This window comes from Protomyctophum parallelum (genome assembly GCF_964188405.1).
Source record: "Protomyctophum parallelum genome assembly, chromosome: 11".
NCBI lineage: Eukaryota > Metazoa > Chordata > Actinopteri > Myctophiformes > Myctophidae > Protomyctophum > Protomyctophum parallelum.
In genome coordinates this window covers 19,256,871-19,489,172 of record NC_139707.1, presented here as the reverse complement: position 1 = coordinate 19,489,172, position 232,302 = coordinate 19,256,871, and the positions used below count along the sequence as shown (strand labels likewise).

General features: G+C 40.3%; 7 protein-coding genes and 1 pseudogene across 14 annotated transcripts; 2 read left to right on the top strand and 6 right to left on the bottom strand.

The window, feature by feature from the left end:
- Nucleotides 1-93,881: 93,881 nt before the first annotated feature.
- On the bottom strand, nucleotides 93,882-105,799 carry sp3a (sp3a transcription factor). 2 transcript variants are annotated; one of them, XM_083777425.1, is made up of 7 exons: nucleotides 105,634-105,799; nucleotides 105,196-105,293; nucleotides 104,922-105,011; nucleotides 102,169-103,330; nucleotides 99,337-99,523; nucleotides 98,696-98,892; nucleotides 93,882-95,950 (listed from the first exon to the last, which is right to left on the bottom strand). In XM_083777425.1, exons 1-7 carry the CDS (start codon nucleotides 105,638-105,640, stop codon nucleotides 95,661-95,663), a joined length of 2,031 nt encoding a protein of 676 aa, XP_083633551.1. In that variant the 5' UTR covers nucleotides 105,641-105,799; the 3' UTR covers nucleotides 93,882-95,660. The 2 variants fall into 2 exon arrangements, with proteins under 2 accessions (XP_083633551.1, XP_083633552.1); XM_083777426.1 differs by lacking the exon at nucleotides 104,922-105,011.
- A 6,381-nt stretch (nucleotides 105,800-112,180) lies between these two features.
- LOC310867419 (obg-like ATPase 1) lies at nucleotides 112,181-154,792 on the bottom strand (annotated as a pseudogene). Its single transcript, XR_014571064.1, has 11 exons — nucleotides 154,778-154,792; nucleotides 154,574-154,665; nucleotides 150,199-150,345; nucleotides 149,540-149,665; nucleotides 136,641-136,820; nucleotides 131,612-131,692; nucleotides 131,165-131,266; nucleotides 118,712-118,852; nucleotides 118,028-118,124; nucleotides 114,382-114,504; nucleotides 112,181-112,339 (listed from the first exon to the last, which is right to left on the bottom strand). The product of XR_014571064.1 is annotated as an obg-like ATPase 1 (transcript).
- Nucleotides 154,793-157,773: 2,981 nt separating this feature from the next.
- sp9 (sp9 transcription factor) lies at nucleotides 157,774-160,250 on the top strand. Its single transcript, XM_083776298.1, has 2 exons — nucleotides 157,774-157,892; nucleotides 158,465-160,250. Exons 1-2 carry the CDS (start codon nucleotides 157,872-157,874, stop codon nucleotides 159,758-159,760), a joined length of 1,317 nt encoding a protein of 438 aa, XP_083632424.1. The 5' UTR covers nucleotides 157,774-157,871; the 3' UTR covers nucleotides 159,761-160,250.
- Nucleotides 160,251-161,810: 1,560 nt separating this feature from the next.
- On the bottom strand, nucleotides 161,811-173,491 carry cirsr (corepressor of RBPJ and splicing regulator). Its single transcript, XM_083776178.1, has 10 exons — nucleotides 173,318-173,491; nucleotides 170,286-170,380; nucleotides 169,922-169,995; nucleotides 169,748-169,761; nucleotides 168,712-168,764; nucleotides 168,573-168,621; nucleotides 168,228-168,348; nucleotides 167,192-167,298; nucleotides 166,815-166,900; nucleotides 161,811-163,224 (listed from the first exon to the last, which is right to left on the bottom strand). Exons 1-10 carry the CDS (start codon nucleotides 173,387-173,389, stop codon nucleotides 162,348-162,350), a joined length of 1,548 nt encoding a protein of 515 aa, XP_083632304.1. The 5' UTR covers nucleotides 173,390-173,491; the 3' UTR covers nucleotides 161,811-162,347.
- Nucleotides 173,492-173,581: 90 nt separating this feature from the next.
- On the top strand, nucleotides 173,582-177,690 carry scrn3 (secernin 3). Of its 4 annotated transcripts, none has more exons than XM_083776200.1 (9): nucleotides 173,582-173,694; nucleotides 173,826-173,925; nucleotides 174,522-174,591; nucleotides 174,976-175,157; nucleotides 175,688-175,887; nucleotides 176,413-176,625; nucleotides 176,731-176,893; nucleotides 176,982-177,162; nucleotides 177,404-177,690. In XM_083776200.1, exons 2-9 carry the CDS (start codon nucleotides 173,840-173,842, stop codon nucleotides 177,563-177,565), a joined length of 1,257 nt encoding a protein of 418 aa, XP_083632326.1. In that variant the 5' UTR covers nucleotides 173,582-173,694; nucleotides 173,826-173,839; the 3' UTR covers nucleotides 177,566-177,690. The 4 variants fall into 4 exon arrangements, with proteins under 4 accessions (XP_083632326.1, XP_083632324.1, XP_083632327.1 ...); XM_083776198.1 differs by having other exon boundaries at nucleotides 173,588-173,627; XM_083776201.1 differs by having other exon boundaries at nucleotides 173,588-173,627; nucleotides 176,982-177,175.
- A 155-nt stretch (nucleotides 177,691-177,845) lies between these two features.
- Nucleotides 177,846-190,696, bottom strand: gpr155a (G protein-coupled receptor 155a). Of its 3 annotated transcripts, XR_014569932.1 has the most exons (17): nucleotides 190,586-190,696; nucleotides 188,581-189,092; nucleotides 188,039-188,438; nucleotides 187,433-187,601; nucleotides 186,998-187,153; nucleotides 185,942-186,025; nucleotides 185,715-185,835; nucleotides 184,756-184,840; nucleotides 183,824-183,914; nucleotides 182,948-183,140; nucleotides 181,902-181,997; nucleotides 180,245-180,375; nucleotides 179,913-180,008; nucleotides 179,761-179,825; nucleotides 179,518-179,655; nucleotides 178,298-179,199; nucleotides 177,846-178,262 (listed from the first exon to the last, which is right to left on the bottom strand). XR_014569932.1 is itself a non-coding variant. In XM_083776196.1 (16 exons), the coding sequence occupies exons 2-16, from the start codon at nucleotides 188,993-188,995 to the stop codon at nucleotides 179,004-179,006; spliced, it is 2,436 nt and encodes an 811-aa protein (XP_083632322.1). In that variant the 5' UTR covers nucleotides 188,996-189,092; nucleotides 190,586-190,696; the 3' UTR covers nucleotides 177,846-179,003. The 3 variants fall into 3 exon arrangements, 2 of the variants coding, with proteins under 2 accessions (XP_083632322.1, XP_083632323.1); XM_083776196.1 differs by having other exon boundaries at nucleotides 177,846-179,199; XM_083776197.1 differs by lacking the exon at nucleotides 177,846-178,262 and having other exon boundaries at nucleotides 179,010-179,299.
- Nucleotides 190,697-191,530: 834 nt separating this feature from the next.
- Nucleotides 191,531-202,130, bottom strand: LOC310867404 (acetylcholine receptor subunit alpha-like). Its single transcript, XM_083777484.1, has 9 exons — nucleotides 201,902-202,130; nucleotides 200,371-200,513; nucleotides 200,232-200,276; nucleotides 199,757-199,866; nucleotides 198,314-198,509; nucleotides 196,733-196,970; nucleotides 194,309-194,532; nucleotides 193,342-193,584; nucleotides 191,531-193,244 (listed from the first exon to the last, which is right to left on the bottom strand). The coding sequence occupies exons 1-9, from the start codon at nucleotides 201,942-201,944 to the stop codon at nucleotides 193,116-193,118; spliced, it is 1,371 nt and encodes a 456-aa protein (XP_083633610.1). The 5' UTR covers nucleotides 201,945-202,130; the 3' UTR covers nucleotides 191,531-193,115.
- A 7,539-nt stretch (nucleotides 202,131-209,669) lies between these two features.
- chn1 (chimerin 1) lies at nucleotides 209,670-221,103 on the bottom strand. The gene is made up of 7 exons (XM_083776454.1): nucleotides 220,461-221,103; nucleotides 218,594-218,678; nucleotides 214,552-214,725; nucleotides 212,625-212,702; nucleotides 211,640-211,777; nucleotides 210,498-210,603; nucleotides 209,670-210,411 (listed from the first exon to the last, which is right to left on the bottom strand). The coding sequence occupies exons 1-7, from the start codon at nucleotides 220,710-220,712 to the stop codon at nucleotides 210,240-210,242; spliced, it is 1,005 nt and encodes a 334-aa protein (XP_083632580.1). The 5' UTR covers nucleotides 220,713-221,103; the 3' UTR covers nucleotides 209,670-210,239.
- Between the last annotated feature and the right edge of the window lie 11,199 nt (nucleotides 221,104-232,302).

Below are 232,302 nucleotides of genomic sequence, written 5' to 3'. Positions count from 1 at the left end.
AGGACTATGCCGTCTGTAATGGGAGTTGTCTATTTTATCCCTTGTTTGCCAGTGTTTCCCTCAGCATCGCTAGGTCAAACCCCAGACATGGTGGTCACTGATATATTCCATCAGAGAGCAATGGATACCCTAAAGTAATTATTGTAGCATCCTGAAATTTAGTTTTTTGTTCTCTTTATGATTTCCCTTGGTATTTCTTTTCAAATGGAGGACAATGCGTGCAATTATTACATTTTTTGTTTGTTTTCCATCATCAGTCAGAATACAGATTATAAACCATGCCTATCCATAAACCCTTTTCTGAACTGTAACGTTACTGGAGGTAGCTAAAAAAGCAAGGTCATTGCTGAAACAAAACAGGTCACATTTTTTGTATTCACTTTGTTTTTGAAAGGGGATTCATGTTGCATGGCGTGAGTCCATGCATAATTGAGAGCAGTGCAATTCATCTGAAAAAACTATCTCTAGATTCTGCCAAGTTGCTTAAATGAGATAAACAGATGTTTGCTGGATATGGAAAACATGGTTGTTTCAATAACTCATGGTACCTTTGCAAGAAATTAGCTAATAAATATGTGCAATGGGAGGCACAGCAAACTGCCTAGAAATTATTTCTTCATGGCTGTTATGATGAGAAATGTATCTCTTCACAGTTTGGTTCAGCATTGGTTTGCACAGACAATTTAACATAGGCCTATGTGTTTATTCTTGGAGGCTGTGAGTGGGTAAAGAAATGTAGAATGCTGCATGCATCTACTAGAAAATTGAGTCTTGATTTACTATTTAGCATTAACCCCAAGCCGGGGGCATATGTTAGTCCGACGTACAAATAGGCTGACATATGTGGCCGGTAAAGACTCACTCATGGCTCCGACATACGTGGCTGGTTAAGACTCCCCGTGGCTCCGACATACGTCCGTGTCGGACTGTTAGGACGTCGGACCAAAGCTATGCTATTCTAGTTTGAGACTCTTTGCAAATAGTGACTGACTAACTTCCGCTAAGCTCCTCAGCGCTAAGCTATGCCTGGTTACTTCCTACTGTGTCGTATAGCAAACTCTAGAGATGAATGTCAATCTGTAATGTAATCGCTGTCAAACTTTGACAACACTCTGCTCATCATGGTGAAGTGTAATGAGCTGGAAGGGGGCACAGGTCATCAGATCTCTGAATAGGCCTCATCAGTGAGGGTGAGGGTTCACATTCTCATATTAGTTATACATGGAGTCACCCTGCACAACCCAAGGCAAATAAGCCGCTTAAAGCAATTCTTTGCAATCACCAGATGTGGTGTTCATTATAAAATATATTTTCCCCTAACCCTACATAATTTCCTATTGTTTGTGGGAATAGGCTACCCACACAAAAGAGCATTTTAGTGTTATTGTTGAGTGCGGGGCATTTGTTTAAGACTTTTAAAGTCTGATTAAACTTTGAAACTGAGAGCTGAGTCTGAGTCTTATTATGCCTTGACCCTGGCTGGGTGAGAGGGATAATGGGTACTTCTTGAGCAGACTTTCTATTGGGCTGATTTGTAAATACAAGCTTTTGAAATGTAATGAATATTTAAGAGCTGCATCTAATGTTGCTTTTGTAACCACTTGAATTTCCCAAACACACAAAAAGACAAAAAGAAATATTTATATTACTACAGGTAGTTCTTCTGACCAAGCAATTGGTTGAAATTGGCTATCCAGCCGTGTTGAAATGAGCATGACAGCACGCCTGGCCATTAGAATGGATTAATCACATTAGAAATATCATCAGTTGTGCTGATTAGTGATTAGACTGAGTTTTGTCAGAGCAGCAGCATTATTGGCTTAGGAATGGAACAAAAAGGGCAGGTCTACGCTCCTGTATTTTAATCAGTTATTATGGTGGTACTTGGAGAGAATGGAGAGCCAAATATTTTCTGAGGTGGTACTTCAGTAGGCCTATAAAAAGGTTGGGAACCAATGGTCTACACCATGGTTCCCAAACGTTTTAGCTCAAGACCCAAAAGATACAATTGGTGTGAATTGTTTGGGGGAGGAGTATTTTATTTTTTAAAGAAATTATGAAAATCATGCTTTTCGACAACATACGGTACTATAGGGCTAGTATCTCATGGTTTTCCAAAACTTTAACCACTTTCTAAAAGGTCTGACAAAATCGTGACCTATACACCATTCGATTCGGTGTGCTCGTATAGCACTGAATTGAAAATACAAATTTTGAACCATTTGACCGTCAGCATACAACTACTGGTAGTATACTACTAGTATACTATACTCCTAGGAAACCAAAAAAAGTAACTCAATGTAGCTCAGCTACTTTTTCTATGTAGCTGTAGCTTTTCAAGCTACATTTCTCCAGGGGCAGAAATGTAACTTGATCAAGCTACTGCCATGGTGAGCTACTTGTAGCTGTACAAGCTACGCTTTTGAAGCAGCTGACCCAACACTGTAATTATTATTTTTTCCAAATTATCTTGGAATTCATGAATCATGAATCATAACTTCACAGACCCACCATCCATCCAGGCTATGGGATACATGTCTGCGAGGCTATGGACTATGGAGTGCAACTAGCTAATCAGCTGCAAGCTGTCCGTCACAATTATGTGATCTACAGTAGTAGAAATGGCTCCGTACTCTCTGCTACAAGCAGGCAAACTGGCCTCGTAGTTGATACTCTATGCATGTAAATAATATTATTCAGCAAATTCCTTACATCAGCGTTGTATGTGTGAAGTAATTTTGTTATTATTGGAGAACATTATAAAGATTGCTGTGTCTGCGTCTGTACACAGTGCTTAATTGTCTTAGGCCTCATTCACACGTACCAAACACCAAACAATGTTTGGTCTTTTTTTCTTTCTTTTTTTGGGCCACCACAATGCTTTTCCAATGGGAGTCACATGGTTTGATCAAACATTTGTGTTTGATTGCTGATTGCTCCCCCCCTCATCAAACAAAAATGTTTGGTCAAACCATGTGACTCCCATTGAAAATGAATTGGAGCAGCAATCAAACAGCAATCAGACATCGCACACGGACCGAACATTTGTTGTGTAGGTGTGTACGAAGCCTTAGATTGACACACACACAGAGAGAGAGAGAGAGAGAGAGAGAGAGAAAAAGAGAGACGAAGGAGGTTGGCTGGCAAACTAGAGTTCTCAACAGGCCCGAAAATTAAGGCCTGTTCTGACATTCCATATGTTGATCTGACCTCATCAACCCAGTACACTCAAGGCACGCTCCATATATGGCCAGTGCATGCAACCTTGCCTTGTATTTAGTATTCAAGTGCCCGTTCCCGAGAGAGACAGCAAAACAGAGAGACAGCTAGAGAGAGCAAGAGAGAGCGCAAGAGAGACAGAGGGAATAGGGTGGGGGGAAAGAGAGAGAGATCTTGTGTTGTTGTCCATACAATTATACATATTTGCATTATCAACTACACAGCATGAATGTGTTTCATAAGAATAGCTGACAAACAATATGGCATAGGCCCTTGAGTCAATGCTTCACTATTAAAGATGAAAAGATCAATAGTTACTCATTTACAAATGTGTTTTGTTGCCCAATTACTTATTAGTTAATTGATTTCAGCAGCCTTATGGGACCTGTATAAAGAGGATAATCAATTGAGTGCCAGGTTAAGTGACTGCATATAACAGATCATATTGTGGTCTGCCAATACAACATAACAAAAGGCAATATTGTCAGTGCCGTAATAGAGCTGAACAGCACCACCGCTACATAACACCCTTCCATAACGGACTGAACAACAGAGCCATGTTATCTCCCGAGGAAGCAGGAGGTGAGGTGGAATAAATTCCCCTGGTAAATGTTATTACAAACAATATGCCTTCATGAAGAACAGGAGAAGAGGAAGAGCAATCTGCACTGACTGACCCTTCGGCAAAACGTTTATCAGCTTGAAATGCTATTTCATGCATTAATACTCCACAAACCGCAACCCCCTCCCCCCCACTGCCTTACATTTTTCAGTACAAAAGACCTCCGATTTATGATTACCAGTCAACTAAACAATACCCTGTGGCCCCTGCCAGTACACCACTTTCTTCTCGCTCCCTCACTCAGAGCCAGTCTCGGGGCCCCTGCAGTTTTGGGGACAGGGCTGTCAGGATAATGTGATGAAGGTGGATGCAGGCTGAGAGAATCTAAATCGTGGCTGAGGGATGACGTTCTTTGATTTTTAACCATTACAGAGTTTTCATAGAGCTGCAGTCAATTTATTTTATTTATTCTAATGAAGAGCATTAGGAGTGCCGTAGTGTGCCGCAGCGCACATTGATCGCCTCGTTAATCACACTTTGCAGACACCCGCAAATCAAGTTCTAACAGCAAGCACTGAATCAAGGGCAATGAAGCGTGAGCTCCTTCACAATTTATGATCTTTCAAATTGCATCTTTTCAACCATTAAATTGCAAGATACCATAAATTTTTATCCTCTCTACTTTAGTCCTGGTATTGATTCTGTCGTGTGAAAAATAGAATAGTAGTAAATTCAGGCAGTTGGACTAAATTTAAGCCTTGTCTTCAGAAAAGAAACTGAATGGCACAGGAAAGGTTGTTAATTTGCCATTGAGAACAAATATGAGGAGTGGTAAAATGTCAAAGTCCCAATGGAGGCTTAAAGATATCACTCAGATGGGTTGCAGTCCTCTGCAACCTTGACATCTTTTACCTCAATAGCCCTGAAATGCCACTGCACCTTCAGTGTCTTTTATATGCCACTTTTAAAGATTAGGTACCTGATGTAGGCTACTGCAGAATTTGAATTAAGTTCTATGTGAAAATGACTTCATCCACATTTCACATGTCAGTCCTACATACAGTATAGGATCCAAATAACATTGAAAGAAAACATGTATATCTATCATCATCATCTATGGGACATAACTTTACCTACTATGTATTTTTTGCAAAAGTTCAGCCTCAATTGTTGTCATAAAAGGAAGAAAGAAAAAGAGAGAAAATTCATAAACTCAGAACTTAGATCTTACATTACAAGTGGTTCTTACCTGCCCCATACTGTTCTCTGGAATTGACGCAATTATTCCTAGATTACATTTTACCAAGCTGCAAGGAACGCACTTGTCAAACAATATAGTCAGATTAGCTCTTTGTGATTGAGCATGTTGAGTAGCCTATCTATATCCAGCTCATTACATACCGGTACCAAAGAAAAGAAACAAAAGTGCTGCAAGAGTCTCAATTAATGCTATGAAAGGTATAAGTGACAAAGCCAGTCTGTGGGTTCCAAAAGTAGAAAGCATTAACCTCTTCACATTGGTGAAGGGAACAACACTTAAGTTGTGATTGAAAAAGAATGCATGCTGTTACAGGTGGCTGGAAAACAACAATGCCTACAAGATTGTCAGACCCTGGTGCAGTGAAGTTTCATTCCTCCTCCTCAACACACCTATCTGTGTATTTGTGAGTTGTGTGTTTCTGCCTCATCTGTTAGCATGTGACAATGTTGAATGAGTGTGTGTGTGCGCCTTATTACTGTTTTATTGTCTAAGAAGGACAATATGATTCAGGAACGGGAAGACTTGCATTTACTGTAGACAATCTTCTACTTTCAATTAAAGTAGAAGATAAACAAAAAGTTCAGTCCTGTAGAAAAACAAACAAATAAACCAAAAAATTAATGATGAAATGACGATGAAATTATGGAATGTCACATAGCCATAACGAAGGACATGTGTCTAAATCCATAAGGTGTCCTCTACTAACAAACGCCCCAGTTAACTGTTCCAGAAAAGAGGGTCACATTAACCATATGCCGCTGTGCTACAGTACCCAAATTGCTCTCAAAGGTGGGTACTAAAACCGCAGCAGCATGGCCGACCTGTGCTGCTCCACTCACTTCCACAGGAGGTCCTGCCCAGCCCAAAGGACACGCATTGATTCTGGGCCCTGATAGCGGTAACGCTGGTCGGGCAGAGAGATGCTTCGGACACCCTGTCCCTCCCCAAGGGACGCCAAATCAGCAGAGGAAATTACACGTAAGGAAAACAAACCATAATAAAAGGCATAAAAGCCCACAAACATTGGATTGATCAGACGATTACAACCCATCTGGCTTGTTAAACTCAATCTGCCATTGTGTGCACGCAGACAGGTTGGTTCCTGTGCAGAGAGAAAGACAACCAGGTGCTAGCCAGAGACGCATAAGTCAGTAAAGTTAAAAAAGTAAAAGGTACTCCTGGATCAGACTGGATAAGACATCAGATAGAAAATGTGAGACCCGGGCACACAGACCAGGCGAGAACGCAGCAATGCTTGACAACACAGAACTGAAGACACTATAGGATCCCACAGACCAACAATTCAGTCAGTGAGTGTAAAAGTTCAAATTATTCTCATAATCTATCTCTAAAGTATGGTAAGTTAATTACGTACATGCTTTTGCCCGGACAAACCGGGGTAGGCACTAGGCAAGGGTTGATGCAGTCGTGCTCGAGATTGGAAAACAAGGTAAATGCTGGGTGAACACTTAAAATGGCCAACAATGTAAACAAGCTTCGGCTTTTTTGTGATTCTATTTTGGCACTTTTAATGGGGTACTGTGCTTTTAATTGTTGCCAATAAAGTATTCTATTCTACATACATTCATATCCATAGCCTTTTTTATTACCAATTTATACTCTGTCATACTTTGTTGTACATCAAAGGGCAAAAATAGCCATTCTACAAGCTCCCAACATGTCGCACATATATACATATTTAACTTTTTGGGGGGATTTCCCAACACTGTGGTGAGAGAGTAGGCTGAAAAGATGGCAGTACATGGCTGACTGCCAGGCTCACCATTATACAGCCATTCTGTACTCTGTCGAAGTTAGCAATTTCATGCTAATTTTTTTGTTCCTTTGTACCCAGATACAACAACAGAGTTCCTATGGCAGTGAAGTTGTTCATGGTGAACGTTCAGCGTGGAATTGCCCTTTTTCTTGTGCTTTTTGGTCACCTGCCACATCAGCCCTCGGGATGAGACTCTACGGCCTCAGCTTGTGACAACTGAAATAGATAACTGGGCCAACACAGACTCTTGGGGGGGGGGGGGGGGGGGCAAGAAAGGTTTGACAACTTAGCGTAGCGAATGACGAAATGTTGTCTGACAAGCTTTCATGGGATGGATGAGCTCCAGCAGATTATAGAGATCTTTATCTTTTCATAAAATGAGTGCAGCATTTACGTGCCAATGACTGAAGAATACAATCTGAACTGTAAAGTGTGTCAACAGCCATTACAAGGAACTGTAAGGCCAGTAATGGTGAGAGTAATTGTGTGATGACAGTTTCATTGCACACTGACGTTCTCCAGGGCATTGTCATCATCACTGACAGGTGATACAGCACCACTGGGATGGGTATATCTTACAGGTTTTGCCTCTGTAAACACACTACACATACAGAGGCGTGATCTCCAAGTACAACAATACAATTACCTAAAAATCTAAAGATGTCTGTGGCTCACTATAAGCAGCAGGAAATGCCCTGACTTTGGAAATACATTACAAAGGTAATTGCTCCGTTAAAATTACCTTGTCTAAGGTAATTTGCTCGACCAGGCTTCTGAGATATGCATGTCGATTTACCACTTCATGATTATCCTGGAGGCTGAAATCAAGGCGTTTAAATGTGATAGAACATAGAACAATGAAATTGACATAAACATCTTATTGGAGACAATCAATGTTTCACACTGAAGGTTGGTACAGCCACCCAGGGTGTGTATAGGGAAGTTTGGAGGGGGCTGGAAGCAATGTGTTTTAAAGTGGGCACTGAGGTGCTTTTGGGGGGTCATACCCTACCCCCTTAGATAGCATTTCTGTAGACTTAGATAGCATTTGATACAGACTTATAGCATGTTATGTAGACAGCACTATAATTGCATTGTATGTAGTCATAGCACGTCATAGTACATTAGCATAGTATAGTATATATGTATAGTTTATATGTATAGTTTCATTATATAGATATTCCACTGTTACATTCTTAGCTTACTCATGTTTCATGATAAATGCTTTTCATGTGATGTATATGTATTCCCATGCTTTTTTGTTCTTGCTTAATGTAAATCGCTCTGGATTAAGAGCGTCTGTTAAATGCCTAAATTGTAAATTGTAAATTGATACTGAAACATGCGTCAAAAGAGTGCAAAGGTTATTTAAACAAGCATTACAAATCCCACTATATAATATAATAAGAATATGTATATGGTCTCTAGTTTTACTTCTCTTAAGGTCCCGTTTCAGGGCTTCTCTTGTCATATATCTCAGAAAATGCCTCCCATGTCTGTGAGCTGATGAGGATCACCTACATTCATCTGAAAGGTGATTTCCGAACGAGAATTGTTCTCTGAACTCATGCTGCTTGAGCCGAGAGCACATTTTTCCAGAATGTTAACAAACATGTAATTTCCATAAACACGTCCAGTAATTGACAGCTTGATTTGGGCTCTGCCAGAGAGCTGACAGACAGTGCTTGGCTGTTTTAATGCAAACGGCAGGATCTCACCATGCCATAATGAGCTTCTCTGGGCCTTTGTGTGGAGTAGGGTAGGCCACAAACATAGGCATAATCTCATTAAAAACATCTAACATTCTTTATCTTATGATGAGATTAATGCATTAAAACATTAGCCTATTTGTAGCCATTATAAAGTGAACAAACCAAAGTCAAATCTCAGCACAGCTAAAATGTAACTCGGTGTACAGTACCAAACACAGCATGGTTATTCAAAATGAATTCACTGTATAAAACCCTTACTAAGCAAAATTCTAAGAACTAGATGTAAGCACAAGTGATTAGACTTGCTGGGCATTTCTGCCTAAGAACTAAGATAGTCTACTTGGGGGACCACTCAAGTCAGGAACGATGTACAGTAAGTTGGGAGTGCATGCCCCACTCAGTTATGCAATATACGTTGTACCAATTGTACCAGAGTAGGCTACTCGCCGTACATGTAATTAGAGTACAGTACCCAATGCGGCACCCCTTAGCACAGCACTAATAACTAGAAAAAGTGCCCTTCTGGGCACAGGTCTCCACCAGGTTATCCACAGATCCGTGCAGTTAGAGGTAAAACACTTTTCGGCCAGTTATAGCGCCACCTTGAGGTTGAGTTGAAATTGTTCATGTGGCATTTTGTCCTCGGCCTAGTGGGAATGTGGGTGCACAATTTCACGGAAATCACGCGATGTGTTCATGATTTGCAGCATTTTGTTTGAAACTGAGCACTCCTGTGAACTTTGTAAGCCAATCTTAACCAATCAGGATGGAGTGTGAGAAATCTGAAAGACCGGTTTGTTTGAATGGCTCTAGAGAGACTGTGTACCAATTTGCGTGATGTTTGGACAAAATCTGTAGGTGTGCTGTGCAAAAACTTGTTTTGCACAAAGCGGCCTCCTGGTGGCGCTATAACAGGCCGTTCTGGAAGGTTTGGGGCAGAGGTTCATCGTTGGCATCCAGGGAGTGTGTGTGCAAAATGTGGCATCGACCGGGTTAACGGTGGCCGAGATTAGCTGCTAACGGACGGACACACACACACACACACACACACACACACGGACGGACGGACGGAGTGCAAAACATACTCTCTCCCCATGCCTTCGGCCTGGTGGAGACAATAATATTAGATTGCCTATTACAAAGCACTGGCTTACTGGCTCTGCCCTGCACTACCACATATACAGGAGCAGTGGCACAAACGTTACGCAAAGCTTTGCCAATCCATGAAGCCGGTGGGTGGGGTTAACAATACGGGGATCCTGGTGCCCGAATGCACAAAGATTTGGTGCGTCCTCCACTGTCCACAGACCCTAGGACAGACATTCATCCCACTCAGGACAGCAGTGCTGCACTCCTCGGATCATCAGTGACCCTGCCGACACACACCAAGTTTGAAGTCAAACGGTAGGAGGGTGTCAGAGTTATGCTCATACAGAAACACAAACACACACACACAAAGACAAAAATAGTTTTCTGCAATTTATACATAGATAAATACATACATAAACACTGATGTCCTCTAAATGTCAACCATTTCATCTATTTTTAGACACTAGGCCTATAAGTTACAACACTACTCAAGTCATTCTCACTCACTCCCATGATGACCTAGGGGGCCTAGGGGGCCGTAGTGGTGTCATGGTGGATGCTTGTCTTGGGCAGTCAGGGAGTTCCAGCACTCTCGATCTTCAATGTCAGCTGCACATTCGGGCCTGTTCTGTGTGCAAAGAGCTATGGTTCGAAAGCAGTAGGTGGACGAGGGTGCACACAAGAGGAGAAAATAGACTGATAAATCTGTATTGAACAGTGTGTGGAGGATGTTAATACATATTAATGGTGACAGGAGTATTTGCAAGTGAATACACTGGCAAAGGGGATTAAACATAACTCTCCATAGAAGGGGAGGTATCATCACTCCCATTCTGGCGTGGGACTTGGACTTATCAGATCCAGCCCCATGCGCATTGCCAACACTAAGCCCTTATCTCTCCACTGGGCCTCTCCGGAGAGTTTACAATTTCCTGCTTCGCTGGAGCCTGAGCTCAGCTTGTTACCAGCACAAAGGCTGAGAGGTGGTCTGGTTGAGAGCACAAAGCCGTCCTCACCTCTGGACGGACACATTTCCCTCCGATAACAGATGACTTGTTGGACAGCAGCTACTAGATGTGTCCCTACATCAGTATGACCGTCATTCACCACCTTCACACTGGCATTCACAACAAAGTTAAAGTTGGTAGAATACACAATATACCGATGTGGCTTCAGTACTCAGGACTCTGATTAATGAGATCTGTCAGAGGGACTCTTCCCTGTTCTGTCCAAGGCACTGCTGCTCTCTTAAGGCCTCATGCAGAGCTATGGTTCTGTATGAGGCCTTCTGTGTTCTGTCTGTGTTTCATGGCCGCCTCAATGCTTTTCCAATGGAAGTCACCTGGTTTGACCAAACATTCGTGTATTCCCCCCCCCCCCCCCCCCCCCATCAAACACAAGTGTTTGGACACGCACGCACGCACGCATGCACGCACGCACGCATGCACGCACGCACGCACGCACGCACGCACGCACGCACGCACGCACACACACACACACACACACACACACACACACACACACACACACACACACACACACACACACACACACACACACACACACACACTATGTCATTTCTTATTGAATTTTTTGCTGACAAGAACACCTTGGATTAGTGCTTGGTGCATACAAAATGTTCCTACAGTATGTCTACCATTAATTACCATTACCATTACCACATGCAGTCTGTTTCAACAGACAAGCATGCTCTAGCATTGTTTTCTAGTGCACTGTGAAATTCTATTTTCAGTTTTACTTGGTGCAGTAATTATCTGCATTGTTGGTGAGAATAAAGAAAATAAGTGCATGAATATGTGCCGGTCAATTGGATTCTGTCAGTTCAAGCAGAATTGGGTACACAAGCGAGCAGTTTGCCAGCTTGTAATAACGATGGTATTTTTTGCATGGAACAATTTCCCTTCTAAACAGCTCATCAACAGCAGAGAGAGTCTGTCACCCATGTTACGGAGTGACATGTCTTCCGCATCTCTGTCTGTTATTAACATGTCTCTTACGACAAGCTCAATTATCTGACACTGCCCGTAATTTTCATTCCTTTTTCTGGCACAATGTAAAGTTCCTCTCCTTTATCTTCGAAGCTGGTCGTTTTTTATCTAGAAAACACTGATATAAGACATGATGTGTGGGAGGAGACGGAGAATGCTGGGCAGAAGAACATCTGCAGAGTGAAGCAGATACAGGCAGCCGGTAATCCCTAACTTTTGTCAATATCTTAGATGGGCCTTCCATTTAAGGGGTTTGATGCGAAAATCATTGACACAAGATTATTAATTATGACACTCTCCTCGGGAGATGGTGAGTTCAAGCCCCACTAAAGTCTTTACTTTCAAGACCAATTCCAGAAGAATAAAACAAACAAAAAAGCTGTGTGAATTGTCTGGAACCAGTGGCTCACTGTGTTAGAACGCTGCCACATGTTCGGGAGATGGTGAGTTCAAGCCCCACTCAAGTCATTACTTTCAAGACCGATTTACAGAAGAACAAAACAAACAAAAAAGAAGTGTGAATTGTCTGGAACCAGTGGCTCACTGTGTTAGAACGCTGCCACATGATCGGGAGATGGTGAGTTCAAGCCCCACTCAAGTATTTACTTTCAAGACCAATTTACAGAAGAACAAAACAAACAAAAAAGCAGTGTGAATTGTCTGGAACCAGTGGCTCAGTGGGTAACAAGACTACTCGCCCCGTTTCTGTTTTCCTCCCAGAATTTTCCCCAGTGAGGGGTGGGAGAGGCTGGACAGCAGACAGCTGGACTTTGAATTTCTCTAACTATAAACTTTCATGACAGCAGAACAGCTTAAGTACAAATATAATTTATGAAAAGCTACTACAGTGAAGTCTGTTCACAGAAGTTGTTGTAGGATATGTGGGGATTATCTAAAGAGGTACCATTTGAGGGGGCAAAACCTTACATATACTAAATAATACTAAATTGTTTATAGGTTCAATATAAGTCAAATAATATAGCCTTTCCACAGGAGTATCTTTTTATATTTTTCCAAAAATAATACAAACAGCCAATAGCATATTACAAAGTTATCCCCCTCACTGGGGAAAATACCGGGAGGAAAAACGGGCAAGCACCGGGGCGAGTAGTCCAGTATTCGCTCAGTGTGTTAGAACGCTGCCACATGATTGGGAGATGGTGGGTTCAAACCCCACTCAAGTTCAAACAAAGAAATAAAGGGGCCTATCCCACCCCAGTCTTTACTGTGACACTTTGCATTCCACACTAACATCAAGTAGCACAGAAAAGCTGTGTTGTAGTAACCAGCAGTTAGCTCGGTGTGATGAGTGGCTGTGCTTGTGATCCACAGGTCCAGGCTTCAAATCCCACATTAGTCATGTGGCTCTGTGACACTTTGCTTTGCACACTGACTTTCAGAAGGACAACTTTAAAGCAGCACAGAAATTCCCCATGATTGTGTGCCTCAGTGGCCCAAGGGGTAAGTCAGATGATATCCATAGTATACCTAATAGATTTGTGCCGGTTCAAACCCTGACATACTCAAATCACAGACAGTGGATAATTGATATCCATAGATCACTGAAGCTGTCCATATCCATATCCTAGTAGAAGTATGCCGGCCACATACTCCTAGTAGGATGCTGAGTAGGTAGTAGTATGTGCAGTTAAGAGCCCTGGTGGATAAATCAGATAATATCCATAGAATACCTAATAGAAATCTGCGGGTTCAAACCCGACATAGAATGGTGCTGCAGGTTCAAATCACCATCACCTAGAGTAGGTATGACTGTGTGCCGTTATGTGGCCCAGTGGATAAATCATATAATATCCATAGAATACTTAGTGGGATGGTGCTGACCATCACCTAGAGTAGGTAGCACTGTGTGCCGTTAAGTGGCCCGGTGGATAAATCAGATAATATCCATAGAATACGTAGTGGGATGGTGCTGACCATCACCTAGAGTACGTAGCACTGTGTGCTGTTAAGTGGCCTGGTGGATAAATCAGATAATATCCATAGAATACCTAGTGGGATGGTGCTGGTTAAAATCACCATCACCTAGAGTAGGGGGAGTGTAGGTGAGGGGGGACAGTAGGCGAGAGGGCCCCAGGCAGGGGGAGAGTAGGTGAGGGGGCCCCAGGCAGGAGGAGAGTAGGTGAGGGGGGGGTCAGGCCGGAGGAGAATAGGCGAGGGGGGGTCAGGCAGGAGGAGAGTAGGCAAGGGGGGTGTCAGGCAGGAGGAGAGTAGGCGAGGGGGGTGTCAGGCAGGAGGAGAGTAGGCGAGGGGGGTGTCAGGCAGGAGGAGAGTAGGCGAGGGGGCCCCAGGCTGGAGCAGAGTAGGCGAGGCGGCCCCAGGCAGGAGGAGAGTAGGAGAGGGGGGGGTCAGGCAGGAGGAGAGTAGGCGAGGGGGCCCCAGGCAGGAGGAGAGAAGGCGAGGGGGGTGTCAGGCAGGAGGTGAGTAGGTGAGGCGGTCCCAGGCAGGAGGAGAGTAGGCGAGGGGTCCCCAGGCGGGAGGGGAGAGAGTAGGCGAGGGGGCCCCAGGCAGGAGGAGAGTAGGTGAGGGGGTGGGTCAGGCAGGAGGAGAGTAGGTGAGGGGGCGGGTCAGGCAGGAGGAGAGTAGGTGAGGGGGGGGTCAGGCAGGAGGAGATTAGGCGAGGTGGCCCCAGGCAGGAGGAGAGTGAGGGGGCGGGTCAGGCAGGAGGAGAGTAGGAGAGGGGTGGTCAGGCAGGAGGAGAGTAGGTTAAGGGTGCCCAGACAGGGCATAGGCTAGAATGGGGTTTCTAGGTGTAACTATGGAACGTTATACTTTGAAATGTTTTGTAGTTTCTGAGTTATTTAACTTAAACGCCCAATGCATTCTCTATGGCAATAGCACAAACTTTGGCATGCTACTAGTCCTACATACTTAAACCTACCAACCCCATTCTAGCCTACTTAGGTTCATCTTACGGTGGACATGTTTGCCTGAAAAGGAATCTTTGAAAGGTGTCATAGTTTTAGAAATATAGTGCTTTCAAATTTGAGACATTTAACATGGGGCTCAATGGCAGCTCTATAGGCACGTCAAAAGTCACTTTCACCTAGAAACTCCATTCACACTTTTTATTATTCAGCTTACTGTGGAGACACATGCTGGATCTTTTTGTCTCCACCAGGCCGAAGGCATGTGGGGAGAGTATGTTTTGCACTCCGTCCGTCCGCGTGTGTGTCCGTGTGTCCGTGAACAGCTAATCTCGGCCACCGTTAACCCGGTCGATGCCATATTTTGCACACACACTCCCTGGATGCCAACCATGAACCTCTGCCCCAAACTTTCCAGAACGGCCTGTTATAGCGCCACCAGGAGGCCGCTTTGTGCAAAACAAGTTTTTCGATGCCATATTTTGCACACACACTCCCTGGATGCCAACCATGAACCTCTGCCCCAAACTTTCCAGAACGGCCTGTTATAGCGCCACCAGTAGGCCGCTTTGTGCAAAACAAGTTTTTGCACAGTACACCTACAGATTTTGTCCAAACATCACGCAAATTGGTACACAGTCTCTCTAGAGCCATTCAACGAAACGGGTCTTTCAGATTTATCAGACTCCATCCTGATTGGTTAAGATTGGCTTCCAAAGTTCACAGGAGTGCTCAGTTTCAAACAAAATGCTGCAAATCATGAACACATCGCGTGATTGTGCACCCACATTCCCACTAGGCCGAGGACGAAATGCCACATGAACAATTTCAACTCAGCCTCAAGGTGGCGCTATAACTGGCCGAAAAGTGTTTTTTTTTCATCATTTTTGAGGATTTGAAAAAAATTCAAAATTTCAAAAAACATGGGTTATAGCCCATCGTTTTTTCAATTAAAAAAAAAAGAAATTAACCTCGTTTTTCATCATTTTTGAACATGGGCTATAGCCCCTACCGTACGGCATACTATAGCACGCCGTTTTTCATCATTTTTGAGGATTTGAAAATTTTTCTAAATTTCAAAAAACATGGGTTATAGCCCATCGTTCTTTGAATTTTTGAAAAAAGAAATTAACCTCGTTTTTCATCATTTTTGAACATGGGCTATAGCCCCTACCGTACGGCATACTATAGCACGCCGTTTTTCATCATTTTTGAGGATTTGAAAAAAATTCTAAATTTCAAAAAACATGGGTTATAGCCCATCGTTCTTTGAATTTTTGAAAAAAGAAATTAACCTCGTTTTTCATCATTTTTGAACATGGGCTATAGCCCCTACCGTACGGCATACTATAGCACGCCGTTTTTCATCATTTTTCATCATTTTTGAGGATTTTTTTTAAAAATCAAAATTTCAAAAAACATGGGTTATAGCCCATCGTTTTTTTGAATTTTTGAAAAAAAAAATTAACCTCGTTTTTCATCATTTTTGAACATGGGCTATAGCCCCTACCGTACGGCATACTATAGCACGCCGTTTTTCATCATTTTTCATCATTTTTGAGGATTTTTTAAAAAATCAAAATTTCAAAAAACATGGGTTATAGCCCATCGTTTTTTGAATTTTTGAAAAAAAAAATTTACCTCGTTTTTCATCATTTTTGAACATGGGCTATAGCCCCTACCGTACGGCATACTATAGCACGCCGTTTTTCATCATTTTTGAGGATTTGAAAAAATTTCAAAATTTCAAAAAACATGGGTTATAGCCCATTGTTTTTTTAATTTTTGAAAAAAAAATTAACCTAGTTTTTCATCATTTTTGAACATGGGCTATAGCCCCTACCGTACGGCATACTATAGCACGTCGTTTTTCATCATTTTTCATCATTTTTGAGGATTTGAAAAAAAATCAAAAACATGGGTTATAGCCCATCGTTTTTTGAATTTTTGAAAAAAAAATTAACCTTGTTTTTCATCATTTTTGAACATGGGCTATAGCCCCTACCGTACGGCATACTATAGCACGCCGTTTTTCATCATTTTTCATCATTTTTGAGGATTTAAAAAAAAATCAAAATTTCAAAAAACATGGGTTATAGCCCATCGTTTTTAGGATTTTTGAAAAAAAAATTAACCTCGTTTTTCATCATTTTTGAACATGGGCTATAGCCCCTACCGTACGGCATACTATAGCACGCCGTTTTTCATCATTTTTCATCATTTTTGAGGATTTTTTAAAAAATCAAAATTTCAAAAAACATGGGTTATAGCCCATCGTTTTTTGAATTTTTGAAAAAAAAAATTAACCTCGTTTTTCATCATTTTTGAACATGGGCTATAGCCCCTACCGTACGGCATACTATAGCACGCCGTTTTTCATCATTTTTGAGGATTTGAAAAAATTTCAAAATTTCAAAAAACATGGGTTATAGCCCATTGTTTTTTTAATTTTTGAAAAAAAAATTAACCTAGTTTTTCATCATTTTTGAACATGGGCTATAGCCCCTACCGTACGGCATACTATAGCACGTCGTTTTTCATCATTTTTCATCATTTTTGAGGATTTGAAAAAAAATCAAAAACATGGGTTATAGCCCATCGTTTTTTGAATTTAAAAAAAAAAAAATTAACCTTGTTTTTCATCATTTTTGAACATGGGCTATAGCCCCTACCGTACGGCATACTATAGCACGCCGTTTTTCATCATTTTTCATCATTTTTGAGGATTTAAAAAAAAATCAAAATTTCAAAAAACATGGGTTATAGCCCATCGTTTTTAGGATTTTTGGAAAAAAAAATTAACCTAGTTTTTCATCATTTTTGAACATGGGCTATAGCCCCTACCTTACGGCATACTATAGCAAGCCGTTTTTCATCATTTTTGAGGATTTGAAAAAAATTCAAAATAAAAAAAAACATGGGTTATAGCCCATTGTTTTTTGATTTTTTGAAAAAAAAAATAACCTCGTTTTTCATCATTTTTGAACATGGGCTATAGCCCCTACCATACGGCATACTATAGCACGCCGTTTTTCATCATTTTTCATCATTTTTGAGGATTTAAAAAAAAATCAAAATTTCAAAAACATGGGTTATAGCCCATCGTTTTTAGGATTTTTGAAAAAAAAAATTAACCTAGTTTTTCATCATTTTTGAACATGGGCTATAGCCCCTACCTTTCGGCATACTATAGCACGCCGTTTTTCATCATTTTTGAGGATTTGAAAAAAATTCAAAATTAAAAAAAACATGGGTTATAGCCCATTGTTTTTTGATTTTTTGAAAAAAAAATTAACCTCGTTTTTCATCATTTTTGAACATGGGCTATAGCCCCTACCGTACGGCATACTATAGCACGCCGTTTTTCATCATTTTTGAGGATTTGAAAAAATTTCTAAATTTCAAAAAACATGGGTTATAGCCCATCGTTCTTTGAATTTTTGAAAAAAGAAATTAACCTCGTTTTTCATCATTTTTGAACATGGGCTATAGCCCCTACCGTACGGCATACTATAGCACGCCGTTTTTCATCATTTTTGAGGATTTGAAAAAAATTCTAAATTTCAAAAAACATGGGTTATAGCCCATCGTTCTTTGAATTTTTGGAAAAAAAAATTAACCTAGTTTTTCATCATTTTTGAACATGGGCTATAGCCCCTACCTTACGGCATACTATAGCAAGCCGTTTTTCATCATTTTTGAGGATTTGAAAAAAATTCAAAATAAAAAAAAACATGGGTTATAGCCCATTGTTTTTTGATTTTTTGAAGAAAAAAAATAACCTCGTTTTTCATCATTTTTGAACATGGGCTATAGCCCCTACCGTACGGCATACTATAGCACGCCGTTTTTCATCATTTTTCATCATTTTTGAGGATTTAAAAAAAATCAAAATTTCAAAAACATGGGTTATAGCCCATCGTTTTTAGGATTTTTGAAAAAAAAAATTAACCTAGTTTTTCATCATTTTTGAACATGGGCTATAGCCCCTACCTTACGGCATACTATAGCACGCCGTTTTTCATCATTTTTGAGGATTTGAAAAAAATTCAAAATTAAAAAAAACATGGGTTATAGCCCATTGTTTTTTGATTTTTTGAAAAAAAAATTAACCTCGTTTTTCATCATTTTTGAACATGGGCTATAGCCCCTACCGTACGGCATACTATAGCACGCCGTTTTTCATCATTTTTGAGGATTTGAAAAAATTTCTAAATTTCAAAAAACATGGGTTATAGCCCATCGTTCTTTGAATTTTTGAAAAAAGAAATTAACCTCGTTTTTCATCATTTTTGAACATGGGCTATAGCCCCTACCGTACGGCATACTATAGCACGCCGTTTTTCATCATTTTTGAGGATTTGAAAAAAATTCTAAATTTCAAAAAACATGGGTTATAGCCCATCGTTCTTTGAATTTTTGAAAAAAGAAATTAACCTCGTTTTTCATCATTTTTGAACATGGGCTATAGCCCCTACCGTACGGCATACTATAGCACGCCGTTTTTCATCATTTTTCATCATTTTTGAGGATTTTTAAAAAAATCAAAATTTCAAAAAACATGGGTTATAGCCCATCGTTTTTTGAATTTAAAAAAAAAAGAATTAACCTCGTTTTTCATCATTTTTGAACATGGGCTATAGCCCCTACCGTACGGCATACTATAGCACGCCGTTTTTCATCATTTTTCATCATTTTTGAGGATTTTAAAAAAAATCAAAATTTCAAAACACATGGGTTATAGCCCATCGTTTTTTGAATTTTTGAAAAAAAAAATTAACCTCGTTTTTCATCATTTTTGAACATGGGCTATAGCCCCTACCGTACGGCATACTATAGCACGCCGTTTTTCATCATTTTTGAGGATTTGAAAAAATTTAAAAATTTCAAAAAACATGGGTTATAGCCCATTGTTTTTTTTATTTTTGAAAAAAAAATTAACCTAGTTTTTCATCATTTTTGAACATGGGCTATAGCCCCTACCGTACGGCATACTATAGCACGTCGTTTTTCATAATTTTTCATCATTTTTGAGGATTTGAAAAAAAATCAAAATTTCAAAAACATGGGTTATAGCCCATCGTTTTTTGAATTTTTGAAAAAAATAATTAACCTTGTTTTTCATCATTTTTGAACATGGGCTATAGCCCCTACCGTACGGCATACTATAGCACGCCGTTTTTCATCATTTTTCATCATTTTTGAGGATTTAAAAAAAAAATCAAAATTTCAAAAAACATGGGTTATAGCCCATCGTTTTTAGGATTTTTGAAAAAAAAAATTAACCTAGTTTTTCATCATTTTTGAACATGGGCTATAGCCCCTACCTTACGGCATACTATAGCACGCCGTTTTTCATCATTTTTGAGGATTTGAAAAAAATTCAAAATTAAAAAAAACATGGGTTATAGCCCATTGTTTTTTGATTTTTTGAAAAAAAAATTAACCTAGTTTTTCATCATTTTTGAACATGGGCTATAGCCCCTACCGTACGGCATACTATAGCACGCCGTTTTTCATCATTTTTGAGGATTTTAAAAAAATTCTAAATTTCAAAAAACATGGGTTATAGCCCATCGTTCTTTGAATTTTTGAAAAAAGAAATTAACCTCGTTTTTCATCATTTTTGAACATGGGCTATAGCCCCTACCGTACGGCATACTATAGCACGCCGTTTTTCATCATTTTTGAGGATTTGAAAAAAATTCTAAATTTCAAAAAACATGGGTTATAGCCCATCGTTTTTTGAATTTTTGAAAAAAAAAAATTACCTCGTTTTTCATCATTTTTGAACATGGGCTATAGCCCCTACCGTACGGCATACTATAGCACGCCGTTTTTCATCATTTTTCATCATTTTTGAGGATTTTTAAAAAAATCAAAATTTCAAAAAACATGGGTTATAGCCCATCGTTTTTTGAATTTTTGAAAAAAAAAATTAACCTCGTTTTTCATCATTTTTTAACATGGGCTATAGCCCCTACCGTACGGCATACTATAGCACGCCGTTTTTCATCATTTTTGAGGATTCGAAAACATTTCAAAATTTCAAAAAACATGGGTTATAGCCCATTGTTTTTTTAATTTTTGAAAAAAAAATTAACCTAGTTTTTCATCATTTTTGAACATGGGCTATAGCCCCTACCGTACGGCATACTATAGCACGTCGTTTTTCATAATTTTTCATCATTTTTGAGGATTTGAAAAAAAATCAAAATTTCAAAAACATGGGTTATAGCCCATCGTTTTTTGAATTTTTGAAAAAAAAAATTAACCTTGTTTTTCATCATTTTTGAACATGGGCTATAGCCCCTACCGTACGGCATACTATAGCACGCCGTTTTTCATCATTTTTCATCATTTTTGAGGATTTAAAAAAAAATCTAAATTTCAAAAAACATGGGTTATAGCCCATCGTTTTTAGGATTTTTGAAAAAAAAAATTAACCTAGTTTTTCATCATTTTTGAACATGGGCTATAGCCCCTACCTTACGGCATACTATAGCACGCCGTTTTTCATCATTTTTGAGGATTTGAAAAAAAATCAAAATAAAAAAAAACATGGGTTATAGCCCATTGTTTTTTGATTTTTTGAAAAAAAAATTAACCTCGTTTTTCATCATTTTTGAACATGGGCTATAGCCCCTACCGTACGGCATACTATAGCACGCCGTTTTTCATCATTTTTGAGGATTTGAAAAAATTTCTAAATTTCAAAAAACATGGGTTATAGCCCATCGTTCTTTGAATTTTTGAAAAAAGAAATTAACCTCGTTTTTCATCATTTTTGAACATGGGCTATAGCCCCTACCGTACGGCATACTATAGCACGCCGTTTTTCATCATTTTTCATCATTTTTGAGGATTTAAAAAAAAATCAAAATTTCAAAAAACATGGGTTATAGCCCATCGTTTTTTGAATTTTTGAAAAAAAAATTTACCTCGTTTTTCATCATTTTTGAACATGGGCTATAGCCCCTACCGTACGGCATACTATAGCACGCCGTTTTTCATCATTTTTCATCATTTTTGAGGATTTTTAAAAAAATCAAAATTTCAAAAAACATGGGTTATAGCCCATCGTTTTTTGAATTTTTGAAAAAAAAAATTAACCTCGTTTTTCATCATTTTTGAACATGGGCTATAGCCCCTACCGTACGGCATACTATAGCATGCCGTTTTTCATCATTTTTGAGGATTTGAAAAATTTTCAAAATTTCAAAAAACATGGGTTATAGCCCATTGTTTTTTTAATTTTTGAAAAAAAAATTAACCTAGTTTTTCATCATTTTTTAACATGGGCTATAGCCCCTACCGTACGGCATACTATAGCATGTCGTTTTTCATCATTTTTCATCATTTTTGAGGATTTGAAAAAAAATCAAAATTTCAAAAACATGGGTTATAGCCCATCGTTTTTTGAATTTTTGAAAAAAAAAAATAACCTTGTTTTTCATCATTTTTGAACATGGGCTATAGCCCCTACCGTACGGCATACTATAGCACGCCATTTTTCATAATTTTTCATAATTTTTGAGGATTTGAAAAAAAATCAAAATTTCAAAAACATGGGTTATAGCCCATCGTTTTTAGAATTTTTGAAAAAAAAAATTAACCTAGTTTTTCATCATTTTTGAACATGGGCTATAGCCCCTACCGTACGGCATACTATAGCACGCCGTTTTTCATCATTTTTGAGGATTTGAAAAAAAAATCAAAATAAAAAAAAACATGGGTTATAGCCCATTGTTTTTTGATTTTTTGAAAAAAAAATTAACCTCGTTTTTCATCATTTTTGAACATGGGCTATAGCCCCTACCTTACGGCATACTATAGCACGCCGTTTTTCATCATTTTTGAGGATTTGAAAAAAATTCAAAATTAAAAAAAACATGGGTTATAGCCCATTGTTTTTTGATTTTTTGAAAAAAAATTAACCTCGTTTTTCATCATTTTTGAACATGGGCTATAGCCCCTACCGTACGGCATACTATAGCACGCCGTTTTTCATCATTTTTCATCATTTTTGAGGATTTTTAAAAAAATCTAAAAAAAAAAAAACATGGGTTATAGCCCATCGTTTTTTGAATAAAAAAAATAAAAAATAACCTCGTTTTTCATCATTTTTGAACATGGGCTATAGCCCCTACCGTACGGCATACTATAGCACGTAGTTTTTCATCATTTTTCATCATTTTTGAGGATTTGAAAAAAAATCAAAATTTCAAAAAACATGGGTTATAGCCCATCGTTTTTTGAATTTTTGAAAAAAAAAAAAACCCTCGTTTTTCATCATTTTTGAACATGGGCTATAGCCCCTACCGTACGGCATACTATAGCACACCGTTTTTCATCATTTTTGAGGATTTGAAAAAAATTCTAAATTTCAAAAAACATGGGTTATAGCCCATCGTTCTTTGAATTTTTGAAAAAAGAAATTAACCTCGTTTTTCATCATTTTTTAACATGGGCTATAGCCCCTACCGTACGGCATACTATAGCACGCCGTTTTTCAACATTTTTCATCATTTTTGAGGATTTAAAAAAATTCAAAATTTCAAAAAACATGGGTTATAGCCCATCGTTTTTAGAATTTTTGAAAAAAAAAAATTAACCTAGTTTTTCATCATTTTTGAACATGGGCTATAGCCCCTACCGTACGACATACTATAGCACGCCGTTTTTCATCATTTTTCATCATTTTAGAGGATTTGAAAAAAAATCAAAATTTCAAAAAACATGGGTTATAGCCCATCGTTTTTTGAATTTTTGAAAAAAAAAATTAACCTAGTTTTTCATCATTTTTGAACATGGGCTATAGCCCCTACCGTACGGCATACTATAGCACGCAGTTTTTCATCATTTTTCATCATTTTTGAGGATTTTTAAAAAAATCTAAATTTCAAAAAACATGGGTTATAGCCCATCGTTTTTTGAATTTTTGAAAAAAAAATTAACCTAGTTTTTCATCATTTTTGAACATGGGCTATAGCCCCTACCGTACGGCATACTATAGCACGCCGTTTTTCATCATTTTTCATAATTTTAGAGGATTTGAAAAAAAATCAAAATTTCAAAAAACATGGGTTATAGCCCATCGTTTTTTGAATTTTTGAAAAAAAAAATTAACCTAGTTTTTCATCATTTTTGAACATGGGCTATAGCCCCTACCGTACGGCATACTATAGCACGCAGTTTTTCATCATTTTTCATCATTTTTGAGGATTTAAAAAAAAATCTAAATTTCAAAAAACATGGGTTATAGCCCATCGTTTTTTTAATTTTTGAAAAAAAAAATTAACCTCGTTTTTCATCATATTTGAACATGGGCTATAGCCCCTACCGTACGGCATACTATAGCACGCCGTTTTTCATCATTTTTGAGGATTTGAAAAAAATTCTAAATTAAAAAAAACATGGGTTATAGCACATCGTTCTTTGAATTTTTGAAAAAAGAAATTAACCTCGTTTTTCATCATTTTTGAACATGGGCTATAGCCCCTACCGTACGGCATACTATAGCACGCCGTTTTTCATCATTTTTCATCATTTTTGAGGATTTTTAAAAAAATCAAAATTTCAAAAAACATGGGTTATAGCCCATCGTTTTTAGAATTTTTGAAAAAAAAAATTAACCTCGTTTTTCATCATTTTTGAACATGGGCTATAGCCCCTACCGTACGGCATACTATAGCACGCCGTTTTTCATCATTTTTGAGGATTTTAAAAAATTTCAAAATTTCAAAAAACATGGGTTATAGCCCATTGTTTTTTTAATTTTTGAAAAAAAAATTAACCTAGTTTTTCATCATTTTTGAACATGGGCTATAGCCCCTACCGTACGGCATACTATAGCATGTCGTTTTTCATCATTTTTCATCATTTTTGAGGATTTGAAAAAAAATCAAAATTTCAAAAACATGGGTTATAGCCCATCGTTTTTTGAATTTTTGAAAAAAAAAAATAACCTTGTTTTTCATCATTTTTGAACATGGGCTATAGCCCCTACCGTACGGCATACTATAGCACGCCGTTTTTCATCATTTTTCATCATTTTTGAGGATTAAAAAAAAAATCAAAATTTCAAAAAACATGGGTTATAGCCCATCGTTTTTAGAATTTTTGAAAAAAAAAATTTACCTAGTTTTTCATCATTTTTGAACATGGGCTATAGCCCCTACCGTACGGCATACTATAGCACGCCGTTTTTCATCATTTTTGAGGATTTGAAAAAAAAATCAAAATAAAAAAAAACATGGGTTATAGCCCATTGTTTTTTGATTTTTTGAAAAAAAAATTAACCTCGTTTTTCATAATTTTTGAACATGGGCTATAGCCCCTACCTTACGGCATACTATAGCACGCCGTTTTTCATCATTTTTGAGGATTTGAAAAAAATTCAAAATAAAAAAAAACATGGGTTATAGCCCATTGTTTTTTGATTTTTTGAAAAAAAATTAACCTCGTTTTTCATCATTTTTGAACATGGGCTATAGCCCCTACCGTACGGCATACTATAGCACGCCGTTTTTCATCATTTTTCATCATTTTTGAGGATTTTTTAAAAAATCTAAATTTAAAAAAACATGGGTTATAGCCCATCGTTTTTTGAAAAAAAAATAAAAAAAATAACCTCGTTTTTCATCATTTCTGAACATGGGCTATAGCCCCTACCGTACGGCATACTATAGCACGTAGTTTTTCATCATTTTTCATCATTTTTGAGGATTTGAAAAAAAAACCAAATTTCAAAAAACATGGGTTATAGCCCATCGTTTTTTGAATTTTTGAAAAAAAAAAATAACCTCGTTTTTCATCATTTTTGAACATGGGGCTATAGCCCCTACCGTACGGCATACTATAGCACACCGTTTTTCATCATTTTTGAGGATTTGAAAAAAATTCAAAATTTCAAAAAACCTGGGTTATAGCCCATCGTTCTTAGAATTTTTGAAAAAAAAAATTAACCTAGTTTTTCATCATTTTTGAACATGGGCTATAGCCCCTACCGTACGGCATACTATAGCACGCCGTTTTTCATCATTTTTCATCATTTTAGAGGATTTGAAAAAAAATCAAAATTTCAAAAAACATGGGTTATAGCCCATCGTTTTTTGAATTTTTGAAAAAAAAATTAACCTAGTTTTTCATCATTTTTGAACATGGGCTATAGCCCCTACCGTACGGCATACTATAGCACGCCGTTTTTCATTATTTTTCATCATTTTTGAGGATTTTTAAATAAATCTAAATTTAAAAAAACATGGGTTATAGCCCATCGTTTTTTTAATTTTTGAAAAAAAAAATTAACCTCGTTTTTCATCATATTTGAACATGGGCTATAGCCCCTACCGTACGGCATACTATAGCACGCCGTTTTTCATCATTTTTGAGGATTTTAAAAAAAATCTAAATTTAAAAAAACATGGGTTATAGCCCATCGTTTTTTGAAAAAATAAATAAATAATAACCTCGTTTTTCATCATTTTTGAACATGGGCTATAGCCCCTACCGTACGGCATACTATAGCACGTAGTTTTTCATCATTTTTCATCATTTTTGAGGATTTGAAAAAAAATCAAAATTTCAAAAAACATGGGTTATAGCCCATCGTTTTTTGAATTTTTGAAAAAAAAAAAAACCTCGTTTTTCATCATTTTTGAACATGGGCTATAGCCCCTACCGTACGGCATACTATAGCACACCGTTTTTCATCATTTTTGAGGATTTGAAAAAAATTCAAAATTTCAAAAAACCTGGGTTATAGCCCATCGTTCTTAGAATTTTTGAAAAAAAAAATTAACCTAGTTTTTCATCATTTTTGAACATGGGCTATAGCCCCTACCGTACGGCATACTATAGCACGCCGTTTTTCATCATTTTTCATCATTTTAGAGGATTTGAAAAAAAATCAAAATTTCAAAAAACATGGGTTATAGCCCATCGTTTTTTGAATTTTTGAAAAAAAAAAATAACCTAGTTTTTCATCATTTTTGAACATGGGCTATAGCCCCTACCGTACGGCATACTATAGCACGCCGTTTTTCATTATTTTTCATCATTTTTGAGGATTTTTAAATAAATCTAAATTTCAAAAAACATGGGTTATAGCCCATCGTTTTTTTAATTTTTGAAAAAAAAAATTAACCTCGTTTTTCATCATATTTGAACATGGGCTATAGCCCCTACCGTACGGCATACTATAGCACGCCGTTTTTCATCATTTTTGAGGATTTGAAAAAAATTCTAAATAAAAACAAACATGGGTTATAGCCCATCGTTCTTTGAATTTTTGAAAAAAGAAATTAACCTCGTTTTTCATCATTTTTGAACATGGGCTATATCCCCTACCGTACGGCATACTATAGCACGCCGTTTTTCATCATTTTTCATCATTTTTGAGGATTTGAAAAAAAATCAAAATTTCAAAAAACATGGGTTATAGCCCATCGTTTTTTGAATTTTTGAAAAAAAAAATTAACCTAGTTTTTCATCATTTTTGAACATGGGCTATAGCCCCTACCGTACGGCATACTATAGCACGCCGTTTTTCATCATTTTTCATCATTTTTGAGGATTTTTTAAAAAATCTAAATTTAAAAAAACATGGGTTATAGCCCATCGTTTTTTGAATAAAAAAAAAAAATAATAACCTCGTTTTTCATCATTTTTGAACATGGGCTATAGCCCCTACCGTACGGCATACTATAGCACGTAGTTTTTCATCATTTTTCATCATTTTTGAGGATTTGAAAAAAAATCAAAATTTCAAAAAACATGGGTTATAGCCCATCGTTTTTTGAATTTTTGGAAAAAAAAAATAACCTCGTTTTTCATCATTTTTGAACATGGGCTATAGCCCCTACCGTACGGCATACTATAGCACACCGTTTTTCATCATTTTTGAGGATTTGAAAAAAATTCTAAATTTCAAAAAACATGGGTTATAGCCCATCGTTCTTTGAATTTTTGAAAAAAGAAATTAACCTCGTTTTTCATCATTTTTGAACATGGGCTATAGCCCCTACCGTACGGCATACTATAGCACGCCGTTTTTCATCATTTTTCATCATTTTTGAGGATTTAAAAAAATTCAAAATTTCAAAAAACATGGGTTATAGCCCATCGTTTTTAGAATTTTTGAAAAAAGAAATTAACCTAGTTTTTCATCATTTTTGAACATGGGCTATAGCCCCTACCGTACGGCATACTATAGCACGCCGTTTTTCATCATTTTTCATCATTTTAGAGGATTTGAAAAAAAATCAAAATTTCAAAAAACATGGGTTATAGCCCATCGTTTTTTGAATTTTTGAAAAAAAAAATTAACCTAGTTTTTCATCATTTTTTAACATGGGCTATAGCCCCTACCGTACGGCATACTATAGCACGCCGTTTTTCATTATTTTTCATCATTTTTGAGGATTTTTAAATAAATCTAAATTTCAAAAAACATGGGTTATAGCCCATCGTTTTTTTAATTTTTGAAAAAAAAAATTAACCTCGTTTTTCATCATATTTGAACATGGGCTATAGCCCCTACCGTACGGCATACTATAGCACGCCGTTTTTCATCATTTTTGAGGATTTGAAAAAAATTCTAAATAAAAAAAAACATGGGTTATAGCCCATCGTTCTTTGAATTTTTGAAAAAAGAAATTAACCTCGTTTTTCATCATTTTTGAACATGGGCTATAGCCCCTACCGTACGGCATACTATAGCACGCCGTTTTTCATCATTTTTCATCATTTTTGAGGATTTGAAAAAAAATCAAAATTTCAAAAAACATGGGTTATAGCCCATCGTTTTTTTAATTTTTGAAAAAAAAAATTAACCTCGTTTTTCATCATATTTGAACATGGGCTATAGCCCCTACCGTACGGCATACTATAGCACGCCGTTTTTCATCATTTTTGAGGATTTGAAAAAAATTCTAAATAAAAAAAAACATGGGTTATAGCCCATCGTTCTTTGAATTTTTGAAAAAAGAAATTAACCTCGTTTTTCATCATTTTTGAACATGGGCTATAGCCCCTACCGTACGGCATACTATAGCACGCCGTTTTTCATCATTTTTCATCATTTTTGAGGATTTGAAAAAAAATCAAAATTTCAAAAAACATGGGTTATAGCCCATCGTTTTTTGAATTTTTGAAAAAAAAAATTAACCTAGTTTTTCATCATTTTTGAACATGGGCTATAGCCCCTACCGTACGGCATACTATAGCACGCCGTTTTTCATCATTTTTGAGGATTTGAAAAAAATTCAAAATAAAAAAAAACATGGGTTATAGCCCATTGTTTTTTGATTTTTTGAAAAAAAAATTAACCTCGTTTTTCATCATTTTTGAACATGGGCTATAGCCCCTACCTTACGGCATACTATAGCACGCCGTTTATCATCATTTTTGAGGATTTGAAAAAAATTCAAAATTAAAAAAAACATGGGTTATAGCCCATCGTTTTTTGAATAAAAATGAATAAAAATAACCTCGTTTTTCATCATTTTTGAACATGGGCTATAGCCCCTACCGTACGGCATACTATAGCACGCCGTTTTTCATCATTTTTCATCATTTTTGAGGATTTAAAAAAAAATCTAAATTAAAAAAAACATGGGTTATAGCCCATCGTTTTTTGATTTTTTGAAAAAAAAAATTAACCTCGTTTTTCATCATTTTTGAACATGGGCTATAGCCCCTACCGTACGGCATACTATAGCACGCCGTTTTTCATAATTTTTCATCATTTTTGAGGATTTTTTAAAAAATCTAAATTTAAAAAAACATGGGTTATAGCCCATCGTTTTTTTAATTTTTGAAAAAAAAATTAACCTCGTTTTTCATCATATTTGAACATGGGCTATAGCCCCTACCGTACGGCATACTATAGCACGCCGTTTTTCATCATTTTTCATCATTTTTGAGGATTTAAAAAAAAATCTAAATTAAAAAAAACATGGGTTATAGCCCATCGTTTTTTGATTTTTTGAAGAAAAAAAATTAACCTCGTTTTTCATCATTTTTGAACATGGGCTATAGCCCCTACCGTACGGCATACTATAGCACGCCGTTTTTCATAATTTTTCATCATTTTTGAGGATTTTTTAAAAAATCTAAATTTAAAAAAACATGGGTTATAGCCCATCGTTTTTTTAATTTTTGAAAAAAAAAATTAACCTCGTTTTTCATCATATTTGAACATGGGCTATAGCCCCTACCGTACGGCATACTATAGCACGCCGTTTTTCATCATTTTTGAGGATTTGAAAAAAATTCAAAATTAAAAAAAACATGGGTTATAGCCCATCGTTTTTTGAATTTTTGAAAAAGAAAATTAACCTTGTTTTTCATCATTTTTGAACATGGGCTATAGCCCCTACCGTACGGCATACTATAGCACGCCGTTTTTCATCATTTTTCATCATTTTTGAGGATTTAAAAAAATAACAAAATTTCAAAAAACATGGGTTATAGCCCATCGTTTTTAGAATTTTTGGAAAAAAAAATTAACCTAGTTTTTCATCATTTTTGAACATGGGCTATAGCCCCTACCTTACGGCATACTATAGCACGCCGTTTTTCATCATTTTTGAGGATTTGAAAAAAATTCAAAATTAAAAAAAACATGGGTTATAGCCCATTGTTTTTTGATTTTTTGAAAAAAACATTAACCTCGTTTTTCATCATTTTTGAACATGGGCTATAGCCCCTACCTTACGGCATACTATAGCACGCCGTTTATCATCATTTTTGAGGATTTGAAAAAAATTCAAAATTAAAAAAAACATGGGTTATAGCCCATTGTTTTTTGATTTTTTGAAAAAAAAAAATAACCTAGTTTTTCATCATTTTTGAACATGGGCTATAGCCCCTACCGTACGGCATACTATAGCACGCCGTTTTTCATCATTTTTCATCATTTTTGAGGATTTAAAAAAAAATCTAAATTTCAAAAAACATGGGTTATAGCCCATCGTTTTTTTAATTAAAAAATAAATAAATAACCTCGTTTTTCATCATTTTTGAACATGGGCTATAGCCCCTACCGTACGGCATACTATAGCACGCCGTTTTTCATCATTTTTGAGGATTTGAAAAAAATTCAAATTTTCAAAAAACATGGGTTATAGCCCATTGTTCTTTTAATTTTTGAAAAAAAATTAACCTCGTTTTTCATCATTTTTGAACATGGGCTATAGCCCCTACCGTACGGCATACTATAGCACGCCGTTTTTCATAATTTTTCATCATTTTTGAGGATTTTTTAAAAAATCAAAATTTCTAAAAACATGTGTTATAGCCCATTGTTTTTTGAATTTTTGAAAAAAAAAATTAACCTCGTTTTTCATCATTTTTGAACATGGGCTATAGCCCCTACCGTACGGCATACTATAGCACGCCGTTTTTCATCATTTTTTTGGATTTGAAAAAAATTCAAAATTTCAAAAAACATGGGTTATAGCCCATTGTTTTTTTTATTTTTGAAAAAAAAATTAACCTCGTTTTTCATCATTTTTGAACATGGGCTATAGCCCCTACCGTACGGCATACTATAGCACGCCGTTTTTCATCATTTTTCATCATTTTTCATCATTTTTGAGGATTTGAAAAAAAATCAAAATTTCAAAAACATGGGTTATAGCCCATCGTTTTTTGAATTTTTGAAAAAAAAAAATTAACCTTGTTTTTCATCATTTTTGAACATGGGCTATAGCCCCTACCGTACGGCATACTATAGCACGCCGTTTTTCATCATTTTTCATCATTTTTGAGGATTTAAAAAAAAATCAAAATTTCAAAAAACATGGGTTATAGCCCATCGTTTTTAGAATTTTTGAAAAAAAGAAATTAACCTAGTTTTTCATCATTTTTGAACATGGGCTATAGCCCCTACCTTACGGCATACTATAGCACGCCGTTTTTCATCATTTTTGAGGATTTGAAAAAAATTCAAAATGAAAAAAAACATGGGTTATAGCCCATTGTTTTTTGATTTTTTGAAAAAAAAATTAACCTTGTTTTTCATCATTTTTGAACATGGGCTATAGACCCTACCTTACGGCATACTATAGCACGCCGTTTTTCATCATTTTTGAGGATTTGAAAAAATTTCAAAATTTCAAAAAACATGGGTTATAGCCCATTGTTCTTTTAATTTTTGAAAAAAAGAATTAACCTTGTTTTTCATCATTTTTGAACATGGGCTATAGCCCCTACCGTACGGCATACTATAGCACGTCGTTTTTCATCATTTTTCATCATTTTTGAGGATTTGAAAAAAATTCAAAATTTCAAAAACATGGGTTATAGCCCATCGTTTTTTGAATTTTTGAAAAAAAAAATTAACCTAGTTTTTCATCATTTTTGAACATGGGCTATAGCCCCTACCGTACGGCATACTATAGCACGTCGTTTTTCATCATTTTTCATCATTTTTGAGGATTTGAAAAAAATTCAAAATTTCAAAAAACATGGGTTATAGCCCATCGTTTTTAGAATTTTCGAAAAAAAATAATTACCTCGTTTTTCATCATTTTTGAACATGGGCTATAGCCCCTACCTTACGGCATACTATAGCACGCATTTTTTCATCATTTTTGAGGTTTTGAAAAAAATTCAAAATAAAAAAAAAGGGTTATAGCCCATCGTTTTTTGAAAATTTGAAATTATTTTTTTAACCTCGTTTTTCATCATTTTGTAACATGGGCTATAGCCCCTACCGTACGGCATACTATAGCACGCCGTTTTTCATCATTTGAGGATTTGAAAAAATTTCAAAATTTCAAAAAACATGGGTTATAGCCCATCTTCGAACACCAACCTCCTCAAACCCGTCAAAACCAAATTGCGAACCATGGGCGACCGGGCCTTTTGTTCAGTGGCCCCTGACCTATGGAATGCTCTTCCGGAACAGCTCAGAGCACCACAGTCTACAGACACTTTTAAGAGAGGACTTAAAACTCACCTTTTTAGTAAAGCTTTTCCATAAATGTGTTGTTAACTGCCCTCTGCCTTAGCCTATATGTTATGTTTTCCTTTTATTGATTTTTGTTTTGTTTTCATTTCATTGTAGCACTTTGAGGTTCACTAGAATGTAAAGTGCATTATAAATAAAATCCATTATTATTATTATTATCGTTTTTTGAAAAAAAGAAAAAGAAAAATTTAACTCGTTTTTCATCATTTTTGAACATGGGCTATAGCCCCTACCGTACGGCATACTATAGCACGCCGTTTTTCATCATTTTTGAGGATTTGAAAAAAATTCAAAATTTCAAAAAACATGGGTTATAGCCCATCGTTTTTTCAATTAAAAAAAAAAATTAACCTCGTTTTTCATCATTTTTGAACATGGGCTATAGCCCCTACCGTACGGCATACTATAGCACGCCGTTTTTCATCATTTTTGAGGATTTGAAAACATTTCTAAATTTCAAAAAACATGGGTTATAGCCCATTGTTTTTTAAATTTTTGAAAAAAGAAATTACCTCGTTTTTCATCATTTTTGAACATGGGCTATAGCCCCTACCGTACGGCATACTATAGCACGTAGTTTTTCATCATTTTTCATCATTTTTGAGGATTTGAAAAAAAATCAAAATTTCAAAAAACATGGGTTATAGCCCATCGTTTTTTGAATAAAAATAAATAAAAATAACCTCGTTTTTCATCATTTTTGAACATGGGCTATAGCCCCTACCGTACGGCATACTATAGCACGCCGTTTTTCATCATTTTTGAGGATTTGAAAATTTTTCTAAATTTCAAAAAACATGGGTTATAGCCCATCGTTCTTTGAATTTTTGAAAAAAGAAATTAACCTCGTTTTTCATCATTTTTGAACATGGGCTATAGCCCCTACCGTACGGCATACTGTAGCACGCCGTTTTTCATCATTTTTCATCATTTTTGAGGATTTAAAAAAAAATCAAAATTTCAAAAAACATGGGTTATAGCCCATCGTTTTTTGAATTTTTGAAAAAAAAAAATAACCTCGTTTTTCATCATTTTTGAACATGGGCTATAGCCCCTACCGTACGGCATACTATAGCACGCCGTTTTTCATAATTTTTCATCATTTTTCATCATTTTTGAGGATTTAAAAAAAAATCTAAAAAAAAAAAAACATGGGTTATAGCCCATCGTTTTTTGATTTTTTGAAAAAAAAAATTAACCTCGTTTTTCATCATTTTTGAACATGGGCTATAGCCCCTACCGTACGGCATACTATAGCACGCCGTTTTTCATAATTTTTCATCATTTTTGAGGATTTTTTAAAAAATCTAAATTTAAAAAAACATGGGTTATAGCCCATCGTTTTTTTAATTTTTGAAAAAAAAAATTAACCTCGTTTTTCATCATATTTGAACATGGGCTATAGCCCCTACCGTACGGCATACTATAGCACGCCGTTTTTCATCATTTTTCATCATTTTTGAGGATTTAAAAAAAAATCTAAATTAAAAAAAACATGGGTTATAGCCCATCGTTTTTTGATTTTTTGAAAAAAAAAATTAACCTCGTTTTTCATCATTTTTGAACATGGGCTATAGCCCCTACCGTACGGCATACTATAGCACGCCGTTTTTCATAATTTTTCATCATTTTTGAGGATTTTTTAAAAAATCTAAATTTAAAAAAACATGGGTTATAGCCCATCGTTTTTTTAATTTTTGAAAAAAAAAATTAACCTCGTTTTTCATCATATTTGAACATGGGCTATAGCCCCTACCGTACGGCATACTATAGCACGCCGTTTTTCATCATTTTTGAGGATTTGAAAAAAATTCAAAATTAAAAAAAACATGGGTTATAGCCCATCGTTTTTTGAATTTTTGAAAAAGAAAATTAACCTTGTTTTTCATCATTTTTGAACATGGGCTATAGCCCCTACCGTACGGCATACTATAGCACGCCGTTTTTCATCATTTTTCATCATTTTTGAGGATTTAAAAAAAAAAAAAAAATTCAAAAAACATGGGTTATAGCCCATCGTTTTTAGAATTTTTGGAAAAAAAAATTAACCTAGTTTTTCATCATTTTTGAACATGGGCTATAGCCCCTACCTTACGGCATACTATAGCACGCCGTTTTTCATCATTTTTGAGGATTTGAAAAAAATTCAAAATAAAAAAAAACATGGGTTATAGCCCATTGTTTTTTGATTTTTTGAAAAAAACATTAACCTCGTTTTTCATCATTTTTGAACATGGGCTATAGCCCCTACCTTACGGCATACTATAGCACGCCGTTTATCATCATTTTTGAGGATTTGAAAAAAATTCAAAATAAAAAAAAACATGGGTTATAGCCCATTGTTTTTTGATTTTTTGAAAAAAAAAATAACCTCGTTTTTCATCATTTTTGAACATGGGCTATAGCCCCTACCGTACGGCATACTATAGCACGCCGTTTTTCATCATTTTTCATCATTTTTGAGGATTTAAAAAAAAATCTAAATTTCAAAAAACATGGGTTATAGCCCATCGTTTTTTTAATTAAAAAATAAATAAATAACCTCGTTTTTCATCATTTTTGAACATGGGCTATAGCCCCTACCGTACGGCATACTATAGCACGCCGTTTTTCATCATTTTTGAGGATTTGAAAAAAATTCAAATTTTCAAAAAACATGGGTTATAGCCCATTGTTCTTTTAATTTTTGAAAAAAAATTAACCTCGTTTTTCATCATTTTTGAACATGGGCTATAGCCCCTACCGTACGGCATACTATAGCACGCCGTTTTTCATCATTTTTCATCATTTTTGAGGATTTTTTAAAAAATCAAAATTTCTAAAAACATGTGTTATAGCCCATCGTTTTTTGAATTTTTGAAAAAAAAAATTAACCTCGTTTTTCATCATTTTTGAACATGGGCTATAGCCCCTACCGTACGGCATACTATAGCACGCCGTTTTTCATCATTTTTTTGGATTTGAAAAAAATTCAAAATTTCAAAAAACATGGGTTATAGCCCATTGTTTTTTTTATTTTTGAAAAAAAAATTAACCTCGTTTTTCATCATTTTTGAACATGGGCTATAGCCCCTACCGTACGGCATACTATAGCACGCCGTTTTTCATCATTTTTCATCATTTTTCATCATTTTTGAGGATTTGAAAAAAAATCAAAATTTCAAAAACATGGGTTATAGCCCATCGTTTTTTGAATTTTTGAAAAAAAAAAATTAACCTTGTTTTTCATCATTTTTGAACATGGGCTATAGCCCCTACCGTACGGCATACTATAGCACGCCGTTTTTCATCATTTTTCATCATTTTTGAGGATTTAAAAAAAAATCAAAATTTCAAAAAACATGGGTTATAGCCCATCGTTTTTAGAATTTTTGAAAAAAAGAAATTAACCTAGTTTTTCATCATTTTTGAACATGGGCTATAGCCCCTACCTTACGGCATACTATAGCACGCCGTTTTTCATCATTTTTGAGGATTTGAAAAAAATTCAAAATGAAAAAAAACATGGGTTATAGCCCATTGTTTTTTGATTTTTTGAAAAAAAAATTAACCTTGTTTTTCATCATTTTTGAACATGGGCTATAGACCCTACCTTACGGCATACTATAGCACGCCGTTTTTCATCATTTTTGAGGATTTGAAAAAATTTCAAAATTTCAAAAAACATGGGTTATAGCCCATTGTTCTTTTAATTTTTGAAAAAAAAATTAACCTTGTTTTTCATCATTTTTGAACATGGGCTATAGCCCCTACCGTACGGCATACTATAGCACGTCGTTTTTCATCATTTTTCATCATTTTTGAGGATTTGAAAAAAATTCAAAATTTCAAAAACATGGGTTATAGCCCATCGTTTTTTGAATTTTTGAAAAAAAAAATTAACCTAGTTTTTCATCATTTTTGAACATGGGCTATAGCCCCTACCGTACGGCATACTATAGCACGTCGTTTTTCATCATTTTTCATCATTTTTGAGGATTTGAAAAAAATTCAAAATTTCAAAAAACATGGGTTATAGCCCATCGTTTTTAGAATTTTCAAAAAAAAATAATTACCTCGTTTTTCATCATTTTTGAACATGGGCTATAGCCCCTACCTTACGGCATACTATAGCACGCAGTTTTTCATCATTTTTGAGGTTTTGAAAAAAATTCAAAATAAAAAAAAAGGGTTATAGCCCATCGTTTTTTGAAAATTTGAAATTATTTTTTTAACCTCGTTTTTCATCATTTTGTAACATGGGCTATAGCCCCTACCGTACGGCATACTATAGCACGCCGTTTTTCATCATTTGAGGATTTGAAAAAATTTCAAAATTTCAAAAAACATGGGTTATAGCCCATCTTCGAACACCAACCTCCTCAAACCCGTCAAAACCAAATTGCGAACCATGGGCGACCGGGCCTTTTGTTCAGTGGCCCCTGACCTATGGAATGCTCTTCCGGAACAGCTCAGAGCACCACAGTCTACAGACACTTTTAAGAGAGGACTTAAAACTCACCTTTTTAGTAAAGCTTTTCCATAAATTTGTTGTTAACTGCCCTCTGCCTTAGCCTATATGTTATGTTTTCCTTTTATTGATTTTTGTTTTGTTTTCATTTCATTGTAGCACTTTGAGGTTCACTAGAATGTAAAGTGCATTATAAATAAATTATTATTATTATTATCGTTTTTTGAAAAAAAGAAAAAGAAAATTTTAACTCGTTTTTCATCATTTTTGAACATGGGCTATAGCCCCTACCGTACGGCATACTATAGCACGCCGTTTTTCATCATTTTTGAGGATTTGAAAAAAATTCAAAATTTCAAAAAACATGGGTTATAGCCCATCGTTTTTTCAATTAAAAAAAAAAAATTAACCTCGTTTTTCATCATTTTTGAACATGGGCTATAGCCCCTACCGTACGGCATACTATAGCACGCCGTTTTTCATCATTTTTGAGGATTTGAAAACATTTCTAAATTTCAAAAAACATGGGTTATAGCCCATTGTTTTTTAAATTTTTGAAAAAAGAAATTACCTCGTTTTTCATCATTTTTGAACATGGGCTATAGCCCCTACCGTACGGCATACTATAGCACGCCGTTTTTCATCATTTTTCATCATTTTTGAGGATTTGAAAAAAAATCAAAATTTCAAAAAACATGGGTTATAGCCCATCGTTTTTTGAATAAAAATGAATAAAAATAACCTCGTTTTTCATCATTTTTGAACATGGGCTATAGCCCCTACCGTACGGCATACTATAGCACGCCGTTTTTCATCATTTTTGAGGATTTGAAAATTTTTCTAAATTTCAAAAAACATGGGTTATAGCCCATCGTTCTTTGAATTTTTGAAAAAAGAAATTAACCTCGTTTTTCATCATTTTTGAACATGGGCTATAGCCCCTACCGTACGGCATACTGTAGCACGCCGTTTTTCATCATTTTTCATCATTTTTGAGGATTTAAAAAAAAATCAAAATTTCAAAAAACATGGGTTATAGCCCATCGTTTTTTGAATTTTTGAAAAAAAAAAATAACCTCGTTTTTCATCATTTTTGAACATGGGCTATAGCCCCTACCGTACGGCATACTATAGCACGTCGTTTTTCATCATTTTTCATCATTTTTGAGGATTTGAAAAAAATTCAAAATTTCAAAAAACATGGGTTATAGCCCATCGTTTTTAGAATTTTCGAAAAAAAATAATTACCTCGTTTTTCATCATTTTTGAACATGGGCTATAGCCCCTACCTTACGGCATACTATAGCACGCAGTTTTTCATCATTTTTGAGGTTTTGAAAAAAATTCAAAATAAAAAAAAGGGTTATAGCCCATCGTTTTTTGAAAATTTGAAATTATTTTTTTAACCTCGTTTTTCATCATTTTGTAACATGGGCTATAGCCCCTACCGTACGGCATACTATAGCACGCCGTTTTTCATCATTTGAGGATTTGAAAAAATTTCAAAATTTCAAAAAACATGGGTTATAGCCCATCTTCGAACACCAACCTCCTCAAACCCGTCAAAACCAAATTGCGAACCATGGGCGACCGGGCCTTTTGTTCAGTGGCCCCTGACCTATGGAATGCTCTTCCGGAACAGCTCAGAGCACCACAGTCTACAGACACTTTTAAGAGAGGACTTAAAACTCACCTTTTTAGTAAAGCTTTTCCATAAATTTGTTGTTAACTGCCCTCTGCCTTAGCCTATATGTTATGTTTTCCTTTTATTGATTTTTGTTTTGTTTTCATTTCATTGTAGCACTTTGAGGTTCACTAGAATGTAAAGTGCATTATAAATAAAATCCATTATTATTATTATTATCGTTTTTTGAAAAAAAGAAAAAGAAAAATTTACCTCGTTTTTCATCATTTTTGAACATGGGCTATAGCCCCTACCGTACGGCATACTATAGCACGCCGTTTTTCATCATTTTTGAGGATTTGAAAAAAATTCAAAATTTCAAAAAACATGGGTTATAGCCCATCGTTTTTTCAATTAAAAAAAAAAAATTAACCTCGTTTTTCATCATTTTTGAACATGGGCTATAGCCCCTACCGTACGGCATACTATAGCACGCCGTTTTTCATCATTTTTGAGGATTTTAAAACATTTCTAAATTTCAAAAAACATGGGTTATAGCCCATTGTTTTTTAAATTTTTGAAAAAAGAAATTACCTCGTTTTTCATCATTTTTGAACATGGGCTATAGCCCCTACCGTACGGCATACTATAGCACGTAGTTTTTCATCATTTTTCATCATTTTTGAGGATTTGAAAAAAAATCAAAATTTCAAAAAACATGGGTTATAGCCCATCGTTTTTTGAATAAAAATAAATAAAAATAACCTCGTTTTTCATCATTTTTGAACATGGGCTATAGCCCCTACCGTACGGCATACTATAGCACGCCGTTTTTCATCATTTTTGAGGATTTGAAAATTTTTCTAAATTTCAAAAAACATGGGTTATAGCCCATCGTTTTTTGAATTTTTGAAAAAAAAAAATAACCTCGTTTTTCATCATTTTTGAACATGGGCTATAGCCCCTACCGTACGGCATACTATAGCACGCCGTTTTTCATCATTTTTCATCATTTTTGAGGATTTTAAAAAAAATCAAAATTTCAAAAAACATGGGTTATAGCCCATCGTTTTTAGAATTTTTGAAAAAAAGAAATTAACCTAGTTTTTCATCATTTTTTAACATGGGCTATAGCCCCTACCTTACGGCATACTATAGCACGTCGTTTTTCATCATTTTTGAGGATTTGAAAAAAATTCAAAATGAAAAAAAACATGGGTTATAGCCCATTGTTTTTGGATTTTTTGAAAAAAAAATTAACCTTGTTTTTCATCATTTTTGAACATGGGCTATAGCCCCTACCGTACGGCATACTATAGCACGCCGTTTTTCATCATTTTTCATCATTTTTGAGGATTTTTAAAAAAATCAAAATTTCAAAAAACATGGGTTATAGCCCATCGTTTTTTGAATTTTTGAAAAAAAGAATTAACCTCGTTTTTCATCATTTTTGAACATGGGCTATAGCCCCTACCGTACGGCATACTATAGCACGCCGTTTTTCATCATTTTTGAGGATTTGAAAACATTTCAAAATTTCAAAAAACATGGGTTATAGCCCATTGTTTTTTTTATTTTTGAAAAAAAAATTAACCTAGTTTTTCATCATTTTTGAACATGGGCTATAGCCCCTACCATACGGCATACTATAGCACGTCGTTTTTCATCATTTTTCATCATTTTTGAGGATTTGAAAAAAAATCAAAATTTCAAAAACATGGGTTATAGCCCATCGTTTTTAGAATTTTTGAAAAAAAAATAATAACCTTGTTTTTCATCATTTTTGAACATGGGCTATAGCCCCTACCGTACGGCATACTATAGCACGCCGTTTTTCATCATTTTTCATCATTTTTGAGGATTTAAAAAAAAAATCAAAATTTCAAAAAACATGGGTTATAGCCCATCGTTTTTAGAATTTTTGAAAAAAAAAATTAACCTAGTTTTTCATCATTTTTGAACATGGGCTATAGCCCCTACCTTACGGCATACTATAGCACGCCGTTTTTCATCATTTTTGAGGATTTGAAAAAAAATCAAAATAAAAAAAAACATGGGTTATAGCCCATCGTTTTTTCAATTAAAAAAAAAAATTAACCTCGTTTTTCATCATTTTTGAACATGGGCTATAGCCCCTACCGTACGGCATACTATAGCACGCCGTTTTTCATCATTTTTGAGGATTTGAAAACATTTCTAAATTTCAAAAAACATGGGTTATAGCCCATTGTTTTTTAAATTTTTCAAAAAAGAAATTACCTCGTTTTTCATCATTTTTGAACATGGGCTATAGCCCCTACCGTACGGCATACTATAGCACGTAGTTTTTCATCATTTTTCATCATTTTTGAGGATTTGAAAAAAAATCAAAATTTCAAAAAACATGGGTTATAGCCCATCGTTTTTTGAATAAAAATAAATAAAAATAACCTCGTTTTTCATCATTTTTGAACATGGGCTATAGCCCCTACCGTACGGCATACTATAGCACGCCGTTTTTCATCATTTTTGAGGATTTGAAAATTTTTCTAAATTTCAAAAAACATGGGTTATAGCCCATCGTTCTTTGAATTTTTGAAAAAAGAAATTAACCTCGTTTTTCATCATTTTTGAACATGGGCTATAGCCCCTACCGTACGGCATACTATAGCACGCCGTTTTTCATCATTTTTCATCATTTTTGAGGATTTAAAAAAAAATCAAAATTTCAAAAAACATGGGTTATAGCCCATCGTTTTTTGAATTTTTGAAAAAAAAAAAATAACCTCGTTTTTCATCATTTTTGAACATGGGCTATAGCCCCTACCGTACGGCATACTATAGCACGCCGTTTTTCATCATTTTTCATCATTTTTGAGGATTTAAAAAAAAATCAAAATTTCAAAAAACATGGGTTATAGCCCATCGTTTTTAGAATTTTTGAAAAAAAGAAATTAACCTAGTTTTTCATCATTTTTGAACATGGGCTATAGCCCCTACCTTACGGCATACTATAGCACGTCGTTTTTCATCATTTTTGAGGATTTGAAAAAAATTCAAAATGAAAAAAAACATGGGTTATAGCCCATTGTTTTTTGATTTTTTGAAAAAAAAATTAACCTTGTTTTTCATCATTTTTGAACATGGGCTATAGACCCTACCTTACGGCATACTATAGCACGCCGTTTTTCATCATTTTTGAGGATTTGAAAAAATTTCAAAATTTCAAAAAACATGGGTTATAGCCCATTGTTCTTTTAATTTTTGAAAAAGAAATTAACCTTGTTTTTCATCATTTTTGAACATGGGCTATAGCCCCTACCGTACGGCATACTATAGCACGTCGTTTTTCATCATTTTTCATCATTTTTGAGGATTTGAAAAAAATTCAAAATTTCAAAAACATGGGTTATAGCCCATCGTTTTTTGAATTTTTGAAAAAAAAATTAACCTAGTTTTTCATCATTTTTGAACATGGGCTATAGCCCCTACCGTACGGCATACTATAGCACGTCGTTTTTCATCATTTTTCATCATTTTTGAGGATTTGAAAAATATTCAAAATTTAAAAAAACATGGGTTATAGCCCATCGTTTTTAGAATTTTCGAAAAAAAATAATTACCTCGTTTTTCATCATTTTTGAACATGGGCTATAGCCCCTACCTTACGGCATACTATAGCACGCAGTTTTTCATCATTTTTGAGGTTTTGAAAAAAATTCAAAATAAAAAAAAAGGGTTATAGCCCATCGTTTTTTGAAAATTTGAAATTATTTTTTTAACCTCGTTTTTCATCATTTTGTAACATGGGCTATAGCCCCTACCGTACGGCATACTATAGCACGCCGTTTTTCATCATTTGAGGATTTGAAAAAAATTCAAAATTTCAAAAAACATGGGTTATAGCCCATCTTCGAACACCAACCTCCTCAAACCCGTCAAAACCAAATTGCGAACCATGGGCGACCGGGCCTTTTGTTCAGTGGCCCCTGACCTATGGAATGCTCTTTCGGAACAGCTCAGAGCACCACAGTCTACAGACACTTTTAAGAGAGGACTTAAAACTCACCTTTTTAGTAAAGCTTTTCCATAAATTTGTTGTTAACTGCCCTCTGCCTTAGCCTATATGTTATGTTTTCCTTTTATTGATTTTTGTTTTGTTTTCATTTCATTGTAGCACTTTGAGGTTCACTAGAATGTAAAGTGCATTATAAATAAAATCCATTATTATTATTATTATCGTTTTTTGAAAAAAAGAAAAAGAAAAATTTACCTCGTTTTTCATCATTTTTGAACATGGGCTATAGCCCCTACCGTACGGCATACTATAGCACGCCGTTTTTCATCATTTTTGAGGATTTGAAAAAAATTCAAAATTTCAAAAAACATGGGTTATAGCCCATCGGTTTTTTTCAATTAAAAAAAAAAATTAACCTCGTTTTTCATCATTTTTGAACATGGGCTATAGCCCCTACCGTACGGCATACTATAGCACGCCGTTTTTCATCATTTTTGAGGATTTGAAAACATTTCTAAATTTCAAAAAACATGGGTTATAGCCCATTGTTTTTTAAATTTTTGAAAAAAGAAATTACCTCGTTTTTCATCATTTTTGAACATGGGCTATAGCCCCTACCGTACGGCATACTATAGCACGTAGTTTTTCATCATTTTTCATCATTTTTGAGGATTTGAAAAAAAATCAAAATTTCAAAAAACATGGGTTATAGCCCATCGTTTTTTGAATAAAAATAAATAAAAATAACCTCGTTTTTCATCATTTTTGAACATGGGCTATAGCCCCTACCGTACGGCATACTATAGCACGCCGTTTTTCATCATTTTTGAGGATTTGAAAATTTTTCTAAATTTCAAAAAACATGGGTTATAGCCCATCGTTCTTTGAATTTTTGAAAAAAGAAATTAACCTCGTTTTTCATCATTTTTGAACATGGGCTATAGCCCCTACCGTACGGCATACTATAGCACGCCGTTTTTCATCATTTTTCATCATTTTTGAGGATTTAAAAAAAAATCAAAATTTCAAAAAACATGGGTTATAGCCCATCGTTTTTTGAATTTTTGAAAAAAAGAAATAACCTCGTTTTTCATCATTTTTGAACATGGGCTATAGCCCCTACCGTACGGCATACTATAGCACGCCGTTTTTCATCATTTTTCATCATTTTTGAGGATTTTTAAAAAAATCAAAATTTCAAAAAACATGGGTTATAGCCCATCGTTTTTTGAATTTTTGAAAAAAAGAATTAACCTCGTTTTTCATCATTTTTGAACATGGGCTATAGCCCCTACCGTACGGCATACTATAGCACGCCGTTTTTCATCATTTTTGAGGATTTGAAAACATTTCAAAATTTCAAAAAACATGGGTTATAGCCCATTGTTTTTTTTATTTTTGAAAAAAAAATTAACCTAGTTTTTCATCATTTTTGAACATGGGCTATAGCCCCTACCATACGGCATACTATAGCACGTCGTTTTTCATCATTTTTCATCATTTTTGAGGATTTGAAAAAAAATCAAAATTTCAAAAACATGGGTTATAGCCCATCGTTTTTAGAATTTTTGAAAAAAAAATAATAACCTTGTTTTTCATCATTTTTGAACATGGGCTATAGCCCCTACCGTACGGCATACTATAGCACGCCGTTTTTCATCATTTTTCATCATTTTTGAGGATTTAAAAAAAAATCAAAATTTCAAAAAACATGGGTTATAGCCCATCGTTTTTAGAATTTTTGAAAAAAAAAATTAACCTAGTTTTTCATCATTTTTGAACATGGGCTATAGCCCCTACCTTACGGCATACTATAGCACGCCGTTTTTCATCATTTTTGAGGATTTGAAAAAAAATCAAAATAAAAAAAAACATGGGTTATAGCCCATTGTTTTTTGATTTTTTGAAAAAAGAATTAACCTCGTTTTTCATCATTTTTGAACATGGGCTATAGCCCCTACCTTACGGCATACTATAGCACGCCGTTTTTCATCATTTTTCATCATTTTTGAGGATTAAAAAAAAAATCTAAATTAAAAAAAACATGGGTTATAGCCCATCGTTTTTTGAATAAAAAAAAAAAAAAAAAAAACTCTTTTTTCATCATTTTTGAACATGGGCTATAGCCCCTACCGTACGGCATACTATAGCACATTTTTCATCATTTTTGAGGATTTGAAAAAAATTCAAAATTTCAAAAACATGGGTTATAGCCCATCGTTTTTTGAATTTTTGAAAAAAAAAATTAACCTCGTTTTTCATCATTTTTGAACATGGGCTATAGCCCCTACCGTACGGCATACTATAGCACGTCGTTTTTCATCATTTTTGAGGATTTGAAAAAATTTCAAAATTTCAAAAAACATGGGTTATAGCCCATCGTTTTTAGAATTTTTGAAAAAAAAATTACCTCGTTTTTCATCATTTTGTAACATGGGCTATAGCCCCTACCGTACGGCATACTATAGCACGCCGTTTTTCCTCATTTGAGGATTTGAAAAAAATTCAAAATTTCAAAAAACATGGGTTTTGAAAAACAAAAATTAACCTAGTTTTTCATCATTTTTGAACATGGGCTATAGCCCCTACCTTACGGCATACTATAGCACGCCGTTTTTCATCATTTTTGAGGATTTGAAAAAAATTCAAAATTAAAAAAAACATGGGTTATAGCCCATTGTTTTTTGATTTTTTGAAAAAAAAAATAACCTCGTTTTTCATCATTTTTGAACATGGGCTATAGCCCCTACCTTACGGCATACTATAGCACGCCGTTTTTCATCATTTTTGAGGATTTGAAAAAAAATCAAAATTAAAAAAAACATGGGTTATAGCCCATTGTTTTTTGATTTTTTGAAAAGAAAATTAACCTCGTTTTTCATCATTTTTGAACATGGGCTATAGCCCCTACCGTACGGCATACTATAGCACGCCGTTTTTCATCATTTTTCATCATTTTTGAGGATTTAAAAAAAAATCTAAATTTAAAAAAACATGGGTTATAGCCCATCGTTTTTTGAATAAAAAAAAAAATATATATATAGTTTTTCATCATTTTTGAACATGGGCTATAGCCCCTACCGTACGGCATACTATAGCACGCCGTTTTTCATCATTTTTGAGGATTTGAAAAAAATTCAAAATTTCAAAAAACATGGGTTATAGCCCATCGTTTTTTGAATAAAAAAAAAATATATATATATAGTTTTTCATCATTTTTGAACATGGGCTATAGCCCCTACCGTACGGCATACTATAGCACGTCGTTTTTCATCATTTTTCATCATTTTTGAGGATTTGAAAAAAATTCAAAATTTAAAAAAACATGGGTTATAGCCCATTGTTTTTAGAATTTTTGAAAAAAAGATTTTACCTCGTTTTTCATCATTTTGTAACATGGGCTATAGCCCCTACCATACGGCATACTATAGCACGCCGTTTTTCATCATTTGAGGATTTGAAAAAAAATCAAAATTTCAAAAAACATGGGTTTTGAAAAACAAAAATTAACCTAGTTTTTCATCATTTTTGAACATGGGCTATAGCCCCTACCTTACGGCATACTATAGCACGCCGTTTTTCATCATTTTTGAGGATTTGAAAAAAATTCAAAATAAAAAAAACATGGGTTATAGCCCATTGTTTTTTGATTTTTTGAAGAAAAAAAAATACCTCGTTTTTCATCATTTTTGAACATGGGCTATAGCCCCTACCTTACGGCATACTATAGCACGCCGTTTTTCATCATTTTTGAGGATTTAAAAAAAATAAAAAAAAACATGGGTTATAGCCCATTGTTTTTTGATTTTTTGAAAAAAAAATTAACCTCGTTTTTCATCATTTTTGAACATGGGCTATAGCCCCTACCGTACGGCATACTATAGCACGCCGTTTTTCATCATTTTTCATCATTTTTGAGGATTTTTTAAAAAATCTAAATTTCAAAAAACATGGGTTATAGCCCATCGTTTAAAAAAAAAAAAAAAAAAAAATCGTTTTTCATCATTTTTGAACATGGGCTATAGCCCCTACCGTACAGCATACTATAGCACGCCGTTTTTCATCATTTTTGAGGATTTGAAAAAAATTCAAAATTTCAAAAAACATGGGTTATAGCCCATTGTTCTTTTAATTTTTGAAAAAATAAATTAACCTCGTTTTTCATCATTTTTGAACATGGGCTATAGCCCCTACCGTACGGCATACTATAGCACGTCGTTTTTCATCATTTTTCATCATTTTTGAGGATTTGAAAAAAATTCAAAATTTCAAAAACATGGGTTATAGCCCATCGTTTTTTGAATTAAAAAAAAAAAAAAGTTAACCTCGTTTTTCATCATTTTTGAACATGGGCTATAGCCCCTACCGTACGGCATACTATAGCACGTCGTTTTTCATCATTTTTCATCATTTTTGAGGATTTGAAAAAAATTCAAAATTTCAAAAAAGATGGGTTATAGCCCATCGTTTTTAGAATTTTTGAAAAAAAAAATTACCTAGTTTTTCATCATTTTGTAACATGGGCTATAGCACCTACCGTACGTCATACTATAGCACGCCGTTTTTCATCATTTGAGGATTTGAAAAAAATTAAAAATTTCAAAAAACATGGGTTATAGCCCATCGTTTTTTGAAATTTTGAAAAAAAATTTAACCTCGTTTTTCATCATTTTTGAACATGGGCTATAGCCCCTACCGTACGGCATACTATAGCACGCCGTTTTTCATCATTTGAGGATTTGAAAAAAATTCAAAATTTCAAAAAACATGGGTTATAGCCCATCGTTTTTTTTAAAAATAAATAAAATAATTTACCTCGTTTTTCATCATTTTTGAACATGGGCTATAGCCCCTACCGTACGGCATACTATAGCACGCCGTTTTTCATCATTTTTGAGGATTTGAAAAAATTAAAAAATTTCAAAAAACATGGGTTATAGCCCATTGTTTTTTTAATTTTTGAAAAAAGAAATAACCTCGTTTTTCATCATTTTTGAACATGGGCTATAGCCCCTACCGTACGGCATACTATAGCACGTAGTTTTTCATCATTTTTCATCATTTTTGAGGATTTGAAAAAAATTCAAAATTTCAAAAAACATGGGTTATAGCCCATCGTTTTTTCAAAAAAAAAAAAAAAATTAACCTAGTTTTTCATCATTTTTGAACATGGGCTATAGCCCCTACCGTACGGCATACTATAGCACGCCGTTTTTCATCATTTTTGAGGATTTGAAAAAAAATCGAAATATCAAAAAACATGGGTTATAGCCCATTGTTTTTTTAATTTTTGAAAAAAGAATTAACCTAGTTTTTCATCATTTTTGAACATGGGCTATAGCCCCTACCGTACGGCATACTATAGCACGTCGTTTTTCATCATTTTTCATCATTTTTGAGGATTTGAAAAAAATTCAAAATTTCAAAAAACATGGGTTATAGCCCATCGTTTTTTTGAATTTTTGAAAAAAAAAAATAACCTCGTTTTTCATCATTTTTGAACATGGGCTATAGCCCCTACCGTACGGCATACTATAGCACGCCGTTTTTCATAATTTTTGAGGTTTTGAAAAAAAATCAAAATTTCAAAAAAATGGGTTATAGCCCATCGTTTTTTGAAAATTTGAAATTATTTTTTTAACCTCGTTTTTCATCATTTTGTAACATGGGCTATAGCCCCTACCGTACGGCATACTATAGCACGCCGTTTTTCATCATTTGAGGATTTGAAAAAAATTCAAAATTTCTAAAAACATGGGTTATAGCCCATCGTTTTTTGAAATTTTGACTTTTTTTTTTAACCTCGTTTTTCATCATTTTTGAACATGGGCTATAGCCCCTACCGTACGGCATACTATAGCACGCCGTTTTTCATAATTTTTGAGGATTTGAAAAAAATTCAACATTAAAAAAAACATGGGTTATAGCCCATCGTTTTTTGAAATTTTGAAAAAAAACTTTAACCTCGTTTTTCATCATTTTTGAACATGGGCTATAGCCCCTACCGTACGGCATACTATAGCACGCCGTTTTTCATCATTTTTGAGGTTTTGAAAAAAAATCAAAATTTAAAAAAAATGGGTTATAGCCCATCGTTTTTTGAAAATTTGAAATTATTTTTTTAACCTCGTTTTTCATCATTTTGTAACATGGGCTATAGCCCCTACCGTACGGCATACTATAGCACGCCGTTTGTCATCATTTGAGGATTTGAAAAAAATTCAAAATTTCAAAAAACATGGGTTATAGCCCATCGTTTTTTGAAATGTTGACTTTTTTTTTAACCTCGTTTTTCATCATTTTTGAACATGGGCTATAGCCCCTACCGTACGGCATACTATAGCACGCCGTTTTTCATAATTTTTGAGGATTTGAAAAAAATCTAAATTTAAAAAAACATGGGTTATAGCCCATCGTTTTTTGAAATTTTGAAAAAAAACTTTAACCTCGTTTTTCATCATTTTTGAACATGGGCTATAGCCCCTACCGTACGGCATACTATAGCACGCCGTTTTTCATCATTTTTGAGGATTTGAAAAAAAATCAAAATTTCTAAAAACATGGGTTATAGCCCATCGTTTTTTGAAATTTTGAAAAAAGAAATTAACCTCGTTTTTCATCGTTTTTGAACATGGGCTATAGCCCATACCGTACAGCATACTATAGCACGCAGTTTTTCATCATTTTTGAGGATTTGAAAAACAAAACAAAAAAAAAAACATGGGTTATAGCCCATCATTGTTTGATTTTTTGATTTTTTTTTCAAATCCTCAAAAATGATGAAAAACAGCGTGCTATAGTATGCCGTACGGTAGGGGCTATAGCCCATGTTCAAAAATGATGAAAAACAAGGTTAAAGTTTTTTTTCTTCAAAAATTTAAAAACGATGGGCTATAACCCATGTTTTTTATTTTATTTTTTATTTTTTAATCCACAAAAAAGATGAAAAACGGCGTGCTATAGTATGCCGTACGGTAGGGGCTAAAACCCATGTTCAAAAATGATGAAAAACGAGTTATTTTTTTTTCTTCAAAAATTCAAAAAACGATGCGCTATAACCCATGTTTTTTTAAATTTTGAATTTTTTTTTAATCCTCAAAAATGATGAAAAACGGCGTGCTATAGTATGCCATACGGTAGGGGCTATAGCCCATGTTCAAAAATGATGAAAAACAAGGTTAATTTTCTTTTCTTCAAAAATTTAAAAAACGATGGGCTATAACCCATGTTTTTTTTGTTTTTTTGTTTAATCCTCAAAAATGATGAAAAACGGCGTGCTATAGTATGCCGTACGGTAGGGGCTATAGCCCATGTTCAAAAATGATGAAAAACGAGGTTAATCTTTTTTTTCAAAAATTCAAAAAACGATGGGCTATAACCCATGTTTTTTTTTGTTTTTTGTTTTTTAATCCACAAAAAAGATGAAAAACGGCGTGCTATAGTATGCCGTACGGTAGGGGCTAAAACCCATGTTCAAAAATGATGAAAAACGAGGTACTTTTTTTTTTTCAACCCATGTTTTTTTAAATTTTGAATTTTTTTTAAATCCTCAAAAATGATGAAAAACTGCGTGCCATAGTATGCCATACGGTAGGGGCTATAAAAACGAGGTTAAAAAAAAATCAAAAATTAAAAAAATGATGGGCTATAACCCATGTTTTTTTTTATTTAGATTTTTTTTCAACTCCTCAAAAATGATGAAAAACGGCGTGCTATAGTATGCCGTACGGTAGGGGCTATATCCCATGTTCAAAAATGATGAAAAACGAGGTTAATTCTTTTTTCTTTTAATTAAAAAAACGATGGGCTATATGGCCATGTTTTTTGAAATTTTTCATTTTTTTCAAATCCTCAAAAATGATGAAAAACGGCGTGCTATAGTATGCCGTACGGTAGGGGCTATAGCCCATGGTTTTATAGTTTCATAGTATGCAAACACAGTAAAGAACCTAGAGGCATCTATGAAAAGGCAACAGAATGAGCAGAAAATAAAAATGAACCATGTAAATACAACAAATTGAGCAGAGCACTGCAGGGAGTCGAACCACATTCCGGTAAACCAGAAGTACCACAACCAGTGCCTTGGTTTTTGTTTTGTTGTACAAAAGGTCCATTCGTTGAAATGTAAATTTTGCATTTCAACAGTAAGGTAATTTCACAATTTACATTGTAGGCAATAATTAATAACGGTATGGCACCAGGCCAAAGCCATGGGGAGAGTGTGTGTGAGTCAGTTTGTTAACAGCTAATCTCCAGCACCATTAACCCGGTCGATGCCAAATTTTGCACACACACTCCCTGGATGCCAACGATGAACCTCTGCCCAAATTTTCCAGAACGGCCTGTATAGCACCACACATTTTTTTATGCCCTCCGAGACTATAGCCTTTCGCTTTTCCGTGATTTTTCAAATCCTCCGAAATCGTGAAAAACAACATACTATAGTATGCCCTCCGTGACCATGGACTATAGCCTTTAGCTTTTCTGCGATTTAACCTTTTTTCAAATCCTCAACAATGATGAAGAATCGCGCACTATAGCGTGCCACTTAATGACCTTGAGCAGAATAAATGACCTTCAATAAGACTAGTAAATGACCTTGACCAGTATAAATGACCTTGACAAGTACAAATGACCTTGACCAGTATAAATGAACTTCACCAGTATAAATAACCGTGACCAGTATATGACTGTGACCAGTATAAATTACCTTCATGAGACTAGTAAATGACCTTGACCAGTATAAATGACATTCATAAGACTAGTAAATTATCTTCACCAGTATAAATGACCTTGACCAGTATGCGGTCCGTGACCATGGACTATAGCCTTTTGCTTTTCCTTGATTTTCACCTTTAAAAAATCCTCAACAATGATGAAGAATCGCGCACTATAGCGCGCCGCTCAATGACCTCTGAGACCATGGACCAATGAATGAAATACAACACATTGAGCAGGGCACTGCAGGGAGTTGAACCCCGTTCCGGTAAACCAGAAGTCCGACACCAGTGCCTTAGTTTTTGTGTTGTTGTTCATTTACAGGTCCAGGTGTGCATACGCATCACATGACATACTGGCAGAAATGATACAGCACCTGGAACCTAACGCAAAGACCTGGCTCGTGGGGATGCTGAATACATGCATGGCACAGAAAACAATCCCTTCTGTCTGGAAAAAGGCCAAAGTGGTTGCAATCCCTAAACCTGGCAAAGACCCATCATCCCCAAAGAGCTACCGACCCATTTCCCTCCTCTGCATCACCTACAAGAGAGGCTGCTACTCCAACGCCTCATGCCACTCATAGACACCAAGCTGACTAAAGACCAAGCAGAGCTCAACCTCACCCAACACATTGAGGATGGGTTTGAGGGAAAACAAATAACTGGAGCAGCAACTGGGCGAAGCAATCACACAGGCAGCTTGTGCCTGCCTTCCTGCCTGCCTTCCTCATGTGGAAGCTGCGTAGTTGAGTTTGTGTGTGTCTTTCTTTTTCTGTCTTTCTTTCTTAGGACGAAGATCAAGGTAGACGCCGTTGGAAGGCTCAACACAAGCTGATGCCCCTAGAGATGCATCCCAAAGCTTCCCTCAGGCAGCCCAGCAAGCCAGCTAGCCAGCAAGCCCGCCCAGTCAGCCAATGCAGCCAGCCAGCTCCGCCAGTCAGCCAGTGTAGAAAGTCAGGCTGCCAAGCCAGAGCATATCAGCCCTTGCAGTCAGCCATTGCAGCCATACCAGCCTTGCTCAGTCAGCTCAGCCAGGCCTCTCTCGAGGCCTGGCTCTCTGTCTGCCTGGCCCGGTCTGCCCTGCCCTGCCTTGCAGCAACAGAACGAGCCTTGCTAGCAAGCCAGCCAGCTCAGAATACGAGCTCAGCAAGCCAGCGCAGCTGGCAAGCACGCAGTTAGTCTAAACCAGTTTCAGACAGGCAGGCCAAGGCAGACAGACAGGAAGACCGAGGCGCCTAGGCAGGCAGACAGGCCAGGAAGGCAACAAAGTGCAGGCAGGGGGACTATCCGGCCTAAGGCTGCGCTGCAAGGGTTGGAGCCTGGCTTGCTCCTGCTGGTCTGGGCTGAGTGGCTGTGGCTGCACAGTAAGGCTGCAGTAACCTAGTCTGGGCTTGTTGCTGCACTGGCTTGCTCAGCTCGCATTCTGAGCCTGCTGGCTTGCCAGAAAGGCTGGTTCTGTTGCTGCAAGGCAGGGCGGAGCAGACTGGGCCAGGCAGACAGAGAGCCAGGCCTCGAGAGAGGCCTGGATGAGCTGACTGAGCAAGGCTGGTATGGCTGCAGTGGCTGACTGCAAGGGCTGATATGCTCTGGCTTGGCAGCCTGACTTTCTACACTGGCTGACTGGCGGAGCTGACTGGCTGCGTTCGCTGACTGGGCAGGCTTGCTGGCTAGCTGGCTTGCTGGGCTCCCTGAGGGAAGCTTTGGGATGGATCTCTAGGGGCATCGGCTTGTGTTGAGCCTTCCAACGGCGTCTACCTTGATCTCCGTCCTAAGAAAGAAAGACAGAAAAAGAAAGACACACACAAACCCAACTATGCAGCTTCCACCTGAGGAACCGAGACGCGAAAAAAGAACTGAGCGTCACTTGGGATGGTCACAAACTCTCCAACCATACCCACCCCATGTATCTTGGAGTTACACTGGACAGGACACTCTTCTTCAAAAAACACCTGGAGAACACAAAAGCCACGGTCAACACCCACAATAACATCCTGTGAAAACTAGTGAACTCCAAGAGGGGCGCAGACCCACAAACAATCCGTGCAACTGCCATGGCCCTGTCTTTCTCTACAGCAGAGTATGCCTGCTCAAGCTGGAGCCGATCACGTCACACCAAATTGGTCGACACAGCCCTAAATGACACCTGTCGCATCAACACGGGATGCGTCAAGACAACACCTGTCCCGTGCCTTTATGCACTAGCCGGCACCTCCCCCCGCACATCAGACAACTGTGTATCGCTCAAGATGAATGGAGAACACAGGAGATAGACAGTGAAGTTGAGAATGAACGAAGGAAAGTCTGGAATTAAATGATAGAGAACACCTCACAGACACATAGTTTCCTTTCGTGGCTGTTTACATTCGAGGGTTGCCGGTCCTCTCGAACGGAACAGTTTAACGTCATGCCCAGGACGAAAAGATATAGAGAACACCAACATGACAAATAACAGCAGGAAGGCATGGGCCACAATCCACCGTCTTGGCAAAGACCACACCACCCATAATTCACAACGGTCACAGCAAACTCTATTGCATCACAACTGGTGTAGTTATTGGATGGAGCCCGCACACCACCAAAAAAAAGAAAAACAACATACTATAGTATGCCCTCCGTGACCATGGACTTTAGCCTTTCGCTTTTCTGCGATTTAACCTTTTTTCAAATCCTCAACAATGATGAAGAATCGTGCACTATAGCGTGCCACTTAATGACCTTGACCAATATCAATGACCTTGAGCAGTATAAATTACCTTCAATAAGACTAGTAAATGACCTTGAGCAGTATAAATGACCTTGACAAGTACAAATGACCTTGACCAGTATAAATGACCTTCACCAGTAGAAATGACCGTGACCAGTATATGACTGTGACCAGTATACATGACCTTCATGAGACTAGTAAATGACCTTGACCAGTATAAATGACCTTTATAAGACTAGTAAATGATCTTCACCAGTATAAATGACCTTGACCAGTATGCGGTCCGTGACCATGGACTATAGCCTTTTGCTTTTCCTTGATTTTCACCTTTAAAAAATCCTCAACAATGATGAAGAATCGCGCACTATAGCGCGCCGCTCAATGACCTGAGACCATGGACCAATGAATGAAATACAACACATTGAGCAGGGCACTGCAGGGAGTTGAACCCCGTTCCGGTAAACCAGAAGTCCGACACCAGTGCCTTAGTTTTTGTGTTGTTGTTCATTTAAAGGTCCAGGTGTGCATACGCATGTGCGCCTGTGCGTGTGTAGGTGCATGTGTGCATGTGTGTGTGCACGCTTCAATGACCACTGTTGGACCCAATGGCGATCAAGGACCTCAGGGAGCCACCCATAATTCACAACGGTCACAGCAAACTCTGTTGCATCACAACTGGTGGCCAACAGTCGTAACCAACACCGCCGCCGACCCACAGGAGAATACCATCGCACAGTGGTATAAGACCAACCACAATCAGCCAGCCCTCAAACCAAACCATTCGACCTAGAAGAACTCGAAACCCGGAAAAGCAGCAGGGATTGATGACATACTGGCAGAAATTATACAGCACCTGGAACCTAACGCAAAGACCTGGCTCGTGGGGATGCTGAACACATGCATGGCACAGAAAACCATCCCTTCTGTCTGGAGAAAGGTCAAAGTGGTTGCAATCCCCAAACCTGGCAAAGACCCATCATCCTCAAAGAGCTACCGACCCATTTCCCTCCTCTGCATCACCTACAAGAGAGGCTGCTACTCCAACGCCTCATACCACTCATAGACACCAAGCTGACTAAAGACCAAGCTGGTTTCAGTCCCGTCCTGTGCTGGACAGAGCTCAACCTCACCCAACACATTGAGGATGGGTTTGAGGGAAAACAAATAACTGGAGCAGCAACTGGAGGGCGAAGCAAGCACGCAGGCAGCTTGTGCCTGCCTGCGTGCCTGCCTGCCTTCCTCATGTGGAAACTGCATAGTTGACTTTGTGTGTGTCTTTCTTTTTCTGTCTGTCTTTCTTAGGATGAAGATCAAGGTAGACGCCGTTGGAAGGCTCAACACAAGCCGATGCCCCTAGAGATCCATCCCAAAGCTTCCCTCAGGGAGCCCAGCAAGCCAGCTAGCCAGCAAGTCCGCCCAGTCAGCCAACGCAGCCATCCAGCTCCGCCAGTCAGCCAGTGTAGAAAGTCAGGCTGACAAGCCAGAGCATATCAGCCCTTGCAGTCCGCCATTGCAGCCATACCAGCCTTGCTCAGTCAGCTCAGCCAGGCCTCTCTCGAGGCCTGGCTCTCTGTCTGCCTGGCCCGGTCTGCCCTGCCCTGCCTTGCAGCAACAGAACCAGCCTTGCTAGCAAGCCAGCCAGCTCAGAATACGAGCTCAGCAAGCCAACGCAGCTGGCAAGCACGCAGTTAGTCTAAACCAGTTTCAGACAGGCAGGCCAAGGCAGACAGACAGGAAGACCGAGGCGCCTAGGCAGGCAGACAGGCCAGGAAGGCAACAAAGTGCAGGCAGGGGGACTATCCGGCCTAAGGCTGCGCTGCAAGGGTTGGAGCCTGGCCAGCTCCTGCTGGTCTTGGCTGAGTGGCTGTGGCTGCACAGTAAGGCTGCGGTAACCTAGTCTGGGCTTGTTGCTGCACTGGCTTGCTCAGCTCGCATTCTGAGCTGGCTGGCTTGCCAGAAAGGCTGGTTCTGTTGCTGCAAGGCAGGGCAGGGCCGACCGGGCCAGGCAGACAGAGAGCCAGGCCTCGAGAGAGGCCTGGCTGAGCTGGCTGAGCAAGGCTGGTATGGCTGCAGTGGCTGACTGCAAGGGCTGATATGCTCTGGCTTGGCAGCCTGACTTTCTACACTGGCTGACTGGCGGAGCTGACTGGCTGCATTCGCTGACTGGGCAGGCTTGCTGGCTAGCTGGCTTGCTGAACTCCCTGAGGGAAGCTTTGGGATGGATCTCTAGGGGCATCGGCTTGTGTTGAGCCTTCCAACGGCGTCTACCTTGATCTCCGTCCTAAGAAAGAAAGACAGAAAAAGAAAGACACACACAAACCCAACTATGCAGCTTGCACCTGAGGAACCGAGACGCGAAAAACCGCCACCGACCCACAGGAGAATACCATCGCACAGTGGTATCAGACCAACCTCAATCAGCCAGCCCTCAAACCAAACCCTTCGACCTAGAAGAACTCGAAACTGCAATGGGAAAGTTGAAACCCGGAAAAGCAGCAGGGATTGATGACATACTGGCAGAAATGATACAGCACCTGGGACCTAACACAAAGACCTGGCTAGTGGGGATACTGAATACATGCATGGCACAGAAAACCATCCCTTCTGTCTGGAGAAAGGCCAAAGTGGTTGCAATCCCCAAACCTGGCAAAGACCCATCATCAGTGTTGGGCAAGTTACTTTGAAAGCGTAGCTTGTAAAGCTACAAGTAGCTCACCATGGCAGTAGCTTGATCAAGCTACATAGCTACCCCTGGAGAGATGTAGCTTGTAAAGCTACAGCTACATGGAAAAAGTAGCTCAAAGTAGCTCAGCTACTTTTTATTTTTCAGCGTTAAATTGAGAATGTACATGCGGGAGACCCCTCCTCCCCTCTGGGAGACCCCTCCCCTCTGGGAGACCCCTCCTCCCCTCTGGGAGACCCCTCCCACCCTGCTCCCCTCGGGGAGACCCCTCCTCCCCCTGCTCCCCTCTGGGATTCCCCTCCCACCCTGCTCCCCTCTGGGAAACCCCTCCTCCCCCTGCTCCCCTCTGGGAGACCCCCCCACCCTGCTCCCCTCTGGGAGACCCCTCCTCATGCTGCTCCCCTCTGGGAGACCCCCCCACCCTGCTCCCCTCTGGGAGACCCCTCCTCCCCCTGCTCCCCTCTGGGAGACCCCTCCACCCTGCTCCCCTCTGGGAGACCCCTCCCCACCCTGCTCCCCTCTGGGAGACCCCCCCACCCTGCTCCCCTCTGGGAGACCCCTCCTCATGCTGCTCCCCTCTGGGAGACCCCTCCCCACCCTGCTCCCCTCTGGGAGACCCCCCGACCCTGCTCCCCTCTGGGAGACCCCCCCACCCTGCTCCCCTCTGGGAGACCCCTCCTCATGCTGCTCCCCTCTGGGAGACCCCCCCACGCTGCTCCCCTCTGGGAGACCCCTCCTCCCCCTGCTCCCCTCTGGGAGACCCCCCCACCCTGCTCCCCTCTGGGAGACCCCCCCACCCTGCTCCCCTCTGGGAGACCCCCCCACCCTGCTCCCCTCTGGGAGACCCCCCCACCCTGCTCCCCTCTGGGAGACCCCTCCTCACCCTGCTCCCCTCTGGGAGACCCCCCCACCCTGCTCCCCTCTGGGAGACCCCTCCTCACCCTGCTCCCCTCTGGGAGACCCCCCCACCCTGCTCCCCTCTGGGAGACCCCTCCTCCCCTCTGGGAGACCCCTCCTCCCCTCTGGGAGACCCCTCCTCACCCTGCTCCCCTCTGGGAGACCCCTCCTCCCCCTGCTCCCCTCTGGGAGACCCCTCCTCCCCTCTAGGAGACCCCTGCTCCCCCCTGGGAGACCCCTCCTCACCCTACTCCCCTCTGGGAGACCCCCCCACCCTGCTCCCCTCTGGGAGACCCCTCCTCCCCCTGCTCCCCTCTGGGAGACCCCTCCTCCCCTCTAGGAGACCCCTGCTCCCCCCTGGGAGACCCCTCCCACCCTGTGATACCAGGGCCAATCAGAGGCCAATTAGAGGCAGCTGTCAAGTGCTGATATGCCCTCAAAGCAATCAGAAAAAGGAACAGTCCTTGATTTTTCAAAGGGGGTTCTAGTACAAGAATTAACACAGCAACCAATGGTCAAAATTAATATATTTCTTTCATGTTATTGCCCAAAATTGTAGCTTGTAACTTGAGTAGCTAAGCTACAAAAAATGACCCAAAAGGTAGCTGAGCTACTTGACGAGGTACACAAATATGAATGTAGCTAAAATACCACAAGCTACAGCAAAATGTAGCTCAGCTACGTAGCTCAGCTACATGTAGCTTAATACTCCCCAACACTGCCCATCATCCCCAAAGAGCTACCGACCCATTTCCCTCCTCTGCATCACCTACAAGAGAGGCTGCTACTCCTGTTTACATTCGAGGGTTGCCGGTCCTCTCGAACGGAACAGTTTAACGTCATGCCCAGGACGAAAAGATATAGAGAACACCAACATGACAAATAACAGCAGGAAGGCATGAGCCACAATCCACCGTCTTGGCAAAGACCACACCACCCATAATTCACAACGGTCACAGCAAACTCTATTGCATCACAACTGGTGTAGTTATTGGATGGAGCCCGCACACCACCAAAAAAAGAAAAACAACATACTATAGTATGCCCTCCGTGACCATGGACTTTAGCCTTTCGCTTTTCTGCGATTTAACCTTTTTTCAAATCGTCAACAATGATGAAGAATCGTGCACTATAGCGTGCCACTTAATGACCTTGACCAATATCAATGACCTTGAGCAGTATAAATTACCTTCAATAAGACTAGTAAATGACCTTGACCAGTATAAATGACCTTGACAAGTACAAATGACCTTGACCAGTATAAATGACCTTCACCAGTAGAAATGACCGTGACCAGTATATGACTGTGACCAGTATACATGACCTTCATGAGACTAGTAAATGACCTTGACCAGTATAAATGACCTTTATAAGACTAGTAAATGATCTTCACCAGTATAAATGACCTTGACCAGTATGCGGTCCGTGACCATGGACTATAGCCTTTTGCTTTTCCTTGATTTTCACCTTTAAAAAATCCTCAACAATGATGAAGAATCGCGCACTATAGCGCGCCGCTCAATGACCTGAGACCATGGACCAATGAATGAAATACAACACATTGAGCAGGGCACTGCAGGGAGTTGAACCCCGTTCCGGTAAACCAGAAGTCCGACACCAGTGCCTTAGTTTTTGTGTTGTTGTTCATTTAAAGGTCCAGGTGTGCATACGCATGTGCGCCTGTGCGTGTGTAGGTGCATGTGTGCATGTGTGTGTGCACGCTTCAATGACCACTGTTGGACCCAATGGCGATCAAGGACCTCAGGGAGCCACCCATAATTCACAAGGGTCACAGCAAACTCTGTTGCATCACAACTGGTGGCCAACAGTCGTAACCAACACCGCCGCCGACCCACAGGAGAATACCATCGCACAGTGGTATAAGACCAACCACAATCAGCCAGCCCTCAAACCAAACCATTCGACCTAGAAGAACTCGAAACCCGGAAAAGCAGCAGGGATTGATGACATACTGGCAGAAATTATACAGCACCTGGAACCTAACGCAAAGACCTGGCTCGTGGGGATGCTGAACACATGCATGGCACAGAAAACCATCCCTTCTGTCTGGAGAAAGGTCAAAGTGGTTGCAATCCCCAAACCTGGCAAAGACCCATCATCCTCAAAGAGCTACCGACCCATTTCCCTCCTCTGCATCACCTACAAGAGAGGCTGCTACTCCAACGCCTCATACCACTCATAGACACCAAGCTGACTAAAGACCAAGCTGGTTTCCGTCCCGTCCTGTGCTGGACAGAGCTCAACCTCACCCAACACATTGAGGATGGGTTTGAGGGAAAACAAATAACTGGAGCAGCAACTGGAGGGCGAAGCAAGCACGCAGGCAGCTTGTGCCTGCCTGCGTGCCTGCCTGCCTTCCTGCCTGCCTTCCTCATGTGGAAACTGCATAGTTGACTTTGTGTGTGTCTTTCTTTTTCTGTCTGTCTTTCTTAGGATGAAGATCAAGGTAGACGCCGTTGGAAGGCTCAACACAAGCCGATGCCCCTAGAGATCCATCCCAAAGCTTCCCTCAGGGAGCCCAGCAAGCCAGCTAGCCAGCAAGCCCGCCCAGTCAGCCAACGCAGCCATCCAGCTCCGCCAGTCAGCCAGTGTAGAAAGTCAGGCTGACAAGCCAGAGCATATCAGCCCTTGCAGTCCGCCATTGCAGCCATACCAGCCTTGCTCAGTCAGCTCAGCCAGGCCTCTCTCGAGGCCTGGCTCTCTGTCTGCCTGGCCCGGTCTGCCCTGCCCTGCCTTGCAGCAACAGAACCAGCCTTGCTAGCAAGCCAGCCAGCTCAGAATACGAGCTCAGCAAGCCAACGCAGCTGGCAAGCACGCAGTTAGTCTAAACCAGTTTCAGACAGGCAGGCCAAGGCAGACAGACAGGAAGACCGAGGCGCCTAGGCAGGCAGACAGGCCAGGAAGGCAACAAAGTGCAGGCAGGGGGACTATCCGGCCTAAGGCTGCGCTGCAAGGGTTGGAGCCTGGCCAGCTCCTGCTGGTCTTGGCTGATTGGCTGTGGCTGCACAGTAAGGCTGCGGTAACCTAGTCTGGGCTTGCTGCTGCACTGGCTTGCTCAGCTCGCATTCTGAGCTGGCTGGCTTGCCAGAAAGGCTGGTTCTGTTGCTGCAAGGCAGGGCAGGGCAGACCGGGCCAGGCAGACAGAGAGCCAGGCCTCGAGAGAGGCCTGGCTGAGCTGGCTGAGCAAGGCTGGTATGGCTGCAGTGGCTGACTGCAAGGGCTGATATGCTCTGGCTTGGCAGCCTGACTTTCTACACTGGCTGACTGGCGGAGCTGACTGGCTGCGTTCGCTGACTGGGCAGGCTTGCTGGCTAGCTGGCTTGCTGAACTCCCTGAGGGAAGCTTTGGGATGGATCTCTAGGGGCATCGGCTTGTGTTGAGCCTTCCAACGGCGTCTACCTTGATCTCCGTCCTAAGAAAGAAAGACAGAAAAAGAAAGACACACACAAACCCAACTATGCAGCTTGCACCTGAGGAACCGAGACGCGAAAAACCGCCACCGACCCACAGGAGAATACCATCGCACAGTGGTATCAGACCAACCTCAATCAGCCAGCCCTCAAACCAAACCCTTCGACCTAGAAGAACTCGAAACTGCAATGGGAAAGTTGAAACCCGGAAAAGCAGCAGGGATTGATGACATACTGGCAGAAATGATACAGCACCTGGGACCTAACACAAAGACCTGGCTAGTGGGGATACTGAATACATGCATGGCACAGAAAACCATCCCTTCTGTCTGGAGAAAGGCCAAAGTGGTTGCAATCCCCAAACCTGGCAAAGACCCATCATCCCCAAAGAGCTACCGACCCATTTCCCTCCTCTGCATCACCTACAAGAGAGGCTGCTACTCCTGTTTAGTTTACATTCGAGGGTTGCCGGTCCTCTCGAACGGAACAGTTTAACGTCATGCCCAGGACGAAAAGATATAGAGAACACCAACATGACAAATAACAGCAGGAAGGCATGAGCCACAATCCACCGTCTTGGCAAAGACCACACCACCCATAATTCACAACGGTCACAGCAAACTCTGTTGCATCACAACTGGTGTAGGTATTGGATGGAGCCCGCACATCACAGGTGTAAAAAAAAACGTTCTGTATTGAAATACTGACAACGTTTCGATCTATTTGATCTTCATCAGGTCATGTGTACACAAAACATACACTTTTATACTAAGGGAGTGCCCCCATCAACCAATCAAAACACCACATTTTGGTGCACCTCCCATCACTGCAGGTGTGACACGTCAACCCTGAGTGAGTAGGTGGGGACCCAGACATATTGATGTAAATATAGTCTGTTCAGAAATGTTAGTGCCTCTCATAGAGCTTGTAGGTGATGCAGAGGAAGGAAATGGGTCGGTAGCTCTTCGGGGATAATGGGTCTTTGCCAGGTTTAGGGATTGCAACCACTTTGGCCTTTCTCCAGACAGAAGGGATGGTTTTCTGTGCCATGCACGTGTTCAGCATCCCCACAAGCCAGGTCTTTGCGCTAGGTCCCAGGTGCTGTATCATTTCTTCCAGCATGTCATCAATCCCTGCTGCTTTTCCGGGTTTCAACTTTCCCATTGCAGTTTCAAGTTATTCTAGGTCGAAGGGTTTGGTTTGAGGACTGGCTGATTGTGGTTGGTCTGATACCACTGTGCGATGGTATTCTATGTGGGTCGGTGGCGGTGTTGGTTACGACTGTTGGCCACCAGTTGTGACCAACACCGCCACCGACCCACAGGAGAATACCATCGCACAGTGGTATCAGACCAACCTCAATCAGCCAGCCCTCAAACCAAACCCTTCGACCTAGAAGAACTCGAAACTGCAATGGGAAAGTTGAAACCCGGAAAAGCAGCAGGGGTTGATGACATACTGGCAGAAATGATACAGCACCTGGGACCTAACGCAAAGACCTGGCTCGTGGGGATACTGAATAAATGCATGGCACAGAAAACCATCCCTTCTGTCTGGAGAAAGGCCAAAGTGGTTGCAATCCCCAAACCTGGCAAAGACCCATCACCCCCAAAGAGCTACCGACCCATTTCCCTCCTCTGCATCACCTACAAGAGAGGCTGCTACTCCAACGCCTCATACCACTCACAGACACCAAGCTGACTAAAGACCAAGCTGGTTTCCGTCCTGGCCGCTCCTGTGCTGGACAGAGCTCAACCTCACCCAACACATGGAGGATGGGTTTGAGGGAAAACAAATAACTGGAGCAGCATTCAGAGATCTCTCTGCTGCCTATGACACTGTCCAACACCGCACAATGGTCGGGAAAAGCCTCCTCAACAACAGGCGCTTCTATGTCCAGTTAAATGACCAGAGGAGTAAATGGAAAGCCCAAAAGAACGGCCTACCACAAGGTAGCCTGCTCGCCCCCTCCTTTTCAATATCTACACAAACGTCCAGCCACTACCCAAAGTAGTAGTACTGGAATGAAATGATAGAACACCTCACACACACATAGTTTCCTTTCGTGGCTGTTTACATTCGAGGGTCGCCGGTCCTCTCGAACGGAACAGTTTAACGTCATGCCCAGGACGAAAAGATATAGAGAACACCAACATGACAAATAACAGCAGGAAGGCATTATAAATTACCTTCATGAGACTAGTAAATGACCTTGAGCAGTATAAATGACCTTCATAAGACTAGTAAATGATCTTCACCAGTATAAATGACCTTGACCAGTATGCGGTCCGTGACCATGGACTATAGCCTTTTGCTTTTCCTTGATTTTCACCTTTAAAAAAAAATCCTCAACAATGATGAAGAATCGCGCACTATAGCGCGCCGCTCAATGACCTCTGAGACCATGGACCAATGAATGAAATACAACACATTGAGCAGGGCACTGCAGGGAGTTGAACCCCGTTCCGGTAAACCAGAAGTCCGACACCAGTGCCTTAGTTTTTGTGTTGTTGTTCATTTAAAGGTCCAGGTGTGCATACGCATGTGCACCTGTGCGTGTGTAGGTGCATGTGTGCGTGCACGCTTCAATGACCACTGTTGGACCCAATGGCGATCAAGGACCTCAGGGAGCCACACATAATTCACAACGGTCACAGCGAACTCTGTTGCATCACAACTGGTGGCCAACAGTCGTAACCAACACTGCCGCCGACCCACAGGAGAATACCATCGCACAGTGGTATCAGACCAACTACAATCCACCGTCTTGGGGAAAATAAATAGCTGATCAATAAGCCCCAAACGCGTTGCACTGCGACGCGTTTTGAGCTTGTACATCGGCTATTTTTGCTACAACAGTAATATGCAACGTGGCCTTCTGGAGTGAGAGTGGAAATATAGTGGAAATATAGTCTCTATCGTCAAAGTTGCCCACCCCCATTCTAAACACTACAACATGCAGAGGAGAAGTCATAACAGAACCATCTAAACACTACAACATGCAGAGGAGAAGTCATAACAGAACCATCTAAACACTACAACATGCAGAGGAGAAGTCATAACAGAACCATCTAAACACTACAGCATGCAGAGGAGAAGTCATAACAGAACCATCTAAACACTACAACATGCAGAGGAGAAGTCATAACAGAACCATCTAAACACTACAGCATGCAGAGGAGAAGTCATAACAGAACCATCTAAACACTACAGCATGCAGAGGAGAAGTCATAACAGAACCATCTAAACACTACAACATGCAGAGGAGAAGTCATAACAGAATCATCTAAACACTACAGCATGCAGAGGAGAAGTCATAACAGAACCATCTTAAACACTACAACATGCAGAGGAGAAGTCATAACAGAACCATCTAAACACTACAACATGCAGAGGAGAAGTCATAACAGAACCATCTAAATACTACAACATGCAGAGGAGAAGTCATAACAGAACAATCTAAACACTACAACATGCAGAGGAGAAGTCATAACAGAACCATCTTAAACACTACAACATGCAGAGGAGAAGTCATAACAGAACCATCTAAATACTACAACATGCAGTCATAACAGAACCATCTAAATACTACAACATGCAGTCATAACAGAACCATCTAAATTCTAAACACTACAGCATGCAGTCATAACAGAACCATCTAAACACTACTCTGTTCACCTCTAGTCGATTCTTTATTCAGCCACGGACCACCATTTGAGGCCATTTAGCCTCTCAGACCCATTTGAGCCACTGACCACAATTGTGAGCATTAGAGTATAATTATTATGAATAGAGAAGGCACCCAGAGGAAACCCTGAGGCTGAAATGGACATAGTGGCCGAATGAAGGTATTGCAGCCTGGCCCCAAACACATGAACGCGCTGGTCCGTTGACTATATCATTGTGCACGTTCACGACGGCAGCACGCTAGCTAGCTAGCTAACGAACTAGCGTGCATCCCAGAATGCTCTGTTTCTACTTTGTTGTGTTCATATATTATCTTTCTACTACTTCACAAAACCATGATCCAGTAGCCGAATGGTTAGAATCGATGCTATGTGAACATCCGGGCCCGGGTTAGACTCCCAGTCGATGACCGAGTATCTTTTCTTCTTAACAAACACAACTGTTTGTTTGCATCAAGTGGAGGTCCATAATTCATTCAGTATCTGAGCCGGCCACGGGACCACCATTTTTAGGCTCAAATACTGAATTGAATAATGGACCTCGACGAGAAAAGCTAAAACAATTGTGTTTAGTTTGGTAAGAATGAAGCTAACTTCTCAGTCCTCGACGGGGAATCGAACCCGGGCCTTGTTGTCTGCTAGGCGCCGACAGTAACCATTAGGCCACTGGAACACGGTTTTACAAAGCGGCACGAACATAATATATAAACATCACAACAAAGTTAACATCATATAAAGTGATCACAGATGTTTGAACAACAACAACAACGTTTAAGTATTAAATAACATTTAACGTACCTTGCTGCGGACACGACGACGAGGCGGCGGACATGGTGACGTGGCAGAATCAAAACAACACTGAAGCAAACCCCCCTCCACGCGTCTCTTCCGTATTTGAGGAGGGGGGGCGTCACTTCCTTCCGGGTGTGACGTGACGTGAGGCCACGCCCGCGAGTCTTTTGCCGCGATTTTCTTTGTAGTCCTCCTTACGTTACATCCGGGTCCCGTCCGCTTCTATTATGATTCTGAACGCGTGAATCTTTTTATTTTTTTACAATAGCGTTATTTTTCAGAAAGGAAGCCATTGAGGGTTAAAGTGTGTCTTAATGCTTCCAACTCGACTATAATTATTATTAATGTAACTGTAAAGAAAAGAAAATGTATGACGTGGAGCTTTCTTGAGTAAGACCAAGAAAGCTTAGAGAAGGAAAAGACACCACCGTCATGGTGTCACGTGACTGGACGCCAGGGCTGCGCCATGACACCCCACCACGCCCCCATGTGCAAGAACTCGCAGCGGAAGTTCGATGAATACATTGGAGTGGATGGGAGCCCGCTGGACATCTTGTAAAGAAACATTATTTATGAACGATAGCGACCTTTGTCATATAATCGGTCCAGGAATATAATAGAAGACATATCACAGATTGTTTTCCGACTGGGTGTTTTTCGACTTGCTAACTGTTTCATTTTATTCAGAAATTTAAAGAGCACAGGGTACGTTTCTGGGCTGCATGGGCTTAGCCTGCTGGTGGCAGTATTGGGTTCACATCACAATCCTGCCTTCAAAAGCCTATATTGTTTTTAATTCATCAACATTACAAACTAAATAACGCTTTAAAAATGTTGAGAATAAAGGATTTTGCAATATTACAAGTCAGTGGTGTTTGATGAAATACTTTTTTTTCATATTAACAGTAGCCTTAGGACCAACCCGCCCACCTCCCCCTATTTTCACACCGTGTAAAGTACCGTGCCGAATTCAAATAGCCACTACTTTGCATAACAACAGCTTTAACTGTTTATATACCTGAGCTGACTGTGAGCGCACGTAGCCGGTAAGCATGCCATGCACACTTGACTTAAGTTACAGGAGTGTGACTGCTATGGCTCCAGTAGGCTACTGCTGCTGTGTGGTGTTCTCCTCCATCAAATAACAGTTACAGATATATTCGTCCAAAGCAAACCTTTTAGTTTCGCTAGTGTCCAGTAAGGATGTTTGTCTGACCATTTTAAGTCTACTTTTGTGTTTTAGGCTTAGGCTATAGCCTACAGCTGTTCTGTGTGCATGCCGCGATGCGTGCGTGCGTGCGTGCGCGTCACGTTCCGTGGTACCAGTACAATTTCATTTATCCAGTCATTCATTCATATTTAACTTGAAACTGAATAAGGCAATGTCTGGAGTTGATAGAGCAAGCATTAACTTCTTTAAGGTATGCCTATGCCTACTATATTTTGAGGGACACTGATAGGAATTTTATCCCATCATGAGATAAATAACAGGGGCGGACTGTAAAAACCCCTTTAACTATAAAATAATAAAGATAATAGCTCTCGTTAGCCGAAGAGCTATAAGCTGTGAGTCTCCGAAGCAAAAAACCCAAACTGCCCCGGATGCTCACAGAGTACATTTACTTTAGGAGTAATCCCATTACAATACTTATACTTAACTTTAGCTTTGACCAAAATACTTTAAGTAAATTAGCAAACATGAACAGAGGGATTACTCCATATACCAAAAACATTACCTTATTTTACCCCACAGAGAGACGTCCATAGCAGAAGGAGGTTTTTAGTCGTTTTATATTATCGTTTCAGAGAGAAATAGAACATGGATACACAAACACAGCAATAATAATCAAATACAGAGCCTAGACCCCCGTAGGGGGGGTCTAGTAGAATGGTTGCAGGTTTCTCTCTACTGCCTCCAAAATGGCAGACAGTATTTATACTCTACAATACAAAATGGAGAATGGTACAAAGCCGACGTGGCACGACCGAGGAGTATCGTACTCAAAGTATGGAAAAGTACTGGAATGGAAAAATACAAAACACAGAAGTCTATCTAGGCCTCAAAGGATAACTGTCTTCAGCTTGCCGTCTCGGCGAGCTGGGAAGGGGGGTATGGCCCGGTTGCCATGGCACCTGGCTGATAAGATGCCATGCGAGGTCAAATTCATGTAGGCTCAAGACAGAGACAGTGAGTGATACACACTAGCAGCGCAAAGTCACTACACAGGGCCAAAAGGGTCAAGAGGTCAAAGGAAAATGGTCAATTCAAGCATAAAATATAAACAGATAGAAATTATCTATCAAACCCATCGCATTTTATGCGCGAATGATCATATGACCTTTGACAAAATCAAAACCTCAGGGGAAACTTTACTTTATACTATGGAAAATAAAAAACACAATGATTTCAACTTTACTAGGCATAAAATCCTTAATTAGATGGTACTGTGGGAACGAGAGAGAATGGCTTTTCTCTCTTGATGATGATGATGGTGATGAAGATATCTTCGGGGCCTGGCAACCAAACCCAGCAAACCGTTGCAGCCAACCTGGCCGGCGAGATGGTCATTTGACCACATGAATGTTCATTTTTCAGTTCTTCTGGTTCGCCATCAGTTCGTTGTCAGAACTGAATCTGCGAGAGTTCTTTTGGCTCGTTTGTCGGAGCCGATTCTTCGCCCCTCCCCCCCCCTAATGACCGGTTCACAGATACTCGATCTCTGCAAACAGACTTGGAGAGGGGAAACGGGGTATTCTGCATGCGCTCCAGCGCGATGTCGCAACAATGTCTTTGGGAGTCCCTTAAGTACCATATACAGGTCAGATATAGAATCAAGTGATTCTGGGGAGATTAATGCCTAGTCCAAATCGAACTCATGATGATAAAAACCAAAATAATAAAATGGAGAAGGAAATGTTCCTATATTGACAATTTAGGGGAAATATGAAATGACTAAAACCTTTTTATTTAAATCAAATGAAATCAACAATAAAGTAATACAATTGGAGGTGATTAAACGTAGCTTGGAAAGCGTAAATCAGCAAACAGGAAAGGAAAACAACATAAACTTACATCAACATGAAAACAAAAATTTTAATAAATTTGTTCCCAATGGGAAATCTATGGGCAACTAGTTAGACTGTTCTGGGGTTGGGCCTAACCAGTGAATTTAGAGGATCTGCTCTGGGGAGTCGGGTCTGCGGGTCAAACCTTGTATACAAGAATGGAATTTCGAAGTCCACAATCCACCACAAACACTTTTCAGACTCCATCGCATTTGTGGGCTTTGAAATTCTCGGCCTGTCCACCGACCGACTCCCACCTGCAGCAGTCCTTTTATCTGTAAATAACAGAAAAAACAAACAAAGAACGAACTGGTGAATGTCATGAAACAAAAATAACATCGTATCAAACAGACAGATCTAGTTAGAGAGAAAAAGTATGCGTATTTCAGATTTTCAACAGATACAGATAGATTGACATGTGGGCCACTACAGGGCAACATCGCACATGGAATACAGACAGACCGTTGAATCCTAAACTACACATGTTATGTTTCATAAGAAGAACAGGTTACCACATGGCAAGACACTGAACGCAGAGAGAACATTACCGAACTATGTGCACACCGGCTTGACATGTTATGTTTCAAGACACTGATTCCGATCAGGTTAAAACATTACGATGACTCGCTATGTGCACTGGAAATTGGTGAAGATTCACCAGAAAAGTAGATTATTATGATACGATGTATGGCAAGGGAAAATGCCAGATAATAACTATTAAAAAAAATGAACTAATTTGACAGGCGTTCACAATGGAAACCTCGTAAGCGCCACAAACAGAGACATGCACGCAGAAAACCCAGCACGCACATACACACAGAGGCACACGTACGCATACATTCCAAAGGAAGCACGCACGCACACACACTAACTAACTAACGGGGGTGAAATGGGAGACAAAAACAACTGGAGATAAAACAGATAAATCAAAACAGTAGGACAGAGAAAGAAATCAAGCATTGATTTACTTAACTGAATGTGTAGGAGAGGCAAGCAGGATTCAGATTTATGGTGCAGACTTATGGACACGCGTGGTCCACGGGTCCAGTTCGTGAAGGCATTCACGAACCCCATAGCTGGTCTGTGTCCCAAAAGGATAATCCAATGTTCCTGAAGCGATAAATAACGACCAAAAAACAAACCCCTCTGAAGATAACTCAGCGGAGCTCTCGGGGAAAAAAAAGAAGAAGGAATTTTTTTTTCCTTATCTGATTCTTTTTTGCCTTTTCGGTAACAGCTAATTAAATAAATTAGACTTACGCACTTCAAAGGAGACTCGAAGAGGACCAATTTGATAGGAATTTTATCCCATCATGAGATAAATAACAGGGGCGGACTGTAAAAACCCCTTTAACTATAAAATAATAAAGATAATAGCTCTCGTTAGCCGAAGAGCTATAAGCTGTGAGTCTCCGAAGCAAAAAACCCAAACTGCCCCGGATGCTCACAGAGTACATTTACTTTAGGAGTAATCCCATTACAATACTTATACTTAACTTTAGCTTTGACCAAAATACTTTAAGTAAATTAGCAAACATGAACAGAGGGATTACTCCATATACCAAAAACATTACCTTATTTTACCCCACAGAGAGACGTCCATAGCAGAAGGAGGTTTTTAGTCGTTTTATATTATCGTTTCAGAGAGAAATAGAACATGGATACACAAACACAGCAATAATAATCAAATACAGAGCCTAGACCCCCGTAGGGGGGGTCTAGTAGAATGGTTGCAGGTTTCTCTCTACTGCCTCCAAAATGGCAGACAGTATTTATACTCTACAATACAAAATGGAGAATGGTACAAAGCCGACGTGGCACGACCGAGGAGTATCGTACTCAAAGTATGGAAAAGTACTGGAATGGAAAAATACAAAACACAGAAGTCTATCTAGGCCTCAAAGGATAACTGTCTTCAGCTTGCCGTCTCGGCGAGCTGGGAAGGGGGGTATGGCCCGGTTGCCATGGCACCTGGCTGATAAGATGCCATGCGAGGTCAAATTCATGTAGGCTCAAGACAGAGACAGTGAGTGATACACACTAGCAGCGCAAAGTCACTACACAGGGCCAAAAGGGTCAAGAGGTCAAAGGAAAATGGTCAATTCAAGCATAAAATATAAACAGATAGAAATTATCTATCAGACACATGACTCTTAAATCGTTTAATTACCTCTACATTTCACATGCAAATATTATACTTTCACTACAATTATTAGTTATTACTGGACTACTATTAAGTTGTATTGTACTACTTAAAACTACTGTTGTATTATACTAGGTGGGTTGGTCCCAAGGCTACTGTTAATTTGCGTATTTATTCTGAAACTTAACCACTTGTAGAGCATATTACATTGTGATACTGCTAGGCAACTTTTACTTTAGTGAAAAAAAGTATTTCATCAAACACCACTGACTTGTAATATTGCAAAATCCTTTATTCTCAACATTTTTAAAGCGTTATTTAGTTTGTAATGTTGATGAATTAAAAACAATATAGGCTTTTGAAGGCAGGATTGTGATGTGAACCCAATACTGCCACCAGCAGGCTAAGCCCATGCAGCCCAGAAACGTACCCTGTGCTCTTTAAATTTCTGAATAAAATGAAACAGTTAGCAAGTCGAAAAACACCCAGTCGGAAAACAATCTGTGATATGTCTTCTATTATATTCCTGGACCGATTATATGACAAAGGTCGCTATCGTTCATAAATAATGTTTCTTTACAAGATGTCCAGCGGGCTCCCATCCACTCCAATGTATTCATCGAACTTCCGCTGCGAGTTCTTGCACATGGGGGCGTGGTGGGGTGTCATGGCGCAGCCCTGGCGTCCAGTCACGTGACACCATGACGGTGGTGTCTTTTCCTTCTCTAAGCTTTCTTGAGTAAGACCCGGAAGCGGGTTACGTCACGGCTTGAATAGTCAATACAGACATCAGTCCCTTTTCTGGCAGCGTCCTTAGTGGTCTAGCGGTCTAAACACCCGACTTTCAATACAACCTTATGTAACTTCACGGGTTCAAACCCCACTGATGTTTTTCTCAATCATTGATTCATTTTTGATTGATTGATTGAAATATTTATTAACGGTTTGTAGAATTTACAGTACATTTTAAGCACAAACTCAATACAAAGACTGTTAACTGTGAGTGGACGACCCAATTAAGCATTACACTGCAACCCCACTGTGGCTATACCTTTTTATTCACAATGCAAAGTTATTGTACTCCTAATAATATATCATGGTGTAGTCTAGCTCTGGTTTGATTGATTGAAATATTTATTAACAGTTTGTAGAATTACAGTACATTTCAAGCACAAACTCAATGCAAAGACTGTTAACTGTGAGTGGACGACCCAATTAAGCATTACACTTGTTTACAACAGGGTCCACATTGTTCAATTCATCAAAACATTTAGAGACATACAAATAGACAATTCTATATAGTTAAAGAACAGAACAGGAATTCATCATATAGGAAGCAAAAAGGGAAAAGAAAGGAAGCCAATGAGGGTTAAATGGGTCTTTAATGCTTCCAACTCGAGTAGAATTATTAACGTAACTGTACACGTGTCCGGAAGTGGCTCTGGAAGGGCGGCTGACGCTGACGTCATGGCTTACATAGACAATATAGAACTCTATCTCTAAACCTAGCAACTTAACTTTGCCGGTTCGAGCCCCGTTGATTACTTTCCAACAACACCGACTAGTTGTTTTGTGAGGTTATTGTTAGGGCTAGTTTGACATGCATTAGGCTACCCCCATTGAGTGGTATTTCTATCTCTGGGACCCCCAATCTATATCGTAAAATCAGGGTTAATTTGTTCTCTGAGAGTGTTTAAATCATGGAACATTGTCGGATTTATAGTTGTCGTGTATATTTGTACGTCTAATTTTGATGAATTGAAAATGGTGGGCCCTATTGTAAACAAGTGTAATGCTTTATGGTGTCGTCCACTCACAGTTAACAGTTATTGTATTGAGTTGTACAGTGAAATGTACTGTAATTCTGCAAACTGTAAAATAATCAATCAATCCTGCCTGTGTTCTACTATGCTAGTGTCGACTAGGCTATATGGTGCTGCTCTACTACCCGGCTATAGGATCAAGGCTCTTTAGTCGAGTATGGGAAGCCGTTTAGGCCATAAATGCATCAGGAATTAATTTGGATAATGGTAATGGAGATATTGTAAAAGTTGTCACTTTATTAATCCCCCAAGGTTCTTTTTTAAACAAAGAAAGTCTGAGTTTCTATATGGCTATGGGCTATGGTAGTAATAATAATCATATATATGTGTGTAATTATTTCCATTCGTTTTGTTCCCATTTTTCCCTACATAAGTAAATAAACTAATTATCTTTTGGGAATTTGCACCTTTGCACACCCACAATATGAAATATATATGAAAGCAGGGAATCATAGCTTCAAATTGACATATTGGTCATGTTCAGTTTCACCCACCAGTTTTGGAGATATGGCTTATAGAGCAATGTCTTACAGAGAAACAGCGAGTTGAGAAAACAGGCATGAAAGGTTCACTTGTGGTCTTTGCACCTATAGCTACATGTTTAAGCATTTATTTCATATTTACATGTCGATTTCAGCTCAGACACTTATTGTCTCCACCAGGCCGAAGGCATGGGGGGAGAGTATGTTTTGCACTCCGTCCGTCCGTGTGTCCGTCCGTGTGTGTGTCCGTCCGTCCGTGAGGAGCTAATCTCGGCCACCGTTAACCCGGTCGATGCCAAATTTTGCACACACACTCCCTGGATGCCAACGATCAACCTCTGCCCCAAACTTTCCAGAACGGCCTGTTATAGTGCCACCAGGAGGCCGCTTTGTGCAAAACAAGTTTTTGCACAGTACACCTACAGATTTTGTCCAAACATCACGCAAATTGGTACACAGTCTCTCTAGAGCCATTCAACGAAACCGGTCTTTCAGATTTCTCAGACGCCATCCTGATTGGCTAAGATTGGCTTCCAAAGTTCACAGGAGTGCTCAGTTTCAAACAAAATGCTGCAAATCATGAACACATCGCGTGATTTCCGTGAAATTGTGCACCCACATTCCCACTAGGCCGAGGACGAAATGCCACATGAACAATTTCAACTCAGCCTCAAGGTGGCGCTATAACTGGCCCAAAAGTGTTTTTACCTCTAACTGCATGGATCTGTGGATAACTTTGTATGCCAACTCCCTAGAGGCCAAGGAAAAACCTTTGCCTGGAATTTTTCACATCTGCTCTTTATAGCGCCACCAGGAGGCCGACATATGTAAAACACATTTTCTATTACTCCTTCAGATTTTATCCAAATTTCACGCAAATCGGTACACATGATCTCCATAGTCATGTGATCAAGACAGGTTTGTTTGATTTCTCATATTCCATCCTGATTGGCCACGATTGGCTCCTACAGTTTTCAGGAGTAGCCCGCTTTGTACAAATCGCCACAACTCCTCAACGCAGCGTCCGATTGCGATGAAACTGTGCACGCATATTCCCACTAGGCTGAGGAAGAAATCCTGGTGGAGATCTGTGCCCAGAAGGGCCCTTTTTCTAGTTTATTTTGAAATGCTTTGTAGTTTATGAGTTATTTAACTTAAACGCCCAATGCATTCTCTATGGCAATAGCACAAAATTTGGCATGCTACTAGTCATACATACTTACACCTAGCAACCCCATTCTAGCCTACTTAGGTTCATCTTACGGTGGACATGTTTGCCTGAAAAGGAATCTTTGAAATGTTTCATAGTTTTAGAAATATAGTGCTTTCAAATTTGAGACATTTAACATAGGGTTCAATGGCAGCTCTATAGGCACGTCAAAAGTCACTTTCACCTAGAAACTCCATTCACACTTTTTATTATTCAGCTTACTGTGGAGACACATGCTGTAACTTTTTTATTTTGAAATGTTTTATAGTTTCTGAGTTATTTAACTTAAACGCCCAATGCATTCTAGTCTGTGGCAATAGCACAAACTTTGGCATGCTACTAGTCCTACATACAAAATGATGAAAAACGAGGATAAAAAAAAAAAGAAAATCAAAAAACGATGGGCTATAACCCATGTTTTGTTTTTTGTTTTTTTTCAAATCCTCAAAAATGATGAAAAACGGCGTGCTATAGTATGCCGTACGATATGGGCTATAGCCCATATCCTACGCAGTGTATAGTGGTGTATGAGAATGGGTGTTGCGGAGGATGAGAGGCATTCCTCTCATCCTCCGCAACACCCATTCTCATACACCCATCCCCAATGCATTCTCTATGGCAATAGCACAAACTTTGGCATACTACTAGTCCACATACTTACACCTAGCAACCCCATTCTAGCCTACTTAGGTTCATCTTACGGTGGACATGTTTGCCTGAAAAGGAATCTTTGAAATGTTTCATAGTTTTAGTAATATAGTGCTTTCAAATTCACAATGGGGCTCAATGGCAGACATTGGCACGTCAAAAATCACTTTCACCTAGAAACTCCATTCACACTTTTTATTAAGCTTACTGTGGAGACACATGCTGGAACTTTTTACTTTGAAATGTTTTATAGTTTCTGAGTTATTTAACTTAAACGCCCAATGCATTCTAGTCTGTGGCAATAACACAAACTTTGGCATTCTACTAGTCCTACATACAAAATGATGAAAAACGAGGATAAAAAAAAAATCTAAATTCAAAAAACGATGGGCTATAACCCATCGTTTTTTTTCATTTTTTCATTTTTTTCAAATCGCAGTGTATAGCGGTGTATGAGAATGGGTGTTGCAGAGGATGAGAGGCATTCCTCTCATCCTCCGCAACACCCATTCTCATACACCCATCCCCAATGCATTCTCTATGGCAATAGCACAAACTTTGGCATACTACTAGTCCTACATACTTACACCTAGCAACCCCATTCTAGCCTACTTAGGTTCATCTTACGGTGGACATGTTTGCCTGAAAAGGAATCTTTGGCACGTCAAAAAAATCACATTCCATTCACACTTTTTATTATTCAGCTTACTGTGGAGACACATGCTGGAACTTTTTATTTTGAAATGTTTTGTAGTTTCCGAGTTATTTAACTTAAACGCCCAATGCATTCTCTATGGCAATAGCACAAACTTTGGCATGCTACTAGTCTACATACTTACACTCCTTAAAAAATTGGAAATATTTTTTATACAGAATTTAAATACTACTACCTGCCCCCCCCCCCTCACCTGCACTCCTCCTGCCTGAACCCCCCCTAGAATGAATAAAGAGGATGGTGCACGGCGCAGCCTAGGCTCCTGCGGGAGGTTTGCACATGCTCAGTGTAAACAGGAACTGCGATGATGGAGTGTTCCAGCAGAGGTGCTAGATAGAAAGCTCATAACTTTGTATGTAAATAATGAGATCCAGAACAGTTGAGAACTAGAAAATTCGCAATTTAAAAAAATTGCAGAGTGTGGTTGCCGCAGTGGGCTTACATATGCCCCTCCCACTAGTATTGCCAGCCAATTACAATTTCAAGTCACGCCTTAGATCATGCGTAAGTAATTCGGAGGGGATTTAACCCCCGAAATTCATGTTTTTGCGACAAACGGTTACATTTCTCGCATTTGCGGCGCCCCCTATGGATGAAAATGGAATTGCTATTAGAACTTGGTTGATTGAACCACCCCGGACATGTGATTGAAATTTGGGATGGATTGGACATTCCGTTCGTGATTTATGGCATTTTTTGTGATATAGGCCCCTCCTACTAACTTCGGAAGACGATTGCGGCCGAACGATACGCACTTTCAAAATTCTGCGGCTCAGTTTTAATTGGATGGGTCCAGAGATCACGTGTGCCGATTTCTGTGAGATTTGGACAAAATCTGTAGGAGGAAATGCAAAAAGTGTGTTTTGGACAAAATTCAAAATGGCGGAAAATCTATCATGGCGGAAATGGGCGTGGCCTATATGGGGAGATGCGTCATGACCCAAGGAATCCAGGGGAAAAATAATTTTGATTTTACGACCTACGGTTCAAGATTTATAAGCCAAAAGGTAAAGTGGGCTGTTATAGCGCCACCATGAGGCCGACCGATAAAATTTTAGGGTTAAATAATTTTAGTGATAATGTTGAAATATCCCTAAAAGTTTTGTAACTATAGTGATTACAGTCTCCGAGGAACAAATACTTTTATGTGAATTTTTGCCTTTTCCCATTCATGTCAATGGGGAAATTTAATTCACTAATAAATTCATATCAATTAAACTATACAACATTTCTCTTAACAAAATACAAGCACACGATTCCCGATTTTTCCGGTCAATTTGACATATGGCTCAAGTGCGTACAGCGTACAGTGTGGGAGGTATAAAGCGTCAAAATAAAGACTACTCCAGTGAGAAAATAACTAGAAAATTCGCAATTTAAAAAAATTGCAGAGTGTGGTTGCCGCAGTGGCTTACATATATGCCCCTCCCACTAGTATTGCCAGCCAATTACAATTTCAAGTCACGCCTTAGATCATGCGTAAGTCATTCGGAGGGGATTTAACCCCCGAAATTCATGTTTTTGCGACAAACGGTTACATTTCTCGCTTCTGCGGTGCCCCCTATGGATGAAAATGGAATTGCTTTTAGAACTTGGTTGATTGAACCACCCCGGACATGTGATTGAAATTTGGGATGGATTGGACATTCCGTTCGTGATTTATGGCATTTTTTGTGATATAGGCCCCTCCTACTAATTCGGAAGACGATTACGGCCGAACGATACGCACTTTCAAAATTCTGCGGCTCAGTTTTAATTGGATGGGTCCAGAGATCACGTGTGCCGATTTCTGTGAGATTTGGACGAAATCTGTAGGAGGAAAAGCAAAAAGTGTGTTTTGGACAAAATTCAAAATGGCGGAAAATCTATCATGGCGGAAATGGGCGTGGCCTATATGGGGAGATGCGTCATGACCCAAGGAATCCAGGGAAAACATTTTTTTGATTTTACGACCTACGGTTCAAGAGTTATAAGCCAAAAGGTAAAGTGGGCTGTTATAGCGCCACCATGAGGCCGACCGATAAAATTTTAGTGTTAAATAATTTTAGGGATAATGTTGTTGTAAGTTGTTGATAAGTTTTGTAACTATAGTGATTACAGTCTCCGAGGAACAAATACTTGAATGTGAATTTTTGCCTTTTCCCATTCATGTCAATGGGGAAATTTAATTCACTAATAAATTCATATCAATTAAACTATACAACATTTCTCTTAACAAAATACAAGCACACGATTCCCGATTTTTCCGGTCAATTTGACATATGGCTCAAGTGCGTACAGCGTACAGTGTGGGAGGTATAAAGCGTCAAAATAAAGACTACTAATAAAGACCACACTAACAAATAACACTAGAAAATTCGCAATTTAAAAAAATTGCAGAGTGTGGTTGCCGCAGTGGCTTACATATGCCCCTCCCACTAGTATTGCCAGCCAATTACAATTTCAAGTCACGCCTTAGATCATGCGTAAGTCATTCGGAGGGGATTTAACCCCCGAAATTCATGTTTTTGCGACAAACGGTTACATTTCTCGCATTTGCGGCGCCCCCTATGGATGAAAATGGAATTGCTTTTAGAACTTGGTTGATTGAACCACCCCGGACATGTGATTGAAATTTGGGATGGATTGGACATTCCGTTCGTGATTTATGGCATTTTTTGTGATATAGGCCCCTCCTACTAACTTCGGAAGACGATTGCGGCCGAACGATACGCACTTTCAAAATTCTGCGGCTCAGTTTTAATTGGATGGGTCCAGAGATCACGTGTGCCGATTTCTGTGAGATTTGGACAAAATCTGTAGGAGGAAATGCAAAAAGTGTGTTTTGGACAAAATTCAAAATGGCGGAAAATCTATCATGGCGGAAATGGGCGTGGCCTATATGGGGAGATGCGTCATGACCCAAGGAATCCAGGGGGAAAATAATTTTGATTTTACGACCTACGGTTCAAGATTTATAAGCCAAAAGGTAAAGTGGGCTGTTATAGCGCCACCATGAGGCCGACCGATAAAATTTTAGGGTTAAATAATTTTAGTGATAATGTTGAAATATCCCTAAAAGTTTTGTAACTATAGTGATTACAGTCTCCGAGGAACAAATACTTTTATGTGAATTTTTGCCTTTTCCCATTCATGTCAATGGGGAAATTTAATTCACTAATAAATTCATATCAATTAAACTATACAACATTTCTCTTAACAAAATACAAGCACACGATTCCCGATTTTTCCGGTCAATTTGACATATGGCTCAAGTGCGTACAGCGTACAGTGTGGGAGGTATAAAGCGTCAAAATAAAGACTACTCCAGTGAGAAAATAACTAGAAAGAGGCAATTCCGGGAAATTGCAAAGTGTGGTTGCCCACATCGCACCCGTCGAAAATGGAATGGCTTTTGGCTCTGCGTTGATTAAGCCACCCTCGACATGTGATTCAGATTTGGGATGGATCGGACATTCCGTGCGTGAATTGTGGCGTGTTTTGTAAAGTAGGCCCCTCCCACTATCTTCGGAAGACGATTACGGCCGAACGATACAGAAGATCTAAATTCTGACTGTGCTGTTTTAATCGGATAGGTCCGGAGATCATGTGTACCGATTTGTGTGAAATTTGGACAAAATCTGTAGGAGGAGGAGCAAAAAGTGTGTTTTGAACAAAATTCAAAATGGCGGGAAATCTATCTAGACGCAAATGGGCGGGGCCTATATGGGGAGATGCGTCATGACCCAAGGAATCCAGGGAAAAAATATTTTTGATTTTACGACCTACGGTTCAAGAGTTATACCCCAAAAGGTAAAGTTGGCTGTTATAGCGCCACCATGAGGCAGAACGTTATACTTCTAAGGTAATTAATTTTAGTAATTATTATGAATCTCTCCTCCAAGTCTTGTAAGTTTAGCCCTTACGGTCTCAGAGGAAAAAATACTTGAAAGTGAGTTTTTGCATTTTCCCATTCATGTCTATGGGGAAATTTAATGCACTAATTAATTCATATCAATTAAACTATCCAACAAATGTCTTATCCCAATACACGCACACGATTCCCGATGTAGCCCGTCGTTTTGACATATGGCTCGAGTGCGTGCGACAAAAACTGTGGGAGGTATAACGGGACAAAATAAAGTTTATCTATAATAAGAACATTAAGAATAATAAAAGGTCACAAAAGCAATAGTATGGTTGCCCTCAGGGCAACCACACTAATAACTAGAAAGAGGCAATTCCGGGAAATTGCAAAGTGTGGTTGCCCACATCGCACCCGTCGAAAATGGAATCGCTTTTGTCTCTGCGTTGATGAAACCACCCTCGACATGTGATTCAAATTTGGGATGGATCGGACATTCCGTGCGTGAATTGTGGCGTTTTTTGTAAAATAGGCCCCTCCCACTAACTTGGGAAGACGATTACGACCGAACGATACAGAAGATCTAAATTCTGACTGTGCTGTTGAAATCGGATAGGTTGGCTGATATAGGCCCCTCCCAGTAATTATACCAGCCAATTACAATGTCAAGTCATCCTTTGTGATCATGCATAAGTCATTCAAAGAGGATTTCTCCCCCAAAATCATGTTTTTGCAACAAAGGGGTATAGGCCCCTCCCAGTAATTTTGCCAGCCAATTACAATGTCAAGTCACCCTTTGTGATCATGCGTAAGTCATTCAAAGGGGATTTCCCCCCCAAAATCGTGTTTTTGCAACAAACAGGTAATTGTTTTTGCAATTGTAGCGCCCCCTATGGATGGAAATGGAATTGCTTTTGGCTCTGTGTTGATTAGGCCATCCTAAACATGTGATTCAAATTTGGGGAGGATTGGACTTTCCGTTCGTGATTTGTGCATTTTTTTGTAAAATAGGCCCCTCCCACTAACTTTGGAAGCTGATTACGGACGAACGATATGGAATATCGAAATTCTGACTGTGCTGTTTTCATCGGATAGATCCCGAGATCATGTGTACCGATTTCTGTGAGATTTGGACAAAATCTGTAGGAGGAGGAGCAAAAAGTGTGTTTTGAAGAAAATGCTAATTTGCTGCAAATTCGTTCTAGACGGAAATGGGCGTGGCCTATATGCGAAGATGCGTCATGACCCAAGGAATCCATGGAAAAAAACATTTTGATTTTACGACCTACGGTTCAAGAGTTATACCCAAAAATGTAACGTTGGCTGTTATAGCGCCACCATGAGGCCGACCGATATAGTTCTAAGGTAATTAATTTTAGTAATTATTATGAATCTCTCCTCCAATTCTTGTAAGTATAGCCCTTACGGTCTCAGAGGAAAAAATATTTGAAAGTGAGTTTTTGCATTTCCCCATTCATGTCTATGGGGAAATTTAATGCACTAATTAATTCATATCAATTAAACTATCCAACAAATGTCTTATCCCAATACACGCACACGATTCCCGATGTAGCCCGTCGTTTTGACATATGGCTCGAGTGCGTGCGACAAAAACTGTGGGAGGTATAACGGGACAAAATAAAGTTTATCTATAATAAGAACATAAAGAATAATAAAAGGTCACAAAAACAATAGTATGGTTGCCTTCAGGCAACCACACTAATAAAGTGTCACAGTTACAAGAGTCTGGTTGCCCATTCGGGCAACCACACTAATAATAAAGTGTCACAGTTACAAGAGTCTGGTTGCCCATTCGGGCAACCACACTAATTAAACAGCAGCCACCCTTCCCTTTTCAAATGTTTTGTATCATCCACAGCATGAATGAACAGTATCCATGTTCCTTTGTCATTTCACAAAAATAAAAGTTTGACACATGTACTAAAGAACATGGAAAATCCACAAAAGAAAATATACAAAAACATTAACATTTAGTGAATGTACTTGTCCATTATCTTTCAGTCTGTTATACACAACATCTTTTCCACAGTTATGAAATTGATATACTTTTTAAAATAAAAACAAAATCAACTTTGTACTATTCTCTTTTTGTGATATCCTTTTTATTATTTCAGTTCAGTGTCAGCAACTTTCATGCACCTCTAGCACCTCTGTTGGAACACTACATTATCGCAGTTCCTGTTTACACTGAGCATGTGCAAACTTCCCGCAGGAGCCTAGGCCGCGCCTCCGTGGACCATCTTCTTTATTCATTCTAGAACCCCCCTCGCCTACTCTCCTCCTGCCTGACCCACCCCTCGCCTACTCTCACCCTGCCTGACCCCCCCTCACCTACTCTCCTCCTGCCTGGGACCGCCTCACCTACTCTCCTCCTGCCTGGGGACCCCTCGCCTACTCTCCTCCTGCCTGGGGCCCCCTCACCAATTCTCCTCCTGCCTGGGGCCCCCTCACCTAGTCTCCTCCTGCCTGGGGCCCCCTCGCCTACTCTCCTCCTGCCTGGGGCCCCCTCACCTACTCTCCTCCTGCCTGGGGCCCCCTCGCCTACTCTCCTCCTGCATGACCCCCCTCACCTACTCTCCTCCTGCCTGACCCCCCCTCGCCTACTCTCCTCCTGCCTTTGGCCCCCTCGCCTACTCTCCTCCTGCATGACCCCCCTCACCTACTCTCCTCCTGCCTGACCCCCCCTCGCCTACTCTCCTCCTGCCTTTGGCCCCCTCGTCTACTATCCTCCTGCCTGACCCGCCCCTCGCCTACTCTCCTCCTGCCTGGGGCCCCCTCGCCGACTCTCCTCCTGCCTGGGGCCCTCTTGCCTACTCTCCCCCTCACCTAATCTCCCCCTACTAGGAATATTATCTGATTTATCCACCGGGACACTTAACGGCACACAGTGCTACCTACTCTAGGTGATGATGATTTGAACCAGTACCATCCGTCTAGGTATTCTATGGATATTATCTAATTTATCCACCGGGCCACTTAACGGCACACAGTCATAACTACTCTAGGTGATGGTGATTTGAACCAGCACCATTCTATGTCGGGTTTGAACCGGCAGACTTCTACTAGGTATTCTATGGATATTATCTGATTTAACCACCAGGGCTCTTAACTGCACACACTCCTACCTACTCAGCATCCTACTAGGAGTATGTGGCCGGCATACTTCTACTAGGATATGGACATGGACAGCGTCAGTGATCTATGAATATCAATTATCCACTGTCTGTGATTTGAGTATGTCAGGGTTTGAACCGGCACACTTCTATTAGGTATACTACGAATATCATCTGACTTACCCGTTGGACCACTGAGGCACACAATCATGGGGAATTTCTGTGCTGCTTTAAAGTTGTCCTTCTGAAAGTCAGTGTGCAAAGCAAAGTGTCACAGAGCCACATGACTAATGTGGGATTTGAACCCTGGACCTGCTGTGGATCACAAGGACAGCCTGTCATCAGATTGAGCTATCTGCAAGTTACTAAAAAACAGCTTTGTTGTGCTACTTGAAGAGAAGAAACGTGGATTGAATATCAAAAAGGCAATATTAAATATGGCAATATTAAAAATAGAAAGCACCAATAGATTAGAAATACATGCACATGGTGACGTTTCAATATAAGCAAGGTCTAAAAGTATAATCCTCAAATCCTCAAAAATGAATAAACGGCATGCTATAGTATGCCGTCCGAGACGAATAATTAGGATTTGAAAAACAAAATGGTCTCCGAGTGATTTTCGTCTTTTTTTCAAATCCTCAAAAATGATGAAAAACTGCATGCTACAGTACCCTAACCCTAACCCGGCTATAATCCATGGTCAAAAATGATGAAGTGATTTTGTCTTTTTTTCGAATCCTTGTTTTTCCAGACCATGTGCTATAGTCCATGGTCTCGGAGTGATTTTCGTCTTTTTTTCAAATCCTAAAAAATTATGAAAAACAGCATGCTACAGTACCCTAACCCTAAACCGAACCCGAACCCCATAAGAGAAGATTGTTACGGATCTAGCAGTGATCTAGCTATTGCTATTGCTATCAATTATATTAATAAAACGTCCAAAACTGTGAAAATGAAGTTGAAGAATCACTATGAATCTAAAACAGGTCAGAGTATTTCATCCAGTTGTAAACAAGGAAGAGGTCCGGGTCTGCGACCATTTGATTGGAGGAGACAATGTAAGGAGACCTAGGATTGGCTGAAGGCGGACCGATCTGATTGGCCAAGGAATCTGTCAATCAGAATGATTGGCACGTCAAAAACCAGCAACTTCCTACTGAGTGTGTTGGGTTTGAACTAGCACAATTCTACAAGGTACTCTACAGATAACTTGTGATTTATCCACTGGGCCACTTAGCTGCACACAGTTCAGCTGGAATTGCCAGGCTATACTTGTGGAAAGGAAAACTTCACAGTAAATAGTTGTGTGGGGTTTGAACCTATAATCTCCAGACAATGACAACAGCATCCTAACTCAGTTACCTATTGCTATCTGCAACAACAGTCTTCCTTTGCCTGTGAGTTAGAATTTGGAGTGATATTTTTTTAATCCTCCAAATCATGAAACACAACATACTATAGTATGTCTTCCAAACCCATGAACTATAGTAGCCTATGTCGTTTTTTCACGATTTTCATGTCTTTTTTTTTATCCTTCAAAATCATGAAAAGCAACATACTATATAGTAAGTCTTCCAAAACCATATACAGTTTTCTGTACCTAATTTCAACTGCAGAAACACAGGATTGAACCAGGAACCTTTAGATCTTCAGTCTAATGCTTACCCAACTGAGCTATTTCGGCTTGTAAGTGATACATCCAGAAGGTATTTTTCAATGTATTGTTAGTTCTTAAACATAAACTCATACAGTTCATCCCCCAGTGAGACCAGCTTGAGAGTCATACGGTTGTCTGTAGCTCATTTCAACTGCCGAAACTCAGGTTTGAACCAGGAATCTTCAGATCTACAGTCTAACGCTCTCCCAACTGAGCTATTAGGGCTTGCAAGGGTCACATCCAGTATTTATTTTTACATCGACTGTTACTTGTTACTTCTTAAACAAATAAACTCAAAGTATTTCACCCAATGAGATCAGCCAAAGGGTTTTCTGTACCTCATTTGAACTGCCTAAATCCAGGATTGAACCAGGGACCGACCTTTAGATCTTCATTCTAACGCTCTACCAACTGAGCTATTTCGGCTTGTAAGTGCAACATCCAGAATGTATTTTTTAATTGATTGTTATTTCCTAAACAAATAAAGTCATACAGTATTTCCCCCAGTGAGATCAGTCTAAGAGTCATAGGATTTTCTGTACCTCATTTCAACTGCCGACAGCCTGGATTGAAGCAGGGACCTTTAGATCTTCAGTCTAATGCTCTACCAACTGCGCTAATTCGGCTTGTAAGTGTCACATCCAGAATATATTTTTCAATTGATTGTTAGTTCTTAAACAAATAAACTCAGTTTTCCCCCAGTGAGATCAGCCTGGGAGTCATACGGTTTTCTGTACCTCATTTGACCTGCTGAAAAGTGAAAACCGGTTCCATTTGTACACTGTCAAAGTAACTAACTTAATACTATCAACATCTATCTATTCTATGGTCCCTCTACAACAGTGGTTCCCAAACCTTTTCTTGTCAAGGACCCCCACATTTACACTTTATTAACCCGTGGAACCTGAACCTAACCCTAACCCTAACACGGCTATAATGCATGGTCAAGTGATTTTGTCTTTTTTTACAAATCCTCGTTTTTCCAGGCCATGGGCTATAGTCCATGGCCTCACTCATGTCCATGAGTGATTTTCGTCTTTTTTTCAAATCCTCAAAAATTATAAAAAAAAACGGCATGCTACAGTACCCTAACCCTAACCCGGCTATAATCCATGGTCAAAAATGATGAAGTGATTTTCGTCTTTTTTTCAAATCCTCAAAAATTATGAAAAACGGCATGCTACAGTACCCTAACCCTAACCCTAACCCTAACCCTAACCCGGCTATAATCCATGGTCAAAAACGATGATAAACGAGGATTTGAAGAAAAAATAAATCACTTCCAGACCATGGGCTATAGTCCATGGAGTCGGAGTAATGTAGGACTCTACAGATCGAGTGCTATCCAGTCATAAAGGCCCAATCAGATCCCAGTGCAAACCCATATAGGCAAACACAGGTGGCGCACACATGGTTCTGAAATAAAATGGCCCATTTGGATACCACCTAAGACCAATTTAGAAACCCACGTAAGCCCATATGGGCTAACACGGGTGGGCCCTTTAGCTGGGATAGTGCTTTCAAATTTGAGAAATGTATAATGGCAGATAGTGGCAGGTCAAAAATCCCTTTCACCTAGAAACTCCATTCACACTTTCACTTCACTATATTTCTAAAACTATAAAACATTTTCAGGCCATTTTCCACCGTAAGATGAACCTAAATAGGTTTGAATGGGGTTTCTAGGTGTAAGTATGTAGGACTAGTAGCATGCTAGTTACACATTTCTAGTTACACATTTCTCATATTTGGTTTCGGACGGCATACTATAGCATGTTGTTTTTCGTGATTTTGGAGGATTTGAAAAAAAGATGAAAATTATGAAAAAAACGAAAACTACAAAACACTGCACTCCTTGTGGTGGTGTGGAACGCGTGTGTCGAATTTGAAGTCAGAGACTTGGTGCATTTATAGTTAGATAGAAGATATATAACTTGGATCATGATGTAACTCCCAATCTAGGCCACACCCATTCCTAGATTTTGTGCCATTTTCGTCAAAACACATTTTGCTACTACTCTTTTTGTCCAACATTCACACAAATTGGTATACATGTAATAAACATGAATCTTTCACATTTTTAGGCAAAGCCTTCCAAAGTTTGCGTGAGAGTCTCAGTTTACAAACTAATACCAAACATTATTGCACATTGAGGGACCTGTAAAGATTGCAGGTTTGGCAAAAGGGCCTTTCTGTATGGAGTTTGCCTGTTCCCCCCCTATAAAATCTTGGGATAAAAATCTTAGGTTTATTCACCAAATTAGGTACACGTAATCTTGTGACAATGAGCATCAAACAGGGTTTTAATACTCCATACTCTTTACGAAACGTCCCATCAATCCCAAATTTGAGTACCATAAAGTTAAAAGTTGAACTGCATATCGTAGACACACTATTTCCCTTGCCCTGCAGCTTCGTTGTGTCTTGCCAGCTGCAACTCGTGACTGGACACTGGGGTCAGGGGATCTTATAGTATAATCTGATCGACATTAGGATTTGACTTTAAAGTTTTTTCAGTTTTTTGATGTTTGTTTCAATATATTGGTTCATTTTTCAAATGTTCTAGCCCACAAAAGAAATCAGGACAATGCTCCAATTTCCGAGACTTCTCTCCTGCTGTGCGGATGTGCGTCGCTTCTGATGCTGCTGCTGTCTCCCTGCCTCGCTTGCTGCTAACCTGCTGCTCATGAAGTTTTTACAAATCTCACCGCCTCCCCAGCATCCACCTGTAGGCTCTGTTTCTAGATCCCCCTGCATGGGGTCTTATTCATTCCCTGGCTTATAACTTAACTAAAATGTTAATATTACAGGGAATGAATGGGGACAGAGCCCAGTTCAGCCTGACAACTCTTAGAATTAATTTAGAATATATTAAAGGTGATATAGACAAGTTTCCAGTGTTTGTACACAGAAGTGAGTGAGTGTTTCCAAACAAATGCATATCTAGCTCCACCCCCTCCCCCCCTCATTCTATTGGCTGAGCCAGGTCACTTCAGGCTTGTTGTTGCTGCTGGGACGGACGCTATGGACATTGCGCTCGTATGGCTAAATATGACATTACAAAATTATGAATTTATCGATATTCAATCTGTCGATATCTTAGTTACAACAATGACATTGAGTTGACATGTTTTTTTAAGGGTAACTGTAGCATAATCGCAATATCACACCGAGTCCCGCAAATGAGGAAGTAGGAAGTAGAGGAGACTCACTGGCTCTCAATTCAATTCTCTTTTATTTGTAATCGTGCATATAAAACATATTGCCCCTCAAATGCCCCATGCCACTACAGCATCGTTCATTCATGTGAACTACTCTGTCCACGGTTATTCATTGCAATGAAGAAAAATCGCTATGATGATCCGCGACGGCCTGTCTCCGTTGGCGAGCACGGGTTGAATGCATGCTTCAAGCCGGCCGGCCGGCCGGCAGGCAGTCGCCGCGGCGGTGCAGGGTGAAATACTATTAGCCTACTCACTTCCACTTCCACCATTTCAACAAAAGCACATACAACCCACTCCACATGAACGAGAACGATATTGATGTAGGCCTAAACAGGAGATTTTATTGGGGTCTGAGTTGTTCTGTGACTAAGGATCCTGAGTTCTGTGGGGTGCTTATTGCTGCTGGTGTTGTTCAGTTTCACACCACCCAACCATGCACTATACATACATATAGCGATTCTCATCATTTCAATAGGCTTACATATTAAATCATAAACATACTATTTCACATGAACAATGTTAGTGAAACTAAGATATGGGGATAATATTATACATTGCAATTGAAATCGCATCGCGTTTTCATTATAATACTGCAGTGCTGGGTTGAACACACCGTCACTGCCTCGCGCTGCAATTGGCTAAAAGTTTAAATCCCCTCCGACGTCCCGAGTAGTAAACTGTAGTGGATATAAACAGTGCATTCAGCCACAGGGGGGAAAAGGGGGAGTGTGCTGTTGCAGGAGAACACCTCAGCATCATAATATAGGGAAAGATACAGGGGGAAAAGGCCAAAAGAATACAATTATATATATTTAAATTTTTGGCTGAAAACTTGTCTATATCACCTTTAAAGGGATTGTGACATTAAAAAAAAGGTTTTGGAATTGTTCTTATTTTTTTAGGTTTTCTAATCTCAATTGCACCCAAAAAACATGAACCTTTAACATTCAGTCGATTTGTCTGTGATCTGGGGTTTTCTGGCTCAAACAGGTGCTCTGATTTGCCGGCAGTAAGTGATGTAAGACCCTGCAAATCCCATATATGTCAATGGGATTTGCCACTGTTTTCACTGTGTTGCCTGTTTTCATTGTAGCTCAAAAGGCTTCCAAACCCCAAAGAAAATTTCAGACCACAGAAAATCCACTGAATGTTCAAAGTTCAGGTTTTTTGGGTGTAATTGAGGTCATAAAACCTAAAAGAAATAAGAAAAATAAAAATTAATGAAAATTAATGTCATAAAACCTTTAAGTATACATTCTAAATTAATTCATTCAGAGTTGTCTGACTGAACTTAGATTCTTAGACTAAGAATCCACTGAGCAGAATCCTACAACCTATACTTTTGGAACTCCTGTTTGCTAGTCTGTAGCTCAGAGAATGCCCTGTTAAAGGTTACCTTACTGCTTCAAAATGGAGGCATTAATAGTCTTGTCTTCATGTAGACTACCTTTAGCGTGCATACTAAAGAGCGCAAATGTTCTACCAACTTTGAAATGAACAATGAAATATTGCTTTAAGTGCGTGTATGGTTTGCTGTGGGAACGTTGGAGGTAGTGGTAATGATGACAGCTCTAACTCAGTGCAGGTGCAGTAAAGCATGGCAGGTTGGTCAATTGCCCAGAACCCATTACTTCTCCCCAGAGACCAACCTTCTAATGTGCTTGGTATCTTCTGTAAAGGAACGACCTATTGTCAACATAGATTTTCTCTTACGTTTTATAGAAAGACCAATGTAACTGACAAGATCACAGGGGCAGATAAATCCATATTAAATGTCCTAGAGTTTACAAACATGGCCCATTCTGAGGGAAGAGGATCTTCGCTTCAGTTTCATTACAGACTGGTTTCATTCTTCAGTGAATACAAAATTGTATTTACAGCATTGTCATAATTCAATTTCAAGTTTATTTTTTTCTTTCTCCACCATGCCTTTTGTGGCATGGTGTTAGTTTGGCCTATAGATGGGGTATGGTACTGGTCTTTTGACTTTTAGAAGTATTTGCCATTCTGCAAGCCCAGAACACAATGTCCAGGTCCAGTGTCTTTTCAAAAAGAATATAAGCATGTACTGGAGATGAGGACGGAATGACCTTGAGAGGCAGACCCATTTATGTGCCCGTATTATCTTCAGACGGTCTCTGTTTGACCACTATTCACCAGATGCATTTTATCCGACACTTGTAACAATAGTGTAAATGGGACGAAAATTGAGCTCACCTTAAAGGCGGACTTCAGTCCTCTTGAAGGCTGAAAGCTGTGGGTGAGCCCAGTGCCCAGCAGCAGCTCACTGAGACGTGTGTAATCAGAGACAGTCCAGCACAGATTACAGTCTTCAATCAGTCAGGGACGAAAATGATATGTACATCATTGTCTCTGCTGCACATCCGAGGCACTGTCAGCCTGCATGCATATTACCTGTGTCAAAGCTGCCAGGGGCATGACGAGAGAAACTGAGAGCCATCACTGAGATGCCATTCAGCAGGGTGGGGGGCGTGGGGTGTGGGTGCACAAGCTCACCTTCTCAGAATGCAGCCGGCTTCAGTCGCCATGGGGACTCCGCTGTGACATCTGGGATGGACAGCATTTAATGTACATTTTGAAATACAAAACTGTTCCTTGAAATCATTTTTAAATGCTGAATAACATTGAACGCTGACAAAACACACCGGACGTTGAGTAGTTCAGAGGAAGAGTTATCAGCCAGAACTCCATCCCAGATCCCACAATAACATGTACAGTGGCTGGAGGAAGGGTGCAAATTTGTAATCATTTCAGACATGAAACTCAATAGGACGTTATGATAGAAAAGATAACATATTCATTGAGTTGATTAAAAGGGGTAAATAGATCATATAAAAACATTTAGAATTTTTAATTGGTTATGAACTCCATTAGTCTGCAAGACACATACTCAATAACTGGACAAAAATGACTGATATAACAGAATCTCAAATAAGTAACAAGACCCACAACCCCCACAGAAAAGTGAGGCAAACCAGCAATTTTTCTTAAACAAAAAAGCACTTAATTAGACCCTGTGAATAACCCACCTTCGCTCCACGCACTCACACAAGGATGCATGCATGCGCACGAGCGCACATAAACAAACGCACGCACACACGCATGCATGCACGCACACGCACACGCACACACACACACGCACACACACACACACACACACACACACACACACACACACACACACACACACACACACACACACACACACACACACACACACACACACACACACACACACACACACACATTTTCCTATTCAGTCTGCATTTTTCAACAGTCCTTTCACCTCAGATAAATACTGATGGCAAATAATGACAGAAACATAACATACTGGCCTTTTTTGTCAGGTTTGCATAATAGCCCCCCTTCCCATGTATCTATTCACCTTGAGAAATCTGGCCCTAAATGCAATGTTAACACAGGTACACTAGGCCTAGTTTTATAGCTCACAGATTCTCTTCTCTTTGCTGGTCCTGCTGGGAATCCAGAGGGAGGTCACTAAATTGTCTCTGGAATAAAAAAAAAGGCACTGACCTTCTGTTAAATTGGTCACATTCAGAAGATAGGGAATATCAGGTTATTGAGTCGATCCATGCTGTGATTCCTTGCCTGGGGAAAACGATCTGCTCCATTGTCTGCCTTTTGCAGTTGATCAAGGGCAAGAGTGTATCTGGACTGTAAAAACAAAACAAGATACTTTTAGATAGTTACACAGTCAATTCCTCAGTTTTAATCTAAACACTTAAACCATTTCAAATAGACCTATAGTGAAAATAGCAGATTTACAAGCTCACAATGCATTGCAAACTTGAGGATCTTCTAAAACAATGGTAAAAATTAATAATAATAACAATTTGACATATACCGGTAATTGCATTTGTACACTCTTAGTTACAAATGCATGAATTAAAATGTTTTGCTATGTAGTTTTAGATAGTAAATGAAGCATGACACTTAAAATCTTATGAATTGAGCACAGTATTTTGACAAAGAATATAGTATATTGTAAGCAGATGCAGAGTCCCAACAATTCCTAGCACTGTAGCTTCCGTTCCAGTTGATGATTCCTTGAGAAAAGCAAATAGTAATAGTAGTCATTTTGCAAAATGACAGGCATATCCTTGAACAAGGGGGCATTGTTAAAATTAGGCAAGGAAGCACCCCTCTTGCTGAAGTATGCTTTATCTTTGGGGCAGAATAATGAATTATCTCCCTATGGTTAAGAAGCATAATCCCTATGGTATTTTAGAATTCTATCATACATACAGTTGGGAAATATTATTACATTATTGTAGGGGGTGTGTCCTTCTGCTTCTATATTTATGTTTTGCACGTGAATTGAAATAGGAATAGTTGAGCGCCATGTACAATCACAGCTATTCAAACTGAACTAGAAGAGGAACCTAAAGCTATTTTGTATTATGCAAAGCAGCAAATAACTTCAAGTAGAACCACTGACTACTAGGCTATTTGAAATGATACCTTTCCATCACAAATCACAGTACTTAACTGAACACAATAATGAATGGCAAATTGGCAATTCACCATTGCTTAAAAGGCGTTGCTTTTACTCTTGCATATTTCACCAAAAAGTCTGTTCCAATCTCTAGTTGCAGTTTGTTTGACAAATTTCTTTCATGAAATACATCCCAATAATCAGGATCCAGTTGTGTTGGCAGCCCTTGGCTGGTAAATGCACACAGTTGAAGATAAGTGGGCTCGGACAAAGTTGTTTTACATAAAAGCTTTTAAAACAAACAAAGCCGGGGCAGTTAAGGAGCTGTGGCCAGTGGGCCTGAGCTGGGCTCAGTATGCACGTGGTTTTGTTTTCTTTGAGCTGCAGGACTGGTGCTCTTTGACTGATCACGCTCCCTTCTGGTATAGGCCTGATTCTGAAGCACAAGCACGTAACTACTAACTCTAGCTCTGCCTCTCACATCAGTGGCCAAGCATCTGCAGATGCTCAATCTACCATAGATTTACCCACACGGCCATTCAAATAAACAATATTCAGGGACAGAATGACTCAATTCTATTTCTATTCCAGACTATTCTGATTCTATAACATTCTTTAGATTTATTTTCAAATATAGGCTACCTTGTAGTACCTTCACTACCTTGGCATTTTTGTTGTCTAGCCTACTGCCTACAGTAGTGTAGCCCACGATTGGGTTGTCCCAGAGGTCTGCTGCATATCATAGATTTCATTCCTGCAGGGGAGCTGCGCAAAGATTATTACAATATTCAGATTACCGAGCAGGGGAAATTAATTGGACTAATTAACATACAAGTAAATGATGATACCGTTAACACATTTCATTAACTCAAACTGTCATTCTATGTTCCTGGTGCACTTGATATTGCATTACAATGAATTTAATTCATTAAATTATGCAAATTAAAGGTTTGACAAAATGGATGAGTCCTTTTAACTTTATAGACCATATCTTCGGACTCGATTTCAGCAAATGAAGAAAAATTTAAAAAAGCATGTGCTTTTTCACTACGATTTAGCAGGTAAAGGCTTTCATACAGTATAGCTTTAATTTATATTCTCTAGTAATAAGACCAGTGGCTGGGGTGTAATGCCAAAAGATGTTAATTCTAGTGAGATGCATTTGTTTGACAGTCGAAGATATATATCTCAATAGTCATGTTATATTGCATTGATCCAAGTTAATAGTTAGGCTAATGGTAAATAATTAAGCAATTATTTGAGAACTGATTATGACAAAAACTATAGAAATGCTTATATGGGATTGCATGAAGTGCTGTCTTGACCAGTAGACAAGACAACACTTACAAGTGGACATTTCCTTATTAATATGCAAGTTAATGGTAAAAAGATCCACTGACTTGGATGGTGCCAAAGAATACAAAGAAAAAAGAACTGTGAGGCTGCAGAATATAGCCATGACAATTGTGTATGACATTTAACTCATTAATCAATTAAGCCCTTAAGTAGCAAAACTAGCCAATCTACAAGCTCACAATCCACCAGGTAAGGACCCATTGTGAGTTTGTACATTTTTCTTGGCATCAGTGACCTTTAAATGACATCACATGGGAGGGTCAAAGGGTCAAGCATGTGCTGTATCTCTCCCAGCTGCCTTGGCTGTAGTGACATCTACTGGACCACTAACTCAGACTGCCAGCAAGTTAGTAATTTTACTGATTACGTTTCTGCAATAATATACTTTGTCAATATATTTAAAACCCATCTATCAAACTAAAATAATCTTCAAACCTGACAGTCACATCTGAGTCTTCCAATTCTTCCAGTTTTGTGTTTTAAGTATAAAAAAAGATGACTTGGCTCATGTCTATGTTTAGTCATTTTAGTATGAAATGTAAAGCTGCCCTCAAAAAGTGGACATTGTACAACCTTCATGCACAACCTAAAAAATAAAAAATCTAAACCGAACGGAAAGTCAACTGTTACAGAAGAGTTTATATTGACAAAATTATACAGAAGTTTGATCAACTGAATTTTGAATAAAGGAGGCCAACATGTACTACACGTGTGAGGCTGTGTAATAATAAACACAATTGAATGTCTTACTAAAACCACACACCACAAACCTACAGATCTTCTGAGGAGAACCTCATGTCACCATGTGAAGACAAAAAAATAAAAAATAAAATAAAGATCACAGGAAACATTGAGCATTGAAACATTCCAGTAAATACACTGCTCAGTGTATACAGAGACAAAGAGACAAGATATATTAACACAACAGAAAAACCTAAAATACAATCTTATAAATTCAAAGAAATAACAAAAGACAAAAGAAAAGAAAACATACATGTACTGACAGGCATCGATGACACAATTTTGTAGAGACGTGTACAAAACATTTCATACAAAAAAAGAAAGTGATGAGCAGTGCTGTTACAAAAGAAAACGGAGACAAAAAGAGTACCGCTTTGAGCAATACATTGACACCAATTCACCTGGACTGATTGGGCAAGGTATAGCACTGATATAAGTCCTACCAGGCCATTACATTAAGGTGATAGGGGGTTCTAAAAAAGACATGGTCAGATTACATGGTGACAGCATAATTTACCTTAGCTTTTGGTCCGTCAAATAGCATCACTTTAAAACACCCTGCACAACGGCCCTCACAGCTACAGGGGAGAATTACTCTGGTATTCACTGTCCAATCATACAGTACTGCATGACCAAGTCACCCTGAGATTGTAGTTGAATTTGGCAATTACCTCCAAAACATGGCTTTGAGTCTTTCTGTTACACATTGTTTTGAATTAATAATTCAGGAAAACAAAAAATAAAAAAAGATTGTTTGAATTACACATGAAATAGCCATTTTAAGGAGGTTTCTTTTAAATATCACAAAACCAGTTCCTATGCAAAGCCTACTATAAATAGCTGTTCAGTCAAAATATAGGATATGCAAATAATGCATATCACTTGAACTGTATAGGTTTCAGAGAGATATATAATTAATAATATTAAACAAAAACATAATTACATTGATTGTAATTTCCATCTGGAGAATTAAAATACATGAGCAACTTAAAGGAGGGGCTTGCTAGTTGGGGCAAGCAGAATGACTACAAAAAAAAGGACACAATGACAAAAGTATCATAAAAGCATAATATAAAAAGTGAACAAGAATAGATTTGCATGAAGACACACATGGACGTAAGCAAAACCATATCCACAGTTCAATATAATCAGGTCTCAGGTCTCAGGAATCAGGAACAGACCTTTCTAACAAAGAACATGTTAGAAATTGCTCAATTGTGTACCATAAAAAAGACAAAGGAAAATCATGAAACATTATTAACAAATAATTAGCTTTGAAACTAACGGCATCCTATGTTTCCAACAACATATTGTACAAAATAAGGCATTTCTTTGTGTGTGTGTGTGTGTGTGTGTGTGTGTGTGTGCGTGCGTGCGTGCGTGCGTGCGTGCGTGCGTGCGTGCGTGCGTGCGTGCGTGCGTGCGTGCGTGCGTGCGTGCGCGCGTGCTGCAACCGCATATTTGTCTCTTACTGACCCCACCCAACCCACTACCTCCATCGATAAAAAGACTATTTAGGGACATGGATTGACTATTTCTTGTGTTAAAATATATATATAATATATATTTCTTCGTAGCATGACTAAAAACAAAACAAGGAACAAGTCGGGTGTGGAGTACATGAGGTTGTAAGAAGTTTATAAAGTGGAGTGCGGAGAATCACTCCATTACTTCGCTGGCTGCTACGGTGACAAGCTGGAGAGGAATCTCAGCGTTGGCCAGGATGTCCTGGGCGTGGCTGGAGCCCTGCTGGATGTTGGTGAGGATGAGTGTGGTACCTCCCGCCGTGGTGATGATACTGTCCGAGGACCCCGCAGACTCCATCGAGGCGACCACAGCACCGCCAGAGTTCACGCCTTTTTTGTTCTGATGCGTTTTAATGTGCTTCGCCAGGTGGTCACTCCGCATGAACCGCTTGGAACATTCCGGGCAGACAAACTTCTTCTCCCCTGCCAAGGACGGAAAGATAGAAAACAGAGTTGGGGCAGAGATACAGAAATTGAACTTTGACGAGTTTGAAGCGGACCCACCGCTATTTTTCTATGTCTATCTTTTTCAAATATTAGGTGGTTGGTAAAAAAAGAAAGGAACATAAAGTGTGACTGCATGTTGAGCTTGTATTATGAATAAAAGTAATACTAAAGGTCCGTAGTCTTGATTATGATTTTCACGTCAGATAATTAACCCGTTACAGCATAGAATTACTATGAAGGCCACTCTCTGATCAACATCGTCATTGATTGTAATACATGGGCCAACTGGAAAAAAGACAACAAAAAAAATCAACTTGGTTAGTACAATGTAACAGGTAATCTATTATATATTAGAGAACTTGTACCCAACACATGGCAAGAAACCCAAAGCCACAACAGCTACGTCGCTATTGCAACACCCACAACACCATCTTACACACTACACCCACACACACTCACACGGCAGTGACGTCACACACTTACCTTCGCAGAGTCCGGGACCTATCTCCTCCTATCTCGCCCAACGCCAACACTCGACACCACCCGCCAAAAAATGTTCATTGCAGTGCCACCAAATATGCCTCCCGTCCACACTCACGGCGGCAATGCATTTGTTTACTACAAACATTATCGCCCGAAGCACCCACACCCCCGGAACACTGTTGCCCTTTCACCACGCTAAATTCGCCAGGTCTATGCAAGTGAGCACAAATTAAATTGTGTGAGAAAATGCATTCACAAGCCCACAAATGCCATTCAACACACACTACGACTCGCTTACAATTCGCAAACCTGGCAACACTGCCCTGTCTTCTAATAGGCCCACACTAGCTCTCAGAAACTGATTCTGATCTCCCGCAGGAGAAGAGAAACGAGGAAGGGGAGAGGAATTGTAGCCTCACGATTTAGCTTATTCCTTCTAAATCTCTGTATTTAAAATATCGCTCTCTCAGCGAATCTCTTAGTTCCATCAACATTGTACTTTACTGTAGTTTGTTTGTGCCTACATATTACGATTACACGGGACGCTTTGGCTATTTTCGCCTGCCAGCCAACTGCCGAGTACACACGCCTGCACACACACGCACACGCACGCCTGGCTTGCACACACACACACGCACACCTGGAAGCCACGATCTCTCTCTTTCTCTCTCTCGCCACGCCTCTCTCTCTCTCTCGCCACGCCCCACACACACACACACACAGGCTATACACGCACGGCGGCGCCGCGGCAGCGAGACAGGACGTTATAATCTTGAGTTTCATTAAATAACTGTCTTTCTCCGCACGCGCACGTGCGCACACAACATTATTCAAGTGAAATGCATAACGCCAATATTGGGCTAATATAGGCTACCAATAAACAACCAGCTCATATACCCACCAAATAAAACTATCATCCCATTGCAGAAAATAGTTACAAAATGTAATTGAGGCTACATACAGTGGTGTCCCCTTCGTCTGTACCAGGCTGACTTCTATAGGTTTTGAAAGGTACCTTTCTTTCTTTTTTTCACCCACTGTGTAATACAATGAATGGACGGTAGGTGGCAGTAGTACAGAGGCCAGAGAAACTATAAGACAAACGCACATGGAATGGGAAATAGAGGGGGGGAAATGGAAATGGTAGGGTTTTTATTTTTGGTATTTGACTTTGCTACTGATGATTGTACGCAACAACAACTATTGCATTGTGTGTTTGAGCTGACAGGCCCTTTTTTATGTCAATCAATCAAGTCATCTCAGGTCATCTCAAGCGGCAGATGCAAAAATAGTTTTTTATATTAAAATTATATATATTTTTAGGGCCATGTCATGTGCTCTACCTGCAAAGCCTTTGTGATCTATAACTTTTGGGCACCGCTTAACGTCAGATCAGGGGTTTTGTCGGCCAGTGCCAAAAATGCTCCCCGACAGCATAATCGGAGCAAATACCGGGCAGTGTGTAGACTACACTACACTACACTAATAAGGACATGTGGAGTCAACTCCCGCAATTTCCTTCTTCCCATAGTGCGCGGCAACGTAACTCTGGGATGAGCGGCCGCAAAGCGGCCGCGAAATTCTAGTTGTTAATATTTAAGCCTTTGAGGATAATGAAATGCTACTGTAGTCTGTATTGACTGATTACTCTCTTTCAGCCAATAAAGCGAAAACATATACACAATTTAGACAATTAGCTGACATCTTTATCCAGAGTGACTAACAAAGTGCATGATTTGAGTAAATGGCATGGGGAAAAAAACACACATGCACAGCAGATGTGTTTGTGTGTGCCTCACATTTGGCTTATGACTGTTTTTAAGTTAGTCTTTGCCCAGTGTTAAGTAAACGAACCATTGATTATTGTTATTTTATTCATTTGGATGGATATTTTAAAAGCCAATACTCTATTATTAAGAATGCATATTACATAAATAGAAATATATAGTGCACAGATTTGGCAGATAAGGACACATATTTCAACATACTGATCAACCTTAAAACAGCATGCTTTCAAAGTTTGCATAAGTACACTGCTTTTCATTGAACCCTGGGCAAGATAAACCAGACAAACATCCATTACCGAACGTTTTAACAGGTAAGCCAAGATAACCTCTGTTATTTCATGCTCAAACCACATTTGCAGGCCGCACCATTAAAACATTCCCCATGCACAGTTGAGGTGCAGATTCCGACATGCAGCGCTATACGGGAGTGATAAAAAAAGAAGCACTGCACCTGTGTGTGTTCTCCTGTGCCTCTGAAGTTCATCGCTGCGTGTGAATCTCTTCCCACAGAACATCCAGCTGCAGACGAACGGCCGCTCCCCAGAGTGCCAGCGCAGGTGTGCTCGCAGGTGGGATGTCTTTCCGTACACCTTCCCACAACCAGCGATGTGGCAGATGTGTTGCTTCTTCTTCCCCATGCTGGACCCTCTGAGAAACACAGACACATCTCTGTGTATGCCCGCGCAGGAGTGTACAGCGTCTTGCACACCGTTTCCCAAATAGTGGGCCGGGGACACATTTTTGTGGGTCCCTTTATTTTTTGTTCCCTACATTTGATTTTTATTATTATTATTTCAAAACACATTCCCCAAAAAAGCAAAGGGTTTCATGAACAAGAATCAATGTCAATGATTATTTTCAGTAATTTCATGAAGAAGAAATAAAGAGAGAGATTCCATAAATTAGAAAACTAGTAATGTTTAAGAAGTAGTGAAAATGGATGATCTACAAGTTGTGTGCTTGTCTGCTATTTTCACTAATTTGGGTCCCGGGCAAACATCTAATCTCTCTTTTGGATCACAGGCTAAAAGGTTTGGGAACCACTGGTGTAGAGAGTCGAGTGTCTTGCAGAGCTGCGGTGTGTAAACTCACCTCCCCCCAGACTCTTTGCAGTTGGGGCAAGTGCACGCCACTCGCCTCAGCCTCTTGCCCTCCTGGCCGAGCTGGTCATCATCTTCCACCAGCCTCACTCGTAGGTGCGAAAGATCACTTTCGTTCAGGGTAGAGTCTGTCCCCAGCTGCCAGTCCTCAGAGTCTGGCTCTTGCTTTATCTGGATGTCTGGGAGCCAAAGCAGAGGAATCAATTATTGGATCAATATCAATAAAAGCTCTGATAATAACATGCCAAATTGCCCACAAAATGCACACTGTGAAAAGTGCTTCCCACCATTCCTCCCATTCCTGGTGGGAAAGGTACAGATTTGCATTAGTCAATTAATTCAGACGGTCTCTCAGTAGACAGTTGTTGAGAATTAAATATAATGAATTAATTACTTATGTAATAGATTGACGAGGTTTCAAGAAACTTAGAAGAAGCTACGTGTTCTATAGCGTTTTAAACACAATGATTGTACCACTGGCAACAGTACCCTATATTATGTACAAAGTTTGGCCTTCCTCTAGTCTAAGGGCTAGGCCATGTTGTGTAGAGATCTCTAGACAAGATGATCAGCTGGATGGAAGGATAAACGGCTCACCTAGCCGCTAGCCCCCTGGAGTTTAGACAGTGACTTAGCTGTAGACGTAATAGGGTATATGCATGCACACAGCGTATATCTTTTCTACGTCCGAGCATAGACATGGTAACGCCCCGCCTGCCTCTGATTGGCCTACCGACACTGTCGGCCTTACCAGAGTTTCCTCCGAGGTGGACGATACATGCTGGATAGTCTGCTGCGAGGTTACTCCGTCGTGGGAAATAAATAAATAATACTAGTACGAGAATGACAGCTTGGCACGCGCGACAGTAACTTTTATTTTTGTAGAAGAGGCAAACTAATATTGTTTATTCCGTTGGCCTGTTTATTTGTATACATGTGTAAACTCATTTTTGTACTGTAAAAGGGTCTCTTTTCCCTTGATCTTAATCTTTTTTAGTGTAACAGTATTAGTTTACTATAATTAGCTTAACACCTTGATCTTTATCTTTTTTAGTATAATAGTATTAGTTTACTAGAATTAGATTAATACACGATAATCAACACGAACACTTTAATTTAGAACACAGCCAAATCAAATCATAGTACATACGTGTTCAATCAATTATTCAATCAAAGCAAATATTAGTTTGCCAGTTGCCTCTTCTACAAAAATTCAAGTTACAATTAAGTTACTGTCGCGTGTCGTCATTCTCTTGTACTTATACGTATTATTTCCCACCACGGATTACCCTTGCATATCGGAGGACAGGCAAGACGGGCAGTGTCGGTAGGCCAATCAGAGGCAGGCAGGGCGGTATTACCATGTCTATGCTCAGACGTAGAATAGATATACGCATATGCACAGCAGCCATTTTGGGAAGAACTCTTCCTACTTCCTGGCCCATTCCCTACTTCATTCACAGGTGTTACCGATGATACGAATTGAGGCCATTACATTTAGTGTACAGTGGTTCTCAAACCTTTTAATTTCAAGGACCCCCAAATGACAGTGTACACTCTCAAGAGTTACACACCCATACTGGACCATTTGGAACCCCCACTCAAGGACACTTTTTGAGACCTACTGGTGTAGCAGTGTTTCCAGAGAGCCAACATGCACAATAGACCAGAGCCTTAACACTTATGATGCTAAAGACGTGTCCACACGTCCTCTCAAATAAAACCGCAGGGGGCGTCAGACGTGTGTGGACACGTCTTAAGGTCTTTATCGATATAAAACGGGATCACTGAAATTCTTATTTTTTTTTAGTGGCCGTTGCTAGGCAACGTCTGGCTCCGTGCTCCCGTAGCCGTGTTGCTGCGTACGCAGCCATTCACATACTTGTTTATGGACCGACAAACTTCCTTATTTACTCTGAGTCTGAATCTACTCTACGCTGCCTCCGCTCCCTTTATAGTCATGTCATCAAGACGGGTCTGTTTGATTCCTCATATTCCACCCTAATTGGCTAAGATTGCCTTTTAAAGTTTTCAGGAGTGGCCCGTTCGTACTAAATGCCGCAAATCATGAATACAGCGTCCAAGTGCGTTGAAACTGTGCACTCTAGGCTAAGGAGGAAATGCCACTTGACATTTTTCAAATCAGCCTCATGGTGGCGCTCAACAGGCCAAGTCACGTCTTTACATATAACTGCACCAATCTGCATAAAACTTTGTATGCGCACTCCCTACAGGCCAAGGAAGAATGTCTAGCCTGCATTTTTCAACTCTGCCTTTTAGACTGCCACCAAAAGGATGACTTATGTGCAACACTTTTTATAATATTAGTCTTTAAGATTTTATCAAAATCTGATTGTAGTTGGTACACATGATCTTCATAGTCATGTAATCAAGCCGGATCTGTCATCATATAATGTATGCCAGGCCAGCCATTAATTCACTACACAACATGCATTCATCATAATAACATTACTAAGCATTATGAATATACTGTTACGTCACAAACGATCCTATTGAGGGGCACTTTTTCTAGTTAGTATTATAATTTATCTGTAACACAGAAGGAAGTAGGGAAGTGGCCCGGAAGTAGGAAAGATTATTCTCTGTGCATAGAGCCTATTGTAGGCTAAATGTGCTGGTTCATCTGCCAAGCTTTCTGCCTACTCAACATTTGTTGGAAATGTAGGGAAGAGGTTTACTTGATCTGTTTGACACCTAACAAATGTCCACCGGTCGTGACATCATAACAATAATACAGCACATTGCTCCTCACAGCCTGAAAGTGAAGCTGTCTCCTATTTTTGATAGCAAAGAGTTTCTGTACCTGCGATACTGTTCATGTCAACCTCATGCTGTGCCAGCGAGTTGATGGTCACCGTTTGCAGGTTGGGGATGCCGGTCGGGTTGGAACCCAAGGACAGGGTCTGGATCGGAGCCAGGGTTATCTGTTGGGGTGGCGTGGTGGGCAGTTGGAGATTCTGCAGGTTTTGCACGCCTTGCACCTGGAAGGTTTGCCACTGGATCTGGCCCGACGGTGTGACCGTCTGGGCCTGAATGATAAAGGTCCCCGGGTTAATCAGCTGGACGTTCTGCATACTCTGACCACCCGACGTCACCGTTTGGACAATCTGACCATTACTGGACTGGACCGGCACCTGCTGCAGCTGGATAATGGACTGGCCTGAAGACACCTGTATGTGCTGGACCTGGTTCTGATGGATGTAGCCTTCCTGTAGACTTGAGTCCATGGATGGCATCGAAGTGTCTTGCGTCAGCAAACCCGACCCGTTTGTTGAATCAGGCAGCTGAGAGGACGTTGGCACATATATTTCTTGATTTGCATTTGAGTCATTTACAGTTAGTGTCGGTGCATCGCCTGTCTTCTCCATGCTCTCAGAGCTGGTCATAATTAGTTGGCCATCAGCGGTGACCCCTGTTGCTATAGTCTGAGCACCAGACAGGCCAAGGGAGTCCAAATCCACACTATTAATGGGAACAAAAGTAATGTTCCCCGGCAAACCCACAGGCACATTAGTGACAACCTGGCCTTGGTTGTTGTAGGTGGAGCTGCCAATAGTTTGTGATATGAGGTTCTGGTTGTTGGTAAGGATGTCTGCAGCTGATGCCACACTTATGCTCTGGCTGCCATCGGGCAAGATCTGGATCTGCCCTGTGGCATCCTGACTCAGAGCAGCCCCTTCCATTGACGTGGAGAAGCTCAGCTGACCATCAGCTGTCTGAATCTGAGGAATCACTTGGTACTGAATGTTAGGCACTGTGTTGGCAGAGGAGCCATCTGTTCCTGATGTCACAAAGATTGGCTGAGACTGGAGGTTCTGGAAAGGAAGAAGATACTGTCCGTTTGATGTTAATATCCCCTGACTCTGGATATGTATCATCCCAGAATCATCGTTTGCTGCTGTGGTGGGAGATAGCACCTCCCATCTATCGGTCCCAGTAAGCTGTATAGATGTGAGATCTGTCGTCTGAGGAAGAAAAGAGGAAGCTTTCGTTAAAGAAATGCCTGTCAAATTCAAGCAATTTTCAACCATTTGTCCCACCTACCTATATGATCCTCGTTTTACCAGCCTCTAACCATCCTTGAATTTGCAACAAGCCCAATGTGTTCATGGTTTGTGCTTTAAACTAATTCTGCACTTAATGTGACTACTCAAGTTAATGTAGGAGTAAAATAATATTTCTGCCTCTAAGGAGATATATCAAGCTGAAATAATCAAATGTAACTACCAAGAATGTTCATCAGGACATGAACAAAAGGCAGTTTTGTACAGAAATAAAGAATTTATGCTTTTTTCTCAGGTATCATCTCTGTCAGCTGAAATATAGTCAATTTCTGTTTTTAGTTAGCCATTTAAATGGTTTCATATGCGCAATTTATAAATGTCAGTGTCAGTGAAATTGAATGGAATTCCTGTGCATGTTAACCTGGGGTCAGACTAAGAGACCCCCTCGTTTGAAAGGTTTTGTGGTGTGGTGAGATGGATTGTGAAATTTGAGAATATCATTCTATTAGGGTGTCAGTAACAAAAAATACTTTATACAAGTACATATAATGAATGAAAACAGTGATTTACTGATAAACAAAGACCCACCTTTATATTGTTCATAACTACAGCTCTGTCATTACATGTATCACTTACAGTCGAGAGTGCGCACTGACTTCATGTCATAAAAAACATTTCTTTGACAATTATACTGTTCCACAACTGTTGTTTTACATCAACCATCAATGTCAACAATGTATTCCATCTCCCCATTGCAGTACAGCAGAAAAAACAAATAACAGATTTCTTTCACATTCTTTGGGGACTTACAGTACGAGTAGGATTTTGTTGCATGTAATTAGGGATGTACCGATCAGATATTTTGGCTGACATCGATATCCAATATAATGAATTGCTGTTATGGCCGATAACCAATATAACCGATCTCATTCTGTTTTAAAAATGTATAATAATTTTGTCCATTCTGAAAAAAGGCTTATAAACACTGAATTTAAAAAAGCAATGCCTCTTTTAAAACTAGGGATGCACCGTTATTGAAATGTTGGCCCATATGATCCCAACATAAACAGCTTTAAGGTAGTATTCTTTTATTTAAAAAATTTCCACTTCCAACTTGTTGACTCTTTTGAAAGCTTCCCCAGAAAACAATTATAGAATTTGTAGCCTGCATCTCATCACAAAAGGCTTTTTCCCCCCCAACATAATTATTATAAAATAAAATGCTAAAACCGATATCGATCCGATACGATACTGCAGTTTAAGGCCAATAACGGCCGATACTGATGTCCATCCCTATCAATAATGTAAACCTATATTCTTTTTTCTATTTAATTCACTTACACCATCATCAATCACTTGCATTTCCATCAACTCAAATATCACATTAGTATGAAAAGGAAAATATGTTACATTCTTAGGCATTTGTGTGTAGACACTGCAGTAAAGCCACAAAAAAAAGTTATTGTTCCTATAGTTCCGCCTCCACTATTTTGATTATTAAAGACATTTATATTGTGGCTTATTAGCATATCTAGCAGAGGTGGTGACTTACCACATCAGCACCTCTATCCACCTCTGATGATGGTGACCCGACCTGGCTGCAGGTGGTTGCTAGCAGGTCAAGCGGTGACGGCTGAGTGTCCTACTCACACACAATGGGCGGGTTTAAAGGGAAGAAAGTGGGTGGCCGTTAGTCCAGGCCACAGAGGAAGTTAGATTTATCGCTAGTAGCTAGGAAAGTTTGAAACGTGTGAACTTCACGAAGCACTCTCACTCACTTCAAACAGCAGAGATGCACACTGGTTAGCCCGTAAATATAAAGTTACCTGATTGTTTCTTCCATTGTCTTGTTGTAGAAAGTCGCTATGACTGCTATCCACGTCCAAGGCAGCCATTTCCTCCGGTTTCACTGGCTGTTCTGGCGCTGTGAAAAAGGAAAACACAGTAGAAAAGCAATGCTACACGTTAGCTAAACAAACCAGATGCTCCAATAACGTTGCAACGTTTCAATTTAGGTGAATATTTTAATCCAGCTTTCAATGTCACGGTAGCTTTGAGTGACTGCCCTCACAGACAAAAGACTGATGTAATGATAACGATAGGTAAACTGACTGCTGCATTTTATTTTAGCTTGGTTGCTAAGCTAAGACGCTTAGCTGATGCTAACTGGATATCCTTCACTGCTAGTAACCACCAACGAGAACTTAGCGTAGGGCGCTTACGTTAGCTCACGTTGCTTACGGAATAAGATGGATATTACATACCAGTCATGGCGTGACTTCTTTTTTTATTCGGAAAAGGTGTATAATCACATGTCACCAGACATGATCGGCAAGTTCTATTGATTGTAGGCGCGCAGCAATATGTGATAACTGTCAATATTATTTCTATTTTGATTGACGGGCAGTAGGAAACACAAAGGGTTGGGCCTCCAGTGTAGACCGAGACATTTTGCGTCACATACAGGAAGTCCCGCCGTTCTTCACAAACGTGATTGGCTAGCGGTGTTATGAACTGTGGCGTTATTTGTCAGTTAACACGCCAGTCATTTCGGTCAAATTAATTTCCTGTTTATTTATGACGCGCCTGTTTTGCTTTTGGCCATGGCCAGAGTGCTGCTGCGAGTGAGAGAGAGACCGATTGTACAATCATCAGCAGGGTTTAATGTTTCTAATGAGTTGTAGAGACTAGGCTACTCACTCACACAGCTATTTTCATAATAGCTTTAAACGTTGCATTGTTTAACAGTGGTTCCCAAACTTTTTCATGTCAAGGACTCCCAAATTGACACTAATTAGCCCACGGACCCCATTTGAAAAGATACCGTAGGGACCCCCATGAGAGATTTCCATGGATTTAGCAGTGATTCTCAACCCGTCTAACTTTCCAGGACCCTCAATTTGACATGCAATAGTCTGATTGATTGAAATATGTATTTGAATGGGGGTCTACGGACATAGCCATACTCTATCAGTCTTCCAGCCAGGGTCCAGGCAGCCAGAAATAATATGACCTATTCACTACATCGTGTCGAGCTAAACTACAAATAGGGTTGTCTGAAAGCCTTGGCTTTGCTTACAGTCCAAAGCAAGGTTCTATGAAATTGTCTGATGTAGAATAGCCCCCTTACCCCTTAAATGAGTAGGCTAATTAAAGTAATATGTGAAAGAAGGTTTGTTAGGAATGGCTTTAATATGATTTAAGGGTCGGTGACTGTAGATTGCATTTACTATGAAAACCTGCATCTCCTGTCCGTTAGTCACACCATGCCTCCATATATTGTCATGCCTCGTGACATCACACCTCCATATATGGTCACGCCTTGTGACATAACGCCTCGCCTCGTTACATGTCACTCCACCATATATGGCCATCTCCATATATGAAGATCCCGACACTGACCTCATCTAACCCTGGATAACCATACATGGAGAAGACTGGATCATCACCTAGATCTGCATATATGGAGCCGGCCAGCAACTCTACATCTGACCTTAGATCTCCATATATGGAGCTAACCTGTTCTGACATTCCATAATTATGTTGATCTTCCCCCTCCCGTCATTCCATATGTCAATCTGACCTCATCAAACCCTGTACACTCAAGACACGCTCCGTATATGGCCAGTACAGAATTACCCCCCCCCCATGCCAAACACTCGCCCAGCAGTTTGCCGTCACCCAGGCGGATGCGTGCTTCTCGCCCTCAGTCTTACTGGTAGTAATAAAGTGTAGTGTAAATCTAATAAGCAAAAACTCTCACTATACAGACATAGTGAATGATCATTCATTGCAACTTAGTTGAGGTATTATAAATATCTATGTTTCACCCAAAAAGAAAAACTATAGAATAAATGTATACTGTATGCATGTTCAAATAGTGATCTTTTCTGTGCAGTAGTCTTGGCATTAAAAATATATATTATATTCCCTTAAAGTTAAGTTCCTGTGTGTATTAGATACAATTATTGACGTGTAGCCTATATTTGATGCTACTTGTGTTCATCCAGTCATTTTAATAAAATATCATGCACTGTAGCTGCGATGCTATGAGAGCCAGGGTACTAATTTGTGGTGTGTCAGTTCCTCACAGTGCAAGTGCAGTGAGGCCAGATTTCTCTCAACCTTCAATTCAAACTCATCCCATACAGCCAGACTACAAAAGCACTTTCCTGGTGCTCAGGAGCACACGGCAGTGAATTGTGGATATTTCTAATCAGTCTGCTGTCAGTCTAAGTGTCAGGTAAACACAAGCGTTAGGAAAAACCATAAACCTTTCAGCCATGTCTGTCTTATTCCAGCAGGTCTCTTACTACTCTATAGTGTATACCCTTATAGTTTCATTAGATAGATAGTCCACTGGTTCTTAAGCTTATGTATGATGACTATCTTTTATGTATTTGATGTATTACCATGTTTGTTCTTGCTTACTGTAAATCGCTCTGGATTAAGAGCGTCTGCTAAATGCCTAAATTGTAAATTCTATGAAACGATTTCCACAAAGACCTCCAAGTTGAACGGAAAGTCAAATATCCTTATACCAAATACTAACGCCAAATCTGACATTCTGGAGGAAAGTGGCCTACACAAGACACTAATTACCAGAACATTTGTCTTCAGATTCCTCCTCTGAATTTTAAGATTAATTTATATTCCATCACACAACTGTAGTATACCGTAGGGACTATAAATTAGGCTTCAGTTCCACTCAATTCAATTCAATTCAATTCAAAGGAGCTTTAAGTATACAGTTGGAGGGTGTACAGCATTTTGTAAACAGAGCTTTGTCACATTGCATCGTTATGTACATATAACAGGATATAAAGCTCACTCACTGCAGTTCTAGACAGGGAAAATCAGATTATATTGACTGACCTGAGGGACCTGTTAAGATTCTAGAACAATTACCCAGTGGGTGTGAGGCAGCAATGCAGACCCCAGAACAGCCACACTTGCCTCATGCACTCAACAGCCTTCATGCACTCAAATTCAACAGTTGTGCAAACAATGCTTGGTTGGATGTGTCAGTCAATGTTCACATGATAGGCCTTTGTGTAGTTTTTGGGGGGGTCAAAATGAGAGAATGATATGGTCTCAAAGAGCACTTGCGGGCAAAGTCCCCCCTTTACTGTACATATTATTTATTATTTTATAATGTCATGTTATATGATGTCATTAAAATGTAATTAAATGTTCAAATGAATTGAATATGAAGGACCCCAATGGAAACAACTACAAGCCATAGTGCTTTCTAAATATTCTAATCAATCACTCTATTATGTCATGTTGTATATAGAATTAAGGTTTAATCTATGTAACTCTGTTAGACATTCAGTGCAATGCCTCATGTTGTGCTGCGCTATGAATACACATAGGCAGTGTGTAGAAATGCTGTACTCACACAGGTGACCAAGTCTGAAATAAAGTAATCTTTTACTGTAATTGTGGCAATAATTTCATAGCAGTGATAACTGTGACGGTAATAAATGCAGCAGAGCAAAGTGAAAACTTAAATTAGTCAATCTCTTTGGGTAAATTACACACTGCTTACTAAGACTCCTTTCAAACCTTGGTGGCATTCTTTTCAATAAACTTTGGTATGGCAGCATTGGAATATATTATTTAATTGGCCATACTGAAAAATATTATTCATGGAAAATCAATAAATAGGTCTAGGAAGAAATTGCATTGCTGTTTTATTCCATATATGAGTGATTTTAGATCATTCCAGTACATCTACAATTGAGCATAGTATTCAACAAACAATATTTATATAACAACCCATTGCAACAGTTTCATTGTAATCCAAAATAGGGATAATTTCCTCCTCATCCGTAATGATATGATACAATGTGTCTATGATAGCCATGGAATTTCCCAACACAAATCCTTTGTGTATAGTTATGGCTCTGAAAGAATACCATTGGTTATTTATGTTTATTTGTCATAACTCATGAATATATTTTTTGTAATTCTCAAAGTTCTTTGGTGTGCATGTGATTTACAATAGCAAGCCTTGTCCTTTTATGTGTACTTTTTAAGGCAGACTTTCTGTATGCCAATCTTGGTCTGGTGCCATTGTGGTTTGCCTCTGGGCAGAATGGCACCGCATGATTGATGATGCTGACAGAAGATTTGCACCAACAGACAATCTTGCAGTTCTATAACTTAGCTTCATAAGCTACTGTTTAAAACCAGATAATGTGTTTGGATTTGTATAACAGCTATTCTAAACATGGCGCCTTATACATTAGTGAGAGGAGTTTTGTCCCACAAAATCAGGACACTTATATGAAAAAGGGCATCTAATGGGATCATTTCTGGGTCTTTTTTAGCTAGCTTGTGGATCTTAGAGTCTGAAACTGCCTACTTATGACATGATTAAAGAACAAGAGGACTCTTGTGGTATATTGTCCCAATAGAACACATACATGGTTCTAAATAGCTTTATTACTGTTCACAGAAAAGATTTACTGTCACTTTATGAAAAACAAAATACTCAGACCCAGACCACTGGGAAAAACTTGTCAATCCCAGTGCCTCAAAACTTCAGCAGATGAATGATCTTCAACGTGGGGTTTCTAAGTTGGCCAACACCACAATTCTCGCCCAAGAAGAATGCAAAAACAGCTTTGTCTCAAGCCTCCATTGTGCTCTCCAGAGGATTCGCATGGTTTCACTTAGCCAACGCTCATCTTAAAATGTCCCAGTTGCTGTATGGAATAAGAATAACACACAGCATAAACTAACAATGGAAGCATGTGCTTGATATTGGAGTGTGTCTCCTCCGGCCTTAATGTTGTTTGATTCAGGTGTGATGTCTATCATCTAGCCTTCCTCTTATCAAATCATTAAGAGTGCTATTCTGCATCTGTCCTCAAATCATCTTCAAGACTGTAATCCAATTCTTCATCCCAAACACTATGTTTGGAGTACTGGCAAAGCCTCTACTCCATTAATACATTGTCACCTTCTTAAACTAATGACCTAACTAAGTACCGGTAATTAAAACTGATCCAAAACAAAACTATATGAAATACATTGCTTAATAATTTCACCAAATTTGTTTATAACAATTTATGACAATATTAATATAAAAATAACAAATAGAATTAAATAGGATTAAACTTGACTTAGGCCAATTTACCTGACTCTTACTCTAAGTCACAAAACCATGTGACCATGTGACTTAGGCTAAAACATTACCTATTTTGGCCTGAGTCACTCATGATATAGGACATTTTACTAAAAGGGGTGGGATCAGCATTTTCCTTTTCAATTAGACTTTGACAATTTTACCAGAAGTGGCCAGTGTCATGAGGAGCTGACTTAAAAAATCATTTTCCTCAAAGAATGACGTAGGCCATTAGTTTAAGGTGACGACATCCTTTCTAAAGATGTACAGGTATACAGTAGATATATCGCCCATTATTTGACTTTTTAAACAGCTTTATGCAACCGCATGATGCGTCTCAATTTGTAACCTATATTGGGCATTTCATCATAAGAGAAAAGTTTTATGTAAAAGATAAATAGCAGATCTACTTGTTTTTGAATTGTCTATTTTCTAACAGCTTTAATCAAATCAATCTTTTTCAAATTGATCTCTCACTTTTTGATAAAATATTAGTCAAAGTATTAATAATATAATTGTTGGGCTCGGACTCTCCAAAATCTGGCATCGGTCGGGCTCTAGTATGCAGTACTTGTCACCATCCCAAAACTTGTATTCAATCATTTTGTTCTCATGCATTTATAGGCCATTTTGTGCCGTATTAGATTTAGACAACATATTCAACTATGGTTAGTGGGCACTTTATGTACAGCTGTGTGCTCCATCAGCATAAACACTTCACAAACACTTACACACACAGTAGGCCTATAGAGGTGAGTAAAACACTTCTCCAGCCCAGATAATTCTGAACCGTTTTCTTTCAGATTGTGTCAACTTCTGTTGAGTTACAGTGTTCACAATGCCATAAAACGAAGGCTTTTGTGAAAGAGTGTTGAAATGTCTTTCTTTGTACAGTATATATAGACACTTTCCTTCTACTTCTGTGATGTAAGTGAGCAAACTGTAAACATTACAAGGCATAATCTTACTGCGTTTGATGATTGTTTGGAGGTAAGGATACAGTACAATAACAACGCACATATTCATCGGCCGTGAATGGATACAGCGATTTAGATTTCCACGACCAAAATAATATGACTGGAATGTAAAGGTTAATTCAAACGTAATACAAATGATCATTCCAACTGGCAATTTCTCTGGCATGGATAATCAGCATCACACACTTTACCCTTCTAAAATAAGCATCGCTTTACAGATACAATTGTAGTTGTCGCCTGTCTGCTAAAGCCACTGTCAGATGGGCCTTTCTAATTCTCTAATCAGTGGCGGGCAGGACTCCTATCACCGTCCCCATGCAGCGCTTCACTCAATACAGACATCCCCAAACACACACGGCCTGGTTTTGTCAAATGTTTTATTGAGTGTAGACATCTGGGCTACTGTAAAACATGCATTATCTGTAGAAGGGGGAGAGGAGCAGGTGGCATTGTCCCCGCTGTCAGCTGTGTCACTGCTGGCACCAGTGATGGAGATTAATGAAGTATCTGGAGAGTAATACGCTTCTTCAAATGCTGCTACATTTTGGAGTGGGTCTGATCCTGATCTTAAATAGCAAAGCTGTCAGGGTTTTAGTGAACCTGTGTTTTGGTAAAGGCACTGGAGTGGAGTGGTCGATTTGAGAGTGCAGCTAGAGCACAATGCTCTAGGACAGAAAAACAAACGAGACAGTGGGTGACTTTGGCTGGGGTGACCTGACAGAGAGCAATCTACTGTAAATTACAAACAAAGACAATTGATACCCAGGCAGTACATTCCATTCCAGTATGCCCGCTGACAGGCCGCTCTCGCATCACTTCTTCTTCGTTGCATTGAATTTGAAAAAGATTCCCCGCTACCTGTAAGATGGCAAAGAGAATTCAAAATTATTATTATTAAATGAATAAACAAATAAATAAAGAATTGAAAAGTGTAGTATTAATTCATGTAAACATTATATTCTCATAGTCATACATAAAAACTCTGTCTCTCTTTCTCACACATACACCTGTGTGTGTGTGTGTGTGTGTGTGTGTGTGTGTGTGTGTGTGTGTGTGTGTGTGTGTGTGTGTGTGTGTGTGTGTACGAGCACGCAATCTCTCACACTCACTCACACACACACACACACACACACACACACACACACACACACACACACACACGTTCCTCAAGGTCTACATTCCCAATCCAAGGGAGTATCTTCATTAATTTTTTCGTCATTTCCATCTCAATTAATTTAATTAGTAAAGTCTTTGATTCCGATCGCATCATAGTTCTCAAGGAAACTGTTTATCCTATGCAAGATGTGATTTCTTTTTTCTCTCACAAAATTAAACAAAATAATAATAATAATTGACTTGAAGTGATAATATGGACAGGTTTATGCATTCTGGTTCTGCACAGCGCACATTAATTAGAAAAAAATCAATGCCCCTTTAAAGGCTCAGGAGACTATTTAATCCAAGCTCAATACCACCAGGAACACTGGTTGGAGAGAGAGACAGGGGGAAAAAATCAATGGCTATTTGTGGTTGCCGAGTATGTATTAAACCAGACACGTCTAACTGGTTCATTTGCACTTGAAAGCAGCCATCTGGAGGAGCATGCTTGGCTTAAGCAGATATGATTACTAATAATGTGATATCCCCATACACTGGTCCTATTCAGACAGCCTATTCCCACAACTGTCATTAAATAGCATGGGCCTTAATGCCACAGTCAGAAGCGCTCCATGTTCCTATGAGGCCCCAAAAGGGAAAAGATTATAAAGAGAGCATGCAGTAAGGATCTAACACTCAGATCTCAACCTTGGATAACAATGATGCAACCTCCTGCCCCAGTATCACCCTGAATCCCCTCCACTCACCCCCCACCCCCCAGGGACCGACACATTTTACCCTCTGCTGCCAGTTTATGAAGAGAGGGGACAATACATTGGCAATTAATTAAATATAAAAATAAATAATACCGTTTAGGAGGCTTAGATAGTTAGAAATGGTTTGAGTGTTGTCACAATACTTCCATTTCAGATTTGTGCTTCCAATGGCATATTGTTGATCTGGTGTGGTGTGTAGCCTTCAGTGGATTAAAAATGTGAGTGGGAAGTTGTTGTCGACGGTGATATCACCACTGCTGAATAGTTACACATAGCAGGTCTGAGTTCATGCCAGTTGACTTCACCGTGATTCAAAGCGACAAAAGGATTTTGGTTCTGCCAATAGGAAGTGAAACCTAATACATTGCAAAGTAAAAACTTTAAAGTCAAATTAATGCAATACCAGAAACGTTATCCCTGCAGGCAAAGGTGCATGGTACTTGCAGCATGTATAACTGCCTTCACAAATTCATGAAATCAGTTATTATATTTGACAGGTGCTGTGCATGTGTAAAGGCACAGACCATTTAAAAAGGTCTAAACAAACGTTGGCAGTTATATAAAAAAGATATGCAAGTCACATATCTGTACCGCTCATCCATGAAACAGTCCTTATTTAAAGAATGTCACACTATATTTAACTTGTCTCTTTATATCACTGTCACATGCCCATGGTGGGGATTTGGCAACAAAGAGCGCTAAGCCAACAGCCCGCACTATAGATCTGCTAAATGTCTGTAGAAGTGAAGACGAACTACCTCTGAGAGACCAGGCTGAGCTATGAGCAAGACCTACCATGTGCCAGTTAAGACACAATGTGATAAAGATATGCACAGCTGGAACACAATGGCAGTGTTTAGAGCCAGAATCAGTTGGCTTGTCAGTGTTGGTCCTGGAGTGTGTGCAGTAATTTCTTCCCCTGAGTAAAGGTGAAGAGTGGTTTGCAGTGGGAGCTGTGTGGTGACTGTCAGCTCCACTGATCACAGGAGACTTCCCCTCGTCTCCACTCGCGCCCCGATGGCTCACCTTGACAGCGTTCTCGCTGCCTTCCTCTTTAAAATCCTGGAATTTCATTACTTCTGCCATAATGAAGCCCTTCTCAAAGTCCGTATGGATCTTCCCTGCAGCCTGTGGAGCCTTAGTCCCTTTCTGTCACAGGGAAGGGAAAGAGAGGACATGTAAGGCAAATGAATTGTTTTGGAGAAGATGGATTACAGCGAGCGAATGACAGTGTTTGATAGGGGGAACAGCGACGTGAGCATCACTAGGGGGTGTGCTGGCCGGGTCAGGGGTGTTCCTGACTCGGTCCTGATTTCTGGATAGCTCTCCACTCGGCTGTGGCCTGCCAGGGCAGCCTGGAGTCCGATAAGGACCCGGCACCTGCTATCAATGCTTTCTGATTCCCATTCCTTGGTGGTATTGATTTGTGTCCAAGCAATCTTGCCTCATTGTGGGTTTCTGCTCTGCTCTGCGATCATAACAGCAGAGCTAGTGTTGCAGTGAACAGCCAGTAGTGGTATTGACCTCACTGCACCACACCTTACTTTGAAATGCCCAAAGTTTGGCGATGCTAAAATGTACACTCATAACGCATTGTTGTGGTAGATAGGCCGGGTGCCATAAAGCACACAAAATACCAGAGAACAAGCTGTTTTTCATGACTTTAAATTGACTTGGAACGGAGGGTTATGATTCTATTTTTATTTTAATGTACAATTTAAATGTGCCCTCCGTCGCCATGGGTTGACAGTGAAAAATACAAAATGATTTCAGATGCCATTTCAAAATAACATTTTAACAGTGTCATAAATTCTTTGTAAATTCAATTCCATTTAGCACCAGAAGTCACAACTGGTGAGTGATAAAATGTGCAATTTATATGCATTGAAATAATGCTGGAGGGAAATGACAAATGACCCAAACAAGTGACACGGTCTCTCTGTATCATTATGACTCCTGCCTGTCGACCTGCTCCCTCTCTCTCTCTGCTCTGCAGCACTGTGCTCAGGAACTGTTGAGCGGTTTTAATTATGTATATAATCAGGTTGGGGTCAACATATTTCATGCCAAAAGAATGATGTGTATTTAATGACTCCAATACATTACCATCCCCATGCAATCTCATTGACGGAGTGCTTGTGAGTTTAACTACCATTAATCAGCATCAAGGTTTGTCTATCTGGAGAAAAATAGATTAGGGGAGGGACTTTCTTTTAAATATGGTGCATTACAAGAGATCCACATTGTCCTAGTTAAGAACTATATGCAGAGAAGGCTGATAGATAATGGTCACCTCGAAGCTGCCTAATAAAGCATGGTAAAGGACTTAGGACCACAACATTACCGAGTGTAGTTTTTACAATGCAAGATGTATTGGCTTAATATAGTTACTCACTGATGCATACCTGACAAAATGCCTCTCACACACAATCAAGGCTAGCTGTAATCAGTTAAGTTGAGGAGGACAACCATGTTTGTAAGTAGAGCTTTTTAAGTGTGCCGGCACTTCCTTGCATATAGCAAGAACATTGCTCATGCTGGGACAAGTATGGCCCTAAAGACTATGATGCAACCTGAATAAAATGTAAAGTTTCCTAGCTGTAAAAAACAACAGCAGTGATCTCATCTTTTCTTCTCACACACATAATTGTCTTTAAAAGTGATAGGCTTTTATAGTCCTCAAGGATCAAGGTCCCTACATAGGCAGATATTCCCTTTCATGAATGTGTCAGTGCATCTGTGAGTCGTTAGAATATATAAAATACATAAACTTAATATAAAATAATCAATGTTTAGATTATTTGGATTTAGGTTCAAAATCAATACGTTGATATATTACAATTATTGAGCAAAGTACAGAATGTATAGTGGCAAAAGTACAGGATGTATGTATGCTCTCTGTCGAGCTACTGATACAAAAGTGATTTTAATTGATACATTGCTTTAAACTGTTGCCAATAAAGTATTTTATGCATCTATCTAATGGCATTCATAGTCAACTTTTGTCTTTTTCCTATACTACCTTGTTTTAGAGTGTAATTAATGCATTTATCTACAGTCAGTGTCCAGATCCTGTGTTAAACTATCAGCCATATAGTCCCCCACCACAGTTCCAGAGGTTACACAGGGTCAGTTCAGCAAACTATTATTTACATTGATCGCTATAGTAAAATGACCTAAGTGATATAACTTATGGTTTAAACTTTGTGATGAATGATTCACAAGCCAAGAGCCCGTACATTGGAACTATTCATTCCACACTGCTAAATTAGTAGAGATTCAGACAGTCTGTCCTAGAGATGAAATCCAACCAAGATGTAGTATGATGCAAGGGGGATGAAAATAAAGTTTTAATAGCTGACTGTGTGTACTTTAATTAACTGACGATATGGTCCGATCTGGTCTGCAGGACTGTGCTAACAGCAACAAGAACAGTAATACTGGATGTACAGTAATGGTAATAAAAGTTAAAAGTATTAAATAAATAAATAATAATACTAATAATAATGTAATTAAAAGTTAAAATCAAGATTAATCAGATCAATAAAAAGGCACTCGATGAATCTCTTTAGCAGCAGTGTGTGTGTGTGTGTGTCATCTCTAGTTTGGGCATGTTATTATTGGAAGATTTCTCAGTGGTTTAAATAATAACAGGAATATGACAATAAATCTTCTGTGTTTTCTTTTTGTCCTGTCGTTTTAATGTTGTCATGACGTTGATCTTCCAGGGAGTCCGAAAAATAATGTAACAAGCCATTCATTCTAAACTGATATCACGACATAATGCTAGGCCTATATGAATAACACACATGGTGCAACTCAAACACCAGAAAGTTTCATATGAATTTCTCATTCCTTCATTTCTTTCTGTTTCTTTCTTTCTTTCTTTCTTTCTTTCTTTCTTTCTTTCTTTCTTTTCTTTTTCTGTCTACCTGAGCCGTCCCTGTAGAACTCCTGCATGAACAATAGCAGCACGACACGACAACATCTATATCGATGTAAATCCTGCGATCCTGTTGCACAAAGCCTTCGTCGTGCAGGGCCGGGCTCAGTAAACTGAGACACACACAGGGAGGTGGAGCCCCTCGGCGGGGGCCCACAAACGGTCAAATGAAAAGCGACATCAATTTTGGCACAGACAGCCCGCCCGTCACACAGATTAGGCAGGCACAATGCACGGCCTCCTTATCTCCAGCGGCAGGAGGAGGTGCAGGCAGATCTGTGCAGGATGGAAACATTCTCATGGTCGTAATGGGCTAAAATCAATTGTTGCCCTCCTCAATCAATGTACCCCCACTTTCACTGTTCAGCAGCTCACCAGTAATTGAAGTTATCCTTGGCCTGTAATGACTAGCTAAGGCACAACCATGACAAAGTTGAAAGTGTGTGATATCAGCGAGGGTGCCAGCAGGGTGGAACGCTGGCCATGTGCATGTGTGTACATGGGTCCGTGTGCGTGTGTCTGACTGTATATACGTGTGTGTGTACTGTGCAGTGTGTGTGTGTGTGTGTGTGTGTGTGTGTGTGTGTGTGTGTGTGTGTGTGTGTGTGGGAGGGGGGGGGCGGTGGTGTGTGGGCGGTTGAGTGGGTGTGTGTGTGCGTGCGTGCGTGCGTGTGTTCGTGCGAGAGAGAGTGTACGTATATGTGTGCACAAGCAGCGTCTGGTCCTTACTCGAATGGTCCATGCACGGACCTCATCTGGTCCAGCAGTGAAGAAGTATTCAAGCTGAAGAGTTGAGTAGCCTGTCTTAATGATCTTGGACAGGATACTGGTGGAAGGAGGAAGACATAGGTATAGGAAATTAAAGTTTACACGGAGAAATCCTAAACTACAGTAAGATTTAAGCGGTTCTTTATCAGTGAGAATTATTCACAGTCTCAAGTTCAGTTCAGTGGCAAGGCCCCATTCATTCCAATATAAACTCATTAAATTAATAAGATGGGTCACTTCGTTTCGCATAGGACATTCAATTCTCCGATGAGTCCTTTTGATTAATTGGAAAGCTTACAGACTCATTTAGCACTTTTACGAATTCAACCCAACGCCTCGCTCTGTGCGTGGAGAGAGAGAAAAAATATCTGCTGTCACAATTTCTTTCTCTCCATAGAGGTTTTCACAGGAGAACAATAAACCCAAAATGCCCAAGTTATAATTATACCTGCCAATGACAGATGACAGTTAAAAACTTAATTTAGAGGAAAACCCTTTGACTGAGTTGTTCCGTAAAGAGAGGGATCCTTTGCTTTATAATGGTAATTACTCTGCCATTTATTATTCTATCAGCACACGCAATTAAAGGAGTGCGTGGAGGACACGGTTGATAATAAAGTGCGGGGAGACTGAATGCTAATTAACCTCTGCGTCTTGTGCTCCATGCAGTACGTGTGACTCTCCTCTTCACTCGGGTCCTGTAGATGGCTCTCCATGCCGCTGCTGAAGGGGATGACCACGGCCCCGGGGTCGTGACAATCCACCCACTCCTTGATTTTCACCAACCTGGCAACACACAGCAGCAGCCAGCCACACAGCGTTTTATAGAGAAACTTGACTGACACTGAAAGTGTGTTATCTCTGGGCTGATGCATATTCATGAAAGCGGCAGAACATATGAATGTTTACCGCACCGTTAACAGGAGATTGCTTTTCAAAGGTTGGGAATTTTGTTTATGAAAAGTTTCACTTTCTCATTTGTGTTCTCTTTAAGCTTTCCAACTAAGAATTGTTTAATGTGTTGTAATTATTACATGCATTTACAAACTATTACTGATATTCTGGGTTAGTGCGCCTACCACACATGGTCTAATGCAGTTGTTCCCAAACTGTGACTAGATTAGAGTGAAAATAGCTGATCTACAAGCACACAATGCGTTGCTTCGTGCCGCGTTGTGAGCTTGTAGATCAGCTAGTTTCACTACTTCTTAAACATTTGATTTCTAATTCATGGATTTTTCTTTGATTTCTTTATGAAAGTACTGACACAAATTATGTAATTTTGTTATTAATTCATGAAAATATTAGCTTTTTGGAGAATGTTTTTTGAAAATGTTTTGAAATAATAATAATTAAAAACAGAATGTAGGAAACAAAAAATAAAGGGGACCCATAAAAATTGGTCAGCAAACCAACCTTGGGTCCCGACCCAGTGTTTGGGAACCAGTGCTCTAATGCATGACTGCGAGTCCCCGGTTCAACACCTGGCCAGACCAGCCTAACCAATTGCTGCATCAATTGGTTAGCTTCTGTGTACTCACTTGCTGTTTGCCGTCTCTCTCCACTGCAAATATCGATAAGCGCTAAAAAGCCGGTATCGATGGTGCTCGCGATTTCATCATTGTAGAGGTTACTCTGCACAGTAAATAGCCTCACCGATACCATAACAAACAGTCAGGATTTTATTTTTCTGGCAGCTAGTCTCCAGCCAGACAATTACCATGAGGCCAAAAGGAAGTGCAAATAAAATTACACAATATGTGTAATTTTCCCACTGATAAATGTCTTTCCTTTAGCCCTTTGAGTTTTTTTTTTCTTCATTTATTTTCTTTACTTTAAACTTTTCCCCCTTCCAATCCAGCAGGACACCTGACATTGCAGACAAAGATATCCTCACAGTTAATGGTAACTCTCAGTCAGAACAATATAAGGGGGTCAGGGCAATTATGAGATTAGCCCCACACGCTTTCAGGCCGGGATTGGACCATTCTCAAAAAACAGCATCGCACAAATCCATTTTCACACGGCAGGCCTGACAGAGCTCCCAGGCTGGATTGATTCTAAAGAGTCCCCGTCATTATCTGTAATCCTGGTTTCCTATTTAAAGTCCATAAGAAATCAAAGACTGGGAGGTACCTCAATACCACATCTCCTCCAATAACAATGTCACAGCTTCATCACCTACAACAGCACATCGCTACTTCTAGAAAATGATTGTCAATATATACTATTAGACAGGGAAAGACTCTTTAGGCAAATGTCATTTTACTTGTACAGACCCGGGTGCCTCTTCCAGCACAAGCTGCAACAAATTATAATACTATGGGGTAAACCAAGTGCTTCATAAGACAGAGTTTCTGTCTTTTCAGTAAACAACTATTAAGGATCATAATCTAAAATGTCCCACTCTGTTGGTCTTATATACTGTATGCAGAGCTAAGTTTTGACAGCTGCTGCCTGCAATACACTGCTTGCCAAATCTCATATCTCACAAAAGGACAAAAAATATATAATAATAAAAAACAGAGACAAATCTAATACATTTAGTCAAAACTGAAAACTTGAAAGCAGAGGAGATAACTGGCTCTCCAAGAGGGGAAAGGAATCCAATCTGAGATAATAACAGCTGTAGTTTGTCACTTTTAGGAGCATAGCTGTCTATTCGGTGGCATGTTATTTGCATTCCTCAGGTATCGCGTTCTCTACAGGCGGCTGAATAATGATTCACAAATCACTCTCCCCACACCAGTCAAGGGCTGTGATCCTGTGAATAGACCATTGTACCTGAGACTGTAATTGGTGAAGACTTGACAGAGCTGAGCCGAGCCAGCCAAGTAACAAAGAGGCTCTTGGTAGAAGGCTGAGGAATGATTTTAATAATGCGAAGGCGAGATGGAGAACGTGAGCAGTAAATGAGCATGGGGGTCTCCAGGTCCTTGCACTGAGTGACACAGGACCAGACAAACACCTTGCCAGAGGAACATGATACACCCCCTTCCCTCAACTCCGGAAACAAAGCACTGTCAATTAAGAGCTTTGATGCTCCGTCAACATGACTTCCAAAACCAATTCAGCTAGGCCTCACTACTGTCTAGTCATGCCACTTTGCAATTTGTATTTATATACCTCTTCCAATTATGTGTATGAAATTGTGAGTGGGACTATAAAATTACATAAAATGTAAAACCTACTGCAGATCTATTTATTTATTCATTTTACATTGCAGCAATGCATGAATTCCTGAATAATGAATTGGAACCATTATTGAGCATGCTCCTCTTTGGGCATTAGAGGCTTGACGATCAGTGTCCCACCAAAAATCTGATCGAGACAAACTCATTTCCTTCTATGATGCCAGAAATAAAATACATTATTAATTATTATCAATTTTTTTTAGTAAACAGTAAAGTCTTCTATGTCAATTTGTGTGTATTTAGAGTCCAATTAATTAAATTATTGATACAAAAATACATTTTACTGTGTATAGTATTACTGTGGGTATAGTATGAACTTGAGCGAATATATCGCGTTTGTATACATTATGTATCATCTGCATTATGAAATTACCTGACATTATTATATTCTAATTTATAGAGAAAATATATATTTGCTTTATGTATTTTGCATTAAAAGGATATCCAAGTAACCAAAAATCCACACAGAAACGTATGTGTGTCTGTGTGCACGCACAGTCACGCACATGCACGTCTTGTCACTCTTCCATTATGTCCCATGTCCCAGCATCAAGTGCCATCTCTCACCACTCTGTTAATAGAAAGATTCAGCACTTTCTGGTCTACATATTCTCTGAACAAATGATGCCTGAAATTTTTATTCTTTTTGTAATGGAATTCCAATGGCCTTTGCTGCAAATCTAGTGGAAATTTTTGCATATCAAGTGGGAAAAATTAAATGTTAACCACGTTTTAATGTGATTAAGGGTGACAGGGACATTATTTCTGCTAATCATTCACCAGCTTAAAAGGCTCAAACAAGACGAAGGAACAAGCCATGTTTGTGCTGCTTTTTTACTGGTCTCAATTCAGGGAGGAAAGAATATTTCAAAACTAATACAATTAGCCATTTCCTTTAAAGTATTATTATCTACACATTTAAGAGTAATTATTAAGCGTATTCTAAAAAGTCATGAGTTGAAGCTATATGCATTTGTCTGTTTCAATCACTACTGAATCAGTTTATTTTACCACCAGAAAAATGGCTTTAGTGAGCAGCTTGTAAGATTTTACGCCTACAGCACTTATCATAAGTCCAATTAAAAGCACAATATATGGGGGAATAATGACAACCAATCAAAAACAAAAGGAGCTTCCACAACAGAGTGGGTTTGAATGGAGACGTCCCACAGGGCCCACCCTCTGGGGCTTGTCTATTTGTCTTTTTTGTGTGGGAATCCTGAAGGGGGAATAATTCCTGTGTTTCCGCATGCCTGGGGCTACCCTAGGCTTTTTCCTTTTTTTCCTTTTTTTTTACAGAGCTTTGATCTGCTTAAACGACTCCGGAGGAGGAAACAATGGGAGTTCCAGAAGTACAGGTGCAGATACCTGAGCCAATGACCTGAGCCTGCCACTGTCGTGTATTCATACAGGCAGGCTTTATCGTCGGTACTTAGCCAGGTAAGCCTGTAAAAGCTGTGGGACAAAACAGCCCAAGCGCCTCCACTCTGAGCACCTCCTTTCAGATGCAATTGAATGCTGACAGGCCCAAGGAGTAATCCACTACCAGCCTCACCCTCTCTCCCGAATTCATTACTGACCCGCCCGCACAGGTGGACAGTCAGGCAGCCAAAATAACCGTCTCAGCACCTGAACTGGGTTCAGCCCTGTGTGATGGAGCCACTTCATATTATCTTGGCATCCACTGGCTGGCATTGCTAGGCACCAAGTCGTCAAGTACTAAACCTGTGGGGGGGGGGGTACTCGTGTGTCCCCGTTAGTTGCTGTGGCATACAGCGTCCTGACCCCCTCCTCCTCTTGCCTTCCTTCGGTGGAAGGAGACAGAAATGAGAGGTATGAGCTCATGGTGGCTTTTGAGGCTGGGAAGTCGGGGGCTCTGTGGGACGCTTTTCATCCTCCCAGTGGTGAGCTCCTGAGAGGACCTGAGTGCAGACGCTGCATGCTCCCTGTGGCCACTGCATGCCGGATAGAGGCAGCACGCACGCACGCACGCGCACGCGCGCACGCACACACACCTCGAGTCTAGATCACTGATTCCCAAACACTGCGTCTGGACCCATTTGGGGGATTTTTATGGGTGCCATTCTTTTTGGAAATAAAGAAATTCCATAATTAAAATGTTTAAGAAGTAGTCAAAATAGCCGATATACAAGCTCACAACACGGCGCTAAGCGGCACACACACACACACACACACACACACACACACACACACACACACACAAACAAATGAATGAACTAATGAATGAACGAACAACAAAGCGCGAGCACAAACAGAGGTACACATTATCGTGCACAGGCATTTGCTGACACCCACACATTCACAAGTGTCCTGCAGTGTACACGAACAGACACACATGCAAACACATGCACGAGCGTATACGCAGACTACGCACACTATTGCCAATATTGTGAACTTCTTTCGCTCTTCACGCACAATGGGAGGCTTTAAATAAGTGCATCCTCTCTCAAACACACCTTAAGAAGTCATGCTAGCAGGCCTTTTTTAACAACTTTCTTTGTCTTCTGGTGCACCCACTACTTTTCCAAAGACAGAATCCTTGACACAAGCTAAAACCATTCACATGGACATAACAATTCTCACTTTTGGCATCATGGCGACAGTAGAGGACACATCATCCTAGTGGCTATGCCCTAGTTACTAGGGCAGTAGGAAGTATATAGGCCTTAAGTGGTTCAACTAGGGCCTAGTTAAACCACTTAAGGGCAGGCCTATATACTGTATACTGTACTTCCAACTATAGGACAAAAATAAAATAGCTGCTCTACAAGCTCACATGACACTTTATGAGCTTGTTGATCTGTTACTAGAAGCACCGGTCAAGGAAAATAATAATAATAAAAAAAGGTGTAACACAGAAACCTGTGGCCTGTAGAATGATGTTACCATAGGTGTGTGTCACTGTTTGATGAGTGGTCCTAATTGGCAAAAGAGTGCAAATGATGCGATTTATATTATACACATATTGTACAGTTGTACAATATGTGAAGACATTGAGGGCAGCCGCAGGATAATAAGCCTAGAACCTTGGCAATGAATAGTATGTGGCCAATATGATGAGGAGGCCCAATTATGTGGAGGCAAGTGGAATGCTGGTAAGCCCTCGCAACCAGACACCATGTCGACCATATTCTGATTCTGTTAGTGGGATGGATACTAATTAAAAAGGGAAACATTTTGAATATTTTTGAAAGTTTGCCCAAAATTGGAATGCCTTGTTGGTTAATGTGTTTAAGTATTGTTCATGTTCAGGAAAAGGTTAAAAGAAATGGAAAAGAAAGAGTGGACAATCACCAGGAATGACAATGGCACCCCAGAAGTACATGCTACATCACCCAAAATAATTCTCTATGTGGGGTATTCGTGCTGTCATTCATTGCAGTTGACTGGAAGAGTGGAAGAGAGGAAGGTTAACAAGGGTTTTGTGTGTGTGTGTGTGTGTGTGTGTGTGTGTGTGTGTGTGTGTGTGTGTGTGTGTGTGTGTGTGTGTGTGTGTGTGTGTGTGTGTGTGTGTGTGTGTGTGTGTGTGTGTGTGTGTGTGTGTCTGTGAGAGAGAGAGAGAGAGTGAGAGCGAAGAGAGAGAGAGACAGAGAGGGAGGGAGAGAGAGATAGAGAGGGGGTAGTCATCAAGATGTGACAATTGTGACAAGAGCAGGCAAAGTGTAGCGCAGCAGAATGCCGCATGGAATTCTCCATCTCTCCTTTTTGCCAGGGTGACAGCTTAATGTCTACCACATGCAATATTTATTCTCATGGTGTGTCAGACTGTCTAGCTGTCCAACGGAGTACAAAGAATGTCACTTATTAGAATAAAAGCAGCAGGAAGGTAATCAAGGACATATGTAACATCAGCCAATCATGCCCCCGCCCCCTCTCCAATCCTGCATCCTTACACCCATTCATAACAATTCGACAAGCTTTCAGGGGCTGTATGTAGGCACAACTAAATGTATTTATTTATCTCATTAGAGCTGGCAGGCTGCAGGACACGTGCAACATGACACTTGTGACATGCGCAATTTTTATAACAACCTGGCCACAAAGATAACAAACAGCCCAACTCAACAGAGCCAAAACGTATCATTAGCCAGACTTGAAACTCTGATATTTGTTTTTGTTCTGGATGCTCACCTGATAAAACCGTATATAGCCTGTATAAATGAGGTTAAATCCTTCCCACAGCCATGGCCCCAATCCCTCTGTTTCACACCTTTCCAGTCTCTATCAGAATTAAGCAGAAATGCTGAACAATAATCATCTTTAAAAAATAAAAGCTTGTACTTGCTGGAAGCTGCACAGACAAACAATAAACCATGACTTTGTTTGATCCTGTATGAATTGGTCTCAGTACACAGTCAAATCCTTAATTTCAATTATATTTTCATTTTGCTTTTTCTTCTTTTTTTTTACCATTACGTATGCGTTAAACATTAGCATCCTGGAACTGGCCTTGATTATCATAATTTTTCGACCGCGGTCGAGATCATGGATTTGAAGGATTTCACAATGCCACATCAGACTTCCCGATATTTCATTGCCATCCGCAGTTCCTGCTTACTGATGCATGTGTCCCATCGGGAAACGACAGTTTTCTACCTCTGGTCTGCTTTGAAGCAGGATTCCAGAGAAGGGAAGAGATCATGATCAGCTCTGTAGCAGTGGCCGGCAAACGGTGTTCTTCTGGATCACACTAGTGAAGAAACATGGGGATTCGGGGAAGGAAGCCATATATTAGAGTCAATGGGTGGTTCTTCCAACCGAGATATTTTGCGCTCTCATTAGAAGGCGGGTCTAAGTGCCATCCAGCTGTTTCTCTAATTTCTTTGAAAGTGTCCTTATCTCGGAGCCATAGAGTAGAATCTGGTCGGCGGTCGTCCTAAATATGTTTTACTTACTAAGCTGGGATGACCAGATCTTATGCATGTCATTGCAGGCTGACCAGGCCATACCCTTCCTAGTTTTAAAGTCCTTTTGGGAAGATATATACAGTATGAACTCAAATACTTGTAGTCATCAACCTGTTTCAAAGGAGTATTGTTTTGTTTTGATAATGTGGTTATTGTTGGATTTGTATATTGGGGGAGCAAAATGCTATCTTGCAGGATCATTATAGGCTACTATAGCAACAAAAAGCTACTGCTTTGTTATTTATGATTTAAAGAAAAGGCCTGTGAGGCTGTGACACTCCTAAATCAGGGTCAGGACACAGCCATCAAGGCTGTGTCACATCCCCTCCAAATCCACATAGTGACAGGATGACGTGTGACATGTCAACAGCATCCTTTCATTACCTGGACTGGGGGACAGTCAATAACGAGACTAGTGATCCAACAGGACTTTATTAGCGACATCTGGTTCCGTTTTACTATACAGCCTCTCCTGTTGTTCTCGCTTGCTGAACATCTAGCTAAAGGCTTCCATTAGGATGGGCTGTGGGCAGCAGGATGCATGTCTTTCCATGGGAAAGTGTTTCTCAGGATCCCACACTGCACAAGACGAGAGTGGACGAGGAGCAGGCGATTGTATATCTCCCATATGGCTTTGAAAAGCGAACCGTGACTCCCTAGACGGCAGTTCATAAAGAACTTGCATGGAGCCAGTGGTTTTAAACTCAATAAAGTTTCAGTTCTGTTTATGGGAATTATGGTTTGGAGTAGCAGGAGAGAGCTGCAGCGAATGCTTTCATGAAAGGGTTCCCAGCGAAGCATTATAGTCTTCCCCCGCAGTGGGTCTACTGTCCCTGAAGGGGCATTCCCCTGCAGTGGGTCTACTGTCCCTCTACTGTCTACTGGCCTGGACATTTATCCAAATGATCAAACATGAAAGAAAATAAATACATCATTTATTAATACATTTATCAAAAGAAAAAACTAAAGGTAAAATAGAAGTACCTATTGAAGCCGAGCAAATCTACTCATTAATGTGGATAAGAATATTAAATATATCATCAGTTGTGCCAATTAGTGATTTGACATAGTTTTGTCAGAGCAGCACCATAATTGGCTTAGGAATGGAACAAAAAGAGCAGGTATATGCTCCTGTATTTTAACATCAGTTATTATGGTGGTATTTGGAGATACAACAAGATGTACTCAAACCAAGCGCTAACAGTGCTGTCTTGTAGAATTGCCAGCAAACACATAACATCATAGAGCTCTGTGAGAGTCAATGGGAAACAAATGTGGCAGGAGATCTTCCCAAATTAGCCCATCCCAGACACATTTAGTGGGATTAATTGAGGGTGAAAATTTTACGACAGTTTTTCTCAGAAGCGTTCACAGAAAGTAAAAAAAAAAGAATCTTAGCACTGGCTGGGAAAGTAACTGTGATCTGTAATTAGTTCTAGGAATCTTGTATCTTGCGTTCAGCCTGAGCCTAAATGTAAAGACAAGACAAGATGCAATAACAAATATCTATTGAGAAGTATGTCATTTTAAGGAGTAATTTCACATTTGAGGCATAGATGTATTGCACACACACACACACACACACACACACACACACACACACACACACACACACACACACACACACACACACACACACACACACACACACACACACACACACACACACACACACACACACACACACACACACACACACACACACACACACACACACACACACACACACACACACACACACACACACACACACACACACACACACACCAGCCAGGTGTTCGTATACACTCACTGGAAGAAGAGACTGGCAGAGGCACTCATAGACAGGTCACGCTTACCGGTTTCCTTAAAGGTCAACACACCTACTTAAGAGGCTCCAATTTACTTTTAAAGCACATTATCAAAGGAATGGGGAAAAACAACTTCCCTGCGAATCAGGATGATTCTCTGGCATGTCTGTTGCATTTACAAAACATGACCGCTCTTAGTTCTCTGGTGAGGATGGGCAGGAATCATCAAACATAGTTTGATTTGATATCACATCTGATAAAACATATTAAAAGGTTTCTAAAGACAGAGGACATGAGCTTGTAAAATTACTCATTGCCCCCCTGACAAGTGAAAACACGCTAATACAAGGCGGACAACATCCATCACATCATCATCAGTGGTGGCGTAATGATCCTCTCCCAAACTCACACACCAACTATGCGGCACAGACAAAAGTCTTCAAGGCAGCCAACTGACGCCGAGAGAGTGAGAGAGAGAGAGAGAGAGAGAGAGAGAGAGGAGAAAGCCTCTTGATAGACTCTTGTAGATGCCATTCCCTATCACGCAATGCCTCTCAGTCATAAACACATGACAAACGCGGCCTTAATCATTTTTTACGAGCGGGGATGTGCAGGGGGGGCAGCGCATGGCTGGAGGGGCAGAGGGGAGCAGTGAGCAGCAGGCGGCCTCCTCTGCACAGAGGAGAGGGCCGTGCGGTAAAGTCTCCTCTGGAACATCACTCGGCCAGCATGCCTTTGATCTCCACACCGCAATTACGCCAGCATCCAAATGAGCATGGAGTCGCCTCCGACGCAGACTTCAAACATGCACATGGACGCATTCTCATACACGTACACGGCACTGTATATAGGATTGGAGCCATGTGCTCCTCTCAACAGTAAATGATGTACTGTCTCCAGCAGTGAACCTGGGGATGAAAGGGGGCCCTGGTCCTTCTCTGATCCCTCCATTAATGATGGCTTGCTAAACCCCAATACATTCTTGTTTAAACGAGGTCAACTTGGTATGTAGTGGCGCCTGCACTCTAAACAAGAGGGTACACACAATGGACATTATTTTGTTTTGAAACTTCAGTAAGTCTGATAAGGCTCCTGATATCAACTGTGCCTGATATGGTTAGATCAGGGAGTCTCAATCCCTTTCAGCTTGAGACCCAAAACCGAAATCTTGTGCCTACCCAAACGTACAAAATATATTGAATGAATTTGTATATCTGCTACTTTTGCTGAATTTTCAGCTATTATGAGATGCACAGATAGGTATGCTAGAGTTCATGTGGTTACGTTGGAAGCAATGAATGGCAAGCCTGAAAGTGCTAATATGATGTGCAAGGCATTGCAACTATACAGGACTGTACTGTGAAAAATACTGAGCCGCACAAAACAACCCGGGCAAGTATACTCAACGATACAGATGAAACTGCTGCACTTGCCTCACTTCTAGGCATCGTCTTTGTTCCCTCTGCACATTAAAAGCTGAGATTGCAATTTGTCTTGCTGTTTGCTTTGAATAGCCCTTAACCATATCATCATCTCAACTGTGCCGGAGGAAAAACACGGGAGCATGGCGACAGCAAAATGGCAGTCTGGCGTCTCTGCTGCAGACTAGCTGCCATTAGGGCTGAGAGCAGCATTTATTGTACAATTAGGGGCAGTCAGATCTACCTGTAATCATCTCCATACAGGTGTGAGCTCCTCTCTGGACAAGGGAAGTGACTCATCACTTGTCAAACGTCAACACTTTGATGTCAGCATTGTTTGACACAGGGCCCTCAGGGCACCTGGGCACTACTGTTTAAAACACTATCGCGATTTATTGCATTCTGTACAGCTGAAAAAGGAAGAAGATAAAAACATGCAAAAGAAGAAAATAACTTCCTGCTGATGACTGATGCGCCACATGTCATGAATCATTTGATTTATGACTTGAGTTCTCTTCTTGAGATATTTCTCCTCCCTCTCGGTCTGACAGTCATACTTTCATGTCAGGAACATTTTACCAGTCAAAGGTAAACAACTGCCTTTTTAATACAATGCTGCCAAGTAAATTGTCGAAAAACAAATGCTGGAAGAACTGTTTGACATCGGAAACCTTAAGAGGGCAATTGGAAAAGTGTGACAACAATCCACAATTGTTATTTACAAAAGAGCTGTATAGTGTAGATAAATATGCCTTTCACATGCCATCTCCTCACACACCCATCTTCTAGATTTGCTCTGACTTTGGCCAGATCAGAGCATTACTCATGCTAAACAGCTGCTACATTCTTGTACAACATAATGCCACAGATCTGGAGGGCGGGGGATAAGTATCATTTGGAGCATGCAATGTCATTAGTGACCAAGTTTAGCGCTTATGAATAAGTGTGCCCCTGGAAAAACATCCCCATCTCTGCATACAAGCATTGGACAGTAAATCATATATGGGAATAAGCACATTTTAATGACATAAAGACTTAAAGACTTGCTTTTGGAATCTATGTGGATTCTGTCTGGAGCGGACAGTGTAGCCTGTAAAGCATGCTGTTAATATTCTCAGCCTCTGGGCCAACGTTTGAAGGCAGAGTTCTCTTCAGACCAAACCAAATAAGTAAAGCAATTTTAAACATCACAATATTTAAAGACCACTATCCTTGTGATTTATAGGCCTTCCCCATATGATATTAATTACTTTTCTGGCTTTGGGTCTAAGTGTTTATTTATTTATTTATCTATTTTGTCATTTAAAGCCTTCATCCTCTTTGATTTCATATGGAAATGAGATCTTTTTTGTTGTTGATGGAAAATGGAGACCATATGCTAAGAAGTGCTTAATGAAGTGCAGAGTTCGGGGGCTGGCTAGTGTTTGCAAGGCTGGATGTTGTGTTAGGATATTGCTTAGTGCCACCTCCAGGCAGATCCTCTCACAAATACACAAACATTTAGCCAGCAGGAGACAGGAGTCAGTACACCACTCTAACTTGGACATACATTTTCCATATCCTTGTAGCCTACTACAACACACGCACAGCGCACCGCACGCACACCCACCCACCCACACGCAGGCACACACGTTTTCAGAAATATTCTGTCAAAAGTTTAGTGGATTAGAATCACTACAAAAATAAATCAAAGGAAGGCTTGGGGGATCTGTAGAACATGTGAAGGGGCAGTGATTTGTCTGAATCCCTTCTCCTAAACCCTTACCATTTGTTCTTTCTCCTGATGTAGTCTCTCTCCGAGAGGTTAACGAGGTACATACATTATTGGTTTGGACGTCAAAAATAAGTATTTGTTCAATACTTCGATCTGTGACAGAGAGAAGGCAAATACTTGGGACCCAAACTTTCCAAAGTAGCCTTTGAGGACCATGCACAGGGAGATACGTGAGGACAAATCAAATTAGGGTCTGGTGCTCTGCAGGGAGCATCTATAAAGCCTCTAGAGTCTAGATCAAGATCAGCATGGACACATGTCATTAGTTTGATAAAAAAAAACTAAAATCAAAACACCACAAAAAGAGACAGCATGCATGTTAACTTTGTATTTGCATAGAACACCCTTAAAAATACAGCAGCTGGACTTTCAAGCCAGATGAAAAGATTACCACGATAAATCACATTAACAAATTTGAGTGTAACATCAAAGGCTTACCTCCTTGTCGTTCCAATCGTGATAGTAGCGGACGTGTTTCTTTTCATCCAAAACCCAGCTCTTGATTTTGCACATTACGTCCTGTTTGGGATTAAAAGAGAATGAACAAGAAGCCATTAAAGGAGATGAAAAAGAATATAAACTCAGCAGGGTATGGGGTAATTATTTCCTAAATGCATGGCATCCTGATGCCAAAATGAACAATGGCTGCGCTCGTATTCAAACAGGAGAGGTCCGGCTTTGACAGGGATGGCATGTGCACACAGGCCCCTTCCCTCCTTTAAATCATGACTAAATGCCTTCTGGGGAGCTTCACTTAGACTCATTGTTATGTACACTGATATTCCATAGGGACTGTCTGATGAATAGGATAGCAAGAGGGCAAAATTGGAAAAAGAGCAGGGAACTAATTGCAAGTTGGTTAGGTATGTGTAAATTATTAGCTCTTCCTCAGCGCTCTGCTGTATGCAGTCATAATTAATATGCACTTGTAAAGTGCTAATTATGCATGTTCCTTCAGGAGCAAATATTTGGTATTTCCACGTATGTTTGCTAAATTCATTACCGAGGTGGTGGATGGAGGCTGCGTGCAGGACTGGGTCTCTACAAGATCTGAGAAGTGGAATCGGATGGGGAAAATGGGAGGGAGGAGGTTATAAAAATGTGTAATAAATAAATTGAGCCCATTATTGTTGATCCAGCCCCACAGAAATTAGCGGAACACATTCTTTTTTTGTTCACATCAACTTAACCTCCCCCTTCATAAAAAATACTCCCCCACCCCCTTGCTACACTCCCCCTATACCACCTCTTTCCTCCCCAAACCCTTGCAGCACTTCACAATCACACTCCCTTTTGAAAGAACTGAGGGGAAAGAGAAGAGAAAAAAAAGGGGGGAAAATCCTGCCAGCGCCTCAATTACACAATGGCAGAAAAAGCTCCACACACTGACCCCCAGCCAGCTGCATTCACTCTCTGCACATCTTTCTCCGCAGGAATTCTAAAGGCCTTTTAGTCAGGCAGCCAGAGTGCAGCCAGCGGGGGACGGCGCAGGAAGAGCGGCGCGCACTCCGCCTGCGCCGGCCCAAGTCCTCACAGAGAGATTAATCATCTGTGAAATGGAAACAGCAAACGGCCAGTGACACAGGCTGAACCCCGCTCCAGGTTTCCCTCATCAGCTCGCAGCCGCCGTGCAGCGCTCCCTCTAACAGGCAGGTGTTAATAAAAGGCATATAGGTCCCACAGGGGTCAAACGCATACGCCTGCCACCATGAAACGCCGCTGGTGGGCTCGCTTCTTATTATTGTTTGGTAAGGAATGGGATTTTTTGCCGGGGAGAGGGGGGGACGGGGGGGAACGATGACGACAACAATGAAATATTGTCTTTGTACAAACGGTGCTAGCAAAATGGATTTGAATTGTTATAACAATATATACAGTATACATTATATATATACTGTGAGCTCTATTGCCTGAAAACATGGATTAAGCCTATAGAGTTGAGGCTCATTCACACTGGCTCACTGTGCTCTGAATGGACAGGATCCATATAGCTGCAGCCACAAAACTCATGTTGGGCTTTAACCCTGTCATTAGCATGTTACAAAACACAATGCCTTGTACAGACGTAATGTTGGGAACACATGTGTGGTGTGATGTAATGAACTTCATTTAAAATTCACTGGAACAATACTGGAATTCCCCGCTCAACAACATGCTATGTTTCATTTTTCATCTTACTTGGTAAAAGCAATGCATGTTAATTATTCTAAGCTGCTTGCATTTGTCTGCTAGTAATGAACTCTTTGAAAGTTCTGCAGAAACCACCCAGAGTGGCTGCAGGAGGGGAAAAAAGGAAAAGCATAACTTTATGTGGATTTGTTCCTGGGTGTTAATGTCCCCTTAGAGAAGAGCTAGCCAATGGGCCAGATTTCACCCTACAAAAATGGATTTCCATTCACATAAATGTGTCATCAATGGTACAATCTGTGTGTGTATATATATATATAATGCATACGTACAGTATATACAAAATATATAACAAATAATTACATTATGTCAAATAGGTCGCCTCCACCCCCTGAGAAAATAGAGAGTAGGATCGGATATTAAAAAAGCATTTCCTGGGCAGGAATATGTCAGACACAGAAACCAATAAAAGGATACTGGGGTGCTGTGAGAAAATGAGGTGCTGCTACGGAAATTAGAACTTAATTCAAAGTTCTTGTTAATTACTCAGTAAGTGCAGAATCTCAGTATGTAATTAGGAATTAAATAGCTCCATGGTGTTTACCTTTTTATCTCATGGTATTTTGTGGTACTATAAAAATAAGACCAACACTCTTAAATTCATAGCAACTGCGGTCATGCACATGTTGTGCATATACATGTTATGTATCTGAGAAATACTCCCAGAAACAGATAGTCTCTCCACAAATAAAACTCAGCTTCACATGTCAAACGGCAGAGACTCAGCACCCCCCACATCCCACCATCTGAAGCTTGCTATAGCCTTTGATAAGGGCCATTCTTCCACGTCTAAAGAGGTCTTCTATAGATTTCACTTGGCATCGCGTACACAACCTTTGACAAGTAATGTAGATCATTTTTATTCATTGCCTAAAATTGTCAGCAATTATGTGCGTCAACGAACGGCCACCTGCCTGGCCTGAATGGCTCCTGTCTGTGGGGCTGCAGAGGGGGATTACTCCGAGGGGAACCAACCAGGCGCTGGGCCTCTGCAGCAGGTGAAATGGCCCTTCTCGTTAGTATAATGACTGGTCAGAGCCCTCATGTGTCAGGGCCTGAAATTGGGCGCGCAGTTCCAAGTGAAAGGCCAGATTACCTCGCTTACTGGCCCATTTTGCATCGGGGTCACTCTCTCCCTGCCCTGAGCACCGCTAGTGCATGTCAAATATCATCATTGCTCACTATATCCGGCCTCGCTTGTGTGACAGAGGATAGACTCAAATGCGTAGCTTCGCTGTCGGGCAGACACATGTTAGAAATGGTTATTTTTCAGGAAATGGAAACAAAACAAAACCTGTGCTCCAATGGATCCAATGTGGTCATTATTTAGTCTAATTTAAAAAATATTTCTAAAATATATCTAAAATATATATATATAAAATAAATATATCTAAAAGCTCACAATGCAACATCACAAATTCACAACCCGTTGTGTGCCTGTAGATCGTCTATTCTTGCTACATTTGTGCGACATTGTCGTATACAATACGGCATTCATTTATGAATAGCAAAAATATGAAATATGGAGATACAATGTTCCTGCCCAACAGCAACGACAGTTAGCGCCACCTTATTACCCAATGCATAACTGATGCCACACACACAGCGTTATGTTTTTGTCTTTTAATTTTCAATCTAGCTACCTCTGCAACCCTGTCTCACTGCACATAACACAGGAACAGTTTACTGTATTCATATCGACATCATGTTGGCTTGTGGGTCACCACATTGTGTGGTGTCACCAAATTGTCTAAGCTGTTGTAGGGTGCACGAACACGAGCAGGAGCTGTACTGTGATTTGAGTATTACTTTACATGAATAGAGCCTTGTGGAAACACTTTCATTAGCCCAGCGCTGTGACCCAGGGTTAGCAGCTGAATAAGTAACTCTCTATTAATGATTTCTACAGCAGAACACCCCTGACCCCTGATCACTTTCAATCTCAGGAAAAAGAAAAAGCAGCTGAAGCGGGCGAGAGAAAAAAAAAGAAAGAAAGAAATGCATACATTTTCCTCCCATGTCATATGTGTGGGGTGATTATTATTTGTTACCGTATTTTGTTTTTAAATATTTCACTGTAGTAGAGGTGCCTCAAAAGGTCTTTGCACATTATGATTCTAGGCTTGATGGTGGTGTGATGTACTATTGAGATTTATAGATACATACATACATTTTTTATGTTTGTTATTATTGTTGCCTCTTGTGTCTCCTATTTCCTGGGAGCACATAAGATTAATTTCAAATTTTGGGTATACACCATTATTCACATCATTATCTTTTAATTGTGTATAATAATATTATCGGCCATGAGTGGGTGATTTATGCATTTGTCTCTAAATACATTGGTTGGGCGACGGTGGCTCAGGGGTAGAGTGGCTTGGAACTCCAAATTGCTCCTGATGTGCTGGTTGCAGTGGTTGGTGCCTTGCATGGTTTCCGCCACCATCGGTGTATGAATGTGTGTGTCAATGGGTGAATTGATGCACAATCTATGTAAAGTGCCTTGGATATATAGGCGCTATATAAAATGCACCATTTTACCATTTATTGTCAACTTCACCTTGGTGTTTTCACAGAACTTGTATATTATACTTCAAACGTATTGGATTGAATTGTATGTGATTCATTACTTTGACCCGATTTGTTATTCTTAGATATAGCGTGTACTGATAGATGCAATGCATCTCATGTGATCCTCCACATCATGCGATTAATATACAATGAAATGATGTGACTTACAGTATGTCTGATAAAGATCACGTAGCGTGAAACGTCACGCAGGCATGCTGTACAATAAACGCGACATTTTCAACTGGACAGTGTGCGAGCTGTATTTCTTTTGTGCCTATTTTGTTTTCTGCTCAGCACCTGCCTTATTTGGTATTGGATGTGTGTGTTCGTCCAGCATGGTCATTATTATTTATGCGTTGTTGTTAGCGAGAGCAATGGATGTTGACTCATGTATTCAGGTGAGAAGGGGGAGTAATTGGACATGCTAGGGCCATTGATTAATGTAATCCGGGGATGGGGCGATGATGGACATGCTAGAGATGCTGTCTCATTCAGGTGGACATGCTAGGAATATTGACTCATGTAATCAGGTGAGGGGGAGAGATGGACATGCTAGGGACATTAACTCATGCAATCCGAGGCTGGGGGCAATAGACATGCTAGGGATGCCGTCTCGACTCTCATGTACAGTATTTAGGTGGACATGCTCGGAGTATGACTAATGTAAGTGGGAGGGAGGACAATAGACATGCCAGGGACATTGACTCACGTATTCAGGTTTAAGTTTCTTGTCACCGCCTCTAATGGCCACCTTTTCCAGTTTTTCAATAATGGGATTGATCATCTCCTCATCCTTCAGCCTGAGCTCCTCGTGGATAATCTCCATGTCCCTCACTGGGTCCACTAGCTGTCCCCTCCACGTGGATGATGTCTTCAACCTCAAACGCACCTACAGCACAATACAGCACCAAGGACGCACGACCCACACAGTAAAGACACCCATGCAGTCAAAGACAATAATACTGTAGCTGTCATCTTATGTCGGCGACAGGAGTGCTCCCCGCATACAGACACGTGTAGAATCAATGGCATTGACTGCCTGAGATCACATATTGTCCAACGATTAAAGGTAGTCGATAATGTTTATCTTTTACAGAGAATATCTGTAAAACAAACGCATCCATATGAGAAACCATAGTGGGAGATGCAGGAAAGTCACAACAAATACACTGAACATATCCGTGTACGGCACATTTGATTTTCCTGTTCAATGAGCAGACCTGTCTGTGTCAGCTGAGCTCAACAAATAGTAAACTTGCAGTGTTTCCATGAAAAGACTATTCTTTAATAGTCTTTAAATGGAAAACCTCAACTTCAGCATGGCACAAGTGACAAAGGATTTATGACAACGCTGAGGAAGGCCAATCCGGTCGAATCGCGTCCATTGCTTGTCCATGAAAGGTATAAATAATAAGGTAAATAATAAATAAAGGTAAATAAACCATGTTAAAAGGACATTTATTGTGTGCTCGCTACTTCATTACGATTACAAATAATTTATCGTCATATATTATTCTGGGAACTAAAACTGTTTTTTTCTCTCCAAGGCAGTGTTAACATCCACAACCACTAGCAGTAGCTCAAGTATTATTGTGCTGTTTTACAACTATGAGCCATATAATGCATTAACATTAAAGACACAAATGTCAGACAAAAAACATTAGCATTTAATCCATAAATATAGAAATATATGAGAAGGGGCCCAATCCTCTCCTAATCAATGGCTTAGTAGCAATGGCTGGACTGGTGATTAGATAATGAGGCACTAAAGTAGACCATTAGGCAGCAGCAGCTCTTGGTCTCTTGGAAGGGGGTGGGGTGTACTGTGTACATCTGTCACACAAGAGTGACAGCCTTTAACCAATGGCAACTACAGCGGATCCTTAGCCTGTTAACAATACACATGTTTACTACAGGCTTCCCCGATATCATGAGTACTTTGCATACAGTGCTTCATGAGTACAACATACAGTGAATGAAATCATCTAGTTGAATTTACTGCATTACAGCAGCTCACATCTCTGTTATATTATACTCCTTCGAAGGGTTGCAGTATTTCCTTCATCATTGCAACAAACCAATTGTTGTTCAAGTTGACATAATACGAATACCATCTCATCCACGGGTGTGTGTGGATGATGTGACATGAGACATAGCTTTAAGCACTACCGCGTTGACGGATGCTATGTTCGGCATCTGCCTGCTGGAGTCACTTAATTGTCGACGATCCAGGTTGAGGTGTTGACATCCATGTGTAAAGGACTGTTGACAGTCGAAGCCAAGGGAGAAAACAGTATCACGTGTACTGTCACTTTATCATGGCTGTCCATCTGTCACACCTCCGTGACTCAACACATTCCTACAGTGATGCATGTTAAAAAAACGTTCATGATTCATGACTGCTTGTAGTTGTCACAATCGCCTCATATTCAACCACATGAAGCTTAGTGTCCCTATTCAAGGTCGAACATTAGAAATAAAAATAGCCGATCTACAAGCTAACAAAGCGTCACAACTCACAATGCACCACAACAAAACCCTTTGTGGGGGAAAATTGTGGACCCAGTATAGAGTGCAATAAGGGAAAGGGACACCAGTCAACTAAATAATGTAATCATGTTTAAGTGGTTAAACAAATCTTTCATGCAGAGCTGTTACATCACCTGACTAAAGACAGTTGAATTGGTGTTTAACCCTCCAAATGAAGAGATCATAATTTTGTTGTCCATGTAGTTTCCATTCCAATATCAATCAGGGACAAATAGTGCTGTCTTTAGAGCAATGCTTAAAGTACTAACAGTAACAGATTGATATCAAGTTGGAACCTCAAATATATCATATATTCAATATAACCTTTGCATGTATCGTGTTAAGAAATTATGTTCACCTGAGAAAATGACATAGAACTCCATGGCCTGTATACGCCTGTATCAACAATCTGAATTCCGTTAGGGACGATAGGATAAGCAGCAAAATGACACAAATCTCTGACAGATGTTTACTCCCCAACAGAAGCATGCAGGTAGAGTCTATGGTGCAAGCTGTCACCCAGTGAGTTGTCCTCATGGTGAAATGAACTTATCCAATTACTCGTTGCCTAATCAGGCTGTTTTGGTTCCTCTGCTCTTCCAGAGGTACTCCACAGTATAAACAGTTCACTTACAGCACACAGAAAGGGGCTAATCAGTGGAATTATTGTTTTGCTGCTTCAATTTACCAGCTCCCTGTTCAACACTGATTGGGATGAAAATTTGCTATTGTCTCTGCATGAACCCAGAGAATATAATGCAATGTAAATCACTGTGTGACCAGCAATAATATAAAATGGGTGTGATGTATAGTTTTTAGTACAATGGGCTTAAAATGGAAACTATTTGTTAAACCTGTACAATTCACTACCTTAGATTTCACAGAAGGGTTTTTCAAAATGGGAATCATATTGTTAACAGACAGATAATGTAGAAATGTAGAAAATTAAAAAAGCAAAAAGGAAGTATTTTGTTCAGTTCAGTCCAGTTCGCACCGGGAATTAATGAGCAACAGTCTATACCCGTTTTAACTCCATTATAAAAGCCTGATGAATCTACCCATCAAACGATGTTTCCCGTTGTTCAGGAGCTAGAGCAGCTGATCACCAACCATTTAGTCACCCACTTACTCTCTCTTCCGGCTACTATATATTCCAAAGTAATTTGCTTTAATTAATTTCGCCTAATTTAACATTCACATCTCCTATGCCACAGTCCCCATTCAGGCTTTAGAGCCGGGGTACAGATGCATGAGGCGAGAAAAAGGGGGGAAATCTCCACAATTAGTCGTTTAACGACGACAGCTCTTATACTGCTGCGGCGCAACACAAAGCCACAAGCAAGACTAATTCTAAAACAGAGAGAGAGAGAGAGAGAGAGAGAGAGAGAGGAAAAAAGAGGGAAATACCTTGTTTCAGGAGTCAAGTCTCCCTCAAACTCTCTCGACTCTCATACATTTGACTACTTTTGTTTGAAATACTTTGTGTTTTGAAGAGACTATTGACAGGTGTGTCTTTCTTTATTGACCGAACAAAGAACTCAGTCCATTCTTTAATGGGCTGAGTGGCTTTATTAAGGGTCCATCTGGCTTTATTTGTACACTCTCAAAAAATGTATAATACTGTACACTTTACTGTGTACACTGCACAGTATACTGTACAATGTACAGTAAAGCATACAAGTATAGTTTTTACAAAAAGGACCTCCAGGCCAGTGTGTCTTCAGATTCAGCTTTGCATCAGAAAAAGTGACTGTCTTCTTCAGTTGTTCCTGAAAGACTCAAACCATTTCATTCTGTATTCAAATGTTTTTTTCCTCTTGATAATGCTTCAAATCTGTGCACATCCCTGGGGCGCGTTCTCTCCTCCGCATCATCAGTGCCCATACCCGAGGCAGGGTTGGCCAAAGGGCCTTTCTGTGTGGAGTTTGCATGTTCTCCCCGTGTCCCCTAAAGTAGGTATACCCTCACAAAAAACATGCAGTAATCCTGGTCTCTAAAGTTAAACTACCTCCCCCTGGCGCCTGATGGAGGGGAAAGGAACTCGCCGGAATAACGTGTTCCTTCCACGCTCTACGTCCGGGTGGGGAAACTCCCCCCCGTCAAGTGAAAAGAAGCAGCTTGGACTCCTCATGCATAGAAGGAAGCATGTCAATCTGCTGCCCTCCCAGGTTGTCAGAGGAAGTGTAGCGCCCAGGATTACATTAGATAATTGACAATGGGTGAAAGAATTGGCGAAAAAATCGTGGGATAAAACAATATTTAAAAACATAATAATAATCTGTTCTCATCCCTAAACTGCATTTTTTTCTAAATGGAATACGTCACTGAAAGAAACACTTTATTCAATAGGCCATACAGTAAAATCCAGATAAAGATGTATATTATTTATATAGTATATTAAACATATACTGTGTATCCCTACTTCACTTTCGGGTACCAAGACACGGGAGCCTAAGAGCGTTCTTTATATGAATTCTGATCAAGCAGGCCCCTCTACAGTTGCTACCTATAGGAGGATAGTATGCGGTCAACAACATAATTCAGTCAAATTATAGTATTCACTGGCTTCTAACTTCCTGTGCATGTTTTCACGTGCAAGATGAGTAAGGGCACATCTAAGCAGTTGCATTCCTAGCACTCCCTGTAAAATGTTCATGCTAACTTAGTACCGCAATCCTTCTGGTATTCAGAGCAGTAAAAAGGTATTTTATGGGTCTGTCAGGAAAAGCACATTATGGATGTCTGCCCTGCATAAAACACTGTTTATTCAGGAAATATATATATTTTTACATTCATCTATGATCTTAGGGATTCACAAATTTGACAGATTTGCAAAATACTGTCTCGTGTAATACTAGTTTGTTGCCAATTCAGCCTGGTTTCTTTGCATATTTTGATTATGGCACATACATTAGCAACCAAAAAGCAGATTGACGCTTGGAAAATGGTGGGTTTGCATGTGTCCTTCAAATAGCTTAGGCATTCATGTTTTCACGTGATGCCATCTTTCAAAATAGATTATAGTGAAATGACAGCTCTCCATGGAATATCAGTATCGTATACAAGGTGTCTCCAATTCCTATGTAATCTACTCTCAGCTGTGATGTTTCATACCAAATCTGGTACATAATAAATTCCTCATTATCCGCATACCCCCCCCCCCCCCAGTGAATTTGGTTTGGTTTGTGTATAATATTCATGTATTTTTCCACTGTCAATGAATGTATGAGTGCAGGACCTAGTGACGTTTGTCTCTTATTTTTATTATTGACTTCCTTTTTGGGGTCCTTGTGCCTTTAGATGATGTCACCACATTCATCATTATCACAAGCTGGACCTCATTTCCAATCACAGACCCTGGTTGTTTTTTAACCAAATGTTTGTATATAAGTAACTGGCAAAATGCTGTGTTATGCCTGAAGAAGTTCTGTAGTGACCGAAACATTGCCTTCATAATAGATTTGTTCTCTTGTACCGAGCAGATCTACAGTGTACGGGCATATTTTTCTATTTTATTACAGTCTCAGAGTTAAACTCGGGGCACAGGTCTCCATCAGGGAAGGTCAGGTTGTGGCCTCCTGGTGGTATAATAGGCCAATGTGAAAAGGGTGCCATTTCTTCTTACGCCTTGGATGGCAATTGGATGATTTGAGGCATTTTGTTCCAAAAATGGGTTTTGCAATAATCCACCTGTCGGTGGCGCTATAACAGGCCAATGTGAAAAGGGTGGGATATATTCCTCAGCCTAGTAGGAAAGTCTGTGAAAGATTTCACGTAAATTGCACGCTGCGTTCATGATTTGAGGCTTTTTGTTCACGGGCCAATCCTGCAAACTTTGAAAGCCAATGTTAGCCAATTAGGATGGAATATGAAATATCGAACAGATCCGCCTTGAACACATAACTATAGAGATAGTGTGTAACAATTTGCGGGGTTTTGGACAGAATCTGGAGGGGTAATATAAAAATAAATGTTTTTCAAAAGTTGGTCTCCTGGTGGCGCTATAACAGGCCGTTCTGGGGGCAGAGGTTCATCGTTGGCATCCAGGGAGTGTGTGTGCAAAATTTGGCATCGTCCGGGTTAACGGTGCTTGAGATTAGTTGGTAACAGACGGACGGACGGACAGACTCACACACACACACACACACACGGATGGACACACGGACGGAGTGCAAAACATGCTCTCTCCCCATGCCTTGACCTGATGGAGACAATGAAACAATCAGGAAATTACTGTAACATTTTGATGTGACTGACTGGGAAAACCATGGAGCAGTCATTCAATAGAATAGAGAAGGTTCATTTACACTTGTGCAATCTATACACAGCTGGACAATGAAAGGGGGAGGCTCCAGTTTCCATTAACTTTGATAGACAATAATTGTGTTCGTTGCTTTGTCATTTAACTTAACCTCTGTCATGTCATTTATTTTGTCAAATCGGCGAGTGTGCGAGCTCTGTGATTGAAAGGAACCATCGTGCGCGCGTCAGTGTTGTCCCACAGTGACCACACCATTCAGAGAACAAACCTTAGATCCTTAACTACCACAGCACTGCTGATTGCACAGGCACCGGCAATTTCCTAACCAACCGCCACCTGAACAATGATGTGTTCAGCTTCCAGGCCCTTCAGCCTTTCAAAGGTGAATCATTTCACAGTTTGGAACGAGATCTCCATAGCAACTCCTCTTTGAGGGGTTTTGAATCACCATCCAATAATTCTATGATCATCGGGCCTTGCCATTCCCAGTGGTTCTTTTCTTGTGTGTGTGTGTGTGTGTGTGTGTGTGTGTGTGTGTGTGTGTGTGTGTGTGTGTGTGTGTGTGTGTGTGTGTGTGTGTCTGAGAGAGAGAGTGAGTGAGGGGGGTGGGGGGGGTTGGGTGCGAGGAAGAAGCAGAAAGATTCTGCAGCCTATTTCAAGCAATTCTTCCTGAAGCCCCATTAGAATTCTAAATATTTCGACCTTCAATCACGTAGCATGTTATCTGGAGCCGTGGCGATCTCCAGTCAAGATGGACAGACGTTTTACTTTAATCACCCACGACGAGTGGAGGCTCAGAGAAACTCTTCTCGCCGAATAAAAATGCTCATTTAACCACTTTTAAACTGCTGTCCCTATTTTGGGCATGTCATGTCATTATGTATTCAGAAATGGAGAAAACATCAGATCTACAAGCTCACAAAGCGCTGCGATCGTGAGCTTTTGGATCAGTTATTTTTGCAGTGTGACACTATCGTAGAATGACGTATACTAAAGGGTCTAGAATTCGACCGGCCTTTGGCCAGTCTCACTTTAGCGCCACGCCACGCCAACCAGGTGGCCAGTGTACTGTACCATGCTGTACTGTAGCAGGCTGTACTGTCCCATACTGTACCGTAACATACTGTACTGTAGCAGGCTGTACTGTAGCGTACTATACTGTACTGTACTGTACACACTTGGTGTCAAGCAGGTGGCACTGAATGAGATTTATTAAGGATCTGTCGAGGTGACTCTGTAAATGACAGAGTAGCCTTAGCCTACTGCAAATGGAACCAAAGGACCCTTATAACAACAAGTAAGACGTGCAAACGCTGGAAGCGAACGCAGCTTGTGTGTGTGTGTGTGTGGTTGTTTGTGTGTGTGTGTGTGTGTGTGTGTGTGTGTGTGTGTGTGTGTGTGTGTGTGTGTGTGTGTGTGTGTGTGTGTGTGTGTGTGTGTGTGTGTGTGTGTGTGTGTGTGTGTGTGTGCTACAGCTGCGCCCTGTGTGTGTGTGTGTGTGTGTGTGTGTGTGTGTGTGTGTGTGTGTGTGTGTGTGTGTGTGTGTGTGTGTGTGTGTGTGTGTGTGTGTGTGTGCTACAGCTGCGCCCTCTGGTGGCGGGCGGGTGGTGTCACAGCGGGACAGACAGACAGACACACACACAGACAGACAGACATGATCTGCAGGGTCTCATAGTTAGTGCTCACTGCTCAGTGCGTTCGCAATAAACTCTGATGGAAATACAAATGGACTGTTATGGGTCCATTTGGTTGTATTCGTTTGGTTGAGAACCGTACTGTACAATACTGTCCCGTACTGTACTGTACCTCACTCTACTGTACTGTACAATACTGCACCACAACGTACTGTACTGTACCATACTGTGCCGATCTATACCATACTGTACTGTACCGTACTGCTGCGCCCTGCGTGTGTGTGTGTGTAGTGGTTTAAAATGTGATGTAATTTGCATCACTGTGAAATGTTGCGTAATAATAATAATATTTCATGCCAATGCAAACTGTACAGTAATTATGACAGTTGCGTGGATGCAACATAGTGCGTTATGACTGGACAGGCATGCAGTAGGTGTTGTGCATGGAGAGATTTGTGCAAACAGTGTGGTTTGGTAGGAGAAGGCGGACATAGGCGGACGGATAAATGGGCGCAGGGCTTTCAATTAGTGTGGCAAGATAACGAGGTTAAGGTCTGTGAAGGCACCTCAACACAGCTCACATACATACAACAGAGAGGAGTTGGGCTGTCAGCAGGGCTAAATGATCTGTATTTGTATCTCAAGAAAATTGCACTGACTGCAGGTAATTAAACACTGAGGGACATACAAAATATCAGCTACATGTTTAATGTGATGTGTCACATGTGAAGAAACTGACCCAATAATGCCTTTCTGCTATTGTATTATATAAATATGGGATAGTGGAATGATTCAGTAACATACAAAGTTAACTGTGGGATGGTCCGTTTCTTTTTTCTGTGTCGTTTCATTTAAAAATGTGTTTAATGAGCAAAGGAGCGAATATTTCCTGATCTATAATTTCAAATCTGATGAAAAACTGAGGTGAAGATGCAGAAATCAAATGGCACCGACAAACTATGAGTCTAGTGAAATGCCTAGTAATAAATCAGTAACTATAAGTGAATATAACATGCATGGGTCGCACGTAAAATGTATTCAATAGTAAAATTAAAACAAACAGAAATATAATACAATATTATGATTGGTGGTGTGTCATGCATCACACCACAGCTGTTGCTTCCACACTAGATACTGGATGGCAAACTGCAAATTGTCCTAGTTGCAGTTCAGTGAGTACAGTGTTATCTCATGGCTTGGACTGTATTGTACTATAGTTAATTGAATTTAGTTAACTGAACAACAGTCAAAATGACATTGACACTTAACTGGACAGAATGCCTGTCACTTCATTTCAGGTCAGTTTAGCTGCAATGACAGTTTAGTCACAGTTTATCTGAATTATTTCGGTTTTCTACATTCCGTGCCACCGAGTTATCCTTCACCCGTACAGTTACAAGTTAGCACAAGAGGCTCAAATTCATTGTCCAGAATCAACCAACCAACCAACCAACCAACCAACCAACCAAGCATTGCTCTCTCATGATGCCACTCTATCCTCAGCATAGGACAGGCCATGCAAGAGACAGGCAAGAGATCATTGTAATATTAGGAAATAGCCTTTAGCAGTAGCATTTACCCACGGTTCAGTTGATGCAGATGTTCCATGGCATGAAAATCATAGTGAAAGACGAGTGTAAAGTGTGACAACTGCCAAGAATAACACCTACTTTGTAATCGATTGACCACAACCACATCCCAGTCCTTTCGGATTAAATGTGCCGTGCCACAATGTCTTGAGATTGGATTCTCTAGTGTCTTAGATTCCCTGTGACTGTAAAATTTATAAAGAAGGAGTCGTCTGATTTCTACAGTGGATGTGGGACACTGTGAGCGTTCATGTTTTAATTGTTAGAAGCCAAACATCTGGGCAGGTAGCCAGGTGAGCTGGCAGGCATCGCTAGCAGTGAATATAAGAATAGATGAAGTAAAACGTGTCTGTCTTGTCTCAGAAAGAGAGCATCCAACCAATCACTCCAGAAGCACTGGGAACACTTATGGCCCTGCAAACCATTCCCTTATGACATGGGGGAAGACCAGGCATTCAAAAGAATCAGTTTTCAGGATGTTATAATGCGCCGTAATAGTTTTTGGAAGCTTTCGTTGAAAGCAAATCCACTGTTTACACAGGGCTTTCAAAGCCATTAGGGGTTGAAAAATATTCATAAATGCACAATACTGGAGGAATTGAGCAACTATGTTTGGTAGACCTCAAAGTCCTGACAGCAAGAAGAAACTCCAGTTACACCACTGCCTGGATCCAATAAGCCTAGCCTACAGCAGAAAGAAATGAAATATTTGCGGTAATCAGTATTTACGAGTATATTCCACCTGTATGCTTTTCCAAACCAGTCCCGAAGGGACTTTGGTCCCTTATTGTTTTTTCAAGCTTTTTCCACCAAAAATGTCAGTTCTGGCTCAACCGTGCAGTTGGTTTTCGCGAAACTCTGTAATATGGTAGAGGGCCATGCCAAATGGTGAGGATGTGAAGCCCACGACTATTGGCCAAAGGGTGGCACTATAGCACTCAATTGAAAATGCAAACTTGGAACGAGCATTGCTCATGAACCGTTTGAAACTTCAATACACATGCGTCTCCTCATGCCGAATAAGTAACGTGCTCTTACTTTTGACCTCTGAATCACCTGCCATTTTTAATTATATGAAAAAGAAGTCTATCTCCTCCCACAATCTTTCATCGAAATGCACGAAAAATGCTACACATGAACTTTGGACCTATACGGACAATTATTTTTTAAGTGAAAACAATGAAGGTTTTATGAGCCAAAGAAAATTGCTGTTTTGTGAAAATTCTTCTTCTGCCGCTAATACATACATGCAGCGTCATATGCTTATGAAACTTTACAGTATGGTAGAGGCCAGGGTCAAAACAGCACTGAAACCCGTCTTACTCCAATTGAGAGAGAAAAAGTAAATGTTGGGAAGTTCTGAATTAATCACACTTTAATTAAGCTGAGCGTTCTGCACTTAATTTCATCAGGATCATGTCAACCATTGTGACTGAGTTTGGCAAAAACCGAGCACACAAATGACATCAACCTCTGGAACTGTGAACATCCTTCTGTTGTAGCATGTTTTCAAATCTTGCCAGACACAAACATACCAATCCAGACAAGAAAAGTGTGATTCCCCCAACCATATAATCAAGCAATATAAAAGAAGTGCCTTGAATTTGCAGCCCACACTGCCTGACACCAGATAAAACATTTCTATAATTGCAAAACAAAACGAGCTATGTTTAATGGTTAACTTGAGAAACATACCGCATGGTCTCCAAGGAATCCGCGAGATGGAAAACAATGGTATGTCAAAACACACAGCTGTAAACTCTCAGAAGAAGCCTTCTATCAAATTGTTTCCGATGGATATGGATGTTGTTTTTTTTGTGCCAGCAAAAACAAAAAAGAGGTTGGTTTCGGTCATGTACATTTGGTCCATATAAAAAGAACAGAGGGTGTTTTTTAGTTATGCACATATATGGAGGCACAAAAAAATTCCCAATTCTGGTATAAAGATCTGTTGTGGTCAAGTACATAGACATAAGATAGTTCCCTGTGGTGGCAATTTGTTCAGTTGGCGAGTGCGCAGGTGGCACAAAACAGAAAACTAAATAATTCCCAGATCATCTCCTTGTGAGGTAAACCATTTCTTGTCAGTGTAAAGGCTCTTTTTTTATATACAATTGACAAAAATGTCATCCCTCAAAACCATCAGTCAGGCAGTTGTATCTCACCTGACATCTCCTTATCCTCCTCTGTAAATCATTACTAGGCCTTATACTTACAGTGGGTGGTCTTCCAATTGATCACAAAGAACATAGAGTAACCATGCAGTGTGTTTACACAGGAGTGTGTGTGTGTGTGTGTGTGTGTGTGTGTGTGTGTGTGTGTGTGTGTGTGTGTGTGTGTGTGTGTGTGTGTGTGTGTGTGTGTGTGTGTGTGTGTGTGTGTGCGTGTGCATGCTTGTGCGTGCGTGCGTGTGTCTGCGTGCTTGTGCGTGTGTGTGTGTGTGTGTGTGTCGCAAAGCTATTGAAAAATGATAACGGAACAGAAATAACACACTTATACTGTCCACCAAGTCAAATCCCTAGCAGCGAATGGGACATTATGGGAAAATGGTTTCATATTTTAACCCTGTCCATTTGTTTGCTCTTTGTCTGCCACAAGCTACTCACTAATCAGAGCTCTTTCCACATAATGTCAATAACCACATACAATCAGTAAACAGATTCTGCTATTTTTAAAAGAGACTGCCTCCATTTCAGAAGCAGCAATTTAAATTATTCTAGTGTGTAACACTTTAATTGTGTAAGACAAAGACGATGTTGGGAGCACAAAAGAACGTGAGGCAGAGAGAGAATTGCAAGTAATTTCAAGGCTGCCATACTGAGCGACAGGTATTTCTTTGTAATAATTTGCTGAGCTAATCACCTCTGTATGAGTTGGGACAAAAAGCTGCTCCTCTTCTTAAACAGATAAACACTAAGAAATGTAGTAGTGTCTGTTAGAAAAATTATAGCACATCTATAGTACAGTGGGTAGAACAGTAGCCTATGCATATGTTGATAAAATAAAATAAAATGATTATAAAAACTAACTAAACATTCTCCAAAATACCTTACCATTCTTGCAATATTTCCATGGCAGCCTAATTTACTTTGTCGTACCTAAACCTTGATTAAATGTGGCATCTGGAATCAAATTACGATATTATGTGGATACCGGATGCTGTTCGACAGTCTTGCTTTATTTCCAAACCTCAGAATATGCTACTGCAAAGCTTAAACCAAACACAGATCCTTCCCCACTCCCCATTTCTGTGAATCTACTGTAATTCAGGGAGCCTCCCATTAGAAATGTCTGGCTTCATTACCCCTGACTGTCATGTTGATCTTGGCACCTCAGCATAAACCTCACTACATGGTAAAATCCTCAGTGTTGGATGGATAAATTAACACAGAGGATTTTACTGTGTAGTGAAGCCATAACACAGCCAAAGCATCTTCAAAAAGCTGGAGCAGGCAGGGACTGCTGTGTAAGACTAGACATTGACGACACAACTGGATCAGTTTCTTGGTTCAAATAAATGTTACTATTATTATTATTATTATTATTATCATTATCATTATTTCTTTGCAGGGAGAGTAACATGTGTGTGACTCACGTGTCATATGGAAGATGCCATCATGCACTGATGTGGGACAGGAAGGCGTTTCCCAAACCTTCACCAGCATGAGCACCTTTCACCAGGCCAGCAATGTCGACAACATTAAGGAATGCTGGGACTTTGCTGCGACCCGGGAGGATGGGATAGGCGGGGCAAAGAATTAGCTATTCAAATAAAAAAATACATTCTGTAAACTCTATTCATTAACAGCAAAGCAACAAACTGTGGATTATATGCTTTTGTAAAGGGATATAGAGATAATGACCAATGTTGTGTTAGTTTGTTTTCCATTGCTCTCATAAAGATTTGACCTGACTTCACACATCAAAAGGTTCATTACTGTACTGATACTACGTCTGTCCCAGAGTAATAGAATCTATCTACTGGCTTATTAGCATGCTACTATAAAACAGAAATGGAACCTCGTTTAATTGCTAGAATATATGATGATGGACTGACAGCTCAATGCTATTTATTTTCTTCCACAAATATCATGGAGGACAGGACAGCTACAATTATACATAATGTGAAAACAATACATGACATCCTCATGTCAACAACATTGTTATATCCTTTCACATTCCTATAGTGTGCAGTTGCTATATGGCCTAAGGCCATATGGTATTGTTTGTGACTATGTATGTGAGACCCCATACCTGGCAGGCTTGTGGAATTGGCAGAGGAAATCATAGCGTCCATCAGGAATGGGCACTCTGCTTTCATGTGATGGGTCAATGGTGCAGAAGGGGAAATGTTCAGCTGCAGCTTGGCTCTTTGTCAGCACGTTGAAAAAGGTTGACTTCCTGAAAATAAAAAATAGCACAGAGGTCAATCTATCATAAAGGGCTTGTGGGACCGAATGGTTGGAGAGTTTTATTTAGATTATTCAAAGTCCTTGACGAATTATGTGAGACATGGAAAATATATTTGACTTCTTCAGAAGAAGAAAAAATTAATTCCAATGCATTGATATTTCTCGTTTTTGAATCAAGCCTACTCTGATTTGAAAATAGGCTCCTAAGCACAATTACAAGGCCAGATAATCCCATAATAGATCAATTGTACTTGGAATCGAGGGGCAAATTACATTTCTGATAGATCTGAGCTATTGAACGGAATCGGCCAAATGTAGCCCCATGTTGTGCTCAAAGGGACATTTCTATGGCACAAGCACCTCAAGGACACTTCAAGATGTACAGACAACAGAATGAATCTAAGTACAATAATGGCATGGCAGTTAACTATAATCCTTATCCCCTCACCTGGTGACTCACATTTAAATGATTGGTTGACAGGACCTACAGAACTGAAATTGCTCAAGATTGCAAAGGTCTATGTATTAATTTCTTATACAAAGCAGGGTCGTTTCTCTTAGATACTTAAAGGCTTTTCTTGGGTCACCTTCACATAAAACAAAACATAAATGGAAAGTAACACTAGTATCACCAGGCAAGTATACCCTGGTACAGTATACACTGTGTAAGAAACAGATAACATGCACTTCAATGCAATTTTGTGGTAATGAACAAATATGCAATGCACTGTGCTGACATTGATGTGAAGAGGTCACAGAGGCTTTATGCTTGGCTAAGCACTGTCATTCTGATTGTGTTGTGATTAGCTATTGACAAATGCACAATCCTATTTATAACCAAAGACTTTTATGCAAAAATGTACAAGTACACCCCCTGAACATGACATGTCACATGCAATTCAACTTTTGATGCAGAGTGCCGTGGGTACCATTTGGTATGACTCAGCAAGGGATTGGACCACCAACCTCTCAATTTCAGGGCGGGCAAGCCATCATTTTATTGAGGCATCTAAACAGCGGCAGGTATAGTTTCTGGCTCTGAGGTATCGCAAGATTTGGTTCCCAGACAGGAAACGGTGGACAGTCTTGCGATACCTGGCAGGTTCAGAAACTAGTTTGTGCTCTTTACATACCTCTATAAAATGACAGTGTACAAATAGAAAAGCAACGCAGCAGACAATAATGTGTTATATGTCTTCTTTTATATTCCTGAACCGATTACATGACAAGCGTCTCAATCTTTCATATAGTGTTTGTTCATGAGCTGGTCTAGCCGGCTCCATTCACTGGCATGTATTTAATCGAACTTCCGGTGCGAGGTTTGCCACCGCGAGAGTCATGGTCCAGCCCTGTCAAGTGACACGTAAACAACTAGGCCTACTTGGGGGAATGAGTCACTAACGATGCAAGTTGGGAACGCATACCTCACGTCACCCGCAATGCAATAACGGTTTGTACCCATTGAGTACCCGTTGTACCCGTCTGTCCGTATCCCTTTCATGCACAGAGATCTCTGTATCTGTCTGTCGGCCTGTGTTGCTTTTATATACTGTATGTGGACATCTCTGTATGCGTCTGTCCATGTCCTTTTATGCCCATATGAAGATCCCTGATGAACTGGATCTCTCCACACAGTATACAGTATGCCTGCCTATATATGAACAGATCAGGTGGATAGGTGGTTCTCGATCTGACCGACTCCACGCTGTGCACAGCACTCCATCATGCCGTCCACCCACAAGGTGGATGTGAGGCTATGCTATGCAGACTTCACATCTGTCACAATACCGATCCATCCAAAGTTCCAGCATGGCTGATGCAGCCCAGCAAGAGGTTGGATAATGATCGAGGGCAATGACAAATGTTGAGCGATAATTTGTGCATCATATGCCCATAGCCTTATTCATTCACTAAGACAAGAAAATAGCATCTGATCAACACTTTAATTAAATAAATAACATTACTGTCAACAATGATGTTTGCCCTGCTGGGATTTCCCATACTATGGCAAGAGTTAACTGATAACATGGCAGGTGCCGCTGGTGGGCCTCACCCTTGTGGGCGAACTGTCAAAGGTTGTTGTTTTTCACTCTGCTTTGATTCCTTTGCACCCACTAAGCTCCTGTCTCCTTAGAGATTATTGTTCAACACCATTCGCAGCAATTTTGTTCAAGTCTATTCCACAACTGGTTTGGGCTGACTGATGATGGCGATTGGGTGGTGCAGGGGTCAGGTTCCTGCCTACCACCACATGGGCTTGAATTCTCCACATTGCCTCCAGCTTGGCCAGGAGTCCAATCGCCATTTTCATGCCATGATTATGAACTGAATAATCAGGACCTGAATGGAAACAAGACCGCAAGGACTATTTTTGGTGATCCCTTTGGACGTGTGTTTGACTGTACCCTGTACTGATTACATTTCTGTTTGACTGTACCCTGTACTGATTACATTTCTGCTAATAAAGTATTCAATCAATCAATCAGTCCATACGAACACAACTGACTGTGTTTGCAGGAGGGAAGTCGGGTCATCTCTGTTGTTGCACTAGTTCGGAGTTTGGAACTAGGAGGAATAGCATGTACCTCCACATGCATTATGTCCTCCTCACTGTCAGGTGAAAGGAAGTGCCCTTTATGTCACAAGTATCTGAGGGGACGCAGTATTGTCTGTACTCTCCCTTGGACCAACTGTATGGATAACAGTGACAAAGGACTATGGGAATGACAACTAAATAAATAATGTCCAAAAAAAAGATGATCATGTCCATGTGGGTGCACTAAAAACTACCCCCCAGCGTAGCATGTGCAGTGGAATCATTGTTTTGTTTAAGCAAACATAACTTTATGAATACCAACTCTGTGCTGAATAATAAGTGTCTTCATTGTTTTTTATATTTCACACACTAACACAAATTGCTTGCACCACAGATAAAAGGCTCAACATAGTAACCCTTACTCATTTCAAATCTTGGTGTTTTATAAAATTAACTAAAATTAAATAAAAAGGGGGTCCTTGATGACTTGATTCTATGATGTATACAATGTATGAATAAGTCAAGGTACGCTGAGAAAAAACCTGTTTCTGGAGATCTCAGTTAAATTATCATTTCCTTCCAAATATGTTTTCATTAATGTAGTATCACAGTCCATGAAGGACATTCTACTTAAGGGCAGGCAGTACTTTAAAGCAGCTGCTAAGGACAGGTATGGTGAGTATACACGGTATAACCCACAGTATACACAAACACAATTGGCCCGTGTTCAGAGGAGGGAAGCCGGGCAGGGAGGGTTATAATAGTCACTGAACGTAATTCTACAGGCTGGGGCGGCACCTGTCAGCAGGGGGTGTTGGGCGGGAAGAGTAGGACGAAGGCTCTACGTCCGCCCGGTGGGGGCTCCTCACTGGTAGGTGAGTCAGTAGGATAAAACAGCAGTGACAACACAGACATTTGCGCGGGGACTGGGGAGGAACCATTTGGCAAAAGAAACGACTATAATTTTGGAGAAAAGGGGGTAAAAAGGCAACAGAAGAAAACATATAAGTGGTTTGTCTGATAATATTGTGTTTTATTGTCAAAGTCTTACTACATTTTCCAAGTCTTACAGTGCAACTCATTATAATAGCACCAAACAATAGTGTTTCTCAACAAGTGGACCGGGACCCAAAAGCAGGTGGTGAAAGGGTAATAGTTAAAGAACAGCTCTGAAATTACTGAGCTTCAGGTCAAGTCATTTGATATACTGGAACTTTAGTCTATCATTCACAGCAGTGTGAAACCAGTATAAAAGCACTGCAGTAGCAAATCTTGCTGCATAGTGCAAGAAGTGTGGGATTACTGTTGGATGTTTGAATGCCCAGTAGCTAATCAATCATCAACCTTTCATGTGCATACAATATTTGATCAATATACAGTTAACTGTAACTAACTTTTTAGGGAAATATACTCAAAGAGCAGGATGTGATATTTTAGCACTCACGTAAAATAATAAATCAAATAAATGTGTATGGTGTGAAAGTTTGCCGGATACATGCATAGCCCCTATTAAAATCTGCATCGCGTTTTAAGCAGTATACCGTCAGAATTAGCCATGTTTATGCAAACAGAATTCTGTTAATCCTTCATTCAATAGTACTTGATGTATACTATATATTGCATTACCTAAATGTGTCTTTGTGCTTGTACAGTGTTAAAAAATAAGAACCTTTTTACTCACCCTACATTGGGTAGTCCGACAATTCCTATTTTCAATGAGGTGCCAAACCTTCCAATCAGTGGTGCTGGCTTCAGTTCTTCACCTCCCTTTCCCTATAAATGCAAAGTGCAATGCCTGGAAAGGCTGGAATGAGTAGAGGCACTTGTCATTATGTAACCGGCAGTTCACATTAATGTTTGAATGGTGAGTTAACGTGTCACACACCTTCTTTGGAGCCATCTTTATTTTTTACTTAGTTTTACACTGGTGGATACTCTACACGCTCTACTGTATAAAAATCATACATTAAAAGAACATGTGTCTAGCCCACCCCTCAGACATCCAGTCGACTCCATTTGAACTGGCCCAAGCCCCTCTCAAGACCAAGTCTTTTCTAGAAATGAAAGTTGACCATAGCTGCATGGCAAGCTGATTTACACTTCCAAATTTAGCAAATGTGCGTTGAGAGATGTTCAATGAGCTGGTCTGAGTTCAGTCTTACAAAGAAATATCAGTTGCAGGGATGATATGAAAAACTAGTAACGTTAACATATTCTTATAGTAAATAACTCTGCTGAGGTAATCAACAGTTGCCCACTGTACTTCTGAAGTTATTGGTCACAGTACCACTTCATCAGTAGATTACTCTGCATATGTAACATGCCATTTCAACTGTCTGATTAACTTACAAACAGGCTACAAACATTGGATTTTATCAGTTAGGTTCTCCAGAGACATCAGGAAATAACATCGTATTAAAAGAAGTTTAACAAAAATCTACACTTACATACACTCATATATGAAATATATGTATGAAAGAACATATATGAAAGAACTTCAGACAATAGGCTCTTCTTTTCTGCAATATTGATACCGTTCCAAACTTTCAATATGCTTAGATCCGACAACAGCATATACAGGTGCTTAAAACAAAGGTGTGACATGGTGTGAATAAACCCCTCAAACTTCCTTCTAGAGAAATGCAAGATTAAAGCATGCAAGATATATATGCCCAAATCTAGCACCATGCATAGGTTAACATGCAGAAAATGAGGCTCCAATAATCCAGATTTGAGCAAGTAGGGGTGCTTTTGTAGCAAGAATTCAAATGAAATAGGTCTGAATTAATCATTTATCTTTTGTTGCTTAACGCCTTGATGGATGTACCGTCACTTAGACTGATCACAATAGATGCATAGCGTTTTGTTCTACCAAATAAATCACCCCCATTGTTTAAGGTACATTGATCAATCTAATGGCTTGTAATAGGTTCCTAATTGCCACAGAAAAGTCCTCAAGAAGATCCTCAAAATTCTCTCTTGAATAACAATAAGATGTTATTTCCTTATGTTGGTAAAAAAAAAAAAAAAAAAGTTGAATGTTTTATAAATGTTATTACAGTGAAAAGTATTACAGGTAAATTAGAAGCACTATGTATGACAATTATATTTTCTATATTCATATATGAACAGAACTGAAAATCATGTATCAGCCTAGAATTGGAATGTATATTGTCTGACCTTCATTAACAGAAAAAGCAACATTGAAATATGAATTAATGTATATTGTACTTGGTTAGACCTACTCCAATCTGTAAATAATGGGGGAAATCCCCTTACATTTTACATTCATTTGTATTAATTGTAATATTATTTGCAAGTCTTTAGCAACAATCAACGTTATTTATGTAGAATAAGCATTTCATTGTGTTAATAGCACTCCGTTAAATTGCCGTGATTGCGAAAATGAATCAATTTTCTTTGGAAGCATGAAGATGATTTTTTTTACTCGCCCCCCACAAAGGTGGGGATTGCAGCAAAAGGAATCTTTGAACAAATTGCGCTTGTGTCGACTGGCAGCATTCAGACACATTATTTGTCCGTTTTGAATAATGTCTCTCTCTTGAAAATTGCTTTAACTTTTAAAGGGAAGATCATAGATTATTCGCATTCGCATAACAGCAGGTCACTCTTATCTTATACGTTATTACTACCCCTGAATGTCTTAACAAGTTGTGGAACATGTTGCCTTTGTGACATGCGATCTTAAGAATGATTAGAAATATATATAGATCTAGACACAGATGAAATGTAATACTCTCTTTTTATCATTACCCCGTTTGAAGTGTTCCAAATTAGTGAATTTATAACTCCAATATGCAATACCCCTCGCTATATCGAATGAATCCGTTTATTTAATTTAGAAGATGATTTTGATAATGTAACATTCCATACAGAGGCCGCAACATTTTCCTAAATAATTTGTGGTCTTTAAAAACGACTGTCTGGTAAAGCAATCTGTCATTTTTAATTAACCCAACATCTCACCTCACTCCCACAACAGGGAGTGCGTACACCCACGCGCCCCAAAACCCATACACTCGCGCGCACACACACGCGCGCCAATGTGCGCATGAATTGAAACTGAAAGTAGGCTAAACAGCTATTAAAGTGTTTTGTTGTTTTTGTCCATTTACAGCTGTCCAAAATATAGAGATAAAAAGATAATTTAAAAGGAGATAGGCCTTCCGAATTGTATGCATATAGATAATAGCCCCATTAGCCCACAGTGTGTGTATATACACTTTCCATCACATGGAAGTGCATGAGCATCCTCATATTGATATTCGGCGAGCCGAGCCTCGTGTCAAGCGTGACTAGCGAACAACACTTTTATAGCCTACAGTACACTTTACAAACAATCGTGGGGTGTTTAAAAATACATTGAGTGAAAATATATATTGCCTTGCAAAGGCTACTGTAGCCTATAAATCAAATATGTGCGCAGATCCACCTCAGTTTCTAATGTATTTCTCGGTGACGTATGGCGTGAATGTTGTAGCCTGAATGTAAAGAATTAAAAAACACATGCCACAATCCCCCAAAACATCTTCAAAAGTTAATTAGCTTACCTTCTGGAACAGTGGTGTTTTGAACTCATCTCTATGAAATAAGACATTGCGCCTTCGTGTGAGAATACATTAAATCAAATGTATTTTTAAAAACCAAATCGTATCATGCTTGACAGTGAGAGCAGAGCCACACAACAACAGATGATTGACGTGAGACGTTTGGCGTCTGTGTCCATGGTCGAACCTCTCATTGGTTGACTTCATCGCCCAGCTTGGAATGCCGCTGTTAGATTGGCTGCACGTCCGTGCCAGCTGTACTTCAAAGAACACGCTCTCTACAACTAGCTAGTGTGGGAGCCAAGAGCCAAGAGAAGAATTGCGTGGCTTGAGAAAAGCAGTGTCTGAATCAACTTGGAAACCTACACTATTGCAATTGCGAACAATTTCATCATAGCACAGACCCTGGATATGGCTACGTCTATACTTGGGGTAAGTGTGATTTTGTATTCGTGCGTAAAAGTTACGCGTAAAGTTGTTATTCCCCCGCGATTTAGTCTATCCAGTAAAAGTACCCAAGCCTATACATTTTAGTTGCATTGTTTTTTTAAATCTATACCGTGGGATATTAATTATAAATGATATCACCATTCTAAACGGTTCCCCTTAGAAAATGTGAGTTTATTTTACACATGCAAACTTTCGAGGCAGAATTATAGTGTTTCTGGATATCCCTTTACTCATGGACTAGAACTACTGACATTTCATAACAGAACGCAGCAACACCATTGCCTTATTGTTCTATTGTAAGATACAGATATATGCTACATAATATGTTATATACCACTGATGTGCACTTGCCAAAATGAGCACTCGAAAGATAAAGCAGAGTAGTTTGGAACAAAATACGCTACTTTTAGAACACGTTGCACCAACGTTAAACTTAATTGTAATGCATGTAAATGTCTCAAGACAATCAGCCTATTTGGCAGTCTTTCGGTTGTTAACTGAGAGAACTTTGGCTTTTTAGTCCAATAACTTTTTTTCCTCTCCCCCTCTTTCAGGAAGAGCCACGTTTTGGAACTACCCCTTTAGCGATGCTGGCGGCAACCTGCAACAAAATTGGTAACACCAGTCCTCTTACCACTTTACCTGATTCCAGTGCTTTCTCAAAAGGTGGATTTCATCCCTGGAAACGGTCCTCCGCTAGCTGTAACTTGGGCTCCAGTCTCCCCGGGTTCACTGTGTCAACGAGCCGCGCGTCGACAGGACTCACATCAACTAGTGGCAGCAGCAGCAACAGTGCGTTCTGCCTGGCGTCCACCTCCCCGACCTCGTCTGCGTTTTCTACAGACTACAGCGGTCTGTTTTCCAACGCCGCGAGCATTACCTCTCAAGAGTCCGGACAATCAGCCTTTATCTCAAAAGTACACACGTCGGCAGATACACTTTACCCACGAGTCGGAATGGCTCACCCGTACGAGTCGTGGTACAAGTCCGGTTTCCACTCGACCATTTCTGGCGACGTTACTAACGGCGCGTCCTCGTGGTGGGACGTGCACACCAATCCCGGGTCGTGGCTCGACGTGCAGAACCCGGCGAGCAGCCTCCAGACCTCCCTGCACTCCGGGACGCCGCAGGCCATACACTCCCAGCTCAGTGGCTACAACCCAGACTTCTCCACGTTGACACACTCGGCGTTCAGCTCCACCGGCATCAGTCCCTCCGCGTCCCACCTACTGTCGACCGGTCAGCACCTTTTAACGCAGGAGGGTTTCAAAACGGTCATCCCCGCGTACACAGACGCGTCGGCCGCCAACGCCATGATTTCGGGCGCCAGTTCAGGAATAAGTAGTTCTTCTAGGTCGTCCAGAAGGTATTCGGGCAGGGCGACGTGTGACTGTCCGAACTGTCAGGAGGCCGAGCGGCTGGGGCCCGCCGGGGCCAGTCTCCGGAGAAAAGGACTTCATAGTTGCCACATTCCTGGCTGTGGCAAAGTGTACGGGAAAACTTCGCACCTCAAAGCGCATTTGAGGTGGCACACCGGCGAGCGGCCTTTTGTCTGCAACTGGCTATTCTGTGGCAAACGATTCACGAGGTCCGATGAGCTCCAGAGACACCTTCGCACGCACACGGGCGAGAAAAGGTTCGCGTGCCCGGTATGCAACAAGCGCTTTATGAGGAGTGACCACTTGAGCAAACACATCAAAACGCACACTGCCGGCGGTGGAGGAAGCAAAAAGGGGAGCGACAGTGACACCGATACCAGTAACCTGGAGACCCCACGGTCAGAGTCCCCTGAACTCATTTTAGATGGTGTGCATCCCAGAAAAGACCATTCTCCCCACGACGAGCCCTAATAAGAGTGAGAAATGCAACAATCTATACCGGCAATTGAAAAGTGGCACAGTTTTGAAAACGGGTCTGATTTGAAAATGTAAAATGATTTCCAAGGAGGTATTTGCGAAGCTTAAACATTGTTCTCCACAAACATAACGAATTTTGATTCGTGACACCATACAAACATGGGACATAAATTCAAGAATGACAGGCCTTGAACAATTCTTTTTAGACAACTTGAAAAGAAAAGGCACGATTAAGCGCTAAGGATGTGCTAAACCTGTTGAACTTGGTTGGACAATGTGAGTTCATCTTGTATATGACGACAAATGTGTTACTTTCATGTAAATGTAATGATTGTTTTATTCGTGTTTGGTATCCTGAAATCAGGGAGTTTACTTTCGACGCACTTTGTGGATATGTATGTACACAGCTTTTTAAACTTTAGTTAACCATTTTATTTCTTTGCTAAATGATATATATATAAATGTTTACCTGTATAAAGCCACACGTATATAAGCCTTTCATTTTACCACAATTAAAAACATTTTAAAACATCCGAGGCTGAAATTGTGTGATGAACATTTTATCATTTGCCCAAATAATTTATTTTCAGGCCTAAATACACCTAGAAATTAAAATCTATTTGGACAAATATGGGGTGACATTCAGAATGCGTTTATTTTCTAAATTATATCAGGTAATCGCACCTTGACTTTGACTATTTTCTCTATGGAATAAATCAATGGTTAATGCCCCGGAAAAGACATTTCATGCCCAAATGAAAATCTTGTTAAATGGTATTAATTATGACTTGGAGCACATCACAGCCCCATGTGTCTTGTATTTGCGATTAGGGATTCGTGTCTTATCAAATATCTAATTAATCTCCGAGACATCTTTTGTTCAATTTCACTTTATCTGGCGGTTTCCACGGGGGTTTGATGACAAAGGTCTCTGCATATTTATTCTAATTGTCCAAATTAACTGCTTCAATTTGCATACAAAACGGCGATGGTATAGACCAAGAATAAGGCCCAGTCATCTTTCTTTTGGCTGGAAACCACTAGATGTTATGGGAACATTTTTTTTTTACTTTTGAAAAGAAGGGGCAAAAAGCCACATGCAAATGTTGAATTTAAAATGCCCTTTGCTCAGCGCAGTCAAATGGTGCCTGCGCTGCGTGTATTTGAATATCAGTGGCCCCGTATTGAAAGGGTTCAAGGATGCTCTCTGCCTTCTTCTTTGTGCTTACCCACTGCAGCGTCCGACCCTCAAAGAAAAACCAGCCCGGGGAATAATTACAGCCAGGGTCCAGGCCTGGGAATATGCATCTCATCCAGACACGCTCCTTTTACAAGAGGAAGTTAAATTGAGCAGAAGGCAATAGAGGGGAATTATTTTCCATTTCCTTTTGTGTGACTGCCTCGAAGGGAAGCGGTCAGATATAACCCAGTGAAAACTATTACATTTTGAATTTCATCAATATAAAAATCTGAACTAGCGGCATTTCAATATAATTATATTAGGCCCATTTTCAATGTTAATTTGCAGACATTCAGCGATCAACATAAACATATCAATAGCCCTGTACCAGTCTCGTTTTCAATTTAATTCTGAAAATAAAAATAATAAGGCTAATAATTATAAGGACTAATAATAATAGGAAAATAATTCCCCAGTGATTTTAGATTTAATTTAAAGTTCTAAATGAAATAAATGGTGCCACTTATTTCATGTCGCCCTTGGGCCAATAAAAAGATTGCTTAAATTAAATGAACGACTTAATGAGATGGTTGCGACATGGATATAGTAACTAAAGTCAAAGATCTAGTTTTATTATTATTTTATGCCCACTCGTTGTTGGGATATTTGAACATTATATCCATGTTTTCAGGCAGATGTAAGAGGAGCGCTCAATTCATATGAGACGCTGTTGTCCCGTCATCAAGTCAATTTAGAATTGCTGTGGCTATCAGAGTAGACTATATTGACCCGAGGAACGAAATAGGCCTATTTATTATTTGACATAAAAGATCATATAGGCACACGAAAGATTGTCAGCACTTTTTTTTTACTAAACTTCTGTACAATACACGTTATCACAAAACCTTTACATGCTGCTATCAATTTAAGCTTTCATTTTCGAGGATAAAATACATTCCTGCAGGAATCCAGGACCTTCAGATATACAATTTTCCAATATATAAGGGGCCTATAGGCAAAGCATCGGAGGAACAAATTCTATCTATTCACGACACCACCGGTGGTCAAATAAACACGAAAAACGAGTCTCCAACACTACAAAGGGGAAAAACCACTCTGCAGGAATCAATTAACCTATACAAGCCAATACAAATAAAAATCGTTGTGGCCAATTTGACGTTATTTGTAGTCCATGACTGCCACCTAGTGGAAGAAAACCAGTCCCGCTGCCGCATATAATCTCTCCCATCTCGGATAAAAATAAGGGACGGTCCAGTTTGTTATAATCATTAACAAAACAAAAAACAAAAAAACAATGTAAACATTAAATTTTGTGTTAAAATAATGTAATTAAAAAAAACGGGACACAGTGCTTTCACTGATCTGTGTTGATCCTTTTCTCTATTTTCCAAACTCCTGGTCTACTCCTTTCTCTTTCACTCTTTCCATGCTCCTGCTCCTCCCATTTACCACTCCATCCTTCCCATCTGCACCGCTCCTGTTCCTCTGGTCATCTGTACTGTGACGACCGTCTTTACCTCCACCCTCCCTGCCTCTGTCGACCCTCTTGCTCCTCTCTGGGCCAGACTTGGAGCTGCTGGGTTTCTGTCTGTCCCTGCTGTCATGTCTCTGTCTGTCCCTGCTGTCATGTCTCGGTCTGTCCCTGCTGTCATGTCTCTGTCTGTCTCCACTGTCATGTCTCCGTCTGTCCCCGCTGTCATGTCTCTGTCTGTCTCTGCAGTCAGGTCTCTGTCTGTCCCGGCTGTTGCACCTCTGTCTGTCTCTGCTGTCATTTCTGTCCTCGCTGTCACGTGGCTGTCTGTCTCTGCAGTCAGGTCTCTGTCTGTCCTGGCTGTTGCGCCTCTGTCTGTCCCTGCTGCTGTGTCTCTGTCTGTCCCTGCTGCTGTGTCTCTGTCTGTCAGTGCTGTCACGCCTCTGCCTTTCACGACCTTCCTGCACCTTGCTCTTCCTCTCGGGGCTGTGCGTTTGGCCCGCCTCGCTTCCCCTTTCCATCCCTCTCTGCGTGCCATCTCCATGGCGAGGGCTCCGTGACCTGCTCCTGTGGGGAGAGCGGTTGTTCCCACTCCCCGCGTCGGTATCATGACGGGAGTCGTTCCTCTTGCTCTTCTTCTTTCTCTTTTGGTTCTTAGATTTGCCGTGACTTTCGGAGTCAGAGTCAGAATCACTGCTGCTGGAACTGTTGCTACTCTCATGCTTTTTCTTGTGCTTCCCTTTGTTTTTCTTCTTCTCCTTCTTCTTTTCCAGGCGATCAAGTTTCCTGTGGAATTATGAAAAGTTATATTTAATGTACAATGCACAGTCCCTCTGTCATAGTGTATGTTTTCTCACACAAACTGTATACATTATATACAGTATACATGTACACAAGTTACACAAGTAAGCCAATACAAAAGATTGGCAGTACACGCAAATAATTCCCAGTGTCGCGATATGACATTTTAGTCCCAACACAGATAACATGCCTAACAAGTGATGCGACTTTCCTGGATTGTTGTGACTGCGTCAATCCTTAGTGTCAGTGTGTGCAAGCTAGAGGGTAGCACGGGTCCACCCGGAACCCAAGGTCTGAACAGAGAACAGAGCCGGTTAGGGCACAAAATATTGACTTACCCTTGGGGGCATGGGTCAGTTCCATTTCAAAGCTGCGGGTCTCGGTCAGGGCATCTGAAATGCATAATACCTGAAAGGACCCGCGAGGACCAGAGCTTTTTTATTTATATATATATATTAAAAAATAGGTTTCGGTAGGTTTAGACATGTGCGTGCGTTGTAATAATTACATTCTAAGATCTCACGCCACGGCTGACGGCAATTTGGAATGGAATATCAAGGTGGTGGTGGTCTCTCTCACACACACACACTCTTGAGCGAAGTGAAACGCAAACTCCAAAACGAAAGAGTACAGCGAGCAAGTCCCAAAAGGTGCCAGTCAGATGTGTGGGGCAGTTTGTTTGTGATTGTGTCCTGCTAAATGCACAAAGTGTGACATAGTGCTTTCCTATGACACGGAGAAGACCAGCATATCTTCACTGAAGAAACACTTATGCAACCCTTTTTTTCTCTCTCCGCTGCGTCGGAGACCAGAGGCAGGGGTGACGCTCCTATTACGAGCAGTCATGTCATGGTGAAAATAAGCATAATATAGCATCGGGCACACTACAGGTCTTTCGGACCGGATCTATTATGCCTGGGTTTATTTAGAATCGGCTCCGTTTCGGACCAGGTCCAATCCTTCTCAGGTGCTACCCTCTAGTGCAAGCGTCTATGTGTGTAAAAAGTGCGCTTGATTTATTGTTACTGCCCTGGCTGAATTTTCCCAGACTTGACCATGCACTCCATTGATGTCGTTTGCATCGGGCAAGAGCGGATGATGAATGATTCAACCAAAAACCTTGTGAAGAACTGGTCTGAAAATTTGACAAACATTCCATACCAATCAGTGCCCTGTAGCTGCCAGTCAGTAAGTCAATGCTCTCGTCGAGAGTTGGGAAATGTGTCACATTTCGCTACAATGTGTACAAAATCCAGACAACACAATTCAAATGTTTGCCTTGCTGTCCTTGTATCCCATGTTTAGTCTGTACTGTGCTCAATACTGTATTGTAGTGTACTGTGCTCTGTAATGTACTTTGAGTCTTTTTGGAAAAGATATGAGAAATATCCGGCGAGCCTTCCCATGTCCGAAACAGTGGAGAAATTATAGTTAACGTGTTGCAGCTTTCCGTGCTCGGACACGTATAAGGACACACATAGAGCACCGAAATCCTGACGTCACTGTCAGTAGAGTCCCCAGGTTCGTGTACTTTTTATTTGAATTGTAATCTCCATAGGGGGATTTTAGATCACCTCATATAAGAACTGTGTTTGAAAAATAAACCGATCACCTCAGCCTTTTCACTCATATGGATATGAAGCATCGACTGAAGGTGGAAATGTACAAATATAAAGAGTAACAAAATAAGTGTTAGAAATGAGTCAAACAACCCAGAGACTACATTTCCGGGTAGGCGGGTGGCTGCATCTGCCCGTCGCAAAACAGAAACTGAATGTTAATTACGTTTATTTTTATTTTATTGATATTTAATGCTTCGTAGTTAGTACGAGTCGAGTCACCACCAGCTGAGCTTACGTCAACGAGGAATCTCAGGAACGCAATGTGTTGACAGTAGGGCTGTCAGAACGAATTTCATAATATGAAAGAAATTCGAATATTAAAAAATATATATATATTCGAAAGCTAAAATTGCCATTCGAATGGAGCTTTTATCATTTATTAATTCTATTTAATATTTTTATTTTGTTTTATGTTATTTTATCCGCTCACTAAATGTATTGAGTAACGAATCTACCGCTGTGAAATCTCCCCGGCCGCTTCCACTGCATGTGAAAACGTGCACGTTCACGTCTCGAGCGAATGTGGGCCGGGTTCCGGACCCCGTGGCCTCGCGACCGTAATAGAGACGGCTTAGTGGCCCGGTGATAAATGAGCGGAGACTAGCCAGCTACACGAAGGTGACAAGGGCCCCGATTGCAAAGGCTGAGCACGCGGTCAAAAACGTCGAAATGTCTCGAACATATTTTCGGAGGCTAGATTTTCGTGCGTTCTATGCCCCGTGGCCTCGCGGTACCGCCGCTGACAAGCCCGCGGTTCCGTGGGTCCTGAGCGGGGCGACGAGGGCTACTCCGCATGGTCAAGCCCGTCGCGCAGAACCCAGGCGGTACCCCCGAAAAGTTCCGAAATGTCCGGAGGAGCGGCGGCGCTTAGAGTGAGCTAAAGCCCCCCTGGTGGGCTGCTCGCAAGCCACAACCAGGGACGCGGGACGCCCGTCCGAGACGAGAGTATTGACATGATATGCATAACTACGCCTTGTCAGAGCGGACTAGTCCACTGGTCCCAACGTACAGGGGGACGGGGACACGTGCAGGGCAGACAGACATAGCGCCTGTCAGGGCCACGGTCACGGACCACATTAAGCACGGCGATATCACGACAGTATGACCGCAATGACATGACATAATGTCCGTGGAAACACAAGCATTCGGTGGGTCTCGCGCTTGGCCTGTCGTTTACGTTTCACGTTCACTGTAAAATGCATTTGCACTATAGACAGACAACAATCTTACCGTGCTGAGTGCACTGTGCTGAGTGCACTGTGCTCAATAAAACAGTTTAAACGCTATTTTGTGCCGTGAAAACCATTATTACATGTGCTGAAAGTACTGCTTTCTCGTTTGGAAGGGGGGGCCCTCTAGTGGACAGAACGTGCATCGTATTATATTCTGTGTATTATTATAGGCTAAATATGAGCTAAAATAAACAATGTAAATATTCGAATATTTTCGAAAATTACAAATAATGAAGCAATGAAATTCGAATTGGATTATAGAGGTGAACTGACAGCCCTAGTTGACAGCTGGGCGTGACGTATATTAGCAGCATCTGTAGTTTCAAGGCTTTTGCGGCCACATTAATTCCATTTTCTCCAGAAACTGGCTGTATCAAATATGAATGGACATCATTAACGACGCACAGCCACTTCCCTGACAGAAAGGCCGGGGTGGTCGGTTTATTTTTCAAACACAGTTCTTATATGAAGCAACCTAAAATCGCCCTATGGAGATTTCACTGCAAATAAAAAAAATACATGAACCTGTGTATTGGCGCCCTCTACTGAAAGTGATGTCAGACTTCGGTGCTCTATAGATGTGCAATGGAGTGGAGGCACCGCTCATAAAGAAAGCAAAAATATATATATAAAAGCCTACATGATCTCTGAACTAAATTATTATTATTTCCAATTATTAACAGTGCCTTAAGCATTACTACAGCATTCATTTTGGACCTACCTGAGGAGTTTCTGTTTTTGTTTGGTAGTTAGCGACTTCAAAAATTCCACTTCAGGATCCAGTTCTTCATCACTAGCTACATATTCCTACCAGAGACACATACATCTTTTTTTAAACAAAGAAAGCAATAGCAAGGTAATTATTTTGTGGAGTGTGATGCAAAATTATATCCCACTATACCTACGCAAACACAAATTGGTTTGAACATTTTATCAAATCTTTAACACATGACTAATCTAGACTATAATGGAATAACAGTGCTTAATGTAAATAATTGGCCACTTTATAGCAATCACATGTAGAAAAACAGATACACTCTTATGTCTAGACTCTAGACCTGTGTGTGTAAAGATGGGGAGGGTGAGATTGACAATTACCTGTGATGGATCAAAAACAGTAGAATTTCTTCCAAGGACACATTTTTTCAGGGCAAACCCACTGTTTCGCATCTCCGCCATTAACTCCGAGGGGTGCATCGACGGACCTGTTAGCACAAATCACAGCCTCAGAGTCCCATTGATGTCAGCCCATGCCAACCCACTACCTCCACAGCGGAAATTTCAAAAGGTGGCTATTTGTTAACAGAATGCGACACCAAATCAACTCACTCCACTTCCGGCTGAGCAAATAATACAATATCATTCTTTACCAAAGCGTCACTTACAGAGAATCAGAATATACAATAATTGCATTTTTCTCCGGTCACAGGAGGGGCACCATTACCGCACTCCACCATCAACACTGCTGCACTGGACTCTTCCAGAGTAAGCACGTTACTTTAGTACTCAACTCCGTGATTGCAGGAGTGAGATTCAGCATGAGACTATGAACCCAGCCGAAACACCAGAGGAGTGCTGTTCTATGTCTCATACTGCAGCACTAACGGACGGCTCATGCTGGAAACATACATATCCCAGTCAAACACAATTTGAGTAAATTCCTGTTTAAATTACAAAAGATTATATTTTCTTGAAATAAATATTTTTATCATTTTTAATCGACAATCAACATCAGTGAAACGCAATTATAATTGAAAGGGTCAGGCAGCCCTCACATCTAGAGTTCGGGCCGCTGCGGTGTGAGGGCCACCTACGTCGCACCACCGATCCGACCAATATGTCTGAGTCATAGTTTCGGGCTTGCGAGCATGGAATCCCCTTCACGTTGGAGTACGGATGCGCAGTGATTGGCAAGTAGCCACTTTGAGTGGCAGTCGGGGCAAACGCTCTCGCCAGAACATGATTTACTATTCTGTCCATATCGGGTCGCAACTCGAACAGGGCAAAGTTGGCTAAGCGAGGGGGGCGTGACCATTTACTGGTTTGGTCCACTTTGACCACTTAGAGCCAAAAGGAACAGCAAGTAAAATTGTGTTTCAATGATATTGTTTATACGGGTTAAAATGTAGGTTACCTGGTGCTTCCTCTGGAGTCACAGAGCTGGCATTGATACCAGACAAGCCAAAGAGAGGACACTCTCTATCAGTGTTCACATGGCCCCATTTATGACATTTGATGCATCTGACGTTGCGCACCTGAGAATTAAAAGGTCAGTAGACATAAATGTCTATATTACAACAATCTGTGAAAAGGCACAAGCAAATGCTGGATGTCAAGATACATATTTGAAGCTTATAGGGACATTTACTCAAATTGGAAAACAAATGAATATAACTGTCAAAATGTGATAAGTTTCAGGATCAAAAGGGTCCATTTCAAAATATGAATGCAAAAGTCCCACTATGACTTAAACACCCACCTGGATCCCAAATGGCTGATCTCGAATAGTCATGTCATCCTTTGCATACCTATGTGGAAAAAATAAATGAAAATAGGTCTTAATGCTGAAGACCTACACATTCCAATGGTAAAGATGTGTGTGTAAATATCATGTTTACTTCTCTCGAGGAGCCACCTTTTGCCACTCAAACTTGCACTCCGACTCCCCCTCCTGAGGAAGAGGAAAACAGCATGAGGATATACAATAATATGATGTCAACTACCTGTTTTACTTAACAAACTACTTAAAAAGGACCATACCAATTTTGTGTCATGTTTAACCCCATTAACTACATCGACACACAGTATACGACACAGTATACTCAGAAGACCTGGCTTAATCTTTTGATGAAGTTTTAGCACAGTATGAAAATGTACTTGCAGAGACTTGAAACTTGCTTGAGATATAGTGAACATTATGGCACCTTTATATGTTGTCAAAGTTATATTATCATTGATTTAACGTGTTTAAAGTCTATCTGAACAGTCCCTGGAGAAAATATTGATTTATGTCTATGAGATCTTAGTTCTTAGCTATACAATAAAGTTCACAGGCAACACTGACTCAAAAATTCAGATAGATTTGGTAATATTTTAAATAAATATGGAGAAAATGTAAACAAAGGCAAAACTATGCCGGATATAATCATAATATAATCCATTCATAATCAGATTAGATTAGAATCAGAATAGTAATATTGTATTTTAAGGCCGTTTCAGACGGGGAGTGAGTGACGCAGGCTTTCTCAATTGGATCAGCGGGGATTGTGCCGCAGCAGACGCGTGGCGGTGGAAAAAAAAAGAGTCCCACAATCCTGCTCTTACCGCCGGCGGCTCATCTAAACAACTTGATCTAAATATTGTCATATCTATCTTTTATCTATAAATTCATCAAAATCTCTGTCTGTCCTGTGCATAACTCAGACAGCAACTTCAAACTTGGCATGCAATTTCAACTTGCATTGTTTCCGATGTGTTGTCCTAGAGTAGTTTATTTTAGAATATTCAATAAGGCCAATAGTCGGATTGTCACAAATTCGCAATACATGTAAACGTCAAGTCAATGACATGTAATGATGGTATGATCCTTTAAAATTGGGTAAAAAACAGTTATATTTGTATATATGCGTTAGTTGGCATGGTAATGTTCTTTACCTCCTTTATTTCCTCTTCAGAAAGGAGACAAATATGAAAGAGAAAAGAGAGAAGATTTCAAATAAAGTGATACCGGTAAGTGCTTTCCAAAACAATCATGTTGAACATAATAGGAGGATAATAATCATTCAATAAACCATCAGCCTATGGCGATAGTGAATACTAGTGAGTTACCTTTGGAGACTCCAGGGGGAGCTTCATACATGAAATTGAGGCCATTTTTAACACGATCATCCCCCATCAACACTCTATGGTAGAGAGCAAATTATATCGATCAATGTCAGTACAAAGGTAGATAATAAAAGAAGCTTTTTAAGCAGCTAAGTATGTATAATTATCTGACTCCTTAGCAGAAAAGCAGTGATCATGTGAAATTATCACCACGCTCATCTCTAATGCTGCAGTTTCATAAAACCTTGTTTATATTAGTCATGTTCTGGACATGCATATGTACAAAAATAAATTGTCAATTTAAGAAGGAGGCCGTTATTTAATAAATAAATGTAGTTCATACAGAAGCAAGCAACTGTAACCTCACCTGTTGTTGTAGGTATCCTGTTCTTTCATATAAGCCTGCATTAGATCTTCTTGCTTCTTCTTCTCGAAGGTCAATTTTTGTTCTGCTATCCATACCTGTAAAATAAAAATTCATAATCTCAGTAATTTCTTACTTAGCGAAGTAATAATAACAATAATGATAGAACATTTCCATTGAGCAGATCTGTAGGTCGCACACTGGAGTAACTAAAACATTTTCCCAGCCAGAGGAATATTTAATTTTCTGGCCAAAAAGTGTATTTTAGACGAAAGGTGTGGTGGTGAGAGTGTTACAACATACAGTAGGCTTCCAACACCTTAAAACCATCTTTGTTTTGTTGAGTAGCGAGTTTAAGTCGAGAGACTGCTGTATGAAAACAAATGCCCGAAGAGTCACGATGATTGTACAGTACAGTACAGTACAGTACAGTACAGTACAGTACAGTACAGTACTATAGTTCAAGCAAAGGCACAGGTCAATACAAAAAACTGCTACGAGCATGAAACTAGAAAAAGCAATAATACTTGTTTACATCAGGGTTCACCATTTTCAATTATCAAAACATTTAGACATTTAATACACTTCTATGAAAAAAGGAAATCTTCATATACAGTTAAAGAAAGTAACATCACACCTGTGTGAACTGAGTGGTGCAACTGCAGTATACTGTTAATGGTATAGGTACTGTACTGAACTCCTGCACTACTCCAACAGTGCAAAGTAACCCCAGGTCAGTCACACTGCGCTAGCCGCCCAACTGCAGCTGTCCGTGCTGAAATGACACCAGCTTTGACAATGTAAATGTATGCTTTCTCATGCCAATAAAGCTCCTTTGAATTAAAATGGACATACTTACATCAAGAAGGGGAAAAACATGCAGGATGGGGGAAAACACGGGGGAGGGGGGGACTTTGACTGATTTTTACGAATTGCAGCCGTCCGTAGGTACTCTTTGAGTGCGGTTTTGAAAGAGTCTAGGGTTACACATTTCTTAATGGCTGTTGGTAGGGTGTTACACATTTTAGTGGCATGGGAGCGAAATTAATTTAATCCCTTCTTTGAGCAGAATCTGGGTTGCACTTGTCCCTCTGGCGTTGTTGAGTATTTTGACAGGTACATGGTTATTTTCTTGGTGTAGCGAATCTTGTAGACCAGGCCCATAATCGCCATTGTAAGTTGCTGTACTCTGTCGTCAACCCTAAGCCATTCCAGGCTCCAGTCTATCAAAATGGGCATGGGTGAGGTGGGTTCAGGGAGTAAGGCCAAGTAGTAGCCTGACCAGTTTATTTGGATGTCTGGAGCCTTGTTTGAAGGGCCTTTGAGGTGCTGTGGTACCATGAGGTGAATGCAGTCGAAGGAATGTATGCACAATTGCACCTGCTAGGGTCTTTTTTTGATTTGATTTATTTAGAAAAGCAATCATAATACAACATTATAATCAGGATTTCACAGTAAAGTACGAAGACTTATTTCCACTGAGGTCCTCTCACACTGAACGTAACAATACATCACAAACACTGACATAACAGTACTTATACATTACAAGATACACAACACAAGTACGTCCCTATCCATCCCTCTTGACCCTTTATAGGGGAACCTTTTCCAGTAGCCATTGTTTAGTCTTCTGTTTAAATGTCCTCAAATTGGATGTCAGTTTAACACTGGTTTCCAGGCTGTTCCACTGTGTGGCTCCTATGAGCCTTGCACACTTTACTTTTAAAAGCAGGGATCACGACATCTGCAATACTGGCTCTGGTGAAATGGTTGTGTCCTCCTCGTTTACCTGTCTGAAACATGTTCTTAAAATTGTTGGGACCTCTCCGTATTTCATTTTATGGACCATGGTTAGTCAAGGTGTTTTTGTTGACCAGTGAGGAGATCATGTACACTACAGGAATCTTGTTCTTTGGTACATGGCGCTAACGCCTGGACAAGCCCTACAAGTCAGAACCCAATGCTACTGAAGTTTCTGACATTTTTGAGACCCACGGGTAGGGTTCCGAGAGGGGCTACGCCTGGACTAGGGCTACGCCTGGACTAGCCCCTCTCGGGAACCTACATAAAGCTTTTCTGAAATTTTTATGAGTTTTATGTTGGGTCCCTGGTCAGAACTATATTTTCGTATGGAAATTCCAGAACGCGGAAGTAATCATTCTCTCTAAAATAGAAGCTGCGCCATGTGACGGCATTTCTTTGCCTTTGTTATTCTGAATTCGGTAACTTTAAGTACCTATACATCCCGCTGCGAATATCTCCTGTGGCGCGGAAGCCGTTAAGTATTTTTAATCTTTGTTTGACCGATTTGGTCGCTTTATTTCTTCTTGTTTGTTTACCGTTTATTGTACCGCCTCCCGGTGTGCGGTTGGCTTGTGCGGCTATGTCCCTGCCTCTGATCTGCTGTGTCATAGCTATAGCGCCACTAGCTAGCCAGATAGGCGGTACAATGAGGTGTCAATAAACAAGGAAGGAAGAGAAGAATCCAAGCTTCCAAATCGGGCAAACATATATTAAAAATACTTAACGGCTTCCGCGCCACAGGAGATATTCGCAGCGGGATGTATGGGTACTTATACTTTACATATTCAGAAAGCCTCACACTGAAATATGTCGTCACCGAGCGCGGAGAGGCACTAAACATGTTGTTTATGTTTAAGAATGGCTGTGTACCAGGTGGCATGGTAGTAGTGCAACAGGACCCAATGCTATCTGGGTCGTCAAAATGTCAGAAACTTCAGTAGCATTTGGGTTCTGCTTGGAGGGCTACGCCTGGACCTGAGCTAGTGAGAATAACTGACCTGTTATTTATATGTTCAGTTATGTCATTCGTATATTGTCTATTAATAGCCTATATATTTCAGCCATTTGAAGTGGGGTATTTACTATTTAGTGTTGATCTGTAATCACTGTAGCATTAGCTTAGCCAAAATCTGTAGATCCATATGGGGCTACGCTAAAGCCATGGTAACGTAGGTTAGCATACAATTAGCATAGTCTAGAGGGCTAGTCTGTAAACATTGAACAACACTCACCTTTTTTATGTTTGACTTCGACGCAGGATGGAAATCTTTCTTGCACATGAAATTAGCAAACGACTTCCCCATGTTTGAATTATAACTTAGCTAATAGCTTACTGAAACCTTGATGCAAATGATTTAGTAGCTAACTTGCTAGTTGCTGCTACCCGCTGGCCAGTGCTGACGCAGAGAGTGACGCACGACGACTGCGTAAACAAATGTGTCACGTGACTTCTTAATTCCGGATCAAGCAGTCACGTGAGGCTTGTGAAGTTGGGAGTCTGGTCTGTGGAATGGGAAATAGAAAGTGACTGTGAGCACATTGGTAAGAAGAATATCTCTCACGACGATCATAGTAATTTAACTGTGAAATAACCAAATAATCCGCAAACGTAAGTGTCGTTAAAGCAAAATTAAAGGTACACTTAAGACAAGAGTTACAATTTAAATGGATGGATTAATAGTAGGCTATGTTTTGTGTAGAATAACATAACCGGGTCGTTCTTTCCTTTTATTCTCATAGTTATACCTGCCACGATGTACCCGTCCTCTTGTGACACTTTCGTGGCCCTGCCTCCATCCACCGAAGGACAACATATTGTGTTTGGAAAGAACTCTGACAGGTATAACTGTCAGGCGATTATGAAGCCTGACATTGACATTGTTTTGATGAATTGAACAATGTGGACCCTGTTGTAAACAAGTGTAATCAATCAATCAGACAAATATTAAATAATTGTGACAGGCTGACAGCAGTTATTTATTATACTTCATAATTGCCTAATTATTATTTAAGATAATCACAATATTTTTTGTGATGATCTCGTTTGAGTCGTTTCGTATATCATATAAATTCATCTTCAAAAAATATCATATACATTTACAAAATCTTTAGAAAATAGCAGATCTATACACTCACAAAGTGCCGTGATGTGATGCATATTGTGAGCTTGTACATCTGCTTTTTTCACAATTGTCTTTTTCTGAAAGTATAAAATTAGTACAGTAGGCCTATGGGCTGTTTTGGCCATAGACATAGTTATTATTTGCTCTGCTATATCTGCTCTGTGAGGTTTTGTTTACAAAGCCTAAAATGCAAACAGATTTTTATTTTTTATTGACTGACATTCAATATAAAAAAACACAATGATGTCGTTAATCGCAAAATAATTTGTATGACAATTAATCGTGAACTAAAATGTCTGTCTGTCTTTGACAGGCCTTCTGATGAAGTTCAGGAGGTGGTTTACTTTCCTGCCAGAGACTATGAAGCCGGAGAGAAGGTTGAGGTAGGTATAGGAAAGCAAATCCTGACTTGCTTGCATATAACTGTGAACATTGCTGAAGTCATAATTCAAAGCGGCAACGTATGTAACCTGGTCTCACTTTAACACGTTATAACCGGGAAAGCATCTATGTCATTTTAGATTTGGCTAAATATAGCACATTGGTTGGCTATTAAAAAATAGCAGATATACAAGCTCATAGCACATCACTTCGTCTCGCAATATGAGCTTGTACTTGTAGAGATGTCCTTGTACTTGTAGATCTGCAGGGAGACCACCTGGGCTCCAACTACTGCAGATGTTCTAGTTATATTGTATCAAATCAAAATAAGTTCTGGATTGCAGGTTTAATAATATCCATTGATATCCTTTTGTTCTTCTTCAAAGTGCACGTACATAGAGATTGAACAGGCCACCCACACGTATGCTGTTGTGTTGAGCAGACCTGCTTGGCTATGGGGGGCAGAAATGGGGGCAAATGAGCACCAGGTTTGTATTGGAAATGAAGCAGTTTGGGGCAAAGAGAGTGCAGACGATGAGGAGGCTCTTCTTGGCATGGACCTGGTCAGGTAATTGCTCTCCAGATGGATAATATATGCTTTTAGTACAACCAGGTTGCTTGCGGTTTTTATTCATTCGTTTTTGTAATAATTGATTTCCTTTCAGCGAGCAACACAGTTGTACAAAGTTTAAATTTGTCTTTAAACATTACCATGCAATGTATCATGTATCAAGTATTATCAAGTTGGCCTTATTATTGCTTAATAAAATTGTAAATGCATAGTCGTGCAAATATTAACACCATGATGTAAATCACAGTCAAGTTCAAGTGCACGGTCATGTGCCCGAGACGGAGATTGATAATCTCCGTCAAATTAGTGCTATGAAAACATCACATCGCTCTACAGCCTAGAGGCACTTGTTGACGATGGGCACATTTTATTAATGGATTAAATAGGCCTGGGCCCTCAAGGTGTTAATTAAGTGACATTTCCTATTAAACTATGTTTGAGTTAAACATTACATTATAAACAGAATTCACTGTGAGAAAAGATCACAAAAAGCCAAAGCATGAATCTGTATCTCTTAATCTTTCTAGACTTGGACTTGAGAGGGCGGACACTGCTGAGAGAGCTGTCGATGTCATTACAGTGCTGCTGGAAAAATATGGCCAGGGAGGATCTTGCATGGAGGATGATAGTGGCTTCACCTACCATAACAGCTTCCTTATCTCAGACAGGAAGGAGGCATGGCTGCTGGAAACATCTGGGAAATACTGGGCGGCAGAGAAAGTGGAAGGTAATCACATGCAACATCTTCAACACAGCATACATGACTGAGATCATAAAGCATGCTCATCACATGCCCTGCAAAATTCCAAAGTTAAGGCCATGGATACGGTTCGTCATTAGGATCAACCATACGACCCTGCAGTCATGGGAAATCCTCTATCACACCAAGCAACTGAAATGTCATCTAAAAGCACTGTTTCTCAACTTGGGGTTTCAGGACTCCCAGGGGTCCTTGAGGGGGTTCACCAGCTATCAAGTGATTGATAGTTAGCAACCAAATGGATCCATTCCATTTGTACACTGAGTTAAATAACAGAGGATAAATAAGGTAAATAATATATACATACATTTGGGGTGGTTGGATTTTCCTACAACCTAGTTACGAGTGGTAAGGCGTGAAAGCAGGCAGGCTCTATTGGCTCATTTGTAAAAATGCCTGTGCTTTAAAAAGTTGGGAATCACTGATTCAAATGGTATTATTGAATGTATAGTAGTAGTCTTAATCTCTTACGTAATTTTTTTACCCTGCTAGATGGATACCGTAACATCTCTAATCAATATGGCATAACAACCAAGATAGACAAGGAACATCCAGGAATGAGGGAATATGCCAGGAGCCAAGGCTGGTGGGATGGAAAGACACAGTTCAGCTTTGCTCAAGTCTATAGCTTCTTGACTACAGCCAGAATTGAGGCCTCTGGCAGCCGATACTGTGAGGGAAAGAACTTGTTGGAAAAAAGCAATGGTCAGTCACAATGCAATTCATTGTAATAATAATAATGTTAATATTTGATTAAGAGATTGTTCATGATTCTTAAGCCACCAAATACTTTTATAATATTTACTGAAGGCCACATCACTGCTGCCACTATGATGGATATCCTAAGAGATAAAGAAAGCGGTATCAACATGGAGGGGTCGTTTATGACAACAGGAAGTATGGCGTCAATGATACCCAAGGATCCGGCATTGCCAGGGGTCCACTACTTCACTGCAACTCCTGACCCTGAAAGGTACAGTTAGTACAGCAAAACCTTTTGCATTAGAAGTAACACATTTTGTTATAAACTTAATTCACTGGATGATCCTTTTCTGTGACAGGTCCGTTTTCAAACCTTTCATCTTTGTGAATGGAATTAAACAGTTGAAGCTGACATGCTCTCCCAGCTATGGTCTTGATGATCCTGTGAAGAAGAAACCCCGATTCCAGAGCAAGCCTGATCGCAAACATCCGTTGTTCATCAAACACGAAGTGGTGGCTGCCATCATTGAAACCACAAAGGTTAAGACCACAAGTTTAGTAAACCCTAGTAAACTTGGTCATCTTTTTTTCCCTTGAGTCTACCGTCTCCCTTCGCCACAAAAGAGCCACATTTGGAAGTGACTTATGCCTTCAGACTTTAATATGCCTGGGGTTAAAATGCATTTATAGCTTAGAATTCAGTTTTGTCGTTACACCAGTTTTAGTTTCTCTCTTTACTATTTTCCGCCTGAAGATTTTCTACCTGCTTTATTTCCCTCAGGAAAGAGGAAAGAAGATTACAGAAAATCTGAGGCAGCTGGAAAAAAACAAGATGGCTGAGATGGAGAACATTCTATCAAATGGTGTTCAGGACTCTACATTGGTGGTGAATCTGTTCACAAATTCTGTTCAGGAGGAGATGACGGCGTATAGCACAAGTTGAGAATGGGTCTACTGTATAACCAATCTCAGGGGTTCCCAAACCTTTTCAGCCCAAGACTCAAGAGAAATGTAATATCTTCCTGGAAGTCAAACTTACAAAAATACACTTAATCACTTGAGTCCTAATTAATAGTGAAGAACATAGCTGTTCACATGCCGCTCACAACATGTTGCATCGAGACACATTGTGAGCTTGAAGATCATCTATTCTCACAATTAAACGCTTTGGGATTTCTTTGCATGCACATTTGATTATTCTGGGAAAAAAGGAAACTAATTAAATTTCTTCATAAATAATTTCATCGAATTTTTTAGAAATCGACATGCAACCGATCCGTGACCCCAAAATGGGTCAATCAAAAGCCACTGTTTGGGAACCTCTGACATGTCTCCCAAGTTGAAAGTTTTACTTTTGTACGGTATACTGTAACTTCTCAGCCAAGCAGACCACTAGATACGTACAGTACTCCTTTGCACAGTATTTAGAATTTTTTGATGCAATACATTATGGTTTTACATATTGAACCTTTTACATTAATTTATTAATGCAACTACAAAATCCTGCTAAGCTCGATATAAAATATAAGCTTGTATAAAATGAGAAATGATGAGAATCAGCACAGCATTTAAGTGTTCACAAATGTAATTTATTTTTTTAAACATAATAAATATGCAGCCCTTGGCATAAAATGCATAAGCTCATTTATTTTAGTAACTGACAAAACAAATAAACATTCATTAAATAAGTGTACACAATTCTGTTCCATATTTCCAAAATACGTACAACTGTCTTGTTAAGGCTAAAGCAACATTGTGACATTTTGTCCCAAATATAGTTATTGACTTTGCATAGTTTGTTTCCATATAAACTGAGCTACTTAATCACTTACAGTATCTTGGCCAATACATTCCCCTTCATTCAATCCAAACATTTACACATAAAATGCATTTACATTCCCTGAGTTCTGACCGACTTGCATTGGCATTTCAGGTTTCAGGTTAGAGCCCACAACCTACCATCATATGGTAATTATTGTTACGGTAATATACCTGGGCTATTATTTATAAAAAGCAATAACAAAACCATAATGCCAAAATATTCTGGTTGAACCTATATAATGTGTGCAAATAGTAAAAAGCAGCAAAATGTTCAAGTCACTTGACTCACTTCTAAATATTAGTATTGCCTGCTAGCTCATTAATCACCCAGTGACAGCGCAAGGCTTTCGAGATTGGTGAGAGTCATGCTTTTATGCGGTTACATTACATTAAAGTAAAAGTCAGTGTGGTTCCCAGCTGGTTGCATTATGGCATCATGACACCAATTCAATAATTACTGAGGCCAGTCGCATTTGAACATACTGTGCCCTTGAATCGTTCTCTAATACTGAAAAGCAAATTGGCCACTTTCGAATAAATAAAAAGAGAATCCTGAACATTCATGTGTTGAAGCAGTAGTATAAGTTACTGTCTTGGAAGTCATATTCCTGCTTGATGTGCTGGAGTACAACACCCTGCTGTAGCCGAGTCCCATAGAGCACCGCCTCGCCTCGGTCCTGTGCTAAGCCCACCTGTAGGAGCCACTCCACCAGATCACTGCCTTGAAATGTGTCCACCATGGTCCTCTTCCCACACCTGTGAGTCAAAGGAAGTATTCCCCCAAGGGCCAATTAAGTTGTCTTCATCGCTGCTAGGGCAACGGTGTATGGCTGGGTGGATGAGTGAGAAGAGATTGCTTAAAGGAAGCAAGAGAGGCATGCTCAGCACAATGCATGCCACACAGCTGTAATAACTTTTCTTTAAGTGTCTAAAAATATCTTTATGCACTTTTCATATAACGTGTAATTGTGATCATGAAAGTGACAGGCTGTATTTTGAACAGTAAAACTGGATCAAATAAGGCACATGTTACAGACAAGGTCTGCCTTGGAAAATATCACAATGAGTCCTCACCTTCTCTTGTGAACAATGTCCTTAATACATTGGTCCTTGTGGTATTTGTTGAACTGAGTGCAGGTCATCCTGATATCCTCAGGTAAATCAGTCTCTGGTTGCTCTGCTCTCTCCTTCCCATACCACAGGCGGTATATCCTAAACATAATTAACAACAAACGTTTGATTATCAGAGGTTTGAACTTAGTATCTTAAACCATTAGACAGTACAGAGGAAATGTATTGTGAAAAGAAAATAATTACCTTTTCTTGAATGGTAGTATAACCAACGTTTTGTCAAGCCCAAAAAGTCCAAACGAAATAAATCCCTGATGGAAGAATACATATTTTGTCAGACAGACATAGTGAATATTATTAACTGTAGTCACAATCATAGTGTTTTAGAAAAGACCTACCTGGCCAAAGTTAGTCACAACACAAAAGAACTGCAGCTCTAAGTAGAGTCTCCCAGGAACACGGTTAAAGATCAGCCACAGGTAGCTAGAGAAATTCTATGAAAAGCAGTGAAACCAAACGGGGATTATATATATATATATATATATATATATATATATATATATATATATATATAGACACAGGACCAGTTGTATTTTATAATTAAAGTTACATACGTACATACTACATACTAACTACTGTCTTCAAGTATCAACCCCTTCCAGAAGTAAATTCCATCTAGCAATATGATTACTTAAATTAATGGAGAGGGCATTAGTGTTGGGCTACTCACAGCAAGCAGACTGACAGTCAGAAGCAAACATAATAGTACATGACGTGGCAACTGTTTATCCGCATCTTGCTGGAACTGCTCCACTTGGACAAGTAGACAGTCTGAGGATTCACAGCTATTCCCACACTGACCTGAGGGGGGCAGCAGAATGTAAGGTTGACTATTCACTCAATATAATCTGGGTTGTTCATCAAATACAATGAACACAACATCAGGATAATCTTAGATTAATGAATTTTGACAAAAAATTGCATATGATTTTCCAGTAAATAGCCTACTGGGCCAAATGTAAAGATACTGTGATGACCCATCCTGTTTGTGTCCGTTTGTCATCCTGTTTAATGCTGTTCTCTGTTCATGTGCAGGAGGAGGGGACCAGCCTGCGGGGGTGTGCCTAGATGAGGAGGCACACCTGACTCCAATTGGGCTCAGCCTATTTAAGCAGGCTGGTCAAGGCCATTTCCCTCTCTCCTGCCTAGGGAACAATGTTTGTTCTTTGACTCCTTTTAGTTAGTTTTGACCTGAGTTGCTGCACTTGCACATACACTACACTTTCACACATCCACACATGCAATACACTACTGATCCAACTGATGACTCACACCCCACTTCACCTGTTAAGTATGATTTGGTTGACTAAGTTAAAATAAATACTTGTTTTTGGCATTTACTCCTGTGTGTTGTCTCCCATATTTGTCATGGTTAAGTCCGTTCATGACAATACTCATCAACGTTAGTCTGTTAAGTTGTTTGAAAAGTATTCACTTTCCCTATCAGTCAAACAGTGTCGCTGTCGGGTGGAAATCTTGTATGTCCAAAACATTTACTTTTCAGGAAATGGAAAAAATAAGCTTTGTTCTAATGCAGAGGTTTTCAACTGATTGTGAACGAGGAACCACCACCCTGACTTAGAATCAACCACTGTTGTGTTGGGCGAGTTACTGTACAAAGTGTACATGCACTAAGATTTGTGCTTTTGTAACATGGTGATGTGGTATGCATCCCATGTGTATACATCCCACTATTTCTCAACCAATGGCCCATTATTGACTACTAATAATAATGACTCAACCAGATAATGCTGTGAACTTCCCCCTCTTGAGGTTCTAAGTTCCTTTTTCTGTTGAATTTCTTGACCTCCAACTTGTCAGTAAATGACTACATAGATGGTCATCATACTGTAGGTCACCAGGTCATTCAGTTCAGTTTCTCAACTAGTGGAAATGTAATCAATCTTACATTAATAAATGCATGGTCAGGACCACATGCAATACCTCCACAGACCACTAGTGGTCCACAGAGCACCTGTTGAAAACCCCTCTTCTAATGGATTCAATGTAGTTATTCATTTGTCACAAGCACTGGCTTGTGACAAATGTGCTGGCTTGTGTGGCTATCACTTATCATTGGTTGAATATTTACAATACCCACAGACAACACTTAAGCAAAACTAGCAAAGATTGTAGATCTACAAGCTCACCTTAGGATGTGACACATTCTGAGCTTGTAGATCTGCTATTTTCGCTACTTTTGCACAACACTTACGTACGGCATTAATTAGCGAGAAGTTGAAATATGGAGATACAAGGTTTCTACCCGACAGCGACAACATCTTGCTGAGTGTTGTGTAAGAACAGTTAGCAGAACCATACAATACCCAGTTGTGTGGGTGGCACATCATTCATGTTTGTACTGATAATCATATCAGGCAGATCCAGGGGCTGGGCAGGGACGCAGTCGCATATGAGGCACTCTGCCAACACAAATGTGTGAGTGAGTGGCAAGTATGAGCTACTGTATGTTGACATTTATTTAGTTATTCAATAACTTCTGTCTGACTGAAGGACACAAAACAACTACAGTGATCTTAAGAAAGCAGCAGTTCCCAAAAGATTGATCTTTCCGACACCTGTTGTTTTTACTTTGAAGGTGAGTCAGACTTGGAAGGCATAACCATTGCCCAACAGCATTGTTCAGCACAACACAGTTTATTGCTGTCCAGACACCTAAACAAAATCTGGCTTAAATGATGAATCACTTGGCTAAAAGGTAGAACATTTTCCTCCATAAGGTACTGCATGATAATCTTTTGATAGAATAGCAGATTTGGTTGATTTGCAGATGTCTCACCCACTGCCCCTTTCTGATCCATGCAGATTTGATTGAAACAAGCTACTTCAAATGTTGTCCCCAACGCATTTTTTTCCTTAAATCTTTATCCCACAATTTTTGTAACCCATTTTTTCACCCAGTGTCAATTCTCTTTTGTAATCCTGGGCGCTACACTTACTCTGCCAACCTGGGGAGAGCAACAGACTGATCTCATGTTTCCTTCAATGCATGAGGAGTCCAAGACGCTTCTTTTCACCTGACAGGGGGAAGTTTCCCTGGTTGGACATAGCGAGTGGAAGGATGTTCCAACCAGTTCCTTTCCCCTCCATCAGGCGCCCCGGCTGGCCAGGGGGAGGCAGTTTAGAGACCAGGATTACATGTTTAGTGACATGGGGAGAACATGCAAACTCCACACAGAAAGGCCATTTTGCCAACACCACCAAGGGTATGGGCACTGATGACACGGAACACGCCCCCAGCAGGAAACAAACCCAGGACCTCCTAGCTGTGAGGCAACAGCCCAACTCTGATGAAGACATTGGTCTCTTACTCTCTTTAGTTAAACACAGTAGTTAACTGTAGTTTGGTTACCTGATGGAACAGCTGTCTCCAACACATTTTGGTTCCCTGGTTCATCTACAGGTCTCGAGTCCTCCACAGTGCCAACAGAGACATCTCTCTCAAGGACTTGATAATTTGAGTCCCAGCTCCCTCTACTGAGACACACCAGAGAGCTCCCTCCAAGCAGTATGCTGAGACCAAGCACAGCAGTGGTGCACGCTATCTGGCCAAAACAAAATACAGAAGGTTGTTAGGCAACTCATTTCCTATAGTATATATATATAAGTTCCTATGAGTATTACCAGAACATATAATATGCGCCCAAAACCGATCGCATTGCTCCACAGGCTGGGAGCGTCTGTTGCGCAACAATCGATGTTATTTTCCGGTGGGACGTCATTGAAAATGTTCCCCCCCATTTTAGCAGACGAGAAAATGTTAATAACTCTTGATCTAAATCATTCCGTCCAATTCTTAAATCATATTTTCCTTTTTTACCCTGGTTCTTTTCCCCGTTCATTATTCACTCAAATTGTATAACTTTGGATGTATAAAAACTTACTAAATTAGGGGAATATATGGGCTGATACCCGGAGCTCTGTTACTAAGCTGCCATCTTGTGTAGCGTCACCGGAAACTCCCATTCCGTCCAATTCTAAGAAAATATTATGTGTCGCTAGTCGTGTTAGAATGAATCATACCTCCCGTTGTTGTCGATCGCATGAGAGTGTTTTGGCTACATCAAGCTACTTCAGCCGTATCCGGGATAGCATCCGGTCCGTCGCTAAATGTGCTCAGCTGCTATAAATCGCTGGGCGCTATGATTTAATGGATTAAATAACCCCAGACGTTCGGGGTGTTACCTTCAGCAGATGTTTGAGGGAGTGAGAAGTTTATAATTATTACCTGTAGTCTGCCGTAAAAGAAGGCAGAGTCAATTGTGTCTGGCAATTTCTCCCCAGAAATGAGCAGCACTGCAGTGGCAAAGGCCGGAACTCTAGAAACAGAAAAAATGCAGAACAGCAGAAATGTTGCCATCTAATTCATGGTGGCCATTTGCAAACAAAAGCAAAATGTAGACTAAACGTTATGCTGAGGCACACTGGTGTGCCGCCATGAGACAAGATCAGGTGTGCCATAGCTGCATATTGCAAGGAGTTGCATGGCGAATGATTGGTGTAGATTGGGCTTTAAGTCTGTAACCAGATGAAAGACAAATAAATTACCGGTACTTGTTAGATGTCTGCCTAATGAGACAAATCTAGAGTAAAGGGAACTCTGCTTTAGGGATGAATCCTCTTTTGAGAACACTTACTATTTGCAACATACTAGTGTCATGTCCAGAGGGTGTACACTGTACTTATTCTTATATATTATTTTTTGTACTTGATTGGTTTTTTTTTTCTTTTTTTAACTAAAGTGTTACTGTATTTTTGAAAAGTCTACTGTGGACAGTTGGTGAAAATTAGCACTTGTGCTACTGTAACACACTGTAAGCAATGCATCTACAAATTGTACAATTGTGCAATGAACAATTGTGTGAACTGAGTGGTGCAACTCCCCTCCCCTCCTCTCTCCCTCTCTCATTAGCAGGCAACAGTACAGCACTATCTCTCTCTGTTTCTGGCACAACAGCGCCCCTACTGGTACTAATAGTCATACTCGTGCTCATTAACGTCACATACATAGGCGGACACATAGGTGAACAACACGGACATTGCTGTTCCTTGGAGTGGTTGCACCACTCAAAAACATAAAGCTTTTAGTCTACGAATTTAGAATTTGTGAACCAAGCATACCAGATTAGTTTCATTTCTCATTTCCAGTAATTTACTCACCCCCAGCCTACCATCACCAAGACAGCTGGTGATACCTTCAGTTCCTCACCACTCTTTGTTAGCACAAGAGAAAGCGCTATTAAGCCTAAAAATAAAAAAATAAAAAGAGAATTATACAAAGACACATACTGCATGTATAAATAAACACGCATTGAATCTCTGTGGTGGAAACGAATGGAAACAGTAATTTCGAAAAGGTTAGAGCTAGATCCCAGCTGGTTAGCCAGCTGTAGCTTTACAAGTAGGGATGTGTAAATGTGTCCAAAATGAAAATTGATTTGTATAATTCAATATTAACGATTAATCGATTAATCGTTTTATTTTTATATATATTTTTTTTAATGAACCCTACAAATAAAAAAAATCTTCCCCCCAAGGGGTACCTAAGTCAAAAAAGTTTGGGAACCCCTGATGTAGTTTATTAACAATAATTGTAACTCTTGAGAGTTAATAAGGGACACATCCCAGGCACACTTTGGTAGGCCTATAGCCCTGTCCTGTTTGGATGACAATATTGCCTTTCCAACAGATTTTCATTTAAAAAAAAACAGAAAAGAAACGAAAAAAACGATTATCGATTATTAATTTTCATAATCGATTTCGGGTCCTATCAACGATAATCGATTAATCGGACCCATCCCTATTTACAAGCTCACAGCCCATCACAGCATAACGCATTGAGCTTCTTCCATTTTCTATGCTCAACAAAGCACACAACCAACTGAACCAAGTAGAAATCACTATTTAGGGTAAGGATTTGGGCGAGGTTTTCTGTGCTTACACTTCCTGGGATCTAGCACTAAACCCAACAGTACATAAATATGTAATCCCTGTCATTATAAAATATCATAAAGAGGTACAGAGAGTCCACTGCCTACCAACATAAATACCGTTTGCAATGTTACATTGTAAACGGTATTTATGTTGGTAGGCAGTGGACTGTATACATGGATACATACCTGGCCATACATATGTACTGTAGAGGGAAGTATACAACAATGCAAACGTCAAAACCTGGCCAAAGAAGGTGTCTTCTCTAACAATGAAGTTCCATAGGATCATTCCAATACATGTTGAAGACTGGAAGGGAGTAGATGCAAGCATTTACAAAAGTAGAACTGAAAATAGAAATACTGATAAATCATAAATTTTGGTGTTGCAATGAATGTACAGTACTGCTGCTTACCTGCGCCAAGAACAGGTTGAATGTGAACATGTGAGGTAGTCTCTTAAATGTCTTACCAAGGAGCATGATAGCTGTTGTCCATACCTATTGCACAAACAGAACATTTAGCATTAAAAAGGTGATTAAAGGCCCAGGCCGTAGCGTAACGGTCTGGGCACCGGACTGGTGATCCAGTCGCGGTGTGCCGCGTGTTCGACTCCCGGACCCGACACGGCCTTTACCGCATGTCATCCCCCCCATCTCTCTCCCGTTTCCTGTCAGCCTACTTTCTATCCCTTAAAAAATCAATAAAGGCGTAAGCCGCAAAAAAATATCTAAAAAAAAAAAAAAAAAAATGATTAAATTGTATTTGCTCATTAATTGTGATGACACAAAGTTGACACACACACACACATATATTATGTATTTGTAACCGCCAACACTGTTGATACTGTGTCAGTTAATTTACTGAGGAGGATGGTAGACATAAAAAAAACACTGCAAAAGAAATTGGAACATTAAAGTATAATAAAACTGCCACAGATTGTCCTCTTTACTTGCAAGTTAAAAAGAAACCCATTTTTCAACATGTTTCTAGTTCCATTGTGTTGAAGATCAGATAAAATGAGGAAGTAAGGTACAGTATCTGTTGTCTCCAAGACACCATCCTGCTCAGCTGGTGACTGAACAGATCAATTTTCATCCCCTGGCTGCAACTGTTTTTACATAGCGAAGGTGTGTCTTACTATTATTGCAGCTACAGTACTTGGCTGAATATATCTGTGTGGTCTCTTGTTACTAGTTAGTATTGTGTAAAACTGTACCATCAGACAACGGCCAGCTCTACAGCTAAATTCCCTGTAATTGTACTGCTATAGTATGAATGGATTTAAGTGAAAAATATCTTTATCGTTAAACCATGCCTTGTTAGTAAGTAACAATTTACTGAAATAAAGCATAATGCCTTCAAACAAATCAAACAGAAAGGTCTCTCTGCTACAAAGCCAGTCACAAATAGCAGCAGCTGTAGGTAATGATAGCCCTCATTTCATGAAGGTGCAGGCAGCTAATACTCACCAGGGCAACTAAGCTCACAATGCTGATGTTAAAGCTAACATTCTGTAGTGAATCCATCAACAGCTTAGGATCCATCCCAGGTATTGTAAGTAACCAGGCAGAGGCGTACATTATTGGAGCTGAGAGAAATGTGCTTATAACCATTCCAGAAGTAACCTGTTGAATAGTAAAACACAAGAATCACACAACAACTTATCACAAGATGTAAGCTACAGTACATGACACAGCTGTTAGGTAGCCAACTACACACACACACACACACACACACACACACACACACACACACACACACACACACACACACACACACACACACACACACACACACACACACACACACACACACACACACACACACACACACACACACACACACACACACACACACACACACACACACACACACACACACTTCTTGATTAGATAGCGACTTACAACTTCTAGCTCCATGTTATAGTGAGCAGCATAGATGGCCACACTGGGTGCAGTGGGAAAGACTCCATAAAGAAAGGCATAGTTAGAAAGGCTGGAATGGTTCAGAGAGCTGCTGTTACTATAATCCAACACTCCCACCATGACCTTACACATTAGGGGCATCACCAACCTAAATAGGAAACAAAAGGAAACCATTAAAAACAAATCTTCTAAAACTAAGGGAATGCCAATTAAAAACAGTTGCCGCCACATTACATGCCTCGGATTTCACAAAAGGATTACAATTTTGCACAAGAGGTCTTAGTCATCAAAAGCGACAAGCAAAATAGCATGTTATTGGTACAATAGAACATGCAGAGGCCTAACCCTTTGTGACAGTCCTAAGGAACAGCTAGTTATAAATAGGCTAGATGAGATCATTTAGGCCAGGGTCACCGAATCCTGTGATTATGAAAATTATTTCATACATGAATTAGATAGCAGCAACAGAGGAGCATACCAGAATGAAAAGAACCATACCTTTGTTGAAACACACAAAACTGGCCAAAAATATCTCAATAAAAGGATTAATCTCCATATATCTTTTGCCCACAGTAAAACACTTACAGTTTTGCTGTAACAAGCAGTATCAGAGCGACAACCGTGGACTTGGTTAGTTTCCCCAACTGGCCCACCATGGACAGACCCAGGTAGAACAGTGCTGCTCCACCGAAAGAGTTCGCTAGACCGTCCACAAATTCCACCATGAAGGCCGGAATTCTCTGGCCCAGGAGGAAGTTGGCGACGATGCCAATGACAACCATGAATACGATAGGGTTCTTCAGAACCTGCAAGACGACCATCCCAAGAATCGTAAGCTTGCTCTGTTGACGGTCTCTTTGGTTTTTCCATTTCTGAATCTCACAGAAGGCAAAGCCAATGGGATTCAGCAGCATGAGGGACACAGGTGCAACCAGGTAGATGTATTGGAGGTACTCTGGATGTGTGTTTCTGTACAGGGCCTCGACTGAAGGAAAGAGAGGGAGGAATGACATAAAAAACAATGTGACACTAGAACATCTTGTTTGCTAACTTTGGTTTGTTTTACTGTATGTCATAATTGGGGCAATAATACTAAATAAAATATATGTTCACTGTATTCTACTCACCAATAGGGTATCCCAAAGCAAAATCATTGCTTTGAGTGGCAAATATAGAGAAGAGGCCAGCTTTACTAAGGCGACTGTCTGGACTGGAAACCAACAACGTTAGGAGAAAGACAGTGAAAAATACAGACACTTTGGCAATGAGGATGCTCCACAGAAATGGCCAGATGACATTGCTGAAGTCCAACAGAACCATGTTCTTGAACAGCAGTGCCGGCAGGGCAAACTTTGAAACAAAATGTCCCAGTCCTTTGGCTTGTGTGGATGTAATAATGTTTGCTCTCCCTGCAATGTATCCACACAGTATTATCCCAAAACACTCCAAGAGGGCAGGGAAGAGCTTGTCAATAGACATCTTGGAGGGACTAGAAGTGGAACTTTCCACATATAACAAGGTGCTACTTCTGTTAGATTCCATTGTGGTCGTCCATCACATGTCAGCTCTCATGCATGGTTTATGATCATCATACAGGAGTTGTTTACTCATCTTGGGCAGATATTAAAGAGGGAGAGGGCTGTGGTGAGGGAAGAAATTTAGCTAGTTAATGAAACAAAAATAATTATCTATTATGTAATCATAATAATAATAATGCACTTAATGTATACATATATATGGTAATTTTCATAGAAAAAATCTCAATGTGCTTTACATTAAAGAAAACTGAATAACTATTTAAAGGAAGCGAAGCACTGCATAAAATAAAAGTAAAAAAACAAAACTACATTTCTTAATGCCCAGTTGCCCACGGCAGCTCTTTGTACAAACACCAAAAGATGAACTTATCCCCACTCCAACACACATCTCACTCCAAGACAAGGGGAACCAGTTTGGCAACAAGATGTGTATTTGTCAATCAATAAAAATAAATAAAAGGAAATTGCCTTAAAATTTAGCTTGTGCTAATAGGTTAAAACATGTTTTGTTTTGTTTAAAGTTAAATATTCTGCAGTTACCTAATTTGAGTACATGATTTAATCAAGGTGCACCTTCAATTTTTCTATGTGCATTGTACTAGTCCATCCTATTTCAGATAAAACAAGCATGAATTAACTTTATTATTTTTGCTTGAGTTTTTGCTTTGTGGACAATAACAAAATTTCTGTTATTTATTTAGAGAAAGTTATTACTAGCCTAATCCATTTATTGATTATTGCAGATTCAGGTAATCTGCATCATTGGTTTGACAGTATGTAGTGTAGCTACTAGCTACATTGTGAGTAGAATTGTTGTACTTATAGAAGAAGCACAGCATGCCTACGGCTGCTCTTTGTACACAACACCAAAAGATGAACTTATCCCCCACTCCAAGTTCAACACACATCTCACTCCAAGACAAGAGGAACCAGTTTGGCAACAGGATAGGTGTTAAATATTTGTAAAATTAAAAATGCAACAATAAGGTCTAATTATATTTCTACAATTGCTACACCTGTGTATATCCAGTCCTTTTGGTGCATAAACAAGAAGTTAAAGGTGATTACGGTAAGTCGGATAATGTACCATGCAATACTGCATGCATGTTCAAATAATGCATATTGCATACCTCACATTACTTCTTTTTTTTTAAGTTACAAAATAGTCAATTTTGCCCATCTATGATCTATCCTGTATCCAACACATTTTGAGGATCATTGATTCATTGCATGTATATTGTATAACACTTAAATCAAGAACAAAAACAGATGCCTTATTAGCATCAGTTCTAACTCACTATATCATTTAGTGCTGAGAGCAGTTTCTACGCACCTCGTTATCTCTGAAACCTGACTTTGTCACGGTAGTGAAGTGAGTAGCGACTAATACTATTCCTTACTATTGCTCACTGCTGTTGACTTTTAGGTCGTATCACTGATTACCGGGTAGTGACTAGTGACTACCGGTGGGGTATTTGTCAACGTGAAACTCGGCCTACTGTTCCGTCAGTTGATGACTTGCTGTAGCCTACGCTCACTATGTTCAAACAGATAATAATCAGAGATCACGTTGTGTGACTGTCTGTTTACTTACGATTGTTATTGTCAGTCTTGGTCGACGTCCCGGACCGGACATACTGTATGCTCGCTCACATGGTTCGTTTCAGGCGAGCCGGGGGTTCACCCCTACAACTTTCATTAGTCCTCTTTTGACGCAGGGGGAATCAGCCAATCACATTTGGAGAACGAATTAAGCTTTGAGCTTCTACCAATGCGCAAGCGCAACAATTTATACTCCGTAGTATGACGGTGTTGCTCGCCAAACAAAGAAACGTAGATTAAGAGATGGTTGGTGTGATTATGGAGCACTGCTTGCTTGGTAAACTGTGTTATCGTATGTGCTGATATATAACGCCCGTCATCTAGTTGCCACTGCCAGACTTGTCATTAACAGCAATAACAAATTAACAATATGAGTAGCCCCTGACTGGAGAAACAGTGCCACCTACTGCTCAACTCATGAACACTGGTGGATGGAAAAAAACAAACAAACATGTAGAGATAGGGAGCTATGTGAGACAGTGAACTGCCCAAATCATTTGTGGTCTTGGAACAACATGCAAAATGCTGTAATGTATACTACTGTATTCAGATTTTTCTCTTTTGAGTGGTGCAACCTATGGGTGCAACTGAAGTATCTGGTCTGTTCAGGACACAGCCCTCGATGGAATGAAGCAGTCGGAACAGGTCGCAAAGTTCAAATGACAAGAGTCCATTTATTTGATATAAGAGATTAACAAGATGTTCAAAAAACAAGGAAGAGAAGGGTAGGAGAGCCGGGTAGGGTTGAGTACTAAGGATCGAGGACTAGAAAGTACTGAAGAACTATCCCGACGCAGGGCGGCTCACCGGAACCAGCCCGGCCCCCTGGCCATGTTCCTGTAGGTCTGGAACTTCTGGGGACCCCCACACAGAGTTGCACCACTTACTTCACACGGGTGTGATTTTCTTTCAAACAATTAACATTCAATCCATGGGATAGCACATTTTTCTTCTTGTTTATTTAATGTTCTCAAGTAGAGGCACACAAGTCATAACACAAACATTTTAAAGTAATATTTAAATGTCAGCACAACACAATTACAAATCTTACAGCACCTGTGGTTGCTGCAGATGGTAGCCTACAGGGAAACAGATATGACGTTTATACAACAAAATAAAATGCCTCATCTAAGCAAATAACTATAAGAATCAATGTTCTATATGTTCAAGGCATGTCCCAAATCACAGTATCTCTACATAATCTTATAACTAAATCAATCTGTGACTATTTACAGTCTCTACTGTGGCACTAACTAACAGGCTATGCAAGGCTAATATAGGTATGTAGATACAGTTGATATCATGCATTAGATGGGGACTCAATATGGTCTGCTGCTAATTTCCCTTTTGTTGCCACTTTATCCATGCACATGAAAGTTTCATGATGATTTTAGATAGTCTGCCTGCTGCTATTTTTGTACTGTTGGAGGTTTTCCACCAGCACAAGAAGCATTTCTGCCTTTCATAGTGTCATTTATGTCTATTTTCATGCACCTTGTGGACTTTGTATATTTGATGTGACTGTGCCTTCCTCCTGTTATTTGACTTGTTCTGTGTGTTCTTTTCTTTCTATTCTATCGTTCCCTATTCAAACTCTTCCTCTAACAATGCAGGCCTACCGTAGCTGTAGCAATGTTGCCAGTTTGCACAAATTATAATGTCACTCAGTATTTTACACCTGTAATCATGTGATGTGACAATACAGTTGGTTCTGATGTTTCTGACTCAATGCATGTGCTCTCCTTTATTAAAATACTGCAGGGCAGTCCTATGTATACTGCATGTCACTGCATGCGGAATAACTGCTGTCATCTGCTTTTTAGAACATCATGTTTTCTATCGACACCAATGCATTTCCTGTCTCGCCTACTTCTGCATCAGTCATGACTCATGAATGACTCACTTAGTTTGTGGTTACGTAATATGGCTTGTGTAAAAAACAAAACAAATCGGGAGTGCCCAGTACCTGCCCAACCCCACAGTCTAGTATGGTGCATCCAGTTTGCAGGCACGGGCGGCGCCTGTCAGTGGGGAATGTTGAACGGGAGGAGTAGGATGGAGCCGCTTTGTCCTCCCGGTGAGGGTTCCTCACTGGCAGGTGAGCCAGTATAACCGCAGTGACAAGCAATGGGAGGAAATAATTGGCCAATTTGGGAGGAATAGGTTATATAGCTGTTTGTGCAGACTTCCTTTATTTTTCTCTGTAACTATCTATAGTCCAGCACCAGTGAGGAACTGGATGTGTGCAAATACTGTTTTTTAAACTAATCATCAACTTTAACCACTTAGTTGACTGCATTTTCAAGGGCTCTGTAGTAGGCCTCCCCTCAATAAAGTTGATTCTGAATTATTCTGTTTCTCTCCTGTTTTCATGCTGCAATAATTATCTGAAACTGTACAAACTCACAGCTTATAGATCTATTTTTACAGAATATTCCCCCAGAATAAGGATGTTAGGGTTCATGTGTTTAAAAGAGGAACACAATGCCAACAATCAATTTAAAAGAAAAACATTCAAGTATCTAAAGTCTACTTAGCTCAATTAGGCGGCCTGCAAACACGCCTAATGTACCAATGAGACATACTGCCATGAACACACACAGCAGAATGTGATCCAGAACCATTGCCACAAACTTCCACTCCTCAGCCGCCTGTGGAGAAAAGGGACAGATAATTTGTTACTCGCAATGACAAGAGACAACGAAGAACAACATTCCTGCTTCCCTCCCTTAGAATGAGAAACCTCACATTGTTGGACTCCTCGTCTGATTTCATGGTTTCTGCGATGTACTTCACCCCTTCAATGGCACTGCGAACATCAGGATTTTTGGTGATAGGTGACTGGTAGGGGACACCAGCAGGGACAGGCTTTCCAGATATATCTGAGATGTCAAAATCAGCATTATAGATGACTTTGTCTGGCTTTGTTTCCTGACTTGGGCGCTTCATGGTTGAGAAGAACATGATGTTGGGAATGGTTTCAATGAACACCTTGAATGGAAAATACAGATACAAAATAACACTCAGTGTAAAAGTACCACCATGAGCTACTGTCAGCTAGCAATGACAGCAGAAGCTATTGATAAAAACAAAAAAACAAATGCAATTCATCCTACTGCCACTGGATGGCTATAGAGTGCAAAGAATACATAGGACCCAACCGACCCATCCTATGTAATGTGCTGCCAGACTGAGGGAAGCCTATAATAGAGCACCGAAGTCCTGACGTAACTCGCTCATCCCGACCATTCCCCTGGTTCGCGGAAGTGATTTCTCTATGGAGAATAACATGGGGTGATCTTAATATCGTCTACTATAAGCGTTGTGGTCCAAACATAAACAAGCTGTCTCGGCGTTATTGTCAGGGAGGTGTCTCTGTATCGTTTGCAACAGTCAGTCACTCATATATGATACAGTCTGCTTCTAGCGAAAATGTAACTAATTCAGTAGCAGTAACATTAGCGTTTTCTCTCAGTCAGTTGATTCTTCATATCCATATGAGTGAAGCGGCCGGGGTGACATGTTTATTTTTCAAACACAGTTGTTATATGAGGCGATGTCAAATCGCCTCAATGGGGATTACAATGCAACTAAACAAATACATGAACCTGGGGACTGACGCCCTCTACTGAAAGTGACGTCAGACTTCGGTGCTCTATTGATCAGATTTGTAGGTTTTTCACACTTGGAAATCCTCAAGTAGAGGCACACACACCTGGCGAACCCAGTCGGGCATGGTGTGAGTGCTTGGGGAGCGGTGGTGGGTGTTGATGACAATGACGGTGATGATGATGGAGGCAATCACGAAGACCATGGTGAAGAGCATGTACTTTCCAATGAGTGGCACAGCACTGGAGGTGGACGGGATGAGCTCCACGATCACCAACAGGAACACAGTCAGGGACAGCAGAACAGAGATGCTGAGGGTCATCTTCTCACCTACAGAGACACGTCACAAAGTCCATTTGATTTATAAAGTACAGTGGAAAAAGTACACTTAAGTAAAAGTATCAATACTGCAATATAGAAATACTCAAACAAAGGTTACTGAATGTCCAGAAAATGTAGGCTACTTGAGTAAAAGAGAAAGTACAAAAGTATTGGCATCAAAATTAATGTACTTAAATGGCCAAAAGTAAAAGTAGCCCTACTCATTATGCAGAATGTCCCGTTTCAAGTTTTCAAATGTATAACAATGTTTTGAAAATAGCAGATCTACAAGCTCACAATGATTGTTTTGATGATTCATTGCCCTTTAGTTTGTCACATGTCACTATATAACCTGGCCCTTATATGCATCAGTGGCGAACAAAGTACTCAACTCCAGTACTTGAGTTAAATAGATACTTAATGTACTGGAGTTAATGTACTGCTTTTAAATAATTACGTAATAATTAGTAGCCTACATGCTTTGAAATGTACAAATTAAAAACTACATTTATTTTGATCAATTCATTGCTAATTATTATTATAGTTGTTGTTCTTGTTGTTGTTGTTGTTATTATTATTTTTGTCATTGTGTTTCAATTCTGTTTGTTTGTTGTACTATACTGCTGAAAGCATCAATCCACAGGGAAGACTCTTTGGCATCCTTCACAGTATCATGTCAGCAGCCATATTAAAAACAGCCATCTAGTGATGTATAATACATGAAAGCAAAGCCTGCTTGCAGACATGACAGCACAGAGGGACGCTGGGTAATGAGGCAGGCCTCCACACTGGGAACATGGCCAGATGTGCACTGGAGCACTGCAGTTTCAATAACTTAACACCTTATAAGCTGGCGTTCAACATGTCGGACATGCAAGCTCATGGCAAACAAAGGTATTCGCTGGAAATGTACAGGAGATAAACCTGATTTGAATAATCAGTGTTAGAACTATAGATAACAATTACGGTACTTTATATTCTAATATACAACTTAATTGCTGTTGTTTGTCTTTCTATTCCTCTAGATATGGACACATGGTACATACAACCCTCCAACACTCCACAGACTTGGAACACTGCAGTATCATTTTGGGGATTAGACCCTCGCTTAAAGCAACTTAACCAATGATAGCAGCCATCACAGGTGTAATATCACTAGCCTGGTTAATAAACCAGACCGAATCAGCCATTGGCAAAAATAAATTGCCTGCCGGCGGATTACGGTCTGGAGAGGCTCAATTGTACGCCCATTTCCTACACCAGAGAACTGGGGCGGCCAATCGGGACACGGTATGCAATATGGGCGGGCTTTGGTACAGTGACTTTCAATGCTTGAGACCTTTGACTGACAGTAGCTTTGACCAATTGCGTCAAAGAGAAAATGTTTCAACCCGCCCCCCCTGGAAACAAGATCCATACACAGCCTCTCCAGACTCATATACCACACGACCGTGTGATTTGAGTCTGGCTAATTATTAGCCAGGCTATAATATCACCACTCACACTACAGTGCATTCACCAACCCACAGTAGGAATTCACGTGTGCACGCACACATGCACGCACACAGACATACACTTACGTACAGCACGTGCACACACACACACACACACACACACACACACACACACACACACACACACACACATACACACACACACACACACACACACACACACACACACACACACACACACACACACACACACACACACACACACACACACACACATACAAACGCACTTGTGCGTCTACCAAGCAGACCGCCAGACATACTGCACATGTAAACACTACAGAGCTGCTAACTTTAAACACATCTTAAATCTGAGGGGTTTTTTGTATACTATTTAAATAGTATTGATAGAAAAGGTAGCTATTTGTCCCAAAGTGACTATTTTGTTTCAAAAAAGCTTTATACACTGAATAACATCTACAGAACAATGCAATGTGACATATACGTAGCTCTGTTTACAAAATGCTGTACCCCGTTCAACTGTATATACTTTCCCCATTTTTACAGTTTTTATTATATTTTGACACTTGCTTTGGCAATGTAAACGTATGTTTTCTCATGCCAAATTTGTGTTAAATTGTGTGTGACTGTGTGTGTATATTCTATATACTGTAATTATGTGTAATATGATGATTCTCCTGTGAACTCATTCATTCCATGTTTGAACACAGATGAATTGTAGACAAGTGTCAACATACCAGAGTCTGTAGGCAGATAGAAGACGAGGCCAGTCAAGAAGGAGAAGAGCATGCAGGGGATGATAACGTTAACAATGAAGTAGAGCGGCAGACGGAGCATGAGGAAATGGTAGGTAATGTCCAGGTAAGGGGTGTCTGGGCAACAGGCATAGTACACATAGTGCTTCCAGCCTCGATAGTACTTCATCACCCACTCTCCACTCTCCATGAAGTTACTCAGGTCAGGGTGGTCACTTTCCTGGTGAAGAGAAACAGTTGTGACATGGGCCGTCCTTGTAGTTCATAGTCAACTAATATTAGGAATAGGAATTTCTCAATCAATAGATTTGTTTATTTAATTGACAAATCTGTTTGCTGCATAATCATGCAGACTGCAGAGCCAGAGACCAGCCGCTGGCCCTTTCAGGTTAGTGGTGAGGCTGAGAAGAACTTAACATATATAGCTATTGGCTATTGGCCTATAGACTTGGTAGAATTTAAGCATTATTGACTGTTTACATTTAACAAGGTGTGCTCATTATTTAAAAGGCTGATTAAGGCGGTGGTTTGCTCTTCACGCGGCTCGTGGTGTCATGTGGTAGTTCGGTGGTCACCTCACCACCGAAAATCCAGACTATGAATGAGGCTTTACACCTCGTGACACGTCACACCACCATATATGGTCGACACTATGGCCATCTACATATATGAAGATCACGATACTGACATCATCAAACCCTGGATAGCCATACATGGAGAAGACTGGATCATCACTTAGATCTGCATATATGGAGCCGGCCAGCAACTCTACATCTGACCTCAAACTTCAAACCCTTAGATCTCCATATATGGAGCTGACCTGTTCTGACATTCCATAATGTTAATCCACCCCCACCCGTCCTTCGTCTTCGATGTGTTCCTTTTGACTGATACCTGTCCATTCAAGGCCCGGTCCTACCTGGGCCCTCATCAAACCCTGTACACTCAAGACACTGCACCTGCTGCCACCCATAGATTTCCATATATGGAGCTGACCTGTTCTGACATTCCATATGTTGATTTGACCTCATCAAACCCTGTACACTCAAGACACACTCCATATATGGCCAGACCTCTTCATACCCTGTACACTCAAGACACTTCCCCGCTGCCACCCTTAGATCTCCATATATGGAGCTGACCTGTTCTAACATTCCATATGTTGATCTGACCTCATCAAACCCTGTACACCAAGACATGCTCCATATACAGTATGGCCAGTACAGAATTCATTCCATATGTTGATCTGACCCCACATGCCAAAGCCAGCCCAGCAGTCTGCCGTTACCCAGGTGGATGCGTGCATGCATTTAATAACTTAAGCCTGCATGTAGTCCTACTTGTCTTATGTCTTTCTTTCTTTCTTTCTTTCTTACTATCTAAAAAAAAATCCCTTTCCAGGAATCTACAAATGACTAGCGGAAATAGGCAATCTATAACGCATTGTGCAGTATAGGACGCTTTTTTTTTAAATGAAAATAAAAAGTAAAACATTTGGGGGAATATTAAAAATGTGCCTCAAAGAGAGTTCAGTGTTTCAATGGTACGGATCATTGGTATTACTTGATTGACAACGACCAAGTTCCCATCATAGGTCCAGGTGCCCAGCTTCATACTACAGTTCTGGAGGTCAAACGGGAAGTGCAGCACAATGATTTCACAGTAGCTCTTAAAGATGGCAGGAGGGTTCCATGTGATCATCCCTGTGTGTTCCAGTAGCACTTTGGTCTCATGGACGATTGCAAAGTCTCCATCGGCACTGTGGGCACAAATAAGCACACATGGGAAATCCTCAGTGTTCATTCATTATCATTTATGTAAGTCTGGGGCTCCAGCTGAATGCTTGATAGTTAGGAACCAAATGAACCATTACAGGTCTGTAACTCTGAGAGTGTACAAATGCAACCAAATAGACCAGTAGTTTTCATCCAGTGGTCCAGTGGCTAAATTATGGAGAGTTGGTAACCAAATGGACCCTTGTAGATCTTTAACTCTTGAGAAAATTAAACCAAATGGACCCGTAAGATTTCAAGAGTTCAATTGTATTTACGAGAAGTCTACAAAACTACAGAATGTAAAATAATTGTTATTTTGATCAACGTTTGCCTGTTATGTCTCCTATATGGTCCAACATCAATACAGCATGGAACGAAAACAAAACATATTCTTTAGTTTTGTATTTTGTTGTGAGGGGATAAATCTCATGAAATGGTGGTCCGTGGCTCAAATGCTGAATAAATAATGTGCCTTGATATGAAAAGGGTTGAAAAGCACTGAAATTGCCCCATACTGTGCTTAGCAGCGCTTCCATACAAAGAACCTACAGCTCCTATACCTCTGTTTGTCAAAGGTGCTATATATATCATATTTAGAAAAAGGGTCCCCTATGATTTCTATTCAAATAACCACTTGTAGTGCTAGTTTAGTGTGTGTGTGTGTGTGTGTGTGTGTGTGTGTGTGTGTGTGTGTGTGTGTGTGTGTGTGTGTGTGTGTGTGTGTGTGTGTGTTTGTGAGTGACTGTGTGTGTGTGTATAGGCAGCATGAGCGTGGCAGGAGATAATGTTAACATGGGGGGACATCAGTGCCTGGGGGGTTGGTAACGTCTGGCCAGCACTCCAGTCAAACAGCCCAACCAACCAGTGCACAGCCTGGCTGGCACAGGTTGTTGTGGCAGCGGAGGCTGGTTGTCAGGGAAAAAACAGCAGTGTGTGTCAGACACAGCATATGGTATGGAGAGACCTGGGATATTACCAGGGGCCAGATTTAGCCTCCTGCCTGTTGCAATCTGAGCCTTCTCCACTCAACACAACGGAGTAAAGCAAAACATGACTCGACAACATCATTTGGAAGTCATTTTGAGTAGGGCTGCAACTATTGATACATTTCTTATCGCTTACTTTTTTGATTATTATTATACAACTGTGCAACGGAAAATTGAAAAAAATGAAAAAAGTAAAGAAAAAAGGGGGGAAACATAAACTAGTATTTTATTAAAGGAAAGCTTACTTGTTGTAAAGAACCAGATCGGGCCGCCAAATGTCAGTTGATGGAACTCTTATCTTTTTGATTCCACCATAATCGTCCGGGTTCCATTGCAAGTTCATATCTTTCCATTGCTGAGTAAATGAACAGAGAGGGCATCAGGGTAATGCCAAATATATTTCTGAACAACTTTCTGTTGGAAATGGACAACATTTCCAGAATTTTACATATTTATTTACATTGTGTATACTGTATACTTTAATTTGTACTATTTGAACGGTACATTATGGGCCAAACTTTGCACCTTGTAATGTGTCTTTAGGCCATAAGTATCTGTCTATATAATATTGCATTTACAGAGTTCCAAAAATATGTGTTATGATTACTCAGTGAGCTATTCTAACTATAGTGAGCTATTCCACTATAACCTTTCACAATATTAGTAGCAGGTGTACCTCTGTTGTGATTAGTAACAATTATTAAACATGTTAAAACAAACCTGTTTTAATCGCACATTGCTGCTGACAATCTGGTTGACCTCATCCTGCATATGGGGATGAATGATTAAATAATTTAGATTCTTGATTACAGTGAGCCTTAATAGTCATGAGGCGATATGGGATGACTAAACCTCTCACCACACTGATGAGCTGGATGAGCTGAAGTCCAACAGTAACCACTACTGGGTCCTTGAAGTGAGCGACAGGACGCACAATCTTGTTGTAACCAGTGAAAATGGTTTTAACCAAGCGAGTTTCATCATCAGAAGCCCAGGCAATACCTACAAGAATCACAGAGATAGGGTTCAAACTTAAAGCAGCTTTGTTTAGAGCAGTGGTTCCCAAACGTTTTAGCTTGAGACACAAAGAGAAATGTGATGGCTCCCTGGGTCCCAAACTAGTGAAAATAGTCTTTCTTTACTTAAATTTTTTACTAATTCTTAAAAGTATGTTTTTCCTTATATTAATGTTATTTCCTTTATGGAAATCTTTTGAAAAACATTTGAATTTGTTCTTAACTTATGAGAAATTGTGAAAAAATGTAGGAAACCAAAAATAAAGGGGTATTTACTCACGACCGATAAACATTGGTTCACAACCTACATATGGGCCCCGACCCACTGTTTGGGAATCAACGATTTAGACTTAGAGTATCTAATAATGATACCAATGTGTCACTCAGTGAAATGCTTTCACACAGTGAACACATGCACAGTGCACATATTTCTCGTTATGGTTCATAAACAGTCAGTCATGACCTCTGGGTATGTGAGTGCCCTGCAGTGATACCACTAAATCTTAATTCTAAAACACATAATTGAACTGTCCATGCAGCCTCGTTTTGTTCACGGTGAACATGAAATCCTATCCGTTCATGAGCAGAATTAGAAGTTGTCGTCAACACTGGAGACTTCGCAGGTCGTCCAGGGTCACTTTCCTGGGTCATCAGACTGTCGCAGCAGCACCAGTGTTGCTGATGTCTTTGTAATATCAGATTTAATGTGTGAAAACTGGCTTGTATTTACAGAGAGCTATGTAGCCTACTTCTTCTATAGAAGTCATTTTGACACATATAAGTAAGTAATAAAAACAACAATATTAATAACAACATCAACAACAACATACGGTTTACATAATTTGTTGGAGTTGAGAGGGTAATTTGTACTTCCAGTATTTCTGTTACACATTTGACACATGCCAGAGGTATCCCATTTCCTTTTCCACATGACCTTGGGGGGAAGGCTGTATTAAAGCAACACGAACCATATGATTTTTGACACATTTAGCTCACTAAACCCAGGACCCGTCCCTACTTAACTATGGAGGTTGTCTCGTGGAACATTGAAGCGGCAGCCCTAGGTTGTAAAGCAACATACAAATGCTCTTGTCAATCAAAGCATGTTAAAGCTGCACAAGACAAACAAGTAATTTACTTAAATTAAAATACATTTAGTTATAATTTATGTTGTTCCAACAACATGAAACTACTGTTATAGTATAATTGATGGAAGGAATTAAAGTAATTCTAAACTTTAGAAGCAACTAAAGTGAAATTAGTAGGTAAGATTTAACTTAATGTAATGTAAATACAACATAGGCCTATAAGTTAAATAACACTTTTCTTTCTCTGGTTTACCAGCATTCACCCATTTCAGTGCCCATTCCTTACCTGAAAGAAGTATTAGATGAAAACTGAAAAATAAAAGATTCATTCTTGGCAATTCTTTCTTGTAAATCCAAAATGAAGACTCAACTTCAAGTTGTTGCCTGCTGGCCCCTAGGAGAATGAAAATGTATCTGCCTGCTTAAAGGATTCTTACAGCACTGGCGCCTAATAACTTACAGCCCAAGTAGTAGTATTGTTTTTCTCTGACACCGTATGTGTGACTGCCAACGTTTGTCATTTGAGAGCCACATTCTTTGTCATCTGTTATAAGCTCAACATGCCACAGTAATCTACCACTGAAATATGTCCCATCGTGAAATAGCCCACACAGAACATAACAGGTGCAATGACAACCCCTAGCTGCTTTTAAAGGAATGGCATTTGCAGTTATAATATGAGTGAGGACAATCGGAACAAACACATTTCCACACCATTGTTGAATTATGATGAATTGAGGATAAGTATCTAGATTATTTTAGAATGTATTAAAATGTTCTTATTCAGTTTCATCTATGTTCCTTTGTGTAAAGCTACAGATGGAAAAAAAAAACAATTGTCCTAACACTTATTTTGTCAAGTCGCACACTTTGAATACTATATTATTAGTCCTAGACTTAATTGAATAATTCTAAAAACATCTACTGAATGTTGCAACAGCCATGTGTTTCCAGATGGCCGGGCACAACACCCATGTGGCCCTCTACACCTGCTCAAGCCTGCTGAGCCAGTGATGAGCCGGGCAACTCAATTTCCTCCCAGCACCAATCTGTTCAATCAGCCAGTCACTCAATAACTAGTCTCATTCATCTCACTTAAGGACAAAATGACCATTTTGGCAATGTCTGAATTAGGAGAGATTTGTCTCAACCCCCCTCTCACCCAACCCTTTTCCCTATCACTCAGACCACCTGAGTTCACATGCTGTCTTGCTTCAGCAGCACTGCCATGTAAGCCAGGACAGATCACCCCAGTGCCAGTGGTACTCCGATCATGTTTTACATAAGTAAAAGGTCTGTATTCGAAATTTGACTACATCACTACGGGTTCTCGTACAGGAAGGATACTGACCAGTACACTACTGGTTCCAGTAACAGCTCTGAAGGAGTGACCAGTATTTTTAGCTCTATCCTACATGTGATGAAAATGGTCATGGAATATATGAATGGTGATACCACTGCAGGGGTTGGATGAACAATGGGCAGCATGCTGGATGTTGTGGAAGATTATGTGGATTAGGGTTTTCATGATAGAGTATTAAGTGCATTATAACCATGATTATATTTCTCCATGGGTGTTAGAGTGTGTGTGTGTGTGTGTGTGTGTGTGTGTGTGTGTGTGTGTGTGTGTGTGTGTGTGTGTGTGTGTGTGCGTGTGTGTTGGTGCGTACACTAGCCTATCTTAAACAGCCACATTAGCAGAATCACAAAGTCAGCCTACTATCACCTAAAAAATATAGCTCAACAGGATCTAGAACGTGTCCATGTATTCATCTTCAATAGAATTGACGACTGTATAGCGTCTTTACAGGTCTCCCTAAAAATCCTTGTGTGTCAAAGAATTGATTTCAAAACACTACAATTTGCTTAAAGCTTTAAATGGTTTAGGGCCAAAATACATTTCTGATTTTGTGCAATCATGAACCATCCAGACCTCTCAGGTCATCTGGGAAAGGTCTGCTTTCTGTTCCTACAACCACAAATAAACATGGGGAAGCGGCATTACGTTTTTATGCACCACATATCTGGAACAAACTCACAGAAAACTGCAGGTCTGCTGCCACTCTCATTTAAAATCTATCTATCTATCTATCTAAACTATATTCAGTAAGCACAAACATTACCCAGTGTAGTATATTAAAATACCATACAGGAGAGTAAATGTGCACGGCAGACAGACGACGAGATGATGTTCCTTGATGTTTATTTCAGAGTACACAGCACAGCAAACAGCATAGGTCCGACGGCCTTACGCCGTCGGGGAGAATGACCCAGTTACATTGAATGTCATGGAATTAAGTACAGTTTCACAAACTGAGGTGAGAATGTAGGCGTGTTCACTTTTCCTCTGAAGACCCCTTGATCAACCATTATGCTCCCATGCAGCTATCAACACCAATTCTATTTTTACACAAATTGCAGCAGGAACAGACAGCAAACCGTAAACAAACCATCGACACCCCAACTTTGTATAACAAATACAGCTGGCCTTGGAGACGAACTGACTTAGCACAGAAATCTGACATAGACATAGAATATTGCAAATATGGACTAAAATGGATAGTTGGATACCACACCAGTAAGCACAGAAACACTGATTATGCGATTTCCAATCACACAGTGGTTGTATGTGCCTACATGTGGTAACGCTATACACAGACAAAGAGATTGACATTTGAATTAACAGAATATTTTGGTTTATCTTAGAATTTGGATACTTAGGTTAGCGCCGCTAACCTAAGTATCCATTCCTCTGTGGGAGGAAATCAACAGACACTAACATGTAATCAACAGAGAAGAAAGGTCACTTATCTCATGGATCACATGCAGGCACTGTCACATTTAGATTCATTACTGTGAATAAGGCACAGCCATCATACAATAAAATTGGCAAACATTATTGGATGTGCAAGAGACTACTGTCATGGAGTCATCACAGCAGATATCTAATCGTGCATAACTTCCGTGGTTTGGTCTATTGCCTTTTGCACCCAGTCAGTGTCTAATGTAGATGAATGTATAATATATTTGAAAAATGGCTGATTATGGCTGGTGGAAAACCATTCAGCTGGAAGACGAAATTCCATTTTGTATACAGCCAACAAAGGTAGGTATGAATCTGTCACACAATAATTTGATGTGATGCGATCACAAAAACCTAGTGATTAAATGTCAAGCTGTGAGGACAGCTTCTGAATTGCAATGCAGGCAATGTCGCAGAGCATGTTTCAAAAGCATCAGTGTGTGAACAATGGCGGAATTAAGTAATAGACAGTCAAGATCAACATTTTCTGCTTTTAATATTGAGGCAGGCAGTTATAATGGATTACATTTTTATAGCCCTGCCTTTTCCAAGTGCTCAAAGCACTTTACAATGGTCCATTCATTCATACATTGGGAGGTGAAGCGGCGAACAGTCGACGCCAGCGTCCTCACTTCCCACATTCACACACAAGCTAGCACCGACCGACTCATTGGAGGCAATGTGGGGTTCAGTGTCTTGCCCAAGGACACTTCGACATGTGGACGGGAGGAGCCGGGATTCGAACCGCCGACCCACGGATCATTGGACGACCTGCTCTACCTCCTGAGCCACAGCTGCCCCGTTATCACTGTGAACAACTATTTATAGGATTTTACATTACAGATTAGGAGACAGCTGTGTCCTTCATTGAGGCCTGTATCTGTACCAACAGACACAAACAGAATAGTTGCTAGCAGACACTATCAGGTTAGCCTTTAAGCCTAGTTATCACTTGGTAGGGAAAATAAAGCCTTGATGTTTGCCCAGGGGAAAGAACACGTTCGTTTAAGCGGTTAGAACAATTTAACTAAAATAATTCGACACTCCCATCCAACTCAAATGTCCACTAACTAAGTCAAGAAGCCAATGTCGGTATTGAAATCACTCCGCAATTCATATATTTTTGAGTGGTGCAACCACTCCAAAGAAACGATGTCCCTATGTCCCTATGTTTAGAGTACCAACAGGGGGCGCTGTTGCACCACTCACTTCAGACTGGTTTAAATGTCAAAACAAATATATATATATTTTTAAATGCCCATTCAAACTGCAAAAATATAACCATAACATTGCAGCATGAAAAACAATCCATTACTGACCCACGAAAACCATGGTTGTCTTTCTTGTACATTCCACTTATCCAATGAGAAGCCTATGCACAATGAAGTATCATAGAGCAATCAATAGGAGATAGCATAAATCCAAATCCAAACTAGTCACTTCTGCCGGTCTCCCTGCAATATCTGGTGAAAACATGTATAGGCAGTAGTATTACAGACCAGCATTTCTTTATGCAGTAAATGGCATAAAGGTGAAAGCATTGTAAAATGCATGCAAGGCTGTGATTATAAACATTAATCACATACTGTAGATTAATTTAATTCATTTCTATCACCGCCATACTATTACTAATCTCTCAAGAACAGATTCTGAGCTGCGCTACCGAATCTGTCAGAACGTGTATACGTTGTTGATAGTGGGAATGAAAACACAGGCGCACCACAGGAAGTGGAGGGCTGAGGGCAGGCCCAGAGCAAGGTTAATTAAATAAGGTTAGGAAGCGAAGACCGTACGGTGGATGGTGGAATCAAAGCGTGTTGCAACTCTCTTACTAGATTAATCTGGGCAGGCCAAAAGGCCAACATCCTGTCTATTGAGGCCTGCCCCCAGAGGCAAATTCAAAGGAAACAAACAGCAGTGTGCTGTTTTTCCTTTTTTTGCAGATGGGTTCCCAGATGGCATACTAGTTCAAGATGACATACATATTTAGAATCTGCCTTTGTTGTGTATATGCAAAAACAGTGGTAACACTTTGATCTCATAATCAATGAACTGCCAATGAGATCACTATGGCATGGCTGTTTTTTGGAAATTACATGGAAAGATTGCTTGTTGATAATGAACCCTGAAATGCATAAATCCCAAGTGAGGTTGTTTGCATATATATATATATATATATATATATATATATACACACACACACACACACACACACACACACACACATCTCTAGCAATTAAAAATCTCATGGATGGAGAGGCGCAATGCCTGAGGTACTGTGGGTTTTGAATGACTGATTGACGTGTTCCCAGAGGGGTTGCTCTACAATCATATGTGGCATCTAACATTACTTGTCACTCCGAATATGCAGATTTCAAGAGAAATAGCCCCTTTTGCCTGGGTCACCTTGGAAGGTCAAATAAAATGTAGTAATTATGTCATTATGACTAGGTTCAAGGTCAAGGTTGTTTATTAGTGTCCCCGAAGGGCAAAAGGTTTTACAGCAGGTCATAAGGCTTGAAACACATATAAATACATCAGTCAGACCAAAGTTATTGCTGCTGGTCGCAAGCGTGCGCTGCGCCCGGCCTACTTGCATCTTCAGAAAAGAAAAGAAAAGAAAGAAAGAGAGAGGGGGGGGGGGGTAAGAAGACATCACATCACATTTCAAGTAAGATGATAATACTCGGCTGTGCAGGCACGTTTCTGGGTGGGGGTGGCGGGGGCATGGGCCAGGCACAAAAAAGCTCTCTTCCTACGCAAGCCATCGAAGGATGAGCTGCGCGGGGGGAGGAAAAAAAAGATAACCTAGGCTGCAGGGGGGGTGGGGTGGGGGGGGTAGAAGGCGGCTGTTTGTAAAGACATGTGTGTCCATGAGAACAGTTCGGTGGAAAGTTCATTTCCCATGTGTTTGTGTAAGTGTGTTCCTGGCATATCTCCCCAAGGTCATGTCACGTTGCCTCATTGTCCTGCGTTATCATGGCGGGTTCAGTGGAGACGAACACGGCCCAGACGAAGACACAACAGGTGTCAGGGAGGGTGGGGGTTGAGGTGGGGGGGGGGGGGGGGGGGGCAGAGGATCTTGTCTTATGCTGTCTCTTCTTGTGGAGATTGTCAATTGGGGGGGGAAATCCAGATTCATGTTTAGAGCGAGGGATAGCAATATGGCTATTTCTCCTCTATGTTATGGCTCTCTGTCAGTCATGACACTCGGGCGCTGACCTGTTCCAAGATCGTGTCCATCTTCTGATGCATCTGCAGGGCGCTGGCCTGTTCCAAGATCGTGTCCATCTTCTGATGCATCTCCTCAAGTGCCCTGCCCAAATCTCTGCTCCAAGGCAACGAGTCTATCATGGCAGGCAGCTAGGGGCTCTGTTCAGTGTTGCCATTTTTCCAATTCTTCGGTACGCAAGACCAATGCACAGCTCAATCAGCAGAAATCTTGTCACCATAAATCCAAATAATGCCTCTTCTACGCTGATAGTCGGGGGAAGATCCATCAGGGTATTGAGCAGGCTCTCCAGAACCCAATTTACATGAGAAAAAAATGTTGTCCATCACGTACAGAGACCAGCACACTAATTCCATGATTAGTTCCATGTTTTGATAGTTTCAGGGGTTTCGAAGAGACAGTGTAGAAGAGACGCTCTGAGCAGGGAGTACAGACAGGGAGGGAGAGAGAAAAAGAGCGACCGCCCTCTTCAAGAGGCAAGCAGGGAACTACTTCCCCCTTTGTCAACCATTTCCTGCAATTAAAATGTAACTTATACAGCTTAATTAAACACATTAAAATTCAGATGAGTCGTGCCATTTGTGCATTTCTCAGAGAAAGGTTTAATAAATTAAAGTGTTCATGCACAAATTATGTACAAAAGCATTACAGTAAAAACAAAGAAAACTAATAATCTTCTTTGAACAAGATTTTTTTTTTTTAAAGTTCAGGCAAATATAACAAAGCACACATTGACTGGTTGCTTTCTGTGAGGAAAGGCTCAAATGGTAACTTGGTAAGAAGTGTAGTTTATAAAAACAGATAAGGAGGTAAAAGGTCAAAATATCCACTGTCATAAAGGTGCTCCTCGGTCAGGGACGGTTTTAAACCCAGTGAGGGCCCCTGGACCCGGTATTTTTAGGGGGAACCCCTGTTTCTTTTTGGTTTTTATCATCTTTTTGATCTAAATTTAACACAATTTACAGCCAATGAAGGGCCCAAGTAGCGACAAGGGCCTCAAACCCAATACTGTGCGGTCCAGTTTCCCTGAAGGGCCCCTGAGAGCCAAGGGCCCCTGGGCCACGGCCCAACCGGCCCAATGGCTAAATTGGTTCTGTCCTCGGTACGTCAGTAGCTTTGTTCATATCCAGCTCTACAATGTTTCACAGAAAGAAATAATTTCACATTAGGTAGCTAGGGATCTGTACTGTTAAATCCCCAGTGTTAATCAGAGGGTAAAGGGAGCTACACATACAGTACATAGTCCATCCAATGTCCGATACTTCTTCGGACAGGGTAGGATACAACTACAAAATTATGTCATTCAGAACTTCGGATGGGCAGTCTCAAAACTTATTTTTTGAATTTAGACACTCCTGCATCCCTAGATGTTCTTATTCAGGATTGGTCAGGAGTTAGGTGGGTTTAATTCATTTAGTTTTGTTTCCGCATTCAGCCCAAGGCTTTATTCTGATGCCAGCCAAGCACACTGCACTCACTTACTGCTGCATAGAAGTCGCACATTTTTAGTACCAGTATGTAAAATCAGTGAAGATTGTGCGACTATATGGCATATTTAATGTCTAAAATATATAAATCATTTACAAACAATCTGCAATCAGCTAGATTGGAGTGGCTGCCTGGCTCTGTGCTTGTTGCTGCGGCTCTCTGGCATTCACTGCTACAAATCTCCCGATACAAGCCAGCCTCCAGGTGAAACACATCCTATCACAAGAAACTGCGAAACCTCCGTAGCTCTGATAAAAAAAGTCCCACAGTACGGCAGAGGTGATACTGAGGGGCAGCGGTGGCCGAACGGTTTGCGGAGCGGTCTTGATATCGGAAGGTCGCTAGTTCGTATCCCCGGACCGGCACGTTCAAATTACCACCGTTGAAGTGCCCTTAGACAAGGAATTGAACCCCTACCATGAAATGTTCTATGAGCAGGGCCTGGCTGTAAACAAGTTATTGAGCTTAGTCCAGTTACCCTGGGTAAACATAGTACCTTTCCTTATATCCATTTATTAAAATGATCGCTTCCAGCCCTGGCTGTACAATGATTCAGGGGCTCGAGTGTCACGATTAATTGATGAGTGGGCAGAGTCTGGCGTTCAGAACGCACACATTTGTGGTGCTAGTATGAATGTTGGGCCTGTTGGGTCTGTCCACAGTTGTTTTGGACAGGCCATCCCAAAAACCTTTCGGCGATCGGATGGAGCATGTAGGCCCCTTCGGAGTTAAATGAATTAAAATTGAGGACAAACAAAATCAAAGTCACAAGGATTCACAATCTTTAACACATGCTGGGGTACTGCTATGAAGCTACACAAAAACAAAGAACCTGCACAATTCATACTGGCCCATCAGGTTTAAGAAAAGCCCCGACAAAAATGGGGAGACATACACATACTGTACAAGTGTAAGGTACATCAATCACACCCGATACAGGGGAGGAAGAATGTTAGGTTCAGCACTGGTCCATAAAGAGGGCATAGAATAAAAAAGTATTACACATTGCAATACAAAAGATTTGTTCAAGTCTTTGCACAAAAACAAAAAAAGTATTATCAAATGGCTGTTCTACAACAAGCAGTCCTTCCTCATCTGCTTTCAGAAGAGCACATCACAGTTTTTAATGAGGACCTCCACCACCTGTCTTTGATAGCGGATGTCATTGAGTGCTGTCATGGCGTCCAAGTTTGAGGCTCGCATGAGGGTGGGCCCAAACACAATGCCGAGGTTCTCTGCATTCATCAGGTTGTCTTTTGCATTCAGTGTCACCCTGCAAAAGTATATGATCGTTTAGAAACATAGACACTCTGGTAGCAACTGATTTTAACTTATGTGGGTTTACTACGGATCACTCACCTTTTTAAGTGTGCCATGAGGTATTTCAGAGTGTCACTGTGTGATGGGGGCAACAGTGCCAGAGCTTCACGGAAAGCTTCAAGTTTTTTTTCAGGGTCTGTCAGTTCTGGAAAGCAAAACATGCTATTATAAGAGCCACTTGATCTGCACATACTCAGACGTCTCTAATCATGAGTCACTGAGATTATTTGTACTATTCTGTAATCCTGTAAATCATCATTTGCTGTGAGGAAATTACAGTATACAACAGTACACAAACCCGCAAGGTTAAGCCATGCTCTGACCTTAGCCTCACGTTACAAAAGTCTGACAATTCAGAACTGTTGGTTTAACAAAAATGGAAAAGTAAAGAACAGACATTTCCATTTATGAAAATGTTGGAAATAATGAGACCGTGGGGGCCTTTGTGATGTCTTAACAATGAATCATTCTGTATTACATGCAAGTTCCTGTACCATAACAATAAGCATCATTGGGTCCTCCAGCAAAGTACTAAGTATGTGGATGTAAACACAGAAGTAGGGAACTTATGACTTATCATTACTAACTGCAGTACATTAATGGCTGGTTTACATCCCTGGACAATCGTTTGTGGAGTTAATTACCAAACTAACTCTTTCATGCCCACAGGCAAATATTACTGTGAATCTTAACTTAAGCCTAATTTATACTTTGTCCTATGTTGACCAAAAATAGCCAATATATAAGCTCATGACATTGCATTCTTCTTTTTTTTTTAAGATTATTTTTGCGGCTTACGCCTTTTATTGGTTTTTTGAAGGGACAGACAGTAGGCTGACAGGAAACGGGAGAGAGATGGGGGAAGACATGCAGTAAAGGCCGTGTCGGGCTCGGGAGTCGAACCCGCGGCACACTGCGACTGGATTACCAGTCGGGTGCCCAGACGGTTACGCCACCGCCTGGGCGACGTGTTGCATTCTTGACGCATTGTGAGTTTATAAATCTGTCCGCAACAAAATTGTACAATGGAGCATAAATTAGGCACGAGTCACCATCATTAATCTAGGGCCATGTGAGCAGAGATTTACTGAAAGGGTGCTTGCATGCCCGGCAAAATAATGTAAAGGTTAAAAAGGAGAAATGTATTAAATAGCTTGACAAAACTATATAGTTTGACTTACTTGCAGCCTCAATAAACCTGGGGTAGGCATCATACGAGATGACTGGAACAGGTAGATCCCTCAGATAGAGTTTCAGTGCACCTGTGATGATATTGATGTCTTCATAAGAATCCACGGAGATGTCTGTCTTCTCACCATCTGTGAGGATACAGAATACGTGATGGAGGGAACACAGAAATGTGAGCTTGAAAATAAGAAAACTTTCCTCATCAGAAGAGTATGCTTATTAGAATAAAGTGAGGAAGAAATTGTGTAAGCCTCGAGGGGAGATAAATCTAGACTATTAGTCTGAATACAAAGTGGCTTCTATCACTCGCCTGAACTGTTTTATTCTGACGTTGTCTTCATTCATGCATGGTATTCAGTGTAGGCCATGGCCTAATTCTACTGGGCGGTCTGAACATCACAGTGCTATGAGCTGGAATGACACTCTGTCATGGGTGATCTCCCAAATGCAGCTAAGACTTTAGTTTAGCCTATAGCTGAAGGCTTTTCCTACAGTTAAAAGTCATGCCGCACTGGGCCAGGATAGACTCAATGTCACCGCCTCTTATACTGGAAAACCGTTTCTCAACTGGTGGTCCTTAATTGGACCAGTAATGTTCCATGCAGGGAACAAAATAGTCAAATATTCAACAAATATAATTTACCAGCGAGCAACTAATCCAGCTTTAAGATCATTAATAAAAATATTAATATTAAATACCAAAACACAGTTGCCCCAGGGCAAATCCGGCGGTATTCAGCTGGTATTCCTAAACTATGCCTGAACCTAACCTTATTCCTAAACCGCTTTGAGTGGACCATGTCAGGGTATGGTCCGCTTTCCCGGATTGACATTAATCCTTAACAAACTGCGTGACTTTTTGCTTAATCTGAAATGTTCTCAGAGCCTTACATAGCATGTCACGTCAGCAGTTGTGTTCTGTTGATGACAACCCCCTGGCTAATCCATATCAAAACAGATAATGAACATTGCACATGCCTCTGTCAAACGCCGTCTTGACATCTTCCACTGAATCGCTGAATCCAGACACTCTGTAGAGCCCTTCTGACTTAAGACCTAGAGAGACAACGACAAATAGGTTTCATTCCACCATGTCATATGGAATTCTTTCCACCTAGTAGTACACAATTCATATAAGTCAATTTCATAAGACTTCCCGGTCATATGGCCACCAAGATGCCCTTAAATATGCATAAGAAATTAGCGGCCAAACGTCTGCAGTATCACATGGGGGAATAGCATGGACAGATACAAATAGTTTTCTGCATCAGTGAACAAAATAATAAAGACATAAATCAAACTTAGAGCTGGTTACACACATGTAAGACACCAGACAATGAGGGAGAGATGAGGGTTCCTACATAGTTGAATGATTTAACTGAAATGCAATCAACTTCGGCAGCAGGAAACAGAGTAATCTATTCCTCATTACACAAGTACAATTACCAGCAGGCTCATGAGCCCGCTTAATCATTACTACATAAGACCAACACTACAGTCATTAATAGAAATCCACACATTTCCCCCATGACCGCTGGGGGATGGATTAAGATGCAATGAGATATCATATTAAAAACACAAATGAGGGTTTTATTTTAGACCACAAAGGACAACTGCACTATATTTGACACCTCATCTACACTGCCAGCGAGAGCAAACGATGAAATATCATTAGTTATATGTTTTTCATTGTGACTGTCCTGCTGTACCGCGAGTGACAACGTGCCATGCAGCGACGTCATCCACCCCTCCTATATTGGCTCACAGTCTCTATTTGAGCGAGGTTTCGCAGCCCCAAACACTTTTATTGGTAGAGGTTGATCTACACGCTACTATTTATTTGATTGGTTCAGGCTACGTCGCAACGCAATGGCCGACGCTCCATATCAGGACAGTTTTTCCACACGATATCGCCGTCGGAACGCTCACTCCTTGCCTGTGTATAGATGAGGTGTGATAGGTGTAAAATAAATTAAGTACTGCATCTCAACATGGGGTCCGGGGATCCCCAGGGGTTCTTGAGAGGGGTTCTATGGGATCCCCAGCTAAATGATTGATAGTTGGGAACCAAATCGACACTTACGGGTCCTGAGAGTGTACAAATCTGATGATTTTACAGTGTTGTTTGGCAAATTGGCATAGTAGAGATTAAAATGGTATCAAATGGTGGTCGGTCCCATAAATAATGCTCGTCAAACTGGGGTCCTTGAAATGCAAAAGGTTGCGGATCACTGTTTTACGGCAGAGGTAAACAATACTATTTACAGTGGTCCCCAACCCTCCCCAAAAGTGCACACACTTGTGTTTTTCAAACATGTTAAACACATTGTTCACAACGTAATGACCCAAAAATGTAAGTTATTATTTTGTGTAACATGTTTAAAGATGGAGTGCCATGATTTATTTATTTTTTCCAGTTTTTCATGTGTTTATGAGGTGACAGTACTTCGTTAGACCCCTTGGTGTGGTTCTTATGGGCAATGATGTCTTCCCTTTGTATTTAGGGTTTCTTCCTGGAGGCTGAAACCTTGACATTCAAACGTGTCAATGAAAAAAACTGTGATATAGTGACATCACAATATCATCCCCTTCCCGAACCACTCCAGTTCAGGTGGATCACCACCCATCACCACCCACCAGGCAAACCAGGCATACTTAATGAACTGGTGGGCGTGTCCACATAAAAACTTAATTTGAATAAATACTGTTGTGTTTATGAATAACTTCTTCCTCCTTATATAATACCCGATGATCATGTTTTAGGGTGGGGACTCCATCTTTAAATATGTTGGACTAAACCTCCAAAACAGACATGACCCCCCCTGTTATCTTTGGCACCTGGGAACCACTGCTCTATTATAATGAAGTATTGGATTGTGCACCCCCCCTCCCACCCCGAACTAACCTCGTGACTCTATTTCTCGTATGCACATGTCCACCACCATGGGTCGCGCTGTATTGTGAACGTTCACCAGGGTCGTGAGGTCGCAGCTGTAGACTTTACGGACGTGTTTCAGGTCGGGCTTGCAGTCGTTCGGTACCACAGTTGAACAGTGTTTGTGGACATTCATGCCACAATCTATAGAGAGGTACAGAAAGTAGAGCAAGAGGCATTAACAGTGTTATAAGGTAAATGGCACAATCAAATCCTGTCTGTAAAAAATTTACCCTTGTTGTAATAATGCAAAGTTAATGTTATTATTACGTTATACAACCCTGTGGAATTTACAGTACAAAACCTTGAAATCATGAAGCAACAAAACTAATACTGTAGTGAATTATATTGTCATTTTAAACAAAGAGGTACCAAATTACCATTCAGCTCGTTTTGTTAATTTCACTTTCATTGCATGGTTGCTTTAATTGGCGTTTTTGCTGGCTTAGTTCTAAATCCCCTTAATCAATATCTGCTGTCAAAATGTCACTGGAACACTGATTGGACGACTACTGTCAGCGGTGGGTGACATCACTCTGGTCAGCTGCCAGGCGTGTCATTGGGGTCACCTTGAGCACTAGAGTGGAACGCAGCTCCACAAACAACCACAGTCATTTATAAATACAAATTCACACCCGCGTGAAGTGAGGGTCGCTCTTATGATCATACATCATCATACGATGACGATTTCATGTTTGTTTACACAAATCCGGAAAGCTAGGCATATGGGAGGAGCTAGCGCCCTTCAAAAACAATAAATCAAAAAGGCAAGTCAAGGAAAAGAAAAACTCCACAAATGTCAGATTTCAGGCCAGTACATTATCCCAATATTCTGCTGTTCTATTGACATTGGCTTGTGATTGGCTGATCACCCCCATAGCGATGATTTGATTGGCTGAGCAAAGTACATTTTGAAGATAAAGGTAAGGGCGTATAAGTGAGGACGCAAATTATGATTGGCCCAGAATGAGATGATGTATGATGATACACACGGGTGTGATTCTCTGATTATTTGTAAAAGCTCAGGGCTATGTTTTAGTACTGCTAATTCAAATTAATTGACAATGCCATTTGATCATTCTTGGCTATGTGTGGGGATTCCCTTTATTTTATGTGGTAATCTGTGGCATCACAGTATCCATCTCTGTGGATTTTCAAGCAGTATATTAGTCATAATGATCATTTGGTTCTCCCACATTGCATTTTGCCTTCAGTGTTAAAGCATGTGCTCCGGCGCATGACATGAGTGTTGTGTGCCGAAAATAGGAGACCTACAAGCTCACAGCGAGTCGCATCCGCGTCACGGTGTGAGCTTGTAGGTTGTCTCTCTCTCAGAATGAATTAGGTTTTAGTGAGCACACAGCTGTTTCAGGGCATGTTTCACCTTGTAGGGAGATCAGCAGCCCACAGCGAGCCAGTGTAGAGACTGACTCCAGCACTGCTTTGTAGCAGAGGCTCTTAGAGGGAATTAGAGGCTCAGTGGAAACAATGTGGCCTGCAGTAGGGACAGTCAGCCCTGTTGTATGCGCTCCATTCTCTTCCAAATCTGGGCTCGCACACAAAGGCTTGGAAGAAGCAATTCAGACGCTGCGGGCTACACTAGACCTAGTTTCCCACACGAAAATGGGGGCAGCCTCTCCAAGCTCCCTGAGCATTCTCCAAGTTCTGAAAGGGATTTCTTAATTTTTGTGTATATCGATTTCAAAACCTCAAAATTTCATCATTTTGCTCTTCAGGATGATTATTGTTTTTCGTTCCTCTTTTTCCCCCCAACAATTATTGTATCTATAAGAAGGAAAAGATCTCCAATGAACATAGAACTGCCGTTTCAGCATGTAATTTCACATTTTGATTAATATGGACCCCCTGAGAAATGTGCGCAGCCTGTATTTATATGCATTGATGCAGAAATGTAATTACTTTTAAGAGATGGTTCTCTTAAGGATATGAGACAGGCAGCGTAATAGAGGGCACTCTGTCATCAGACACAGGTCTGGTGTTGTCCATGTGTGAGCACACTGATGGCCCTGGGGTCCCAGGTGGGGTGGGTGAGGGAGAAACAATGGCCCCAGGGACACCCTGGAGACAGAGGAGGCTGCACACTGCACAGTAAAAAAAGGAAAATCCTCAGCGATTATTTAACTCTGAGAGCATAAAAATAGGACTCGTCGTAAAGGGCGAATTTTTATGCCCTTGGAGCGAAATGAAGACTGATGACTTTTACTGTGATTCTTTTTACTGCACTGTCAGCTCTATCTCCGTCGCCATGGTGAGAATCATGTTTTTTGGCTCAACTAAAAGGTTCTAGTGCTGATGAGTAGTGCCTTGGTGTTTGCGTTTGTCTCTGGCTGGAACCGTGGCTGTCTGACTGTTTGTGTTTTCTTTTCTTTTTCTTTTTAGATCATTTGTTTTTCCAACAAGAACTGAAGCTGAGGTTGAGATATGGGTGACCTAGCTCTTTGGTTGAAGCTTCTGAATTTTAATGCATGTTGAAATGGAGCTCCTTCCCCATGCTCCGAGCCCCGCTCCTCATTAAAGAGACATGCCAGCTTTGTTTTCCCTCACAGGCATGATGGGATGAGAGTGGGGGGTGGGGGGGCTACTCCGATGAGGAAATGTGGCACAACAAGCAGTGGCAGAAGCTGGCTTCCTGGCACTGTGCCAAAAACAGTTCACACACACAAAAAAAGAGGAAAAAAAGGGGGGGGGAGGGAGAACATTTTTTGAATGCAAATTCAAAGCATCTGAGACTTTGTTGCCCCAATTTCAACTAAGCAGGATAGCTATGGTTGAGTCTGAAGGAATGACTAAATAAAAACCAATACTCCGGAAAAAAGAAAGAGCTTTTCCTTTGACTGTTGTCTGCTTTCCAAACCAATAACACATCAATAATTAATGTGAGAGCTCCCACAGATATGTGTGGCTCACTTTGTTCCATCAATAAAACATCACCACACATCAACCCACATTATAGTTCTATTATTTGTGATGAAAATCCATTTCTTCGCAAGTGTCTGCTGCAAAATGGAAGTCTCACTTATTGACAGGCAAGGTAGAAAAATATAATAAAACCCACTGAAATGCAATTTCAGTAGGTTCATAAAATGGAATACATATAGCCACATCATAACAATCAAATAAAAGAATAAAGGGAGTTTCGTGACGTGATTTCCCTTAAACCACAGATGAATAGGAATAGAAACAAAGGAACACTGCAGGGCTGTATCATCTAAGGTGGGTGAATGTGTGTTATACAGTAGCATGGTGACTGCTAAGCGAATGAATGCAGAGAGAGACAGATTATTCAGCCAAACACCGCTGCCTTGCCTAAATGTCAGTCCTATGGTAAGCTAGCTATTGTAGCTTCGTAGCCAACCAACTAAGGTATGGTGGGGGGAGTAGAGAAATATCTCATTGTGTCTGTATAATAATTATGGCAACATGGCAGAATAGAGATGTCCTGTGTGACCACAATAAACAAGCAATGAGCCAATTGCTTCAGAAAAGTGTAGTTATTTTAAAATTCTAAACTGTTTCAGTTCACTAATAACAAAAGTGAGAATACTCTATACTGAATCTCGTATTCACCAGTCAAATGATAAGCAACCATGTCAAAAGCAATGCATTAATATTACTTTAAATTATCTATTACATCACAGAAAATCTACAGTGGGCCTAAATCTTAATTTCACTGTTATGCAACCCTTCTAATATATAGGGCCTGGTGGGATTTTTAGATTAACACATAATAATACAGTTCTACTCGCACTAGAAACTAGGTAACCCATATGCAGACATAAGAACTTTAAAATCCATGATGATTACATAAAACTAAGTACAGAAAATGATGTAACTGAGTGCTTACATTTGCACAAAAAGTGAAATCCGGAGTAATAATTTGAAGATTAAATTAACACTATGGATTTAACTGAGTATATATGTAGGCTACACTGCACTTATATCTGCAGCCTATACTGTATAATGTTGATATTTAATATAAACATTTTAGTACCTGCACATTTGACCCCTTGAGCCATCAATCCCCACATAAAGTTGGCACAATGTTCACACCAATGAGGACCTCGAAAGGTGTGCACCTGGAAGAGAGAGAGAGAGAGAGTTATCAGATTACTGATGAAGTGAAAGCAAAAGATAGACTTACATACCACCTACAGACAGTAGACTTGTCGATGTTAACGTATTGAATGAAGCAGATCGGGATGATTAGATCTGTATAGGAAACAATGGTTCTTTGAACAGACTCTAAAACTAAGGGGGAGTGCCTGTGCCAGAGTATAGAAGTGACTTGGAGCAGAGAAGGCATTGCAGTTATTGTACAGTGCGATATGACAGCTAGACACCAAAGCAATGTAAAGGTGCAAGTTGTCATGGAAATCTGCTATGGAAACAGTAGGACGCTACCTTGCTAAGGGAGCCCACACTCTACCAGGTAACAACAGCCCAGCCAATCAGGAAGGCCCTGACGAGACATCAGGGGGTGACAGAGAGCGACATCTCTCCTAGATGCTTCTTTTTTTACATGATGATGACAGTGGTTACAATACACAAACTCATTAAATCCCACAAGAAAGGCTGAGGCCTGGAACCAATATGCCACTTTGGCACAGCAGCGGTAGGTTTTTGGCAAGCGTGTCCCTGTGCTGGTTCTTGGACAGTCTGCAGTTACCAATTACCATTACTGGCTGCCTCAAGAATGGGATCTTTCTTATTGTTTGTATTCTAGTCTGGAGCTCACACAACGTGCCTTATTAAATAAATACATGAATATACCTGCTTGTAGCCAATTTTCAATAGAGTAAATAAGCCCAAATATCAGTGACAACTAAGCTAACTTTGTAGGCGTAGCTAATGTTGGAGGTTGGTTGATTGGTTGTCAGATCATGGAGATTATGCTCATCTGTTGGAAATGGGGAAATGTCTCAATTTGATATATAGCTGTCATTAGTCAACATGCTAGTCTATTTAAATAAAAACAATAAATAAATCATTAGGCATCAAACAAAAAGTGTCATTCTGTGAGGGAAAAAACACGTGGCAGTATCACAACTCATCAGAGTACACAGCTTAGTTCATTAGCAAAAGAAAGTGTTCCGGCAGTGCTCTCTGTGATTAAATGAGAGTATAGCTTCAAACTGTTAAAGGAGAATACAATTATTCTCATCAATGTAAACCTAATTATTTGCAGACTATGGTGATAACAGCTAATCATTGTGTCAATGAGTGAGAGAGTGACATTAGATTATTATTCTATATTAAAGAGTATACTGATAAAATTCCAATCAGTGTCATGATTTCACACAAAGTAAAAAACTAAACAAAAATAAATAAATAGTGTAATAAATGGAACATGTTCCATTTGGACACTGCACTCCCAGAGTTAAATAAACTGTGTAGCTGAAAGTGGGTGTTCAGCAGTAAGCAGGAGAAGCCTGGTGAGCAGACATCAGCACTTTGAAAGCCTTTAAGGCAACCATTTCCTCACGGGCCTCCTTTCCATTAACAAACCAAGATAGGAAACCAAGTGCAGGACTGCTGACACAGGCCAATATGGGGAAACCCTCCTGAGTCCTCCATGCTTCTATGCTTCCCATCATCCTAATCTCTCCATCTGGTGTCCAAACCAACAACAGAATGAGATGATGTACTCAAGCCACCAAACAGATTTTCCTTTGAAAAAAAAAAGCTCAACGGACAGATCCCCCCATTTTTATCCGCTCTCCTACTCAATGGCAGACCTGCCTCCTGTTCTGGCAGGAAGAGACCTGAACCCTGCCTTCTGGTCATGACACAACAACACGAAATACACAGGCAACATTTTGAAGATGTAACTGAACAATAATAACTCTCTCCAGCCTCACCTTGAAGTTGTGGACTTTGTCAGATTTGGGGGTCCGGTCGCTCTCCTTCAGTGTGGCTCTGCGTACCAGCGAGGTGAGCTGTGAATAGGCAAACAGTTTGAGAGGCTGCCAGATGGTGGCTGGAGGTTTCTGTGGCCCCATCCTCATTGCCAGCGCCGCCGCCAAAATATCCTCTTGGTTGGCCTCTCGCTTGGCCTTTTGCACCAGGGACTTCTCTCCCTTGTGAAGCTCGTAGCACTCCCTAGATGGCATCTCAGTGGCGACGTCTACCGAAACAGACCCAGTAGAGTCCAAAAAGTTACTGGGTCCTAAAATGAAAAAACAATTAAAACTATCTGATGCTCAAAGAAAGTCTACAGAATGCAGGGTTGCTTTCATTGCTCCAGTCAAACACAACATCTACAATAGCAGTAACAAACATGCAAATCTAAACTGCGAAGAGTCTAAAAAAGAAAATAAGTCCAAAAGGAAGAAAATGTGTCTTCTGTCTAAATCCTCTCTCAGCAGTGACAAGGAGATTAAATAGTGCTTCTGTTTCGAGAGTGTCAAGTCCTGTGATGGTTAGATACAAAAGAGGCACAGCCCTGGGTGCTCATATGGTTGCCTGGGAATGTGCATGCAGATGAGATGAGTGGTTGCGCTAATCCTCTCCTCCCTGTACAGAGCTGATATCTTCCCTGCTGGAACAGAGACAGCGTATGGATGCTGCCAGGGCTGTTGGAGTGAGGGGGAGGAGTGCAGGGGCGTTCCCAGTTGTAGTCACCAGCGGATTAAATGGTTCACACTGGCCAATCATAGCACAGCCCTGCATGCGTTATAGTTGCTACTACCCCGCCCCCACACAGACGCCTCTATCAGATATCCAAGCAGGGGTGCCTTGGTGGGATGAAAAGAGTGTGGGTTGATAATGAGCAATGAATGAGTCATGCATCATCGGTGAGATGCTGTTTGCAGCACTACCAACAGCAGTTGGCTGTTAGATCGAGGGGCTGTTTTCAAAACCATGTTGCCACAGTAACTGGTTATGCCTTAACTACAATGACCTGGACAATATCAATTCATGCCCAGTTGAACCACATATAAAAAGCATCTTTATCATCAGTGTAAGTAAAGAAAGCAGTTGTGATTTATTTCATTTCCCCCCCCCCACACACACACAAATTGAAAATAAAAATATGATTTAAACATTTAGAGTTTTAAGAACAGACAAAAAAAAGAATATCTAAACAAGGGACTTTATTGTTTATTGTTTATTGTTTATAAGGATCCCCATTAGCTTTTGCCTTGACAAAAGCTAGTCTTCCTGGGGTCCGACACAGACAAACATTTAACATAGGCAATACTTACAATTGTTTACAAACACTAACTCAACATAAAACAGTAAAATAAAATATAAAATAAGAAAAACAAAGAAAAAAACAAAAACAAAAAAAAGAACATAGGAGAAATAAAAAACAAAGAAACATAGCAATAAATAAAATAAAAAATAAATCACTTTCAACACATTATACATTTGAATTGTTCTTTTCCCAGGGTTACTGCAGTATGATTTACATAAGGTGTTCTTTTAACTTGATTTTAAAGATGAATTTTGTATTTGTATTGGTTATACACTTTGGTAGTGCATTCCAACCTATTACTGCTCTATAGATAATAGAAGATTTAAGAATATTTGTTCTTGGTTTAGGTGCCACCAAAACACCCGAACTGGCTTGTCTAGTCATATGATTATGTTCGTCTCTTACATGTGCTACCTGTTCAAAGAAATACTGTGGTTTTTTGTCCATTAATACATTTCTGAAAAACGTAAGAATACGTGAATGTAATCTATTCTCAACAGTAAGCCATGATAGATTTCTGTGCATTTCTGCAATGTGTGTCCTGTTGGAACACTGGAGAGCTAATCTGGCAGCTTTGTTTTGAGCTATTTGTAATTTATGTATGTCTGTTTTTGTAGCCGATGACCAGATGACTGGGCAATACTCAAGTACTCAAATACTCAAATACTCAAGACTAATCAGAGATGACGCAATAGTAATGTAAAGGCATGCAGTTTACCAGATGGAGGGAGCTCTGATGTGCATTAGCTACAATTAAAAGTGCCTAAAAGGAAGCTTTGCTCTGTTATGCTCCCTGACTTCTAATCCATAAAGGGATTAAGTCAAATGTTCTTAGATAGAAATCTGCCCTAATTCTACCAATGAACACTGCTGAGATGAAAGAGTCAGCATACAATTTATACAGTATAGAATTATAACCCCCCCACCCCCCCCCCCCCACCCCCCATGGACTGTAAATGCGACAGCAGGTCACATTTAATATGAAATCGTAATTTCGTTGTCCGTCAGTCAGTCAGTCTATCACTCAAAATCCCCCATATATGGTACCCAGGTCTCGTAACATCACGTGACATCATCAGTGATGGAGATCCCTGATGTCATAGTAAATGCGACCTGATGTCGCAATTAGGCCCATATATGGAGATCCCTGATGTCATCAATATTGGCCAGCAACTGTATACATCTGACCTCAAACCCCTAGATCTCCATATATGGATCCTTGCTTCCCGACCATGTGATGTGAAAGCATAGAAATTCACATGAATATGTTATTCAAATATATTGTTTCATAAACCCAGTGAACATAAGTTACTACACTTACTTGTAGACCTCACACGCTCCATACTGTATGTCATTCTGACATCATCAAACCCAAAAATTAAGGCCTGGCCCTACATGGGCCCTCATCAAACCCTGTACACTCAAGACACGCTCCATATATGGCCAGTACAGAATTAACACTGCCCCCGCTGCGACCCTTAGATCTCCATATGGAGCTGACCTGTTCTGACATTCCATATCTGACCTCATCAAACCCTGTACACTCAAGACACGCTCCATATATGGCCAGTACAGAATTAATTCCATATGTTGATTTGACCCCCCATGAAAAAGCGCCAGCGCTCGCCCAGCAGTGAGCAGTCTGCTGTCACTGTCACCCGGGCAGATATGTTGATCTGACCCCCCATTCCAAAGCGAGGGTTTGAGGGTCTGTGTAAACACAAACATTGAAGACAAAAGTGTGTAAATGTAAACCCAAACATTGAAGACTGTGAGGACGCAAATTGTGAGTGGCCAGAATGAGATGATGTACGATGACGTATGATGATAAGAGCACTTCACACGGACTGTGATTTCATATTTTATCTACCTGTATCATATACTGTATGTAGATATATTTTGATCTCCTTTCCCTTAGCCCCCCGCTCTTGTTCTTCCCTCTCTTACTCTTACTGTGATGTGACAAGAACGAAGATTCTGATCTACAACCTGCTTCAATTCACACTGCAACAAGTCAAATGTGAATATAATCCCACATCTCAGAGCTCAATTTAGCCTTTAGCTGTCTTCACACCTCTTGAAGGGAGAAATGAAGGTAGTAGAGATCAGAATGAATGATGCACAGATAAGACTCTCCTTCAGAAATCAATGAAGACTATTTTATTATTGACAGTCAGTGTGCTCCCCCAACCTCAGCAGAGGGGTGGCGAAATGAAAGTCTGTTCGGTAGAGAGGAACAAACGATAGCTTTGAAGATCAGTGTAGTTGCGCACAATAGTATCCCAAACTGCAGTGTCTGTTTGCTGACAGGGACTGAAGCTCCACATGATATTCTTTCCTTTTTGAAGTTTTTCTAAAGGAACTATCTCTGCTGTGCTCAGTGCAAGTCTCTGCTCAGAGGGGGCACCAGAAGTTGCTGGATAAAAGGCAGCAAAGACCTTTTATGTATATGCATCAGGCACCCTCCCAGACCCCGAGCACTTTGGAAGGCTTTGCAGCGTAATTGCATTGCACGCTGTTAAGTGCAGAGCGAGCATCTGACTCCCAGGATGTGGCTTACTTTGAACGCAGCTCTAATTGACACTGATTGATTTGCTTGTTTCCCAAACATGCCTCAAGTTGGGACGCTGGTGTAAAGAAGGACGTAGGGCTGTCAATATAATACCTTTTATTTTCTCGTCCTACAACTGCCCGTCCATGGCGAACAACAGAGCTTTTTTGAGCCTATACCAAAATACTGTGTGCCAATTTAAACAGTGTAAAATGGACCATGTAACTTTCAGAAGTAAATTAGAACTCACAATTTTGCAGTGTAGGTAACCTGCCTCCCATCTATTATGTTCTCATCACAAACCTTTCCTTGCTAATGTATAATAAATAACAGTAATACGGGCACCAATCCCCATTCATAAACTAGAACAAAGGTTATACTGTGTCAAAAGATGTTCAGTTGCCATTTGATACTTGGAGTTTCTACCGTGTTCCATTATCTGCCCACAGTACGCATGAGAGCCATTACAGAGCGGTAGTGGAAGCGCTGACATTGTTTAAGGAGTGGAGGTTGTTACATAAGGAAATGTACTTCTAATGTGCTGCTGACCTAGCATCAACATTAAGAGCCATTAAGTGAACAGCTGCAGCAGGATTCTCTGTATTGATCAGATCATAAAATATAACTGAGAATGTAAAATCCCTAGAAGAAATACTTAATAATCAAATGTTATCAATCAAAACTGAGAATTGTATGTTTTAATGTGGTAAAGCTTATATATAGAGGCTATTTCTTGTACGAACAACTACATAAAGCAGTGGTTTTCAACCATTTTCACATCAAGTGCCATTATTTATTCGATTTAGAGTCTAAGACCGAAAAATATTTTGTCTACAATTCTAATGCTAAATTGATGTTTGAACCATGAGCAGAACCATGGGTCAGAACATTACAATACATAAGCTTAAATAACCTGGCATAGATAACCCTGCCGCAATAAAGAAACATGGGAAGTAGGACATTATAGAGAACACAAAGAAAACAAGACCATTGAATAACAAACTGTCTGAACTGGGGCACTGTTCTATTGACACAGCAGCTACAGTAAATGGCTTCCTAATGTCTTAGGTATACAGTACATACTGAGTGATGATGCACTTTGACTAGTTCTATCCATAGTTATTTCCATACCAGTTAATAGCTCATGCATCACGCTAATACCAAACAGTCCAATTGCAGTGGGCCAAGCAAGAGTACTGTAGTTTATCTAAATCCACTGGTTGTGGTTACTTTATTCCTATTCCCGGTTTGTTACTATCGGCTAAATTCATTATTATTACTATAACTCTTAATCCTAGCTGTATCTTTTTTCTGTATCTGTCCTGTCGACGTGTTTCATAACTGAGGTAATGCCATGACAACTGAATTTCCCCTCGCTGGATCAATAAAGGTCTATCCATCTAGGTAACTACGATAAATCCTAATCTATTAGTATAGGGCAGGTCTTCACCACTCTGTGAGGTGAGTGATATTGACCATACATTGAGCAGTTATGCTCAATGTATGGCCAGAGTGTCCCTTGCTATTATGATTATAGCAATATGCTATAATGCATATTTGGTATGAAACTAGAGAAAACCTATGCATCAAAATAAATAAGATGAAATAAGTCTAGCTTACATAACAGCTAAAGTATGCCTATAGCACATATGGTTGCGCTAGCAGAATCCTATAAGAGCCAGAATGCAGGGTAAAATCACTGTCTTTTTGCTAGCGTTGCAAGGAAGCTAGAACAAATTACACCACATTTTACCAGGACAAAATAGATTACCAGAGTGTGGCTGGTGGCGTCTAGGCCTGTGCTGTGACAGTGATGTATGGGGAGACTGCTATCATGCTTTGCTATCGAAAGAGCAAGGTCACAATACAGGACATACTGTTTATAATGCATAGGTGCAATATTTTGTGAAATAGTAACTTCGGCTGCATCTGGTGCTTTGTATTCAATTTGTTTGCTTGCGGCTGTGCGGTACTGGTTTCTTTAAAATAGGTATTGGTGGCCAAAGAATACTATAAGCTACTTATTGGTTTGATCAACTGGCATGGCCTAGTATGACCTTTATCGTCCTAAAGGGAAGATGTTGAATGAATGAAGAACTAGGAAAATAAAGAAAAGTATAGATTAATAATTTAATATAAAGAACTACTAGAAATCTTACTGCATCTCATGGCATACTCCTTACTTGCACTCTGCACAACACAGATACTCAATATAGTCCTGATTTAATTATGGAACCTTGGAACAAAATCCACAGTTCACAATAAAGATTATCTCATCCCTCACAGCAACAATTCTATGTAATGGAGCATCATTTGATTTTACATGTAGCAACAAGGAAGCATGTGCTGGAAGCAAATGCTTCCTTGGTGGCACAATGATTCTGAAGAAATGACAGGGCGTTCTAAAATAAAATTGTGATTTAGCAGCAGCTAACATTGTTTACTCAGTAAATAAATAAAATACAAAGTATAATAGAAACAAACATTCAAAAGAAAATCATAGATGAAATTGTTTTTATGACATGTGTAAACATAGGTGCCCCTCACATTTATTTTCACATATTGTGGACATTTTCTTGTGCGTGAATATTTTTCACTGTTTAGATGCACCACCATGCCTTCATTAGACCCCATGTTGTTTTTATATTCTTTTTAGGAATGTTTGGTATTGAGAAATTGAATTCCATACATTTTTATTAAAACTTTACCTCTGGCAACGAGATGGAAATGTTTCTTGGAATCGAAAAAGGAATTGAATGAATCTGGTGGGACTCCAACCCTTAATTAACATTAACATTTCTGATGTTAGGACTATTTCATTTTGAGACTGTGCTTTACAACTGTCCTGGGTTTGAGGGTGGAGGGAGGGTGGGATAGGGGATTGAGGTTTTTATTGTATTTTTATATATATTCTGTGTCACCAACACTTATCTGACCTTTCTTATACTGAGTGCACTACTGAAGACTATAAACTTCTGTTTAAAAAAACTTAAAAAGATTTTGAAATGAAAGAAAAGAACATTTCTGATGTTAGTAACCTGGAAGACAGTGAGACAGTGTCTAATCAACATGACGTTAGAAAATCTGTGGGTGCAGGCAGGGTGAAAAATAGCTCAGCGTGGTACATTACATCCTTCGTTCTAGGACAGGCACAGATGAGGGTCGCTCCGTCCGTCATTCCTGTCAAAACACTCTTATGCAACTGTTCTGCATCATTCTCCCCCGCATCACCAGGCGAGCACAGCTAGTCACGCAGCTTCCTTCAAGGCATAGACATTTCAGAACTGATTGATGATTGCATTTAACTTTGTCTTTCACATACACTGCACACAAACACATTGCATGCAGGCCACATCTAGTCAATTAATGATCCTGGTTAAATGAACCAGTAAATGTAATTCAAGGTGTAAGTAAGCGGATATATGAATATGAAAAAAAGATATGCGTGCACAGTGCACACACACACACACACACACACACACACACACACACACACACACACACACACACACACACACACACACACACACACACACACACACACACACACACACACACACACACACACACACACACACACACACACACACACACACACACACACACTCTCTCTTGAAAGGCATGGTGAGGTTATGAGTGTCACTAAGGCAAGAAAAGGGGTACCAAGATATGTGAAAGAAAACCAACAATTATTACACTGAAACAACTGGTTTCAGTGTCATTGCGTCATATTTGTTTCTCATTTGGTTAGGTGTACTGTACTGACGCCGGATTTATACGACTCGTCATTGTACAATGGAGTCATGTACTGGAAAATATTAAAAAATAAATCTGATCTACAAGCTCTGTACCACGGATGGATGCATGGTGAGTTTATAGATCAGCTATTTTCAGCATGAGACTCCCATCATACGTCAAGGTACAAACCAGTCTTAAAACAGCAGCTGTTGCCACGTTCCCATGAGAACAGAGTTCTGTTTTTGGACTTCTTTTATACACCATTCCATTGGTTCTGTAAGTTGACGATATACTGTAAGTCCCATGAGGATGCAATGTTAATGGACACTTTAAAGATGCTGATGTATGAATATTTTTTTCTTTTCTTTTATGGCAGGCAACACTAAGCAGAACTTGAGTGGTTTAAAAGAAAAGAACATTTTGTCTCACATTTGTGACACGTGCAGGATTTTTCCAGCGAGTAAACGTCATCATTAACAATGTCAAATTAGACCCAACTGAGAAGCACGGCAAGGGGTCTTCAAAACTGGGGAAAGAAAAGTAATGTCTTAGCCTGCAGCCTTAATCATCTAATAAAATATTTTCAACCTAGCTTTCAGAAAAGCCAGAGAATTAGAAACAGCATAGTGAAAATTGTGATAGTGCCAGTAAACACAATAAGGGAGAGACATCAGACTGTTCTTACTAAGGGGAGCAAATATTTCAGATGCAGAAACAAATGAGCTGCCGTCCTCTGCAAAAATCACACTATCATAACCCAAAGTCTGCATCATAGGGTCTGCATATAGTTTGGGTGCGCACATCTCTCGGTGTGGACCAATTGTTTATAATATATGATTTTAATGTCTTTTTTCCAAATATATTTTCTGGGAATATATATTTTATGAGAAACTTCCATGATATGATTAACGACTTGAGTGTGTGTGTGTGTGTGTGTGTGTGTGTGTGTGTGTGTGTGTGTGTGTGTGTGTGTGTGTGTGTGTGTGTGTGTGTGTGTGTGTGTGTGTAAAGCAGTTCAAGGAGAAGTGCTTTTCTTAGGTGGTAAGTAGTTTTATAAAACATTTGATTTCTGAGTAAAATATCAGAGAATGTCAAAAGGCTGTTTTGAAACCATGGCAAACTGATTGTTGTTCATTGGGTTTCTAGCTTTGGGATAGAGTTGGTCATAGTCACATTATGCCCGGTATGTTGGGGATAATGGGAATAATACACATCCTCAGTCAGCGGTAGTCATATTGCAAGTAACGCTTGGGGTTGGGGAACATTGTGAACAAACATCGGATGGTTGATGCTGAAGGGGGTACCCACGTATCAACCATCCGATGTTTGTTCACAATTCAGATCACATGTCCTGCGCCTGCTGGCTGGCCTAGTGGTCCAGGCACATGCCACATATAGGCTCTGGCTAGATAGCTGCATGTCTCTCCCCGTCTCTCTCTCCCTCTTTTCTGTCTGTCTTCACTGTAACTATCAATAAAGGCACAAAAGCCCAAAACAAATCTTAAAATATAGCTGCAAGCAGCGATACGGCAGGGACCAAGCAGGAAAGAAATAAGCAATACGATAACATAGAAGACTGAACTTGAGAAAAAGAAGACTATGTAATTGTGACAGGGTCGGTTTTAATTGTTGGGGGGGTTGGGGGTTCTTGAAGACTAATACGCTGAGTTGGAGGTTCCCGTTTTTGAAACCATGACCTTGTGGTCCAAAGGCGAGAGCTCAACCGACTGTGCTATCCAGACACAATCACTTGTCTTAGTGTAAACTAAGTGCAAAATCATTTAGTGTTTTTGATGACAATTATGTGTGTCCTAGTTTTGGGGATGTCTTTATCCATTACTACAGAGTGTTTGCTGTCAATTGTTTCACATACAAACTTCTCTTCAACTGGGATTTCAGATAATGGTCCATAGATTGTGTGAAGAACATGTCAAGGAACATGTGGACATGTGGAAACAAGTGCCATGAATTTTGACCAAATGAGGCATGAGTTATGCCTGTTCAAAGGTTTCATTTTCAAAAAAATGCTATAGCGCCCCCCTTTGGCCAATTGGAGTAAGACTGGTTTCAGTGCTATTTGGCATGACCCTCTACCATACTGTAAAATGCCCCTTCAGGACTGCTGTGCTTGGTCCCTTAAAACAAAACAAAAAGATCACAAGTCACTACATTTCTATAGTGTTTCCATTATCACATTAAGCAAAATAGTTTTATTGTATCATTAAAATAGAAAATTATGCTCACGCTTACTTTGAGATATAACCTTCAACTAAAACCCATAATTGAATGTCAATCATCCATGAGTATGATGACTGACATTCAATACGGTATAAATAACACATGGACAGGCCCATGGTGCCAGAGTCTGGTCTTAGTCTGGCAGTTAGGAATTCATACATATCCAAGTGAGACAGCTGCTATTTGGTTTGAGGCAATGCTCACACCAGCAGGCACCAACCCATGAATATCAAATCGTTCACATTTACAAATAACAGAGCGACCGGTGGACATCTGGTCAAGCAAAGTCTATGGATGATGCTCTCTCTATGTTTGTGTGCTTGTTAGCAGATCAAATATATTAATCTATCACCAGGAAGGATAGGAGAAATCAAATCATGTGGATGTGTTTTTTGGACTCCAATGTAGATTTCGACTTAATGTGGCCAGCCTGTGACATCATCATCTCCTCATCAGCATCATATTGTCGAGTTGGCAATTAGCAAATGTGACAATGTCAAATTGTCACAGATGCAGGTATACCATTTGTTTATGTATTTGGTTGTGAACTGGGGCGGGATACTGTGAGGACATAGTGCAGGCTATTGTATATAACTAGAATCTTGCACACCTGTGGCACACTCGTTCCACAGGCACGAGTGTGCCACTAAAGTAACGCGATTCGTGTTGTTGTTGACCAACATCAAGGTCCAACTCTCACAGCTAATTCAAAATGGTGTAGGCCCTATCATTTGGGATCAGGCCAAGGTCGACAACCCCTGACGCTGACAAACTGATCCCAGTGCCTACGATGGGTTTTACAGAGCTGCTGCGCAGATTGAAGATCCAGGAACAGATGACTAAACAGTACCCGACCAAAGTGGATATTATTTGAAATGACATCAATGAACTGCAAAAGAACCAGGCTACTACAGTGGCCAAGCTATAATGGACCTTTGTCACAGGATCCAGAGAAAAAGAGCCTATGGCATCTAGGTGGCACCTCAGGGTGACACCATTCAATCAGAGCTCAATGCTCCAACACAATTTAAGTTGGACATAAAGCTCATGTAAGGAGAGGTCAGCTGAATACCCTAATGCCTAAGTTTGTGACTGTGTCCATAGCTTGAGGTATCACATCTGCAAGCTCACAGCGCATCACGATACCTCTGAGAAGTGTTGTGAGCTTGTAGATCGGCTATGTTTGACATGTGAACACCGTCGTACAATGAAGTATAATTGGGGCTGAACTAACTAACTACGTCCTCCATACATCAACAGACACTCCATCATCTTGTTGGAAAAATAATTGGTGGAAGGTTTCTTAAACTGTCCAGAGCCCAACTCTGAGACACAGAGCAAGAACACAGAAATGGTGCCATCTTATAATGGGCGAGGATATGAACATAAGGTTGAAAATGTGTGAATTGCTCCTTTAAGGGAGGTGGACTTGTGATGACAGAATTTATGAAAACAATACGTTGATTTTAGTATCCATCAGATGAATTAAGTCTAAATCGGCATACATTGCTCTATAGTTTGCTTACATTCTGGGATGGCAGGATTGTTTGGGTTTTTCATATATTAATATGAAAACTGAACTATGGGTGTAAACAGTTAGTAACAGTGTGTAAACGTGACGTAACAAGCCCAGCATTGTTTTAATAACACATTCAATTGTTGCTGTCGTGCAGAAATCTTGTATCTCTACATTTCAAATGTTTCTGGGGCGGCCGTGGCTCAGGGGTTAGAGTAGGCGGTAGAGCGGTAATGCACAATCTATGCCAAGCGCTTTTGATTAAAGCGCTATATAAATGCACCATTTACCAAAATGCACCATTTCTATATTTTTGTAAATGAATGGCCTACTTCATAATACAAGTCTCACACATACATAGTGACAATAACAGATCTACAAACTAAGAGCTTGTAGATGGGCTATTTTCATTTATTTTTATAAAGGAAAGATTTCGGACCTACAAAGTTACCCGACAGC

Bases quoted from the DNA above. Each gene is read 5' to 3' on its own strand.
- sp3a (XM_083777425.1), bottom strand. The intron at 99,524-102,168 runs GTACAGAAACTC...TTTGGCTCCCAG, and splicing joins TGACATGAACAGTATCGCAG to ACATCCAGATAAAGCAAGAG. The intron at 95,951-98,695 runs GTGCAGTGCTTC...CGTCCTTGGCAG, and splicing joins GCACAGGAGAACACACACAG to GGGAGAAGAAGTTTGTCTGC.
- sp9 (XM_083776298.1), top strand. From the start codon at position 157,872: ATGGCTACGTCTATACTTGGG. The intron at 157,893-158,464 runs GTAAGTGTGATT...CCCCTCTTTCAG, and splicing joins TGGCTACGTCTATACTTGGG to GAAGAGCCACGTTTTGGAAC.
- cirsr (XM_083776178.1), bottom strand. From the start codon at position 173,389: ATGGGGAAGTCGTTTGCTAATTTCATGTGCAAGAAAGATTTCCATCCT. The intron at 169,996-170,285 runs GTGAGGTTACAG...TCTCTACCATAG, and splicing joins CAGGATACCTACAACAACAG to AGTGTTGATGGGGGATGATC. The intron at 163,225-166,814 runs GTAGGTCCAAAA...ATAATTCCACAG, and splicing joins CAAAAACAGAAACTCCTCAG to GAAACTTGATCGCCTGGAAA.
- scrn3 (XM_083776200.1), top strand. From the start codon at position 173,840: ATGTACCCGTCCTCTTGTGACACTTTCGTGGCCCTGCCTCCATCCACC. The intron at 174,592-174,975 runs GTAGGTATAGGA...TCTTCTTCAAAG, and splicing joins AAGCCGGAGAGAAGGTTGAG to TGCACGTACATAGAGATTGA. The intron at 175,888-176,412 runs GTAATCACATGC...TTACCCTGCTAG, and splicing joins GGCGGCAGAGAAAGTGGAAG to ATGGATACCGTAACATCTCT.
- gpr155a (XM_083776196.1), bottom strand. From the start codon at position 188,995: ATGGAATCTAACAGAAGTAGCACCTTGTTATATGTGGAAAGTTCCACT. The intron at 187,602-188,038 runs GTAAGTGTTTTA...TTTCCTATTTAG, and splicing joins CTGCTTGTTACAGCAAAACT to GTTGGTGATGCCCCTAATGT. The intron at 179,826-179,912 runs GTAGGTCTTTTC...TTCTTCCATCAG, and splicing joins TTGTGACTAACTTTGGCCAG to GGATTTATTTCGTTTGGACT.
- LOC310867404 (XM_083777484.1), bottom strand. From the start codon at position 201,944: ATGAATCTTTTATTTTTCAGTTTTCATCTAATACTTCTTTCAG. The intron at 200,514-201,901 runs GTAAGGAATGGG...TGATTCTTGTAG, and splicing joins TCATCTAATACTTCTTTCAG to GTATTGCCTGGGCTTCTGAT. The intron at 200,277-200,370 runs GTGAGAGGTTTA...CCCCATATGCAG, and splicing joins TCATCCAGCTCATCAGTGTG to GATGAGGTCAACCAGATTGT.
- chn1 (XM_083776454.1), bottom strand. From the start codon at position 220,712: ATGCCATCTAGGGAGTGCTACGAGCTTCACAAGGGAGAGAAGTCCCTG. The intron at 211,778-212,624 runs GCATGTGCAATG...GTATCCTCACAG, and splicing joins CAAGACGGCGTTTGACAGAG to ATGGTGAGAAGACAGACATC. The intron at 210,412-210,497 runs GTGAGTGATCCG...ATACTTTTGCAG, and splicing joins CTCATGGCACACTTAAAAAG to GGTGACACTGAATGCAAAAG.